At 43.3% G+C, this 280,055-nt stretch overlaps 5 protein-coding genes across 19 annotated transcripts; 4 read left to right on the top strand and 1 right to left on the bottom strand.

Moving 5' to 3' along the window:
- Positions 1-30,016: 30,016 nt before the first annotated feature.
- LOC116990470 (proteasome subunit beta type-7-like) lies at positions 30,017-43,233 on the top strand. The gene is made up of 8 exons (XM_033048184.1): positions 30,017-30,131; positions 31,983-32,076; positions 32,719-32,816; positions 34,242-34,382; positions 35,443-35,558; positions 38,231-38,289; positions 40,543-40,694; positions 41,896-43,233. The coding sequence occupies exons 1-8, from the start codon at positions 30,067-30,069 to the stop codon at positions 42,005-42,007; spliced, it is 837 nt and encodes a 278-aa protein (XP_032904075.1). The 5' UTR covers positions 30,017-30,066; the 3' UTR covers positions 42,008-43,233.
- Positions 43,234-52,991: 9,758 nt separating this feature from the next.
- On the top strand, positions 52,992-82,299 carry LOC116990469 (coiled-coil domain-containing protein 50-like). 2 transcript variants are annotated; one of them, XM_033048181.1, is made up of 12 exons: positions 52,992-53,190; positions 55,407-55,505; positions 67,760-67,822; positions 68,605-68,734; positions 69,584-69,674; positions 76,792-76,897; positions 77,309-77,472; positions 78,864-78,926; positions 79,758-79,871; positions 80,589-80,710; positions 81,471-81,568; positions 81,992-82,299. In XM_033048181.1, exons 2-12 carry the CDS (start codon positions 55,457-55,459, stop codon positions 82,144-82,146), a joined length of 1,155 nt encoding a protein of 384 aa, XP_032904072.1. In that variant the 5' UTR covers positions 52,992-53,190; positions 55,407-55,456; the 3' UTR covers positions 82,147-82,299. The 2 variants fall into 2 exon arrangements, with proteins under 2 accessions (XP_032904072.1, XP_032904073.1); XM_033048182.1 differs by having other exon boundaries at positions 52,993-53,190; positions 77,312-77,472.
- Positions 82,300-91,349: 9,050 nt separating this feature from the next.
- tnfrsf9 (TNF receptor superfamily member 9) lies at positions 91,350-107,987 on the bottom strand. Its single transcript, XM_033048272.1, has 7 exons — positions 107,787-107,987; positions 102,237-102,347; positions 100,902-101,045; positions 97,975-98,065; positions 96,853-97,004; positions 95,033-95,162; positions 91,350-93,144 (listed from the first exon to the last, which is right to left on the bottom strand). Coding segments are annotated over exons 1-7 (714 nt in total). The 5' UTR covers positions 107,872-107,987; the 3' UTR covers positions 91,350-93,143.
- Positions 107,988-137,912: 29,925 nt separating this feature from the next.
- Positions 137,913-148,566, top strand: park7 (Parkinsonism associated deglycase). The gene is made up of 6 exons (XM_033048180.1): positions 137,913-138,054; positions 140,529-140,630; positions 141,503-141,562; positions 142,692-142,761; positions 146,312-146,398; positions 146,836-148,566. Exons 1-6 carry the CDS (start codon positions 137,965-137,967, stop codon positions 146,988-146,990), a joined length of 564 nt encoding a protein of 187 aa, XP_032904071.1. The 5' UTR covers positions 137,913-137,964; the 3' UTR covers positions 146,991-148,566.
- Positions 148,567-150,003: 1,437 nt separating this feature from the next.
- kcnab2 (potassium voltage-gated channel subfamily A regulatory beta subunit 2) lies at positions 150,004-278,077 on the top strand. Of its 14 annotated transcripts, none has more exons than XM_033048168.1 (18): positions 150,054-150,173; positions 177,726-177,783; positions 201,867-202,003; positions 206,722-206,763; positions 245,073-245,116; positions 246,504-246,541; positions 248,123-248,202; positions 249,879-249,923; positions 251,514-251,558; positions 252,613-252,656; positions 253,639-253,725; positions 260,220-260,264; positions 271,202-271,287; positions 272,676-272,796; positions 273,171-273,265; positions 273,808-273,928; positions 275,374-275,462; positions 277,085-278,077. In XM_033048168.1, the coding sequence occupies exons 3-18, from the start codon at positions 201,927-201,929 to the stop codon at positions 277,172-277,174; spliced, it is 1,149 nt and encodes a 382-aa protein (XP_032904059.1). In that variant the 5' UTR covers positions 150,054-150,173; positions 177,726-177,783; positions 201,867-201,926; the 3' UTR covers positions 277,175-278,077. The 14 variants fall into 14 exon arrangements, with proteins under 14 accessions (XP_032904068.1, XP_032904062.1, XP_032904059.1 ...); XM_033048169.1 differs by lacking the exon at positions 150,054-150,173 and adding an exon at positions 173,313-173,588; XM_033048171.1 differs by lacking the exon at positions 177,726-177,783 and having other exon boundaries at positions 150,037-150,173.
- The last annotated feature ends 1,978 nt before the right edge of the window (positions 278,078-280,055 follow it).

Here is a 280,055-nt window from a genome sequence, read left to right as displayed (position 1 = left end):
GGTAAGTTTTTTAACAGAGTGTGGTAGGTGTCTGGAACACGCTGATCAAGGGTGATGGCGGAGGAAGATACAATGGTGGCATTCAAGAGGCTTTTAGAAAGATACATGGATATGCAGGGAATGGATGGGTATGGAGCTCAGAAGAGATTATTTTAACTCGGCATAATGGACAGCATGGGCTACGCTCTATGTACATGTGTGTATGAGTGCACAGTAATTCTTGCACTGGTACATTTGCAAGATTATCCATCGCCAGGAAAGAGTCTGAAGCCAAAGAAATCAGGACCAAACACATTGAAGGGACAAGTAGAGACACAAGAAACCACATTGTAGTTTGGGCCTCTCTGACAAAGTAAATTCTGGAGAATTGCAGAGACCTGCGGGAGTTACAGAGCTAGCCAGCTTGGGCCCCTAGGGATTTAGAAGCAGGAATACAAATTTGAAAAAACTCACAAAGTGCTGGAGGAACTCAGCGGCCAGGCAGCATCCGTGAAGGGAATGAACAGATGACGTTTTGGGTCGGGCCAGAGGAAGGAGTATATTTCACTCTCATGAGGCACACCTTCGTCTTTATTAGAAACACAGACATTTGCTTGGCCTATTGACTCAGAGGCTGGTGTAACCCATGGAACTGCAACCAACACTGCTGCTGGATAATCAGAGGAAAGGTGAGGTGTGGATGGGTGGAGGGGAGCAGCTGGGAGAAAGACAAAAGGACACCAAAGTGCTCGTTAGCACAGCAAAATCTTATTGTATGTTGGTGTCTGTGGCCCAGTCATGGGGGGAAATCTTGAACTTTTAAGGTGAAAGGGGCAAAATTTAATAGGAGCCTGAGGGGCAACTTTTTCACTCAGAGCCTGGTGGATACATGGAACGAAGTGCCAGAGGAAGTAGTTGAGGCAGGTGTAATATCAGCACTTAAAAGACTCTTGGACAGGTACATGGATAGGAAAGGTTTATAGAGATATGGGCCAAATAGGGGGCAAATAATAGCTTAGACTGGGCATCTTGGCCAGCATGGACGAATTGGGCCAAAGGGCCTATTTCCATGCTGCGTGGCTCTTATGCTATAAAGCGGTTTATAATGTAAAAGGTGGCTTACATGTGTCTGATCTCGATGGATGATTGACCAGACACCCACACTGACACTGCTGCAGCTCACACCCACCAGAATTCCGCTCCACAAATGTCTGGGCCTGCCGACCATGACGATAAAACAAGCATCGATTTTTGAGTACTGTCACAACAACCTCTGTGTACACGGCTCCCATACACAGTGATGCATCCAACGACACTGCACAGAAACGGCATGGACACCAGCCCTTGCAGCAAGATATTGGGAAAAGAGATCCAAAGTTTGGCCTGGGTTTTAAGGGATCTCTTCAATGAAGAAAGACGGAGATTGATAAATATTTCTAAGCTTTAAGTCCAGACAGCAAGTGTCAATAGTGGGTCATGTAAATCAGGCATAGTCCTTTTTAGCATATTAACATTTAAATTTTAACATTTTAAATTTTAACATTTTAACATTTTAGCAATTTAATATTTTAGCAACTTAAACTAACCTCCTCTGCCTGCATGTGATCCACATCCCTCCATTCCCTGCGTATCCATGTGCCTCTCTAAAAGCTCTTAAACGCCACATAGCGGCCTTCACCCTTGCAGCGAGTCCCAACCACTCACCACTCGCTGTGTTAAAAAAAAACTTGCCCCGCACATCTCCTTTAAATTTGCCCCTCTTACCTTAAAGCTATGCCCTCTAGTCTTTGACAATTCCACCCAGGGGAAAAGGTCCTGATTGTCCACTATATCCACGCTTCTCATAATCTTACATACCTATCAGGACTCCCATCCACTTCTGATGTTCCAGGAAACACAATCCAAGTCTATCTAGCCTCTCCTAACAGCTAATACAAATATTAAATAAATTAAAAAAGGGAGATAAAAAATGTTAATTTCAAAATGTTGCTGGACCAAGAGACAACCTAGGTGGGTTAGCACGGAAACGATGACATGGCAAGTCCACGTGCAATGTGTAGGAAGGAACTGCAGATGCTGGTTTACACCGAAGATCGACTCAGCAGAACAGGCAGCAACTTTGGAGAAGGAATGGGTAATGTTTCGGGTCGAGACCCTTCTTCAGACTGAGATAATTCTCGTAAACCTCCTCTGGACCTTCTCCAGCAGCAGCACATCCTTCCATAGATATAGGGCCCAAAACTGCTCCAAATGCGGTCTGACCAGTGCCTTATAGAGCCTCAGTTCCCCTTCAGTTCCCCTTCAGTTCCTCTTCAGTTCCCCTTCAGTTCCTCTCCTCTCCTCTACTCTCCTCTCCATCACTCCCCTACCCTCTCCTTCCTTCCCTCCCTCTCCCTCCCCTTCCTTTTCTATTTCTCTCACCTCCCCTCTGGCTGTGACACCTCGGCTTATAAGAAGCAGGCTGATGAGGTTCAGGTGGGTCAATCCTGTCTGTTAATTGGACAAATCTTGTACTGTGGCCTCAGCTCACTGGTGCTGAGGTTTGGCCGCTCCTGGCCTGTCAGCCGATGATGAGGATCAGAGCGGCATTCGAGGGAGGGGCACTGTCATATTTCCCACCCACACACCCCCTGAGCGACAATCCTGGGACTTGTTTAAAAAAAAAGTATGCTATAGAGCTTCCATTTGAACTTCTGACGGAAGGGATGAACAAGCCAAACACTGGCACGCTGGTGTGCATGGATCACTGAAGCTTTCTCCATCATGTGAGAAGCCAATGTAGTCTTGCCCGCATTCTCCAGCAGTGTGGTGTCGGCTCGACAAAGACTACACTGACATTTGCAGTAGGGTGAACTCAACAACTTCATTATGACAGTAAGGTCCAGGTCCACGTGGAGGTGCTGTCCCTCGCTGTCAGCGTACATGTGATGAGACGCTGACGAACTCAGGCTTGACATGGCAGCTCAGACCTTGTATCCCAAGAGAAGCCAGGAAGATGAAGTAGTGCAGAGGATTGATTGCAATCAGCTTGAGTGTTTGAGGTAACAGGAGTTTTTTAAGTAGATGGATCATCTGAGGGATGTTCAGTGGGACTATCAGGGAGTGTCACCTTTGCTTCAGTTTTAAAGTGTTAGGACCATGCATGAATCCTAACCCCAGGAAGTGTGGCCCACTATTCACTGTCATCCCTAGGACCAAGCAGGGGGAGTGCTGCTCACTAAGGTATGATAAGGGCATCAATTGCTGAAATTGAATGATAAACACCCAGTTGGGATTCCTTCATCATTTAGCAGATAACCAATGGGGGTGTTGATTTGGCTCTACAATGAGGTGTAACGACAGGTAAAATGGATGAGAAAAGCACTGAGGAGTAACAAAGGCAGAAGGAGGTTGATGTATAGTGACAATGAGCGGAGAACGTTGTGTACAGTGAACAGTGACGCCAGGTGGAAGAGGGTTCTGCCCGAGCCAGCTGCCTGCCCCTTTTCCGGGGTACATCCGTGCCTGGGTGTCTTTAGAGAGGAAATACGTGCTGTACTGGGGGATTTACGGGACCAGTGGGCACCGCGGAGGGTGGAACGTATCCTTAATAAGGATGGGGAAATAGTTATCTAATGTTCAGTACATTTCTTTTACTTGTACTATGTTGGTGGGTTTGTTTGAATTGTTTAGCATTGTAAATAGTATTGTAAATAGTTGAATAAATCTATTTTGGGTTTAAAAAAAGCAGTGAGCAGTGAACAGTGAGTGATGTAAGCAGTGCTCAGTTAAGTTGGAAAGGGAGCAGAAGAGATTACGTGGGTGGGGGGTGGAATGTATCCTTGACGAGGATTGTAATATAGTTATTGAATATTCAATATATTTGCTATTTGTTTTACTTTGTATAATGGTGGTGGGTTTGTGAGAATTGTTTTATATTGTACATATTATTATTGGAAATCATTTATAATTTATTTTTGGTTAAAAAAAATGTTACCTGGGCCAGCGAGCTTCAGTTAACAGGAGAGGTTGGATAGGCTGGGACTTTTTTCTTTGGAGCCTTGGATGGTGAGGGATGGCATTATTCAGGGGTACAAGATCATGAGGGGCATGGATAAAGTAATCCCTCAAAGTCATTTTCCCGAGGTAAAGGATTCTAAAAATAGAGGGCAGAGGCTTAAGGAAAGAGGGGAAAGATTTAAAAGGGACCTCAGGGACAACTTTTTCACTGTGAGGTTAGTCCACATCTGGAATCAGCTGCCAGAGGAAGCTATAGAAGTGGATACAATTAAGACTAAAATATATTTGAACAGATATATGGATAGGACGGGTTTAGAGGGATATTGGCCAAATGCAGGCAATTGGGATCAGCCCAATATTCCAACCTGGTCGACATGGAGCAGTTGGGCCGAAGGGCCTGTTTCCATGGTACAGTAACATGACCCTATGACAGTGAGCAATGGGCAGTATCTCCAGTTCCAAGTCTCCTTTTCTTCCCACAGTCCCCAATCACAGTAAACACAATCACAAGGTCCCACATTTTGGAAGTGCAGTCTCTGTTCTAATGCAGGCAAATGGAGCCATCATTTTTCACACTGCAATGGTCCCACGGACAACAATGACCACATTATCTATTTTTTAAATCAATTGGTACAATTTCTAAAACTCATACAAACTTTTGCAAAGCCATCAAACGCTGCGGGCGGCCGATGATCATTAACATAACAATTTAGGTTGTGGGTGGAATTAAAGTGAGGCATGGAGCTCCGGCAAAGGAAATGTGAAACATGTGGACCTGTGGGACAATATCCTTCAGCAAAGGTGCAAGATTATCAGCCATTCACAAAAACTATCCCAGCCATGTCACGCCTGTATTAATCATTATTTAATCAAATCCTAGGATACCGCATATTGGATTACAAACAGAAATAGATTCATTTAATCCCATGCAATTTGTAAGTAAATAGGAGCTTACCTGTGTAGTTCTGCTCACCTGGGGCTATAGGCCACTCCAATCACCAGGTGTCAACAACATCTACAACACAATGCTCTGTTGGATCTCAATTCAATGCCTTACCAATAAAGTTATTTTAGGTTTTTGTTCTTATGAAACCCTCAGCGAGTCTCCAGGTCCTACAGCCCCACCTGGCATTCCTCAGCAGCAACTACAGGTGCCCTCGTCCGCACAAAGAACCCGCCAGAATCCATGTAGTCCCTCATTCCGAGAGCCAGCATGGTGGTAAGTCCTACCAAAACACTCCTGCTAAAGGATGGGCCCTCATTCACACCATCGCTTCTCTCTGATCTTTTTGATCCATTAATAATTTCTCGACTCCATGAGTGGTGGGAATCTGGATGTCCTTTTAAATTTCCCAGGCGTCTGAGAAGATTTGGCATGTCCAAGAGGGTTGCCTCAAACTCCCACAGCTGCGCTAGATAAAACATTCTGACGGGATGCACCTCAGCCTGGTATTGCAATGCTCGGCTCTTAACCGCCTGAACCTGCAGAGAGTGGTGATCACGGACTTGTCACTTCCTTCCATCCAGTGCATCTTTGCCGTGTGTTGCATCAGGGACGGCTGGAAGTATCATCAAGGGTGCCTGTCGCCCCTGGCCATTCCTTTTTCTCACCCTACCTAGTGGAGAACTGTAGACCTTAGAGATACAGCACGGAAACAGGCCCTTCGGCCCACCGAGACCACGCCGACCACCGATTATCCCACACAATAGGGACAATTTACAATTTTTACCAAAGCCATTTAACCTACAAACCTGTGCATTTTTGGAATGTGGGAGTAAACCTGAGCACCCGGAGAAAACCCACGCAGTCAAAGGGGGAACGTACAAACTCCGTACAGACAGCACCCATAGTCAAGATTGTACCTGTAATGCAGCAGCTCTACCACTGCGCCACTGTGCTACCCCAGGGGTGGATACAGGAACTACTGTACAGACTGAAGAACAGCTTCTTCCCCATGGCTATCAGGCCATGAACCACTTTCACACATCATCCTCGGAGGCGCTGCCATGTATACATTTTCTGAACCCCATCTTATTCAATTGTTCTGTAATTTAAGTGAGGCATGGAGCACTTTAATCTTGATTTTGGACAAATTTAGATGACACACAAACTTGCACTAGTCTGCTGTTTTGCACACGTTGTATTCTTTTTTTGCTTGGAAACAAGCCCTTCCCTTCGGCCCACTTAATCCACACCCGTTCACATTAGTTCTACATTGCAACACTATCCCATCCACTTCCAAAACATTACAGGCAATTTTACAGAGGACGATTAACCTACAAACCGCACATCTTTGGGATGTGGGAGGAAACCGGAGCACCCAGAGGAAACCCACGCAGTAACAGGGAGAACGTGCAAACACCACACAGACAGCATCTGAGATCAGGATCGAACCTGGTTCTATGACGTTGTGAGGCAGCAGTCACTGTGCCGCCAAATAGTTTATTGTTGTATTTATCATTATTATATGTACAATGTTTACGCTGTGAGCTTCATGTGAACAAGGAATTCCATTGCACCCTGGTGTTCATGACTATAAACTAATCTGATCAGATCTGAAATGATTGTGGATTTTGTGGATTTCTTCTGGTCAGGATTATTGAGGGATATGGGTCAGAGGCAATGAAATGTGTCAGGTGAAGTGTAGAGAGACAGGTATCAGCCTGTTTCCTCAATGTATCTTGAAAGTCTAAACTGCAGGAGGTACCTACAGTCAAGACCCAGGAGAAAAACAGGCCCTTCAGCCCAACTTGCCCACACCGACCAACATGTCCCTTCAACACTAGTTCCAGTTGCCTGCCTTTGGCCCATATCCCTCTATACCTGACCTCAGCTACCTCCTCTGGCAGCTTGTTCCATGCACCCACCACCCTTTGTGTGAAAAGTTACCTCTCAGATTCCTCTAAAATCTTTCCCCCTCCACCTTAAACCCATGCCCTCCGGTTCCTGATTCCCTCACTCTGGGCAAGAGATTCTTTTTCCTTCTTAACAAAGACTCATTATTGGCATTTTACAGTGCACCAGAAGGTACAAAGACTCCCAATAGTCACATCACATCAAGCAATCATTATAATACATTAGTACCCTCCTCGTCTACAATATGCTCGACCTCCCGCTGCGACCAGGGCCTCCAGAGTTCTCGTGTGTTCCCTCTCCAGGGACACGCGAGCACGGCCCAGAAGAGGGGCAGGCAGCCGACCCTGGTGTGACCATCGACTACCCGCTGCCTGGACCCGCACGATGGCCGTCGTGGCCAGGCCCAGGAGCAAACAGACAGGGAGATCCCACCTTCCCGACGACCCTCCCCACTCCCTGCCTTGTGCCCAAATACCAAAATCGTGGGACTAAAATGCAACCCGAACTTGAGGAGCAACCCCTTCAGATATTCGTACAGGGGCTGCAACCTCTCACACTCCATACACACGTGACACACAGTTTCTACCTCGCCGCAGAAGTTGCAGGCAGCTGGCGAGTCCGTGAACCGCCTCCAATATCTGTTACATATCACAGCTCTGTACAACACTCTCCACCCCAGGTCCAAGATGTAAAGGAGGAGGACTCCCTTATAGAGAGACCTCCACTGGAGACTACTCCCGCCGTCAGGTGGTAACTCAGACTGACAGAAGACAAGGGCGAACAAGTGCAGAGTGTGCAGGAACAACCTGTACAGTAAACGTCTCTCCGCGTCACGGAACGGCACGCTGGGCATCTCGGAAAGGCGGCCAATGTTGTGTAGGGCCCGCTCCCAGGTAAGATTCTGGGGCCTGGGCCCAATGAGCTATTCCAATGGAGGAAAGAGACTGTGCGTCCACCCGATCTATTCCTCTCAAGATTTTATATACCATTATAAGGTCACCCCACATCCTCCTATGCTCCAGGGAATAGAGTCCCAGCCTGCTCAACCCCTCTCTATAGCTAAGACCCTCGAATCCTGGCAACATCCTTGTAAATCTTCTCTGCACCCTTTCGAACTTAACAAAATTCTTCCTGTAACATGGTGGCCAGAACTGAACACAATACTCTAAATGGAGCCTCATCAATGTCTTATACAACTGTAACATGACCTCCCAACTTCTATACTCAATGCTCTGACTGATGGACAGCACTTCCACCACATTAAACATTACAGCCTGCCTCTGGAGCAGGGTATGAGTGAGGTGTGAGCATAGGCTGACAACTACCTCCCACCTCATCTCACTCCCTTCACAAACCGAACACGAGACAAAACAGTAAAGTATCGGGTGCTCAAGGGTTAAAACTCAGCTTGGTGTCCACAAGCTGAGAGAAAAACTCAGAGCAAGGAAAGATAAAAGAAATTCTGTTGCTGTCTGTAATATTCTGTGTTCAGCTTCCCTAACTCTGACTAATTAACAAAAGAAAACATTTAAATGACTTCTTCTCTTCTTTGTACAGTTTTCCACGAAAAAAGGACAGCTTTTAAAAGCCACACACACACGCAATGCAACCTTTTATGAATATAAGCGGCACCTTAACAGCCGTGAATTCACTGTATGGACCTAGAACAAGGAGACAATTTTACTAGATAATAGCCTATCATGGAAGATACAATTTAAATTAAAAAATGCAATTTTCACCTTCGGTTGAACAAATGATTACAATTTCTATACAAATTAAGGCATCCAGCTTGTGCCCCAGTACCTTTATCACACCATAAAATATGACATTATTACCATGAAATACATTTTCAAATATTTTTTATTTTGTCTATTGCTTTTAAATACAATCAGCCTGGTATCACTTATTCCTCCCCACCTTCTGAGGTGTGATGGGAGAGGGGCAGGGAGAGGGATGAAAGTCGGGAGATTAAAGCGATCGAGAAGAAAATTTAAAAATAAATGAGCAATCTTTCGCTCAAAAAAAAAACTGCTGGTTGCATCTCGCAGGGAAGAAAATACCTTTCGTTATCTATACTTTGCAATCGTGGCCCCATCAGATGTAGCCTATCATGCCACCCCCCTGTTTATATCCAAGGCTCACGTTTCCTCTTGTTCCCTGTACAGGAAAATGATTAAAGGAATTCACGGGTTAAACAGAATGAAAGGAGGAAGATTAGTCCAGAAAATCACAGAATTGGAGCTCAGCTAAAGCACATAAAGAGTCCACTCTGCCCATCCACTTCATACTGGCCCATGAATCAACAATCCTTGGGTCCTGTTTCTCCAGTTTTTCCCTTAGTCTCGCAGGTTATTCTCCGCTCACTACCAAAGATAAATCTCTTTGGCACTTACACATTAATTCTGATTCCAAAGACTTGTCCAACCCCAGCCCATCCTTCTCCTCCATGCTACCACCCAGCAGAAGATATAGAAGACTAAAACCGCACACTGCCAGACTCAGGAACAGCTTCTCCACTCTGTTATCAGGCATCTGCACCGTCTTTCCATAAGCCAGGGTACTGTCCGATTCACCTCTACCCCATTGCAGACATTGGACTTTGTCTATGGAACCGCTGCTGAGAATTATATTCTGCACTCAGTATCTCCCCGTCACTCTACCTATTGTACTTGAGTTTGGCTTGATTATATTTATCTATAGTATTATCTGATCTGATTTGATAGCATGAAAAGCAAAGCCTTCCATTGCACCTCGATGCAGGTGACAATAATAAACCTAAGCTTTAAACCATCCCAGCAGATGCCAATGAATTCCAAACCCTGGGAACTCTGTGTACAAAAACACTTTTCCTACAAGAGTATCTTTTATATTCAAACGTGGAGTGAGATTGTTGGTGGAATCATTGTTCATCGGGATCAGAAAGTCGCTGCCCCCTGTGTTCCCAGTGATTTGGACTGGGTTCCAGTTTCCAGGGGTTGCTGACCTCCTGGAGGTGCTGGTTTAGGCTGGAATAATAAACAGATGGTGCCCCTGGGTTGAAGTATCCTGTGGTCACTCACCTGTGACATCCCAACAGCACTAACTTCAAGTTGCCCTTCAAATGACTTCTAAGTATATCACTAAATTAGATTATAGTGCATTGTCCTGGAACCACGGATGTACCTTCATTTGAAGCTCCCTCATCACCTCCTTTCCCATGGACTGTGAGCGATGCCCAGTATTGGGCAGATCACGAAGAATGAACGTGTCTAAGAAATCGTGTGCATCCTCTCACATCAACATGGTGAACACGGTACCAACACCCACACTGTTATTAAACCCATTAGAGTCATAGAGTCGTACAGCACGAAAACGGGCCCTTCTGCCCAACTTGCCAATGCCGACCAAGATGTCTCATCAACGCTAGTCCCATTTGCCCGCGTTTAGTCAATGTCCCTCAAAATTTTTCCTTCCCATACACCTGTCCAAATGTCTTTTAAATGTAATCGGAGTTGTTTAAAATTATTTAAAAATATAGCACTCTTCAATTTTTCCAATCAAAGTGGCACAGTGGCGCAGCAGTAGAGTTGCTGCCTTGCAGCACCAGAGACCCGGGTTCGATCCTGACTATCAGTGCTGTCTGTATAAACTTTGCACTTTCTCCCTGTTACCGTCTGGGCATTCTCCGGGTGCTCCGGTTTCCTCCCACATTCCAAAGACATGCAGGTTTGTCGGTTAATTGTTTTTTGTAAATTGTCCCTAGACAGTAAGATCGAACATAAGATATAGTTGATCACTGCTGGTCGGCGCAGACATGGTGGGCCAGAGGCCCCGTTTCCACGCTGTATCTCTAAACTAAGCTAAGCTAAATCATATTTCCACATTATATTCCATCTGAGGAGTTATAGAGTCATGGAATTATAGAATTATACTGCACAGAAACAGGCCCTTCGGCCCAACTTATCCATACCAACTAAAATGGCACATCTAAGCTAATCCCATTTGGCCGTGCTTGGTCCATAACCTAACTTTTTCAGTTTTAGTTTTAGATTTAGTTTCAGAAAAACAGCATGGAAGCTGTTTTGGCCACCAAGTCCACGCTGACCATCGATCAGCTGTTCACTCAAGTTCTATGTTATCCCACTTTCCTATCCACTCCCGACCCATTAGGGTCAATGTTGATGAAGCTAATTAGCTTGCAAACCTGCGTATTTTTGGGGATGTGGGAGGAAACCGGAGTACCCGGAGGAAACCCACATGGTCACAGGGATAACGTGCAAACACCACACCAACAGCACCTACGGTTAGGATCAAACCTGGGTCCCTGGAGCTGTAAGGCAGCAGCACTACCAGCTGCACCACTGTGCTAATGCAGGTCACTTAGCCTGTCACTTATGCAGGTCACTTAGCCTATAATCATTGGCTATATTTAAGAGGGAGTTAGATGTGGCCCTTGTGGCTAAGGGGATCAGAGGGTATGGAGAGAAGGCAGGTACGGGATACTGAGTTGGATGATCAGCCATGATCATATTGAATGGCCTACTCCTGCACCTAATTTCTATGTTTCTATGTTTATATTTCTATGCTTTCCGCTCACAGCCCACACAACCACCAAACTCTGTGTCAACAGCAAACCTGGGTTTATGGTACTTGATCTCATCATCCAAATTATTGAAGGAGATCGTGAACCAATGGTCTCCTGATCCAAAAATGGCCTGTTTATTTTATGTTAACAAGTCAACAACCACATAATTTCACTATCCCCAACATTCGAACAGTGAACGACCTGGACAGGGTGGATGTGGAGAAGATGTTTCCATTACTGGGAGAGTCTAGGACCAGAGGTCAGAGCCTCAGAATTAAAGGACGTTCCTTTAGGAAGTAGACGGGGAGAAATTTATTTAGTCAGAGGGAGGTGAATGTGTGGAATTCATTACCACAGAAGGCTGTGGAGGCCAAGTCAGTGGATATTTTTAAGACAGAGATAGATACATTATTGATTAATACAGGTGTCAGGGGTTCTGGGGAGAAGATAGAAGAATGGGATTAAGAGGGAAAGTTAGATCAGCCAATGGTAGAGTAGACTTGATGGGCTGAATGGCCTAATTCTGCCCCCCATCACTTATGAACACTTCATCATTTCAACCACGCTTCCAATATGCGTTGGTTTTGCTTCCCAAACCTCTCTAACTTTCCCTTCACTAACAATCCCCCTTGGATCCCGCCCCTTTGCTAAGGCCCGGATTCCTCGGCCAGAGGTACCCGTGCCCACAGAAAGGGTTAATCATCTTCCGTTAACGATGATTGCTCCCTCCCAGCTGGTCCCTCAGCGGTTGGCGAGGGGAGTAATCCAGCCCTGTGTTCACTCTGCTCCCTCTCACGCCTCGTCTGTCACAGTCGAAGAGCTGTTTATGTATTCATAAGGAGTGTGGAGGATAAATGAATGGGTTCATTACAGCTTAAACTGTTACTAATGGTGTGTACCTGACACACTGCACCTCCGAAAATCTAATGTGACACAGTGGAATATCAAATCCAATTGCACAGCACAGCCCAGCCAGAGCTGAGAGCAGACAATGGAACCTACACATCATCTCCTCATTCCGCATTCAGTAAACCCAATATTTACAATTCCTTTGCTATTATGTCCTACCAGGCCCTCGTAGCCTGCTGTCACGACCTTGATATTAGCTGGAAATTGGGCTCCAGCAGTCGAACTGCAAGTGGAGAGTGTGAGCAGAATCGTCAAGGCACACAGCCCAGAAACAGGCCATTTGGCCCATTGTGTCCATCACACACCCATCACACCCCCCCCCCCCCCCCCCCCCCCCGACACTAATCCCCGCATTCGCATCAACCTCCACCTGATTTTACCACTCACCTGCACACTAGGGACAACTCAGTGGCCAAGAGGCATTTGTAAGGTACTGGAACGTGCCAGCATGGAGGGATGTGGAATTAACGCAGGCAAGGAGGATTTGAATAGAAAGACATGATGGATGGTATTGGTTTATTATTGTCATATGTGTCAAGATAGTAAAAACTTTGTTTCATGTGCTATGAATGCTTTCTGGACTCTTTCAAAAGAGAGCTAGATAGGGCTCTTAAAAATAGCGGAGTCAGGGGATGTGGGGAGAAGGCAGGAACGGGGTACTGATTGGGGATGATCAGCCACGATAACATTGAATGGCGGTGTTGGCTCGAAGGGCCGAATGGCCTAGTCCTGCACCTATTGTCTATGGTCTATGCTAGCAAGTCATCCCATCCAAGAGAATGTGTAGAAAATAACTTCAGGTGCTGGTTTAGACAAAAAGTGCTGGAATAACTCAGCGGGTCAGGCAGCACTTCTGGAGTAAAAGGACAGGTGACGTTTCGGGTCAGGACGCTTCTTCAGGCTGTTAAATAGAGCCGGAGGGCAGTAGGAATAACATGGGGTGAGCAGTGTGAGAGGGTTCAGAGGTAATCCAAACGAGAAAAGAAACAGAGTGCAGAATATAATATTTCAGCTACAGAGAAACTGCAAGCAATAAAATGCAAGGGCAACAATGGGGTAGATTGGAAGATCAGGAATTCACCCTGAAAGGTCCGTTCATGAGTCTGATAACAGCATGGAAGAAGCTTTCATGTTTTTGTATCTTCTGCCTGACTTGAGCGGGGAGAAGAGGTATTGACCGGGGTGAGAAAGGTTTTTGAGTATGTTGGATGCTCTCCAGAGGCAGTGTGGTGTAGATGGAATCAATGGGGGGGGGGGGGGGGGGGGGGGCCTGATTTGTGTGATGGACTGGGCTACATCTGTGACTCTTTGCAATGTGCCGTGGCCTTGTGCAGAGCAGTTGCTCTCCAAGCTCTGATGCATCTGGATAGGATGCCTATGGTGCATCTGTTGGTAAGGGTCATTGTAGACATGTTGAATTTCCTTAGTCTTCTGAGAAAGTCGAGGCATTGGTGAGCTTTCCTGGTCATGGCTTCAATGTGCTTGGACCAGGACATATTGTGGGTGATATATCTAGAAATGTGAAGCTCCCGCCCATCTCCTCTTTGCATCATTGATGCAAACTGGGTTGTGTACTCCATCCCACTTCGCCAGGTCAGCGACAACCTCCTTCATTTTGCCGATACTGAGGGGAGAGATCATAGTCTTGACACCATGCTACTAAACTCCTCTATCCTTCCCGTACTCAATCTTGTCATTGTTTGTGATCGGGCCCACTGCAGCGGTGTCATAAGATCATGTTCATGAGTTGTAGGAGCAGAAGTAGGCCATTCAGCCCATCAAGTCTACTCCGCCATTCAACCGTGGCTGAGCTATCTTTCCCTCACAACCCCATTCTCCTGCCTTCACCCCATAAACCCTGACGCCCGGGCTAATCACAGTGTCATCTGCAAACCTGTAAATGAAACTGGGGCAGAACTTGGCAGCACCGTCGAGCATGAATAGAAAGTATAGGAAGGGGCTGAGAACACATTGTCGTGTGTCACCTGTGCTGAGAATGATCGTGGAGAGGTTTTGACCCCCATCCTCACCGATTGTGGTCTGTGGGTCAGGAAGCGGAGGATGCAGTTGCAGAGAGGGGCACTGACTGGGTCCTGGGTCCGGGGGTGTCTCAATGGGAACCCCTTATCACAGGGGCAGGGTCCCTCCATCAGCAGAACATGCCTCTGTAGGGCTACGTACAATGTCCAGCCCTCTATGTCTGACCCATTCAGTGCCGGGATGCAGGTTGCAAGGTGCAGCAGCAGTTGTAGGTGCCGACTAGATCAGGGCCGGGCTGCGATAGTCACACTGAGTGGGGCAGGAAGCCCAGGATCGTGGCTGGTTCGGGCAGAGTTGGAGGCAGCTGTACTGGAGAGAATAAATTGGTGCTACAATGTGTGTGATTCTGTGCACTTGATGCTTCACCAGCGAGCTGACAGGCTCTCTAATCCCCCCCTCACTATTTACCTACATCTGCTTATTTTATTTGTGTCGACTTCTAATTTAATCAAGGCCCCAATCAAACTGTACAAATGAATCTGACGCCTGTTTAAGGACAAGCTTTACAGCTCTGACTGATTAATTCATACAATGACAGTCACAATGTTCTACCCTGTTCATCAAAACCGTTCCTGGAGTCTCGCTCGTCAGGGCCAGCAATGTCCCCACATTCTGGCAGCTCACCTCCCTGCTAAAACAAACCCTCCACCCTCTCCCCCTCCTCAGTTTTACAACTCCTGCCCCAGTCTCCCTCCTATCACACTCCACACTCCCCCCTCCTTGTTTATTATTTCCTCTACCTATCCCCCCCTCCCTCATCTTTACCTCATCCCATGACCTCATCTCCATCCCTCATTCATTCATTCTCCTCTTCCGTCTTCCCTCTCCCGTTCCTCCCCACTTTTCCTCCCTCCCTATCCCATATACATTGTTGGAGTTACAGGGAACTGCAGATGGTGGAATCTTGAGCAAAACACAAAATGCTGAAGGAAATCAGTGGGTCCAGAGAAGAGTCTCGACCTGAAACCTCACTGATCCATTTTCATCACAGATGCTGCCTGACCTGCGACGTTCCTCCAGCACTTGGTGTTTTGCTAATACACAAGCTACCTTTCCCCTCTCTTATTTACTTCTCTCCCGTACGCTTCTCATTCTCCCTCCCACTTTCTCTCCTCCCCCATTACTTTCCTCTTTTGCTTTCCTTCACCATTTTCTGCTCTTCTCATATCCTTCCCCTTCTGCCTGTCCTTCCTCTTGTACTTTCCCCCTCCCTCCAGCCACCTTCCCTCCCCATGTCCCCTGTATACATTGCGGGCTGACTTACACCAAGTGCACTCACATTAACAGGGCATCCTGAGGCCAATAAAGACCCAGCGGGTGAGGTGCAGGAGTATCTGAAGCTCTGAATGGATTCAGTCATCAGCACAAGCTCATTCCCAACTTTCTGCTAAAGATATCCATCCCTGTGTTGGCTCCGGTTTGTGCTTACACCTTGTTATTTATCCCACGTTCACTCCCTGTGCCTCTCTCCAGGTGTCAGGTATAATTGAATCCTTTGTTCCTCTTTTAACAAGATGAATAACTAATCAGCCGTACCACTCACAATCCCTTGATCCTTACCACAGCTTTAACACCTCACTGCTAACTCGGCATCTTGTGTGAGTCAGGGAGTTGGCGAGTGAGAGCTCACCCACCTGCCTACAGTGCGGCAAGAACAAGGAGGGATGAGGAGTGACGGGGAGCATGTGAGAGTGACCAGCGAGAGAGGTGGTGGCACAGAGAGAGTGATGGGGAGGGGGTGGTCAGTTGGGGAGGTGGGGGCGAATGACTGGCACAGAATGCAAGAGAGGAGAGAGAATGAGAGAAAGAAAAAGAGGGAGTAACAATGAGACTGTGTGTAAGAGAGAATGTTACATTGATAAAGCAAGCTTAGAGGGGAGGTGGAAATAGACAACGAGTATCTGATAGACACAGGATACGTGAAATAGAGAGAGATGGGGCGACAGAAAGAGATAGGAAAAGAATAGATAGATGGATAGATAGATAGATAGACAGACAGACAGACAGACAGACAGACAGACAGACAGACAGACAGACAGACAGACAGACAGGCAGGCAGACAGGCAGACAGACAGACAGACAGACAGACAGACAGACAGACAGACAGACAGATAGATAGATAGATAGATAGATAGATAGATAGATAGATAGATAGATAGATAGATAGATAGATAGATAGATAGATAGATAATGATAAGGACATGAAGAGAAAGGTTAGGAGAGAGATGATGTGTAGTTATTTGTGCAGAAAGTAAAAGGAAGAGAATCAAAGAGAGAATAGAGAGAGAGAGAGCTTGAGAATTTGAGAGAGAGCTTGAGAGGGAGAGAGAGAGAGCTTGAGAGAGAGAGAGAGAGAGGGGAGCTTGAGGGAAATGGATACTGTTTACACATAGTCAGATGAACAAAAGGAAAACAAAGGCTGAAGTTTTGAACAAGGCCGCTGAAGGGCTCGGGCTCATTTTGGTCTAATTTGCAACCACTGCCATTTCACAGCTGGTGAAAGTATTTCCTGTGCATGTTATGATTAGTGTAAATTAATTGGTGCCTTTCAACTAATGAGGACTGATGAAGAATGTCATATGCTGATGGCCAGACTCATAGACACCGTGCCGTGCAGGATGGCCACTGTCACTCTGCGGATCTGTCCCGCTACACATTAAAGGCTTCATTCGATGGGATTAGCGGGATTCCGCTCACACGGTGCCAGGGTGTGGAGGCCGGGGGGAGCAGCAACTGTAGTTGAATCACTTGACCCAACCTGCACCCTGCACTACAACACAGTACAATGCCACCTCGCCACCACTGCCAACCTCTCCTTCCCCTTGGTCAGCAAGTCAGACATTCAAGTCCTATTCGTAGAACATACAACGCAGCCCACAATGTCTGCGCCAAACATAATGCCCGGACAAACTAATCTCCAAAGGCGTACAGGTTTGTAGGTTGCTTGGCTTGGTGTATGTGTAAGATTGCCCCGAGTGTAGGATGGTGATCGCTGGTGTGCGCGTACCCGGTGGGCCGAAGGGCCTGTTTCCGCGCTGTATCTCTAACTCTGTCTGCGTGTGCTCCATATCCCTCCATTCCCTGCATATACACGCGCCCATCTAAAAGCCTCATACACGCCACTATGGGCGGTACAGTGGCACAGCTAGTAGAACACGCCGCCAGAGACCCGGGTTCGATCCTGACCTCGGGTGCTCGCTGTGTGGAGTTTGCACGTTCTCCCTGTGACCACATGTGTTTCCTCCCACATCCACAAAGACGCGCGGGTTTATAGGTTAAATGGGCTCTGTAAATTGTCCCTATTGTGTGGGAAGTGGGCGAGAAATTGAGATAACATATAACAAGTATGTGTAGGAAGAAACTGCTGATGCTGCTTGTACGCCGAAGGTAGACACAGAATGCTGAGGTAACTCAGCGGGTCAGGCAGCATCTCTCTCTGGAGAAAAGGAATGGGTGACGTTTCGGGTCGAGACCCTTCTTCGGACCTGGGTAACTGGTGGGAACGGGTGGCCAGCGTGGACTCGGTGGGCCGAAGGGCCAGTTTCTACGCTGTATCTCTGGAAATCTTTTCTGCCGCTCTCTACTCTCTAAAGCCTCTCATTCCCGAACATCTTTGACCGAAGATTTACACATCGGCCTTAAATTCTTCTAACCGTACCAGGTACTTGTCTGATTAACGCTGTCGGGAGCGGCTCCAACACATCTCCCTGTGTTAAAGGTGTGATGATAATAATAACAATATTAATAATAAGAGTCATTGCTTGGTTTCATCCGTGGGCTAGCTTCAGCTGAACGGTTGCAGCAGAGCTGCTGAGCGGCTGCTAAGCTGGTTGTGGCTGCTCAACATTTGCAAATGCACAAGACAAAATAAATGAGCAGATTCTGCGGTGCCTGGCCTCCCGCTGTGAGTGTAAGTGGCAGCGAATCACTCAGTCCGAATCCGCGCCTGAGAACCCATGTTACGGCAGCAGATCTGAGATTGGAGGCAAATAAATGCTCCTGGTGCTAATCGAAGGACCAAATCTGTCGGAAAATATATAAAAACAACATTAATGAGTTTTTGAGGAGCAGACAAAGCAGGCAGGGAAAGAGAGAGAGAGGCGGGGGAGAGAGTGGGAGTGGAAGGGAATAGAATTACAGAGAAGGCAAAATACAGGTCGGAGACGCACACACACACACACACACACGCACACACACACACACACACACACCCACACACACACGCACACACACACTCACACACACCCACACACACACACACACGCACACACACACGCACACACGCACACACACACACACACACATACCCACACACACACACACACACACACACACACACACACACACACACACACACATACCCACACACACACACACACACACACGCACACACACACACGCACACACACACACGCACACATACCCACACACACCCACACACACGCACACACACGCACACACACGCATGCACACACGCACACACGCACACACACACGCTATGTCTATCTTTGTGTTTAATTGTTATAAGTAGTGACAACAGAACTATGATATTCTTATCTGCAGCAGCATAGCGGGCAGGTAACTCCAATAACGCATTGATAAATATAATAATCCAAACGTTAATATATTGATAACTAAACTCGTGCAAACAAACAACAGATCGATAGTGCAACCAGTGACACGGTCCATGGAAGTTCATAGTAGCTGAGGTTAGTGTTATACAGTGTTCAAGAGTCTCGTGGTTGCTGGGAAGAAGCTGTTCCTGAACCTGGTGGTCACGGTTTTCAAGCTGTTGTACCGTGGTCCTAATGTACAAGACAATGAGAGTGTGGCCAGGATGGTGTGGGTCTTTGATGACATTGGCTGCATTGTTGAGGCAGTGTCACCTGTCCATCCCTTCCATGGTGGTCCAATGGTCCAATCGTTTTATTTTATTATCACGTGTACCCAGGTACAATGAACTTTTTTGTTGTTGCACACTGCTCCATATCGCCTTACATGAGCACAATCTACCGGTTAGACCACAATGTACAGGGCAGCGCACTGCATCCATATGCAAGAGGCAACATTTTGGAGCCATCTTACAGTCCCAGCTGCCGAAGTCTCCCTCTCTCCGCCTCTCGTAGGCCTGTTGGCCGGATAGGATATGACATCAAATACCAACACCATCGAATTGTACATTGGGAATGAGGTACATGGCTACCCTCTGTCTGAAGAAGGGTCTTGACCCGAAACGTCACCCATTCCTTCTCTCCAGAGATGCTGCCTGTCCCGCTGAATTACTCCAGCATTTTGTGTCTATCTTCGATTTAAACCAGCACCTGCAGTTCTTTCCGACACAGGGCGGCCCTCTCCGGGCTGGTTCCCAGTTCTGTGCCGGGCGGTGAGCCAGGCATGTTGCCGCGATGGGCCCCGGCTCATTGGGCATCAGTATCCCTGATGGACCAGGAATTGTCCACCTCTCCCTGCAGTCTCCTCCATTCCTGGGCATTCCTGAGGTGAGATGACGAATGACACCAGCGACACTCTGAACTATCCAGCACAGCGTTGTAACAGTTGGCACATTTTGGATGACTTGTTGCCAAACAGGTTCTCACATGGATCAACTGATGAGCATGTCCAGGCCAAGTTACTGAGCACAAGTTGAGAGCTGTGAGGCAGTGTGTAGAAGCCAAGGCCACAACGCTTCAGCGTGTGACATTATAAAAGCACAGCCAGCCTGGAGAGCAGCAGATATGTCATGTCCCAGCGCATGAGAATCGATCCCAGTGGGAAACTATCCGTAGAAGATGCACATAACGCGGAGGAACACACTGTAAGTAACATACAGAGCATCGACGTGATTAAAACAAGATTTATAAATTAATAATCAAGATATCAATGTGGATATTCACACATACAACAAGGGAAGGGACAGCATTACCGGAAGTTCAGGAGGTTGATATTTGCAACAAGTGCTGTATCAATGAGATACTATGTAAATACTCAGACTGATGCAACGCATGATCGATAACCACTTGTGTGGACAAACTGCCTCTGTCAGGGTGAGATCGGCTGTTAACCTGTTCACTGCCAATATTTTTTTTCGCTTGTATACTCTGCCCTGAGTATACTCGAGGGTGGCACTGGACAGGTTAAGGGTGGATTGGAAGAAATGCAGCTGGCCCGGATACATCGCTCTTTGTCTGGCTTTCTGCAGCCCCCCCCCCCCCCCCCTACCCGTCTATCTTTAGACTTTAGAGATACAGCGTGGAAACAGGCCCTTTGGCCCATTATGTCCGCGATGACCAGCAGTCACCCCATCCACTAACACTATCCTATGCACTAGTGACAGTTTATAGATGCCATCGACCTACAAACCTGAACGTCTTTGGAAAACCGATGCAGTCACAGGGAGAATGTACAGACTCTGTATAGCCAGCACCCATAGACAAGATTGAACCCGGATGGGTCTCTGGCGCGGCGCCACTGTATCTCCACCTCTCCTTCACTGGGTCTTTCTCGCCAGCTCTCGCTGTCCATTTCTCCCAATCTCTCATCTTTCTTTCCACCTTTCCTCCTTTCCATCTCTCGCTTCCCCTCGTTCTCACACGATTCAATGATACTTTGCCGTGGGTTGTACAGTGGAGACACGGTCTCGTCGGTGGCAGAACTGCGGGGAAACGGAGGAGATGCGGGTGAGTCGAGGGAAGCCACACTGGCTACAGATGGAGCGGCACATTTCAGATGTCCTGGAGCGGCAAACTTCACCACGAGAACAATCGCCGGGGAGATGGAGAAACTGAGAGAAATCAGGGTGGGTTGGATGTGTGATCCATGCAGCGGTGGGAGATGCCCGTGGTATCAATCCATGAAAGAAGAGGAATGCTAATACAACAGTGGTGTAGATACGGCAGTGGCATCTTGGAGAGTTTGGGATGGGCAGGGATATGCAAGGAATGGAGGGATATGGACCACGTGCAGGCAGATAAGAGCTCAGTGGTCCTCTAGTTCTTTATCAAAACATGTACCAAGGTACAGGGAAATTCCTATATTTCATTCAGTAACTTATTACTATACATATGGACAATCCCAGATTACGTACTTAAGAAGGAACTGCAGATGCTGGAAAATCGAAGGTAGACAAAAGTGATGGAGAAACTCAGCGGGTGCAGCAGCATCTACGGAGCGAAGGAAATAGGCGTCGCCTATTTCCTTCGCTCTATAGATGCTGCTGCACCCGCTGAGTTTCTCCACCACTTTTATCTACCTCAGATTAAGTACAACGTGTATAGAACTAGTTTACTGAGACCATGTACAAGAGTCGCCAGGTTTTGCCATCATTTTAGCAGCCGGTTTTAGCAGCTGACCACAAAAGGCCCATTGTAGCTGTCCAATCCGAAGTTGGTCTTGGCATCATGTTTGGCACAGACATTGTGGGCCGAAGGGCCTGCGCCCGTGCTCTTCTGTTCTATGCAGGAAGGGGCAGGAGAGTGGGGCTGGGAGGGGAGATATCAGACCGGCAGATAAGCGGCGAGAGCTCGGAGAACAACTGATACGTTGCTGCGGACGGTGATTAAAGAAGAACAACATCTTTGGAGAAAGTGCAAAACGCTGTTCCTAATCCAGGAGCAAGTGTTCGACTTGTATTCTGTCTAAGTGGCTGCACGCAAATCAGCCTTCATGGCAAGAAGTCAGCAGAGCATTTAAATGGAGATGTTCCAAGTTAATCAGGCAGTCTCACATTAGTGGCCATCTCAGACACACGTCCCCTGCAGGACTTGTGCACGGAGATGTGTACAAGACACAGGGAGAGAGACCTCGCTCCTCCCTGTCCACCCGCCCCCCCCCCCCCCCCCCCCCATCCCCAAACCCTCTGCCTCCTTCACTCAGGGAACCTCTCTTGGGACAATTGCTCCCTCTCACTGGCTAACATTATAGTCCAGTTTAGAGACTCGGTCTGTACTCGCTAGAATTTAGAAGATTGAGGGGGGATCTTATAGAAACTTACAGAATTCTTAAGGGGTTGGACAGGCTAGATGCAGGAAGATTGTTCCCGATGTTGAGGAAGTCCAGAACAAGGGGTCACAGTTTAAGGATAAGGGGGAAATCTTTTAGGACCGAGATGAGGAAAACATTTTTCACACAGAGAGTGGTGAATCTCTGGAATTCTCTGCCATAGAAGGTAGTTGAGGCCAGTTCATTGGCTATATTTAAGAGGGAGTTAGATGTGGCCCTTGTGGCTAAAGGGATCAGGGGGTATGGAGAGAAGGCAGGTACGGGATACTGAGTTGGATGATCAGCCATGATCATATTAAATGGCGGTGCAGGCTCGAAGGGCCGAATGGCCTACTCCTGCACCTATTTTCTATGTTTCTATGTTTCTATACAGCACGGAAACAGGCCCTTCAGCCCACCGAGTCCGTGCCCACCAGCAATCACCCCATACACTGGCACTCGAGGGACAATTTACAATCTTACTGAAGCCAATTAACCTACAAACCTGTATATCTTTGGAATTCGGGAAGAAACCAGGGCACCCGGAGAAAACCCACGCGGTACACATGGAGAACGTGCAAACTCCGTATTGCGGGCATCAGTGTTGGGAATGAATGTCGCTGGAGGTTGAATCGTGGGAAGAATTTACATCTTCTAGATACAGCATGGTAACAGGCCCCTTGGCACTGAGTTCCTAACCGGCCATCAATCACCCATTCACACTAGTTCTAGGTTAAAACCATTTTCACATCCATTCCCGACACACTCGAGGCAATTTACAGAGGCCAATTAATCTGCAAACCCGCACGTCTTTGGGATTTGGGAGGAAACCGGAGCATCCGGGGGTAACCGACAAGATCACGGGGAGAACGTGCAAACTCCACACGGACAGCACCAGAGGTCAGGATTGAACCAGGATCTCTCTCTGGCGCTGTGAGGCAGCAGCTCTACCCGCTGCGCCACTGTGCCACTCTAAAGGGAGGTTTGGTTGGGACAGTGAAGCCAGGAGCTGAGTGTTGTTCGGGGAGACAGCATGAAGGGGATCATTGGCGACGGGAGTGAACACGGGGGGGGGGAGGGGGGGGGGGGGTCAGCCTTATGAGAGGTTCGGCCACTGGGCTGCTTGTTGCCTGGGAGACCCCAGTGTCGTGGGGGACCATTTCAAGCATCTGACTCAGGGTCAGTCGGCTTTGGTGGGGTGCAGTGTTGGGGGCTTCCCCATTAGTTGGGGGAAAGGGAGGAGGGGCACAGACAGGGCATTCTGGAGTTCAACTGGTCAACACTGCGGGAAGAGGAGACCTCTTGAACTGGACAGTGTCAGTGATCCTCTACCAGGGGCTATTGTGAAGGGATTGGTGGTTCTTGTCCAGAGGACATTGCCAGAGATGTCACTGGCGTGTGGGCTTGGTGCCGAAATAACTGCAGTGGGAAAAAGCTGGCCAGTTTGGGTCAGAATTGTTCTAGTGGCGATAAAAGGCACAAAGTCAGTGCTGGAGTGACTCAACGTCTCTGGAGCAGCATCTCTGGAGAACATGGATAGGTGACGTTTTCGGTCGGTCCCAACCTGACGTGGTCTATCCAGGTCCTCCGGAGATGCTGCCTGACCCTGAGTTACGCCGTTATAAACCAGCATCTATAGTTGCTTCTGCCCCAGTTATTTCATTGTCAATGTTCTGCCCGGGGTTTGAAAAGGCAACAGATGTCGCCACCCTGTGGCAATAGCAAGAACTGCGTCACCTCGGCAGACAATCCCACTGTAGCGCCATGCACAGGTCCCCTGCACATCAGCTGCAAATATCCGCAACATCCACAGTGATATCTATATATTGTTCCTTCGTCTTAACAAACAAAATGTCACTGCAAACTACAGAAAGCTCTGGGCCTGAGCATCATCAGAAACCTGTTCACATCAAGGCGTCCAGCCAGTGAGAGCTCGCCTCTCAGTCCGGGGACTTCAGACAAACTTTAAGGTCATCACATGACGCACACGGCCCCTACCTCAGCTTCTGCCGAGACCCTTCTTCAGGCTGAGAGTCTAGATGGAAGGAAACTAGAGATATGAAAAGTCACAGGACAAAACAGAGCCGGCACCGATGATGCAGGAAAGGTAGAGCCCACAATGGTCCATTGTTGGCTGTGGATGAGGTGATAATGAAGGGATAAGGACAGTGAAACTAGCAAGACGATTAGGGCGGGGGGTGGGGGGGGTGGGGGAGGGATGGGGAGAGAGGGAATGTAACAGTTACTTGAAATGAGAGAAATCAACGTTGATACCGCTGAGTTGTAAACTGCCCAAGCAAAATATGAGGTGCTGTTCCTCCAGTATGCGTGTAGCCTCCTCTCGCAGTGGAGGAGACCCAGGCCAGAAAGGTCAGTGTGGGAATGAGAAGAGGAGTTCAAGTGTGTGGCAACCGGGAGATCACATAGGCCAAAGGCGGACTGAGTGTAGGTGTTCAACGAAACGATCGCCCTGTCTGCGCTTGGACTCACCGATATATAGGAGCCCACACCAAGAACAACGGATACAGAAGATGAGGTTGGAGGAGGTGCAAGTGAACCTTTGAATAAAGGCAGATTCACCTGCACCTCTACCCTGACTCTCGGTGTGAAGAAAGATCTCGACCCGAAACATCGCCTATTCCAGAAATGCTGCCTGACCCGTTGAGTTTCTCCAGCATTTTGTGTCTATAACAGGGACACATAGACACAGGGACACAGAGACACAGAAATACAGAGACACAGGCATCCAGCATCATAGGCATAGAGTACCAGGGTATCTGTGCCTGTATCTCAGTGCTGGTGATGTCCTCCACTGCCCATGCATAGCTGTGTCCCTGAGCTGCCCTTACCCCAACTGCTCCCTCACTCCGCTCCCTCTCTCCACTTCACCTCTCCATTCCCTCTCCCTGTTCCCTCTCTCCTTCAGATCGCCACTAAATCTCGCCACTCCCTCTCTCCGCTCCATCCATCCCCTCACTCTCTCTGCTCCATCCCTACGTTCCATCCCTCCACTCCCCATCTCCGTTCCCCCTCTCCCTGCTCTCTCTCTCCACCCCATCCCTCCGCTCCATTCCTCCACTCTTTCTCTCTGCTCCCCCTCTCTTCTCCCTCTCTCCGCTCCCTCTCCCTGCTCCCTCTCTCCGCGCCATCCCTCCACTCCATTCCTCCTTTCCCTCTCTCCTCTCTCCCTCCCTTCTCCCTCTCCGCTTCCTTTCTCTACTCACTCTCTCCGTACCCTCTCTCTGCTCCATTCCTCTACTCTCCCTCTCTTCTCCCTCTCTCCGCTCCCTCGTTCTGCTCTCTCTCTCCATTCTCTCTCTCCAGCATCTTGCTGAAATGCAGCTCTAGTTTCCAGATGACTCAGGGTTTTCCTGCAGCCAATCGCTCAGCTGTTACTTGCAACATGAGCGTGATCTCACTCCATCCTTGGCCAATCCTGCTCACTGCACCATCAGAACAGCTCTTCTTTAAACTTTTTAAACCTCAATAACATCAAACTACTCTGCAATATTTTCCCTACATCCTTCAGATTGATTAACCCCAAATTCTTGGCCCGTTCTGTGCTGAGGTTTTCAGAATGCCGCTGACAATCCTGATCTTGGAAACTTGTGGAACTGCAGATGCAGAGCAAAACACAGTGCTGGAGGAACTTAGTGGCGTCAGGCAGCATCTGTGGAGGGAATGTACAGACGACACTTCAGAACTAGATCCTTTTTCTGACCGAAATGTCATCTCTCCAATCCCTCCATCTCTCCAGTTGGGTTTGTGGTCAGTAGTAATGCCCAGATATCAATTGAAAGATACAGCATGGAAACAGGCCCTTCGGCCCACTGAGTCCACGCCGACCATCGATCACCCATTCACACCAGTTCTATGTTATCCCACTTTCCCATCCACTCCCTACACACGAGAGGCAATTTACAGCAGCCAATTAACCTACAAACCCGCACGTCTCTGGGATGTGGGAGGAAACCGGAGCACCTGGAAGAAACCCACATGGTCACAGGGAGAAGGTGCAAACTCCACACAGACAGCACCCGAGGTCAGGATCGAACCAGGGGCCTCTGGTGGTGTGAAGCAGCAACTGTACTGCTGTGCCACTGTGCTGAGAGCAGGCAGTCAGCTCTGGGAAGCTATTGAGTGTCATGGGTCAGTGGTTGGACTCTACTGATAGAGGGAAGTCTCGATGGGACTTGACAAGTGGAAAGAATATTTCCACTCAGACTGAAAAAATACAACTCAGCCATTTAGGAAGATGCATGGCAATATTCTTCCCTCAGAGGGCTGTGTGTCCTTGGAATGGTAAGTCTTTGGAACAGGCTCTCAGAAGTGCAGTGGAAGGAGTCTCTGAATGTTTTTGAGAGGCTCCCCCCGGGGGAACAACAGTGGACAAGCGAGGAGAGGAATGACGTATGGAGGCCCGCAGATGCCTAGGGCCCGTGCTGAACAAGCACCGCTCATAAGACCAAGAGCACAGACTGGGCTTTGAAAATGGCACCAAAGCATGGCGATTCTTGCATGTGGGATCAGTAGACTATTTCTGTACAATTTGCTAATCAGGGATGTGTTCAGCTATGGCAATACTCTACTGGATTGTTTGTAAGAATAGAATCTCACTGTGTGTTTGCACCTTGCACATGTGACAATGAGAGCACCATTGAATAAAACCACCATTGAACCAGCCACTGACTGGTCTGAACTTCAGCATCCTAACAGCAGGTGGCAGCAGAGAACCACAGATACCACAGATCCCACCTGGTTAGAGACCCTTTGGCCCATTCAGTCTGTACTAGCTCTGCAAGAGCAACCCTGCTCGTTCCACTCCCCGCTGTTGCCCCATGGCATGACATATTACTTTCTTTCAGATAATATCCCGCTCCCTCTTGAATGCAATGAATGAAACTCACACCACCATCAGCTGGCAGTGGATCACTCCCTCTGGCTTTACATTGAAAAAGGATGGGTAACGTTTCGGTTCGAAACCCTTGACTCTTACATGAACTGCATGGGCCCGAGATTTTGTCATCTACTTCGGTGTAATTATCCATTTGTGTGAAATTGTGGCATTGAAACGCGTTGCTTTCTTTGGAAGTGTTTGTGGATCTAATGACACAGAATGGTTCCATGATGGATAAGCGGTGAACAAACTGTGACATGGATATCCGGCTTTCAATATTTGAAACCTGATTGCTAAGTAACAGGTTTGTGGGGATTTTAATATTGGAACAGTGTATTTTTGGAAAGTAGGTCAGATTAGATGGTCTTTGCAATGAACTTGGACAGACTTGCAGGATTCCTGTCTTGCTTTGAATTCTATAATTGTATGTTCTTGAAGGAAATTAGAGCTGACTTATTGCAGTGTCTTCAGTAACATGATGTTCCTTGTGGGAAAGAAAGCTGCCTGTGGGTGTTAAAGACAGAAGCTTATTTTTTAGTTGATTTTCCATTAGCCTTTTGACCCCGATCTGCACACGCTCAGTGGCTACTCTCCTGATGGTGAACCCTGCATATTCGTCATTCCTGCCCTGGGTTCAGAGTGGGTTGCCCTGGTACTTGGCTGGGTGCCCAGTGGGTCACTGGCAGTGCCCATTGATGCCATGCCCTACTCTTGTATCAGGTGGCACTCACTACATTGGGCTGGTGCTGAAAGTGCCATTATAAGTGGGTTGTGGAAGGTGGGATGACTGGTGAATTGCTGCCGTTGGTCAGGATTCCTTGCTGATTTGAACATAGAACTTAGAAAAGTACAGCACAGGAACAGGCCATTCGGCCCACAGTATCTGTGCTGAACATGATGCCAAGTTAAACTAATCCCCTCTGCCCACACATGTCCATATCCCTCCATTCCCTGTATATTCGTGTGCCTATATAAAAGCCTCTTGAACGCCACCGTATCTGCCTCCACCACCACTGCTGACAGCACGTTCCATGCAACCACCACTCTCTGTGTAAAAAAATGTCCCGCACAACCCTCTTTGACTCCACCCCTTAAAGCTATGCCCTCTAGTCTCCTTAAAAGTTGTCCCTCTCACCTTAAGGCTATGCCCTCTGGTCTTTGACATTTCCTGGGGGAAAAGGTTCTGAGTGTCTACCCTATCTATGCATCTCATTTCTATCAGGTTTCCCTCCAACCTCCATCATTGCAGAAAAAAGCGACCAAGATTTGTCCATTCTCTCCTTGTTGCTAATGTCCCTAATCCAGGCAGGGCACTGCAAGGTTTGGTGACGATGTCTTGGAACCCCTTGCTCAGGATTCCCTGGTGATTTGAACGTGGAGTGTGAATTCTCCGGCAAGGTGGTTGGGTGTGACGCTAGTCTCGACATTCCTTACTCTGGAAGGTGGAGTGCTCAAGGTATTGGGAATATGACATCAGACGTGGTCACCACCAGGAAGTGATGGTGATTGACCCAGCACACAATCTTGCTTCCCCCACCCCCCCCCCCCCCCACCCCCCCCCCCCCACCCCTCCCCCCGCCACCCCATTTACTACAAACATCATTTGAATTAAACCAACATTTAAAACACATTTGGACAGGTAAATGGATAGAAAAGGTTTTGAGGGAAATGGGCCAAATGCAGGCAAGTGGGACTAGTGTAGATGGGGCATCTCGATTGGCATGGACAAGTTGGGCCGAAGGGCCTGTTTCCGTGCTGCATGACTCATAATCTACAATCATCAGATTCCTCAATGATCCCCACAACACTAATCCCACCTCGGTAACGGAATACTACGGACCACCTCTCGCACGACCGTGGACCTGTTTCCTGAGTGTGCTTTGCACTGAGATCTTGTTTTTCAAAGTCTTCTTCCATTTCATTGTCTTGTGTAACGTACGTATGATTTCTATCACATATATGTTTTGTGTGTTGCCTTTGTGCCTGTGGTGCTGCTGTAAACAAGATTGTCATTCTACCTGCACCTCACTGTACTTTTGCACAAAGCAATACACTCGACAGCATGACGGTGGTCAGGGGTTTGAAAGAGAGCTCTGACTGATGCAACCAGCTAATTTGCCAGTGTGTGAGGTTGCACCATTCACGGACACACAAGGTTATCCAGGGACTGAGCGGCTGGGCTTGTACACTCTGGAATTTAGAAGGATGAGAGGGAATCTTATTGAAACATATAAGATTATTAAGGGTTTGGACGCGCTAGATGCAGGAAACATGTTCCCGATGTTGGGGGAGTCCAGCACCAGGGGCCACAGTTTAAGAATAAGAGGTAAGCCATTTAGAACGGAGATGAGGAAACACTTTTTCACACAGAGGGCTGTGAATCTGTGGAATTCTCTGCCTCAGAAGGCAGTGGAGGCCAATTCTCTGGATGCTTTCAAGAGAGAGTTAGATAGAGCTCTTAAAGATAGCCGAGTCAGGGGATATGGGGAGAAGGCAGGAACGGGGTACTGATTGTAGATGATCAGCCATGATCACTGTGAATGGCGGTGCTGGCTCGAAGGGCCGAATTGGCCTACTCCTGCAACTATTGTCTATTGTCTATTGACCAGATTCACCAATGTACTGATGCACTGATACACAGTGGTGAACTCTCTCACTGTTCATCCCATGTCCTGGTCAGTGATGGGCTGGTTTGGAAAGAAGTGATTAGATTCACAACAGCCTGAGCTCTGACTGCTGTGCAATCTGAAAGTAATCTCATGCAAGTCTGTTTGTTCCAATCACAAGAGGTGGTGTTTAATGATGTGAAAGTGAAAGTGTTAGAAGTGAGTTGTTCAGATCAACATGAAGAAGGGCAGCAAACTCCTGAGCACCCCCGCTGGGGGGTTCAGCTTCGAGAACTGTGGCAGGTGAGGAGATGGGCTGGAGTGGGGGGGGGGAGTGGGGGAGGAACTGGTTTGGGAAGTGAACGGATTCTTGAATGAAGCACAAAATGAAAGAAGTGGTGGTGAGACTGCTGGCTGTCTGATGCCTGGACTTTCATTCCTTTGCCCCAACCCTTACCCCCCCGATCAGTCCCAGACCGACTGATAGCAGCAAGGGGCAGGGTGCCCTGTGCCCAGACAGAGTGGGCTTCAGATGAGGGAACCGTGGCCTGCTATGTTGGACATTTCAAACAGAGGTTCACATAAAACTGAAACTGAAAGCAAGCCAGTTCTGCACCAGTGGCCGACTCAGTTTTAAGTTCTGTTCAGACTTGTATGAATCTCTCTCTCTCTCTCAACAAACCCTCTCTGAAATACTCTACAGAAAGCATTTACTTCTTGGGCCCCATTTTGCACGATAATTGAGCCCCTCTCCTGCCTCCCCTCCCCTCCACACCCCTCCCATCCCCACACCTCTTATGTATTTTTTCTCGCCTTTCACCTCGCTTCCCCTGTCTTCCTCCATTTTCCCGCCTCCACCACCCTTCACTCTCACCTCCATCTGTAGACTGACATGGGGCCCAGCACCCTTCCTTTCCTGACCTCACCTCTTTGGTTTATCGCCTTGGTTCGATTCTATGCCCTCGATTGTCCACTGCTTATTTAATAATTGATTGATTGGAAGATGTAGCATGCAGACAGGCCCTTCGGCCCATCGAGTTCATGCCGACCATCCATCATCCGTTCACACTATCTCTGTGCTACCCCACTTTCGCATCCACTCCCTACACACACACACACACACACACACAAGAGAATTTCCAGAGGCCAATTAAGCTACAAATCCGCATGTCTTTGGGATGTGGGAGGAATCTGGAGCATCCGGAGGAAACCCACGTGATCACAGGGAGAACGTGCAAACTCCACACAGACAGCACCCGAGGTCAGGATCAAACCTGGGTCGCTGGTGCTGAGAGGCAGCAGCTCTACCAGCTGTGCCATTGTGGTGAGGATAGATTTGAAGGTGGGGTGGGATATAAGTCATATCTTGATCTTGTTGTTTCATTACTTGCCCCCCCCCCTCACCTCAACATATTCCCCCATGATGCCTATGTCCCACAAAGTATCAGCATGAAAGACTATGAGCAGTATCTCACCAATTAAATGTTCGAAAATTAAGTCCTGGAGTAACTCAGCGGGTCAGGCAGCATCTCTGGAGAAGGTGACGTTTCGGGTCAGGAGTTATTCCAGTACTTTGTGTCTTTTTTTGTAAGAAGGGCACCGGCCCAAAACATTGTCAATCTATGTTCTCAAAAGATGCTGCCTGACCTGCTGAGTTACTCCAGCAATTTCTGCCTTTGTTTTGTAAACCAGCATCTGCAGTTCCTTGTGTCTCGATTCTCTAGTCTGACCCTCGTACCTCAGTCTAAAGACACAGCCCAACCTGCTCAATCTCTCAGCAATATCTCAAGTGCTCAATATTTCAAAGGCGGCACAGATGAGCAGCGGTAAAGTTGCAGCCTCTCAGCGTCAAAGACCCGTGTTCGACCCTGACTATGGGTGCTTGCCCGAATGGAGTTTGTATGTTCTCCCCGTAACCTGCGTGGGTTTTCTCTGGGTGCTCCGGTTTCCTTCTACACTCCAAAGACGTGCAGGTTTGGCTTCGGTAAAAAATTGTGAATTGTCCCCAGTGTGTGTAGGATCGTGTTAATGCGCGGGGATCGCTGGTCGGCGCGGACTCGATGGTCCGAATGGCCTGTCTCCGCACTGTATCTCGAAACTAAACTCTCCGCTACTCACTCCCTGTATTTGATTAAAACCCTTTGTGTGTTTCAGGAACACGGCATTGGAGGAGGATCTGCAGCAAGGGGGTCTCAAAGCTCCAAAGCCAAACAAGACAGGGACCACCATCGCTGGTGTCATCTTCAAAGTAGGTGTCCAGCAAATCCCGGCCATCACCAACTCTCCCAGGGTGGTCTGGAATATCCAGGGATTATCGTCAGATCCGCAGATGGCAGGGTGCTGTGGTGACCAACATTAACACCGCTAGGCCTAACAATCCAGTAACACAACTTCAAATCCCATCCTGGCAGCTGTGAAATGTATTTATTTTTTGGTTTAGTTTAGTTTATTATTGTCACGTCCAGTAAAAAACTTTTTGTTGCATAATATCCAGTCAGTGAAAAAGACCATCCGTGATTGCAATAAAGATGTCCACAGTGTACAGATACAACAAGTTAGCTCAATATTACCAGCTCAAGGGCATAGAGGGATGGGGAATAAATGTCCGAATGTCAAAAACAAAAGAAAAAAAACATTGTCCAATTTTTTCTCAATTCTTTCACCTTGTGTAAATCTGAGGCTGTGATGAACATAGATGGCTATTTTGGCAGACATGGACCCTGGGCTTGCTCCAGGCAGTTGGGTAGGGTGTATGGAGGGGAAATTGGCAACATCACAGACTCGTCCTGACGTCTCGACCCGAAACGTCACCTATTCCTTTTCTCCGGAGACGCTGCCTGACCCGTCAAGTTACTCCAGCTTTTTGTGTCCATCTTCCTGTCTTGTGTAGGACGGAGTGATTTTGGGATCTGATACCCGGGCCACAAATGACATGGTCGTGGCTGACAAGAACTGCATCAAGATTCATCACATCGCTCCAAACATTTAGTAAGTCTTGTTCCTTGGGATTTCCAGGATCTAAGTAATGTCAAATCACTCCCTCTAACAGTCGGACTGTTGTATGACCTCTCCTCTTCGCCTCCTCTGTCCCAGATAAAGCAGCCCTTACAAAATTCCTCATCGCTAGGATTCTCCAGTTCTTTCAAGATATCTTCATGAACTTTCATCAAACTTTCTCCAATGCAATCACACACTTCCAGAGACCTGGAGAACAGAACTACAGACATTATTCCACATCAGCAGCGTTGCACACAGTGCCCACATAACCTCATGCCCATTTTTATTCTCTGCCTCAACTAATAATGAAGAGCATCCTAGCTGCTGCTCTTAGCATTTATCGACCTGTTCCTTCCACACTGAGGATGTGTTGAGGTACATTCCCTCTATTCCTCCACATTTCTCCAAGTATCGGACATGCCTTGCCCTGTTTCACTTCCTAAAACACAATTCATCTGGATTACATTGTATTTCCTGCTCAACTAGCTCAACAACACAGGAACAGGCCCCTCTGCAAACAATGTCTGTGCCAAATATGATGCCAAGTTAAACTAGTCACCTCTGCCTGTATGTGATCCTTATGAAACTCCAGTGGTGAAGTCCTCTATGAACAAATATACCCCAGCTTCCAGCCAGAGCCAGCCTTGGATCAGGTTTGCCACTCTACTTTGGATCCCATAAGTAGACCCAGTCTGCCATGTGGTGTCCTGCCAATGGCCTTGCTAAAGCCCATCAACCTCACTGCCCTCAGTGACCCCCCTTCTCACCTCCTCATATTCATCAATCATGTCAGGCAGGCACAACCGTTCATCGAGTCATAGAGTCATTCAGGCCCTTTGGCCCAACTTGCCCCTGCCAGACAAGATGCCCCCATCTACACTAACCCACCTGCCCATGTTCGGCCCATATCCCAATAAACCTCTCCTTAGGAAATGCCTCCTGATTATCCTCAACTGAACAGTCAATTAAAATTGCAGTTTTATACCGCACGTCAGTATTGTTCCAACCACTTGCCCATCGATAAAGTTAACCAGAATTGTTATTATGCCATATTTGTACATATGACAATAAACTGAAGCTCTCATTCCCCCTCACACTCTTTGTGACATTAACCCGCTCTCTCCCTGTAATGTCCACTCCCTCGCTGCCCCCCCTCTCTCTCTCTCTCTCTCTTTCTCTCTTTCTCTTTCTCTCTCTCTATCTCTCACACTCCCTGATTTTTTCTCCCCCCTCCCTGACGCCCACTCATTCTCTCCATCCCTGACGCCCACCTCCTCTCTCTCTCTCTCTGATGTCCACTCTCTCTGATGTCCACTCTCTCTGATGTCCACTCTCTCTGATGTCCACCTCCTCCACCCCCCCCTCTCCCTCTCTGTCTGTGTCTGTAATGTCCACCCCCTGCCTCTGTGTCCCCAGTTGCTGTGGAGCAGGAGTGGCCGCAGACGCTGAAGTGACCATGCAGTTGATCGCGTCCAACATCCAACTCCACAGCCTGTCGACCGGGCGCCAGGCTCGGGTGGCGACTGTCAACCGGATGCTGAAGCAGATGCTGTTCAGGTGTGAGAGCGAGTTGCCTTGGGTCATCGGTTAGCTGTGAGGCCCCATGTTCAGTCGGGTTCAAGTGTGTCGTTACTTGGGCCTGGGGGATGTGTGGAGGGGGGGAGAGGTTAGAGCCTCTCAGCAACATTGCCCTGATCTCATTTGGCGAGGTTGAATTGAGTTTAGTTGAGGATACTTCATCGTCAAGTGTACCGAGGTACAGTGAAAAGCTTTTGTTGCGTGCTAACCAGTCAGCGGAAGGACAATACATGATTACAATCGAGCCGCCCACAGTGTACAGATACATGATAAAGGAAATAATATGGATAACATTTAGTGCAAGATAAAGCAAAGTCCGATCAACGATAGTCCAAGGGTCCAAATGAGATAGATAACAGCTCAACTCTGCTCTCTGTTCAAGAAGGAACTGCAGATGCTGGAAAATCGAAGGTAGACAAAAGTGGTGGAGAATATTGCCTATTTCCTTCGCTACATAGATGCTGCTGCACCCGCTGAGTTTCTCCACCACTTTTGTCTACCTCAGATTAAGTACAACATGTATAAATTAAATTAAATTAAATTTCTTTATTTATATAGCACATTTTTAATCAACTTGCATTGACCCCAAAGTGCTTCACATAATTACATTCACACACACAGGCAAAGGTGGGTGAAGTGTCTTGCCCAAGGACACACACAGGCAAAGGTGGGTGAAGTGTCTTGCCCAAGGACACAACGACAGTATGCACTCCAAGCGGGATTCGAACCAGCTACCTTCCGGTTGCCAGCCGAACACTTAGCCCATTGTGCCATCTGTCGTCCGTCGTCCATCTGTCATCCATAGAACTAGTTTACTGGGACCATGTACAAGAGTCGCCAGGTTTTGCCACCATTTTCGCAGCCGGTTTTAGCATCAGCATCTATGTTGCTGCACCTGCCGAGTTTCTCCAGCACTTTTGTCTACCAACTCTGCCCTCTAGTTGTAGGTAGGATTCCTCCTGTGGGTAGTGCCCAGGGTGGGGGTGGGGAGATGGACAGAGCAGGTTGAAGTGTAACATCACGCTGTCTGTCCGCGCAGGTACCAGGGTCGCATTGGAGTGTCGGTGATTATCGGCGGAGTGGACTGCACGGGACCACACCTGTACTCGGTGCATCCTCATGGTTTTGCGGAAGCTCTGCCCTTTGCCGCTGATGGTAAGGACCAGTCAACACTCTGTCTACAGAGTGAACACACAGTGGTCGAGCAGGAATGTGCAGCAAGGAACTGCAGTTGTTGCCTTAAACCAAATATAGGCACAAAAGGCTGGAGTAACTCAGCAGGACAGGCAGCATCTTTGGAGAGAAGGAATGGGCGACGTTTTGGGTCGAAACCCTTCTTCAGACTCGTTGAGGATAAGGGAATTGAGAGATATAGACGATGATGTAGAGAGATAAAGAACAATGAATGAAAGATATGCAAAAAAGTAATGATGATAAATGAAACGGGCTGTTTGTTGTGTGAAAATGAGAAGCTGGTGCAACTTGGGTAGGGGAGGGATTGAGAGAGAGGGAATGCCGGGGTTACTTGAAGTTAGAGAAATCAATATTCATACCACTGGGCTTAAGCTGCCCAAGCGATATTTAGACGCTGTTCCTCCAATTTGCGTTTAGCCTCACTCGGACAATGAAGGAGACCTAGGACAATAAGGTCAGTGTGGGAATGGGAAGGAGAATTAAAGTGTTTAATAATAATAATGGATGGGATTTATATAGCGCCTTTCTAATACTCAAGGCGCTTTACATCGCATTATTCATTCACTCCTCAGTCACACTCGGTGGTGGTAAGCTACTTCTGTAGCCACAGCTGCCCTGGGGCAGACTGACGGAAGCGTGGCTGCCAATCTGCGCCTACGGCCCCTCCGACCACCACCAATCACTCACACACATTCACACACATTCACACACAGGCAAAGGTGGGTGAAGTGTCTTGCCCAAGGACACAACGACAGTATGCACTCCAAGCGGGATTCGAACCGGCTACCTTCCGGTTGCCAGCCGGACACTTAGCCCATTGTGCCATCTGTCGTCCCGACAGATTAGTAACCGGGAGATCAGGTAGGTCCAGGCGGACTGACCGAAGGTGTTCAGTGAAACAATCGCCAAGTCTACGTTTGGTCTCGCCGATATATAAGAGTCCACATCTTGAACAACGGACACAGTAGATGAGGTTGGAGGAGGTGCAAGTGAACATCTGCCCAACCTGAAAGGACTGTCGTGGTCTCTGGACAGAATCGAGGGAGGAGGTATAGGGGCAGGTGTTGCATCTTCTGCGGTTGCAGGGGAAGGTACCTGGGGGGGGTGGGTTTGGGTGGGAAGGGATGAGTTAACCAGGGAGTTGTGGAGGGAACGGTCTCTGCTGTAGGTGGAAAGGGATGGAGATGGGAAGATGCGACTAGTGTTGGGATCCCGTTGGAGGTGGCAAACATGTCGGAGGATTATGTGTTGATGGGGTGAAGGGTAAGGACTGCGGGGAATATCTGATAGACTGCAAATACAAGGGAACCAGGCCAATACATTGACCAGTGTGGGTACGTTGACAGGTCTGGCATGACCAGGGTCACTCACTGTGCCCACCTCATGCATGGGCACTGGGTACCAGAGGGTGCCCATCACCCCATGATTGCAGCCTGTGATCACTTCAGGGGGGGGAAGGGGGATAACATCACAGGCCATTCAGCCCTCGTTCCAGGAGATCACGGCTGATCCTTTAGCTCAGCCCAACTATCCTACATTAATTTCCTGCACCCTGTCTCCCTTAATATCTAAAGCAGACCCGTGATCTCTACGTGGAATACGCTCGATGACAGTCTCCAAGCCCTCATCACAATCGAGATCAATGATTTGAAAGAGAAAGTCAGAGAATCGTGGAATGATACAGTGCAGTACGGGCTCTTTCAGCCCACCTTGCCCTCACTGACTGTGACCCCAATCTATACCAGGGCAGCACGCTGGTAGAGTCACTGCATTACAGCACCAAAGACCCGGGTTCGATCCTGACTCTGGGTGCTGTCTATACGAAGTTCGCTCATTTCCCCTGTGGTCGCGTGGGTTTTTCCAGTTTCCTCCCACACTATGAAGACGTCCAGCACAGGTGTGTAGGCTAATTGGCTTTGGTAAAATTATAAATTGTCCCTAGTGCATAGGGTAGTGCTAGTGTATGGGGTGATCGCTGGTCAGCAGGGACTCAGTGGGCCGAAGGGCCTGCTTCCGCACTGTATCTCTAAAGTCTAAAACCGATCCCATTTGCCCTTAGTGGACCGATATCCTAACCGCATAACCTGTCTATGTACCTGTCCAAACACCACCTAAACCTTGTTGTATCGGCCTCCACCCTCTCTTCTGACTCATTCCAGATGCTCTCCACCTCTCCATACCCCTCGGACCTCCTGTGCCCACTCGTTCTGGATTTACCAACCCTGGGAAAAGTATTCTCACTCTCTATCCCATCTAAACCCCTCATAATGTAGCGAATGCTAAATTCTTCAAAGCCCCTCACTTACACTGACCCTGTTTTTCTCCGCGATTTCCAGTTTTGCTATTTCTTCCATGAAGATATCTGCTTAGTTTTCTGCCATATTCTTATTCCCCAGTATAAATTCTCCTGTCTCCGTCTTCACATTAACATTTGCTAGTTTCTTCCATTTACATATTGACGGGCAATGTGTTTCACCTTTCTACATACTCGCTGCAAATCTACAGTCAATCCACTCATTGCTATCATGGCAATATTGACAGTCCGTGGACACTGTTGTTGGAGAACCCAGTGCTAGGAGTTGTGGTCTTTCACTGGGATGATAACCAGTGCCTGCTTGCTCTGTCTGCTACAGGTTCTGGAGCAGCTGCTGCCATAGCTACATTGGAGGATCAGTTCAAGCCAAACATGGAGGTAAGAGAGGATCACAGTGGCCAATGCAACATCTCCAGCCCTGACCTCCCCAGACCCAACAATGGATTCTGATTAGGAAACCCACTCCAACCAACGGGACTGATGCGTGATAATGCTGAGAACTATGTTCTGCATTCTGTATCTTGCCCTTTGCACTACCTATTGTACTTGATCGTATTTACGTATATTATATCTGATTTGAATGGATAGCTTGCAAACTGAAGCTTATCACAGCACCTCGGTACATGTGGAAATAACAAATCTAACTTAAACATAGAAAATAGGTGCAGGAGTAGGCCATTTGGCCCTTCGAGCCTGCACCGCCATTCAATATGATCATGGCTGATCATCCAACTCAGTATCCTGTACCTGCCTTCTCGCCATACCCCCTGATCCCTTTAGCCACAAGGGCCACATCTGACTCCCTCTTAAATATAGCCAATGAACTGGCCTCAACTACCTTCTGTGGCAGAGAATTCCAGAGATTCACCACTCTCTGTGTGAAAAATGTTTTTCTCATCTCGGTCCTAAAAGATTTCCCCCTTATCCTTAAACTGTGACCCCTTGTTCTGGACTTCCCCAACATATAACCATATAACAATTACAGCACGGAAACAGGCCGTCTCGACCCTTCTAGTCCGTGCCGAACACGTATTCTCCCCTAGTCCCATATACCTGCGCTCAGACCATAACCCTCCATTCCTTTCCCGTCCATATAACTATCCAATTTATTTTTAAATGATAAAAACGAACCTGCCTCCACCACCTTCACTGGAAGCTCATTCCACACAGCTACCACTCTCTGAGTAAAGAAGTTCCCCCTCATGTTACCCCTAAACTTCTGTCCCTTAATTCTCAAGTCATGTCCCCTTGTTTGAATCTTCCCTACTCTCAGTGGGAAAAGCTTATCCACGTCAACTCTGTCTATCCCTCTCATCATTTTAAAGACCTCTATCAAGTCCCCCCTTAACCTTCTACGCTCCAAAGAATAAAGCTCTAACTTGTTCAACCTTTCTCTGTAACTTAGTTGCTGAAACCCAGGCAACATTCTAGTAAATCTCCTCTGTACTCTCTCTATTTTGTTGACATCCTTCCTATAATTAGGCGACCAAAATTGTACACCATACTCCAGAATTGGCCTCACCAATGCCTAGTACAATTTTAACATTACATCCCAACTTCTATACTCAATGCTCTGATTTATAAAGGCCAGCACACCAAAAGCTTTCTTTACCACCCTATCTACATGAGATTCCACTTTCAGGGAACTGTGCACATCGGGAACAATCTTCCTGCATCTAGCCTGTCCAACCCCTTAAGACCACGAACCTATAGCAACGGGATATTATATCCATTTTACATTTGTTTCCCTTCAGTTGAACAAAGCGACCCATCATCCCTTTGTTAAACAGCTTTCCCAACCCTTGGAGAATCTAAATCTTTCCCATTACTATCAGAGATGTAGATAGTTTGTGGTCTTTGCTATCGTGAACAGCAAAGCACGTCTGAGGTCCCTTCCCTCCCAGTTCCCACAACCTAAATCATGCCATTCGCCCAAATCTCCTTTTCTTTACTCAAACCATCTGTTGTTATAATGTGTTGGGCTAATCCTTGGTTTACTCTGGTTCTGCGTCACTGCGACCAGGGATCTGATTATTGCAGGTGGACAAAAGTGCTGGAGAAACTCAGCGGGTGCAGCAGCATCTATGGAGCGAAGGAAATAGGCAACGTTTCGGCCCGAAACCCAAAGGGTTTCGGCCCGAAACGTTACCTATTTCCTTTGGGTTTCGGGCTGAAACGTTGCCTATTTCCTTCGCTCCATAGATGCTGCTGCACCCGCTGAGTTTCTCCAGCACTGTTGTCTCCCTTCGATTTTCCAGCATCTGCAGTTCCTTCTTAAACAGATCTGATGATTGCATTCCTGAGCACTGGGCCACCAGTCCTGAGTACCAAATTATTCCAGTCTTAACCCCTGGTTTATTCTAACCCTGAGCACTGGGTCCCTCCAGCACTGGGTGACTTCAACACTGGTCCACTCCAGCTGTCGGTCCCTCCAGTACCTGGGCACATGAGGGTTATTCCATCAATGTACTTTGGGTTATTATTCACCGAATCCATTGGTCACGGCTGCTTTGGTTCGGGTGCCTCCAGCTCCTAGGCCCTGGGTCTGTCCCACCCTTGGTGTGTGTGTGTTAAACCTGCCCTAACCCCATGTACACCATGGAAGCTAAGAGGCCACCGTCTCACCTGCAGGAAGAAGCTGCCAAGCAGATGGTGAAAGACGCCATCATGGCCGGGATATTCTGCGATCTCGGCTCCGGGAGCAACGTTGACCTCTGCGTCATCACCAAAAACAAGGTTACGTTTCTCAGAGGATTCGATTGCCCCAACGCAAAGGGGGAGAAGTAAGTACCCAAACACCCCGGGGTCATTCAGCAGAAGCCAGGGAACATCTGGGGAATCTCTGGGCACAGCTGGAAGGGCAGAGTTGGAAGAACAAGGAGGGCTTGGAGGAATGCTGCCAACCCTGGCCACTGGGCAAGGGAGGACGAAGGGAGGGGGGGAGTTCTGTTGGGAAAGACTGGGGAGTCAACCTGCAGCATGTGCGTGGACGGGAATGTCCAACACTGGGACTGAAACCATTAACATTCTGAAAGGAGAAGTTTGGAGAGAAAATGTTCCTGTTGGCTGGATGGTGAACCATTGTAAGGGAAGGAGGCGGAGAGTTCCATACACAGGGAGCCATTGTCTGCACGTACTGCCTCAGGTGCAGGAGAAGCAGATCGAACTGTGCTCTTCCAAATGGCATTGGATGAATGTTTGTAGGGATGGGAGTTCTGAAAGATGAAGGGGAAAGGACCGAAACGTCATCCTATGTATCCTCAATGGGCCAAATGGGATGTAATGCTGAGTCTTGAGAAGGCATTGGTCAGGCCACGTTTGGAGTACTGTCAGCAGCTTTGGGCCCCATTTCTGAGGAAGATGTGCCGGCATCAGAGAGGATCACGAGGAGGTTGACGAGAATGATCCTGGGGTTGACTGGGTTAATGTATGATGACCGTTTGATGGCACTGGACCTCTACTCACTGAAGTTTAGAAGGATGAGGGATTGAGTTTAGAAAGATGACCTCATGGAATCTTACCGAATTGTGGAAGGCCTGGGGAGAGTGGATGTGGAGTGGATGTTTCCGCTAGTGGGAGAGACTAGGGCCAGAGGCCACAGCCTCAGAATAAAAGGGCGAATCTTTAGAAGGGAAATGAGAAGGAATTTCTTTACTCAGAGGGTGGTGAATCTATGGAATTCACTGCCACAGACGGCAGTGGAGGCCGCCATTGGGTGTTTTTAAGGTGGAGTTTGTCAGATACTTGATTGGTATAAAGTACATGTACATGTTGTGGGGGAAAGGCAGGAGAATGGGGTTGAGAGGGAAAGATGAATCAGCTGTGATTGAATGGCAGAGTAGACTCGATGGGCCAAATGGCCTGCTCCTCCTATAGCTTATGGCCTCCTTCTTCCGTCGGTGTCAGTCTGAACCCCACCCTCATGCTGTGACTTCCATCCCCACCAATGTCTATTGATCTCATTCATTGCCATTGTTTCCACAGGAAGGGGATGTACCGTTACAAGCAGGGCACCACAGCCGTGTTGTCTGAGTCCGTGACTCCGCTGCAGCTTGAGCTGATGGAGGAGGTTGTGCAGAGGATGGACACTGAGTAACGAGCCACGTCCCGTCGCTCTCCACAAGGGGGCAGCAACAACATGCCACCGCCGCTGGGAATGGACGCATTTTACAGTATATTTTCCTCAGCTTTTCTCACACGATCACAAACCAATCAATTGTATCCCCTTCACTTAATGTAGACACAAAATGCTGGAGTAAGTCAGCGGGTCAGGCCGCATCTCTGGATAAAAGGAATAGGTGACGTTTTGGGTCGAAACCCTTCTTCAGACTTCACTTTCTGCGTTTACCCCAATCGCACTGAGTGAAGAATGGTCTAAAGAAGGGATTCAAACCAAAACGTCACCTTTTCCTTTTCTCCAGCAATACTGCCTGGAGCTGCGCCAGGATTTTGTGTCTATCTTCGATGTAAACCAGCGTCTGCAGTTCCTTCCTAAGCATTGAGTGATGTGTTTGGTGTCGTTTTTACAAGGGCGGGCCAATATTATGGATTCGGCAAGTCCAGGCTTCCACCCCAATGGGCTGATCCTGCCTGTTCCCACTCCCTGGGTCATGTCCTCTCATGCGGCCAACACCAGGCCTCATTCTTGACCGCTCTTGGGGTCCCTTGCTGACCTCTTGACCAATACCAGCACGTTGGCCTCCCCTTGGGTAATGTTGGGACATTCGGTCTACATCTTGGCCAATCCCAAGGTCTCCGGCCATCTTCTCAACCAATCCTGGGATCTTTTGATCTCCCATCAGCCAATCCCAAGGTCTCTGGCCACTTTCTCAGCCAATCCTGGGACCTTTTGGTCTCCCACCAGCCAGTCCCAGAACTTTGGCCACTTTCTCGGCCAATGGCGGGACCTTTGGTCTCCCTTGAGACCAATCACACAATCTCTGGTCACCGACTCGGCCTATATCACATCTCCAACATTCAGCATAGCTGCTCCAGGAGTCCCCAACCTCTGTCCCAGGTTTTCTGTCCAACCACCCAGACCAGACAAGCCACCTCTACCAAGGATTCCAGGAATCAAACCCGCCCTGACCCTGGATTGCGTAATTTGCGTGGCAAGGACACATAAGTGGGACAGGGCCTTAATGAGCTGGGAGGAACATTGAACAATAAACAGCCAATACTGAGGAGAAACACTGACAGACATGATTTAATGGCATGGTTTAAATGCTTTGAAAGAAGAAGAAAAATGTTTGTGTATTTTAAGCAGTTTCCGCTGAATAATTTTTTACAAATTACAATACTTCATAAAACTAATTTTACTTTTCCATAGTTTTATTTGTTTCGTTTAAAACTGAACCGCGGTGATCTGAAGTTCATCTCAACACTTTGGCAGGATCATGTTCGGAAAAAAACATCTCCAAAATAAAGCGTTGATGTGGAAGCTAATCTCTGCCTTGTTTACATCAAGGAGGGGGTGGAGAGTGAGCAGAAAACATACATTTTATTGATAAATTGAAGGACGGGTTTAACAATCTGAGATGCCTCATGACTCTTTAATAAGTGGTGATTTGTTATATATTTACATACTTTCCAACAGCGTTGGGAGTGTATTAAAAATAACCGGGGGAAAAGAAAGATTGGTTCATTGTCAAGGCAGGCTCGTTCACACACAGTACTTCCAGAAGCAGTCCGAGAAGTTGTTGCGTTTTTTGTTTGGTTTCCTGCTCTTTCCGGTGAAGAGATCGTCAGCTGCTGCTTCTGCGTTCCTTCCATACAGAATCTGTCGAGGGAACAGAATGGAACCAGTTCAAAAAATCTTCCACAACGTGCATTTCTCCAGCCTCTATATACTTCCATTTCCCACCCCATAATCTCACATCCTTAGGGATGCCTGCCCCAGCTACGCACTGCCATCCACTCCTGTCTGGCGATTTGATTACAGATTGCTTTGGTTTTTACAAAGCAATTACAATTTTGTTGTCTGCTTACTTTAAGAAACCAACCCTGACAGGGTAACAGAGAGGAGAGGGGTGGGGGCAGGAGAGGGTTAACAGAGAGGAGAGGAGGCAAGGTGAGGGTGATGGAACACAAAGGGACAGGCAGCAGGTCAGGGGCTGTGTTCTCACCTCTCCCAGGTTCCTGGGGCTGATGTCGCTGATTTCCCTCAGACCTGTGGACAAGGAAGGAACATCTAGTTCAGCTCCTGAATCCAGTGGAAATACCGACGCAATAAGACATGAAGATGATCCCGAGGTGTCGCGATGGAATATCCATGCAGAGAGCCGGGCAACAACGAAAATGACACAAAGTGCTGGAGGAACCCAGTGGGCCAGGCAGCATCTCTGGTGAACATGGATAGGTGATATATCGCAAAGGGTCAAAGGCCGGACATTTCAGTGATGTTCCCCCTTGACCTTCATGGCATCTCCAGCATCTTCTATTCCTATTTTCTAGTTCACAATACAATTTGTGGGTAGAGGAAATCCCCTCCGCACTGTTCCATCAAACACTCCCAGTGCAGGCACTGAGTGTGCTATAGTCATAGTACAACTGTGTCTCTGTGCTGCCCCCACCATGTACAAGGGACAGAGCTGGGGCAGACATCTTATCATAGGAGACACAAGGAACTGCAGGTGCTGGAATCATGGGCAAAACGCAAAGTGCTGGAGTAACTCAACGGATCAGGCGGCATCTGTGGAGGAAATGTACAGAGACGTTTTGGTTTGTTGGGCCCTTGAAGAGTCTATAGATGCTGCCTGACCTACTGAGTTCCTCCAGCACTTTGTTTTTTTTTAATCTCTTGAACAGGTTTGCACCGAATGTGTCCACACTGCCTCTAGAGCAGGAGCAGGAGACTTGTTACCTCATTCTGGCTTGAGACAAACCCTGGGGCTGGATTTACCACGCCCCTCGATACTGCTGTTTGCAGTGAGCATCCCAATCACAAGATTCACCAAGATATCAACACTGAGCCCCACCTTCCTTCCCTGGCATTCTACACATCTGACTGTGGGGGCCCTGGCATGTTGGCGCAGTGGTGTAATGATGCACTGGTGTGCTATGTGCAATGATGCAGTGATGCGGTGATGAGGTGCACGGTACCATTCTTGTGTTGTTCAGCAGCCTCCAGCTCCCTGGTGGCATCATCAAGTTTGTCCTTGGCCATCACAGCAGATCTCCAGAGAAGCAAGCTGTTGTCCAAGTCTTGCAATTTGTCCAGATTTATCACCTGATTTTCCTCTCTGGACACTGGAAGCAAATGCCTGAAGTGTTAGGGCACTGGAATATGGAAGAGTGACGTCCATTTGAACCCATCATAACCTCACTCCCCATTGTAATCACATCAAGCCACATCCAACATTTCTACCACAGGCTCCTGTCTGTCACCTGAAAACCTTAACTACTTCACAATAGTATCTCATATTAAGATATTTTTGTTCTTAATATTTCCAAACATCATTCCAGCTCCGTGTTTCAAAAATCCAACTGCACTCAAATTCCTTACTTTAAAGTGTTGGTCGACGCTTCTGTTGAAAATACACTCCCTCACGTTTCTGCACTGATCACAAGACTGTACCCCAGAGAGAGTCAGTGTCTACAGAACTCTACCCAGGAGAGTCAGTGTCTCTGGAATTAGCATCATGGAACCTATGGACTGCAATGAGGTTTTGTATCTGTGCAACCAGACGCAAAGATCCAGCATCTTTTATAACAATCCAACAGCAACTTTCATCTTTACATTTTTAGCAAAGTTAAGTTGCATACAGGTATTTTACGTGTGTGTTATCGAAGGAAATTAAGACAAGAGAGCTGCATATTTATGTGTGGTCTTAGAGGAATAGATACATTCAGCATGGAAACAGGCCATTTGGCCCAACTTGTCTTATAGAAACATATAAAATTATAAAAGGTCTGGACAAGCTAGATGCAGGAAAAATGACCTCAATGTTGGGCGAGTCCAGAACCAGGAGCCACAGTCTTAGAATAAGTCTTTTAAGTCTTAGACCACAGTCTTAGACCTCAGTCATTTAAGACTGAGGTGAGACCCTTCTTCAGAAGAAGGGTTTCGGCCCGAAACTTTGCCTATTTCCTTCGCTCCATTGATGCTGCCGCACCCGCTGAGTTTCTCCAGCATTTTTTGTCTACCTTCTGTTCTGTATTCATGCCTACTATGTTCTGTTGTGCTGAAGCAAAGCAAGAATTTAATTGTTCTATCAGGGACACATGACAATAAACCCTCTTGACTTGACTCTTGAATCAATCACTCTTGAAATTCAACTTTGTACAATCAGATCTCAAGATCAAACATCTGGTTCAAAGTTAGAATAGATCTTAACTCCATCCTTTCTAGGAACCCTATCTTAACACAAAATATTAGATTTATTATTATTAATTCAATTATAAACTCTAGACTGCAACATTGAGATACACAAACTTATACAAGCATAACTATTTCTTATTTATAACTCACCAGAGCAAATACAAAGGAAGGCATGGATTTATATAGCACCACCACAGAATGTCCAATCATACTTTGATAAGGTATTTTGCACAGTTCTAATGTACAACACACAACAATCATTGTGATAAAGACCAGATAGTCTTATTGAATGATGTTAGTCGAAGGATCCTGTTAATCCAAACATCGGGGAGAATTACTGGTTTCTCATCAACTTGGAGGATGGGATCTGAAAGGCCACTTGAAAGACAATAGGACCAATCCAAAGCTTGGATAGAGTGGTTATGGAGAGGATGTTTCCGCTAGTAGGAGAGTCTTAGACCAGAGGTCATAGCCTTTTATTCTAAAAGGACGGAGATGAGGAGGAATTCTTTTAGACAGAGGGTGGTGAATTTGTGGAATTCATTGCCACAGAAGGCTGTGGAGGCCATCAATGGATATTTATAAGGCAGAAATAGATAGATTCTTGATTAGTGCTGCTGTTAGGAGTTATGGGGAGGAGGCAGGAGAATAGGGTTGAGAGGGAAAGATAGAACAGGCATGATTGAATGGCGGAATAGAATTGATGGGCCGATTGGCCCAAGTTTGCTCCTATCACTTATGAATTTATCAACCATACCATATTTTTACAATGAGGTGCCTTAACCTGATGCTTTGGAATTGTGGGTGAATGATGGCCTGTGACGAAAGACTCGGTACATGGTTTTCCTGGACCTCTTCACCCCAATTCTCCCTCCACCAACGCTGCTTACCTGCTCTGTACCTGGAGTCTGCGACGGGTATGGAGAAGACATAGGATCCGCTGAGCAGCAACACGCCAGCCAGAAGCACGGAGGACATGATGGACACGTTGCTGGTGTGGGAGAGAGCACAGTGGTGTGCGCCTTGTCCTAAACATGGTCTTTATATTCCCCGCTGCCTCTTGCCCGTCACAAAATACAGAGCACGATCAATTAATTATCTTCAGGTGGTGACTCCGATCAGCCCTGCTTTGTGACTCGACTTCAAGGATAAAACCAGAAAGCAGATGGGACACAGATTTACTGCCCCTAACAGTTCCAGAGAATAAACATATATAATTTACCTCTCACCGTCAGACCTCAAATTTAAAGAGTCATTTGTCATTCACAAGCAAAGAGTCGTAGATTTATCCCTAAGTGTTTGACATGATATGTGGATATTATTGAATGAATTAAACTTGCTCTCTTCTTAAAAAGATATTGCATTGAAAGTTTTATGAAGAGCCCTCTCCCTCTTAACTCCCATCCCTTACGCTGCACTCTTTCCCTTTCAACTTATTGTTTGCAGTAAGATGTCTCTGTACATGCTCCCAACCTTGCTTCATCTCATGACTTCAGAGTAACTTTTAAAAAACTTTTTATCTTTAGCTAATCCAGCATCTTCCCAACTAGATCCCTGGTCTTTGTCCCAACTGCTTTCTGTGGGGGAATTCTGCACTTTCACCTCGGTCCAGATAAGGAAGTTTAGCTGAATGTGAAATCAAAAGAGAAAATACTGGAGACAAATGGGACGAGCTGAGATGGAGTATCTTGGTCGGCATGGGCAAGTTGAGCCAAAGGTCCTGTTTCCGTGCTCTATGACTCCATCATATCTATCTGATAGAGGTTTTCCCCATTTTCCCCACTCCCTCCACATCCTTGTTGAAAATGTGGAGGTGAGAACTGTTAAACAAGCAAGGTCAAACTCGAAAGTTCCCCCAAATAAATCTCACATGGCTTTTCTGCCTCTCAGTTTTATTCTTCCTGAAAATTAACCTGTGCATCTTCTGAAGAAGCGTCCCAGCCCGAAATCCTGATGCTGCCTGACCCGTTGAGTTCCTCCAGCACTTTGCGCTTCACTCAAGATTTCAGCATCTGCACTTAGAAACATAGAAACATAGAAATTAGGTGCAGGAGTAGGCCATTTGGCCCATTCAATATGATCATGGCTGATCATCCAACTCAGTATCCCGTACCTGCCTTCTCTCCATACCCCCTGATCCCCTTAGCCACAAGGGCCACATCTAACTCCTTCTTAAATATAGCCAATGAACTGGCCTCAACTACCTTCTGTGGCAGAGAATTCCAGAGATTCACCACACTCTGTGTGAAAAATGTTTTTCTCATCTCGGTCCTAAAAAAATTCCCCCTTATCCTTAATTTCCTTGTGTCTCCATTGTATTGTTTTATACTTTTTAATGCTTTTTTTTTTAAATTTTCCTTGCTACTTTTAATAATTTATAAATTTGTACCTTTATTAATTTAATCCATTCAGACACTAATTTTCCAACTCAATACAGACTAGGCAAGAAACTACTGGCTTGTATGACTCAACTCGGCGGTAAACGGAGGCGTGTGTGGCCAGCAATACAGATTAATGCCTCTGAATGTCATTGAATGATATTAATTGTAATACAGTATATCTTTGCCTTAAATAAATTGAAAGTAAAACATAAAACAGGATAAATAGGCAGGACAGCCAAAAGTCAGTAAAGTTGACGTTGGTCTCTGACTTTTATAGCAGGCTGCTTGCATCTGTGTCTAAACACCTCTCGTATTTCCCAATAAAATGTAAAATAGATGTGTCAAGCCACACCTGCGCCAGGAGACCAAAGCAATATTTCTGCTGTATAAGGAGTAATAAAATATGGAGCATTGGTCTAAATAAATAATCTTTGGATGTCATGTTCTGCAATAAAAATGCTAAAATTGAGTCTATAAACGAAATTAAAGAAAACTTGAGGTAAGAGGTAAAAGGAACGCAATGTAACCTTTGGTTGTGCTTTTAAATCAAGGGGCGGACAGCTGGAGCGGATGAATCCACAGTGGTGAATCAGAGGAACAATAAAACTAACCCCGCGTTCTCCACCACAGCTTTTCCATCGCACTTGCCAAGTACTAAGGGTCATCTCATTCCTCGCTGCCCTTGGTTCCTGAAGATATTGTAGTGCCCATAAGGTCATAGTTGCAAAGGCTAGTGTTGTGCAGTGTTCTAGAGCGCGATAGTTGCTGAGAAGAAGCTGTTCTTGAACCTGGAGGTCATGGTTTTCAGGCTCCAGCACCTTCATCCCAATGGTAGTAGTGAAATGAGAGCATGGCCAGAGATGGTATTGGCTGCTTTATTGAGGCAGCATCTCCTGAAGATCCCTTCGATGGTGGAGAGGTCGGCAGCCATGATGGATGGGTGTCTACTGCTCTGGAACTCCCTCCCCAATAGCACTGGGAAGTATGTTCACCAGACGGCCTGCAGTTGTTCAAGAAGATAGCCCAGCACCAATGGCCCATAAAAAATAGAGATTGGGAAATAAATGGAAAGATTAAAAGTATGTCATGATTCAGCTCGACATTGATATCAAGGAGAGTGACTGTAGACACAAGGAACTGCAGATGCTGGTTTAGAAAAATGACACAAAGTGCTGGAGTAACTCTGCGGGTAGGCAGGATTTCTGGAGAACATGGATAGGTGACGTTTCTGGACGGGGCCCTTCTTCTGACTGATTGTGGTGGGCGGGATGGGAAAGCTGGAAGAGAGGTGGGTTCGGAACAAAGCCTGGCAAGTGATAGGTGGATACAGGTTAGGTGAGGTGGGGGGGGGGGGGGGGTGGTGTTGAGAGGGGTCAACGCTCCCAGTGTGCGGTTGTAAGACGTTTCCCATTATTTGGAGACAGCCCAGTAACAGTATGACTAATCAAAAGCGTCATTGCTTCAGAAACCCAGTGTCAGGTATACAGACAGTTGTAGGGTGGCAAATAACAGGGAGTCAACAGAGAAACTCCAGAGACAGGGATGTGGGAGCACAAAGGGGAAACTTCACAATTGAATCGAGAGTCCCCTCTAGGCCCCTACCAGCATTGATGACCAGAGGGATATTGGGGTCCAAGTCTATAACAGTGGGGAACTTTGATTCCGCTGGGTGGGGATGTTTATGTTAAAGACTATCGTGTTCTGTGTTCTTTTTTTATTCGTATGGCCACAAATTTCACTGTATCAATTGGTACATGTGACAATAAATGTTTCTTGAATCTTAACTCTCTGAAAGAAACTACACAGGTAGATAGATAGAGTGGTGAAGAAGGCTTATGGTCTGCTTGTCTTCATCGGTTGAGTATAAGAGGCAGGAAGTAATGTTGCAGCTTTGGTTAGGCCGCATTTGGAGTTCTGGTCACCCCATTACAGGAAGGATATGAAGGATTACCAGAATTATGCCTAGATTAGAGGGTATTACTGTAAGGAGAAGTTAGACAAACTTGGATTGTTCTTTTTCGGCGTGTTGGAGGCTGAGGAGGGACCTGAAAATGATGAGAGGCATGGATAGGGTAGACAACACGATCGCCTTCCCAGAGTGGAGATATCAAAGACAAGAGGGCATATCTTTAAGGTGAGAGGGGCAACATTTAAGGAGATCTGTGGTACAATTATTTTACAGAGTGGTGGGTGCCTGGAACGCACTGCCAGGGGTGATGGTGGCAGGAACAATAGGGGCATTGAAGAGACCTTTAGATAGGAACATGGATATACAGAGGTACACAAAAATGCTGGAGAAACTCAGCGGGTGCAGCAGCATCTATGGAGAGAAGGAAATATTTCCTTCGAAGGTAATATTTCCTTCGCTCCATAGATGCTGCTGCACCCGCAGAGTTTCTCCAGCATTTTTCTGTACCTTCGATTTTCCAGCACCTGCAGTTCCTTCTTAAACACGGCTATATCACAGGGTCTCTGCCACCACTTGCTACTTTTTGAATGTACCTTCTCCGCAGTTCCAGCTACTGGGGTGGTGCAATGGCGCAGCGGTAGAGCTGCTGCCTTACAGCACCAGAGCCCCCGGTTCAATCCTGACTATGGGCGCTGAATGTACGGAGTTTGCACGTTCTCCCTGTGACTGCGTGGGTTTTCTCCGGGTGCTCCGGTTTCCTCCCACACTACAAAGACGTGCGGGCTTGTAGTAAAAATTGTAAATTGTTCCTAGTGTGTTTGGATAGTGCTAGTGTATGCGGTGATTGCTGGTCAGTGTGGACTAAATGGGCCGAAGGGCCTGTTTCTGCAATGTATCTCTAAAGTCTAAAGTCTACTTCCCAAGTCGGGGTCCAGTGGAATACAGGTCCTCCTTGTCTCACCTCCAAATAGAGTCGTGGAGCTTTACTGCATGGAAACAGGCCCTTCTGCCCGCCTTGTCCAATGCAGACCAATTTGACCTATTGGGCTAGTGGGCCATTTGCCTGTATTTGGCCCATTGACCTCTAAACCCTGTCCATATATTCTACCCAAATGTCTTTTAAAAGTCATAAGTGGGTGAATGGGTGGGTGAGTGGGGGGTTTTCTACATTTTCTACAGCTTCCTCTGGCAGCTTGTTCCAGATACGGACTATCCTCTGAATGAGAATGTTGCCCCTGAGCTCCTCTCACCTTAAGCCTCTGCCCTCTCGTTTTGAAATGCTCTATCCTGGGATAGGATCCTCTGTACTATTTTGGGGAAAAGACTGTGAGCTACACTGGCCTGCTTCCATTCACAGCATGCTGTCCCCTCTTCTCTCCCCCCACCCCCACCCCCATCCCCCCACCCTCCTCCCCTCCCATCTCAACGTTCCCCTTTGCCCTTTAGTGTTGGACATTTCCACCCTGGGGAGAAGGTTCTGACTGTCTACTCTATCTATGCCTCTCATTATGTTAAACACTTCTATTAGGTCTCCCCTCAGCCTCCAGTATTGCTGGTGTTGTCCTAAGTAGTTTCAACACCTCTGCAATAACAAGGAACTACAGATGCTGGTTTATACCAAAGACAGACACAAAGTGCTGGAGTAACTCGGCAGGTCAGGCAGCATCCCCGGGGAACATGGGCAGGTACCGCACCTCTCGTTATCTTCACAATGGCACATTGGCAGTCGGATGTCCTGCCTTGTGAGAGGGGTCCCCACGGGTCACGGTTGTGTCTGGGGTCACTACTGACGTGGCTACCGAGCTCCAGTGCAACGTTGTTGGCTAAAGAGGGCTGGAGGAGCGGGCCGGGCGGGGTGTTTACGAGCTGATGTGTGTGACAAGGTTGCCACGGCCGGCGGGGACCGCCAGCGCACACACGTGTGGGCTTGTTTGTGCGCGGCCCGACACACAGGCAGCCTCTGTCCTCACTCGCCGCTGCAGTTACCCTAGAACAGATAGATGTATGACAGGATTTTGACTGTGGTTTGGCGGCAGCTGCCCTCCGTAGCCCCATAGACAACAGCTGGGGGAGAGAAGTCAGAGGAGAAACGGGGAGATAGAGAGAGGGTGGTGCAGAGGCGGGTGGATTACTGGGGGAGAGGGACAGAGGGAGAGACGGGGAGAACGGAGAGAGAGAGAAAGTGGCAGTGGGGGGAGAGAGAGAGAGAGAGAGATAGAGGGAGAAGGTGGAGAGAGTGAGTGTCAGTGAGAGAGAGTGGAAGGAAAGGGGAGAGAGAGATGAGAGACTGGGACAAGAAGGGAGAGAAAGGGCGGGGAGAGGAGACACGGAGGGGGGGAGAGGAGTGAGTGGGATAAACAGGCGGAGAGAGACCAAAGAGTAAATTGTTGAATCAAAAAGAGAGAGAGAAAGAAGGAGAAAGAGAGAGAAGGAGAGAGGGAGGGAGGGAGAGAGAGAGAGAGATGGGAGGGGAAGGGGTGGAGAATTAGCCGGGGAGGGGAGGTAGAGGAAAGAGAGAGAGAGAGGGTGGTATAAAGACGGAGCCCTGAGCTGGGACGGACACAGCCCAGCTCGAAGACAGTGCGGGAAGCTGGGGGGAAGTTTGGCAAAGTTTTGCAGCGACTGTTGTGTTGGGCGACGGAGCGGAGAGGCACCGGAGGCGGCGGCTGGTAATGTCCCGCTGGGGCTCGGCTCCTGCACTTGTTGATTGGGAATCAAAGCCCCACTAACACCCCCCTCCCACCCCCCCTCCCATCCCCCGACTCTGGTTGTGACCGCGCTGGGCTGGGGCTGAGGTGGAAGGGCTGCGGCAAGGTTTGCTGGGACCAGTAGTGGGGTTTGAGGGTGGATGTTTGGGGGACGGGGGTGGAGCGTGGAGGGGGGTCTGATGAGCTCCGGCTCGGGTCCCCATCCCCTTCCCGCCGCCCCTCCTCACCGGGTGTAAGTCCTGGGAGATACATAGACACATAGATACATAGACAATAGGTGTAGGAGTAGGCCATTCGGCCCTTCGAGTTAGCACTACCATTCAATGTGATCATGGCTGATCATCCACAACCAGTACCCCGTTCCTGCCTTCTCCCCATACCCCCTGATTCCGTTAGCCCTAGGAGCTCTATCTAACTCTCTTTTGAATGCATCAAGTGAATCGGCCTCCACTGCCTTCTGAGTCAGAGAATTCCACAAATTCACAACTCTCTGGGTGAAAAAGTTGTTTTCCTCATCTCAGTTCTAAATGGCCTACCCCTTATTCTTAAACTGTGACCCCCTGGTTCTGGACTCCCCCAACATCGGGAACATGTTTCCTGCATCTAGCCTATCCAATTCCTTAATAATTTCATATGTTTCTATAAGAATAACAGGGGGAGTACCGTACCCCCCCCCCCCCCCCCACCACACCCCCACACACCACTCTCCCAACCACCCCCCAGCGAGGGGGAACCGAGGGAGAGGTGGGGAGTAAACGCTGCCCTTGCCAGGACCTACCCCCCCCCCCCCAAAACAAGGGAGGGTACATCACCCCGAGGGCCACCTGAGTGCCAATTGTGTTATTTGTAAAGAGAGATGCTAACACCACAGGCTCTAACGCTCGTTACAGCACCGCGGTCTAACGCTCATTGCCACTCGGTATCCAATGCTTCAGGGTGTAACACTGGCGTTACTGAATGTATGCGCACACTAACAGTGCCTTCGGAAAATTAGACGGCTTTTATTTTGTTTGTTTATTATTACGAATAAAGTTTATTTTTCAAATATGTTTTAAAAATTCCACAGTGATATAGCGAGTAGAGGCTGTGTGCGGATTCATTAGCAAAATACTGCGGATGCTGGAAGTGGGAAGTAAAGTAGCACATGCTGGGAATGTTCAACTGGTCAAGCAGCATCCGTGGAGCAAGGAGGAGGATTGTGGACATTTAATTCTAGGTGGACTGAGCGGTTGGGTGGGGGGGTGGGGGGGGGGGGGGGGGATACATTACTAAAGGGACGCAGTGAGAAGGCATGAAAGCTGAAAGGGCACACAAGGAACTGCAGATGCTGGGATGTTTAGCGAAACACAAAGTGCTGGAGGAACTCAACGGGCCAGGCAGCATCTCTGGGGGAAAAGGATGGGTTTGAAGAAGGGTTCCAAACGGAAACGGCACCCGTTCTTTCCCCCCCCCAGAGATGCTGCCTGGATTGCTGAGCTATTCCAACATTTTGTGCCTATCTTCAGTATAAACCAGCATCTGAAGTTCCTTCCTACACGGTAACTGAGATGGTTGGAGAAATATGGTTTGTGTGAGGTTGGTGGTGATGAGGGCAAAGAGGGGGGCTGTTGAGGTGGGCGGGGGGGGGTGGTGAAACTATTTGGAGTGAGAGAATTCAACATTTATACCATTGGGGTGTAAGCTACACAAGCGGAATATGAGGTGCTGTTCCTTCAATTTGCCCGTGGCTTCATTCCGGCAATGGAGGAGGCCCAGGACTATAGTGCCTGTGTCACTACGTCAGAATGAAAGCTTGCCCTATTGCAGAAACATGGAAACGTAGAAAATAGGTGCAGGAGTAGACCATTCGGCCCTTCGAGCCAGCACCGCCATTCAATATGATCATGGCTGATCATCCAGAATCAGTAACGCATTGTGCCCGATGCCGACACCTCTCGCTGTGCTCCTGAGAGCAGTCCTCTAACCCCTTCTCCAACAACCAGTGGAGTTGTCCAGCGCCCAGTGATGTACCTTTTCCAGGCAAGTCCTCCTGTCCCACCACCCCAGGGGCCCACTTAGTCTGATCCCACACGGGGCTCAATATGTGTATTTTAAATCTTAGAATTCTAAGTTCCAGCAGTAGGCTATGAAATATGTTTCTACCCGTATAATATTTTGTGCGTGTTTTTTTCCCGAAGGTTGATTATTTGGATGCTCCCACTCAGGCCCACTCACTCTCAACTCCGCCATGAGTGAAATTGCCATTGACCAGTCCAATCTACCTCGGGTCCGAGAAGGTGAGAGAGGGGAGGGGGTGAGGGGAGGGGGTGGGGGGTGGTGGGGGACGAGGCTATCCGTTTCCAGGTTTGTGCGTGTAGATTTGTTTATGGTTCTTATTCATTCTTCCATTCATTTTGCAAGGATCATAAACACAGTAAAACATTCCAAGTCTGCAAGTCACCCACAGAGTGTTATGTAAATCATCGAAAGATTTATACTGAGTCGAAGCAAAGTGCTATAAACTCTTGGTCAGACGTTTGGGCAAGTGTGAATTAGGCAAGTCATAGAGCACGGAAACAGGCCCTTCAGCCCATGCTGGCCAAGATGCCCCATCTACGCCACTCCCTCCTGTCCACATTTGGCCAATATCCCTCAAAACCTTTCCTATCCATGTACCCGGCTGGGCAAATGACTTTTAAATATTGTACCTGCATCAACTACCCCCTCGAGCAGCTCGTTCCATATACTCACCATCCTTAGTTTAGGAAAAGAATATCAGAGTTTGGTGCCCAGAGGGCGTTGAGATTACACTGCTACTCAGGGTGGGTGGGATTGAGCCCAAAATGGTTGGATGAATGCTGTGAGCTTGTAATCAGTCAATGCAAATACGTAGCTAATTTAATGAAATGACAAAATACTAACGAGTGCAAAGCAACTCTCCATTTTGCAGTGAGCGAGTGTCACCTCGTTGAGGTAACTGCTCATCATCTCACTAAATTATAAAGAGTAACATTGGTGAATAATCTTGGATGTAGGACCGGATTTAATATGTGTGATTGTTCTTGCATTTACTAAGTCAAGGAAAGTGGAAAATTAATGCAAGTCAGTGGAGGGACTCTGACTGGGCAGACCAGAGAGAGTTGTAATCTGTATATTTTCCTACTTGGCAGGACTTTGATAATGAGGATAGAATTTAACATCTTTAGATCTGATAGTGGTATTTAAAAGGCTTTTAGATAAGCACGTGGATATCCAGTGAATGGAGGGTTATGGATCACATGGAGGCAGAGGAGGTTAGTTTAACCTGGCATCATGTATGGCATAGACATTGTGGGCTGAAGGGCCTGTCCTGTGCTACTGTACTGTTCTATGTTCTGCTTATAAACGATGTTGCTTCTGCCAAGAGAGTGTTTACTGGGATTGCATCAAAAGTTTGTAACCATATGTTTTTATCTTTTCCATTTGCCTGCATCTAGACCCATGCGCTCCCTGCCTCGAGAATGTTTGTTGCAATAATGCAGGGGGAGTCATTCGTTGCATCTTCAACCCTGCCTTAACTGCTCTGACTGCTGGTCTGTCAGTGTGGAGGATTTTAGTCCCACTTAAATCTAGACTAATGAACCAACCCCCTCCCCTCCCTGGTAAAGTTTGGAGCAGTTGCCCTGTTGATTCTGGAAGTTTGGAAGTTTAATTCCCACCAGAAACTTCCTGAGGAGAAAACTGGTTGGCAGAACTACTAAAATATTTCGTGTATTTGTTTTAAGTTGGGGCATAGAGTCCAGAATAAACAGGCTGGGAGATCTTTGTAACACCAGCCTTCTGTGCCCCTGTTTGCAAAAACAGAACGGTGTGTTCATGGACATAAACATCAGTACACCGTTAGCAAGTGGCAACGAGTTTATTCAATGATATTTTAAATCCACAGCGGTCGACAATCTTTATTCCCACTGTCTCTGGACTGAGCAGTCCATTCTCGGGATCATTCCCGTGATCCAGCAGGGACGTGCTCTGTGGGAAGCAGTGCCTTTGACAGCACTTGTGAACATCCTTGGGTTCAGCTGTTTCTGAATTCGGAAAGCAGGTGTTCTTTATTCTGCCCTTGTTCAAGAGCGGGACAATAGACCACCCCCATCCCTGTTGACGGTGGCAAATCTCATCATCATTCCCCTCTCTTGGATCTGGGTGGGAAGGTTCCTTAACACAAGGATGCCCCTTAACACAAAAGGCCGCTGCAAATCCGGAACATGGTGCCCAGGAATTGGCTGAAATTGCCTAAAGATGAGATTGAACATAAATGTTAACCACTCTTGAACTCTGCTGGGAGACAGACCCTGTCCATGTGGTCAAACTGAATCTGCTAACTGCGCCTGTCACCCACTCCAGAATGTTTCTCTTAATCACGTTTCAAAAGGTTTCGATTTCTGCTGCTCAGAGGAGATCACTTATCCCATTGTGCCTTCAAGATTCAAGAGAGTTTATTGTCATGTGTCCCAGATAGGACAATGAAATTCTTGCTTTGCTTCAGCACAACAGAATATAGTAGGCATGAATATAGTAGGCATGAATATAGTAGGCATGAATATAGTAGGCATGGCAAGTCCTCTCCAGTCAGCCTCACCCTCCTGTTCCTTCCTCTTCACACCCCATGCCTTTTCCACCCGTATGCAACCAGTCCATTTCTGAACTCACACACAAGCTGGTGTTCTCCATCCTACACTTTCTTTGTAGCTGTAACACTATATTCCGCACCCTGTTTATTTTCTCTTTTGCCAGCCTCGTGTAAGTATGGTATGATTTGCCTGCAGAGCGTACAGTTTTTCACTGTATTTCACACACGTGACAATAATAAATAATATTATCATTGGGAAACTGTTTGGCCAAAGCTACGGCTGGAGTTCCCACTCCATCCCACCCTATTTCCCCAGCTTCCTGTTTAACCTCTTGTAGATCTCCTGGGTTGTTACGTGGAAGGCTCCAAACTCTGCCTCGCAATTCTGGGACTTCTTTCCATTGCACGCCCCGTGGTGAGTCCTTGGAGATGGTAGCAGAGAGGTAAAAGATAAAATATATGCATTTACTGCGGAGTCTGCACAAGGATTTCACACTAGTTATAGAGTTGTACAGCATGGGAACAGGCCCTTTGGCCCATCTCGTCCATGCCAACCAAGGTGGTCGACTAAACTAGCTAAACTCGCATGAGTTGCTTACAACCTAACATAATGAACACTGAATTCTCCAATTTCAATTACCTAACTCTCCCCCCACCTCCCTTGATCCTGTGCTCCACCTGGATTAGCACCAATTTCTCCCACTTCCCCTCCCACTCCCCTGTTCCCTTCCACCTACATTAGTTCCTCTGGCTTCACAATTCAGACTCTAATCTCCTTATCTCACACCTTCTGTCTTTTCATCTCTGACCTTTGTCCAAACATCTACCAATCATAAAAACTCCCCTCACCTGTATCCACGGCATACGTTGTCCCGTCCCTCCTCTGTTCCAGCTCTCTCACCCCCCCCCCCTTCCCACCACCACAATCAGTCTGAAGAAGGGCCCTAGCCCAAAATGTCACCTATCCAAGTTCTCAGGGATACAGCCTGACCAGTTGAGTTACTCCAGCGCTTTGTGTTTTTGTCAATCAGCAATTGCAGTTCCTTGTGTCCCCATTTATGCATAATTGGTCCACATCCCTCTAAACCTTTCCTATCCATGTAACCATCTAAATGTCTTTTAAATGTAATTGTAGCTGCATCAACGACCTCATCCGGCAGTTCGTTCCATATAGCACCACCCTCTGTGTTGGAAAAGTTACCCTTCAGCAACTGTTTTCTGTTTTACATCAGTTTCTGTTCTGCTGAAGTAACTGTTTCTAGGCAGGGGCTTTATCAGAATGTTTTTGTTGATGTGAAGTCCTCTGTGGTCGGGTAAGCCCCAGCCTCCCTCCCCTACCCCTGTGCAGGGAGTATTTGCACCGCTCTCTCTGGCCCCATCTGTGAGGCATTAACATGTGAATGAGCTGCTGCCCGCTCTCTGACACTCCTTGTTCAGGGATCTCTTCCCAGAGCATCCCCTTCAAAGGGAGCGAGGGCAAGAGGGCCGGTGTCAGCTTGGACAGAGAGCCTCCATCTGTCTGCTCCCCCCTCAGCCAAACACACCCGGGGTCGTCTCATCATCATTTTGTATTGAGTTGGAATGCTTACGTTTTGAGAGAAAAAGAAAATCATTTTTTTCTTCAAGATTGTAGTGGATACTTGTGAGGTCATTTTACATTATATCACCATATCCACCAACTCTACTGCTAACTCTGTGTGTCTCTGTGTGTGTTTAGAGACCACAAACATTTTCTTCAATCTCCCACCCTAGCGGAGACTGCATTTAGCAGAGTGATTTGCTGGACTACATCAGAAGTGTGTTAAGGTCGGCTCAGTGGATGTGAGAACGGATCCGGATCAGATGAGAACTGCAGCAAACATTGAGAGTTGAGTTTCAGTTTAGTCAATTGTCATGTGTACCGAGGTACAGTGAAAAGCTTTTGTTGCGTGCTATCCAGTCAGTAGAAAGGCAATATATGATAACAATCTAGCCATTTACAGTGTACAGATACATCCATGAAAGGGGATGTATTAGATAATAGAAAAATGTTCCCTGAGACCCACAGTGGGACTGCGGGAGGGGCAGGGCATTCGATTAGAGAGGGGGAGGTATGATTTAGGTGTGACAGAGAAAGGAATGAAAAGGGGTTGGGGGAGGACCAGGACCCTGTACATCTGCAGTAGGACCTCCTTGCTCCTAAACTCAAATCCTCTCGGGCCAACCTGCCATTAACTTTCTTCACTGCCTGCTGTACCTGCATGCACTTTCAGTGACTGATGTACAAGCATATCCATGTCTCGTTGCACTTCCCCTTTTCCTAATCCGATACCATTCAGACAATAATCTCATTAGTTCATACTAGTTCAGTGTTATCCCACTTAAGCTTCCACTCCCTACACACTAGGGGCATTTTTTATGAGACCATTTAACCTACAGACCCTTTGGAATGTGAGAGGAAACCGGAGTACCCGGAGAAAACTCCACACACCCACACACACACACACACACACACACAGCGGCACCCGAGGTCAGGATCGAACCTGTGACCAGAGTCGTGATGGGTTATATCACCTCCCTGGCATTCCAGCTCTCTCGTGTAGACTGGGCTAACTCTGGGCAGACGGAGACACCTGGAATGTGGGTGTATGCAGACTTGTGCCGTTGCAAATAAAGCACCTTTCTTCCCACCTCTTCCTTTCAAACCGAAGCCAGCTGTGACCTCAGCCACTGCCTCCCTCAGCAGCCCATGTAATCGCAGAGTTTCCATCAACACACTTGGCTTGGCAGCGGCCGCCGACTCTTAAACGCGTCCATCTGTCTTCGTGGCTTCATTCGCCTCTGTTGCTCAGCTCGTCTTTTCCGATGAGGCAGTCAGTCACACACACACACACACTCCGTGTTTACAAGCAGCAGTCACTGGGCCCGCAGAAACCGCCCCCGTTGGTGTGGGAGCTGGGATGCGTCTGAGTCCATGGCTGTGGGGGGGGGAGGGGGGAGGAGGGGGGGGGGAGGGGAGGGGGGGGGGGGGAGGGGAGGGGGGAGGGGGAGAGGAGGGGGGAGGGGGGAGGGGGAGGAGGGGAGGGGGGGGAGAGGGGAGGGGGGAGAGGTTAGAGTATCCCAGCTGCTCTCCTCGTCCCCCCACCCCCTGCACACCGAATATAGACCCCCCCCCCCTTCCCGGGAAGGGGACACAAACGGGGCAGAGACTAAATGCTGGAACTGCAGATGCTGGTTTACACCGAGTATATATAGACACAAATGCTGGAGTAACTCAGCGGGACAGGCAGCATCTCTGGAGAGAAGGATCGAGACCCTTCTTCATATGAAGAAAGACTGGATAGACTCGGTTTGTACTCGCTAGAATTTAGAAGATTGAGGGGGGATCTTATAGAAACTTACAAAATTCTTAAGGGGTTGGACAGGCTAGATGCAGGAAGATTGTTCCCGATGTTGGGGAAGTCCAGAACAAGGGGTCACAGTTTAAGGATAAGGGGGAAATCTTTTAGGACCGAGATGAGGAAAACTTTTTTCACACAGAGAGTGGTGAATCTCTGGAATTCTCTGCCGCAGAAGGTAGTTGAGGCCAGTTCATTGGCTATATTTAAGAGGGAGTTAGATGTGGCCCTTGTGGCTAAAGGGATCAGGGGGTATGGAGAGAAGGCAGGAACAGGATACTGAGTTGGATGATCAGCCATGATCATATTGAATGGCGGTGCCGGCTCGAAGGGCCGAATGGCGTACTCCTGCACCTATTTTCTATGTTTCTATGTTTTAGTGAGAGTCAGGGGAGAGGGAGGCAACAGATGCGGAAGGGTGAGGTGTTAAAACAACACATCAAAGCAGACTCTGACAGGAAATGTAGAATGGTTCATTGTGAACTGAGGGGAAGGTGACCTCACCCTTTTACCCTTCCAAATCTCTAGACTCCCTGACCCATCTCCTCTGACTCTTAGTCTGAAAAGTCCCGAGTCCCGACCCGAAACGTCACCCATTCCTTCTCTCCAGAGATGCTGCCTGTCCCGCTGAGTTACTGCAGCAATTTTGTTGCAGTATTTTGTTGCCTCGGTGTGAACTAGGCACCTGCAGTTCCTTCCTACACCGGCAGGGGAGCCTCACTGCCGGCAGATGCTGGTCCCTGTATCCAAGTGGGGGTGAGCATCATTTTCCTCTGGCTGGAATTATGGACAATTCGAAGAAGAGTTTCCCCTTGGCTCGGCCAGCGTTGCAGGCGGCTGGTGTTGCCGTGGTAACCCGAGCACTAACGCCGTCCCCCCCGGGGCTGTTTCACCGGCCTGTGGTGGGTGGGAGCTGAGCAACACTCTGATCTTTGGCCTGAACACCGTCTCTGCCCACGGTTGCCAGCGCAGCGGGAGGATTCACGTCTGGGGTTATTCCACACCACTTGCTGGTGGGGAAAAAACACACACACAAAATGCTGGAGTAACTCAGCCGGTCAGGCAGCATCTCAGGGGACTGTGTAGGAAGAAACTGCAGATGTTGGTTTACATCGAGAATAGACACAAAATGTTGGAGTAACTCAGCGGGACAGGCTGCATCTCTGGGAAACATGGATAGGTGACATTTCGGGCCGGGAATCTTCTTGGAATTGTCCATAATTCCAGCCCTTCAGTTGGGTGAGGCTATGAGCAGCCAGGGTGTAAATATTGCAGGAACAAGAGTCCATTCAGCCCCCACTGAGCCAATTCTATCCTTTTATTGGATTGTGTACTGACTCGTAGAACACAGCACAGGAGCAGGCCCTTCGGCCCACAATGTTCGTGTTGGACATGATGTCATTAAGCTAATCCCCTCTGCCTGCATGTGATCCATATGTCTTATTTCCCTGCATATCCCTGTGCCTATCTAAAAGCCTCTTAAATGCCACTATAGTATATTCCTCCACCACCACCCCTGGCAGCACATTCCAAGCAACCACCGCCTTGTGTAAAACAAAGCTGTCCCACTCTGATTCTGTGTCCTGTGACAGTCCTGTAATTATCAAACTCTATCATAGAAACATAGACACATAGAAAATAGGTGCAGGAGTAGGCCATTCGGCCCTTCGAGCCTGCACCACCATTCAATATGATCATGGCTGATCATCCAACGCAGTATCCTGTACCTGCCTTCTCTCCATACCCCCTGATCCCTTTAGCCACAAGGGCCACATCTGACTCCCTCTTAAATATAGCCAATGAACTGGCCTCAACTACCTTCTGTGGCAAAGAGTTCCACAGAATCACCACTCTCTCTGTGAAAAATGTTTTTCTCATCTCGGTCCTAAAGGATTTCCCCTTTATCCTTAAACTGTGACCCCTTGTCCTGGACTTCCCCAACATCGGGAACAATCTTCATGCATCTAGCCTGTCCTACCCCTTAAGAATTTTGTAAGTTTCTATAAGATTACAAAATTCTTAAGGGGTTGGACAGGCTAGATGCAGGAAGATTGTTCCAGATGTTGGGATCCTGTACATTTCCAGCCGGCCATTTGACTCAACAACTTCTGTGAGCGAAACACCAACTGCTGGAGGAACTCAGCGGGTCAGGCAGCATCTGTGGAGGGAATGGACAGGCGGCGTTTTAAGTCAGGACCTTTTTTTTCCAGGCTGATTCAGACCAACTTAAATCAGTCTGAAGAAAGGTGTTGATCTGAAACATCGCCTGTCCATTCCCTCCATAGATGCTGCTTGACCCGCTGAATTCCACCAGTGGTTCCACCATCTGCAGTTGCTGTGTACCCAATTTATATGCCTGGTCTCTGCTGGGCAAGTTGGTGCAATTCAGACCGAGTCAACAGCAAATAGTGTCAGGGTCTTACAGCATGGAAACAGGTCCTTTGGCACAACTTGCCCATGCCTACTAACATGTTCCATCTACACTAGTCCCACTTGCCTGCATTTGGCCCATATCCCTCTAAACCTGTCCTATCCATGCACCTGTCTAAATGTTTCTTAAACGTTACAATAGCACCTGCCTCAACGACCTCCTCCGGCAGTTCATTTCATACACCCACCACCCTTCGTGTGAAACCGTGTCGGCACGGTGGCATAAAGGTTGAGCTACTGCCTTACAGCGCAAGAGACCTGGGTTTGATCAGTCTGAAGAAGGGTGTCAGCCCGAAACGTTGCCTATTTCCTTCACTCCATAGATGCTGCTTCACCCGCTGAGTTTCTCCAGCTTTTTTGTCTACCTTCAATTTTCCAGCATCTGCAGCTCCTTCTTAAACTTTTGATCCTGACTTGTCTGTGCAGAGTTTTACGTTCCACCCTGTGACCTGCGTGGGTTTTCTCTGAGATCTTTGGTTTCATCCAAAGATGTTTGTAGGTTAATTGGCTTGATATAATTGTGACACTGTCCCTAGCGTGTGTAGGGTAGTGTTAGTGTGCGGGGATCGCTCAACGTTGCAGACTCTGTGGGCCGATGGACCTGTTTCCGCGCAGTATCTCTAAACTAAACTCGGGTTCCTATTTAATCTTTCCACCTCACCTTAAACCTATGTCCTCTGGTTCTCAATTCCCCTACTCTGGGCAATAGACTCTGTGCGTCAAACCCAATCTATTCCTCTCATGATTTTGGACACCTCAATAAGATCACCCCTCATCCACCTGCACTGCAAGGAATAGAGTCCTAGCCTGCTCAACCTCTCCCTACAGCTCACCATGACTTAGGCCCTCGAGTCCTGGCAAGAAGAGCCTTGACCAAAAATGTCACCCATTCCTTTTCTCCAGAGATGCTGCCTGACCCGCTGAGTTACTCCGGCACTTTGTGTCCATCCTGGTGAATCTTCTCTGCACCTTCTCCAGCTTGAAAATCTGAGACTGTCGCTTTAAAAATAGAATTAAAAATAACTTTCATTTTCACAACTTCAGCTTTTAATGGGAAGAAGTACTTTCGACATCTGCTAACGGTTGTGAGTTGGGTGAAGCATCAACCAATGTAACAGCCACAACAAACAGAAGGAAGGTGAACGGTGCAATCGCCAGTTTACAATGCTGTTTGCCACTTGAGGAACTAAGTATTGGCCAGGACACCCAGTGGAACCCCCCCTGCTACACCTGAAATAGTGGTCAGAGATCTGTGGGATCAAACTGAAAGGGCAGAGGAGGCTTTAGTGTGATAACACTTTGTGTTTAATGGGCTGCGAGCAATCACTGTTTTAAGCAGGAGAAGAACCATGCCAGACATTGTGGATTGATTTAGTTAGGTCACGAGGGTGTATTGCAGCTGCTAACATTTTGATCTTGAAAGGAGCCCATTATTTAACAGCTTTTAAACATCACCTGCTGGCTCCCACATTTCTGTGCCCCGTAAAGGGGCTATGCAATGGGTCCTGGGTCTGGTCTGTGAGCTGTACAGTCCTAGACAACACTGGGTCTATAAACATCACACTAAACTAAATCCTTTACATCAGCCATCCCTCTGCGCTCTCGGTCCTGATCGTAAGGTCATAAGTGATAGGAGCAGAATTAGGCCATTTAGCCTTTCAAGTCTACTCCGCCATTCAATCATGGCTGATCTATCCCTCCCTCTCAACCCCATTCTCCTGCCTTCTTCCAATAACCTCTGACATCCGTACTAATCAAGAATCTATCTATCTCTGCCTTAAATGTATCCACTGATTTTGCCTCCACAGCCTTCTGTGGCAAAGAATTCCACAGATTCACCACCCTCTGACTAAAGGAATTCCTCCTCGTCTCCTTCCTAAAAGAATGTCCTTTAATTCTGAAGCTATGACCTCTAGTCCTAGACTCTTCCACTAGTGGAAACAAAATCTCCACATCCACTCTATCCAAAAGGCAGGGTCTCGACCCAAAGCTTCGACCATTCTTTCCACAGGTGCTGCCGGATCCGAGGCATTCATCCAGCTCTTTGGCTCTTTGCTGGTGATCACTGGTCTGAGAGGACTTGTTGGCTGAAGGGCCTGTTTCCACACTGTATATCTAAACTAAACTAAACTAAACTAAACTGCCCTGTCCTTCAGTTACCCGCTATACCTGAGGGTGGATGAGCTGAGCCAGTCCCTTACCTCTGGCCCAAGGCTGGCATCAACTGCATTGGATAATAGCCAAATGAATCCCAGTCTCAAGACCCACCTTCACTCGCCCACAGACTACCGCAGAGTTACTGTGCAATTTATTTCACAGAGTCGTATTTGGAATGAGGTTCTTTCGTGCATTCATTCCGCATTTCACTTTTTTTGATCGGTTTCAGTGTTCTTGGCATTTGGGGAACAGTGAATGTTCTCGGTACCAGTTACAGTTCTTCCACTGCTATGTTGCCAGTTTCCCACTGTGCAGGGGGTCTGTGGAGGTCCACTGGAGGGGTGGTGGGCTCAGGTTCCTGTGGTCAGTCCCAGGGAAAGGCCAGACTTGGTTACCCAAGCGGTGATCCCCGGTGTAAAGTGTGCAGCAAGCGCCCGCAAATGACAGCGCAGCAAGCAGCTGAACAAGGACATTGGCGATGTTAGTTGTGGGGTAACCACGATGGGCCATCAGGGAGAAATGCCTGGTTCGTATTGGGTAGGGTGCTGAATCCTGACACCCACCTGAGAGGGCAAGGGTCATAAGATCATAAGTGATAGTAGCAGAATTAGGCCATTCGGCCCAGCAAGTCTACTCGGCCATTCAATCATGGCTGATCTATCTCTCCCTCCTAACCCAATTCTTCCGCCTTCTCCCCATAACCTCTGACACAAATCAAGAATACTGATCAAGAATCTATATATATCTGCCTTAAATATATCCACTGACTTTGTCTCCACAGCCTTCCCTGACAAAGAACTCCACAGATTTATCACCCGGCGAGGATTTGCTTAACGGTCCATCTCAACGGCAGCACCCCCCCACCCCCCCTCATTCCCAGATTGCAGTGGTGGATGTTGCCCTGGAGATCCATGAGTGGGGTCTGGGACTAGAAGTTGGTGAATCAGTCGGAGAGCCAGCATTGTCACCCTGAGCTGACGTGTTGTTTATCTTGGCCCATTCCTTTCATGCCACAGACTCTGATTCACTGCTTCAGGAATCTGTCGTGGTTAACTGTTTAACGGCCCCCGGCAGGAGGTGGTGAAGCTTGTGGCCGTGCTTTCAGCAGCCTTGGCACCAGCCCCTGGATCCCTCCCAGACCTCCTCCTCCCTTGCTGGGTGAAGGCGTTCCTCGCCATTCCCTCTCTGATCGCCTGCGCTGGTAGTGCGTGGCTCTTGAGTTAAAACACTGTTGGCCATCACTCCTATGAAGAGCCTTGTGAATCTCTCCTGTCAATGGGTAGGTTGTCCATGCTATTGGCCGTTATTAATGGCCGCTCACTGGCTTGTCGGCTCTTGGGATAGGAGACTAGAGAGTCATACAGCATGGAAACAGGCCCTTCGGCCCAACTTGCCCACACTGGCAAACATTTCCCATCTAAACTTGTCCCACCTGCCTGCGTTTGGCCCACATCCCTCTAAACCTGTCCTGGCTAAATGTTTCTTAAACTTTGCGATCGTACCTGCCTCAACTACCTCCTCTGGCAGCTCGTTCCATACACCCTTTGATTGAAAAAGTTACCCACTATTATATTCCCCCCCAGTCACCTCAAATCTATGACCTCTGGTTCTCGATTCATAATTTTGCGCACCTCTATAAGATCACCCTCGTACTCCCTCATCCTCCTGCGCTGCAAAGAATACAGTCCTAGCCTGCTCAACCATATGGCTCAGGCCCTCAAGTCCCAGCAACATCCTCATAAATCTTCTCTGCACTCTTTCCAGCTTGTTACAAAACTATTTTTTAAAGGTGACATTTATTCTGCCTAAAGCACAGACAGTATCGCAACGCGGAGCGCTGCAGTGTTCCGAGAAACAGGTCTTGACCAAGTGGTTGGCTGTGCTGGTGCGTGTGACTGGAACAGACGCCAGCCTGGCGGGTACGTTCACCGGAGACGGAGGGAGTGACCAGAATGTTTTCCTCTCTCCTCTGTTGCAGTGTGCCGCGGCTTTGCAGTCTTGGAGGACAGCGCCCTGGCGCACAACCTTCAGGAGCAAGAGAGTAAGTGGCAGCGGCATCGGGGAATGCGCTTTGGGATCAGAGAGCAGCTTGTCTTCAATGCCTACAATCTGCTTTCCAGTCGCTGCTCTCAAAGGGTTTTGTGTTAATCAATGATGACCTCTGAACTGGTCAGCAGCCACTAAACAACATTGACCTCAGCAACTGAGACATGTATCAATGGTTGCAAAAGGACTTTATTTTTTGCACTATTATGGTGTTATAGTTATTAACTAGTTAATTTTTAATTATAACATGTTTATTTTTGTTTATAACATTTAAAAAAAATTATAAGATATTTATTATTCGCCTATGGGCCTGTCGAGCTGCAGCCAGTAAGAATGGCATTGTTCCATGGTCAGTAAACACTCACGACCCTTGAGAGCATTCAAGTTTGATTAGTAAGGAGAAGGCTGGAGAATGGGGTTGAGAGGGAAAGATAGATCCGCTACGAGTGAATGGCGGAGTACCCTTGATGGGCCGAATGGCCCGATTCTGCTCCTACGACGTGTGAGCTTATGAAGTCCAGGAGTAGGGAAAAGCTGCAGTGAAGGTTCCTGGATGGAGGGTGGGTGGGGAAGTGTATCTCCGGGGACTGGTGGGCTCTGTATCACCCTGGGGAATGTGGGAGAGCGAGGTGTGGGGGAAATGTAAAAGGGCGAGGGTGGAGGTTTGGAGGTAGCAGAGTTTGGTGGAAGGTCTGGACCTCCCCCTGGGCCTGCGCGCATCCGGTTTGACCGAGGCGACAGTCGGTGAGAGTGTTGTCCCTGTCTTGGTGCCCGCAGTTGAACAGCACTACGCCTCGAACATCGAGAAGAGCAAGCTGGTGCGGCGGGACGTGCACGTGGCCAAGAGGCTGCAGGATGAGGAGGAGATGGAGGCCCAGCACTACAGCCGGGAGGAGCAGCAGCAGATGTGAGCGGCTCGCTCATGGGTTGGAGGGGGGCGTGGGTACGGGTTGGCTTTGCGGGCGACTCAGGGTGGCAGTGGGCGGGGGTTGGGGAAGACCGGGGACTCTGCGTCGATAGCTTGCTGAGGTGGTCGATCTAATTCTGCCCAATACTTGATGCGATGGTCAATATTGGACCAGAGCATTCCCTTTGATCAACCACTTCCCACTGACTCACCTGGGCTTGGTTCCCAACATAGAACAATGGACATAAAGTGCTGGAGTGGCCATTTCACCTGCTAAAGCTTATTGGATCCCTCAGTTGTTAATCATATTAACTCCTCTTCACTGTCCCGTAATGACCTTTCTGTCCTGGGCCTCCACCATTGCCAGAGTGAGGCCACACACAAAGTGGAAGAATAGCACCTCATATTCCACTTGGGTAACTTACAACACAACAGTATGAACATTGTGTGTAGAAAGGATATGAAGATGCTGGTTTATACATAATTTACACACAAAGATAATACCTAAATTTACACTCAGCGGTTTGAAGAAGGGTCCCGGCCCAAAACGTCACCCATCCTTTTTCTCCAAAGATGCCGCCTGACCCGCTGAGTTACTCCAGCATTTCATGTCCATCTTCAGTATGAACATTGAATTCTCCAATTTTAGGTAACTAACCTATAAAAAAACCCTCCCATGCACCTTTCTTCCCCACCCATAGAACGTCAGGTGCCAGCAGTGTGCCTCCCCTCTGCCCCTTCCTCATGTTCTGGAGCAAGAGGAGGGGGGGGTCTCAGCACAAGGGGGAGGGTAGGGGGTTCCAAGCACCCATGTCTCTTCCTCGCACTCACCGCGGTTTCTGTCTTCAGTGAGGAGCTGGACTCGCAGTACGCCAGAGTTGTTCAGGAGGAGATCCAGAAGCGGGTTGTGGAGCGTCAGCAACGCGAGGCCCAGGACAAGGTAGGAGCATCTCCGTGCCGCCAATGTTCAGTCTGGTGCAGGACATCGGGGAGAGAGCACTTGCAGATCCACTGATCTCCAAACACTGAACTTCAACCTGTAACTGGTGTGGTGAAGAAGGCATATGGTGTGTTGACATTCATAGGTTGGGCCATTGAGTATAAGAGTCAGGAAGTCATGATGCAGCTATGTAAGACTTTGCTTAGGCCACATTTGGGGTATTGCGTGCAGTTCTGGTCAACCCCATTAGAGGATGTGGCGGCTTTGGAAAGGGTGCAAAGGAGGTTTACCAGAATGAAGCCTGGATTGGAGGGGGTTAATTACAGGGAGAGATTGGACATACATGGTGCTGTGTGAATGGAGAAGGGACCATGAATGTCCAGTGCCTGTCAGTGACCACATCAACCACCCTGCCTCGCAACCTTCCTCTCAACCTTCTAATTTTCCGGCCTTCATTTCTGCAGCTTGCTTTAAATCATTCCCCGAAACTTGCCTCGAAATGTCTCTTCATATCGTAGATGCTGAGGGAGATCTCTTTCCCCAGGGAGCGACCCTGGTTCTGGTCTCCCGACGAACAGGAATCTCTTCCCCAACACAACCTCTAACGCAGCATTACCATTGGGCATGGGTATAAACATGTTCTCCCCTGAGACTGGGCAGAGCCTCTCCCATGCCAGGAAGTCGGCAATTTAATTTGCAGCTCCTCTTGGCAGTGTTGTATTGCAACGAGCATTCCCAACAGCAACCAGGGATGCAGAGCGATGGGGAACCTCAGCCGCTGGGAGGACAATAGACAATGCAGGAGTAGGCCATTCGGCCCTTCGAGCCAGCACCACCATTCAATGTGATCATGGCTGATCATCCCCAATCAGTACCCCGTTCTTGCCTTCTCCCCAAATCTCCTGACTCCACTATTTTTAAGAGCCATATCTAGCTCTCTCTTGAAAGCATCCAGAGAACCTGCCTCCACCTGAGGCAGAGAATTCCACAGACTCACCACTCTCTGTGAGAAAAAGTGTTTCCTCGTCTCCGTTCTAAAGAGGAGTAAATGTTACTCTGTAGTTGGAATCTTCTGGGGGGGTGGTCAGGGTTCATTTTTGTTTCCCCTACTGCATCTCACCCAACCTGCTGCATTCCCATCACCATCAGTGCCGAACAAACTAAGGCAGGGGCAAAGTTTTGGCAAAGTCCCGGCTAAAATCTGGTCATTTTTTCAAAGGTCAGAATGTAGATGATAAAATATGGCAAACACCTTAACCTCATCGTTGGGACAACAGATGGCACAATGGGCTAAGTGTTCGGCTGGCAACCGGAAGGTAGCCGGTTCGAATCCCGCTTGGAGTGCATACTGTCGTTGTGTCCTTGGGCAAGACACTTCACCCACCTTTGCCTGTGTGTGAATGTGTGTGAGTGATTGGTGGTGGTCAGAGGGGCCGTAGGCGCAGATTGGCAGTCACGCTTCCGTCAGTCTGCCCCAGGGCAGCTGTGGCTACAGAAGTAGCTTACCACCACCGAGTGTGACTGAGGAGTGAATGAATAATGCGATGTAAAGCGCCTTGAGTATTAGAAAGGCGCTATATAAATCCCATCCATTATTATTATTATCGTTAGTCCAACCACACACCATCCAACAAGGACAGCATGGTGACACATCGGTAGAGCTGCTGCCTTACAGCACCCTGCAGTGACCCTGGTTCGATCCTGACTACAGGTGCTGTCTGTACGAAGTTTGTACGTTCTCCCCGTGACCTGCGTGGGTATTTTCCGAGAACCCCACTTTCCTCCCACACTCCAAAGACGTACAGGTTGTAGGTTAATTGGCTTGGTATAATTGTAAATTGTCCTTAGTGTGTAGGATAGTGTTAGTGTGCGGGGATCGTGGGCTGAAGGGCCTGTTTCTGCACTGTATCTCTAAACTAAAGTTGACCAGGAAAGGAGTTATCAACATGGTGTTTGCCATTCATCATGGTTCCCTACACAGTAACTGCTTAAGCAACACACAAAGTGCTGGAGGAACTCAGCAGGTCAGGCAGCATCCGTGGAGGGAATATACAACAATGTTTTGGGTCAGGATCCTTCTTCAGACTGATGGAGTAGGGGGCAGGAAAGCTGGAAAAGAGAGGTGGGGGCGGGACAAAGCTTGACGAGTGATAGGTGGATACAGGTGAGGTGACCCCCATCTGTCAGTCAACCCTCCTCACCTGTATCCACCTATCACTCGCGATTGTCCTGGCCCCACCTCTCTTTTCCAGCTTTGCCGCCCCTACTCCATCAGTCTGAAGAAGGGTCCCGCCCCGATACGTCGCTTGTTCATTCCCTCCACAGCTGCTGCTCGACCCACTGAGTTCCTCCAGCACTTTGTGTTTTGTTCCAGTTTCTGGCATCTGCAGTGACTGCTCCACCTACTGGGGGTTTGTGGCTGTGCAGTGGCGTATCCATGCAGCCCTCTCTCTGGGCTGCCTTATCACCACACAGACACACTTGTTCTCACCAGAGGTGCCTTTCATCTAAACCTCTCCAAGCAGCTTCCTCCTGTCTGTGTTCCCGGCCCGAGAGCCTGATTAATCCCAGCATCGCTGCCGCAGGCTGCTTCTAATTCCCTTTAAAGTTTAATGGCCAGCGTGCTTCCCATTAAGCTGTCCCTGCCTGACTCCCAACACGCACTCTCCTGCCATTCACAGCTTGCTGCTTGCTGACTAGGCTGCTACGGGTTCCAGCTCCGGTAACCTGGGGAAATCGGGGAACGAGCCAGGCTGGGGCCGTGACAAGGTGCTTAAACATCAGGGAGTCTCTCCCGGGGACAGAGCGGAGAGGTTATCTGGAGCATTGGTGTGTGTAAGGGTGGGGGTGGCACTCAGAACATGGTATATCACAAGAACAGGAACCTTTTGCCCACATTGGCTGTGCTGAACATGATGCCAAGACCAACTCTATCTACCTGCACCTGATTCATATACCTCCATTCCCTGCATATCCAAATGTCTCTTAAACGCCACTATTATATCTGCCTGCACAGTGGCACAGCGGTGGAGATGCTGCCTTCCCGGGTTCGATCCCGACTACAGGCACTGTCTGTATGGAGTTTGCACGTTCTCGCTGTGACCGTGTAGGTTTCCTCCGGGTGCTCCGATTTCCTCCCGCTCTCCAAAGATGTACAGGTTTGTAGGTTAATTGGCTTTGGTAACATTTTAAGTTGTCCCTAGTGTGAAGGATAGTGCTAGGGTAAGGGGTGATTGCTGGTTGGCGTGGACTCGGCGGGCCGCAGGGACTGTTTCCACGGTGCATCTCTAAACTAAACCCCCATTTGCAGCGTATTTCAGGTACTCGCCACCCTCTGTGTATAAAAACTTTCTCCACACATCTCCTTTAAACTTTGCCCCTTTTACCTTAAAACTATGCCCTCTAGTGTTTGATATTACTATCCTGAGAAAGAAGGTTCTGCCTCTCTACCCTATCTACGCCTCTAAATCCAACATTAAGCTTCCCAGTCACTTGCTGTACGTCTGTCCCTCTGTGCATTCACACAGTGTCTCTCTGCACTGGTATATTTTGTGCTGTCACTATGTTTAAGTAAGAGGAAGGGTTCATTTTTCTCTCCAGGTTGACGCCGTGTGTCAGGTTACATGGGCGAGTGATTGATGGGACTCAGCTGTGTGAGGGAGGCAGGATAGATATATGACTCCTGTCCCCACAGCGGCAGCCCATTAAACCCCAGGCTCCATCCGTGAATGTCTCCGTGCCGCTGTGCAGTGCGTCATTGAAGAGAATGGGTGCAGGCGCTGAGCAAATTGTCTTGTGTAGGAAAGAACTGCGGATGCTGGTTTAAATCGAAGATAGACACAAAATGCTGGGGTAACTCAGCGGGTCAGGAGATTAGCTCATCTCTGGAGATTAGGAATGGATGACGTTTCGGGTCGAGACCCATCTTCAAATTGTCTTTCTGCGTTCAGTTCAAGCATGTCTGTCACTCACTGCCAATCCCAGCGTCACATCCAGCTGTCCGTATTTCACTCCGGATTTCTGTCTTCATTTTCTCCCCATCTCTAGAACATTTTGACACCCCCACCCCTAGGGTTCATCTGTCCCTCCTTCACCCATCAAAGCCGCTGCCTCTTCACTAGAGTTTGGAGTCAAGACTCTTTAATTGTCATCTGTACCATAAGCAGAACAATGACATTCTGACACAGCAACATAACCCCTCCTCATTCCCACTCCCCAGATGCTGGGTAAACCCTCCCCTCTCCCTGCCTGCAGGTCTTTACTTTATTTTAGAGGTACAGTGTGGAAACAGGCTCTTCAGCCCACCGAGTCCACACCGACCAGCGATCACCCCGCACCCTAGCAGTATTCTACACACTAGGGGAAATTTACAATTTTACCGAAGCCAATTAACATACAAAGCTGCAGGTCTTTGGCGTGTGGGAAGAAACCAGAGCACCCGGAGAAACCCCTCACAGTCACAGGAAGAATGTACAAACTTCGTACAGACAGCATCCAGAGTAAGAATGGAACCTGGGTCTCTGGCGCTGTGAGGCAGCAACTCTACCGCTGTGCCACTGTGCTGGTGCTTCATTGATGCCCTCGACACCATTCAGTCACCAGTGCTACTGGTTTGCTCCACATAGTAAGCAACTATTTACAACAGGGCTCAGGTTGTTCCTGTGGAATGATTTTAATCTTGGAGCATAATTGCCAGAGGAAATGTAGAAAGAAATTGGTCTGTCCCATTACTAAACAGCCCAATAATGTTTAGTGTGATTTAAGATGTGTAATGGCTGGGTAGCACGGCTTTCACTCCCACTGCTGGGTAGAATCTGTTGGCCTTTAACTCTAGGCTGGTGGAATGTGTTTCCAATTATAGAACAGCTGCAAACTAAAATACAGAAAGCATAACTTTCAGCGGGAGAACTTCCAAATAGTGGTACTGCTGGTAGAGCTGCTGCCTCACAGCGCCACAGACCCAGGCTCAATCTTGACCTCGGGTGCTGTCCGGTTTCCTCCCACATCCCAAACACCTGCAGATTTGTAGGTTAGTTTGGCCTCTGTAAAATTATCCTCAGTGTGTAGGGAGTGAATGAGAAAGTGGGATAACACAATGGGTGATGGGTGGTTGGTGTGGACGTGGTGGGCCAAAGGGCCTGTATCCTTGCTGTATGTTGCACCCAGTCACAGCCAGGCAATTGTTTGCAGTAGTTGACTGATGCCTTGTGATGTGCTGGGCTGTTTCATCAGGTAAGAGATTGCTCGTCACTCCCAGAGGCGAGACACATCTGAAGCTTTCTTTTCCTAAAGATGGCCTCAATTTCCCCAAACTTCTGTTGGGATTGTGTTTTTCATGTTTTCATTCGTATCCAGAGCTTGGAACTGTGGAAGCTCTGGCCTCTCCCTGTGCCCCATCTGTGCCAGTTTAATGAAAGGACCAGCTAGTTAATCCTCCTCCTCCGCCCACTCCTGTAGCCTTGCAAACTTCTGCACCTCAAGTATTTATTTAATTTCCTGTTGAACGTTGTAACTGAATCTTAGTTTAAAAATAATATTTATTTTTTTGCAAATCACCCTGATTAATTTGGACATTTTTCCAGCATCGCCATTCAATTTCAGCCATGATCACAATGAATGGCAGTGTTAGCTCGAAGGGCCGAATGGCCTCCTCTTGCACCTATTTTCAAGTGTTTTTTTTCTAATATGATCATGGCTGATTATCTAAAATCAGTACCCCATTCCTGCTTTTTCCCCATATCCCTTGATTCCTTTAGCCCTAAGATCTAAATCCAAATCTCTTGATAAGTGAATCCAGTGAATTGGCTTCCACTGCCTTCTGTGGCAGGGAATTCCACAGATTCACAGCTCTCTGGGTGAAGAAGTTTTTCCTCTTCTCAGTCCTAATTGGCATTCCCCTTATTCTTAAACTGTGACTCCTGGTTCTGGACTCCCCCAACATCGGGAACATTTTTCCTGCATCTAGCCTATCCAATCCTTTAAGAATTTTATGTTTCTATAAGATATCCTCTCATCCTTCTAAATTCTCTGATCATACGGGATGAGTAATTGGTCCAGTCTCTGGCATTTGTTTTTTTTTGTGTTGACACGTGCTACCTCAGAGCTGTACCTTCTGGTGAACAACTAGTGTTTCATTTCCTGCCAACACCTGCTGACATCCCCCACCCGCTCCAAGCTTCTGTAATCACTTGGTCTACTCCAGCCCCTAGTCCACCACTTTCCTTCCAGCCTCTCAACTCTAACTGCAACAAAATAAGCTGTCTGTGTGACTCCATTCCACATGTTGATATTCCTGCAGTTAACCCTGTTAGAAGTATATAAAATGATGAAAGGCTGAGGTAGGGTAGACTGTCAGACTGCTAGAACGTACAGCTGTAAGGTGAGAGGGGCAACGTTTAAAGGATATGTGCGGGGAAGGTGTTCTTTGCACTGAGAATGGTGGGTGCCTGGAACGTGCTGCCAGGGGTAGTGGTGGAGGCAGATATGATAGTGGTATTTAAGAGGCTTTTGGATCGGAATATGGATATAGAGGGATATGGATCGTGCAGGCAGAGGAGATGGGTTTAACTTGGGATCATGTTTTGTATGGACATTGCGGACCGAAGGGCCTGTTCCTGTGCTGGACCGTTCTATGTTTCAATCCAGTCCTCAAACCTGCCTCATAAGTGGAAACAAAAACTGCAGAGGTTGGAAATCCAAAATAAAAAATATAAACTGCGGAGCAGATCCAGCATTTTCTGTTTCTATTCTATTTTCCCTGTCCTGATTGAAGTATTGATGAAGATGCTGACTCTCCCTGAAGACCAGTCTTCTCTCCTGAAGGTGTTGACTCTCTCTGGGATCCCGGCGCCAGGTTCTGGTCTCTGAACCTTGGATAAGAGGAGTGCTCTCCATCAGCCCCTTCCCTCTTGTCCACACCGAGTGGTCAGCTGGCCTGCGATCTGTCTTGTATTTCCTCAGGCCTGTCTGGGCCTGACCCCTTGTTTCATCTCTTGCTTTCATGTTTGTGACTATCGCCCATCCCACCACATGCGTGTGGGAACCGGAATGGGTATTTTTATGCAGAGTGTGTCGGGGCGGGGCTGTGGCTAACGTGTCCTGTGTGCTGGTCTTGTAGGAAGTGGCCAGGAGGTTGCAGGAGGAGGAGGAGCTGAGGAACCAGAGAGGACTCACACCAGAGGCTGAGGTGTACGGGGCCAGAGAGGAGGCACACCGGCAGAAGGGTAAACTGCGCCGGCACCCTGCATTTGTATAGCGCCTTTCACAATCTCCGCAGCATCCTGTGATCTGGTGTTTTCAGCAATAGTGAGGGAAATATTACAGCCAAAGGAACTGAGAAAAACTAATAATGTCAAAAACGCTGCTGGAGTAACTCAGCGGGTCAGGCAGTATCACATAAGAGGGACCCGGCGTGGGCGGGGGGGGGGGGGGGGTGGGCGGGGGGGTGGAGCCGAAAACAAATGGGGACTACAATGAACACTGTAACTTTGTCGCCGCCCTCTACATGGCCACTCTTTGCATACCTTGTGTAATGTATGCAAAACAAATAATTTTACTGTGACATGTCACATGTGATAACAAAGTATTAATCAATCAATCAGATTGTAAATTGCCTTTTTGCTAATTGCCTTAAACAGGGAAGAGGCAGTGGCGTGGGCAGGAGGTGAACTCCCTGGACAGGAAGGTGGCGGAGCTGAGTATCGGCGATACCTGCAGCGCAAGTGAGGAACAGCTTGAGAGGGACGAAGCATTGGCTCGTCTCCTCCAGGAGGAGGAGGAAGTGAGGATGGTTCAGCAGGTACGTGGGGCCAGTGGAGTTTCACACTGTTGATTGTTCCATCACTAATCAGTAGGTGCTGGGCTGATCTTTGTAGAGGTATCTGAACATTGAACAAACAGGCCCTTCGGCCCACAATGTCTGTGCTGAACATGATATCAAGAAGAAGGGTTCCGACCTGTAACAGCACCTATTCCTTTTCTCCAGAGATGCCGCCTGACCCGCTGAGTTACTCCAGCATTTTGTGTCCATCTATGATACCCAGACCACCTCTTATCTCCCTGCACACTATCCATATCCCTCCATCCATGCGGCAATCAAAAATTCTCTTAAATGCCATTATCATGTATCGACAGCCCCCAGCAGTGCGTTCCAGCGACTCACCACCCTCAGTGTAAAGATCGTTGCCCCACACATACTGCTTGCTGTTATGGTCAGTAAACATTTTTGGAGAGGTCTCTACGCTCACCTCCAGCCCGACTGTCAGGTGGTCTATCACCAACCCCTCTTAGTTAGCTGGTCTAAACCCTGGAAGGCTCAGCCCCACCTTCACTGGAAGGACTGCAGGCTATGAGATGATGGCTCACTGCCACTCTCAGAAGGGATACTGGGGGGTGGACCATGGAGGCTGGCATTGGCCGGGGTGAGGGAGGACTCCGATCCCAAGCAATAAATTAATGACCTGGTGGAACCTCTGTCCTCCAATTCTTGCTTCTCCTGCCTGTGACTTGCTTCACGGCTGGAGCCTGTTCCTGGGTCCCACAACTCCGATGCCTCTGGCCCCCTCATTCTCTAACCCTGAGCGGCACACTGGCACAGACGCCACACGCCCGGGTTTAATCCTGACCTTGGGTGCTGACTGTGTGGAGTTTGCTCATTCTCCCTGTGACCATGTGGGTTCGCTCTAGGTGCTCCAGTTTCCTCCCACATCCCAAAGACGTGTGTATTTGTAGGTGAATTGGCCACTGTAAATTAATTGTCCCTAATGTGTAGGGAGCGGTTGAGAAATAGAAGTAGTGTGAACGAGTGATCAATGTTCGGCGCAGACTCAATGGGCCAACAGGCATATATCCATGCTGTGTCTCTAATCTAAACCCACAGCAACCACTTTGCACCATATTATTTTTTCACTTTTCCTAATATCTCTATTTAGTTTAGTGATAGGCTTTTGGGAAGTGATATTCTGAGAGCAAGTTATAAGGCTTCGAACCAAGACCAGATGGAGTCTGCTCCGTGCTGAGGTGTTACTCTGGATCCATGCGGGGTAGAGTGTGGCTTCGACTCAGGGAGATGGTCAGGGCTTGGGGCAAGGGGGCTGGTGTGGTTACATTATCCTGTTTTGCTGTCCATGACAATAGTTTGCATCTACCTTGCAAACCCCGACTTCAGTTGCAGAAAAATATCTCTTGCAGAAATCGAAGAGCCAAAAGAACCAGGAAGAGGACTTCCGCACAGCACAGGTGGCCCAGGATGAGGTAGGTGGGCAGTGTGGGGCTTCAAGCACCGGGGTGGGTGGGCGCAGGCCACTGTTTGGTGACAGGGTGGGAGGGGGGAGGTAGAGGGCACTGTTTGGGCACAGAGTGAGAGGCACGATGTTTGGGTACAGGGTGGGAGAGGGAATGGAGGGCACTGTTTGGGCACAGAGTGTGAGGGGAAATGGAGGGCACTGTTTGGGTACAGGGTGGGGGTTGGGTGCAGGGCACTGTTTGGGTACAGGGTGGGGATTGGGTGCAGGGCACTGTTTGGGTACAGGGTGGGGGTTGGGTGCAGGGCACTGTTTGGGTACAGGGTGGGTGGGAGATGATCTGCACAGGATTGTTGCATTTGGAGCAGAGCTGCACCCATGGTCGTGCCCTTGACCCGGCTAGAAAGGCTGGTGACAAGTGACTGAGGCCAGGAGCGGTGAACTCTCAGGCAGCCTACCCTCACCCCACCGTCCAGCAGTGCTTTATTTGTAGACAAATCGGTAAACCACCATCTGCCGTTTATTATTTGTTTATGAATTGGAAGACTTGTACATTGTGTATAGGATTGCACTTACTGGCTGATGGTGTTCTAGGGCCCCTGTAATGCCTCACGGATAGGAGAGGTTTAGGGGGGTAAGGGCCAAATGCGGGTGAATGGGACTGGCTTAGATGGGGTGCCTTGGTCAGCATGGACGAGTGGGGCTGAAGGGCCTGTTTCTATGCTGTGTGACTCTGTGACACCCAATGTGGAGGGGTTCCAGTTGGCCAGCAGTGTTGGTTTGACATTGACTTTGATGCCAAAATCTCAGCCTGAACTTGGAGCAAATTTGCTTCTGGCAGGAAATCGCCCGCTACATCCAGAGGCAGGAGCTGAAAGCCCACAAACAGTCCAAGGGGCTGGGGAGAGCATGTTCCGACGACAGTAACGATTCCTCGGGCATGTGTGAGAGACGGGTAAGGAGCAGTGCGACAAACCCAGCCCCTGGGGGGCTGAAACATGGACAATTGGGGAGCAGGAGCTTGAGACTACCTCACCACCCAGTACAACGATGACTGCCCCGCCTCAGCCCCTTTCTCCAGGGACCCCTCAATCCCTTTTGTGTCTGGAAATCTATGTTCCTCTTAAATATATTCAGCAACTTGTAGAAGTGAATTGGTCAAGTTCACAACCTGTGCATGAAGATACCTCCCCTCAGCGGTTAAATGTCTATAAGGCTCGGACCAGCTCTCTGCTGATTCAATTATACTTTATTGTCACATGTACCGACGTACAGTGAAATGCTTTGATTTTCATACAACACGGTAAAATCATATAGCCCAGCCCATCCCGCAGATGGGACGTGTGGCCTGGATTTTTCACAATGTTGAAAAAACTTCACGAGTAAAAAGATACTCGTGATGGGAAAAAAATGTAACTTTTTACTGGTAGGAGCTCGTGAACATGCTCGTGGAAGGTCGTATGAGTTCGTAGAATACCATGAGTTTGATTTTTTTTAAACTCGGGAAGGCTCTTGGGTAAACTCGCACCGTGGGATAGGGCAAGGAGAGGAGGAGGAGGGGGGAGAGGAGGAGGGGGGCGGAAAAGTAGGAGGGAGGGGAGGGGGAGCTGGGGTCACTCCGCGTGTGTGAGTTAGTGTGAGTTAGTCCTGACGGCAACGATTCTGTCTCCAGAGCCGGGCGGACATGTCGCGGCAGGAGCGGCTGAACTCGGAAGGACTCCCGAGCCCCGGCAGCGAGCGGAGTGCGGAGAAGCGGGGCCCACCCACGGAACCGCGGCAAGAGCCGCTGCCCAGGTGCCGGGGGAGCGGGGGGGGGGGGGGGGTGGCGTCAGGGGGAGAGAGAGGTCAGGGAGTCGGGGAGGGAGGGGGGGGGGGGGGCTGGGAGGAGGAAGAGGAGAGGAACGGGGGGAGATGACCGGGTAAAGGAGGGGTGAGAGGGAAATGGGTAGGGGGTCGCCAGCCTGAGGGGCAGAAGTCTGACCATTCTCTCAGCTGCCACAACCTGAAACTACTGATTGCCTCTCCCGTGGAACAGCCCCGATATATTTGCAACAGAGCCACTGTGAAGTTTGCAATGAGTGGGGCATTATTGTGTGTGTGTTGTGGGGCACGCGTGTGTGTGAGTTGTGGGGCACGCGTGTGTGTCAGTGTGTCAGTGTCCGTGCTCTTGCATCCAGCGCATCCTTGCCCTGACCCCGCCCGCCTCGCCGCCAGTGTAACCCCGGGCACTGGTCAGCCGAGCCCACACTGGGCGGGGGGCGGCAGCCGCGGTGCCCAGCACCGGGCCTCCGCGGAGGGACCGTGTCAGTGAGTGGGAACCAAAGATCTTAGAGCGGAGCCTAAGATCTTTGGTGGGAACCAAGAACCAAAGATCACAGAGCATGATCTTTGCTAAGAACCATGAGTGTGTTCCAAGCCCAGCACCGCCCACACACACACAGTGAGTGAGGCAGCTAAGTCAGTGTAGACGCGTGGGGGTGGAACACACACACACACTCACACTTTCCAGCGCTGCTCTGGGACGTGTCTCACCGCCCGCTCACTCCCGTTGCAGGTCCACGTTTCCCAGGAACATCGCCGAGGAACTCGACCCAACCTTCAAACCCAGAACCGCCCAGAGACCGCCTGCCTCCCTCCCGCCCATCCCACCAGGTAACGCCGGTCAATCTGCTGTGACTCCGACCCTTGCCCACCCCCCTCTGCCCACCTCCCGCCGCTCACTCCCCCCCCCCCCCACCCCCTTTCGCTGCCCCTCCCATTACTGCCACCATTTACCGTCCTTCTCCACGGATCCCCCTCCACCCTCAGCCCCTCGCCGCCCCCGCTCTGCCTCCCCTCGCCGGCCCTGCTACCCCTATCACCTCGCCCCTCCTTTCTGCCATCCTTTGCCCCTCCCTCACCCCCACTCCCCCGTCCACACCATTCACCCCCTCTAACCCGCCCCCCCATCACCTTCTCTCTTCCCCAGACCCTCGCCGCCCCCTCTCTTCCCCCCTCGCCCCACATCACCGACCCTCGCCCCACATCACCGCCCCCCTGCCTGTTGAGCCGCCGCTGACCCTGCCGTCCCTGTAGCGTTGCCGCCCTCACGGGCCGAGCCGCCGGACAATTTCTACCACTACCCGGACGAGCCTGCGGTGCCCGTCTTTGTAGCACCCACCCGGCGGCGGGAGGAGCGCTTGTTGCAGCAGAAGTCCAAGGAGAAGAAGGAAGGATGCAAGCAGCAGTGAAAGGCGTCCGCGCCCTGAATCGTCAGCTAGGCGGCTGTCACACGCGTGTGCACACATGTCCCACACACACACACACACACACACACATACATATACACACACACACACACACACACACACACATAGTGCACACATGTCCCACACACACATGTCCCACACACACACACACACACACACACATAGTGCACACATGTCCCACACACACACACACACACATGTCCCACACACACATGTCCCACACACACACACATGTCCCACACACACATGTCCCACACACACACACATGTCCCACACACACACACATGTCCCACACACACACACACACGTCCCACACACACACACACATGTCCCACACGCACAATGCTGGAGGCAGCATCTCTGGTGAGAATGAACGGGTGACGTTTCAGGTCGAGACCCTTCTTCAGACCCGAAGCGTCACCCATTCATTCTCTCCAAAGATGCTGCCTGTCCCGCTGAGTTACTCCAGCATTTTGTGTCACATTTTCCTTCATATCAGCCCACACAGTTTGCCTGCAGCTCCCAAAAGATTTGCCTTGCTCCACATTTCTGGGGGGCAGAGTTCGTGACGAGTCGTCGGGCTGAGGGTGGGAGCTGAGAGCACCGGCTGATCCCGGGGCGAGGCGAAGGCGGAGCTCGCAGCTCCCGCGGTGGGCCAGACAGAGGGTGTTGGACGGCAGTGGCGAGCCCATGATACCACTGCCGGGGCCGCCGCTCCCAGTGCCCACTCTCGCCAGCAGAGGCCGCACCAGACCTGGCTGCTCCTCCTCCCCACGTCCCGGGTAACGTGTCCCATCCACCGGCTTCACATCCTCACCTAGAGCCTACAGCATCTCCCTGCACTCGGCTGCCCAAGGCAACGGCTCAATATTCCACCCCGTTCATCCCAGACGTTTCTGACGTATTTAATAATGTTAGCATTTCCATCTCGATCAATACTTTGGACATTGAGGAAGGAGTTTTAATCTACAGATGTCCCCAGAAGTGTATGTCAGGGCACACGGAGAGAGTTTTGCTTTGTATCCAGCTCCTGTATCCAGTCCTGGGAATGTCTCAACGCAGAGATTACTTTCCAGAATTTCTAAACTTCCCTTGGCTGACTGTATCTGTTGGATTTATTTATTTAGCTGCTTCCCAGAAACATTAACTGTAACCAGTGAGCTAAGCTGAATGTACCAGCATTTTGAGTACTGTAGTGCCCAGAGATTTTCGTTTGGTGTTATTAGTGCGGTCAATTAAGGGGTTTGTAGGACGGTAAACACACGGACAGGGGAAATATTGTGGAGTTTAAAGATGTCTTGGTGCATGTGAGACGTGAAGAGATGTCATGGACCATGCTGACATTGTAACAGCCATGTTACATATATGTCCATGTTAAGTGTCCGCGTCAGGTCAACCTTGCATTCCCCGCTGTCCGTGTGGTCACCCGGTCAACGCAGCCTCACGGAGACCACTCCTCTCGTCCCGTTCCCTCGACTCCCACCTCGGCAGCAGTGGGCATGTCCACCTCCACTGCAAGGAGTGCTGGGTGAAGAGATGAGGTCAACAGCAGGTCTCTCCAAGAGTTCTCCAGCGTATTTTTGTTTAGAGGGTGAGAAGTCAAATAATAGGATTTCCTCACACCACAGTTTTCTCTGCCGCCAAGATGTACTTCACCGAACCTGGGCCAGGTTTGTGAGGAACCTCTCTCTAAAACCTGCCTAAGGATGGTGAACCTAAACACGACAATGGGAAGGAACCGATTCCTTTGTCAGTGTAGAGTAGATACAGAGAGCTCACTGGCCAGTGGATGCCGCTATTGGTCCTGATGGATGGTCGACTTGGGTCCCAAGCCGCCCTCCATCCTCCCCATCCTCATGTTCAGGAGACCTCAACGTCTCCGAGTGCTTTCCTTTTACTGAGCTGCGGAGCCCAGAGGCTCTTTAATCATCGTCACCATGGAAACCATCTCCATGCCAGTGGGAACTGGCACGCACTGGCATTGTGTTTGGAAAGTTCTCGGGGAGTTCTGGGGAAAGTTCCAAGTTCCTGCATTGTGTTCGGTTTTTTTTAGAAATCCCAATGTTTATCCAGTTTCTTCTCAAAACAGGAATGGTGGAAAAGCCCCAGTCTGAGGCCTGGCCACTCAGTCGTTTTTCAATCAGAATTCTTCCCCAATCTCCAAGGTTCAGAGCCCTTTGTCTTTCCTTTAAAACTCCGTGAAAATCTTAACCCTATGAGACATGACCTGTGACCTCATTCACTGACTGCTGAACCCATGACCTGTGACCACGTTCGCTGACCTTCAGCCGGATATAAATCTGCCCCAATCCCAAATGGCAACTTTCATTCCAGTGTTTCATCAGTCCCACTTTTAACATTTCCTTCACATTTACCTTTCTTGTTTTTTATTTATTTCAATTTCCTTTCCTGATTTCGAACCCCTAATTTGATAACTGCCCTGTTCCAGAGTTCCAGACACAATCCCAGGTCACAGATTCTAAATTGGGCACCAAGAACCTCTGGAATGAAAGGAAATGCAGGTGAAGTTCTGCCTCGCTCTCTCTAAAACTGCCAGTTCCCTCTAAGAGGGAAACTATACCTCTCCAATTTCTTTCAAGTCAGCCTCCTGACTTCTCCTGGCAAGAGATTAGGGAGGAGTGGGCACACAATCTCTTAAAACCCATTAAACCAGCCTCTCTTGGAAAGTGACAGAGTCTTCAGTCTGAGGATCAGAGATATTTTGAGAAGAGGTTTTACAATTCCCCTTGGTTTGGGGCCAGATGCTAATCGGTTTTCCCTTCTCTATGCCAGTGATTTTGTATTTTATTTGACTATGTGTTACTCTGTACATAATTAAAAAATGAAAGCATTCACATCCAGGCTTGGTCTCTGGAGTCTTTGATATCTGGAATTTGTTTTGAAGCTTTCATTTTGAAATCTGTTCTCCATTTATTTTTATGGAAGGTTGGTACCACAGGCACAGAACATTTGTTGCTCTTTACTTCCTTAATATTAGATGTGTGTTGCAAAACCAGAATCAGCGGCAGGCTTAAAGGTGAGTTTCTGGGCGGTAGTCATTGAAAAGGCCACTTTACTTTTCTTGGGCACTGGAATGATGTAGGCTTCCTTGAAGCAGATGGAAACAGTATACTTTTAATAATAATAACAATAAATTTTATTTATGGGCGCCTTTCAAGAGCCTCAAGGACACCTTACAAAAATTTAGCAAGTAGAGGAAAAACATGTTAGTGGAATGAAATAAATAGTAGAGACATGACTAGTACACAAATTAAAGACAGAATTCAATTCAAAACACAATATGAGGCAATTCAAGCACAGATGAAAATGGAGGGGGATGTGGGGCTAAGGATAGGCAGAGGTGAAGAGATGGGTCTTGAGGCGGGACTGGAAGATGGTGAGGGACACGGAATTGCGGATCAGTTGGGGGAGGGAGTTCCAGAGCCTGGGAGCTGCCCTGGAGAAGGCTCTGTCCCCAAAACTGCGGAGGTTGGATTTGTGGATGGAGAGGAGACCGGCAGATGTGGATCTGAGGGACCGTGAGGGTTGGTAGGGGGAGAGGAGGTCAGTGAGATATGGGGGGGCCAGATGGTGGAGGGCTTTATAGGTGAGGACCAGGATTTTGTAGGTGATCCGGTGGGAGATGGGAAGCCAGTGAAGTTGTTTGAGGACTGGAGTGATGTGATGTGGGTGATGAGTCGGGCGGCTGCGTTCTGGAACAGTTGGAGTCGGTTGATGTAGGTGGAGCTGATGCCAAGGAGAAGTGAGTTGCAGTAGTCCAGTCGGGAAGAGATGAAGGCATGGATGAGTCTTTCAGCAACTATTGAAGTGAGAGGCCGAAGATATCGGCAATGACTGTTGCCAGTTGATTGGGACACTATTTCAGATCCCGTTCTGGTCCCTTTCTGAGGTTTTACCTTTGTAAGATGAATGGGACAGAGTCAGCGAGGATGGGAGGACATGTCCTGGTGGAACTTTGTTTCCCTATTCAAAGCATGTGTGGAAAACATCAAGCTCAACTGCTCATCTGGTAGAGATGCCTCAATTCCAGAGGCCTCAATTTTGGCTTGTAGCCCTTGATAGCATTCAGGCCCTGCCATGATCACCTGGCAACCACTTGATCGAACTAACCATCTAGTTCATCGTGGGCCTCTCTCTTGTCTCTGACAGTCTTACAGCGATCATACTTCTTGAACCGAGCGAGTTATCTTCTTGAGAGCCTTGGATCTTGACTAGCACAGAGAGCATCTCCGTTTACCCAATGTTCGATCCTGCTAGCAGTTTAAAGGAGCCTGCTGCAGAGATGATGAGCAGAATAATTTTGACGTTCCAGATATCTCCACAGTTTAGAAGGGCCGCTACATATTGGAAGGTAACCATTTTAACCATGTTAATCCAGAGAGGAAGGAAAGAGAAAGCTGTGAACTGTGAGCTTGAATATTACAAAGACATTTAACAAATCAGACTCTGGGGAAAAATCAACACAGAATGATGAAAGGAACTTTTATTTGACTAATCTATTAGTTTTTGAAGGTTAGAGATTAGAAGTGTAAATGAAAGAAGATAAGAAATCAGAATGATATTTTAAAAATATTTTTTTATAAAATGTCAATTTAGTTACACTCTCAAAGAAGAAAACACGATATCCCTTTTGTCAACCAGTGTTTTGTTTGTGGCGTAGTCTGTGTCTGAAGAAGGGTTTCGGCCCGAAACGTTACCTATTTCCTTCGCTCCATAGATGCTGCTGCACCTGCTGAGTTTCTCCAGCATTTTTGTGTACCTTTTGTCTGTGGTGGATTGGCATATTGGCACAGCTAAAAAGTTAAATGTCATCATTTTGTTTTCCAGTCATATGATACGTGTGTCTATTAATCATGCACCTTCTTTTCCACAAAAGGCACTCTGCGTAAAACCATGTTGAATCTGCTGGATTGGGTTATGGTTTTTTAAATATCCTGTGACTGCCTCCTTGATAATGGCTTGTAGTATTTTCCCAATTGCAGATGTTAATCTAACCAGTCTGAAGAAGGGTCTCAACCTGAAACATCATCCATTCCTTTTCTCTGTCCCGCTGAGTTACTCCAGCATTAAGTGTCCACCTTCGCTTTAAACCAGCACCTGCAGTTCTTTACTGCACAGCCTGCAATTATCATCTGCTTTCCTTGAATAGGGGAATTACATTTACCTGAACTTTTTCAGGGAATTTTGGAACATGTCAAACAATGCATCCATTATCTCTGCAATCACATGTCCATTCAGTGTTTCGGGGAAATGTTATGACAGATAAAGGAAACATTTGGCCCATTGTGACTGGTACAATGCTGAGAGTTCCACCTCTGAGTAAATGCAATTTTTTTCTTTTCCTTTCATTTTCCACCTGCGTCTCCGTACTTCGTACCTTCCCCTTTACTCTGCACTTCCTCCAGCAATTCCATTGAGGACCTATTATGGTGGACAGTCAGAACCTTTCTCCCCAGGGTGGAAATGTCAAAGACTAGAGGGCACAGCTTTAAGTTTAAAGGAGACGTGCAGGACGGGTTTTGCACAGACAGACACAAAATGCTGGAGTAACTCAGTGGGACAGGCAACATCTCTGGAGAGAAGGAATGGGTGACGTTTCGGATCAAGACTGTTCTTCTGACTGTCAGGGGAGAGTTAGATACAGAGATAAGAAAGTGTAAGGTGCGAGAATGAGACAAAGGGGATGGAGATCAAGGAAATGTAGAATCTTCCCAGTTCATATGCTAACACACTGGTCTCATTCACTTTCAGTTTTTTTTAGCCACATGAGCTCCCTCCCCATTTTTCAGCCTCTTTGTTGGATGTACACTTGTTCATCGTTAAACTGCAGCTTTCCACCCAAGGGCTGCTTTACCCTAACTTTGGTTTTCCCCAATTACACCCCACACAGGCCTCCCATTTACCAGATGTCCCCTTACTTGCAAACGGCATTTGCGAGTTCTTGACTAATGTCTTCAAAATCAGTCTTGCCCCAGTCCAGGACCGATTGAGGTTGGGGAAGGCTGGGCGGGGGGGGAGTTGATGGTGGACGTTGTAAACAGATGGTTGTATCTGCCTCCAGAGCGGACGAGATGAAAATGATCCCAGGAGCAGGGAGGAACTTAAACGTTGTGATACAGAGGCAATCAAGTGCAATGTACAAATGGCTTAGATCAAGATCATGAATAAGACCCTTTGTGGGAGTGGCCTAAAGACTAAAGGGTGACCTCTTGATAGGATGGAGCATGAATCAGGCAGAAGGTACAGGAGCCTGAAATCTGGTACATCCAGGTTCATGAACAGCTTCTTCCCCTCGCCATCAATCAAACTCTGAACTATAACAGCCTATTGCACTTTATCTGTTTATTTATGTGTATATATACAGTCTTTGCTATATAGACACACTGAACTGTTCTGTATTTATGCCTACAATATCCTGTTGTGCTGCAGCAAGCAAGAATATCATTGTCCTATCTGGGACACATGACAATAAACTCTCTTGACTTGACTTGAATGGGAAAATATCCAGGATATGTTTGAAGGGAACTGTGATCATCGTAGGAGACTTTAATCAACATATTAATTAGGTGAACCAAACTGTTGAGCGAATCAGGGATTGCTACAGAACTGTTTAAGAAGGAACTGCAGATGCTGGAAAATCGAAGGTACACAAAATCTGGAGAAACTCAGCGGGTGCAGCAGCATCTATGGAGCGAAGGAAATAGGCAAAGTTTCGGGCCGAAACCCTTCTTCAGACAGAACTACAGAACTAGCTGGGAACAGGCTCTGAAACATTTGGTCATCAGTAATGAGGAAGGATTAATCTTGTGATTAAAGATGATCTATGTGAGGTGACCACAATGTGATTGAGGGTGAATGCCTCAGGATCAAAACCACCATCTTCAACTTGAATAAGGGCAATTATAATGGTATGAAGTCAAGTCTAATTATAATGGAGACACAAGGAACCTTGAAAAGGTTCTGGTAAATGTAATTCCCTTATTCAAGAAAAGCAGGTAAAGAAAGCAGGCTAGTTAGATTAACATCTGTCATTAGGGAAATAGGATAAGCCATTATCAAAGAGGCAGCAACAGGACATTTTAAAAATCATAACCCAATCCAGCAGATTCAATGTGGTTTTGCTGAAAACTTGACTGAAGTAACTCAGCGGGTCCGGCAGCATCTGTGGGGGGAATGGACCGGCAGCATCTCCCCTCAGATGCTGACTGACCTGCTGAGTGATTCCGTCATTTCCTGTGTTTTTTCTCTACAATACAATTGAACTTTGGATGATTGATAGAGAAAAAAGAAGGAAGAGCAATGTGTGTGGAATGATTCATTGGGGACATCCACCCACACCACTCAATCTCACAATGCCACAGATATAAGAACAATCAGAAAAATTCCCTGTGGGAGCATTGAAGACAGAGTCTGTGGCATTTGATAGACTGATATGAAAACCAATACTGTGTGGTGTGTAATGCATTTGGGAACAGGTTGCAGGAACCAGTATAAGTACAGAAGAAATGAACCATCAAACCATGACTAGGTAGTTAATAACAAAATACCCGACCACACTAACACAACTCCCTAAATATCCAAAATAGATAACAAGGCATTAAAAAATGGCCCAGCATCTAATCGAATATTATGTCATGATATACATTATCAGACAATTCCAGTTATTTTAAAAATTGACACCTTGTTCATGGATAAAAAGGGTGGATAATGGGAAGAAGGGTACAGCAATCCAAGAGGATGGTTTAATAGCACCAACAGAAGTGAATTCATTCCATGGAATTACCATTTCTGAGATAGAATCGTAGAATCTTGCAGTTTGGAAACAGGCCCTTTTGTCCAACTTGCCCACCCCGACCAACATGTCCCATCTACACTAGTCCCACCTGCTTGCATTTGGCCCATAACCCTTTAAACCTGGCCTATCCACGTACCTGTCTAAATGTTTCTTAAACCGTGCATTAGTACCTGCCTCAACTACTTCCTCTGGCAGCCCACTCCATACACCCACCACCCTCTGTGTGAAAAAGTGACTTCTCAGATTCCTATTAAATCTTTCCTCACTCATCTTAAGCCCATGTCTTCTGGTTCTCGATTCCCTTACTTTGGGCAAGAGACTGTGCGTCTACCCGATCTGCCCCTCTCATGATTTGGCAGCTGGATGATCCAGGGATATCAAGCTTTGGGAAGCACGGGCAAAAAGGAAAAGGAGGAGGAAGAGCATGATTGGTAAAGGAGGATGTCGGAGCAATGAGAGAAAATACTGACTCAAAAAAAACAATGGTAGAATCAGTCTGGGTGAAGCTGAGAAACAGCAAGGAGCATCAGAGTGAAGCACCAGTGGGGGCTGTCTGTAGATCTCAGCGGTAGTGGGAACCTAGGGAGTGGTATCAAACAGGGGATTAAAGATGGGTGTTGCAAAGGGTATGACGGTATTCATGGGTGCCTTTAAACTGCATATCGACTGGTCAAAGCAAGTTAGTGGTGATACTGAGCAGGAATAATTCTAGGAGTTACAGTCATAGAGTTATACAGCTCAGAAACAGGCCCTTCGGCCCAACCCCTGCAGTTTTGGTTTGCTTCTCAGTTCCCACTCTCTCTCGAGTCGATTGCACCAAACAGGAAAGTCCTTAATTCTCCAGTAATGGGAAGAGTTGGAAGTGAGTAAGTGGTAGTTTGATCATCATGTGCCTAGTTTAGTGTTCTGGCTCATTATTTCCCAAACGAACTGAGGTGGCAAAGCCCCCAAAGAAGTTGACCCAGTGAACAGAGTTCAGCTGCATAGTCATTAAATTAAGTAGGGATTTGGACCTTTCAACTAAACGCACGACTTTGAATCACACGAAGAAATCATGTAGCACAAATTCATGTTAATTATATCAACCTGGAACTGCAACAACGGTTTACGTTTTGGTTCCTAGTGTCAATTAGTCATACATAGAGGGATTGTTGTAAAAACTCTGTCTGGGCCACCAATGTCCTTTGGAGAGTCGTTGTCAGATAGTTCTGGCCAAATGTGTCCCAGACCAAACATTGGCTTCTACCTGGATCCTCAGTACAGGTACAATGGGGACTAGAGAAGCTGGCATCACCAGTCATCCACAGCCATGTATGCAACCAACCCAATGCTAACCCAACCCATGTACATTCACCCAACACCACAGGAGCTGGATTCACAACATTTATTTACTTCCATCACATTTAAAATAAACATAAGTAAATACATTATCCTTCACCGGAATATTAAAAATAATGTACATATAGGAGCAAAATATTGCCCAACAGTGCCCAGTAAACCGTGTTTTTCTGTTGGGCAGTCATGGTGGCACAGCGGTAGAGTTGCTGCCTTAAAGCGAATGCAGCGCTGGAGACCCGGGTTCGATCCCGATTACGGGTCCTGTCTGTACGGAGATTTTGTACGTTCTCCCCGTGACCTGCGTGTGTTTTCTCCGAGATCTTCGGTTTCCTCCCACATTCCAAAGATGTACAGGTTTGTAGGTTAATTGGCTTGGTAAATGTAAAAATTGTCCCTAGTGGGTGTAGCATAGTGTTAATGTGCAGGGATCGCTGGTCGGCGTGGACCCGGTGGGCCGAAGGGCCTGTTTCCATGCTGTATCTCTAAACTAAAAAATAAACTAAATACAGCGTGGAAATAGGTCCATTGTCCCACCGAGTCCACGTCAACCAATGATCAACCGTAAACTCGTTCTATTCTATACACTAGTGGCAATTCATAGAGGCCAGTTAACCTACAAACCTGTACGTCTTTGGAGTGCGGGAGGAACGGAGCACCCGTAGATAACCAACGTGGTCACAGGGAGAACGTGCAAACTCTATACAGACAGCACCCATAGTCAGGATCAAACCCGGGAGTCGGGCGCTGTGAGGCAGCAAAACTACCACTGCGCCACCGTGCCGCCCTGTGCGATCAGTGATACTGACCATCATCCCCAGACCTGGAGTATGACAAGTAGACATTGTGATCAAACTGACCAACAAACCCCAGCTCATCTCCGCTCTCATCCTCTTCCCGCAACTCCTCGCCCTGCTCCCTCCTCCCCACTCGCCCCTCATCCTCCTCCAAACACAAGCCCACTACACCACAGACAGCCTCAGTGACGTGAGACGTGAGGTTGGAGCTCCACCTCAGGCTCCGGGATCCTTGCCTTTCCTTGCTGTGGCATGTTGGGTCCTGGGGACTGATGCACCACTGGTTGCTCATCCCTCACACAAACCCAAGCATGCACTCCCTTCCTCAGCCTCTTCCATTCCTTCTCCCTCACCAACTCCTGCGTTATAACCCCTACTGCTCTCTTCCCACATCCCTGCTGATTTTCACCATTCAAAATTCTGACCTGGTTTCCTTTCTGGACCTAACAACTGAATCTGCTTCCACCACCAAATGCGGCAGGGTGCTCTTGATCAGTACAGGGTTGTCAAAGGATGCTCATATTTCCCAGGTTCTCATGCTGAGTGGCGCTGGCTTGGCTCACTGCGGTGGGGGGGGGGGGGGGGGGGGGGGGGGGAGGTGTGTCCGTCATCCCAAGTTCCCACAAAGTTCTTGTCCATAACATTTTGAATATTGCATATTTACACACACACACACACACACACACACACACACACACACACACACACACACACACACACACACACACACACACACACACACACACACACACACACACACACACACACACACCAGAGTATTGTTAACTAGAGCTTTTGGGAAGGTTTTGAACTTGAGAGTAAGAAGCGGTGAAGGTTGTTGACCTAGTGTCTGGTCCACTATTGCGGATTGATCCTCCAGTCATTCCTCAGTCCCTCGGCAGCACGTCCGCCCTCACTCCGGCCGTTTGGTAGCGGTCTCTTGCCGAAGCTGCCAGTCTCCCGTCTCCTCCTCCGGACAGTGCCAGCTGCACCGGTTGTCCACGGGCACCACTAGGGCAAAGGGCACGTCCTCTGAAACAACAAGCGAGAGGAACTGTGAAAGGCAATTTCACTTTCTAACATCTTAGCGAAAACAGGATTTCTCTCCAATATCATTCCCTAGTAATCCCAGCAATCCATCTGCTCTTCCACATCAGACACAAGGAATAGCGAATATTGGAATGTTGAGCAGCACCTTGTGTTAGAACCACAGGCCTCCAGTTGCTCGAGAATTCCCTCTTAACATTCTCCTACCTTTACAGACACTTTAAAAGCCATATTTTTAATTTAAAGCAACTTTAAGCTGCGGGGAACATTGAGTGATACACTCAGCATAGCAACAGACCCTTCAACCCAATTCCATGCCAACCAAATGTCCCATCTACACTGGTCCCATTTACCCAATTTGTCTCATATCTCTCTAAACCTTTTCTATCCATGTATCAGTCTAAATATCTTTTAAATGCTGTTAATGTACCCGCCTCAACCATCTCCTCTGACGGCTCGTTGCATATATCCACTATCCTCTGTGTGAAAAGGTTGCCCCTCAAGTTCCTATTAAATCTTGCCTCTCTCATTTTAAACCCATGTCCTCTGGTTCTCTATTCCCCAACCCTGGGGTAAAAGGGTATTCACCTGACCTATTCCACTCATGATTTTATACACCTCTATAAGATCACCCCTCAGCCTCCGGTGCTCCAAGGAATAATGTCCTATTCTGCCCAACCTCTCTCCACAGATCAGGCCCTCGAGTCCTGGCAATATCCACGTAAATCTTCTCTGCACTCTTTCCAGCTTAATGGCATCTTGATGGCATCATGAGAACAACGTCAAGGGTGAGTTGCTATCATAGAGTTGTAGAGGACGGACACAGCCCATGATATCAGCTGGTCCACACAAGCCTCTTTGTTCCTCTAGCCTGGGGGTAATAGACTCTTTGTATTCACCCCATCTATTTAGCTCTTCACCATGCCCTTTGCTCACATCCACTGGTCCCATACCCTCACCTCATCTTCCCATTAAGCTAACTGCTGCACTTGTACGGTGTGCACAGTGACAAACTAATTATTGCTGCCAAAAGAACAGAATAACCTGGAGCAACTCGTTGTGTTTAAGAAGGAACTGCAGATGCTGGAAAATCGAAGGTACACAAAAATGCTGGAGAAACTCAGTGGGTGCAGCAGCATCTATGGAGCGAAGGAAATAGGCAACGTTTCGGGCCGAAACCCACAGCAGGTCAGGCAACATCTATAGAGAACATGGATAGGTGACGCTTTGTGTTGAGACTCTTTTCCAGCACATTGAGTCCTTTCCTGTATCAACCAGCATCTGCAGCTCTTTATTTCCAAATTATCTTGTCTTTTATAAAGAGTTAAAAACAGGCCAACAAAGATGACATTCAAAGTGTATGAAAGTGTATAAAGTCAGGAGGGGAAGGACAGGGTGAATGAACTGAGTCTTTTATCCAGAGTAGGAGAATCAAAAACCAGAGGACACGGGTTCAAGGTGAGAGGGGAAAGATTTAATAGGAACATGAGGGGCAACATTTTCACACAGAGTGCGGTGGGTATATGGAACGAGCTGCCAGAGGAGGTAGTTGAGGCAGGTACTATAACAAGATTTAAAAGACATTTGGGCAGGTACATGGATAGGAAATGTTTATAGGGATACAGGCCAAACACGGGCAGGTGGGATTAGCATGGAAGCGGCATCTTGGTCGGCATGGACAAGTTGGGTCATGATGCAAGACTCTGTGACTCTAGATGCTGCAAACATTGCAAGGTGTTTTTAAGGGAAAGGTGTGCAGGTTAGTAAGTGGCACTGAATACATCAGCAGAGAGGTCATAGGGGGAGATGGAACAGTGAGCCAATGTTTGTCTTGGGTGGATTGAGACACATCAAGTGCAGGACATACACTCACCATTGTTCTTCACATCCAGTTCCATGGGTTTCTTCTGCCACTTCTTGTTCTGCATGACAACGTAGAGAGTGAATGGGATGAGGACACATGGCACCAATACTATGGCGATGATGGCCGCAATCCCATCGTGCTTGTCTAAAGAGGGAAAAGAGATCAGCCCACTACCGATGCAGGTTTTGTAGCAAGTTCTAATCGGCATTGAAATACAAGTGGATAAGGATACGTGATTGCTGGATTGACACATGATTGATCGATAGGAAAGGTTAACCAAAAAGATCTGGCCTGATGATTATGCTTCCACTGAGTGGAGACACCATCCCATTCTGCGGCTTGACGCGGTTGGTTAACAGCTGATTTATTTCCCGCCAGGGGTGACCAAGTCTCACAATAAGAGATCGGTCACTCTAGACTTAGATGAGAGAATGTGTCCACACAGACCCTGGCGAACGGCGGGATTCTCCACCCTCAGGGAACTCTGGCGGCTCACTCACTGATGGCACAGAGAGACACCGAGTTTTCAATAGCACGGAATCGAGCAGTGGGGGGAATCGGTAGGAGAGCCTGGATCGAGTGGATGTGGAGAGGATGTTTCCACTAGTGGGAGATTCTAGGACCAGAGGACATAGCCTCAGAATAAAAGGACCGTACCTTTAGAAAGATGAGGAGGAATCTCTTTAGTCAGAGGGTGGTGAATCTGTGGAATCCACTGGCACAGAAGGCTGCGGAGGCCGTTAATTGATATTTTAAGGCAGATTCTTGATTAGTGCGGGTGTCAGGGTTATGGGGAGAAGCCAGGAGAATGGGGTTGAGAGGGAAAGATAGATCAGCCATGATTTAATGGCGGAGTAGACTTGATGGACTGAATGGTCCAATTCTGCTCTGAGACGCAAGTTTGGACATGGTCAGATTGAATGCCAAAGCAGATTTAAGGAATTGAAGAGATTCCTCTGATTGGATTTCTTTAGTTCAAACATCTCCAACACCCCAGTCTTCACACTTCCCAACAGGAAAATGACCCATTCATCTCCACTCTGCCTTCTGCCCATTAACTAGGCCTCAGCCAGTCCCTGTTCTCATCCTGTTTAAGAAGGAACTGCAGATGCTGGAAAATCGAAGGTACACAAAAAAGCTGGAGAAACTCAGCGGGTGCAGCAGCATCTATGGAGCGAAGGAAATTTCCTTCGCTCCATAGATGCTGCTGCACCCGCTGAGTTTCTCCAGCTTTTTTGTGTACCTTCCTGTCCTCATCCTGTTTTCCATCCTCTGTAGTGTGCCCTGTTGAAAGCTTTCTGCAAGTCCAAATACTTCACCTTTATGCACTTTGTTACTTAATTTCAAAATAAGCCCGAAAATTTGACAAACAGGATATTCCCTTTGATAAATTCTTACAGATTTTGCCCAATTCCATTATCTCCGCCATTTTCCCAGCGAATGATTTGTATTTTCCCATGTTCTCTCTTCAATTTTTTTTTAACTAGGAGGCTTACACTAATGTTCTGTGGGAACTGTTCTAGAATCAACAGGATTTCAATAGAAGGTTCAGAGGGATGTGGGCTCAAGGCCCATCTGAAGAAGGGTCTCCACCCAAAACGTCACCCATTCCTTCCATTCAGGGTTGCTGCCTGTCCCGCTGAGTTACGCCAGCATGTTATGTATGTCTATCTTCGGTGTAAACCATCATCTGCAGTTCCTTCCGACACGCTGGGAGATTTCAATTCCCAACTTGGGTCACTCTGCCACTTTGCGCTTTCCCATCAGTGTCGGTAGGTTGGGAACTTGATTACGCTTAGCGTTTGGGGAAGTCTGCAATAGGTTTCTACCTTGGCGCCAGGGCTGGCCGGGGTGTGTTGGGGTTCTGTGTTTGGACCAGTTCGAGCTGGTGGCAGCCGCCGGGGTTGCCAGGGGCGCGCCGCACGTTGCATCCTCGGTGCTGGAACCGTTCCTCGCTACCCGGAGACCTGTAGCCGAGCAGCTAGAACGACAGACACCACACAGACGGAGATTACAAACAGAAATTGGCCCAGTGACTTCATTCATTCATTGAACTCTCTCTCTCTCTGGAAACTTATGCAATGACTGGTCTTATCTGTAGGAGGCCGGCGTTTCAAGTGGTTGAGCCCATAACTGATCATGTTACTCACTCTCCGCACGCGTTTCCTGCCCTTTACAGTTACAGTGTCGCTGTGAGCCACACACTGTCTGCTCAGACTGTAGTTATTCAGCCCTCGTTTCACTACGGGGAGTGAGTGAGGGAGGGCTTGCTGAGTTTTTGTAGCTGGCTGTGTGGGCAGGAGTGGAATCTTTAAGTTTTCCATCGACAGCTCAGGCGGTACAACACGAGTAACGTCAAGCCACGGGTGCTTAAATGGACATGAAGCCACCAGCTTCACACAGAGGGAAGGGTTAGAAACATAGAAAATAGGTGCAGGAGTAGGCCATTCGGCCCTTCGAGCCAACACCGCCATTCATTGTGATCATGGCTGATCGTCCCCTATCAATAACCCGTGCCTGCCTTCTCCCCATATCCCTTGACTCCACTAGCCCCTAGAGCTCTATCTAACTCTCTCTTAAATCCATCCAGTGATTTGGCCTCCACTGCCCTCTGTGGCAGGGAATTCCATAAATTCACAACTCTCTGGGCGAAAACGTTTTTTTCTCACCTCAGTCTTAAATGACCTCCCCCCTTTATTCTAAGACGGTGGCCTCCTGGTTCTGGACTCGCCCAACATTGGGAACATTTTTCCTGCATCTAGCTTGTCCAGTCCTTTTTATAATTTTATATGTTTCTATAAGATTTGGAGGGATTTGGGCCAAATGCGGGCAGGTGGGACTAGTGTAGATGGGGGGCAACCATTGCCACAAAGCCCCAGACACACACCCTCACACTCCGAACCTACCCTCCCTACCTATGCACCTCCCGCGCCGCCCAAATGGGAACTCACTCGGTCCACGGTGTGCAGGTGCCAACATTGTCTTGGTTGGAAAAGGTGCCGCTGCGGCAGTCCCGGCACCGCCTGTCCTTGAACGAGTCGCCTGGTAGAGAACAACGGAGAGGAGGGTCGGTTAGTCGCGACTCCAAGGTCGGGTGGCACAGCTGTTCCCTCTGCCCGTCGCTGTGGGTGGTGGTGGTTTAAAAAAAAAAGTGGAAGTTCCGCGCAGAGAGGGAGCGAGAATCAGATCAAAACAAAGGGAAAAACTGTGAAGTGGCACTGGGGCGAAAAAGTGGGGTATACGGGGACTAGTCGCATGGGACAGGTAGACAAAAATGCTGGAGAAACTCAGCGGGTGCAGCAGCATCTATGGAGCGAAGGAAATAGGCAACGTTTCGGGACGAAACGTTGCCTATTTCCTTCGCTCCATAGATGCTGCTGCACCCGCTGAGTTTCTCCAGCATTTTTGTCTACCTTCGATTTTCCAGCATCTGCAGTTCCTTCTTAAACTCAGGTACAGAGGGACTGGTCAAAGAGTGGGTATAGGCGACAGCTCACAGAGTGGGTAGAGGGGACTGCTCACAGAGCTGGCATAGGGGGCTAGTCACACAGAGAGGGTACAGGGAGACTGGTCACAGATTCAGCAGGGACTGGATTTATCCCTGAGCCCATGTCCCAGCCCTATCCACGGAGCGCTGCAGCTCAGACCGCTGATCTCAGGCCAGGTTTAACGTTGTCAAGGTGGAAAGAGTGCAGAGGAGATGTATGAGGTGTTGCCGGGACACTGGAGACTGAGCTATAGGGAAAGGTTGAGCAGACTGGGACTTTATTGCTTTGAGCGCAGGAGGCTGAGGGGTGATCTTACGGACGTATGTGTGTAAGATCATTAGAGGAATCATAGAAACATAGAAAATAGGTGCAGGAGTAGGCCATTCGGCCCTTCGAGCCTGCACCGCCATTCAATATGATCATGGCTGATCATCCAACTCAGTATCCTGTACCTGCCTTCTCTCCATACCCCCTGACCCCTTTAGCCACAAGGGCCACATCTACCTCCCTCTTAAATATCTGTGGAATTCTCTGCCGTATCTGTGGAATTCTCTGCCACATCTGTTGAATTCTCTGCCATAGAAGGTAGTTGAGGCCAGTTCATTGGCTATATTTAAGAGGGAGTTAGATGTGGCCCTTGTGGCTAAAGGGATCAGGGGGTATGGAGAGAAGGCAGGTACAGGATACTGTTTGGCGGTGCAGGCTCGAAGGGCCGAATGACCTACCCCTGCACCTATTTGCTATGTTTCTATGTTTCTATATAGCCAATGAACTGGCCTCAACTATTTTCTGTGGCAGAGAATTCCACGCATCGATATGGTAAGTACGCAGAGTATTTTATCCAGAGTAGGGGAATCAAGAACCAGAGAACATATGTTAAAGATGAGGAGGGAAAGATTGAATAGAAACCTGAGATGGTAGATATATTGAAGGAGCTGACGGCGGAGGTAGTTGAGGCAGGTAATATCACAATGTTTAAAACACTTTTGGACATGTACACGGAGAGTAGCGGTTGAGTCATATATGGGCCAAAGGAAAGCAGATAGATGGGACTAGTGTAGACGGGGCAATGTTGGTCGGCGTGGGCAAGTTGAGGCGAGGGGTCTGTCTGTTTCCACGCTGTTATGACTCGTAGATCAGTCACTACCACACACACACACTAGTGGAACATTCTCACCTCCTCACACAAGCCCGGTTGGTCAGAGGAGGAAGTGGCTTTGGTGACGACGTGTTTTTCTCAGCATCGGTTCTCTGGTGATTCAGCTGTGTGTGACGTCAGCACTACTAGTGGTTGAGCCAGGGGTCCTTCTGTCCCACATTCTCCCCCCCCCCCCCCCCCCCCCCCCCCCCCTCTGAGATGTCCTCCTCGCTCAGCAGCCATGGCTTCCCCCACCGTGACTGACCAAACCCTCACACATATCTGTGTTCAAGAAGGAACTGCAGATGCTGGAAATACAAAAATGCTGAAGTAGGGTTTCGGCCCGAAACGTTACCTATTTCCTTCGCTCCATAGATGCTGCTGCACCCGCTGAGTTTCTCCAGCATTTTTGTGTACCTTCTATTTTCCAGCATCTGCAGTTCCTTCTTAAACAGGATGAGAACAGGGACTGAGGCCTAGTTAATGGGCAGAAGGCAGAGTGGAGACTGGGGTGTTGGAGATGCTTGAACTAAAGAAATCCAATCAGAGGAATCTCTTCAATTCCTCAAATCTGCTTTGGCATTTCTCCCAGTGACAACGTGATCCCACCACCACTTGCACCCCCCCCCCCCCCCCCCCCCTCCTCCCACCCCATTCTGCTCTCTGCATGGACCACTTAACATGTTCACAACAGCTTTCCAGTATAGAAACATAGAAACATAGAAAATAGGTGCAGGAGTAGAGGCCATTCGGCCCTTCGAGCCTGCACCGCCATTCAATATGATCATGGCTGATCATCCAACTCAGTATCCTGTACCTGCCTTCCCTCCATACCCCCCTGATCCCTTTAGCCACAAGGGCCACATCTAACTCCCTCTTAAATATAGCCAATGAACTGGCCTCAACTACCTTCTGTGGCAGAGAATTCCAGAGATTCACCACTCTCTGTGTGAAAATTGTTTTTTCTCATCTCGTATCTGATAAATATGTTCCAAGTACACAAAAATGCTGGAGAAACTCAGCGGGTGCAGCAGCATCTATGGAGCGAAGGAAATAGGCAACGTTTCGGGACGAAACGTTGCCTATTTCCTTCGCTCCATAGATGCTGCTGCACCCGCTGAGTTTCTCCAGCATTTTTGTCTACCTGGGATTTTCCAGCATGTGCAGTTCCTTTTTAAACACACATATCTTCCAAGTGACTGTTGTACACGAGCAGACCTTCCCGAAGCTGGCGTGTCCAGAACATGCTTACCCTCTCCTTCCACCCGCTGTCCTCTCTTGCACGTAGTGTGGGGCTTGCAGGCTTTGCAGTCACTACGGGTACACATGTATCCCTCTTTACACTCGCACACCGTGTTGGATGTGGCCAGGCACGGAAACAGCGTCTGGGATTTACCTTCAAGATCAAGAAACGGGCGTGACTGGGGGGTTTGTGGAGGTGAACAATGGTTTTCAACTTGCAAAGTTAAATTCCAGCCCCCCCCCCCCCCCCCCCCCCCCCTCCTCCACCACAGTTGCTGCCCGACCTGCTGCGTATCTACAGTGGTTTCCCTCTTGTTATTTCAAATGTCACCGGGATGGGAGGAGAATGAGAGGACGGAAACAGGGAGAACGAGCAAAACCTCCGGAGCAGCAAGGGAAAGGCAAAGGGGAGCATGAATGAGAACCAAGGGAAGGGAGAGAGAGGGAGGGAGAGTGAGAGAAGGGAGAGAAACAGTGAGAGATGGAGAGTGAATGGGAAACTGGAAGAGAGAGAGAGAGGAGGGAGGGAGCGAGAGAGGGGGGGGGGGGGAGCATGAGTCGGGGAGAAACAGGAGAAGCAGAGAGCAAGAGACAGAGTGAAACAGAGACGGAAAGGGAAAGAGGAAGAGAGAAACAGGAGGAGACAGAGAGAAGGCGAGAGAGAGGGAAACTGGAAGAGAGAGAGAGAGAGAGAGAGAGAGAGAGAGGGGAAGACAGGAAGCAGGAGTCCGAGGGAAACAGGAGAGGCAGAAGAGGCAAAGAGAATCACACAGAGAGAGACACACAATGAATGTGGAAAGAGAAAGAGCAAGAGAGCAAGAAGGAGAGATAGAGAGAAACAGGGAGCGCCAACACCATCTATGTAGCAAGCTTGTGCTCACCAGGAATGCTGGAACACATGTGGAACCAGGCAAAGAGGAACCACGAAGACCGGCACCCCAGCAACTTACCTGGAAGGCCATCATTTTTTGGAGGGAGTGGGGTGGGCGGGCACGGGCTCCGGGACTGTTGTTTCCAGGGCAAGGGCAGCTCACCTTGCTCCCTCCCCACCCCCCCCCCCCCCCCTCCCGTCCCGTCCCTCCCTCCTATCTCATCCTCTCTTTCTTCCTTCCCCACCTTCTCCCCACCTCCACTCACTTCCTCCTTTCCCCGCTTCTGTTTACTCCCCCTATCCCCCCCCCCCCCTCGCTCTCTCCTCCTCCCCATTTCTTCCCCCAATCTTTGCACTTCCCTTCCCCGCCGCCCCTGTTCCCGTCTCCTCATCCCCCTCATTCCCCCTTGTCCCCCCCCCCCCCCCCCCCCCCGTGCAGCTCCCGTGCATGCATCGCCCATCTGCCGGACTCACCTACTGCACACATGCGGCAGCGGTTGCAATGCGACTGGTTGTTCATGGTACTGGTGTAGGAGGTTGCTGGACATGGAGTGCACTGGCCGGTCTTGCTGTCCCGAAACATGCCTGGCAACGACCAAGATATTTACTGTTAGTTTCACAGGTCAGGACCGATTTCATTACCGGTGGTAACAACAACCCCAACCCTATCCACCCCAAACCTCCCTCCCCCCCCACTTGGGGTTGGTTGGTTTTGGATCAGTTGCTGGGAGGTAAAATAATTATTTCCATAACAACCCCAAACATAATCAAAGTCTAGTCCCGCCCCGGTCATTCCTTCTTCTCCCCGCTCCCATCAGCAGAAGATGCAAAATAATGAAATCGAGCACCACCCAGACTCAGAAACAGCTTCTTCTCCTTGGTTATCAGGCTTCTAAACGATCTTTACGTGAGTTAGGATACTGTCCGATACACCTCTACCCCATTGCGGACAATGGACTTTGTCTATGGAACTGGTGTCCCACAATGCCGAGACCTGTATTCTGCACTCTGTGTCTTCCCCTTTGCTCTATCTATTGTACTTGAATTTAAAATGGTTGTATCTATGTATATTATGATCTGTGGAAACAAGGAACTGCAGATGCTGATTTACATAAAATAACACAAAGTACTGGAGTAACTCAGAGGACCAGGCAGCATCCCTGGAGAATGTAGGTAAGTGAGACTTTGGGTCGAGACCCTTCTTCAGATCATTATCTGATCTGATTGGATAGCAGGCAAAACAAAGCTTTTCACTGTACCTCGGCACACATGACAATAATGAACCTAAACCTAAAAAAGGTTGTGCAGGAGAGTTAAGGATACAACCTCAGTGAGAAATACTGAGGGAGTGCTGCACTGTCAGAGGTGCCATTGCTTGGGCAAGATGTTGAACTGACAGGAATTAAGGTGCTGGAGGAACTCAGTCGGTCAGGCAGCATCTGTGGAAGGAAATGGACAGATGACTTTACGGGGTCAGGACCTTACTTCAAAGTTTCCCCAGCAATTTATTTTCTCGCTCAAGATGCTTGTGTCTCTATTAAACAGAACGCTCACCGGACTGCTGAGGAGGATCAGATATCTCACTGCAGGACAGCAGTGACGGGATCGGTCAAAGTCAGCATGGATTTATGAAGTGGAAATCATGCTCCACTAATCTTCTTGGAATTTTTTGAGGATGTAACAAGTAGAATGGATATGGGAGAGCCAGTGGATGTGGTGTATCTGGACTTTCAAAAAGCCTTTGACAAGGTCCCACACAAGAGATTAGTGTGCAAAATTAGAGCACATGGTATTGGGGGATAGGGTATTGACATGGATAGAAAACTGGTTGGCAGACAAGGAGCAAAGAGTAGGAAGCAACGGATCCTTTTCAGAACGGCAGGCAGTGACGAGTGGGGTGCCGCAAAATACAATATATATTAACGATTTAGATGAGGGAGACTTCTTCACCCCGGAGTGTTCTGAATCTGTGGAATTCTCTGCCACAGTGAGCAGCGGAGGCCAATTCACTGCATGTTTTTAAGAGAGACATAGATTTAGCTCTTAGGGCTAAAGGAATCAAGGGTTATGCAGAGGTACTGATTTTAGATGATCAGCCATGATCATATTGAATGGCGGTGCTGGCTCGAAGGGCCAAATGGCCTACTCCTGCACCTATTTTTCTGTTTCTATGCATGGTTTTAAAGATGATATGCCCCGGATCCCAGGTGACTATTTATTCCTGAATCCTAGGGAGATTCACAATCACAATCACAATAATATTTTATTAGCCACGTATCTTTTGCAACCACATTGCCCACCACGTGGACACGTGTGGCATCTTTCCCAGCAGAAACTGCCAGCTGCCTCTCCACCATCACCCCAGGGACTAGCTTTGAAGAAAAAAACTCCTTCATCGATTGGGAAATGAAGTGGGGCATCCCTAGGTTGAGAAAGGCATTACACAGTGCAAGTTCTTCCTCTTCTCGAATTAAAGACTGGGATCTACGACTCAGACAAATAAAACGGCAAAAAAACACTTTTGGTAAATTGGATTGTCCAAAAATAGTTCTTAAGATATGTAAATAATCTCTGGTCTATAATGAATCATAATAACCCCCAAATTTCCCTGCCGGTGGGCCCAGTCTGTGTGTTGTTGCACATCAGTGAAGTTTGAGGCTCATCTATTCTGTTCATTAATTTTGATTTCTGTCATTTTAACATCTTGCCCAAGCAATGGCACCTCTGACAGCGCAGCACCTCTCCCTCAGTACTCCCTCACTGAGGTTGTATCCTCAACCACCCTATTTGACCTTTTTTAGGTTTATTATTGTAATGTTTCATTTAGAGATACAGCGCGGAAACAGGCCCTTCAACCCACTGAGCCCACGCCGACCAGCGATCCCCACACACTTACAGAACACTTCCTACACACATGAGGGGAAATTTACATTTATAACCAATTAAAATGTATACAAAATTTATACGTCTCAAGAAGGGTTTCGGCCCGAAACGTTGCCTATTTCCTTTGCTCCATAGATGCGGCTGCACCCGCTGAGTTTCTCCAGCACTTTTGTCTACCTACATTTATACCAATCCAATTAACCTACAATCCTGTACATCTTTGGAGTGTGGGAGGAAACTGGAGACCCCGGTGAAAACCCACGCAGGTCATGGGGAGAACGTACAAACTCTGTACAGACAAGCACATGTAGTCAGGATCAAACCCAGGTCTCTGGCGCTTGTAAGTCAGCGACTCTACCGCTGCGCCACCAGCTCCCGTACCGAGGTACAGTGAAAAGCTTTGTTTTGCACGTTCTCCAGTCAAAGCAGATAATACTACTAGTGATGGGGTGAAGTGTCGCAGACATGGTATAAATTGGCACGTCAGCCCTTGCGCGCACCCCCCCCCCCCCCCCTCACTGCCCTTCTTCAGCCACCCGGCCTCCTCTCACCACAATCTCATCGTACCTCAACAATTTGCAATCCCCCAAATCCCTCACCCCATTGTGACCCTCAACTTAATCCGGCCCCCACAAATCCTCGCCCCATCAAAACCTGACCACAAACCCTCCACCTGCTCCCTCTCTGTCACCCCCTAAACCTCCTTGTCACCCCTCTTGTACCATGGCACTTACATCTCTCATCATTCACTATCCAAACTGAACACTCTGAAGGAGATCCACAAGCAGAACTGTGAACAGCTGCACACTGAAACATTGTACACAGAAAAATCCCAACAAAGCTCATTAAGACTGTAGTTTTCCCCCTTTCCCTCCCCTCCCCCCCCCCCCAACCCAACTCCTGCTCTTGCTCATCACCTGAGAGCCAGGTTCAGTGGACTAAATAGTGAAGTGTTCACGGCACAAATGGAGTGGAACAGAGATAATCAAAGTGTATGACGCTCTGACAGAAAAGGGCACTGTGCAACAATTTTCTACAGAAGCTGTGGTAAAGAGTTCAACCTCTATTTGTCATACAGTCACATAGTCGTGCAGTGGGGAAACAGACCCTCGGGCCCACTTGTCCATGCCGACCAAAATGCTCCATTTTGATCCAGAACCATTTGTCTACAATTGGCCCATATTCTTCTAAACCTTTCCTATCCATGTACCATTGTTATAGTACCTGCCTTAACTACCTTCAGTGGCAGCTCATTCCATATACCCACTGTGTGAAAACACTTGCCCCTCAGGTTTGTGTTAACTTTTTCCCTCTCACCTTAAACCTATACCTTCTAGTTCTTGATTCCACTACCCTGGGTAAAACGACACTGTGCACTCACCCTATCTAATCCCCTCATAATTTTATCCATCTGTAAAGGACCATCCCTCAGTCTCCTGCGCTCCAGGGAATAACGTCCTAGTATTCCCAACCTCTCCCCGTAGCTCAGCCCCTTGAATCCTGGCGACATCCTCGTAAATCTTCTCCGCGCCCTTTCCAGTTTGATTACATCATCCGATAGCAGTGTGACCAAAACTGAACGCTGCACTCCAACGTAAACATAGCTTTTAAATTCATGAATGAAAGTGTTATGTTTCCTGTCTCTCTTTTCAGTATGAATAAGCAGGAGCACTCCACAACTAAGCCGATGATGTGCCAATCCATTGATGGAGAGAGCTGCATGTTGTCAACAACTTGTTCTGATATTTTAATTGTAGAAGATCTATGAAAATTGCACCAAAGTAGGAAAGCCATAACAGACAATGAGTTTAAAAAAAAATGGACTAAAAGAAAAATTGCTGCCTACACTCAACAGTCTGGCAATCTCTGCAGAGAGAGGAGTTAGGGTTTGGATGGGAGAGAAAGGGTGATATCGAGAAAGAGAAAATGAAAGACTGAGGCAAGAAGAGAAGAAAGCGGAGCCAGGCAGTGGGGAAACCAGGCATGTAAAAGACTGCAGATGGAAATGGCGGTGCAGGCTCGAAGGGCCGAATGGCCTACTCCTGCACCTATTTTCTATGTTTCTATTTCCCAGGGTAGAGGGTTCTAAAACTAGTGGGCATAGGCTTAAAGTGAGAGGGGAGAGAGATTTAAGAGGAACCTCATGGGCAGTTTTTTTCACTCAGAGAACAGTCCGCATCTGGAACGAGCCATTCAGATGAATCTATAGAAGTCGGCACATTTATAACTTTTAGAAGATATTTGGAGGTTTACGTACACGATAAGTTTAGAGGGCTATGGGCCAAATTCAGGCAACAGCTGACCATGACAAACATTAACTGCAGGTGGACAAAAGTGCTGGAGAAACTCAGCGGGTGCGGCAGCATCTATGGAGCGAAGGAAATAGGCAACGTTTCGGGACGAAACGTTGCCTATTTCCTTCGCTCCATAGATGCTGCCGCACCCGCTGAGTTTCTCCAGCACTTTTGTCTACCTTCGATTTTCCAGCATCTGCATGCGGTTCCTTCTTCTACATTAACTGCATCTCACTGCACTTCAATGCTGCCTGAATTGGTGAGTGTCTCGTTCAGTTAGACAGCACCCCTGGGCAGATGTTCTCAATCCATATCTACGGACATCCCACCAGCACTTCCCCGCTATGGAAAAATCTGTCTCCAGTCTCACCCAGGAGCGCACTACTCCAACACTGAGCATACAACAGTACAGCACAGGAACAGGCCCTTCGGCCCACAGTGTCCATATAAACTCATCTGAGCACAGTGTCCATATAAACTCATCTCCTCTGCTTGCAAGTGATCCATAATCCCTCCATTCCCTGCATATCCATGCGTCCATCCAAAAACATCTCTTAAACACCACTGTGGTATCTGCCTGCCTCCACCAACCATCAGTGGGCGCTCCAGGCACCCACCACCCTCTGTGTAAAAGACCTGCCCTGTACACCTCCTTTAAACGTTGCCCCTCTCGTTTTAAAGGCATACCCTCCGGTGTTGGACGTGTCCATCCTGGGAGAAAGGTTCTGACTGTCTTACCCTGTCTAAGCCTCTCACAGTATTCTCAGCCGGCAGAAACGACAGATGGAAGGGAGGGGAGAGGGCAGCGAGGTTCAGGTTCTCCCCCGGACAGAGAAATGTCCCCTACCTTTGGCGCACAAGTGTTGAGCGGCCACAGCGCCTATCATGGCCATCACCATCACCGGCGCTAGTGCTAGTGCTCGCTGCTCCATGCTGTACTGAAGGCGCTGCTCAGCAGAGTGAGTGGAGCCGCCGACTCTCGCCCTGGTTTAACCGGTGCCTGACGCACGGTGGAGGGGGCGGAGGGGGATTCCCCACGAACGTGAGCAGCATGGATGGTCCGCCCCCGGCCACCCGGCCTGTCTACAGGACACTGCCCCAGGGAGGGAGTAGGAAGGGACATTCTAGCGACTCCGACGCCCGCTCCCCCCTGGACCGGCAGATCCAGCGGAGTCGCGGGGTTTCCCTCGCTCTCTGCGTCAGATTTCCAGTAAAACTCAGAGAATGTAAAATATTTTGAAGGAGTAGGAAGGAACTGCAGATGCAGGTTCACGCCGAAGATAGACACGAAATGCTGGAGCAACTCAGCGGGACAGGCAGCATCTCTGGGGAGAGGGAATGGGTGACGTTTTGGGTCTGAAGAAGGGTCTCGACCCGAAACGTCATCTCTCCAGGGATGCTGCCTGTCCCGCTGAGTTACTCCAGCATTTGTGTCCATAAAATATGTTTAATCTTAACACTCTTTCCCCGGGGGGCGAGAGACCTGTGGGGGCAGAAGCTACTGATTCCTGGAACGGGTGGGGTGTTGGGATAGTGAGATACATACAAGATACGCGATACATTTATTTGTCACATGTACCAGTTGGCACAGTGAAATGTTATCACACTACAGCCATACAGTATAGCATACACCATACAGATGGTGAGAGATAGTGAGAGAGAGAGCGAGAGAGCGTGTTGCTGTCTTCCCAGCGCCATGAGAGGCAAGGGTGAATGATGCCCACTATAGCGTCCCCTCGTCCCCCAGCGACCGGCCGCGTTATCCAGTGCAAAGCGCTCCCTTTGTCCAAACCGCTACTTTTCTAAAATTGTTTGCAAATCATTCCACATTGATTTACATGACACGGATAGGACAGGTTGGAGGGATATGGACCAAACGCCGGCAGGTGAGACTAGTGTAGCTGGGACATGTTGGCCGGTGTGGGCAAGTTGAGCCTGCGTTCCAAGTACCCGCCGGGCCACATTTTCTCATGAGGCAAAACACAAAGTGCTGGAGGAACTCAGCGGGTCAGCATCTGTGGATGGAATGGATCAGGAAGGTTTGGACAGTCTGAAGAAGGGTCCCCACCCGAAAGGTCATCTGTCCATCCCTCCGCCCCACCCACCACAGATGCTGCCTGACCCGCTGAGTTCCTCCATCCAGCACTTTCTGTTTTGTTCAAGTTTCCAGACATCTGCAGTTCCTTGCGTCTCCAATCTTTCATTCATTTTCCGTGGGACCTCCCTTTCCCATTCGCGTCAATCACCCGCAGGCAACAACTCACTGGGAATAATTCACAGTGGCCACGTCCTTGGGATGTGGGAGGAGACCGGAGGCCCGGGGAACCCACGCGGTCGCAGGGAGAAGGAGGTCAAGACTGATCCCCGGTATCCGGAGTCCCCACTGTGGCGCCCGAGTCTAATTTCCTGGGTCGGCCTGACCCTTCACTCCCACGTTTCACCAATTCTCAGTTGACTTACCTGCACTCAGCCTGAAAATCCTTCTCATCCCATTGCAGAATGAGGAATCATTGGATGACATCATTCGGAGGAGAACATCCCGCTGAGTTTCTCCAGCTTTTTTGTGTACCTTCGATTTTCCAGCATCTGCAGTTCCTTCTTAAACATCTAGTTTCCCGGTTGCTGTTGTTAACGTAGGTATTTCCTGAATTCGCTTTTGGAACCGGTTCTAATTTAAAAACCTGTCATCATTTTATACACCTTGATAAACACAAAACTCACAGTTCAACACGCGGAAATGTATCGAGTATCTTTCATATCCCCTTTTTCTACGGAGTCTCGTTGCTAAAATGCAAAATTTTAAATATCATTTCAGCTCGACATCTGCAACATTTTGCATTAGTTTAAGATATTCGCTCTCCATGATATTCTGCACTTTTTGTAAATGGTGACATTTATGGATGACCCCTTAAACTGCAGTTCCTCGCATAGTTTGGTAATTCGAATATCACTGGTACACGTGACAATAATAGACTTTTGAAACCTTATTCAATCTCCATTGTTGTGGTTTGCACCAAATAACCTATCCGCTATAGGATCTTTGATTTGCACTGTAGCTAACGGCCTGATAGCACTTGTTGATCTCTTGTGCTGTAGTCATTTGGAGACACGAGGAACTACAGGTGCAGGAATCTTGAGCAGAAAACAAAGTGCTGGAGGAACCCAGCGGGTCAGGCAGCATCTGTGGAGGGAATGGCTCGGCGAAGTTTCTTAAGCCTGATTGGAGTAGGGGGGATGGAGAGAGTTGAAAAAGAGGTGGGGCTTTGAGTGGGATAAATGACAAAAGCTAGCGGTGAAATTGAGACAAAGGGGTATCAAATAAGGAGGGAAGAGGTCGTGTGAAATGCTGGAGGAAGAGATATGGGTAAGGGGGAGGAGGGGGAAGGGGGGGGGGGTGGAGAAAGGAAATGTGAGACTCAGGGACTGGAGAAGAGAGGATGGAGGGGAGAGGAGCAGGCTGACTGGGGTGGTGGGTGATGGTGGGTGAGATATGTACAGGTGTGGGGGGAATGGGCTGGGAACGAGAGGGAGCGGGGGGCGGTGGGGGGGCGGACATTACTTGAAGTTGGAGAATGCAATGTTCAGGCCGTTGGGCTGTAAGCTACCCAAGCAGAATACCAGTTGGTGTTGTTCCTCCAGTTTGCTGCAGTAACTCAACCGGTCAGGCAGAATCACTGGAGAAGGTGCATGGGTGACATTCGGGTCAATACCCTTCTTCAGAAGTGATACTGGCTCTGCCCAATTACTGCACCTCTCAGAGAAATGTGTTAAGAATGACTAATTGGGTGTATTTTGTGATGCCATTAGCTCATTAACTCAGAATGAGTAATTCCCGTGTTGTTTACTGCCACCGGTAATATCATTCAGAATTTTTTAGTAGCCTATAATTTACTGAAACGGTAACTTTGCCTCCATCCCGAACTCTGTAACACTCTCACCTGTGAACCCCAGTTCTTGTCGCTGGGTTGAATTCTTATCAAAGAGATACTTGCTTCTGTTGTTTATGTTGAGTAAATAACCTCAGTGCGATAATGTTAGTTTACTATGAGGCCATAAATTCCACCCTCCAATCAGAGTTGGCAGAGTATTTACTTTGATACTTGGAAAAGAACAGGGAAGTTTGCACGGAAGCTAATGGTTAATAATCAGCAGAAAGGTCCACTTAACCAAGCTCGCACCCACCTCACTCACCTGCTGGTGAGTTCCTGCTTCACCCCATCCATGATGAGTTTGGCTCATCCTCTAACTCACTGGTTCCTTGTTGCAAAGTCATTGCACTCTCTTCAATCAAAACACAAAGTGCTGGAGTAACTCAGCGGGTCCAGGCAGTGTCTGTAGATGGAATGGACAGGCAATGTTTTGAGTCAGGACTCATCTTCAGACTGATTGTAGTGGGGGTTGGGGTGCGACATGGGGGTGGGGGGGGGGGGGTAGGGAAGCTGGAAGGGAGAGGTGGGGGTGGGACAACACCTGGCAAGGGGTAGGTGGATACAGGTGAGGAGGGTTTGATCAGCAGATGGGTGGAGTACATGGCAAATGAGACAAAAGGGAGTCAAACGAGGAGAGGAGAGGATTGAAATGTAAAGGATATCCAGAGGAAAGGATATCAGTGGAACTGGACAGGGGGAAGGACTGAAAGGGGAGATAAAAGGGAAATGAGGTACTCGGGAATGGGAGATGAGTGTACGAAGGAGGGGAAAGGAGCAGGCGATTGGGTTGCTGCCTAACCTGCTGGGTACTCCAGCACTTTGTGTTTTGTTCCAGGTTATAGCACCTGCAGTTCCTTGTATTTCTTCAATGTTTGTCCTGGCCACGTCAAGGCAATGACATTGAATGAGACATTCAACATTATGTCAATGTAGGATGGAGATAATGTCATTTTGTTCCTTAAAAATAAAACACACCACCTTTGAATCTTCCTTGCTCTCCAGTGATTGTCAGTCTGCGCCAGTTGTCTCGGTCCTTCCCATCCACCCGCCCTGTCATCCCCTCAAGCACATGAGGGCTGGTTACACAATCGACGTGGAATTGCAATGCCTTTAGAATTATTGTGGAGTTGAAAATGGAGCAGATGCATGAAAGGCATGACTGTAGCTGTCATTTGTCTCATGTTCATACAGTCAGCCCTTAGACAGAACCTCTCACATGGCATAATAGTCTTTTACGTATGGAAGTGAAAATTCTTCAAAGAAAAGTTGAAAGTTGCAACATATTTTTAGCTACTTCCGCTTTTGAAAAAAATAATTGAATGCATAAATAGAGCCATTTATTAACTTTAGGAATAGATTGTTGTGAATGTGAGTATGAGTGTGTGTGTGTACGTGTGCACATGTGTATGTGCGCGCATGTGTATATGTAGGTGTGTGCGCGCATGTGTGTGTATATGTGTGAGTGTGTGTTTGTGTGTGTGCATGTGTGTGTATATGTGTGAGTGTGTGTTTGTGTGTGCGCATGTGTGTGTGTGTATATGTGTGAGTGTGTGTTTGTGTGTGTGCATGTGTCTGTGTGTGTGCATGTATGTGTGTGTGTGTATGTGTGTGTGTGCGTGTGTGTGTGTGCATGTGTGTGTGTTCATGTGTGTGTGTGCATGTGTGTGTGTGTGTGTGCATCGACTTGAGTTATAGGGAGAGCTGGACAGTCATAGAATGACACTGTGTGGAAACAGGCCCTTTGGCCGAACTTGCCCACACCGCCAACATGTTGCAGTTACAGCAGTCCCACCTGCCCGCACTTGGTCTATATAGCTCCAAACCTGTCCTACCCATGTCTAACTCTTTCTTAAATGTTTGGATAGTCACTGCCTCAACTACCTCTGCTGGCAGCTTGTTCCATATACTACTACCCTTTGTGTGAAAAGGTTACCCCTCAGATTCCTATTAAATCTTTTCCCCTTCCCCTTAAGCATATCTCCTCCGGTCCTCAATTCACACACTCTGGACAAGAGACTGTGTATCTACCTGATCTATTCCTCCCATGCTCTTATACACCTCTATAAGATCACCCCTCATCCTCCTGTGCTCCAAAGAATGGAGTCCCAGCCTACTCGATCTTTCCCTTTAGCTCACATCCACTAGTCCTGGCAACATTCTCGTAAGTCTTCTCTGTATTCTTCTTAGCTTGACAACATCTTTCCTATAATATGGTGCCCAGAACTGAACGCAATATTCTGAATGCGGCCTCACCAATGTCTTGTACAACTGCAACAGGACCTCCCAACTTCTATACTCAATACTCTGGCTGTTGAAGGCCAATGTGTCAAAAGCCTTTTTGACCATCCAATCTACCTGCGACTCCACCTTCAAGGTACTATGCACCTGCACTCCTAGATCCCTCTGCTCCACAACACTCTTCACCGTGTCGGCCCTGCCCATGTTAGTCTTCCCAAAATGCAATATCTCACATTTCTCTGCATTAAATTTCATCAACTATTCCTCAGCCCACCTGGCCAATCGATCAAAATCCTGCTGCAATTTTTCACAACCATTTTCCCTGTCTGCAAAACCACCCACTTTTGTATCATCTGCAAACTTGCTAATCTCGCCATGTATGTCCTCATCCAAATCATTGATATAGATGAGAAACAATAACGGGCCCAGCTCCGAACCTTGAGGCACACCAGGAGTCACAAGTCCGGGGACATTTTTCTTTGGAGAGTAGGAGGCTGAAATGTGATCTTATTGATGTGTACGAGATCATGAAGAGCATGAATAAAGTGAACGCTCACAGTCTTTTCCCCAGGTTAGAGGATTCTGAAACTAGCGGGGATGGGCTTAAGGTGAGAGGGGAAAGATTTAAGAGAGACCTCAGCGGCAACCTTTTCACTCAACGGATAATTCATATCTGGAATGAGCTGCCGGAGGAAGCTAAAGAAGCAGATATAAGTATGGCTTTTATAAGACAGTTGGACAGATACAAGGATAGGAAGAGTTTAGAGAGATATGCAAACAATATTGTATCGGTATTGGTTCATTATTGTCACGTGTACCTAGATGTACAGTGAAAAGCTTTTGCATGCGTGCGATCCAATTAAATCAGATAATACTATACATGAATACAATCAAGCCAAACACAACAGGAAGAACAAAGGGAAAAATACCAGAGTGTTATTAATGTAGGGAGGAATACTGATAGATATACAAGTGGAAAAGAGAATTATAAGTATGTAGTGATTGTATTGGATGATAATAGATCCTCTTCTGGGACCAGCACACCATAAAACAGTTCTGGTGGCACAGTGCTGCTGCCTCACAGTGCCAGGGAACTGGGTTTAACTCTGACCTCATGTGCTGCCTGTGTGGAGTTTGCATTTTCTCTACGACCACATGGGTTTCCTCCGGGTATTCTGGTTTCCTCCACATCCCAAAGACTTGTGGCTTTGTAGGTTAATTAACCTCTGTAAATTAGGGAGTGGATGTGAAAGTGGGATTTCACAGAACCAGTGTGAACGGGTGATCGATGGTCGGCAGGGACTCGGTGGGCCAAAGAGCCTGTTTACATGCTGTATCTCTAAACTAAGGCACCATAGGCGATATGCTGACGTGGCTAGCATGGACACGGTGGGCTGAAAGGCCTGTTTCCGTGCTGTATGTCTCTGTGACTCCATGCCCTGGTAGGCAGGCAGGGCCGTAGCTTAGCGGCTGTTAACCCACTGCATGCGATTGCCAATCGAGATGACTTGTTGAATGTCACTGGGGTGAACTCGAACCCACAACATGAAGACTCACTGTTAATGGACCTCATTGCCGCTCTGACGCTGTTAACACTAATCAATGCCGTAACGAAAGGTGTGAGGCGAAAGGGCAGGGGTGGTGGGTGGGGGCGATGGAAGGAGGTTGATGTGTGAAGTACAGAACACTGTGAATTAGCAGCCCTGGGGGAGGCTGCTGCAACGTACTTTACACATTTCTAGCAGCTTCAATATAGTATATTTAGTTCCCTGCTTGAGTAAAGTTGTTGCTGTTTTTAAAGCGGAGCAGTTCATTGTGGTTTCAGACAGGAAGGTAATGCAGAGCGACAGAGTAACTGCAACGAGCAGAAGGCCGTTGCGGTTGGGCGTTGGTCCTGTCATGGATGTCAGACCATGGGCTGAGACTCACGGTGTGAGCGCTGACGGCCTCTGCACAACCGTACGGAAATAATCCAGCAGCCTGCACTGCCTGAGCTGCCACTGCACCCTGTGCTCTGGTCTCCCATTACACCTCGTTCAGCCAATTGCCCCAGTGAGGAAGCTTCGGGGGAATGGTGAACAAACCAAACAAACGCACACACACACAAGGCTTCGGAGGCTTCGGCCATGGGCCCTGTGGACGGGAACTGACCTGGTTGGTGACTGACCCCAAACTCCAGCAACAGCAGCTTCGTCCACCCCGAAACGTGGGGCTTGAATCGGACCGTTTGCGGGGCCTTTCATCGCCCGGCGCAGCTTAAAATCTGCCCGCAGGGGCTTCAACATAGGGAGCCTCGATCGCCTCAATGCAGCAGATTAATTTTAAGCCGCGCTGGGTGGCGATGAAAGGCCCTGCGAAAGGACCGATTCAGCCCTTAGAAAACGTCACCCCCATTGTCACGCGGAAAGCGGAGATTTTAACCGTTTTTTTTCCACTGGATTACAAAACATGGGGGGGGGGGGGGGTTGTCCCCCACATCTCAAAACATGGAGGGGACAATCCCCCAGGATTTCCACCCATGCTGACGCCCATACTAATCAAGAATCTGTCAATCAGCATCTTAAAAATACCCAATGACTTGGCCTCCACAGTCGCCTGTGGTAATGAATTCCACAGATTCACCACCACAAATTCCGGACCCTTGAACAAAACACTAAACGTTGGAGGAACTCAGCCAGTCAGGCAGCATCTGTAGAGGGTGTGCAAAAAGTCAGTCGAGGCAGAGTAGGAATGACTTGCCTGACCTCAGTGACCCCCAGCAGTCTTGCTCGGAATCCTGGTGCAAGAGAGACTATTCTCGTTGGAGACAACAAATGCTCAGGGTGGACGGAGCGACCCCGGAATTAACGTTACTGATGAGATTTTTCTTCAGAACTATTTAAAAAACATGAAGTGGTGACCCGTGCCAAGAGAAGCAGACCATCACCAATGGCCAAGGGGAAATAGATACCGAGTAAATATAGAATTAAGGAAATGGAAAAATAAAAGCCTTTCCTGTGGGCTGAGGATCATAAAGCCACAGTCAGTGTCAAAGTTCATGTCAGTTATGGAAAATATACTAAATGGGGGGTTGAAGGAAAGTGTGATACAGCAGTTTGAACACAGAATAACACAACACAGGAACTGGCCCTTCAGCCCCACATTATCTGTGCTGAACATGATGACAAGTCTGCCTGCACATGATCCATATCCCTCCATTCCCTGCACATCAACGCATCTATCGAAAAGCCTTTTAAATGGAGCTATCGTATCTGCCTCCACCACCACCAGTGGCAATGCATTCCAGGCACTCACCACTCTCTGTGTAAAAAAAAACTTGGCCCACACGTCTCCTTTAGACCTTTCCCCTCTCACTTAAAAGGTTTGTATCCCCTTCTACGTTTCCACCTTGTGGAAAAAAGGTTCTGACTGTCGATCCTATCCATGCCTCTCATAATTTTAAATAGAAACATAGAAACATAGAAAATAGGTGCAGGAGTAGGCCATTCGGCCCTTCGAGCTTACACTGCCATTCAATATGATCATGGCTGATCATCCAACTCAGTATCCTGCGCTGTCCTGTGCACGGCTGCCCTACCAGCAGTTGTCTGTCTTTTCACCGTTTTATTTTTATTTTTAGTTAGTTAAAGTGTTTTGTTTGGAGGTCTTGACTTTTTTGTGTGGGGGGTGGGGGGGGGGGAAGGGGGAAACTGCCTTTCAGGGTCCCTACCTGGTCGGAGAGGCAGCTTTTCTCCGGGCTGCAGCTTCGACCCGTCCTCGCGGCCTACCAGCGGGCCTGGAGCGGCGTTTCCTGTCGGGGACCGCCCAGAACCTCGGCTTCGGCGGCGGCACAGCGCTGGAGCGCTATCGCGGAGCGGGCGATGCCTTGCCCGGGTCGCCGCGCTGGAGCTCCGGTGAGCTGGACCGGTGAAAAAAAACATCCCGGAGCTGCGGGTCTGAGGAGCGACCAGCTGCGGGCGGCAGCGCTGAACTGTACATCTGGAGCCTGGGATCTCGCGATGAGATTGCCAGTAGTGGAGCTCCAAACGGCGCGGCCTTGTCGGCTTCGGAAGCCGCGGTCTCCAGTACGGAAGCGGCCGTTCCAGGGTTCCCAAGCCGCTGAGAGGACTCTCCCGACGCCGGACCAACTTCACCCGGTGAGAACGGCCTGGAACATCGGGCCTCTGTAGAGGCAACTGTGGAGGCCTCAATAGGCCCGACTATGGGTGGACATGGGGATGGGACTGGAATCTGTGCCTTCCCTCATAATGGGAACCATTGTGGGGGGATGTTTTTATGTTTAAATGTCTTTATTACTGTTATGTCTGTATTCTTTCTTTATGTGCTGCATGGCAAGAAGCATTTCACTACACCTAGGTTTATGTGACAATAAAATAACCATTGAACCATTGATTGAACCATACCTGCCTTCTCTCCATACCTCCTGATCCCTTTAGCCACAAGGGCCACATCTAACTCCCTCTTAAATATAGCCAATGAACTGGCCTCAACTACCTTCTGTGGCAGAGAGTTCCCATCAGCCTCCGACGCTGCTGAGAAAACACGGGAAGCGGTTGAGATTCCTGCTTGTGTGCTCGACAATATTGCTGCAATATTTCAACAAAGCCAACCTGAAAAAAATCACTCCCAAACTACCACTATCAGCACCAGAGGATTAAACACCCTCGATCACTGCTGTACGACCATCAAGGATGCCTATCGCTCTATCCCTCACCCTCACTTCGGCAAAATCCGACCATTCAGCGGTGCTGCTTCTTCCTGCATACAGGCAGCAACTGAAGTGCGCACCCCCAGAGGTGAGGACTGCACAGAGCTGGTCTGGGGGAGGCAGAGGAACAACTACAGGACTGCTTGGAGTCTGTAGACTGGGCAATGTTCAAGGACTCGGAAACGGACCTGCATGAATTTGTCACAGTCATTACAGACTTCATAAGGAACTGTGTGGAGGACAGTGTTCCTACAAAAGCCATCCGAGCGTTTCCTAAACAGAAGCCTTGGATGAACCAGGAGGTCCGCATTCTTCCGAAGATCAGATCCCGGGCATTCAGGTCTGGTGACGCAGAGGTCTATAAGAAGTCCTGATACGACCTTGACAAGGCCAACAAAAAGGCCAAAAGGGACTTCCGCTCAAAGCTGGAGGATGGAGCGGATGTTCGGCAACTGTGGCAGGGCTTGAATGCCATCACCTCCTAAAAGGCGAAATCAGGTGGGAGCTCAAGTGACAGTGAAGCATCACTCTCCGACAAGCTCAAAGCATTCTATGCACGCTTTGATAGGGAGATGTGCCTTCCCGAGCCCCCATATGCCCTGATGGTATTATAGTCACAGTCACAGAGGTCAGAAGTCAGGAGAAGTCACAGAGTCACATGTCAGAAGTTCTTTCAGGGGGGTGAACCCTCGGAAAGCGCCTGGACCTGATGGTATACCTGGTCGAGTTCTCAAAACCTGTGCAGACCAACTGGCTGGAGTTTTTGCGGACATTTTCAACCTCTCATTATTTGAGGTCTGAGGTTCCCACCTGCTTTAAGAGGGCATCAATAATACCGGCGCCCAAGAAGAGTAAGGAGACGTGCCTCAACAACTATCGACCAGTGGCACAAATGTCCGTGGTGATGAAGTGCTTTGAGAGATTGGTTATGGTGCATATCAACTCCTACCTCAACAAGAACCTCGACCCGTTACAGTTTGCCTATCGTCACAACAGGTCAACGGAGGAAGCGATCTCACTGGTTCTCCACTGCTCACTGGACCACTTGGACAATAAAAACACTTACGTTAGGTTGTTTTTTATAGACTACAGCCCGGCGTTCAATACTATCCAAGCTGGTGACCAAGCTCACATAACCGACTCCGGACACATCAGGGACCATTTACAGAAGCCAGTTAACCTACAAACAAACACATCTTTGGGATTTGGGAGGAAACTGGAGCATCCAGAGGAAACCCACACGTTCACAGTGAGAACGTGCAAATTCCACACAGACAGCACCTAACGTCAGGTCTCTGGCTCTGTGAGGCAGTGACTCTGCCAGCAGCACCATTATGCTGCCGACGATCGTTCTAATGTCGTGCTTTTGTTCTGATGAAGGGTCGTTTATCTGAAACCTAGCCTGTTTGTCCTTTCCACAAATGCTGTCCAGACCACCCTGTGCTTTTGTCATTATCTTGTTTGTTTCAAGTTTTTGAATTTCACTTTCCTTTTTGATGACATTTGCTGTGAGGAAGAAGACCAGAATATTCACTGTTACCGTTTATAATGATTCAAATTACTCGAAGCATCTGGGTCTGTTTCTGAGAAATGTATCAAAGTGACTATAAATATAAATGTAATCTCCCTTCATCAGTAATTAAGTGCCTGGTTAATATGTAGCCGATCAGGGCAGAGGAGTCAAGGGCAGCCATGTCGTGGCCGTTCATGATTAGTCAGGCTTTCTATTAATCTTATGCATCGACTGTTTAATATTTGCCTCATCATGTTGACTTGGATATTAAGAAGCACTGGGGTTTTCAAGGCAGGAAGCAGTCAGGTCAGAAGCATAAAAGTGCAAATAGCAGAATCACAAAAATGCAAGTCATGGATAAGGACTTAAGGATGAAAACATTGTAGGTTAATGCAAATAGCTGATCACTATCAGCTGCAGGGAATGGAGGGATATGGATCATGTGCAGGCAGATGAGTTTAGTTTATTGTGGCATCATGTTCAGCACAGACATTGTGGGCCGAAGGGCCTGTTCCTGTGCTGTACTGTTCTGTGTTCTAACATGCAGAGTTCTGAGTAAGAAGGTTAATGTTATTAAGGTTAATGTTATTAGAAGAAAATGTTATTTGGGCCCCATACGAACCGGCCATGTCTTTATGGGGTTAAAATTCACGGCCATGGCAACATTCCAATCGATCGCATTCCAGAAACACCCACTCGCAAGATGATTTAAATCCTCTTTTTTTTGGCCAATCATGTCATAAGAGCATCTAAATCGTCTATATTTTGTGTAATTGTCTATCCATAGTCAATATTTTTATACTAAATATTCACAACAATTTTAGTCACATGTATTGTGCAAAAAATAATAATTTTGGTTATATTGAGATTGGATGTTTCTAGATTAATTTATGGGAATTAAACATTAAATTCCTTCCATCTGGCATATAATCTCATGATAGTGAGATTTAAAAATCATGTTATATTGTGAATTCTTGTGTGAATGGGATTAGTTTGTTATTTGGATACTAAGGCTATTAAAAAAAATCATTTTCTTAAGAAATTGATAGATGTTTAGATCTAGTAATTGAATTTAGAGGAATGTAATTGATCAGATGAATTTAATTGATTTGATGAATGATGAATATGATTTTTTTGTTGGGTAATTATTATTTGTTTTAGCATTTAACTTTATAATTTCTACCTTTTTACTAAAACTGTAAATAATAACTTGTTTCTGTTAATGCTATTCAGTGTTCAGTTTTTCCTTTACATTTTAAACAGATGTCTCCGAAGAAAAAATGCAAAATTGTCAATCCAAATGCCCAGCAAAAGAGACTGATTTAGACAGCATTCGCAGAGATTATCCGAATTTGGACTACTCCAAATGTGATGATCCACAGGACATTCTTAATGGGAAAGTAGTGGGCAGAAAGGCATGTCATGCGTGGTTTGAAGAGCAAAAACCTGTAGTTTACAATGCCAAAATTTAAAAGTTGAGGAAAAACAAGGTGTACAGAGTTGCTTATTGGTTACAATCTGAGGAGTATGATGATGCTACTGATTATGATGTGCCAATGTACCAGCTAGCAACTGATCTTTTCCATAAAGACTTGGTCTATTGCTAGAAATTGTAATTTATTTACCTATCTGTTATGGACTTACAGCATATAATACAATAATATTAAAGTTCTGATCTTGAGAATATCACATTTTTTAATTTTTAAAGGCAGTCTGGGTGTTTATTACTATTTCCGTCACAACGGTCAATTTTGTAATTAGCTACAATTAGGTAACTAACTAATTATCTGCTTTAATTTCAGCTCATCCAAGTAAGATGTTTTATATATGTTTCAGAATGCTTCAATCTATAATAACTGAAAATTTCATTCAGTTCTCTTAATTTTTAAGAAAGGTATGGGCTTTTGACTGTCCTCGATCACAGCTTTTGTGTTAAGTCAATGGAAAAGCAATAGGGAACAAGATGCTAATTTCCGAGTATGAAAATAGCCATTACTTTTTTAATACTGAAGATATGAAAGTGAATTAGTCAATTTAAACGTCTTTTTATGCTTTATCTGATGGGATAAATTGCAGGCTTGATTTTAAAAACCTCAAAATTTTGTAACATTGCTACACAATGTCCGTGTCGAACATGATGCCAAGTTAAACTAAACTCCTCTGCCTGCACGTGATCCATATCCCCCATTCCATGTGCCTATCTAAACACCTCTCAAACACCACTGGTACACAAAAATGCTGGAGAAACTCAGCGGGTGCAGCAGCATCTATGGAACGAAGGAGATAGGCAACGTTTCGGGCCGAAACGTTGCCTATCTCCTTCGCTCCATAGATGCTGCTGCACCCGCTGAGTTTCTCCAGCATTTTTGTGTACCTTCGATTTTCCAGCATCTGCAGTTCCTTCTTAAACTCTCAAACACCACGATTGTATCTCACTCCACCACCACCCATGGCAGTGCGTTCCAGGCACCCACCCTTCTCTGGAAAAAAAAACCTATCCCCACACATCTCCTTTAAACGTTGCCTCTCTCATCTTAAAACTACACCCTTTTCTTGTTGACATTTCCATGCTTGGATAAAGTTTGTGGCTGTCTCCCCTATCTATGCTCCTCACAATTTGATAGTATCAGGTCTTTCCAAAGACTAAGAGAATGAAAGGGATAGAGGGCATGTTGATTCCTAATGCCCCTGTCCCACTTAGGAAACCTGAACGGAAACCTCTGGAGACTTTGGTCTTACCTTCCACTACCTGCAACCTCCGGCAACCACCTGCAACCTCTGGCAACCACCTTCAACTAGCATCGCAACCGGCTTCAACTAAAAAATTACTGATTTTTAAAACAGCAACCTATTTTTAGTCGCGGCCGGTTTTGATTTTTTTAAAATAATCGCCGGAACATAGAAGAAACCGAAACCACTTTCGACCATTAGGGAAACTGACAAAAACCTCCGGGAACCGCACGGAAACCTTGGGTGTGGCGCAAAGTCTCCAGAGGTTTCCGTTCAGGTTTCCAAGTGGGACAGGGGCTTAAGGCAGAAGGAGTGTTAAGGCACTAAATGGGCTGAGTTTCTGAGGGACAGAATCTATATAATTCTCTGTTAGGTTGGTTGTTTTTGGAAAGGTTTCGAGTGGGGATGGGGACAGAATCATCTTTGAGTAGCACAAAGTTGTAAAATGGTCCACGGTATCTTTGTAAGACTTCTGAAAAAAAGCCAATAACAGGCGCCCGAATGTTTCCCTTCGCCTCATTTGAAGCCACATGTCAGCAGTGGTGTTTGTGATGCGGTTACACAACGTTCAAGGACCTGTCTTTCCTGGGAGATTTCTCCTAGGGTCAATCTACCGGTCTCCGTGTCATGGCAGGGAGGAGGTGACCTCCCCCGGCACCGGGGTAGCCTGACAACCCGAGACTATGGGGCAATGGGCTCCCCGTTACCTGCACTTGCCTGTGCTCCAGGTGTTCCCACAGCTCGGGGGAGTTGCGGAGGGCGCCTCCAGGATCAAGCACAGACAGACTGAGAGACATCTCCCCTGCTGAATCTCCAACCTCCCCTCCACATGCCGCTCCCTCACCCCTGCACGGGATACAGAGTTTCCCTCGGTGACTCATTTGGAGGAGCAGTGAGTGTGCTTGCTCATTCCCCTCGCTCTCCGTCTCCGGACAACCCGAGTGCGGCCAGCTGAACAACGGACCTCCCGCCACCTGAGAACCGATACTTGATTTCGTCACATTAGAATCTCCTCTCAAGACTGAAAGCAAGTTTGAGTTCATTCTGGGAATCGGGGTCCTATAAATCACACACCAAAGATGTGGGGCGTGAGTGAACCGTGGCAGACTGGGGGAACTACAGTCAAACGTCTGACAGTAAATACGCAGTGACTAATATTTAATGCAGATCTTACGATAAATCTCCATCATCTAACATAAACCCCCACAGAAATAAAACAGGTTCAGCTTTGGCCAACACTCTGAAGAGATAATATTAGCCAGATAGATGATAGATATTAACTGAAAACAAAGAAAGATAATATTAGACCACAGGGACAAGAAATGTAAGCCTAAGTAATGGATCCATTTTTAGGCTAACATTCAGCAACAGTGGCGGGATTTTTGCGGGAGAGTTGCTGCCTCACTGCGCCAGAGACCCGGGTTCGATCCTGGCTAAGGATGTTGTCTGCACGGAGTATGTACGTTCTCCAAGTGACCGCGCGGCTTTCTCCGGGTGCTCCGGCTTCCTCCCACACTCCAAAGACCTGCAACTTTACAGGTTAATTGGCTTCCGTACATTTATAAATCGTCCCTTTGTGGGTAGGATAGTGCTAGGAATGATTTCTGGTCGGCGGGATCTCGGTGGGCCGAAGGGCCTATTCCGCGCTGCATCTCCAAGCTCTAAAGGATCTCGGTCTTAACGCGGGAAGAGAGAGAGAGAGTAGAATGCGAGAGTAATCTGGAAAGAAACATAAACAAATAAACTGTATAACTTCTGTAGTAGGTGCAGCCATTTTTTTTCTTGTGACCCCTTACGGATTAAGCTCTTATAAATTACAGAGGAGGATAAAGAAATGGCAAAAAGAACGTGTTTCTGAATTGGAAAACCCCAGAAATACTAGAGAGCAGGGTTTTTCCCCCCAAATGTTTCTCCCAAAACCTGGTAAATCTTTGGAATTCTTTACCCAAAACTTTGGTGGCTGTATGGTGATTTTTGCCTCCACCACAGCGAGGAGGTGCTTGGAGGATACACTGTGGTGGATGTTAATTTGTGTTTATTGTTGTTTTTTATTGTATGATTGTATGTATGACTGCAGGCACGAAATTTCGTTCAGACCGTTAGGTCTGAATGACAATAAAGGTATTCAATCAATTCAATCAATCAATCAATCAATCAATCAATCAATGTATTCAAGAGATTGGTGAATTTCTGATATTCAGGTGATCAAGGGACATGTGGTTAGTGAAGAAACCTGGTGTTGAGGACAAAGATGGGACGTGGTCTTTGGTCTTATTGGTTGGTGGAGGAGCCACATGGAAGCCACGTGCCCATTGGTGTCAAACTTCCTTTGATCATTGTGCCTGTAAAGCACTTTAGAATGTTTATCACGTCGAAGAGACCATATAGATGCAATTGTTTTAGCGCTGTGGAGTTAATGATGCATGCGGCCTGGGGTGATGGTTAAATTGAGTGAACCTGCTTTGCAATCTGCAAATGCTGATGAAACTATTTTCCTTCCTGTCACCCTCTTATATCCCTTATATCTGAACTTATATCTGGAGGCACAAGGAACTGCAGATGCTGGAATCTTGAGCAAAACACAAAGTGCAGGAGGAACTCAATGGGTCAGGCAGCATCCGTGAGGGGAAAGACGACAGGCAGGTGACGATTCGGTTCGGGATCTTTCCTCGGTGGGGGAAAAGAGCTGGAAAAGAGAGGGGGGAGGGGGGCAGAATAAAACCTGGCCCAAAACGTCATCTGTCCATTCCTCCACAGATTCTGCTCGAGCTGTGGAGTTCCTCCTGCATTTTGTGTTTTGCTGTACCTATAGATTTCTGGTGCCTTTTCCTCTCCCTTATCTCCTCTTCATGACCATTTACAGGTGGACACTCAGGCACAGCAATTTCTTTGTGAAATGAACTCATTCAAAAGCCTGGATATAAAAGGCTGATATCACTAAGTGGCCATGAGGGTTGTGGTAATCTGAAATTAGTTCACAGGTGCCCTTTAAGGGAAGGAATCATGCCATGCTTCCCTGAAAAAGTGCTCAGTCATATTAATCACGTATCACTGTAGTAGTGAATATTATCATCATTGTCCATTTGCCAACAATCAATATATTCATAAATAAAGTTGCTGGAGCACTATTCTGGTCATATTAATATTACAGTTCAGGACCATAATACTGGGGTGTTGAAAATCTGACAGAAAATGTGGTAAACGGTCAGCATGTCAGGCAGGATCTGAGGGGAGATAATCTTCCGTTTGCTCTCCTTCTCTTGCTGCCAGACTCATCCAAGAGTCAGGTTGTCTGAAGAAGGGTTTCGGCCCGAAACGTCACCTATTTCCTTCGCTCCGTAGATGCTGCTGCACCCGCTGAGTTTCTCCAGCATTTTTGTGTACCTTCGATCTTCCAGCATCTGCAGTTCCTTCTTGAACAACAGGTTATTGCTTCATATTGACGACCTTTTGTTATATCATAGACTTGAAACAATGACTGTTTTTGTTTCCACAGATATTATTTGACCCGCTGAGTATTTCCAGCATTTTCTCACTCCTGATTTCCAGCATCCACATTATTTTGCCTTCACGTACAACACAGCAACAGGCCCCTTCAGCTCCGTTGTCTCTGTTGGACATGGTGCGAAGATGAAGAAATCGCCTTTGTCTGCACGTGATCCATACCCTTCCACCCTCTGCAAATCCATGTGCCTGTCTGAAAGTCTCGTGAACGACACCATTGCATCTGCCTCTACCACTACCACTGGCATCGTGTTCCAGGCACTCACCACACTCTGTGTAAAAAAACTCGTCCACCCTCTCAAGGGATTGAAGAGGGTGACGAGGAGGAGGAGGGAGTGCTGGGGGATGAGGAGAAATGAGCCGCACCTGTGCAGTTGGGGGCTGTGCGTGACTGGTGCAATATTGCGTTGGGGGAACGGCTTGCGTTGGGGGAATGGGTGAGTGGTGGAATCTAGCTTTGGGGCACCAGACCCAACGGGTCTGCACTTGGTCTCGTCTCCTTTAAACTTTGCCCTTCTGACCTTAATGCTCTGCCATATATTCCTTATATTTCTACACTACGAAAAGGTTCTGTCTATCTACCCTATCTATTCCAACGATAATTTTAAATACCGTTATCAGGTCTCCCCTTAACCTCTGGCATTCCAGCGAAAATAATTCAAGTCTGTGCAACCTCTCCATGTAGCTAATATCCACTAATTCTGGTAAAAAGCAGCATTTGATGCAGCATTTTCTATTTTCGTTCATTACAAACATAAGCATGTGTCATAATAATTTGCTTGCAGTTCATGTGACCGATCTTTAATGACTGAGGTCTATTGGCATCAGCATGATGATGCTGCATGGATCACATGAGGCTGTGAAGTATTCTGTGCGCACGGCAGTGTCTGACGCACTGTGCTACGTACCTGCAATTACACAGGGGAGTTGGTCACCTTGTCTCCACATGAACACCTGGTGTTGTCTCTAATGAGGCTGAACTTTTGCAAAATTGGTCATTGCTGGCCGCTAGTTTTGCTTCTCAGCTGATCTGATCCTTCGCCGTAGTCTTGATCAGTGGCGGACTGGGTCTAAAAATATTGGTTGCCAGGAGACAAAGGGGGCCCACGCACAACTACAATGCTATCATTTAACAGGGGCCCACTTGCCATCACTTGCTATCACTTCATCAGGGGCCCACTTGCCATTGGGCAAGCTGACACCCTGGCCAGTCCGCCACTGGTCTTGATTCAATGACTGACCCATCAAAAGATCCCCTCCACTCCAAACTTTGCTGAAGCTCTTCCCCAGACAATGAATCTTTCGGCCTGCACCCTGGGGGCTGGATCTCTCTGGGTTTCAGAATCATTTGTGCTGGGACCCCTTCATTACCGGGGTGAGAGTATAATCTTTGTGTCTGCACTTTGCAACTGAAGCTACAGAGTGATGGTGCTGTGGGGAAGGGATAATGAACATTATTTATTTTGTAACCATCATGCTAGTACAGTGATAAGCACCTTTAAAATACTGATAATTCCATTGTGTATATTTTAACTATGTCTAATTTTTAACATGTGTTGGTTTTATATATTTTAGTTAATAGTTTATTAAATTAGAAGTTGATTGGTCACAAAATCAAAATAGAAGAGGGGGGTGTAAATTGATGAAAAAAATATTGATAAATGTAGCTTGATTTTTAATTGATGTGCAAACTAGCACCTTTTGTCGACAAGTAACGCACTAGAATCAATCAACCCCTCATTGTTACCTCGTCATTGATTATGTCGAGTTTCTTCAGTACTGTTGGAGCTGATAATTGGAGAGTATTCCAACAAGGTTCTGACTTGTGGTGGGCAGATTGTAGAAAAGCTTTGGGATGTTGGACAGCACAGGTTATCCAGCCTCTGCTCTGATCACTCAATAACCTGTGCTAAGTCTGGTCCACTGTGCTTCATATCAATGGTGACCCTCAGGATATTGATGGTGGGCTAATGCCACCAAAGGTTAGGTGGTTAGACATGTTCTTGTTGGAGATTGCCATCGGCAGCACTGTTGTAACTTGAATGTTTGTCTCCACTCATCAAGTGTCCAAATGTTATCTCGGTTGTGCTGCATGTCGACATCCATATCTGCGGTTTCCGATGGAGTAAAGAACGGAACTGAAGATTGTCCGGTCATCAGTGATCTTCCTCACTTCTGAAGCAGTGAAAGATAGTTACTTTTGCGACTTTGCTCTGAGGAACTCCTGCAGTGTTATATTGGGACTGAGATGACTGAGCACCAACAATCACAATATTTTCCCTTGGGTGAGACATGCTTGTAACCAATGGAGCGCATTCTCATTGATGCTTCCTTAATACAATATTGATTTCTGTTTTATTAAGGGTCCTTGATTCTGCCTTGATGTCAAGAGTCTTAGAGACATGCAGCATGGAAACAAGCTGTTCGGTCAAACAGAAATGACAAACATCCAGTGTAGGACATTGAACACCAAATTGTGTCAGATATGAGCAGAGCCTTTAAACAAAATAGTGCACTAGCAAACTATAGTTCAAGTGGAAAAAAAGCCAAAGAGGACCACATGAATATGCAAGGATTGGAGGAATATGGATCACGTGCAGGCAGAGGAGATTAGTTTAACTTAGTGTCATGTTTGGCATAGAAATTGTGGGCAGAGTGGCCTTTTCCTATGCTGTACTGTTCCATATTGGGCCAGAGAATGGAAAAAAGGTTACGATTTCATATTGTAAATGTTACGTCAGATATAGAAGTGCGTTATTTAAATGTGCAAAGTACACATAATAAGGTAAATTAATTAACAATACAAATAAATTAATACAATATAATTGCCATTATGGGATGTGGCTGTAGGGTGATCAAGATTGGAAATTGAATATCCAAGGGTGTTTGACGTTTAGGAAGCTGAAAATGAAAGGGAAAGGTGGTGGAAGTGACAAAGATCGAAGGATGAAATCAGAGCAATGTTCAGAAAGGATAACGGCTCAGGACATCAAGATGGAGAATCAGAGGCACAAGGAACTGCAGATGCTGGTATCTTGAGCAAAACACAATGTGCTGGAGGAACAAGGTGGCACAGGCAGCATCTGAAGAGGGATGAAATTTTGGGTGGAGACTCTTCTTCAGACTCAAGGTGGAGAATCAGTCTGCATAGAAGCATTCAGGGGCACAGTGTCAATGGCAGTTGTCTATCAGACTGCAACCAATAACGGTAATATAGGGGGTTACCTGGAACAGGGAATTAGAAATGGATGTAACATGGGGACCACAGTAACCATGGGTGACTCAAATCTACAAAATAGAATTAGATCTACATATTGACTGTAGGTGGAAGACGTTGAGAGGCAGTTACCATTTTCCACGCCACCTGCACTCTCTGGTTGCTTGCGTGAATCACCAGGGCAAGGGCATAGTGACTTGATTGACCATGACCTTGGACAGAGTCTTGTAATCCATATCAAGCAGTGACTTGAGTTGCCATTCTGTGATCTCTCTCCTCGTTCCACACTAGTTGCTTGCTACAGGAGCAGATTCAATGTTCCTAGAGTCAATGCATTTCTCTCTGACTCTGGCTTTCTGAACTCCATTCAGGATGAAAAATGTTCACTTTGACCAGGTCACTGGGCAGCCGGGAGTCTCAGCTTCTCCAATCTGGGTCATCTCTTTCAGGTTCCTCCTGTGAAACCCCAGGTCTTCCTGTAGGTGTCAGCTGAGTGCTTCGGTGTGACATAGATGGGTTTGACCATCCTGAATTAGGTTGCTTTGGGCCAAAGTATTCCCTGGCTATTCCAGCTGCATGATCACTTGAAACGTTGCCCAGCTGGGCATCAGAAGCCTGGCCATGTTATCCAGTTTACTAATATCCAAACTGGATAGTCAACTGCTTCAATACTGCTGCTGATGTCACACTGAGCGCAGCTGGGTAGTGGGTTGACAGCAGTGGGTGCTGCTGATGGATGCCAGCAGTTCCTTCCTCAGAACTGACAGGTACCGGGATGCAACGGAGCCGTGCATTATGTCCACTCCAAGGGCAAAACCTCTGTGGCCTCAGTTAGGTTGTGTCCACTCAGCAGAATTCACACAAAAGCAGCGGTAATGTTGGTGACCTACTCCTCATCATTCTTTCATGTCAACACAATCGAATGGCTTGCTGGTGTGAAAGGTGAGAAGCAGTCCTATTGATGGGTCCTTCTGAACCTTCTGAATTTTGTAGTCGGCAGGGCAGTACTCTGCATATCACCAACTTGGACAATTTTTTATCAAGTCAATTAACCTACAAATCTGTACATCTTTGGAGTATTGGGAGGAAAACGAAGATCTCGGAGAAAACCTACGCAGATCACGGGGAGAACGTACAAACTCCATACAGACAGCACCCATAGACAGGATCGAACCCGGGTCTCGGGCACTGCATTTTGCTGTAAGGCAGCATCTCTACCGCTGCGCCACCGGGTCTGGGGACACAGTAGGACAGGCTTGACAATTAAGGATGACAATTTTTCTCGCCTGGAGTACCTGAGTGTATCTGATCCCTTTTCTCAATTATGTAAAACCACCTTCGCATAAAACAAAAATCAAATCATTTAATTGATTGAATTTAATGGAAGTAGACTTCTCCGGCTGTGACCTGTCACCATCAACCCCGAATGTATTTGGGACACTGTACAGTGAGCTTCACTGTGTGTCTGATTGTTTTGTGCTGATCCTGGGAGTGTCAATGATGGGAAGAAGAGGGAGCTTTATCCTGTTTCCACCACAGAGCAGGACTATGTTCAATGACGTTCACATTGCTGTCCATTATTGTCAGGTCCATGTACTTTGAGAGAGGAGGAGGCCAATGTTAAAGTGACATTTGTAAAATGGTTTACTGTGTTAACTGTGTTCAGTGGGAAGGTTTATGTTGCTCTGACCTTTCACCCACTCACATACGTACATCATACACCACACGCAGTGCCTACACGCTGTACTTTTGCTCATTGGGTTCAACTCACTGTGGCTCAGCTCACTCTGAGAATTAGAATACATTAAGCATAAAGATTCAATCGTTGTGATGTAATAGACTCCAGAGCAAGCTGTCATTAAACTTCGCTTTATTCTTAATGAGGCAAGTGCAGAGAGAAGTCACCTTATCGTTCATTTCTTGGTGCTTAACTCGAAACCTAGAGCATTAAGTGTTGCACAATTCTGTTCTGCCGTGCTTGTTATGTTAAACTTTGCCTGAAGTAATGGAAAGTCCACCCAAAATCAGGTCCTGATGTCATCAGCGGGTCTGAAGCCCGCTCTTTGCACTAGTAAAGTACAAGACCCAGAACCTCTGCACCCACACCGTTCACTCCTACGCCTCTCACTTGCTGAACACACTGCTGTCGCCTGGGCCCTGATTTACATGTGGTTGGAGCTGGGAACAAGTCATAGCCTCACTCAGCAAATGAACGGTAATAACTGACGTGGACTTGAGAGGAATCTCCACTGATGATGCCTCCAGTTTTATTTTGATTTTTGAGACTTTTTAACATTTCAAGATCTGGGCAAGTATTTGTTGCCCATCTTTAACTGCAATTGCGAAGGTGATGGCAACTCACTGACTCAAATGGCTGCTATCATTCTGTTGGTATTCCCATGGTGTCATTAGATTGGGAATTCCAGAATGAAGGTATGGCAGTATCATTTCAAGTCAGATGGCTGGGAAGGGAATGGGCAGTTGATGGTATTCCCATGAGCACGACTTGTGGTAGGAACTGGGGGTTTGGAAGATAGTGCATGTTGTCGCTGGTACACACTTCAGCCATTGTGTGGTGATGATAGAGAGAATGATCCTCAGGGGTGTGGATACAGTAGTAATCAGTGGCTTACTTTATCCTAGATTATTTTAGTTTAGGTTCGAGGTACAACATGGAAACAGATCCCTTGGCCCACCCAGTGCATCTAGAGAGGAGGAATGGGTAACGTTTCGGGTTGAGACCCTTCTTCAAGTCCCGTACGAAGAAAGGACTCGACCTGAAACTTCGCTCATTCCTTCTCTCCAGCGATGCTGCCAGTCCCGCTGAGTTACTCCAGCATTTTGTGTCTATCTTCGGTGTAAACCAGCATCCGCGGTTCCTTCCTACACATGTGTGCAAGTGGCTCAGCCTTATCTTCAGCATTCACGCGCAGGGCCCAACACCACTGATGATTGGAGCTTCCTCACACCCAGAGTCTGTTCACCACCTGCTTTGCTCTGATATTTGTTCAAGAAGGAACTGCAGATGCTGGAAAATCGAAGGTACACAAAAATGCTGGAGAAACTCAGCAGGTGCAGCAGCATCTATGGAGCGGAGGAAATAGGTAACGTTTCGGGCCGAAACCCTTTGCTCCATAGATGCTGCTGCACCCGCTGAGTTTCTCCAGCATTTTTGTGTACCTTTGGTCTGTTATTTGACGGCATTGCAATGTGTTTGACAAATGGTGCCACCTGATGGCCAACGGGTGTACTACTGGTGAGAGACATTGTGCCTCAAAGTCACAGTCAAGGAGAAGCTCCACTGGATTCCAACAAGTTATCAGGTGGAGCACAGGGCTGAGAGAGCCACCTGGATGCGCAGTCATTTCCCCCCTTTCCCCTGTCCCCTTCCACCTATAAGCCTTCTTCTAGTTTCACATTTCACACTTCTTCTATCCTTGCGTCCTTATCTCACACATTTGGTCTTTTCATCTTTGGCCTTTGTCCAACCATCTGCCTATCAACTCCCTTCACCTGTATCCACCTATCAGTTGTATAGGAAGGAACTGCAAATGAAGAAGTAACTGGACCCAAAACATCCCCTCTTCCTTTTCTCCAGAGATGCTGTCTGGCCCATTGAGTTACTCTAGCTTTTTGTGTTTATCTCCACCTATCACTTGCCAGACATTGTCCAGTCCCCACCTCTTTTCCAGCTTTCTCCCCCTTATTACAATCAGTCTGAAGGGTTCTGACCTGATGGTCTCCAAAAGACCCTCTGAGTTACTCCAGCACATGGTGTATTTTTGTGTAAACTAGCAGCTGCAGTTCCTGTGTCTACATGTTAAAGAATAACCGTGTGTATGTCAAACTGGATCTCGTTAAACGCATGAACGCAAATTCACCGTTAACCTCTTTATCTTCCCTTCTCATGTTCCCTTGCTATTCCTCAAATGACTTAGAGGATTACTTCCATTTATCAGCTCCAGCTCACATCTAACATTCCCCACTCCCTGAAAATCCTCTTCTAATTCACTCACAGCTGAACTTTCCACATCTCCATAGAGCAATTGATAACTCTCCTCTCTCAATACCACCTTCCTGAACTTCTCCCCATTCACTAACTCACAAGGAGGTATCTATGATACCCAGGGATGGTTGAACTGAAGTTTCCTCCAGTCTTGGAATGACCAAAACCATTGTCTTTGGCCCCCTCTCAAACCTGGTTCCCCAGCCACCGTCTCTCTGTCATTGTTCTTATCTCTAATGGACTATTCACAACCTTGATGTGATATGTGAACCCAAGCTGACTTACAGATCAGCATATGTAACACCACAAACATCACGTATTTCCACCTTGATAACATCAGCCAACTCCACTCTCATCTGGTGCAGAACCCCTTCCTCTCGTGCTTCTAGGTTTGATTATTTCTGGGCACTCCTGACCAACATCCTTGTTTATCCTCCACAAACATGACATCATTCAGAACTCTGCTGGCTAGGTCCTATCTTGTACCAAGGCTGGTTCAGTCCCTACAGGTTAACCTAAGCCTCTGTTTTTTTTCATCTCATGCTTCTTTTCCTGTTCTCTGTGGCCTTATTATTCCCTATTTCTCTTCCAGCCTTGGAATCACCATCACCATCCCCCTGTCTATTTCCACCCCACGTCGCAGTGAATAGGAAGGGACTGCAGATGCTGGCTTAAACAGATGATAGACAAAATGCTGGAGTATCTCAGGTCTCGACTCGAAACATCACCCATTCCTTCTCTCCAGAGATACTGCCCATACCGCTGAGTTACTCCGGTATTTTGTGTCCACGTTGCTGTGAAATGTTCATGCTTCTTCATTTGCCGACTTTGGATCATCTATGAATTGGTGGCTGGGTCACTAATTTCCATGACCCTAATGAGTGGACTTCGCCCTCGGTCCTTGAACCCCCTCTGTCTCACTGCTTTGCCTTCTTCCAATAAAGTGCATCATCGGTCTTAATTTCTCTTTCCGTGGATCCATAACAATTTATTTCAAGTTCAAGTTCAAGTGAGTTTATTGTCATGTATAGGACAATGAAATTCTTGCTTTGCTTAAGCACACAGAAAATAGTAGGCATTTACTACAAAACAGATAAATGTATCCATATACCATGATATAAATATATACACACATGAATAAATAAAATGATAAAGTGCAGATAGCAGAAAGTGGTTATTAATAATCAGAGTTTTGTCCGAGCCAGGTTTAATAGCCTGATGGCTGTGGGGAAGTAGCTATTCCTGAACCTGGTTGTTGCAGTCTTCATGCTCCTGTAACTTCTACCTGAAGGTAGCAGGGAGATGAGTGTGTGGCCAGGATGGTGTGGGTCTTTGATGATACTGCCAGCCTTTTTGAGGCAGCGACTGCGATAAATCCCCTCGATGGAAGGAAGGTCAGAGCCGATGATGGACTGGGCAGTGTTTACTACTTTTTCTCTCCAGGGCGCTCAAATTGCCGAACCAAGCCACGATGCAACCGGTCAGCATGCTCTCTACTGTGCACCTGTAGAAGTTAGAGAGAGTCTTCCTTGACAAACCGACTCTCCGTAATCTTCTCAGGAAGTAGAGGCGCTGATGAGCTTTTTTGATAATTGCGTTAGTGTTCTCGGACCAGGAAAGATCTTCAGAGATGTGCACGCCCAGGAATTTGAAGTTCTTGACCCTTTCAACCATCGACCCGTTGATATAAATGGGGCTGTGGGTCCCCCTCCTACTCCTTCCAAAGTCCACAATCAGTTCCTTGGTTTTGCTGGTGTTGAGGGCCAGGTTATTGCGCTGGCACCAAATGGACAGTTGCTCGATCTCCCTTCTATATTCTGACTCATCCCCATCAGTGATACGCCCCACAATAGTGGTGTCGTCAGCGAACTTGATGATGGAGTTCGCACTGTGGTTGGCTACGCAGTCATGGGTATAGAGTGAGTACAGCAGGGGGCTGAGCACGCAGCCTTGAGGTGCTCCCATGCTGATTGTTATCGAGGCTGACACATTTCCACCAATACGAACAGACTGTGGTCTGTGGATGAGGAAGTCGAGGATCCAGTTGCAGAGGGATGCGCAGAGACCCAGTTCTGCGAGTTTGGTAACCAGTTTGGAGGGGATGATTGTGTTGAATGCCGAGCTGTAATCGATGAATAACAGCCTGACATATGAGTTTTTGTTGTCCAAGTGGTCCAGTGCGGAGTGGAGGGCCAGCGAGATCGCATCCACCGTTGATCTGTTGTGGCGGTAAGCGAACTGCAGTGGGTCCAGGTTTTTGTCGAGGTAGGAGTTGATTTGCTCCATGATCAGCCTCTCAAAGCACTTCATCACCACCGGCGTTAGTGCCACTGGTCGATAGTCATTGAGGCACGTCACCTTATTCTTCTTGGGCACTGATATAATTCATGCCCTTTTAAAGCAGGTGGGGACCTCAGACCTCAGAAGTGAGAGGTTGAAAATGTCCGTTAAAACTCCCGCCAGTTGGTCCGCACAGGTTTTTAGAACACGACCGGGTATACCATATGCGGCTCTTTGAGAAGTTAAGCAACATGTTGTTGTTGTTATTGGAACACAATATAAGGTTGATGAGGCAATAGTTAAAGTATTTTTAACTTTATGCATACAGTCTGTTAAAGCAATTGTTAAAATATTGTTACTGTATTTATGCAAAATCATACAGAAAATTACCTCCACCTGGCTCACCTCCGAAAATTCATGATGATGGAATATTCTGAAGAGCAAGAGTGCTGGGCTAAGAGAAAATAATAGCAAAGTAACAACAAAGGTGATACCATTGTAAGAATTTGCATGCAAGGTAACATTTTGTGCCCACAAGATGAAAGATTCTACTGGGCAAAGAACCCGAGGCTGAAAATGATGATGCATTTGTTCTGAAGTCTGTGAAAATGTTGAAACAAGGAAAATGTTACTGCTCTTAGAACAAGACAGATGGAGAACACAATATCTTACACTTGAAAGACAAATGGCAATTAAATTATCAATAATAGCTGACAAAGACACGAATTATTTGCTCTAAGGGGAACAAGACATTTGTTCTGAATTTGGTGAGTGGCCATAAAGAAGTTTAAGCAGAGATACGAAGAACTGCAGATGCTGGAATCTTGAGCGAAAAACAAAGAGCTGGAGAAGCTCAGCAGGTCAGGCAGCATTTCTGGAGGCAACAGACAGATAACGTTCTGGAGAAGGGTCCTGACCGGAAACGTCATCTGTCCATTTGCCTCCACAGATGCTGCCTGACCCACTGAGTTTCTCCAGCTCTTTGTTTTTTGCTCAATTGGTGTAAAGTCATTGCTTAAAACAAGACAACAAGGTTTCTGGTTTCCATTTAGTCATTGTAAATACAACTGAAATTCAGTTGCCTCCAAGTGCAGTCTGCAGTCTTGTGGTTTGTGAAAGGTGGGAAGGGTATTTGAAAGTGTTTCGGGAGGGTGGGGTTGGTGATCAGATTGGAAATGGTGGCTGTGGATTGTTGAGCCAAGCATTTATTCAATATTTGCAGTGTGACATAGTGTCATATAGTCATAGAGCAGAAACAGGCCTTTCAGCCCACCTTGTCCATGTCGACCTATATGCTATTTGACCATATTAGGTCTATATCCTTCTATCCCTTGCCTATTTAAATGACTGTCTAGATTACCCTTAAACATAGTAATTGTATCTGACTCCATCACCTCCTCTGGCAATGCATTCCCCATATCAACCACTATCTGTCTGAAAAATATCTTTCCCCTCAGAGTCCCTTTAAAATTCCTTCCTCTTGCCTTAAACCTAGAATCTTAAATCTTATTTTAGAAAGAACTGCAGATGCTGGAAACATCGAAGATAGACAAAGAAACTGGAGAAACTCAGCGGGTGAGGCAGCATCTATGGAGCGAAGGAATAGGCGATGTTTCGGGTCAAGACCCTTCTTCAAACTGATGTCAGAAGGGGTTCCCCTATTCTACTATAGATGAGGTTCTCACCAGGGTCTCCTCTATATCCCGCAGCTCCGCTCTCACTCCCTATCCCCCTACTCGTAACAAGGACAGAGTCCCCCTTGTCTTCACCTTCCACCCTACCAGCCGTCGCATACAACATATAATCCTCCAACATTTTCGCCACCTCTAACAGGATCCCACCACTGGCCACATCTTTCCACTCCTCCCCTTTCTGCTTTCCGCAGAGACCGTAACTCCCTGGTCAATTTGTCCCTTTGCACCCAAGCCACTAAACCACAGGAAATGCTACACTTGTCGATTTACCTCCCCCCTTGACTCCATCCAAGGACCCAAGCAGTCTATCCAGGTGAGGCAGAGGTTCACCTGTACCTCCTCCAACCTCATCTACTGCATCCGCTGTTCCAGGTGTCAACTGCTCTACATCGGTGAGACCAAGCGCAGGCTTGGTGATTGCTTCACCCAACACCTCCGCTCAGTTGCAATATTTTTCTTTTTAATTTTTTGGTATGTTAACTCGACGAGACAGGCAGAGTTGAGCTGGATTTAGCACTGCTTTTCTGCGCTGGCTGTGGGCGCCCCTCCCGTCTGACTCCCGACGTCTCTGGCTGCCTCCGGACGGGGGGGCACCCGGGAGGGGGCGGGGATGGTACATTGGCGGTTCGGCAGCGATTGCGGCGCCGGAGACCCGGGTTCGATCCTGGCTGCGGATGAGGCCCAGGTCTGCGTCCATACCGCGGCACGGCTGCCGTGAGTGTTTTTCGCTTATGAGCTATGACCTGGCCATGCGCAGTCGGAATACCGAACTCACTTATATATACAGCATTTTGTGTCTATCTTCGGTGTAAACCAGCATCTGCAGGTCCCTTCCGTAACATAAAAACAAAATGTTCCAGTTGCTGGAACTATGAAATAGAATAGAATAGAATACGTTTATTGTCATTGCACAATACTGTGCAACGAAATTCCATTGCATCTCCTTCGGTTTAAAAAGAACAAACACAACAGCCATTGACTCACATATACACATAATCAGTAAAAACATAATAAATAGGCATTAAAAATATTTTAAAGAAATAAAATCTCGCCAGAGTGGGACTATTTCCATCTTTGTATTATTTATCTGTTTCACTGTTGATTGAGTCCGGCGCAGTTTAGCTAATTTTGAGATTGCTCCGCGGCGTCCCAGCTCGGGACCCGTACTGCGCTCGCCGTGCACCCGCGGCGCGATCTTTGGCCAAGATGGCGGGCAAGCGGGCGCTGTTGATCCTGGCCAAAGGCGCCGAGGAGATGGAAGTCGTGATCCCCACCGACCTGATGCGCCGAGCCGAGGTGAGCAGAGTGGAGCCGACATCTTTCACTTTAACGAAAAATTGAGTCGATGAATCGTCTGGTGAAAGGTTAATTTGAGGCCAGGCTCAGAGCGCAGTGCGAGGTGTGATTTACGTGGGGATTGTCCAATCAGCACTGAGCCTGGGCGCCGCGGGCAGAGAGGCGGCCAATCAGGTGGCGGCGGGGGCGGGACATGGGTGACATTCTTAGTGGGTCACAGAGACCTGGAGCACCATTGCAGCTAGTGTTGGCAAGTACACTTGCAGCTCTATCCAGTGTCACTTCACAGTTTTGAACTGTTACTTTTGGCAGTCTTATAATTATAACAACTCAGAAGTTATTTTGAGAGGCTATATTTTAGAGGGAGTTAGATGTGGCCCTTGTGGCTAAAGGGATCAGGGGGTATGGAGAGAAGGCAGGTACGGGATACTGAGTTGGATGATCAGCCATTATCATATTGAATGGCGGTGCAGGCTCGAAGGGCCGAATGGTCTACTCCTGCACCTATTTACTATGTATCTATGAATGAATTACTTGCAGAGAGTCATTTGAGAAATCAGGCCTTTCAGTCCACTTTCTTCCAGAGATGCCACCTGACCCGCTGAAGACAGACACAAAAAACTGGAGTAACTCAGCGGGACAGCTGAGTTAAACCATTTTTTTGTGTCTACGCGGTGACCAAGCACTAGTTTCAAAAATAGACACAACGTGCTGGAGTAACTCAGCCAACAAGTAAGGCAGCACCATTGGAGAAAAGGGCTGGGTGACCTTTCAGACTGAAGACGGGTCCCATCACCAAAACATCACCTATCCTTTTTTTTCAGGGATGCTGCCTGACCTGCGGAGTTACTCCAACACGTTGTGTCTATCTTTGGTATAAACCAGCATCTGCAGTTCTTTATTTCTACTAGTTTCAAAAATCAAATCAAGAGTGTTTAATTATCATATGCTGACAACAGAACATTGAAATTCTTACTTGTAGCAGCTTAACAGGCCTGTAAACATTTACACTATCACTAACTCCATTTAATTTTCCCCACACTCATCAACTCTTATTTTTCTTCCCTCATCTACCCCCTTCTGCTGTCTGCACTCATCTACACACCAGGGGCAATTTGCAGTGGCCAATTAACCTGCCAGCCCACACATTTTTTTGTTAGGATGTGGGAGGACACTGGAACACTCAGAGGAAACTGTGGTCACAGGGAGAATGTGCAAAATCCACATGGACAGTACCTGAGTTTATGATGGTGCCTAATTAACTACTTTGACTGAAGTAGGATCTATTTTGTCTAAAAGTTACCATATCCTTTTTTTTTTTAAGATTACTTTTGTTATGGTGATGGAAGATTGTGTAGTGGGAGAGTTTGAAAAGCAAAAAGCAAAATGCTAATGTTGGAAACAAAATAAAAGAAATGCTGGGATCAAGCAGTAATTGTCAAACAAAACCAGCAAATGCTAATTCTGTTTTTGCTTAAAGATGCTGCCTGACCAGCTGAGTATTTCCAGGCATGTTTTTTGACCAGGCATTTCCTTCATTGTGAATGAGAAGTGCTTTCAGTTAATATGTCACTTAGAAGCATCTTCAATTGCATGGTGTGAATGTGTTTATCAGTCCAACTTGTTGAACTATCATGTGAACCTCAAGCATCCAAGATAGTATGTGGTGCTCCTGTGGAGCTCTTGAGAGTGTCATATGTTCTGATTTGAATCTTTCAAATGAAATTAAACTGAGTCCTTCATTGTACCCGTGGAAGATTCCATGGGATGATTTTGCTAAAGAGGACAATGCAGTTTGCTGTCCTTGTTGATCGATGTCCCCTCTTGCAAAAAAAACGAACCACCTGGTTATTGAGGTGAGAATGCCTGCATTTGTTCAAAGTATTATTTTGACTGAGAAGCTCCGAGTCAATGAGAATCTGTCATTGATGGATGGAGCAGAGGGCAAATTCTGTTGACAGACCATTTTCTTTTCGCTCAACAAGAGCATTCTTTGCTTCCTGTCACCATAATCCTGAGTTGCACTCCTACCAATCTCACTGGTTTCCCAATTGGTTCACTGAGATCTTGGTTCCTATGCTCCACTTAAACTCACTGGTCCCTTGTCCTGTTAATGTGACAACTTTGGCCTGCCCTCTGTCACAGGTGTTCTTTGTTCTCTCTACTCTTGTCTGCCATGCAAAGAAATCATTAATTTCTCTCCCTGCTAATGTTGCCTTACCTGCTGAGTGCTACTAGCATTAATGCTTTTGTTTTGGTTGTAAAGCACCTGCATTTTTTGTTGTTAGAATTAAGCTGTTTGATGTTTCCTTTTCATGAAACTAAATGCTAAATAGTATTACCATAAACCCACTTTGGCTTTAGAAATTTTAGTGGCAAGTTTGGAGTAACAAACCGTGCTGCTGTGCTGTGGTCTTGTTGCTTTGACTTTTCAATTGGCAATTCACTTACCAAATAATTACTTTGTGTTTCAGATCACGGTAATAGTGGCCGGGCTGGCCAGTTGTGAATCAGTAACCTGCAGCCGTAATGTGGTCATTTGCCCTGACTCCAGCCTGCAAGATGCAATCAAACAAGTATGTCATACCTCTATTTCTGTAAGAGGCTTGTGTAAAGTCTTGCTTTGGGGAGAAATGGTCATTTAAGTAAAACCTGAACAGAGCTGTACTGCACCAATTACATTCTTATATTCTGATTGCAAGCAGTTTTGATAGTTAGATGAAATGAAAGCACAGGTTTGCCTCCAGCAAACATTTCCACATCAAATTGGTGTTTCTTGCACATTCGCTGGGCTAGTGGAAGCAAAAGTGTTATGAATGGCTTTGTTTCCATTGCCAAATGGCATGCCATGCCAGTCATCTCCATTTGTTTGGCAGACTAATATCTAAGTGCACCACAGAATACTGAATGTGGTAGCTCTAAAATGTACACTGCCAAGCTGAACATTTCTCCAATGAGACTTGCTGCATTGTGTACAGGGAGAAGAACAAAGGAGGAAACTGAGTTATCTATAAGGAGCTAGCGAAGACTTTAAGCCAGATGTCCTCTGTAGTATTCAATTGTATACTGTGCTTTGCTGTTACTCTAAGACCCTGCACATCTCTGAATTATGTATTCACATAGGTACATTCTGTTGTACTGAATACTGGACAGTGCTATAGTCTCAAACCAGTTCTGCAACTTGTTCTTTTGTTTTCCAGTTAGTGAGAGGGAACTAACAAATCATGTATAGCTGAGTTTGAATGACAAATGAAGCAAGACTTGTTGAGCAAATAAAATGCAGGATTTAGTGTGACTGTTAATGGACATTTTATCTACTTTTTATCCAAACCGTGTTTGATTCCTTCTCCGCAGCATAATAGATTCATGACCTTCATTTCTGTAAGGAAAGGGGCAAAGTGGTCAAGTTGGAAGAATGGATGAACTTATTCTGTTCTTTTTTTTGCAGGGGCCATATGATGTAGTTGTATTACCCGGAGGAAATCTTGGAGCCCAGAATTTATCTGAGGTGATCTTGAGTTACTTGTACCTCAGCCATTCAGTTACCACTCGTCTTGTCTTGGAAACAATACATATTGGTTGGTGTTCTGTTTACTCCACGTGATCTCATTTTTGGTGCATAATTTTATTGGCCGTCCAAAAATGCTTTTAGTCAAGGAATCACTTTCAAAGACCAAACTGGTCTCTGTAGACCAATGTGATGAACATAAGTCCCAGTTGTGATGTGCTCCAGAGATAAACAGCAGGAAGTTGTTTTGTATTTTAATAGAGTTAAAGCGGCTTTGTCGCCACCACTTAAGTCTTACAAATAGCATTGAGACTCCCAGAGTAGCATTGTTGGTTTCACCGTGCAATAAAATGCTGTGCAGAGACTTGATACTTGTGTGGTAATGATGGGTAATGATTCCAGAAAGAAGTCCTGGGAATAAAATAGGCCAGTGTAGAATACTGCAGGCAGGTATGTATTCTATTTATGATGGGTGTGGTGGAAAAACCCACTACGGATACACTTTAATAACTTAAATTTTTAGACCAGATCATGAAGTTTGGACACATTAATACTATGATAGTTATTTGGGGGAGGACAGAAAAAATGTAGAGCCAGAGAATTAGGAATTGAATTTGAATTATTGTCTGAGTGCCAGAACCCTTTTTCTTCGCACTAGCTCTTCCCTTCCCCCTCCCTCCCTCCATACCCCCAGATGTGCGAAAGGATTTCCAGACCTGTCTTTTCTCAACTAGGAGAAATGGAGGGGCTGTTATAACTTAGACACAAAATGCTGGAGTAATGCAGCGAGTGAGGCAGCATCTCTGGAGAGAAGGAATGGGCGACGTTTCGGGTCGAGACCCTTCAGACTGATCAGGCTGTTAGAACTTGGTAGACCTGCGTAACTATCAGAAGAGATAATAGGTGATTGATGACTTCTCATGTGCTCTTGGCATTTGGGATGCTTTTTTTCTATTAATTATATTTTGCATGACAACATTTTCAGAATAATTGATTCCTGGAGCGTTATGCAATGCAAAAGAAGGTAATCAAGAGCAATATATATTGGCAGTAACAGGAAAGTTATAATGCCTGTTGAAAATGCAAATTCACGATTTTTCATTGAAACTTTTTTCTCTTATTTTACTAGTCTCCTGCTGTAAAAGAAGTTTTGAAGGCCCAGGAAGCTAGAAAGGGTTTGATTGCTGCCATCTGTGCAGGTATGTGCAGGTGTTATTGGCTTGAATACAATGTATGCTCTCCCTTGTGGCTCCATGGTGACTAGGAAGATTGCATGATTTATTTCTGGTTGGTATTACATTAGGTACTCTTTCTCTCAGGTCAGTCGAATTGACCTCCTTTGCATCTGGATTATTGAGGCTTAAATTAAGTAGCATGTCTGTGCCATCGTTTGTTGTCCAGTTATGTGTCTGCTCTATCAAACTGATTTGCAACATAATAATATGCCCCTTCTTAATTAGCTGACGTTACACATTATAAATAGCTGCTTGAAAGTGATTAGCAACCGAGTGACTAATAAGAGTGAATATTGGATTGGATAGTGCATCTGATGTTTTGGATGGTACCGCTGATGTAACAAGAAGTGTTTCAACCAAGAGAAATTGACAGGAGCTCACACGGACTTGAGGATTGATCCGAGGAGAATGTTTTGTTATAAAGGAAGAATGAGGAAGATATTGAGAGAAAATCTTGTTTAGGGTTCAGCAACTGGAGACAATTGTACCATTGACTGAATTTCTAATGCATGGGTACATAATTGGGGCAGATAAACAAGGGTTCCTGGGCAAGAGAAGATTAGATATAAGGAGAGTATAGTAGGATCTGAAAATAATGCATATTTTTAAATTGAGACATTGCTAGACTGACATGGTGTATAGGTCACCCAACATTGTTAGGTGAAGAGGAGTTGGTGGAAGTTGAGGTGTGGGGAGGAGTTTTGAATATCAGGAAGTTTTGAGAAGGTCCATTAGATTTGCTTTGGAATAGTCATGTCTTGGGTTACAGGCATGAATGAGGCTTTCAGTAGCAGGTCAGCAGGGTAGGTGGAAAACAATCGAAGTTATGGAGGTGGAAACAGACTGGATTAGAGAGAACATGGCATGCACAGTCCAAAGCTATGGCAACCAGGTTATAGAGAATGGTGTCATGGGCAGCTGCAAGGGAGAAAAGTGGAAATTGGCCCTTCAGCCCACTATGTCCATGCCCACCATGTTAAAACTAGTTCTATGTTATCCCACTTTTGCATCCACTCCCTGCTCACTATGGGCAATTTACAGAGGCCAATTAACCAACAAACCCACATGTTGTTGGGATGGAAGGAAACCGGAGCCCCCAGGAGAAACCCATGCAGTCACAGGGAGAGTGGGCAAACTCCACGCAGACAGCACCCGAGGTCAAGATTGAACCTGGATCTCTGGCTCTGTGAGACAGCAGCTGTGCCACTGTGCCGCCCCAGGAAGATAAACCACACTGGTGGTTCTTCTGGCTACAACTAGACACACAAGGACAGGAAAATGTGAGCAGTCTCATTTAACTGGGTGACAGTAAAAGCAGGATGTGGAAGGTCATGTAAGAGGGAGGGGGAGGGAGGGGGGGGGGGGGGTGGAATGTGAGGTGAGGCAGTAATCTGAGCCTTAAACTCTTTCAATCTCCAGAATTGAATTTGCTCAGGAGATGCTTAGAATAATACCAATTGAAATCATGGGATAGAATTTGAGTATTGCAGCATTGCAGGGTGCCATTTCCTGTGGGGGTTTTTCTGAAGACAGGCTGAAACTTGTAACATTAGTGTGAAATGTTTGCAATTGACTGGTTGATTCTTGGGTTGAAGAATTCTTATTGTAGCTTTTATAAAGGCTGGGCAGTCTCAACTAACACTCACAGTGGCTGCTCTCTAGCACCATTTGACTTTATTAGCATTAATCAAATTAGTGTTTACTCCACACAGTCTGTACTGAACTTTCCTGAGTGACATTTGTAGCATGTTGAAGCTGTCATACACATCTGTGATGCCCACTAGAACGTTGCTATTGTTGCACCAGTAGCAAGGACCAGTACAGTACACTTTATCGTTTATGTATCCTTTATCCTTTACCCGTACACTGCACGCTGATTGTAATCGTACATAGTCTTTTTGATTGGATAGCATGCAACAAAAGCTTTTCACTCCAACTCGGTACATGTGACAGTAATAAGTCCTAGTCACTAAGTGTGAGCAGTGAATTCTTTCCACTGACTCGAGTGCAAAGAGTCTCTTTTCCTGGAGGAGGAATGGGGATAAATACAAAGATTTATATCTGCGATTACTGTCGGGGCAAGTGGATCCTGACGGACCCATCTCATTTACTATCTGATTTGTTTTTAATATTGTTGACCAACCAGCAGGTTATTTCCATTACGATATAGGAAAAACAAGTTATTTTTGGCCATCACTGACTATCCCCAATTGCAAGTTTGAAATGTTTAAGCCAATTCAAATACATCTGAGTACAAATCAAACCCATATTGGGGGTTTTGACTTTACCATCTTGATGCTAACATCGCAGGTTTACATATTTTCACTATTTTCATATTTAACCTTGAGCATGTGCTCTTTTTCAAAGTCAAAGTCAAAGTAGCCTTTATTGTCATTCAGACCTTGCGGCCTGATCGAAATTTCGTTGCCTTGCAGTCCTACATATAGTAAAAATGACAAAAACACACAATAAACACAAATTAACATCCACCACAGTGAGTTCACCAGGCACCTCCTCACTGTGATGGAAGGCAAAAGTCTTAAGTCTTTGTCTCTTCCCTTCTTATTATCCATTCCCTTCTTATTTTGTTGCATTTGTGGCAACATTTCTAGTTGTCTATGGTTAATGTGCATATGTGCTGAGTTCAGAAGAGATCGTTAGTGTTTTTATTTCTCTTGTACAGTCAGTGGTTAAGGAATGTGTTAAAATAAACATTTTGGGTTGATAGAAACTTCCTGTTGGTTTGAGAGTTTGGGACTAATGAGCCATGGTGTAAAATATTGTGCCAGGCCTTTCAGGACTGCAGTCAAAAATATTTTCCACATGCAGAAATGAGTAGAATTTGTAATAACAAGAAACCACAGATGCTAGTTTATACCAAAGATATACACAAAGTACTGGAGTAACTGAGCAGGTCAGGCCGCATCTCTGGAGAAAATGGATAGGTGATGTTTAGGGTCGGGAGCCTTCTTCAGACTGAGCTTACGGGGGAGCGAGGGGTAAAAACTGAAAGCGAAAAGGGGCCGGACAAATCATGGCCGCAACAGATGAACGGGCAAGGGGGTTCCCTGATAGGTAGATTATTGGTTAAAGCTAGAGATAGGAGCAAATATGAGCCCAAGAGTTGCAAACTGATGCTAGTTAAAGGACTTTTGGTGGAGCCTCATGGCTGTCACATGAATGTGGTTGGTACACGACAGATCATTGGTAATAATAATGCCAAGGAACTTGAATATCTAAACCATTTTCACTTCCTCACCATTGATGCGGAATGGGGTATGTACACCATGCTTACCAAAGTCAGTAACTAGCTCCTTCAGATAGACACAAAATGCTGGAGTAACTCAGCAGGACAGGCAGCATCCCTGGAGAGAAGGAATGGGTGACGTTTCGGGTCAAGACCCTTCTGAAGAACACGTTCCTAATGGTCGGCGGACCTGGTATACACAGTGTGCTCTCATTGGTCTGATTTGTGTGCTAACGTTCTGCCTAAGTGTCATTATCTGTCTTGCAGGCCCCACAGCTCTGCTTGCTCATGGGATTGGCTATGGGCACAAAGTCACAACCCATCCATTGGCTAAGGACAAAATGATGACTGGAGGTAATGGCTAGATTTTATGATGCCTGATCACGTTTTTATGATTTAATGTAAAATGCGAGATTGAAATTAGTAATGAAACCCTCAAATTGCTGAACGCTTTAGTTTACTATTATTACTCATCTTATTTTGGTGTGCTCGGGTACATAACACTGCACCAGGACAACACAGACATAGACCCTTGCTGGCCTAATGCCTGATCTGCACAATTTACTCTGGTTATGGTCTTGGGAGAAGAGCTTTAAGAATGCAGTCTGTTTCCCCCCCCCAATCACTTTGGGAAATCTTTAAGGATGGGATAAAGCTTTGCTTCATTTCAAGAAATTAGTTTTTTGAAATCTATTTTGTAATCTTATGCAAGCACAATAATCCTGTAGTTTTATCGATTCTCGCACAATGTTCTTGAAATGTTTCCCAATACTTTGCTCATTCTCTATCAGGTAACTATACTTACTCAGAAGCTCGTGTGGAAATAGATGGGAACATCATCACCAGCAGAGGGCCAGGCACCAGCTTTGAATTTGGCCTTGCAATTATTGAAAAGCTTCTGGGAAAAGAGATGGCTGAGAAGGTCAGGATCCCCTTGGTTCTGTGAAATGCCACCCGTGGCATCCTGTGTGGAGGAATTGGTTCAATTGTTTTGAAACTAGGAGTCCCTTGTGCATCATTAAGAAATAATAATGTCTTTAAGACTATCAAGTTAAACGTTATGAATGCAGCAGGGATATAAAATGTGAACTCACCAGAATTAAATCCTGACGGTATATACAAAAAGCTGCATTTTTATTCAACTGCTGTATTGTGTGAATCAAATAGCTGCCATTTGCTCCGGTTGAGATGAGAACATGTCATTGTTTAGTTCCACTTCCCTGGACTTGCTCCGTATCCTGCTTTTCCCATGTAACTTCGAAGCAAGCCAATTTTGCTTTTTGTATAGTTTTGCAAAATTGCTGTTACACATTTGGGAACCAAATATTTTCTAATTGGCTTCCTATTCATTTAGAGAAATGTTTGCTCAATCTTTTCAACTGAAAAATGTGCATTAGCAGTGTTTTCAATTTTTTTTCCATCTCAAAGTTCGGATGATTTCTGAAATTATGTCTAAAAAAAAAGTTGTTTGATTTCCAGTGAATGCTTAATGATGATCATTGGAAAGTGTAGAATTAAATTGCCACAAATTATTTGGCTTTGGAATTCCTACTTGCTAGACCTGCAGTCTTTGAATCAACACTAAGCAACAGTGTTTCAGCACTGGTGGACACAAAAAATGCCGGAGTAACTCAGCGGGTGAGGCAACATCGCTGGAGAAAAGGAATTGGCGACGTTTTGAGTCGAGACCCTTCTTCAGACTGAAGAAGGGTCTCGACCCGAAACGTCGCCCATTCTTTTTCCCCAGAAATACTGCCTCATCCGCTGAGTTACTCCAGCATTTTGTGTCTACCTTCGATTTAAACCAGCATCTGCAGTTCTTTCTTACAGTATTTGAGCACTCACAGCCTTGTAAATTGGCTGTCAAAATATCAAAAATTGGTGTGGTTTTAGTAGATTAATTTATTGCACCAAATAAAAATTGATCGCAGCTGTCTTCCATGTTTACATTTCTGCTACCTGGTACCTTGAATTTACGGTAAAACCAGTGGTCACCTTCATAACCAAGCAAGGTTTGCTTTCAAGTGTCAATATATGGAACTATTATCTCAAGGTACTGTGGAGCAACAGTAACTTCGGTATGTTATTGTAGCAGTCAATTTTCCCTGTGAAGGAGAATTGACACAATATTACATACGGTAATTGGTACAGAAGAGGACTTTTGAAATGTGATCTGGGGAACATTTTTGGATTGAATGTTTCTGGCCCAATACGAAAGGCTTTGCAAGAAAAAGTTCTAAGAAATGTGCCAGGTGAAGTGGACGATACATTCATGGGGTAACTTCTAGGGAATAGAGATAACAATACCACGGTGGCTGATGTATAAATGAATTGTTTGTCAGAGACAAACTATCAAAGTAAACAATGTAATAAAATTGTAGCTACTAAAATTGTATCGAATCTCCTGCTGTTATTTATTATTGATCTTAAGAGTATACAGACTTGGTATAGTTTGAGAGACTCCACAGAGGGTCTCCAAGAGAATGTCTGTTTTTGATGAATAAAGACCTTCATGACTAGAACTTCAGTTTTTCTGAGTGACTTAGTTGTTTGGACCTGTTCCAGCTTTCTTCCCCCCACCTTTACCCCACCTCAATCAGTCCGAAGAAGGGTACTGACCCAAAACATCACCTATCCATGCCTTCCAGAGATGCTGCCTGACCCGCGGAGTTATTCCAGCACTTTGTCTTTTTTTTGTGCTTTGATTCCCAAAACAAAAAATGGCATTTAAAAAAATTACCTGTTAAACTTATTAATACAGTGACTGTAGGATTTCTGATACGTAGCAATAGATGGCGAAAACGGAAGAGCTGGACAAGTATCTGAAAGGAAATCCCTTCCTGAGCTCTGGGGCAGAGCGATGTTTTAGTTTTAGAGATACAGCAAGGAAACAGGCTCTTCGGCCCATAGAGCCAACCATCAATCACACTTTCACGCCAATTCTATGTTATTCGCACTTTCGTACCCACTTCTTACACACTCGGGGCAATTTACAGAAACCAATTAGCCTACAAACATGCAAATCTTTGAGACATGGGTCGAAAACCATATGGTCACAGAGAGAATGTGCACACTCCAAACAGACAGCATCCGAAGTTAGGATGGAACCTCAGTCTCTGGTGCTGTGGGCCAAATGGTGAGATGATGCAGAAGGGAGATGCCATTTCTGCTTGAACCTGGTGTTTGGGGAAAAGTGGTAAGAGAAGGGAGAGGCAAGGGGGGGGGGGGGAGGAGGGAGGGAGGAGGGAGGAGGAGAGAGAGAAGTGTAAGGAGGGAGGAGGCGTAAGGGTAGGGGGAAGCAGGGTGGGTGTGAGGGGGAAAGATGGGGGGAGGTAGGGGGGATTCAGGGTGAGTGTAAGAGGGAAGAAGGAGGTGCAGGGGAGGGTGGGAGAGGGCAAGGAGGGTATGGGGTGGAGTGTATGGGGGAGGAGGGGTAAGGGAGTGGGAGAAAAGGAGTGGTAAGGGGTAAAGGGGGACGTGTAAAGTGAGAATTGAGGTGGAAGTGTAAGGGGAGGAGAGGGGTAATAAGGGGGAGTGAGAAGTGGGGAGGGGCGGGGTAATAAGGGGGAGTGAGAAGTGGGGAGGGGCAATAAGGGGGGAGAGGGGTAATAAGGGGGAGAGAGGGGTAATAGGGGGGGAGGAGGCGTAATAAGGGGGGGAGAGGGGTAATAAGGGGGGGAGAGGGGTAATAAGGGGGAGGAGAGGGGTAATAAGGGGGGGGAGAGGGGTGATAAGGGGGGGAGAGGGGTGAGAAGGGGGAGTGAGAAGCAGAGGGATCGGGTGAGGGGGAACTGGCGAAGGCCGCCTGCGGCCCGTTGATATTTAAAATGAAGCGTCGGTCGCGAGACACATTGCTCACCCAGTTGGCATTGATTGACGGCGGTCTCGCCCAATAGGTAAGCGCGACGCCTCGGATTTAAGCGGCGACGATCCAATGGGCGTCGGGTGGAGGCGGGACTTCCGCGGGCAGCTGCAGCACGTTAGGTTGCGGTGCGGGCTGGGGGCAGGCAGCACGTTAGGTTGCGGTGCGGGCTGGGGGCAGGCAGCACGTTAGGTTGCGGTGCGGGCTGGAGCGCGCTGACACCGGCAGAGGCGGCAAAAACAAGAGGAGCGAGGTGAATGTTCGCAGGTAACGGCGCTAAATACCCGCAAACGCCGCATTAGCCTCAGCGAGCAAGGCACACAATGCAGTTAGATGTGACAGAACCTGGATAGGGTGAGCAGCACAGCATAAACCAGGCATTATTTTTTTAACCTCAAATCTGAGAGGAAATCAAAGCCGGATTATAAATAGAAATATTTTCATTTAATGTTAAAACTGCATTTAACAGAGCAGCTTCAGCGCGTAGATCGCAGGCGGTGTGCGTTGTGAACCATTGAGCTCTCTCCAGTCTAACAGGTACCCGGGTTAACGCTGGTAATTTTGCACAATATTTACTGAACGTGGGAGGTGATTAGGTAAAACGATTTAAATTGAAGTAAAATGGAGTGATGGTGGATTGTATCGGAAGTCCCCCCCCCCCCCCCCACCCCCACCGCCACCCCCACCCCCACCGCCACCCCCACCCCCCCACCCCCACCGCCACCCCCACCCCCACCCCCTGGGGCAGCGGGAGACAGATTTCTGTTTTCTAAATTACTTTTATTTGGATAAATAAATTATTAAACAATGTTAAAGTTTCAGATTTAAAGAAACCCCATTAAATTTCAGTGCTCTTAGCTATTTTAAAGAACGGATATATAAGTCGTTTTTACGTGTAAAGTGAGAATTGGGGTATATGGAACTATGCAAACATTTTGGCCAGGGGCGAGGCAATTAAGACAGATTTTAAATGAACGTTTAATCATATTAATTTGTTATGATGAAATCCATGCTATATGTTCAGGCCAGGCACAAAATGCTGGAGTAACTCAGCGGGTCAGGCAGCATCTCTGGAGCGAAGGAATGGGTTTGCGATGAGGAATGGGTGGCGTTTCGGGTCGAGACCCTTCTTCACAGATTTTGTGTCTACCTTTGTGTCTACCAGCATTTGCAGTTCTTTCCTACACTATATGTTCGGGTTGTTTGTTTGTTTGTTCACTTTCAAGGTCAACATAAATAATAATCTTCAAGATCATCTGCGCCCTCATCCTTCACTATTTGACTGATATGGATCATGTGCAAGCAGAGGAGCTGAGTTTAAGTTGGCATCATGTTTAATTCTAATGATCGTATCTCTGTGAGGTCTCTTTGCTCTTGTCACTAAAATCTACATGAGACAAACGGAGTGCTGCTAAATTTTGTATCTTACTTACTAACTCATTAACTATTTCTTCAAGCACCCTGATGAATGGACATAAGAAATAGAAGCAGAGTAGGCCATTTGGTACTTATACCATCTCTGCCATTCAATAAAATAGTAAGCGATCCTTTACCACATTGTAACCCCCTATCTGCACTGTGAATCAGAGAGTCGTACAGCACAGAAATGGGTCCTTCGGCCCAACTAGTCCATGTCAACCAAGATGCCCCTCCACGCTAGTCCTAAATCTGCCCACATTTAGCCCATATCCCTCTAAACCTCTTCTATCCATGTACCTGTCCTAAAGGCCTTAAACAAGCAATATCAACCAATTTTACTTACAGGAAGTCTAACTTTTGAAATATGCTCTCCAAAAATTCATCAGCTTCCTGTACATTGACAGATCGTGCAGTTACTTCACAAGCTGAGAAACTGTAGTCACTTCTCGCACATCTGCACACGTCATAGGTCATGCTGTGGACTTTGTGTTAAACTATTAAAAGTTGTTGACTTTTATTATTTACTTTAAGTATTTTTGTTAAATACTTGTTAAGTGTTAAAAATTTAGTTCTCTCTGAAGCTGAATGATAGAAGCTTTTTCAATAACATAGTCTCTTGGTGCTTCAGAAAGGATGCAGTTTTTCCCAAACCACTGCTCAAAGTTACTTAACGTACATGTTATTTTTTGAGATAGTTCTACAACAAGTATGTCAAGCAAGTAGGATGCACCAAGTACCTTGTTTTAATTAAGATTTTATAATATTCCCTTTTAAGATGACATGATTCTGAGATGTGATCCAGAGAGGGGAGAGGAGGAAAGGATGGGGGGAAGAAAATAAATTATTGGGATTGATACTAACTCTCTGCTGTTGGATTTTAAAATTGGTTAACCTTTATGAAAAGACTCCAAAGTTTTCAGAATGGAGTGATTAGTTTGAGACAACTCAGGTTTCTCAGACTAAAAACAGAAAATGCTGCAAACTTTTTCCAAGCTTCCTTTATTTGAGCCTGCATTATTTTCAAATACCATTATCCTGATGAGCAGGTTCTTGAGAGCAGGTGTCATTATGTCTGCCGTTAAGCGGTACTTTGGTTAAAAAAACTTCAACCTGTTTATCAAATCTTTCTTAAGGTTATTTTTCTCCCTTTGCACTCTGTCCAATTATCTGATCAAGCAGCTAGATATATCAACATGGTGGATTGAAATTACTGAACTTCATAATTCAGCAGGCCAAGGATCTCCACAGGAAATGATTTCTATCATAGAAATGACATGAAATTAAAAATAATAAGTTTGCTTACCCATTTCCCTGGTGTACAATTATGTAAATTAGTGAAAATAATAAAATGTCAATATTAAAAGAAATAATAATTTCCTTATCCCATTTTTAAAAGAAAGTTGGTGACCCCATTCAAATAAATTGGCTGCACAAGATGTGCTGACTATGGCTGGCATAAAGCTGAGGGCTAGAAAATAAAGCCTGTGGAGATCCTGAAGCTCTGTTGGTCCAATCCACCCTATTTGATTTTATCTATCAAATTATATGACCGGCAGAAACCAGGTACTAAAGTGCATTCTGTTCTTACACATTATTTCAGGTTGGCATAAACAATAGATGTGGGAATAGGTATTTTCCATGGTTTTGATTTTAAGTGAGGTTAAGTACAAGTCTGAGATAAAAGGCAACTTGTCATCTTCATATAAAAAAAGTTAAATATAATTATTTTTGAAATTTGAATTATTATTCCTCGGTATTAACGGTGATGTTGTATAGTGGCAGAACAGTTTCAGTTGCTTGTTTGAGCGGGGGCATAATTACTGATCTGATATCTGTGCCGCACCTGTACTTTCCGAAGTTTGGAACTAATAGCAGCGGGGCTGAGGGAATTGTATGTTAAATGTTTCGTATTCTTGCCGTACAGAGCTTGATTGGTTATAAATTGACTAGAATAATTCCTAGTACATGTTGATTTATTGATTAGTTTTATTAATGCCTCTTTGCCTGAGGTTTTAGATGTTATATTATTAATAAGATCCAGTAATTGATCTAGAAGCTGTAACTGGCAAGAAAAAGATAGCAACACTGTTGTGTACAGAATATTTTATAACTTGGATTTGGTTGAAGTGAATAGAAAAAGCACTTCCTATCTCCATTGGTAATTGTTGCCAGAATTTCCAATCTAACTGGAACTGTTCATTGATACCTGATGACACAACATTTCTCCACTAGTCACTGTAATCTACAGAATTTGTAGCACTCCACACACTAAGGACAACTCCTGATGTTCTCATCAAACCTGCTGAAAACGTTGGAGCAGTTGTAGCTTGTTGAGTTGACCTCTATTTTGCAGACCCTATTTGTCAGATCTCAGATATCTCATACATCCTACACGACCGTGACCTCACCACAGAGCCAATGTCCTCCAGACAATCTGATCACTTTCTCCTTGAAGTATTATCTTTGCTGTGTTTAGCCTCTTATCACCCAATCCCATATAGTCCACTTCTGTCCAGATGGACTTAATTTTTTAAGCCAGATCTTACCCCACTTAATTCTTCACACCATGACTGTATTCTTTCTCCTCTTGTCTATTCGCTTCTTGCTTACATTTGTGAAGTGGCTTTTCAATATTTTGAGTTTCCTGTTCCATCTAGCTTATCTTCAGTGGGGGCAGACAATTGCTCTACATCCCCATTCTGCATCTGGATGGTCTGAGGGCACTTCTACACCATATGATCGTGCCTGACAGAACTTATTCTAAAACTGAACAACATTTCCTTACTTAGGCAATTGGGATGAGCAGAATATTTTGTGACAGAGTTTTATTGGGGTGTTCTCCTTCAATACCCTTTACATTAGAAAGAGACACAAGTAACTGCAGATGCTGGAATTTTGTGCAAAACATAAAGTGCTGAAGGAACTCAGTAGTCTAAAGTAGGGTCCTGACGTGAAAATGTCACCTGTCCATTCCCTCCACAGATGCTGCTGACTTGGTGAGTTGTTCCAGGACTTTTACTGTGTTTTACTCTTGATGTTACATTAATCATGGTATTGGTGGTTCTTCCTGTACCTATACTGAACTCAAATTTCTTATTTTTGTTGGCGATTTACACCCTACTCTTTTTTCAGATGGTATACATCTACATTTTTCCTTTCTGTTTCTGGTGATTAAAAAAATATCTCCTCTTCCTTGGCTGGTCAGTTAGTGAACATTATCCATTATTCCACTGAATCTCATAGCTATTTCAACTATATTCCACCATACCCTACCCTGCTTAGATACATAGATACAAAGAAAATAGGTGCAGGAGTAGGCCATTCGGCCCTTCGAGCCTGCACCGCCATTCAATATGATCATGTCTGATCATCCAACTCAGTATCCCGTACCTGCCTTCTCTCCATATCCCCTGATCCCTTTAGCCACAAGGGCCACATCTAACTCCCTCTTAAATATAGCCAATGAACTGGCCTCAACTACCCTCTGTGGCAGAGAGTTCCAGAGATTCACCACTCTCTGTGTGAAAAATGTTCTCATCTCGGTCTTAAAGGATTTCCCCCTTATCCTTAAGCTGTGACCCCTTGTCCTGGACTTCCCAAAGTTTTTTCTCACCTCAGTCTTAAATGACCTCCCCTTTATTCTAAGACTGTGGCCCCTCGTTCTGGGCTCGCCCAACATTGGGAACATTTTTCCTGCATCTAGCTTGTCCAGTCCTTTTATAATTTTATATGTTTCTAACGTACAAACTCCGCACAGACGGTACCCGTAGTCAGGATCGAACCCGGGTCTCTGGCGCTGTGAGGCAGCAGCTCTACCGCTGCGCCACCGTGCCAAGTAATCATATCAGAACACCATTCCATGCCCCATTTTCTCCATTATAGTTTTTCGGGTGATGGGTTGCTCCTTACTCATATGCATCTGTGCTAAATAGAGTGGATTTTGAAGTGCAGTTTGCAGGAGTCCTTTTTTTTGTACACAGCGTCTCCAACCTGAAGCTTCGTTTTCTCAACAGAGTGTAGGAAGGAACTGCAGATGCCAGTTTAAACCAAAGATAGACACAAAATGCTTGAGTAACTCAGCGGGACAGGCAGCATCTCTGGAGAGAAGGAATGGGTGACAGCGGACTTTCAGAGAGGGTGAGGTTAGAGTAAGTAAGGGGAGTGGAAAAGTTGAGATGACCATTCCTTCTCTCCAGAGATGCTGCCTGTCCTGCTGAGTTACTCCAGTATTTTGTGTCTAAAGGATATCAAGGTCTGGGGAGGTTCTGTGTATTTTGGTGTATTTAGCTGCCTGATGGATATGTGAAAATGACCACCACCCTGAACCTGCATGCTTCAGAATCCTTACTAAGCTTTACTGGAAGCCATGTTCAGAACTTGCAGTTGGCTGCTCATAAATACACAAGACCAATAACATACATTTTTGGCAATAATTTTCTACTCCTGTGATGTGCGTGTTGACTGGCATAATCACCATTTAATTCTATTGTGACATTTTGAAATTAGTATAACGTTGCTGCCTTGAACTGCTGGGAACCATCATGATAAAGGTATTCCCATAGTCTGTTTGAATTCCAGGATTCTGAACCTTCACTGATGGAGAAATGATGATGCAATTCTAAATCAACCGTGCTGTGACTTGGAAGGGAGCTTGCTGATTGTGGTGTTTCATGCACCAGGTGTTATTTTGGGATGATATGGATTTTCCATATGCTGACAATGAACTCTTGGGTTTAAGAAGGAACTGCAGATGCTGGAAAATCGAAGGTAGACAAAAATGCTGGAGAAACTCAGCGAGGGAGGCAGCATCTATGGAGCGAAGGAAATAGGCGACGTTTCGGGTCGAGACCCTTCTTCAGACTGATGGGGTGGTGGTCTGAACAAGGGTCTCGACCCGAAACGTCGCCTATTTCCACGAACTCTTGGTTCATATTAATGAGGCTAGTCAGAATAAGTGAGTGCCTGAGTTGTGTCTGTGGATTGTTACATCTTGATAATTGTGTTGGACTGTATGCAGTATTGAGTATTAGCATGCCAGAGTTGATACAATTTCAGAGGAGGAGAAAAGAGGTGCAAACAATACTGTACAGGATGTGCAGAATTCAATTATAACAAGGGACTCAGTTAGCCTTTGCAAATGCCAGCATCTGATATCCAGATTGCAATTCCTTTTGTTTACTTCTTCCAAAGTAAAGCAGTCCCAAAGGAATTCTTACAAAACTTGTCTATTCCCCATTATTCAGCATCAGTCCATTGTCTCTTGATGGCTGTTATCACTTAATAGCTAATTCACCGCATACAAGGAAGTGGTGTCAAAGTATTGCAAGGCTAGGCAACTGAAACTTAACAGTCTAACGGGGTTAAAACAGCCGTAGGCATGCCCTTATGCAACTGCAAGTCTTTGCTTTTCCTTCTCCTGTAACACTTGCATGATGCAACTCTTGTGGCTTTAGCAGTTAAAGAAAGGCTGCTCAAAAATATGTACTAACAAGGAACTGTTGATGCTGGTTTATAATATAGAAAGACACAAAAAGCTGAGTAATTCAGTGGGTCAGACTGCATCTCTGTAGAACATGGATGGGTGATGTTTTGGGTCAGGACCCTTCTATGGACTGATTGTGATGGGGTGGTGGTGACTGTTGTTTTGATCTCTCTTCCAGCTTTCTCTCTTCCCCCCACCCCACCACAATCAGACTAAAGAAGGGTCCCAAACCAAAACGTAACCTATACTGTACATGTTCTCCAGATATGCTGCCTGGCCCGCTGAGTTACTCCAGCATTTTGTTTCTTTTCTCCTCAGAAAATACTGTGATAGTGAGATTATCTGGAATATAATCCTGGCTAATCTTCAAAGCTAAGGAAGACACTTCTGTACACTTTGCACATTACTCGTGCAGGCTAGATGTAGCCATTGTGACTCAAACAGCATATGTGATGCATACTGAGGGGTTAACTGATTAGCAGGGGCGTTCCTTTGTTTAGCATCCTCATTTCCATGTTCCCTGTTGACATCATTCCATTCCTGGCCTTCCAGCTCAGAAAGGTTAGTAGCTGCTGAACATCCATCAATCTAAACGTGGCATTCATAATGTGTGCAGCTCTCATTATGGCCCTGCATGCACTTGTTTGATTTCATTCTCAACGTGAATGGACGCACCTTCCAACAGAGGGGATGGACTCGCCTTCTAACGAAGGAAGATATATTTGCAGATACCTTAGACATTGTGCTTGAGACAAGAGTCCTCCATTCTTGACATTCACTCATAAAGAATTTCACTGTGACTTGTCACATGTGACAATAAAGTATTCTATTCCTATTCTATTCTATTCTATTCTAACGAGTTGTCAGCCTGGTTATGTGACCTTATTTGAAATGAAAACTGAAATAGTGATCTTACTTAGATCTGCGAGTGCCACCATTAAGCAAAACTAATATGTATTTGAGAATTTAAAACCAACTGGGAAACCACTTGTATGAATTTTTGTATCCAACATTTACTTTAATAAATTAGTGTGATGGGCCGATTTATTTTAGTTGCCATTCAATGTAAGTTGAAATATTTCAGTAAAGTTGTTATTTAATGGTTGAATGGTGACTGCACAATAATGTATGGTAGTGAGTCCTATAAATGAGGAATGTCTGATTTTTTATTTCTAATTGGTGGGAATGTAAGTGATTTAATTAGCAATGATGGATATGCAGCAGTTGGTCTTGGAGTCTCTAGACTCACAGGGGGAACAAAATCATTATGTTTCATCGATCTAATCCTGATCCATAGATCTCCACCATTGAGTATTTGTATGTAGATGTTGTATGAAGACAGTGTAAGGCTAAGCTGTTGTATGCTACTTGCTCAGATAGGCCTGAATTGTGAAACTATTAGTACAGCAGGTAAAAATTATTCCTGCAAAAGGTTCCTGAAGGCTTGATGGTTGTGAAATAATATCATTTGCCTGGGAATGACTATTATCTTTTGATGGCTTATTCTAAATCATACTCTTGAAATGCGAATTATATTCTTTCAGTCTATTTAAGTGTAATGACATTGATAGTCTTCAAATTTTGACTTTCAGAGCGCTGAGATACATTTTTAAATATGATTTTGTGTATTGAATTCTTGACCCATAAACTCTTGGCATCTGCTAAATTATGCTGATTTTTTTTTTCCAAAAGGAAGTCAAGAGAATTGGAGGAGGGCAAACTTTTTTTTAATGAGAGCATCTTCAATGAGATGCTAATTACAAAATAATATCACTGGTTTTGAGTTGGTTACCAACCTTTTCTTATCTGTGCATGTGCATAAAGAGCCATGGAGATACATGAGGAATGTAAAGTTCAAAAAATAGACCAGATATTACAATACCATTTTTACAGCTTTGCAAACTGCTCAGCATTCTAAAAGTGGTATTGAAGCAATTCGACTTGTCAGTTCCAGCACATACCACTGACCTGTGTTGCAGAGAAGAATTTTGTTAGAAAGGTTAAGCTTAAACTAGGAACTACTAGTTTCTTTAACAGTAAAGACAGTTCTAAGTCAATCTTTATGAAGATTATTTTATCACGTTTAACTTCCCTTAGATGTTCAGTGTAATGGGCTTGAATTAACATGGCGTACTTACAGTAGAGATCAGTTTTAGCCTGCTTTTGCCCTTGAAATGGTTAGTATGCATTTGTACTTGGAGCATCAACGTAACTAGTTAGCGAATGTTATTTCTAAAACGTTGTTGCGACATATCCAATTTAGGTTACAGCCTTGCTTACAGGAGCCTTGGAATTTTGTTTGGCAAGGAAATGGTGCAGAAAGGTTCACTTTTTTCCCCTTGGAGCCACTTCTCCATTTTATAACATAGAAAGGACATGTCAATCTCGTATTTTGCCAGAATCTGTTATTTGAATTATTGCTACTTACTACAATAAACATTGCTACTTACTACAATAAACATTGCTACTTACTACAATAAACATTGCTACTTACTACAATAAACATGCAAAAAGTTTGTAAATCCATAATTTTGCCTCACTAATGTCAATTGTATTTGGTTGAAAATTATTGGTGGAAATATTGAATACTTTGAGAGAAAGCAGATGTCAACAATCTCTGATTGATCTTGCTCATCACCAGGCAATATTAATTGTGTTCTATTGGAATAAGAGAAATGTGAGTATGCAATGAGGTTGTAATAAACTGCAGGGCACCGTATAATTTACAGTATGGAAGGTTATTTTTTGGGATGTTTGCGGAGCTATCTCTTTTACTGTTTAACTGAATATATTTGATGGTCTTACTAATGTGATTTAAATCTGTTAATTTTCACTTCATTCTCTTCATTTTAGTATATTTATGATCAATTATAGTTCAAAGGAAAGTCCGGTTATGGTATGAATTTTATTATCTGACAGAATTCAGCAACTATTCATTCATTTTTAAGTTATGCATTTTAGGGGGGAAATAAGGCATTAGCAATTCAGTTTACAGTTCCTCCTTCTTTAAACTGAAGAAAAAAATCCATTAAAAACATCTTGTTTGACATTCTATTTTAGAATTAAATTTCCTACAAATATGAATACTTCTTCCACACTGTCATTCTGGTAATATCACTGTTCAGGGAAACGCTCAGAGAGGCTTCCTTGTAAACAGGTAAGAGCTGGAAATTGAAACCAGCCTGAAATCAACTACGACTAAGAGATTATGTAACATGCATCAAATCAGTATTCCATTTAAACAATCTCCCCAGATCAGACACTCTGAACAGGTTGGATTAATCAACTAAAAATTCAAGCCAAAATTCTGCAATGAAACTTCACAGAACGCCACAATTGTTCTTCACATTTATTTATTAATTTTTATTTTCTGTTTAGAAGATCTTAAATTTTGCGGGTGATTGCGTGCATTGATGAAGTAATCCCAGATTATTTCTTCCAGAGACCTGAAAATTTTAACAGGATAGAAGAAGAAAAAAGTTAATTCAGATAGATACCAGCAGAAATCATAAATATCTTTGGAATAATTCTCCATCCAAGAAACATGCATACCATTTGGATAGTTTACAATATGTATTTTGCCATAATGAAGGATTTGATTATGGACTGCATCTAGGCCATTTGGTGTTTAGAAATTGAAAAGGTATAAGGATGGGTGTGAGATTTAGTGCTGTATGCTATGATCTGGAACCTTGGAAGCATGAATCTGCAGTAGAGCACAGTACAGGTCATCATACAAGAAAGAATGAATGCTGAAGGACGAAACTCGTGTACCAGGATACAGGAGTGTCTGGTGTCATGAGTTCAGTTTGCATCATTGCAATTTATTAAAACGATGGTGGGAGGCGAGGCTTAGTGTAACAGCATCTTTAGCTCAGATCAAGAAATTCCTGGTTCATATGCAATGATGAGACATCATCCACTTGAAACATTAGTTCCTGTTTCCCAATTGCTGAATATTTTGCATATTATATTTTATTTCAGATTGCCAGCACCTGCAGTTTGTTGCTTTTCAGTTGGTCCTTGTCATGTTTAAATACTCCATTGTCACAGACAGTAGAAAGGTAGGCAGAAGCGATTCTTGAATGTGGTGAAAATTGATAAGGAATACTAGAAATATTTGACAATGCATTATGCAAGCAAGTTACCTGTCCAGATGAGGCACAGCCTAGATTGTTGATGTAGATTAAGGTGTAGGTTGTACAGCTTGCCAAAACGTTTCAATTCTTGATATTGGTGGGGGGGGGGGGGGGTACTAGAAGACTGGAAAGTGGCAATCATAGCTTTGTTCATAATAAATGACCATAGAGATATGTCAGGAATCTTTCAGTGCATCAGTTTGTGAGGAGACTTAATACAATAATCAAGGGAAAGGTTAATAGGCACAGAGATTTGGTAAAGGAAACCCTGCATAGAACTGACAGAATTGGCAGACCTGTGGCAAATCACATTTAATAACATAAATAAAAACTTATTTATTCAGTATTTATACATCAGGTATTCTCATGCAACTCAATGTCTAACGTTAAGCAATTTCATACATTCTTTCCAAAATTGTAAATTTAAATTTGACCTACTGGATTCCAATGCAAATTTGTTTACACGTTGTCTCCCAAAACCTATTATACTCCAGGCAAATTTACAAAGAGGAAACATGTAACATTAAAACAGAAAATGGAATATGTAAAAGACTGCATATAAAATAAAGGTGAAAATAAAGAATTCAACGTTTGGTTCCTCAATGATTTGTAACATTAAATTGCAAAGTGCAAATGGACTCTGAGAGTGATTAAGCACAATGTGACTAGTGGTGTTTGTGGTTTACTTTAACGATTTGGATGAGAATGTGAAAGGCATGATTATCAGTAAGTTTGCAAACGAGACTAAAGTGAGTGGTATCGTAGACAGAGAAGATGATTATCAAATATTGCAGCAGGTTCTTGATCAGCTGGGCAAGTGGCTTGAAGAATGGCTAATGCAGTTCGATACAGATAAGGGTGAGGTATTGCATTTTGGAAAGTCAAACAAGGGCTGGATCTTCACAGTGAATGAAGTGTTGTAGAGCAGAGGGATCTATGAATACAGGTGCACAATTCCCGGAAAGGGGCGTTACAAGTCACTAGTGTGGTAAAGATGGCTTTTTGTACTTTGGTCTTCTTCAGTCAGAGTACTGCATGTAGAGTACAAGACATTGTGAGGCTGCATTTCGAGTATTGTCTTTAGTTGTGGTCGGCTTACTACAGGAAGGATGTCATTAAGCTGGAAAGAGTGCAAAGAATATTCGAGGATGTTGCCAGGATTGAGGGCCTGAAAGATTTTGCGCAAACTAGGACTCTAATCCTTGGAGTGCAGGAGGCTGAAGGATGATTACATAGAGGTGTTTAAACTCGTGAGGGGAATTGATTGGGTGAATGCACAGTCTTTTACCGAGAGTGGGGGAATCAAGAACCAGGGGATATAGTTTACTTTAGTTTATTGTCACATGTACCGAGGTAGAATGAAAAGTTTTTGTTGCATGCTGACCAGTCAGCCAGAAGATAATACATAATTACAATCGAGTCATTCACAGTGTATAGATACATAATAAAGGGAATAACGTGAATGACATTTAGTGCATAGGTTGAAGGTGAGAGGGAAAAGATTTAAAAGGTACCTGAGGGGCAACCTTATCATTCAGTAGGTGATGGGTATATGTAATATGTTGCTAGAGGAGATAGTTGCAGTAGGTACAATAAGAACATTTAAAGGACACTTGGACAAGTACATGGGTAGGAAAGGTTTAGAGGAATATATGGACCAAGTGTGGGCAAATGGGACTAGCTTATTTGGGACAACTTGGATGAGTTGCGCTGAAGGACTTGTTTCATGGTGTGTGATTCTATGACAATAGTTGGCAAGTTATTTCTGGTTAGAATATTAATGTATTCTATTAATATTAATAGATATACAGTCATTTGTTGAACAATCTCATGCTACCTGCATATTCATGCAACAATTCCCCAGATGGTTGCAAGTATACACCTCAGGCAAAACTGCATTGTTATAAAGGATGTTCAGGGGCAGAGACATCTGGATGCATCTTTGCGTTAATTCTTGAGAGTAACAAGGTGTTTTCAAAGAATCAAAATGAAAATAACTGCAGATGCTTAAAATCTAAAATAAAAACAGAAAATTCTGGAAAACACATAGGTCGGGCAACATCTGTAGAGAATCAGAGTTTACTTCTAAGGTTGAAGGCTCTTTGTCAGAACTGGGAAGGAGTTTCCTCCCTACCTCTCTGTTTCCTGTTCTGAGTATTCCCAGCATTTCCTGTTTTTGTTTTGAAAGAGTGATGGAGTAATCCAAATGGGATTGGGAAATGTAGACATAAACTATGGAAGCCAGGAAATTACATTTGAACTTGCATAAGACCACAACAGGTTTCATGACTATGCTGGCATTAATCTTTCATGAATGGAGCGTTGGACATTTAGAAGGAGATAGGCTAGTGTGAGTGAATAGGAACATTTGAGATGGTTGATTTTGAGCTGGCAATGTCCAGAAACAACCGAGAGAAGATGAATGGCTGGAAGGAGGCAATCAGGAATTCTGAATGTAAGGGAGGAGGTCAACTTTGCAAAGCTGAAGACTCCTGACCAAACAAATATGTATGGAAGGAAAAGAACAAGAACATGTTGAGATTATAATGAAATTAATTGGGATGTAAGACAATGAAGCTGAAACCTTCTGATGGATCTATCTGGGCTATATGGTATATTATTTGTTTCAGTCCTATTAGGATTTTTGTCTTTTTTGTTTGTGGTTGTTCGTCACTTGTTCTCGAGTAAGACCATGGCATCAACTCTCTGGTGTTGCAATGTGCACGGTTATGGCTAATTAGACCAATCCTGGCTAGAAAGTTCCTTTTACCCAGTTAACATGGGTAAGGCTGTAATAGCATCAGTGATCTCAATTTTTGAGATTCGCTTTTCCCGATTGGTTTCTACATTCTAGTTTTCTTGCGAATGAGCACTTTTTATATGCGAGTATTTCAAACAGGACGATCCAATGCTTGTTCCCAGTAGTGTGTCTCAATATGGAAACTCTTCAGGGATGTTCAAGGAGAGCTTTTGAATCTCTTTTTTTCACGTCCACTAGGAGATGAATTGCCATCAGGCAGCTCTCCACAAAGTAGCTGCTTTCGTATTCTGCCAACAAACGTTCTTCTGATTTGCCTGTCCACCTGCTCTGTGATTGTCACAGTGATTATGTAGATGCTGGGGAGGTTTGTGTGGCACAGAATCTGTGCGTCTGCAATCTTGTCTTGAAACTTGATGTGAAATATTTTGTGCAGACAGGCCACATAATAATAATAATAATATCTTTTATTGTCATTGCACGTCAGTGCAACGGGATTTAGTGTGCAGCTCCACTGATGTACAAGAAAGGTAAATAAATACAATACATAAATAAGCAAGCTGAATTGATTGACGTGACCATCTGAGGGAGACTGTCCAAAGGGGGTGGGTGGGGGGGGGCACTCATTTGGGCCAGATCAGAGCCGCTATAGCTCTTGGGATAAAACTGTTCCTGAGTCTGGAGGTTCGGGCGTAGAAGGCCTTGTAACGTCTGCCGGAGGGAAGTAGTTGAAACAGACCGTGACAGGTCTGAGTCCTTATGGATGCTGAGGGCCTTCCTGAGGCACCGCGTGTGGTAGATGCCCTCCAAGGCTGGTAGCTCTATCCCGATGATCTGCTGCACTCTATTGACGACGCGCTGAAGAGCTCTCCTCTCCGCCTCCGTGCAGCTGAGATACCACACAGAGATGCCATACGTTAGTATGCTCTCTGTGGTGCAGCGGTAGAACGTTGTCAGCAGCTGTTGGGGCAGACCAGTCTTTTTTAATGTCCTCAGGAAGAACAGTCGTTGCTGTGCCTTCTTGACCAGCGCAGTGGTGTTTGTGGACCATGTGAGGTCTTCTGAAATGTGAGTGCCCAGAAACTTAAAGCTGGACACTCTCTCCACACTTTCCCCGTAAATGGAGATTGGGGCGTGTTCTCCAGTATGGGACCTCCTGAAGTCAATAATCAGCTGCTTGGTCTTGGAGGTGTTTAGTGCCAAGTTGTTATTGGCGCACCAGTCTGCCAGATTCTGCACCTCCGCTCTATAGTTTGTTTCATCACCGTTGGTGATCAGCCCAATCACTGTTGTGTCGTCTGCAAACTTCACGATGGTGTTGGTGTCGAATGCAGGGACACAGTCGTGAGTGAAGAGGGAGTAGAGCATGGGGCTTAGTACACACCCCTGTGGTGTGCCGGTGCTCAGGGTGATAGTGGGGGACAGGTGCGGGCCCAGTCTCACTGCCTGTGGTCGCTCCGTGAGAAAGTTCAGGATCCAATCGCATATCGGTGAGCTGAGGCCTAGCTGGTGGAGTTTGGTGGTGAGCTTGGTGGGGATGACCGTATTGAATGCAGAGCTATAGTCAATGAAGAGCATCCTCACATACGTGCCCTGTCTGTACAGGTGAGTCAGGACAGTGTGAAGGGCCAGAGAGATGGCATCCTCTGTCGATCTATTTGCCCTGTATGCAAATTGATGGGAGTCCAGTGAGGCAGGGATGCTGGATTTAATATGGGAGAGGACCAGGCTTTCGAAGCACTTCATAGGGATTGGAGTCAGGGCAACCGGCCGGTAGTCGTTGAGGTTGGTGATTTTGGACTTTTTCGGCACCGGCACTATGGTGGCTGTTTTCAGGCACTTGGGGACCATTGCTAGAGAAAGAGACAGATTGAAGATGCTCGTGAATACCTCCGCCAGCTGTCCAGCACAGTCCTTTAATACTCTTCCCTGGACTCCATCCGGGCCTGCAGCCTTGCGTGGATTGATCCTACGCAGAGCGCACTGTACCTCCTGAGTGCTCAGTGTTAAGGCCTGTCCCTCCGCTATGGCCGGGGTTATTCCACACCTGGTGGTGTTGCCAGTTTCGAACCGGGCAAAGAAGGTGTTTCAGTTATCTGGAATGTCTGCTGTACACTGTCTATATCTCGTAGAGAGTAAGGTGGGAATGACAACACCATGAGCTACCTTCAGCTTCGTCTGTAGGCTGATTCATCTTTTGTTTCCATTCTGTACCTCTGTCTTTCAAAAGCAGAACTGACGTTTGCTATCCTGTTGTTGACTTAGTCATCAATGTTGACTGATCATTGAGAGTCTTGCCTAAATATGTGAACTTGTCCACTAGTGGTCATTCACATGGATGTTTGGATCTGTGTTTGGAGCAGGTTAGTGTATAATTCCTGTTTTCTCTTTGCAATGGGCTTACATAATTCTTTTTTGACTATGACTAACTTGCTCTTGCCCTGAAGTAAAATATGTTATTTATCTTTTGCTGCCAATTTCTCTCACTCACATGATTCTTCTATGACCATCCCTTCCATTCCCTTCTAAGTGGATAGGCTTTGGGCAAATATTCACCACAGACCCACCAACTTGCACTGTTATAATTCTGATTGCTATTTCACTTCACGTGGACTAAAATAAACTGTGATTTTTGAAATTTGACTTGATAATACGCTGAATCATTTTATGTAGCACAAATCCTTCAGCGAAAGTGCTGATTTGTCTAAAGGTAGCTTACACAGTAAAAATTAATAAGCAAAATCATATTTGGATTTTTTCCAAATGTCTATTGAAAATGGTTGAAACCAACGTAAGACCCAATAACTCAAATCAATCATTTTAATATATAAGTAATGGTAGTAATTTAAAATTACTCTTGCTTTGAGTTTAAAGTATATTTTGGGATGTTTGTATTCCTGATTAATTTACACTCTAAATTGCAGTTGCTCAGTTTGAGAAGGAAGAATGGTTATCCAAAAGATTATTGTATATAAAACTTTTTTTTTTAAAGAGAATACTCAATGAAATATGATTTTTAAAATCCATAACCTTATTTTTTAATGTTATTATCGAACTAATTTTCCAATGGTGAGGCCATAGCGTTTACTCAAAGCTAACCAAGGAGTAGAATTTTTATTTCTTCTGCTGCAAAATCTAAAGGCCCAGTTTACCACCAGCTCCAGACCACAAGCCAAATATGCAGCTAACTGTCAACTACAGAAACTGCCCTTGAACTGAATGGCTAAGTAAGCCATTTCAGGTGGCATTTGGAAGCTTGCCACATTGGAGGGTCTGGAATCATTCACAGGTGCAAGGATGACAGATTTCCTCCACTGAAGGTCAAAAATAAAATGGATAGAGTTATATATCAGTTAAGTAGTTTTGTGGTAGCCATTTTTCATGACTAGTTTTCTTTTTGTTTCCAGATTATTAACTACATTTGAATCTCCCAGCTGCAATGGTGAGAATTGAATTTGGATCTCTGGATTGTTAATCCAGGCTTCTGGATTATTAATTCAATATATTGATACCTCACTGACATACCCATTATGTACGACTGCTACCTTGATGTCAAGGACTCTTGTTACATAGGCAAATGGCCCGCACTCACAAATAGCAATAAGTAAATTGCAGCAATCATTGGAAGTGCTCAGGTCAGACAATATTTTGTGGAATGAGAACAAGCATTTTAGAGTTTAGTTTAGAGATGCAGCGTGGAAACAGGCCCTTTGGCCTACTGAGTCCGCGCTGACCAGCGATCTCTGCACGTTAGCACAAGCCTACACACACTGGGGACAATTTATACCAAGTATACAAACCCAAGCCAATTAACCTACAAACCTGTACGACTTTGGAGTGTGGGAGGAAACCGAAGATCTCAGAGAAAACCCATGCTGTCATGGGGAGAACGTACAAACTCCGAACACTCCACATGCGTAGTTGGGTTCGAACCTGCGTCTTTGGTGCTGCAAGCACTGTAAGGCAGCAACTCTACCGCTGCGCCACAGTGCAAATACTTTTCATCAGCACCGGCAAGGTTAGAAATAAAAACATTGTATGATGGGGAAGAAAGAGGAAGGAAAGCAGAGCAATCATCAATGAGAGGAAGTTTTTATGTTTAAGAAGGAACTGCAGATGCTGGAAAATCGAAGGTAGACAAAAATGCTAGAGAAACTCAGCAGGTGAGGCAGCATCTATGGAGTGAAGGAAATAGGCGACGTTTCGGGTCGAGCCCCTTCTTCCGACTCCTTCTTCAGACTCTTTCTCATTCAGTCTGAATGTGAGGAAGTAGATAAGAGCAATTATGTAATAAGGGACGCTAATGTAAGACAAAAAAAATGTAAGGGGACAAACAGAGAAATAAATGGTCAGCAAATCCCAGTATTATTGTTTGCATTGTAAACAATCAACACAGGTACACCTCAGGGCTTCTGCTCTGCTCTCTTTACACCCATGACTGTGTGGCTAAGCACAGCTCCAATGCCATCTATAAATTTGCTGACAACGCTACTGTGTTTGGCCAAATCGGAGATGATGATGAGTCGGTGTACAGGAGAGAGATAAAGATTGAATGGTGCCGTAATAACAATCTCTTGTTTAATATCAACAAGACCAAGGAACTAATTGTTGACTTCAGAATGGGAAAGTCAGGAGACCACACACCAGTTTTCATTGGTGGGTCAGTGATGGAGAGAGTTAGCAGCTTCAAATTCTTGGGTGTTAACATCTGAGATGACCTGTCCTGGGCCCAGCACAAAGATATAATCATGAAGAATGCCGTTAGCATCTCTACATTCTGAGAAGTTTAAAGAGATTTAGCAGGTATTCGAATAGTCAATCAAACGTTTACAAAGCACTGTAGAACGTATCCTGACTAGTTGCATCATGGCCTAGTGTAACAATTCCAACCTCCAGAAGAAAGCATCTATCATCAAGGATCCCCCACCATTTGAGCCATGTTTTCTTCTCGCTGCTACCATCATTCAGGAGGTACAGTAACTTGAAATCCCACACCAGCTGGTTCAGGAACATCTACTCTCCCAGTCCAAGAACCATCAAGTTCTTAAACCAACCTGCATCAACACTAATCCTGCTTGACAATTAGGATTGTCACAGTTCACCTCTTGCACTGCCATCTTCTTCTTTTCGTGTCTTTGAAGCTGGTTGACTATATGACAGTTTCCCATTCCTTTACACAGTCCTTTGCATTTTTGTTGAACACTGCAAGATCCTTTGAGCTGCACTGGTTGGGTAGTAGGGGGCAGACAAGGCAGTGCTGCATTGTATGGTCCTCTTCTCCACATTCACAGGTGGTTTGGCCAGTTTCATAGCCCCATCTGGCCATGGCAGCTTTTGATGGCCCTGTTCCTGTTCTCAGGCGGTTGAGCGTCTTCCACTGGACCCATGGTGCTTCTGAGCCCGGAGGGAGGGCTTCAGAAGGAGGGATACCCATGTCAGAAGGAGGGGGGTCGTCCTCAAGCCTTTTGGTCTATAGTTGGAGTCTGGTTTCTTCCCGTGATGTTATTAGGGGCTGGACATGGCTGAGAAAGCTTCTCCTGGACTTCAGCCGTTGGGCCGGGGGTACACGTCCATAGAGGAGGTGGCGTTCATCACTGGTGGCCTTGGTCATCTCTACTCGGCTGGCGACTTCCCGTCTCACATCAGCAGGGGCAATGCCAGCGAGGAGGTGCAGGTTGTTTATGTTGGTGGGCTTCAAGCAGCCAGTGATTGAGCGGCAGGTGTTATTCAACGCTGGGTCTAATTTCTTGGCATGGGATGATCTCTCCCAAACAGGACACGCATACTCCGCAGCGGAGTAGCACAGGGCCAGAGCAGTAGATCTTAATGTGTGTGCTGTGGCTCCCCATTTGGAGTTGGTCAGCTTCCGGAGGATGTTATTTCGGGAGTTAACTTTCAGTTTGGTGTTTTTGACATGTTCCTTATAGGAGAGAGTGCGATCCAGTGTTACACCGAGGTAGACAGGGTTGGTGCAGTGCCCAAGAGGTGTTCCAGACCATGTGATGTTAAGGGGTCTGTTTGCTTCCCGGTTCCTGAGATGGAACGAGCAGGCTTGGGTCTTCGCAGGGTTTGCGTGTAGGTGGTTGCGCTCGTAGTAGAGGTGTAGCTCATCTAGGGCTGAGGTGAGATTCGCTTCTACAGCTTCAAACGTACTCTCTTGGGATGTTACACAGAGGTCGTCGGCGTAGATGAACCGCTCAGTGTTCTGGTCCATTGGCTGGTCATTGGTGTAGATGTTATATAGTAGTGGAGCCAGCACACTACCTTGAGGCAAGCCATTCCGTTGTCGTCGCCAGCGACTTTGCTTGTTGTTAAGGACAACATAGAAGCGCCTATCTTTCAGGAGGGCTCCGATGAGGTCCGTGAGTGCCAGGTCTTTGGTATTCTCCAAGATCTTTTTTAGGAGGAGGCGGTGGTTCACAGTGTCATACGTGGCAGACAGATCAACAAAGACGGCTCCTGACACCAGTCCTTTCTGGAACCCGTCTTCAATGTGCTGTGTGAGATTCAGAAGTTGACTTGTTGTGGATTTGCCAGGTCGGAATCCAGCTTGTTGAGGGATGATGGCTGGTTCAGCGACTGGGGCAAACCTGTTGAGGATCAGGCGCTCAAACAGCTTGTACGGGTGGCATAGCAGGGAGATTGGGCGGAAGCTCTTTGCATATGCTGGATCTTTACTGGGTTTTAGAAGAGCGATGATTTTGGTTTTCCTCCAGATCTTTGGGATGTTTCTTGTCAACATGCAGTTGTTCATCAGCTCAAGGACCCACTTCCGTGTCAGAGGTCCAAACTGCTTGATCTCCTCTGTGAAAATATTGTCCAGGCCGATGGCTTTGCCAGTCTTGAGGGCTTTGATGCTGATATTGAGCTCTTCAAGGGAGAACGGCTCAGTCAGTCCGGTGTTTTGGGAGTGCTGAAGTCGGTCTGCCTTTGGTCTTGGCTGTTTGGTGGTGGATTTCCCGTTGAGCAGCAACTGATGCGCAACTTGGTTGGCCGTGGTGGTATACTGTTGATGTGTTGGTGTTGATGGGTCATTGCTGATTTTTCGGATGAGGCTCCATGCCTTTTTGCTGTTTTTTGCCATATCAGTTGTCTCCAGTAGAGTTTGCCATTTCCGCTGGCGGCATTCTGATAGGGAGGTCATGAGTCTCTCACCTACTTCCATGGTGCTTTCAGCAAAGGGGTCAGATTCGTAGAGCTGTTGGTATTGTTCATATAGTTCGCTGCTTGGAGTGTCAAGGCCGGGGATGTATTGAGTGCGGCAGCCTCTCGGGATGTTCTTCCGGGCTGCCTGGTGCACTAACTTGGTGAAGATTTGATAGTTTTTGGGGTCCGCTGGAAGGTGGGCGATCTTCCCTTCAAGATCTTCTTGGAAACCAGGCCAGTTCGCTTTCCCAAAGTTGAATCTTCTCTGGAAAGGAACTGTGGCTGGGGTGACTGCAGCATTGACTGTAAGGCCAATGGGGTGGTGTTGAGTTTTTGGCAGTGGCTTCAGTACCAGCTTCTTGCCCAATCCAGAGATGCTATGGCTGACAAACGCGATATCAGGTTTGTAGCCGGCTTTCCATCGCCCGCTATTAAAGGACTTTGGTTGTTTGGCATCATGGATCAGGTAGAGCTGGTTGGTTTCGGCCCATGCTTCCACTGCATCTCCATCAGCGTTGTTTCCGGCGTAACCCCATTGTGAGCTGTGGCTGTTGAAGTCTCCAATCACTATCCTTGGTTTCCCAGATGATGGTATTTCTGTCATCAGGAAAGGTGTGGGAGGTGGCTTGTAGACGGAGGTGATGGTAATTCCTCTGAGCTCAGCGGTTAGGACCTCAATGTTGTTTTCATCGCTCTTTGATGTTGATTCGATGGTTGTCCCGATTTTTGCAAGCATGACGCTGCCAGGTTTCTCATGTGGTCTTTCAATGAGGGTGGTCATGCCTTCCACTCGAGGGCGGGGATGTTTGGGTCCGCGGTGAGTTTCTTGGAAGCAGAGAATATCACACTGATGCTCTCTGCAGAGTTGGGCAACAAGTTCTTCTTTAGTTGCAGACAGTCCTTCAACATTTAGAGATATGATGGTCAAAGCCGGCCTTGGGGGCGGGTGTTGGCCTCTCTTCCTGTTCCGGTCTGATGGGCTACTGCCATTTGTTGGGCTTCTGGACATCATTTGTCTTTCGGCTTGGCTTCAAAGTGTTTGGTAGAATTCGCAAGTAATTTGGTGATATTACTTGACAGGGATCGCGACGTGAACGCTTCTACCTTGATCCCCTGCCATGAATTGCCTTTTTGTTTACAAATTGTTTTCTGTGTCAATGTCTTGTTTTCATGTTTCCATCAAAAATGGTGGAGAAACTCAGCGGGTGAGGCAGCATCTATGGAGCGAAGGAAATAGGCAACGTTTCGGGTCGAAACCCTTCAGATTAACCTGCAACTCGCTGTATATGGACCAAAAACCATAGAACAGTGCAGCACAGGAATAGGCCCTTCGGCCCACAATGTCTGTCTCAACATGATGCCAAGACCAACTTTTAGCTGCCTGCACACAATTCATTCCCTGCATATCAATATGCCTATACAAAAGTCCCCTAAATGCCACTATGATATCTGCCCACAGCACCACCCCCAGCAGCGTGTTCCAAACCCCACCAAAAATAAAACTTACCCCGCACATCTCATTTAAACTTAGCCCCTCACCTTAAAGCTACATTTTCAACCTGGAAAACAAGTTCTGACTATCTACCCAATCTATGGTTCTCATAATTGTATATACTTATATCAGTTCACACCTCAACTTTGGTGTTCCAGAGAAAACAATCCAAATCTGTCCAATCGTTCCCTGTAGTTAACACATGCTTCCTGTAATGGGATGGTCAGAACTGCAATCTATACTTCAAATGCAGCCGAACCAAAGTCCTGTAAAGCTGCATCATGACTTCCTAATTCTTGAACTCAGTGCCACAACCCATGAAGGCAAGCATATCATATGCCTTCTTTAGCACTCTATCTACCTATGTTGTCACTTTCAGGGAGTTATGAATTTGGACCAAAATATCCCAAATATCTATGGCAATATATTTTGTATTGGATCATCTCTTGTTGCTATCTACTGAATGGTCGGATGTATGAGTACATTGTGGTTTATCTAATTGTTTGTATTAGTGGAGTAGCTGATGGATAATAGTTTAGCAACTGTATGACTCCAATCAAACATAATGTAATGCTTAGTTGGCTTCAGTGAAGAAGATTTCTTAACTATTGTGGTTGATGAGACTGTTTTAGTTTTAATGGATTTGAATGTCAAATGAGTAAAAGTCATGCCCTTATAAAAATAAATTAAAAAATGTGTATGCATCCAAATAATGATCAATTCAATAACAAGTTTGTCTACGTGGGAACATTGAGGTTTCAGATGGGTGGATTATGTTAATATCGCAGATGTTGCTTCTTGCTGCTATTAACTTGATGAGTCAGATTTATATGCAGTGAAAATTGTTTAACTGCATTAAAAGCATTTTTGAAAACCTTGAGGCTAAATGGATTTTGTTTGGCCAGTTAAAATTATGATCAGCTGATTTCTCTCCTTCTTCGTGTCCCCCTGCACAGTAGAACCTGTGTAGTAGTTGTGTTGATCCTCCCTTAATGCTGACTGTGCTAAAATATGCAGAGGAGGCTGTGCTTTGCGCCTTTTGTAGTGCCTCTCTGACTTTTTTGTTATTTTTCTTTCCTTCTCTGCTCACATCTCTGTCTCTCTGACTGTTTCAGTTTCGGTCTTTATTTCTCTTCCCCCTTCCTGAACCAGACTTTTTTTTGTTTTTTTCCCCTCTTGACACCTTGGCATTAGGGTAATCTGCCCTACGGAAATCAAACCCGTACTGGACTGTGAAGGAGTAAAGGTAGGATGTGTTTAATAAGGAGTCTGTTTTTCTTTGCTAGTGCTATTCAAAATCTTTTGTAGGTCTTGCTTTGAGATTATTCTGAGTAACAGATGCAATGCAGCATGAGCCCTATCGAGGGAATGCATGTTTTTTTTTGCTGCATAGCCAGACGTGTCTGTATATTACAGCAGAGGCAGTATCATCGTTCCGGCAATGTTCTGCTATGCAGTACCACATTTTATTATATTGCATTGTTATTTACCCATTGGATTTGAAGATATTCCTTCCGTAATATATTTTTATTGATAATTATGGATATCTAAAAAAGGTAAACAAATAGAAGATCACCTCATCTTATTTATCTCATTTGCACGCAATAGCATGGGCTTACATAATTTGGCAAAAAAATGTTATGACAGCAGGTTTGATCCTCTATTTTTTTTGCTGTTATGCAGTTAATAAAATCTCTGTTAACGCTATGATTGGTCCGATACATTTTTTTTTCATTTCCTGTTACATTCTACTGGATAACCATAGGCATGCACTTGTTTATATATATATATATATATATATATATATATATATATATATATATATATATATATATATATATTTTGTGTTCTGGGGTCTTCAGTTTTAAGTGTCAAATGATGTGCCATGAATTCATTCTCTTTAATGGTTTCATTTTGACTTCATGTAGCTTCAGTTTCAAGCCAGTTCGTTCATCAAACAGGCATGTTTTAGTAGCACTTGTCTTCCCCCTTCTACAACCATCCCCCTGTTGTGAAATATCTGTAACCAGTTAAATTTTAACCAAATGCTGACAATCCATAGTAGAACGTTTTCTTTTCCACTCTATGATATGGTCTTAGTAATGTTATGGAAGGAACTGCAGATGCTGGTTTACACCGAAGATAGACACAAAATGCTGGAGTAACTCTGCGGGACAGACATTACCATGAACCATTCTACATTTTCATAATCATCGTCTATGTTGATCTGTCGTTTTCACCTCTTGTCCTTCCATATTTCTTGTCTCCCTCTCCCCTGACTCTCAGTCTCGACTCGAAACATCACACATTCCTTCAATCCAGAGATGCTGCCTGTCACGCTGTGTTACTCCAGCATTTTGTGTCTATCTTAGTAATGTTATTATAATGGATGGGATTTATATAGCGCCTTTCTAGAATACTCAAGGCGCCTTATGGGCCATTATCACCCGATATATACTTAAGAACGAGCACCTGTTATATTATAAAGTTTAAATCCAATGTATGTACATACATTTGTTCTTATGAATGGCAGAACCACTTCCCCCTCTCTCTTCAACTCCATGTTCGAACTTACTAGTCTTAAGTACTTTTGATGCCACTCATTACAAAATTGTGGACGCAGGTTACCACGTTGAGTGATCATTGTGTATTTTCTGACTTATGGACAAATGTGATTTATGAACATATGTAAAAATGGAACCTGGGGATGACCTGTGTACATACACAAAATAATCTGAAGCAGCTAGTTTGTTACTGTAGGGGAGCAAGTACTACCGACGGGGGTGGAAAACGAGCTGTTACTGTAGGAGAGCAGGTGCTTCCGAAGGGGGTGGGGGGGAAAACAGAAGCTGTTATTGTAGGACATCAAGTATTTTTATCAGAGGGGTGAGGGAAGCAAGCTGTTACTGTAGGAGAGTAAATAGGAAAATGTTGTATTTGTATTACACCAGGCTGAAAGAAATTTAAACTGAGTATTACTTTATATCGTCATTTTTAGGCAGTAGGCGACTTGCACATGTTTCTACAAATAAAAATCAATTATCAGCTATTTTGGTTGCTTTAGATGAAAGAATGTTAGCCAGATTAATTCCTTGCAATTTTAGCATCACCTTAATATCCATTCCAAAGATATTAGCTCTTAAAGAGTGACCTCAGATGGCTACAGAAGGGTGGGATAATGTTAAGAGGATACTTGAACCCATGATTTTCTAATTGAACACTAAAGTGTTCGTCAATTGGATCAGAGTGCCATAATCAAAGGACCTTCTCGCCATTTTTTCCAATTCTCCTGGAGAAATACGTTGTTTATGAAATCATTTTATCTTTAAACAGAAATCATTATTTTATTGATTTTAATGGTTGTGGCAGAGAACCAATCAACTGGTGCGATCAGTAACCGGAGTAGGAATCTGGTGGCAACAAGATTGTTCATTTCTTTGACCAATTCACTGCTGTTGACTGTAAAAGTCCTAAATGATTATTGTACAGCTGTGCATCCATGTCATTGCATATTCCTTGCATCCTTGAATATGGTACCTCAGAGGGAAGATTTGCAAGCCCCCAGGAGCAGCTCTTCTGTGTTTTCTGGATTAGAAATGTGATCCAGTATGTGATTTGTATAATAGAATTTTATCAGCTTGCTCATGACAAAAGGGAGTAAATCTTCTAATAAACAGAAATTCAGGTTTTTTTTTCCCTCCTGCCTCCACTTTTCAACTTTATGTGAGAAGATATTTGCACTACTGATATTTTGTCAAAAATACTTTTGCGTCTGAATTCACATTTTCTACGGTGGACAGCAAAATGTATAGAAACATGATGCAGATGGTACTTGAAGTAGAGATTTCCAATGCGGATTGTTAGAGTCATTGTAAGTAAGAAGCCACGTCATTCAAATGTCTTTACAAAGGCGTGAAAATGAATAGCTGCTTCTTAGAAATCCTTTAATATTGCCAATGATACTTAGCAAAATGATCATTGCATATGCATGACCATTATAACTCTTCTTCTTGCGTATGGCGTGCACAGCCTAAAGTTGTAGGACAACTTGTTCTATTTGATTGTGCCACTGTTTTCCACGAGCTGCGAGTTATGTAACTCCCCTTTCTGCCCCTCGAGATAGGGCGGGAGTGGGCTCGCAGTCGGCCCGCTCGCCGAGTTCAAGTCCGCTCTCTTTCTCTCACTCCCCCCTCCCCCCACCCCCTCCCTCCTCCTCCTCTCTCCTCTCTCCTCTCTCCTCTCCCCCACCCCCTCCTGTCATGAATGAACTACCTTTCCTGTGGAAAACATTTGGAGAAACCAGGAACCTGGTAAAACGAAACATAGGTTAAAGCATATGACACCACTGACCTAAAGTATTTCCCTTAGTTATAAAAAGACAAGATTACTGGAAAAACATGAGATCTTTTTGAAAGCTTTTTCTCTGGGGGGAAAAAAGTGTTTGGATTTTAGGTTGCCGGTCTTGCATCAGAACTGGGAAAAGGTTAGTTGGAACAGAGATGGAAGAGAGGATGGGAGGAAAGAACAGGTGGATCTACAATGTGTTGGGGGTGTAAAATAAGAATTATGTGACAAAAGAAAATAAGGATGTTGATGGGATAAGTAAAGAATATATGGAACCAGGGATGTAAGTGTCATGAGCTATAAGCAAAATCATTTTCCAACAGCTTCCCTCTGGAAAAAGTGGGAAAGGATTGTGAGCTGATATTCTTGAACTCAATTTTGAGGCTGGAAAATTGAGGTGCCAAATTGAAATAAGAGGTGGTATTCAAGGAGTTAATATTGAACTTCATTGGAAATGTGTATGACCTAAAGTCAAAATTGGAGCAGGGCAGAGTATTGAAATATAGATTTGAAATGATGGGGATCTCTGAGTTATGCTGTAATGACATTGTGTGTAGCAAATGCTGTATACTAAATTGAACGTGTTGCATTGGTTTGCCAGGAAGGTCTGTGGGCTCTGCCCAACGGGTAGGAAAGAAGTTAAAAGACAAGTATTGCCTGCCAAGGGAAGGGTTGTTTTGGAATGATTGAGAAGTTATCCAGGGTGCCATGAATGGAATGGTCCACTTCTAATGCTGAAAGAAGAGAAAGGGAAAGATGGGAAAATCAACAAAATCATATACTCACGAAACCTCATCTTTGTATTTCCTCTGACATTCTCTTTTTATGTATTCACTATTTCCATTTTCATGTAATTTATCTAATTTCTCCTCCATACCTCACTCCATCCAATTGCACCTCCCTCATCTGCATTAGCTTTTTGTTCTTTTCTCTTTCCCCTTTCCCTTCTCCAGTATTGGTATCAAATGTTTTCAACGTTTTCCAGTTCTGATGAAAAATCATCAACCATGAATGTTAACTTTGTTTTCTCTCTCCACAGATTCTACCCAGCCCGTTGCAAATTCCAGCAATTGTTATCCCTGTTTGTCAGCAACACGGTATTTTCCTTTTTTCTTTTAGTCATAATAATTTTCTATTCACATTTTATATGCTATTTGAAATTAACCCCAATTTAACTGTGTAACATTATGCTGAATTTCAACACTATGACCTTTATTGTGATCTATTGCTAACATTTATATACATGGAATATATAACATCATATTTGTCAAAGTGTACTTTTAGGTTTGAGATTTAGGTTCATTATTGTCCCATGAACCGAGGTACAGTAAAGGGTTTGTGTTGCATGCTGTCCAATCAGATCAGATATACCATATATAGATAAAATCAGTTTAAACTCAAATACAATAGATAGAGCAAAGGGGAAGATGCATTGCAGAAAATTGCTCTTAGCATTGTAACACATTGGTTTCTTAAAATAAATCTATTGTCCTCAACAGAGTAGAGGTAAATCAAACAATACCCTAGCATACGGAAGGAAATCAAAACAGTACCCTATCTTGTGCAGGATAAAATTGTAGGAATTTTGTAAATTGTACAAAATTGTCTTGTGTATATTGAAAACGGGTTAATATAAAATATTGGCATGGTAAAAATCTAAAATTCTAGTTCTTTTAACTATTTAGATTTGCCTCCTTGCAAATAACTAAACAGAAAATTTGGATCTGAATGAAATATTAATTCTCAACTGGCATGGTACCAGATAGAAATTTAACTAAAAACCCACTGCGAGTGTGAACAAAAAATTGGGATTCAGAGATTGACATTGTTCTCTGCACACAAAAAAAGACACATGTTCAGAATGCTGTGAATGTCCAGTGCCAGGGTTCAAGATTTTCACTCTGGTCTGGAGAAGAATTGAGTGGGAAGGGTAGGATCCAATGGTCTTAAAGCATGTCTGATATAGGCAGGACAAAGCGATTATAGAAAAAATAACGGGATCCTGTCAGATCTAGCAATCCTTGGGGATTTTAATTTATATTTACTGAAAGCATCAAATGGGCAAATGCAGGTGAGGAGTTAGTGTTTACAGAATAGTTTCCTGGGACAGCATATTCTGGAAAGAGCCAGCGAATAGGCTATACTAAACAGAAATTGTGCAGTGAGATGGGATTAATTACTTAGCTCATCATGAAGCCACCCCGAGCTACAATGCTCGTAATATGATTACATTTTATATTCAGTTTGAGGGAAAGAAGAATGGGACCAAGACTAGTATTTTAAACATCAATAAAGGCAATTACGAGGGAATGAAAGCAATGCTAGCTAAAGGGAAGTGTCAAATTAGATTAAGGGGTGGTTATTCGAGATGCAGTCGCAGACATTTAATGGGATCGTTCCATTGCAAAGGGAGGGCACACCATCCACGGTTAACTAAACAAGTTAAAGATAAAGCACACTTGCACAAGGACGGGCAGCAGATAAGAAAATTAGTTTAGTTTAATTCATTGTCACGTGTACCGAGGTTCAGTGAAAAGCTTTTGTTGCCTGCTAACCAGTCAGTGGAAAGACGATACCTACATGATTACAATTGAGCCATCCACAGTGTACAGATAGTGTACTTGATAAAGGGAATAACAATTAGTACAAGATAAAGTCTGATTTAAAGATAGTTTGAGGGTCTTCAGTGAAATAGCTAATAACTCTGGACCACTCTCAAGTTGTTGATAGGATGGTTCAGTTGCCTGATAACAGCTGTAAAGAAACTGTAACAGAACCTGGAGGTATGCATTTTCGCACTTCTGTACTTCTTGCCTGATGGGTGAGGGGAGAAGAGGGAGTGACTGGGGTTAAACTCATTCTTAATTATGTTGGTGGCCTTGCCGAGGTAGCGTGAAGTGTAAATTGAGTCAATGGAAGGAAGGTTGGTTTGTGTGATGGTCGGGGCGGTGTCCACAATTCTCTGCAATTTCTTGCAGTGTTGGATGGAGCTGTTCCCAAACCAAGCTGTGATGTATCCTGATTAAATGCTTTCTACGGCAAGCGCATCTGTAGATGTTAGTGAGAGTTGTTGGGGACATGCCGTACTTCCTGAGCCTTCTAAGGAAGCAGAGGAGTTGGTGTGTTTTCTTGGTCATTGCTTCGATATGGGTGGTCCAGGACAAGTTGCTTATGATATTTACTCTGGAGAACTTAAAGCTTCAGCGCCTTCAGTGCATGCTTCAGGGTAGGTGTCCTGCTTTGCTTCCGAACATTGATTACTATATCATTTGTCTTGCTGACATTGAGAGAAAGGTTGTAGTCTTGACACCATGTCATAAGATTCTCAATCTCCTTCCTGTACTCGGTCTCGTCTTTATTTGATATCCGGCCCACAACGGTGGTGTCTACAAATTTGTAGATTGAATTGGAATTGTATTTGGCTGCACAGTCATGGGGGTAAAAGCGGTAGAGGAGCTAAGAACGCAGATAGAATATTTTTTTTAAGTAAATATTGATTGAGGAATATTAGAATGTGAGATCATGCTAGCCCGGAATACAAAAATGAATAGGTAGATTCTATAGATATTTTAAACATCATAGTGTTAACAAAGTGAGCATTGGTTCACCAAACGATTAAAAACTTCAAAAATATAGGTGGGAATGTGACTGGAAGGTGTTTATCGCCTCGACGAGAAAAATGCGAGTAGAATGTGTGAAAATGGGAAGGCTGTGGTCTATCATTTGGAAGAAAATAGGAAAACTAACCAGATTGACACACAAACACACAGCCACAGAGAGTTTTATAATAATGGAGATGTGCAGGGCAGGTTTTTCGCACAGTGGTGGGGACTGGAATGCATTGCTGGTGGAGGCATATACAATAGTGGCATTTAAGAGGCTGTTAGATAGGCTCATGGAAGTGCAAGGAATAGAGGTATATGGATTGTATACTGGCAGATGAGAACAGTTTAACTTGGCACCATGTTCGGCACAAACAGTGTGGGCGAAAGGGCCCCATTCCTGTGCTGTAATGTTCTATATTCTATACCAGGGCACGGCAAAGAATTCATAATAATCAAACAAATTCAGCAAGATTTTGTCAAAAATGATTTTCTATTCACCAATTTATTGATGTTCTTTGAAAATGTAACCTGTTAAGGATAAAGAGGGATTGGTGACTTTCCCATGAGGTATCTGATGTGTAATTATGTGCCATTGTAATCTACGTACAAGGTTATTATTCTGGTAAATAAAAGCACATGGCATGGGACTGGAGCTTCCAAGCTGTTTTACTGCAGGAAAATTGGTAAACATCCTCTCAGATCAGATGAAGGAATTATTCTCTGAAAGCCGCAAAGTGATTTAAGAACTGACTTCACACTGACCAAGTGTCTGCAATCATATTGGAAACATCAATGTATGTGCTCCAATATGCAGATTATTCGTAGATTGTCCTGATTTGCACCTTCATTTGGCAATCCCCACCCGTTTTAAACAAAAATCTGTTCACCAATGTACATACTGCTGAACATAGTAATGGAGACCTGCATATCTTTTTCGAGACATGAAAATTGTGCTTGTAGAATCCAATTAAATCACCTTTATTGTACTTGTCTTTCAAAGCATTGTTTATCTGGAGATCAATGTTACATTTGTGTAGACCATGGTGCTGAATCAGTACTGATAGCAAATGGATTTTCAAAAAGCCATACGTCAGCATTATGTCAGTGGAAATCTTGGAATCTTTCAGAAAACTGCTGTTGTTACAATGCAAGCTTCTACATTGCCTTGTCCCTTTGAAATCCTGTTGCCAGAATTTGGTTCTGAATTGGGTAAGCTGGAAAATATTTTGGTTTGCCTTCAGCTAACTGTTGACTAAATGGCTACAGTTTTTCACATCACTCTGTTAATTGTAAATTGCCCCTAGTGTGTGCAGGATAGCGTTAGTGTGCGGGGATCGATGGTCGCCACGGACTCAGTGGGCCAAAGGGCCTGTTTCCGCGCTGTAACTCTAAACGGAACAAAATACTATGAGATAAGCCACAGTTGACATTGGCCCTTACTAGTTTAAAAAAACGAAACTATGGAAGTCAAGCGCATTGTTTGAGAAAATTACATTTGCATGGTCATAAATTCCAATAGGAAAACTTGAGGTTTCCTGATTCTTCCACTAATCTGAACAATCATCTTGGGCCATTCAAAGTTTCCACCCTTCCACCAAAAATGCATTTGAAACAAATCAATGTAATTGTTACAAGGACAACAGTGATTAATAAGTCAGAGTTTCCTCTTAGTTTATTAAGAATCTATTTTCATCCATTATTAAATGTCTTATGTGCAAGACTGTTTACATCTCTGCCCTGTCCTTCAAGTATTAGTGGAGATCGGTTGATGTGATTCAAATTAAAAAACAGATATGAGATGCTAGGGGAAGGTTTTGGCATGAAATTAAGTCAATCTTGATATATCATTATATTACAAAATATTATAATTGCAAATTATATTTGAAAATGTAAATATAAATTGCAATTATTACATCATTTAGTCAATTATCATTATAAAGTTTATTATTAAATATTGACCTTGAGATTTGATGAACAATTGTGCTTACAACATTACTGATAATTTCAGGAGGGGCTTTTGTATGTTACTGTAAATGCCAGGTTTACGATAAACGTTTGTATTTTCCTTCAGTTTATTTGATTTTTTTAAATTGTAATCTACGTACAAGGTTATTATTCTGGTAAATATGTTTGCACAAGATTAAGCCAAGTGTGTTGGGGCCAGTATACATACTTGGCTTCATCTTGTACTAGGATAACGGGAACAAAATTATGAATTACTTGACAATAAAAAAGTGGATATATTAACAGCAGGATAAAGAAATGTGAAAACTGAATAAAGATTCTGAGGTACACACAATTGCTGGGGAAACTCAGCGGGTGCAGCAGCATCTATGGAGCGAAGGAAATAGGCGACGTTTCGGGCCGAAACCCTTCTTCAGACTGATGGGGGGTGGGGAAATTCTGGCAACCTTCGATATGATCTATCACATTACAGTTTCTTAAATAAGCCAAGGCACGAGATGGCTTCATGAAAAATACAGGTTGTTCTGCTATAACACGTGCTTCCATAACGGGAATTGGAAACAACGTGATGATGAATTCAGGAGCATTATTTCTATTATTTTGACTGAATTGGTTATAACGTGATTTCGATCGGGAACAAGTGAATCATTTAAAAGTTATTTTGCAAATTGACAAGCAGAGAAAAAAAGCTGTCTTGGGGGGGAAAAATCAGTTGGCAGAACATGTGACCTCTACAGTAATCAGACACCATTTTCTTTGAAACACGTCTGCTAGTTTTCTCTGGGTGGCCAGAGAAATTGACAAGCAGTCGCTACTTTGACATTTGAGCAATGACGCTTGATTTAAACAATGTGATCTACAGCCTTTAGTACACTTAGCTTGCAGTATTAAAAATAAACTTGTAGCTATTTTAAAAAAACTTTCTTTTTTGAAAATCCTGCAGGAACGCGGGACCAAAAATTTTAACTGGAGTACATGCGTCACTTCCGGTACATGTTAGTGAATGGGAAAACACGCACTTTCACACCCGTTAAAAACATCGAAAACGGCCCGTTTTTGAGCTGCAATTAACTGTACCAGTCGGGGTGACCGTGAGGCACAGCTACCTAAATTTACAGTCCAAAAAAAAGATAGAAACTAAGGTAAATTCAAGAGGGAGCTGAAGGTGTAAAAACAGCGGAAGTTGTTAGCGGACATTTGCCGTGGAGATTTAAAGATCGAAAATATCGGGAATTATCGCGTTTGCTCGCTGCATTTCATCAAAAGTAAGGCATTATTGACTTTTTATCTTTATTCATTTGTTATATGAAAAGTATTAAAAGTTAAAAATCCGTCAGTAAAATGGCAAAATCTCCCATGGTTCTCAGGTGGGTTTTAACATGCAAAATGAAAATGCTTCTGAAGCTACATTTACCATTTAAATAATCGTAAACTATCAATGCGTTTTGAAATAAATTTTACTGAGATGCAAGCTAAGGAATGGGATAATTGTCAGCTGTTAGTTGGACAAAAGCAGGACATTTTATTATTTGCCAAAATATATTTCTCAACGTTTCTTGTTTAAAGCCTGCACAATCATCCAAACTACTTATTTAGTTATTTATCATCTAATAACAGACAAGCCTGTAGCATGGAATGATGTCGACAATCCTGATTGGGCACCCACTGTGAGCAGGATAGACAATGTGCACAAGAATGCCATCAACTTGCAGAGCTATAGATGCTTGAGCTGCAACCAAATCTGCTTTAATACTCTCTTCTTGTTGCACGTGCATGGCGTTCTTGTGCACATTGCCTATCCTGCTCACAGTGGGTGCCCAATCAGGATTGTTGACATCATTCCATGCTGCAGGCTTGTCTGTTATTAGATGATAAATAAATAAATAAGTAGTTTGGGTGATTGTGCAGGCTTTAAACAAGAAACATTGAGAAATATATTTTGGCAAATAATAAAATGTCCTGCTTTTGTCAAACTAACAGCTGACAATTATCCCATTCCTTAGCTTGCATCTCAGTAAAATTTATTTCAAAACGCATTGATAGTTTACGATTATTTAAATGGTAAATGGAGCTTCAGAAGCATTTTCATTTTGCATGTTAAAACCCACCTGAAAACCATGGGCGATTTTGCAATTTTACTGACGGATTTTTAACTTTTAATACTTTTCATATAACAAATGAATAAAGATAAAACGTCAATAATGCCTTACTTTTGATGAAATGCAGCGAGCAAACGCGATAATTCCCAATATTTTCGATCTTTAAATCTCCACGGCAAATGTCCGCTAACAACTTCCGCTGTATTTACACCTTCAGCTCCCTCTTGAATTTACCTTAGTTTCTATCTTTTTTTTGGACTGTAAATTTAGGTAGCTGTGCCTCACGGTCACCCCGACTGGTACAGTTAATTGCAGCTCAAAAACGGGCCATTTTCGATGTTTTTAACGGGTGTGAAAGTGCGTGTTTTCCCATTCACTAACGTACCGGAAGTGACGCATGTACTCCAGTTAAAATTTTCGGTCACGTGGGTGCGGATCTACGCTCCAGTGACCTTTAGTGAAATCACCCTATAGTGAGTATGCCCCGAGCTCCCCCTTTCCCATTGATACAATTGTTTTTATAACAAGATTTCCTTTAACACATGGTTTCTTGATGATGCAACTAGCACGATACAGCAGAACTACCCGTGCAGAAAGATTAGCTTTGACATGACTACTTGTTCCACGACTATCCCTTGTAATTGGAATTTCTATTTCTCTCCCTCTCCCTCTCCCCTGGGGTAGTGCTGGAGCACTTGACCAATAATGATTCATCTAGATCTCTTGTATCAACCTTAACTACTCTTCTACTTTGTTCAAGCAGTGACTCCATTTTTGTGCTTAATTAATCACAATGAGCTCCGTGCAACTCAGTCTCAAGATTTGTATTTCTGGTTAATTTCCTACTATTCCATGATCTTCATTGTTCACTTTCCATAGATGATGGTAGATCAACAAAACAATCCTTCCTTGGTGTCAGAGTCCATTGCTTTGGGAAGATACAAAAACATTTATGAAATATTTTTTAAAAGTGTTTGAGAATGGGAGTAGTGAAACATGTTACAAAAGAAGCAACAAATTTTCACCTACTATGACGTGTAAATTGAATTTTGTTCAAAAGAATAAATCATAGAAAGAAGCAAAAAATATTGGTTTGATGTCTAAAGATAGAAAGGAACTGCGTGCTTTAAGAATGTAATGCAACAAAAGAGAGAATCACAGTGGTAAAATTCACTCAGATATTTTTATTCTTTCACTATGAAATGCTTTGTGTAAGTATTGGCTGCTGCTTTTCTTCCACTAGTGCTGGTTATTCATGGATGAGATGTATTGTATATTGTCAGACAATTTGATCTTGGTGTGCATCACAACTGAGTCAGAGCGTATCCCCACCTGACTTCCACATGTGCATTTCCACATGAGTAACATTTGGTTGCTGCTTGAACGCAGGCGGTTGATATGTTTTTAACTCGCTATAAGATCAAAACAAGCTGTCTATGCTACTCAGGGGGTGGTATTAGCAGCCAGCAGTTAAAATTATGAATTTGGAATATTAGCCAGAGCATTATTTTAGTGGCTCACATAACAACAACATAAACCTAATGTAGTGAAGGGTGACAAAACCTATTGTGGGGATTTGATTTCCTTCTGTGATACAGGTGACTTCTGCATTACGAAAGAGTTGCATTTGCAAGAAAACGTGCATGTTACAATTTTCTTTCAGAATGCGAGTCCCTTTTCCCATTGAATCCCATGGGTAATGGAAAGGCATTCCTGCAGGATATTTTTTCTCGTGTTAAGCCATTTTATCGGTGATGACAGTGATCTACTGTTGTTTCACAGCTGATGCCATCGTTAGACTCGATGGACAAGGGTGGTGCAAACGAAGCAGTACATTTTGGCAATTTTTATTTTAAGCCACTTTACAATGTGGGACAAAAATAATTGGATATGAACTCACCCTGCCGATTGGGTTGGCATTGCAAGCAGAGTCCCTCCTTTGCTATGCTCCCTCCAGTCCAAGGACATGTGAACAGGCATCTCAGAGTGCAGTGCTATAAAGCACTTACACTGATATGCAAGGCCCGTGGATTAGGAGAGGGTTTAGCAACTGGGAATGGTAGGAAAAGTGACGGGATTTAAGGATCAGGATTCATGAGAGACAGGCGGTGTGGACATAATTCAGGTAGGTATTGGGTAGCAACTTGGTGGAAGTGGAGTAAAGGCCAAGGGATTAATTTAAGGAAATGGCCATGGCTACAGTGTGTTAGAGAAAATGCTTCGCAGACAAAGAGCATGGCAGTGGTGCACTCAAATTTCTGTGTGCATGTCCTTTGACTGTTGAGGGTGTAGCAAGCATGGACATAGCTGCGACTGCCAATCCAATTGATGCTGTGGCATCATCGCCTAATTTTATTGCTGCACATTACTGAGTTGATAAAAAAAAAAATTGACAAAAGTTATTATTTCTTTTGCATTCTGTCTTTATCTATTTTTTGTCTTTATAAAACACATAAGAGCAAATTTTATTCCATTCTTCAAATCTTTGGGTGGTAATTTATGAATTGCGTAAGGATGAATTTTCATAAACTAAATGCCCTATCATGGGAGCCACCTGCAGTGCACTTTTTCTAAATCAATTCATTTGAGTGATTAATTATTTGAGTGATCTGTTTTTTATGCCTTTTGTTTCTGCTTAAATCTGTAGCGAGCAAATAATGCATTGATATGGTTTAAGGTGACCCCGATTTGATGTTGTATTTTGGTAAACCTGTTGCCCCGTTTCAGAGAACTGAGGTGGGAAGTGAAAATTGGTGTTCATGCTGATTAAGAAGTAAAACTCTTAATTCTGAAGGACAAGTTTAGTGTCTGGATTAATTTCTTGTATTGCTGAACTAAAAGTTTATTTGACTTGATTTGGACTGCAAGAAATGAAGGATTGTCCTTTTGCTTTTGCTTCAATATTGAAATAATTCTCTGAATAGAGAGTGTGAAATGATTAATAGAAACTGGAAAATATGCATTTTTAGTCAATTTTTGTAATTCTATAGAACATAGAGTACAGCAAAAAAACAATTCCTTCGGCCCACAACGCCTGTAAAGAGCATGATGCCTATTTCTCACTACTAAATTAAATGTTTATTTTTAGCAAAATTGATAGGTTTATAAGTAAGGCTGATATGAATCTTTCACGGGGCGATTCTGACTGAAGATTTGTCTAAATACTACAGCTTTGTCTTTGGTACTTAAATGTTAGATGGCCATCTTTGAGGATGGAGATATTCTCTGAGCTCTTGCCTTCTGTTGGTTCATCATTGTCCACCATTCACTACTGGATATTGGCAGGACTGCAATGTTTTGATCTGACACACTAGTTATAATATTAATTAGTTCTATTTCCCAGATACAATGCCCTCCATAATGTTTGGGACAAAGAGCCATCATTTATTTATTTGTCTCTGTACTCCACAATTTGAGATTTGTAATAGGAAACATTACGTGGTTAAAGTGCACATTGTCAGATTTTATTAAAGTCCATTTTTATACATTTTGGTTTCACCATGTAGAAATTACAGCTGTGTTTATACATGGACCCCAATTTCAGGGCACCATAATGTTTGGGACACGTGGCTTCACAGGTGTTTGTAATTGCTCAGGTGTGTTTAATTGCCTCCTTAATGCAGGTATAAGAGAGCTCTCAGCACCTAGTCTTTCCCCCAGTCTTTCCACCATCTTTGGAAACTTTTATTGCTGTTTATCAACATAAGGACCAAAGTTGGGGTGGGAGATTGCAACCTTCACGTGGTCCACCCTGTGTCGACGAATGCAATCAACCTGGCGTGCACAAACAGAAGGTCAAACAGAACAAGTTGTCTTACAACTTTAGGCTGTGCACGCCATATGCAAGAAGAAGAAGAAGGACCAAAGTTGTGCCAATGAAAGTCAAAGAAGCCATTATGAGACTGAGAAACGAGAATAAAACTGTTAGAGACATCAGCCAAACCTTAGGATTACTAAAATCAATGGTTTGGAACATCATTAAGAAGAAAGAGAGCTTACTAATCGCAAAGGGAGTGGCAGGCCAAGGAAGACCTCCACAGCTGATGACAGAAGAATTCTCTCTATAATAAAGAAAAATCCCCAAACACCTGTCCGACCGATAAACACTCTTCAGGAGTCAGGTGTGGATTTGTCAATGACCACTGTCCACAGAAGACTTCATGAACAGAAATACAGAGGCTACACTGCAAGATGCAAACCACTGGTTAACCGCAAAAATAGGATGGCCGGGTTACAGTTTGCCAAAAGTACTTAAAAGAGCAACCACAGTTCTGGAAAAAGGTCTTGTGGACAGATGAGACGAAGATGAACTTGTATCAGAGTGATGGCAAGAGCAAAGTATAGAGGAGAGAAGGAACTGCCCAAGATCCAAAGCATACCACCTTATCTGTGAAACACGGTGGTGGGGGTGTTATGGCATGGTCATGTGTGGCTGCTGAAGATACTGGCTCACTTATCTTAATTGATGATACGCTGCTGATGGAGTAGCATAATGAATTCTGAAATGTACAGACACATCCTATCTGTTCAAGTTCAAACAAATGCTAAAGCAACAAAGGAGTTTATCAAAGCTAAAAAATGGTAAATTCTTTAGTGGTCGTTGTTCACCCGATATGGACCCAATTGAGCATGTATTTTATATTCTGAAGAGAAAACTGAAGGGGCTTAGCCCACAAAACAAGCATAAGCTAAAGATGGCTGCAATACAGGCCTGGCAGAGCATCACCAGAGAAGACACCCAGCAACTGGTAATGTCCATGAATCACAGACTTCAAGCAGTCATTGCATGCAAAGGATATGTCACAAAATACTAAACATGACTACTTTCATTTACATGAGATTGCTGTATCCCAAACATTATGGCGCCCTGAAATGGGGGGGACTATGTATAAACACTGCTGTAATTTCTACATGGTGAAACCAAAATGTATAAAAATGGCCTTTATTAAAATCTGACAATGTGCACTTTAACCACATGTGATTTTTTTTTCTATTACAAATCTCAAATTGTGGAGTACAGAGGCAAATAAATAAATGATGGGTCTTTGTCCCAAACATTATGGAGGGCACTAAGTTCTATTGCCTTCAAATTTAGGTTTAATATTACTGTCAGCCAATCTACTGGCATTATACTTTTTCAGGTAAATTATTACATTTCAATAGCTCAACCATCTCTTTCTGAGACTTTTACAAAATGTATTATTGCAATCTCTCTGAACCAGGTATCCGTGTGTGATTAGTATTTTTCTTTTCATTGTAAATTAGTTAGTATTTCTAAAATTAAAAGAGGAAATATGGGAAATAATCAGGAGGTCACACATTATTCAATTACCATATTGATGGTATTTCTATCTTCCGATATCACTTCAAAATGATCGGTCTGTCTGGCTCCCTGGTTATTACTAAAGCAGTTGATGTATCTATCATTCTATGTTTGCTGTCTAAGTTTCCCTTGGCCTACATTTGACAGCTTATTCCCACTCCAGCTTTCCATTATATTGCTCTTTGCTTTATAGTTTATTTTTTTGTATTATTCTTTGCATCACTGTCTTGTTCAGATATTTATGCATCCATTTTCCTTGCTTGTGTTTCTCCTTATGTTTTTTGTCATTGTGGTGTGTTACTCGTGTTTAGTGCACATTTTGCAGTGGCAAGTATTATTTTGGAACTGAACAGCTTAAATATTTGATCATTTGTACTTTATTAATATTTATTAGTTACGTAGTCCATTTTATTTTGCCATGTCCTATTTGCCAAAACTCAGAACCTGCTTTCTTGGCTTTGTAGAGCTTTTCTGTTTCTCAATAACTATCCTAAATCATACAGAATTAAAGTCACTGTTGCAAAGATATTCCCTGATGTTTGGCCCCATCAAAGCAGATGGGACAAAACTCACCTGCTTTGGTCCATTTTCCATTTCTGGACTTGGTGAATCCTCACTTGTCAGGTTTCTGACGTGATGGGATGAAAAGGTGTTCTGTGCACATTATTGGGGCGCTCCCCCTTGACATTTCCCATAATGACCAGTCTGCATGTTACCTACAGTACTTCCTCAATTCGGCTGCATACAGTCACTTCTTCCTGTGCAACAACGTAAGAAAATAGGAGCAGGGAAAATCCACCCAAATCACCAAGCCTGCCCTGGCATTCAAAAACAATACACAAAATGTTGGAAGAACTCAGTGGGTCAGGCAGCATCTGTGGAGGGAGATGGACAAACGACGAAGGGTCCCGACTCAAAATGTTGCCTGCCTATTTCCCTCCATAGATATTGCCTGACCTGCTGAATTCTTCCAACACTTTATTTGCTCAAGATTCCAGATACTTTTGCATCTCCGCTGTTCAATGTGATTGTAGCTTATCTATTATGCTGGCTGCCACCTCCTCTGCCAGCTCTCCATAAGCTTTATTTCCTTGATCTTTGAAATATTTATCCAAATCTATCTTCAATATTTCCATTGATCTTTGAAATATTTATCCAAATCTATCTTCAATATTTCCATTGATCTGTCCTCTCCATCGCATTCATGTGGAGAAAATTCCAAAGATTCACTGTCTTCTGAGAGATGTTTCTACACACCTGAGTTTAAATGATCAGCCCTTGTATTGCAACTCATTGTTCATGACTCCCCTGATGCCGGAAATATCTCAACATCTGTCCTGTCAAATTCCTTAGGATCTATCGGTTCTAGCCTCTCCGTTTCACGGTTTTCTTTAAAATAGCCCATTATTTTCCTCATCAAATCCAGTATTGTAGGGGGAGATGCAATCCGACACGACATGTTTCTCTCGTATTAAACTATTTTTATCGGCAATGATAAAGTGACCCACTACAGTTACTTAACAGGGGAGGCCAAGGTTAGAGTTGGTTGGTAGACAAGGCTCGTGTGAAAGAAACAGCAGATTATTTTATTTTATTATTTTTAGTCGCTCAGACTAAATTTGGATGTAGATACGATATCACCGCATCGATTGGGTTGGCAGTCATAACCGAATTCTCCTTTGCCATGTCCTTTCCAGTTCGAGGACATGTGAACCAACGAGTGCGGGGTTGGAGCGCTCTTCACACTTTCTATGACTGACTTGTGGATTGGGAAGTGGTATTAGGAAAGGGATGGGATAGACATAGAAAATAGGTGCAGGAGGAGGCCATTCGGCCCTTCAAGCCAGCACCTCCATTCAGGGATCGGAGTTAATTAGAGGTGGTATGGAGGAGTTCGGGGTGTTCATGGATTAAAGCACGGTGACTTGATGACAGTGGAGTAAAGGCTGAGGGATTATTTAAAGAAAGTGACCATGGCTACTGCAGCTCCCCACAATACAGCGCGGGAGAGAAAGCGTCCGGCAGATGAAGAGTGGAGACGTCTGCTCACACGTCCTGGCACTGGGCTGGGCGAATGACTCGGCCCTGACTGCCAGTCAAGTCCTGGATCTGGGGGGTGTGAGTGAGGAGAGGAGGGATTCGGCTCAATGCGACCAACCTAACTGCACTGACATCAAATCCAAATCTTAGCACTCCACAGTATTGAGTAGCTAAAAAAAAATTTACAGCATTTGTTTCTTTTGCATTTTGTGTTCATTTATTCCCACAAATTCTGTTCAATCAAATCTTATTTGATATCTAGGATATTTAGGTGATGATTTGTGAATTCTGAGACTGCGAATTTCTGTAATCTGAACAACGATAATGTGGGGGTTGATGGCTGTCGGGAGTGGAGAAAGAAATATATATTTTATTAATGTGGGAACTGAGTCAACCATTTGGGTAGAAAAAAGGAAGCTTTACTATTCAGCCGTGGCATCCTTGGCTAGATTTTTTTTGCTGACACTGGGCATTTTATAACAGGAGGAGTTTATTTTCGTTCTATTTTTTCTCGGTTTGACAATAACACAACAGAGAATAAAAAGGGGAAATGATTCAAAGGAATAAATTAAGAATGTGTGTGTAATAGGGTATAGTTTTAGAATTTAGTTTATACAGCATCCGCAGTGCATCAGAGTTTTTCTGAGCTCTGCAGATGTTGCTATAAATAATTTACTTCACTATAAATGCAGTAAAATCCTGGGAGATAGCCAATCGGAGGTGTTTTTCCAAAAGTAAAGATGCATTGCTGATGTGGACATGTGTAAAAGAACTGTAATATTTGAGGGAAATAATGATAGAAATTAATTTGGTGCATTTTTTTAACCCATTTCAAGCTTTATAGCAGTCACTTGAATTTTGTGTGGTTAGGGTTCTTTCACCGTAAAATGCACATACACATGGTTAATTTCCGACTGTTAAATGCTCCAAGGAATTAAACAATAGCATGTGTGGTAGATCATTGTTTGAAAATGCTCTTAATGGTTAGTGAATATAGGATATTTATTATTACTGACTATTTTGTGTGAAATAATAGCTTAATTGAGTATCACTAGGGTAATTGTTAAATAATGTTGTAAGGAGTTTGAACAGTATGTCCTGCTTGGTCAAATTTCATCCATAACATTATGACAGACTATTGGTTGCATTCATTGTGGTCTATGAACAATTATGTATTTCTTTGTTTACTTCTGTGTGAGAATGAGAGAGAGTAAAGACATTTTGGAACACAGCTGGACAGAAACCAGCGTGGCCCAGCAATACAAATCACGTCTGCCATTTTGTTTCGGTTTGTTTTTGGAAAGTTGGATTAACTCTTTTTGTATTGTGTGAGAATTACTGAAACACAAATGGTATTATGATCTTTCCATGCATTTATTATTTATTGAAAGTAATTAGTTGTGTCTACATAAATAAAAGCTGATCTGAAATGGAACTCGGAATGTAATATGTTATGATGTGTATTTTCTAATGTACTAGCAGGATATTCAGTTAAGTTTTATGATGTTTACCTGATTAATTTGAAATATGCCTTCCTCCTCATTATAGACTGTCATTAATTATTTATTTCCATTTCACTTGAGAAGAGACAATAGTATATATGTCTTATCCAGAGCAGCACTGAGTGGGTATTGCAGCATATTCAACTGCACAAATTGGATTTATTGATTTTACTTTTGACATCCCTTTGTATTGGACAAGCACCTACCTCCCAAAGTTGTATCTGCCGAGATTAAACAGCCATGTATAACAAAGGTTTCTTTTTTTTAGTAATGTTAGCTGACTTTATAAGTAATAAGTAATGTAACCGTTTCCTGATCCAACTTAAACTCTTAGAAATTTCAGCGATCAATATGCCATGAGACTGTTGAGAACTTTCATGTCTAGAGGATTGGTGTTGAGTTTTCTACCATATATTTTCTACCTGAAACAAAATTTTCCAGATCAGAAATTGATTATCTCTCAACAAGATTGTCGCCTTTTTGACTAAAAATGCCAGTGGTTTCATTTGAGTCAACCGTGTGTGGCAGTATTGGTATTTATCCATGCCACCTCAAAGTTCGAAACTTCCCTATCTGGCTGAAGTCATTTTGATCACACTTCCGGTAACTGAGAATGGACTACTTTAGTCTGTAAATTGAACAGCATGTCAAATAACAACAGAACTCTGCCAAAGGATAAAAGCCTTCCAACAAAGGAAAAGTGATTTCATTTCAATTTAATTGTGAGCTGATGAATAACAGTTGCACATAGAAGTATTATAGTCACCGAACAGTGTCTAGTTGTCAGGGTGGTGAAACATGATTTTAATTTGTTCTCAATTTGGAAGCAAGGTCTATGGGTTCAAGCGTAGGTTAGCTAAGGGATATTGGCTTTCAGGTAAATTGCAGAAATAATAGTAAGCATAGGTCAAGGCCCTTAACATTTATTGAAGTTTGGTTAATATCTAGAAGGATAATATCCAGAGTCTATGTTGACTGATGTAAATATAAATAAAATGTTTCACTAGCTGTTGCTAAATGTGCAATGATAGAATCTCTTAGCGGCAAGGCGGCTTTTGAATCATGTAACCCTGTTTGGTGTGGAGTTTCACAGTGAGCATTATTTAGGCTAAGAGGGAGATCAGCTTTGAGTTGCATTTGTTTCAAAATAAAGTTAGTAGTTTATTCACTAATTTGTTGTATTTGTTTCCATTAAATATTTAACAGTTTTAAAGAGAGAAGGCAGCTGAAACACAATGCCTGCACACAATGGGGAATGGGGAATGGGGAATGCTATTGTCTCAAAATTGGATCCATTTGCAACTGATTTTATGTGTAAACCAACATAACAACAGTTTTATTCATGTTTTAACAATTGGGAGCATTTCTGATTTATATCATGCCCATTGGGAAACTGAGCCTGGCACTTCTGGATGTGACTGTCCTTAGCATGTTTTTCTGGTGTAATTTGCATAGCTAATGATATTACCAATCTACTCAAATGCTTCATTGCTGCAATAGCAACAGAAAGTGGAGCAATGATATGTAACTTACAATCTTCATTTGTAACCTCCAGTAAAACTCCTCATTACCTCTGCAGTTAGATATAAATTAAAGGTTCCCATTGGGATACAGATGTGTTTCTCTCTGCATCTGCCTGTCTTGAGTTTTTTAATGCTCTGTATATTTCAGATGTCATTATTTATTGCAGCTGTGCACAGCAGAGATAGATGATGGGATCTTGGCTGAATCACAGACCCATGCTTTGCAATGGCTTGGAGCCACTTGTGCTATTCATTTAACATGGGAGACTATTCGGCCCCATGTGTTTTGGCTAGTTGTCAGCTATCTCATGCAAACCCCTTCCACTAGTTATTTCATTTAACATTTTCTCTCATGTCCACTTTTGAAGGCTAGGTTTGGTCTCTCTGAGAAAATAAAATTTGCATGAAAATAACTTCAGCATCAATGGCCTTCAGAGGTGAGAATGCTGCAACGGAACACTTGAACTACTGTGATGAACAGGAGGGAAAATCAAGAGGAGTCATTGAAATGGACAATGTACAAGTGACCAGAAGAGGGTGGAAACAACTTTCCCACTTGCCTTTGTGTCAGCAACACATTTATAATTATACCTTCAGTTCCTTTATTTAATTCATTAATATAAATTATAAAAGTTAAGAGCACAGTGACATTCCCTGTAGCATGTCATTCAATACGTCTTGCTTTCTGAAAGATACTCATTTATGTTACTTTTTTTAGGCTGCCAATTTTCTGTCTCCAACAACATATGTCCTATACCATGAGCTTTTATTTTCAGCAATAACCTTTGCTGCAGCTTAGCGAAAGATTTACTCTAAGTATCCACAATATCCCTTTGTGGCATCGCTAATAGTCTTGAATTCATGGTTATATGGTTATATGGAATCCTGTTTGTTGACCTGATCTTATCTAATTTCTCCATGCAACTCATTTCATTCATCTGCCAATGTAATTCCCACTGTTTACCACCATTTCGTTGTTTTAAAAAGAGTTCCTCCTGCATCTATTTTTCATCCCTTAATTTGATTCTGACCTAGAAATTCTGTGACCTAAGCAGATGTTTAATGGACCATATGATTTTTGTAACATTAAATTGTGCATACTATACAGGACTTCCAATCGTGTGCTCCTGTGTTTTCACTGTACCAACGCACAGAGCTTGTAGAACTATCACTGATGACGTACATCGACAGGGCACTGGTGACGTACATCCACTTGCATTTTTTTACTTTTTACTTTTAGAGATACGGTGTAGAAACAGGCTCTTTGGTCCACCTAGTCTGCGCCGACCAGCGATCACCCCGGACACTAGCACGATCCCACACACAAGGGACAATTTACAATATTACCAAAGCCATTTAATCCACAAACCTGTACGTCTTTGGAGTGTGGGATGAAACCAGAGCACTCAGAGAAAACCCAAACTCCATACAGACAGCATCCGTAGTCAGGATCAAACCCGGGTCTCTGCGCTGTAAGGCAGCAACTCTACCGCTGTGCCACTGTGTCGCTCTCAATCTCTAAAAATGTACTTAATATCCATTGAGGACCATTTACAAGAAAGGGAGCCATGACAATGTATTGCACCATTGTTATTTAAAAGGAATATCCACTGCATTTAGGTCAATTATGAGTCAACTTGGACTCATTGCATCAATGTGGCTGAAGATTGCAGTTGTAAGACCTGGAGCAGGTTTGAGTGAGCATGATAATTTAAGTAGCCTATTCTTGTTACATTAATAGGAATGTTAGTTTGTCTGCTGGACCTCCAGGTAAACATGACATCCAGAGGATCTGAAGGAGGAACGATGGAAGAGGGCCCATCCCTGAACAGTCTTTCAGGAGCCCACACTCATATGTCGTACTTAGGTTTAGGTTTTGTGTACCAAAGTACAGTGAAAAGCTTTGTGTTGCATGCTATTAAACAGATCATAAATACAATGAAGTCAAACTCAAATACAATAGATAGAACAAAGGGGAAGATACAGGGTGCAGAATATAGTTCTCAGCATTGTAGCGCATTTGTTCCATGGACAAAGTCCAATGTCCAGAAATTGGTAGAGGTGAATCGGACAGTATCCTAGTCTATGGAAGGACAATTCGGAAGGCTGATAACAGAGGGAGAGAAGGTGTTCTTGAGTCTGTTGGTGCGCACATTCAAGCTTCTGTACCTTCTACCGGATGGCAGCAGGGAGAAGAAGGAATGACTGGGATAGGACTAGTCTTTAATTATTTTGGTTGCTTTTTCCGAGGCAGCGTGGAGTGTCAGTGATGGGAAGTCTGGTCTGTGTGATGGACTAGGCTACATCTACAACTCTCTGCAGTCTTGGGCAGAGCTGTTCCCAAACCAAGCTGTGATGCAACCCGACAGTATGTTTTCCGTGGTGCATCTGTGGAAATTTGTAAGCTATTGGCGACATGCCAAATTTCCTCAGTCTCCTCAGGAAGTAGTGGTGTTGGTGTGCTGCCTTTGCCATTGTATCAATGTGGTTGGTCTAATACATATCATTGGTAATATTAACACCAAAGAACTTGAACCTCTCAACCATTTCCACTCCTGCACCATTGATAGTGATTGGGGCATGTACTCCACCATGCTTCCTGGACAATAACTAGCTCCTTCATCTTGCTGACATTAGTTATTGTCCTGACAACATGTTACTAAGTTCTCTCTCTCCTTCTGTACTCTGTCTCGTCATTGTTCACGCTTCGGCCTGGCACTGTGGTGTCATCTACAAACCTGTAGATGGCGTTAGAGCCAAATTTGGCCAAACAGTGATGAGTATATGGGGAATGTAGTCGGGGACCTGGAAAGCATCCTTGCTGGACACCAGTGTTGAGAATCAATGTGTTGTCTGATTAAAGAGGGATATGAAATGTGACATTATTTAATGTCAGTTAGAATAGACTATTCCTGGACTTCATTGCCTATAGAGGTGAAGTTGTTGAACATCTAAGCCCTAGCATCATTCCAGGGAACGCGTACTAAGCCATATTGCATCCACAGGGTACGTTGGTGGAGATTAGTTAAGTTACTGAACTAGTACAGTAAAACTCTGTTAATCTGGGTTGGAACAGATTTTCAAACTATTGGACCTCATTCTGTTAATACCTCACCGCACTTTAATTGATTAAAAAATATATATTACACATATTTTCCTTTGAAATTGGTACCTTTAAAGGGCACGTGGGTAAGATAACTGTAATTTTGACGGTATAAGGCAAACTTAAACCAGATGAGTTTAAAGATATTATGGCCACCAGGCATCTGGTTAGTGGTGGAAAGCAAGTGAATCAGCACTCGGTAAACCAGATGACGAAACATTAGGATTTCTAAAAAAAACAGTGCTTGAGTTACTCCATTGATAAATGGGTGGTAACTGAGAAGGATCTTCCATTTGGCATTTTTTACTCGGGATGGTTTCAAAATCATCAGTTTTGTCTTTGTTTGATGAACCAAGCAATTGAGTGTCAATAAGTGTTGGGATATTCCTGGAGCTGTCCAGTCCTGCTAGCTGTTTAACTCTCCATCATTCACTATATGTTATTCGTAAAATCGCCTTTCAATTTTTTATACTAATTAATTTTCACACTATTGCAGAATAAGATATTTATAGGTCAAATTTTAAATAAGACATTAATAGGCCAAATAAGTTACGCTGATAGCTAATTATATGGGCTTGTTGTTGAATTAAGATGCACTTGTAAGAATAGTTCATCAGTGACTTGAAATAAGTAAAATACAAATATAATTCTGTATCTGTAAGCTTTCCTCTAACACCCTCTACAGGACAGCTAGTAGCTGGATCACATAAGCCACTGCAGTGGAATTGTTCACCAAAATACTCTGCATGCTTATTTTGCAAGCAATAAATACGTATGTACTGCATGTATTACACATTTTCTAATTTAGCAGGCTAGCTGAAATGCAAAACTGAATTTATATTATGAATATAAGATTCTTTAGTGTAATGTATTATGTTATAGCTTAAAAGCGAATTGGTGTCATGTCAATCATTTTGAAGCCGAGACCTGCATTAAGTCATCTTTCAGTTTTGCCTTGCAGTATGAATCCGATTTGTTATCAAACATTGTGAACTAAAGAATTACATAGCTATAGCCTTCATAAGGCATTGTAAAGGCTTTGCAGTGGGATTGTTCTCTAGAGGTTTTAAGGAAACTCACTGATTTTTGAATGACTTCTGCAAGTTGCAGCCAAATGCTGCAGTGCAGAGGCAGGACCATTCTTAGCAGCCATAATATTGTCAGACATTGATGCAGTAATATTTTAATTTCTGTTATTTTAGAGTTGAGGACACTTTTATAAAGGCTTTAGATTCTTCTTGGATTTTAGGATTTACAATGTCTTATAAGAATTCAGTAGATCAATAGATTTGGATTTAAAATAAGATGCATTGTGCACTTGGACTGCAGTGCAGTGCTGTATTGAATTGAATACATTTCATTAGCCAATTCTGTATACATACAAGGAATTTGCCTTGTTGCTTTGCTTGCAAGTAATAACACGATATACAGTAGATAATTAAAAATAAAACATTATAATTTAAACATGTGAAGAATGAAATAAAATACCACAGCAAAAGGAGGCTACAGACTTTTGGCTGTTGAGTAGAGCTACTACTCGTGGAAAAAAGCCGTTTTTATGTCTGGCTATGGCGGCTTTGACAGTCTCTCCTTCCAGCGGGAAGTGCTCCAAAGAGTTTGTGGCCAGGGTGAGAGGAGTCAGAGATGATCTTACCTGCTCTCTTCCTGGCCCTTGCAGTGTGTAGTTTGTCAATAGGGGGGGGAAGGTTGCAGCCTTCTTGACTGATCGAACGATGCGCTGCAACCTCCGGATGTCATGCGTGGTGGCTGAGCCAAACCAGACCATGATGGGGAAGGTGCGGACAGACTCTATGATGGCAGTATAAAACTGACCACCTCACCTCAATCTTGCTCATCTCAACCAGATTTGGAGTAATGGGGAGGGGATTAACCCTTTTTCATTGTTTGATACTTTAACATTATTAAGAATGAGGGGAGAATAAATTCTGGGATTAATATAAATACATGGTTGTTGGTCAGTGTGGTCAGTGGGTTGAAAGACCTACCTCTTTTTCTGTACCAAAACTTGAATCACCATGGTATAGATGGTTATGGGCCCAGTGCTGACCAGAGGGATGGGTGTGGATAGGTGCTTAATTGTCAGCATGGGTAGGGTGAGCTGAAAGGCATGTTTTTGTGCTGTGTGACTCGAAGTCTGTAAGATCTAATTACCATTACAGGAATACGGCTGCAGAATAAATGAAACAGAAAGCAAAATACTTTGGGGTATTCAACGTTTACGAATGACAGTTATAAAGGAAAATTAGATGGGTTAGCATTGTGGGAAAAGAGGTGATATCATACATAGATAAACATGGACTTGGCTCAGCAGATCATTGTATGGAATTAGAATTTGATTCAATGACAAGAAGCATGAAAGCCAAGGAACTGCAGGGGGCAAAAAATATTGATAGAAGTTGCTTAGACACATCTAATTATTGGTTCTAATTTAGAGCCTGAGGATTGAGAGAGTTTCAGAATTCATCATAAGACCAAGATGTTGCCAAAGAATAGGAAATAGAAAGCAAGAGTGAAATGAAAACATCTCAATTGACAGGTAGAATTTCTGTGCGTCAGTTCTGAAGTGAATGACAGGTTATGGGTAAGGTGTCCCTCCAGCAGGCTACTGTGTCCTGAGTGGTGTTAAGCTTCTTGAATGTTGCTGAAGCTGCACCTATCCAGGCAAGTGGAGCGTAATGCATTGTACTTCCATCCTGAGCTTTGTAGATATTGGATGGGCTTTGGGGACTTAGGAGGTGAATTAGGTCCCACAGGACCCCAGAGTTGCTCTTATAACCACATTGTGTACACAGCTGCAATTCAATTTCTGGTCATCGGTAACCCCCAGGATATTGATAGTGGGGGATTCAGTGATGAGTGGGACCTTCTCTTGTTGGATATTCAGCCCAGGCCTGGATATTGTCCAACAAAACATAAAGTGCTGGAGCAACTCAGTGAATCAGGTAGCATCAGTGGAGGGAACGAATAGATGATGTTTTGGGTTGGGATTCTTCTGTAGACTGAAGTCTGATAAGGGGTCCCAACCCGAAACATTGTTGGTTCATTCCTTCCACAGATATTGCATGACCCGCTGAGTTCCTCCAGCACTTTGTTATGCTCAAGATTCCAGCATTTGCAATTCCGTGTGTTTGAATATTGTCAAATCTTGCTGTATTTAGTCGTAGGCTGCTTCGTTATCTGAAGTCGTGAATGGTGCTGAACAATACCATCATCAGCAAACTTCCCTACTTGTGACCTTACGATAGAAGGAAGGTCAATGATGAAGCAGCTGAAGGGCTTGGTTCATTAGTCACTCATCTGCCAATCATGCTAATTTTTTTTTTTTTGTGGTGCTTGTTTTAATTAAAGGTTCCTAATATTAACATTAACACTAATTCTTGAAACATTTGTGTTTGGATTCCTTGGAGGAGAAAAATAATTGATATTGTATGTCAGATTAGTTTGTACAATGAAATGACACTGTGTCTATGGTTGGGCAGACATTGAAGTTCTGCCTAATCGCTGCAAATTTACCAAATTGGATTGATGCCATCATTTTGTTCAACACAGGAATAGTTTATTGAAATTTACTTTGTAATTAATTGCTTTGAATTGCATTGGGAATGTTGCAGTTGATTTGAAACTTCAAAGTGTTGTATTAAAATGAATCCATTGAAAATTTAACATGAATACTTTAATTGATGGTCTTCTCAGTGAAAAACATTTATCCCTGGACACTTTAAATGATATGGAAGACTCTGTGAAAATATGATTTTAGCAGCACTTTGTCCAATGATATCCCTGCAATGATACTGTAAATTGGACCACTTTGACACATAAGTATATACATTGTGTTTATGGACAATAAAATAATGTTTTACCAAACTAAATGGTTATGCAGAATCTGTCACGTATCACAGTTTTTCATTTATTAAAGTTCCAATATTAAGGTTGAAAGTCTTAATACAGATTTTCAGAGTGGCTTCTAATGCGTCTGTCTCTGGTTTTGTATTGCTGCAGGTTTTGCAAGTGACAGTGTGCGGATAACCATTCATTCTTGTGGCTGAAGCAGCTGACCTGATGTATCCGGAATCCACTACAGACTCACCAGCTCGACTTTCCCTAAGGCACACAGGTTCTCCGGGCATGATTTACAGGTGAAGCACTGAAACAGAGTGCAATGATTTGCATATGATGCATAAATTGTTCAGGCATATTTCCAGGTGAGACACAGGATCTCCAGATGTGATTTACAGGTCAAGCTCTGACTTTCTGTCTACAGGTGAAGGAACATTCGGCCGTATAGAATGAAGGTTCAAAGGTTATTTTATTGGTCACATACACCTAGGTGTAGTGAAATGCTTCTTGCCAATGCAGCACATGAAGAAAGAATACAGACATAACAGTAATAAAGACATTTAAACATAAAAACATCCCCCCACAATGGCTCCCACTGTGGGGGAAGGCACAATGTCCAGTCCCCATGATTTAGCTGACTTCATGAATGAAACTCCGATAATCAGGTTCACTCAGGACTTTGCTGATGCTACATTAGCACATTTTCCAGATTACTGGATGTAATTCCACACACACATACAATGCATTGGTTTTTCTGAAGTTCTTTATTTCTAAATGTGCGAGATCAGACCAAATGATTTAGCTGACTTCATGAAATTATTTTGCTGATGTGAATCTGGATGTTATTTTAAATTGAATCCTGATTGTCACAGAGTGTAGACTCAAAACAAAAGATGCTGATAAAGCTGAATAACCTAAGCAAATCTATTTAAATTGAGGCCATGATTATTTTTTAAAGATATATTTTTTGATCTTGGGAAAGATAATTAAAGTAGGTATTTAGCTCACTTTCCATGCACAATGCAGGGATTAGAACAGTTTAATTAGTAGTAATGAAAATCTGAAAAAAATTAGACTAGAATTCTTAGCATTTCTTTCAAGTAATTCCTCAAGTTATCTTGAGATTGAATTTTGTAGATTTAGCTTAACCTAATAATTGTCTAAAAATGTTAGTGATTATTGGACCAGTAGATGGTGCACTTGATGCAGTTGTGATCTTTTTCTGATTTGCAGCCCACATGTGCAAATGTAATGCAAGTGTATTCTCTGCCTCTGCATCTTTTTTGTCAGAGAGAAGAACTTGTCAAATATTATTGAAAGTGTTTTAAATGAGTCCTTAATTTTTAATGTGGGCATAGTGGTGCAGCAGGAAGAGCTGCTACCTCACAGCGCTAGCAATCTGGGTCAAATCCAAATCTCCAGTGTTGTTTTAATGGAGTTTGCTCATTCTCTGTGTGGCTCTGTAGGTATATATGGTGCAGTGGTTGATTATCTGCCTTGTTTATTAGCATTTAGCATGCTGGGACTTGTTTCCTTGAAGCATAGAAGGCTGAAGGGTCACTATTGAAATTTATAAAAATTCATCAGGGCATGGATAAAGTGAATACTCGCATTCTTTTTTCCAGGATAAAGGATTCTAAAACTAAAGGGCATAGGTTTATGAAGAGAGGGGAGGGATTTTAGAGGGGCCTTGTGGGCACCTTTTTCACCCAGTGGGTAGTCAGGAAGGAGCCGTCAGAGGAAGCTATAGAAGTTTATGACTTTCAAAAGGCATTTGGAAAGATGTATGGATAGGAAGTGTTGACAGGATTGCGGTGTTCCAGTGCCTCTTGATTTTAAATTTAATTAAAATTCAAAGCATTTATTGTGTTTCGATTTTTGCTCCAACACTTACTGTTTTATAGGAAAATAATTATGCCCACTTGGAAAATAATGCACATACAAAGAGTAATGTTGAAAATAATTTATTTAATGTAAGAAATAAATAATAATTGTTGCTAACATTAAAAATGAATTGTGCTTTGATGCTTTGTATGTCATGAATAGAAATTTAAATCTAGCCACTTATTCTCTCTATTTTCCCAAAGGAGTGTACTACTTTAACAAATGGTTGCACAATATACACTCCCTGGTGCTCGGCCTTTTTTTTAAATCCTGCTTTGCAAATTTGCATTTATACCCTTGCACCTTGCCAACATGCTGCACAGAAAAATAACTTTTATGTTGAAAAACATCTTTAATTTGTTTCCCATCCCGTGTCAACTGTTTATTGCCAGAAGAGCTAACCTTAATTCATAGCTACTCTCATCTAGTGCCCAAGGATTGCATCACGGTCACAGTTATATCCACCAAATGCTTTGAGGTGTGGTGGATCTAACTGGAATTTTGGCCAAGTACAACTGCAGCATAATTTTATGACCAGTTTCCATTTTAAGATTGCTGACCAATACAATTTTCCACTATGACAGTAAATCAAATTGTCCTGATGGCGTGCAAGTGTTAACAAAGTCGAATGTTTCCTTTATGTCAGGGGTCGGCAACCTACGGCCCACGGACCGGATCCGGCCCATAACCCGAAATCATCTGGCCCGCAGGCGTATTTTTTTTCAATTTGTTTTCGCGACCTGGGAACTATAACCAGTCCCGGGGACGCGAGCTGATCTGGGAACTGCAGCTAGTCCCGGGGCACGCAGGCGACCTGGGCGCTACAGCTAGTCCCGGGTCATGTGAGGGGACCTGGGAACTGCAGAAAACTAATTGAAAAACACGTGAAAACGAATGCGAAAAACAACACAAAGTGTCACACTATGGCGGTAGATGTGGCCCGCCATCCGCTCACAGACATGGGTCCTGGCCCCTATGCAGAAAAAGGTTGCCGACTCCTGCTTTATGTCTTTTTTTTTGCTTGGAGATTAAAGTATTAATTATTTGTGACATTGCAAAACTAGATGTAGCAATTGTTAAAAAATAAGTGGAACATTCTGAAATCTTTTCCAATAGAACGTAGGGATATTTGTTTTCTTTTTGTTTCAACTCATTTTATTCATTACAAACAGCAAGCATACACAGCAACAAGGCAGATGGTTATACTTAATCATGTCAGGTCATTGGCATTTTTGCTGGATTTCCTCGGGGCAAAGTCCCATACCCAACATCATCAGTTGCTTTTTCAGTCACCTAACCTCAGTCAGAAGGTTAAATGCAGAGAGTTGCCACCCTTGAATGAGGACAGGCCTGACGAGGACGTGCAAAAGAATCTGGACAATGTCCAAGCTAGAGTTGATAAACGGTAAGCCACACAATTCCTAGATAGTGCCCAAACTCAGAAGGTTTAATCCCTGTCATTCATACTTGCCATACTATTGTGTAAACCACTCCCACCAGTCCCAGGGGGAGGGGAGGGGATTGGTAGTGGTGGTGATAGTACTGGGTAGTCATTGAACATAGTCACATTATTTGGAAACATAACTAAAATAACAATGCAAATACTATGGCTGTAAGGGCAGATGGGGTAAATGACTTACCTCGTGACTTGCCAGAGTTTTTCAACTATCTGGAACATAATAGATTACTGGATGATTGCTGCTCAACAATACTCAAGATATTCTTCTCATCTTTAGCTAAAAATTAAAATTTAAGCTGTACAATAACTGCACTATGCTATATGCCGCAGTTTATACTTTTGTACACCGCCTAATAAATAAAAATTAAAAATTTAAATAAAAAAAAACAATACTCAAGAAACTCAACACACCAGGACAAGGCATCTTTTTGATTTTGAGTCCACTGACCATCTTAAACAATTTGCACCCTGCAAAAGAGAAGCACTGTGACTCCATTGTGCACTACAGCAACTCACCAAATCCACTACCGTTACCATCAAGAAAACAGAATTGGGTCTGAGAATACCAGTACTTCCTTATTCTCCTCCAGTCACATCCCATCCAAACCTGAATATTTACTCCATTTCATCTTTGTCGGATCAAAATCCTGGAGCTCTGGCAGTGGTCCCAAAAGTGGGCCGCTGTCATTAAGAGTTAGGGAATAAAAAGCGGCCTTGCCTGTGATTATTTTTGTTAAAGTGCCTTTTGTGCTTGCCTAGAGAATACATTTTATTTTCCCTTTATTTCTGATGTTGTTTATTACAAAATGAATTAAGAAGTAGGTTTACTAAACTATTTTTAATTCTTTGATATTAAGGTGAATTGATAGCATGTGAATTGGGGTTTTTTTCTCTCAGGGATTGTTATGGATTAGCATTATTTATATATGAAAACCACCACAGTGGTTTAAAACAAAATAATTAGTTAGTCAGTTTTTTGAGTCAAAGTCAGTGATTTATTCTACATAGTGTTTATTTTGTAGCAGTGGGATACACAATAAAATTTCATACCATTGCTTCATGTAATTCTCTATATTTTATTTGAGGTTAATATAACTTGACCATCTTCAGTTATGGGATCAGTGTTATGATAATGCTCATTACCCATCTCCTGGTACCAAGTAACCATTTCTTTGATCCGTCTGTAAAATATGTGCCGAGAGTAAAAAATTACTTGTGTTGTAATTGACTTGATATGAGAATTTAATGGAGAGTCAACAGATAAAATGAGCAGGACTTTTCTCACCCATCTCACCCTACTGAATTATAGTATTTGTGGATGATAAAGATGTGTTTTATATTGAAACTTAAATGCTAAAGACCAAATAGTCAAATTATTAAGAAATTGATTTCTTTCTTATTGGAGTCAGAATGCTTCAATGTGGCTTTATTCGTGCTGAGGGAAACTGTCTCCTCTGAGAAAATACATACCTGTATTGTATAAGGAATAAAATACTTTAGCTAATCTAAAAAAAATTCCCTCATGAAATACTGCCAATAATGTGTTCTCTATTAATGTAGTAAAATTAACTTTATTTTTGTGGGTTTAGGTACAATAAGACTTAGTTGATGCTTGTGAATATCTCTGTTCATTGACTTATGATATGCACTTTTCTCTTGTCATGCTGCCTGAAGTGCCCGATATGGGAGTCCAAAACGGCAGTTGCAGTTTTACAGGTACCTCCGACAGACAGCATGCTATTCAATCAAACAGCTTGTTTCTTTTGTACCTAGTTGTAGCTTGCATGTGCCATATTGCTGTGCTGGTTCTCTGTAGTCTGATTAATGTGCGCTTTTGCCATTGTGACATATAATTTTTGTACCCGTTAGTATTTATCTCCCATCATGTTGTGCAACCTCCACATAATGTTATGCTAAACATGAACAATCTAACATATTTCTAACTAATTTGGTTTTAAGTCTCACATATAAATCCTCGCATCCCCAAGTGTTAAGAAATGTGCTTTATGGCTCGTAAAAACGTGAAAATGAGGAGTTCTGTTCCCCATGGGACAGACATTTGGTTCCTGTGTTGCACAGTGATGTCAGCCGAGGCAGCATTTGCAGTACACTCCTTATTGAGGAAGGAAGAAATCAAGCACAATTCCCACTTCCAGTTGTTGTTCAGTAATCTTGCTGCAAGTGCATGTGCAAGTGTTGTATTCTCAGTTCTTAACCTGTTGTCACTCGGTTGGTGACAATCTCGGGCAACATTGGCAATATCCTCTATATATCGATAAGACTGAAATGACAGTAAACTGCTGCACAAGTATTTTTTCAGTCAATGGCAAGAAAATGTAAGAAAAAGGGTTAGGAGTTGCAAGGGGATTTTCAACAAATTGAGAAACATAGAAACATAGAAAATAGGTGCAGGAGTAGGCCATTCGGCCCTTCGAGCCTGCACCGCCATTCAATATGATCATGGCTGATCATCCAACTCAGTATCCTGTACCTGCCTTCTCTCCATACCCCCTGATTCCTTTAGCCACAAGGGCCACATCTAACTCCCTCTTAAATATAGCCAATGAACTGGCCTCAACTACCTTCTGTGGCGGAGAATTCCAGAGATTCACCACTCTCTGTGTGAAAAATATTTTCCTCATCTCGGTCCTAAAAGATTTCCCCCTTATCCTTAAACTGTGACCCCTTGTTCTGGACTTCCCCAACATCGGGAACAATCTTCCTGCATCTAGCCTGTCCAACCCCTTAAGAATTTTGTAAGTTTCTATAAGATCCCCCCTCAATCTTCTAAATTCTAGCGAGTACAAACCGAGTCTATCCAGTCTTTCTTCATATGAAAGTCCTGACATCCCAGGAATCAGTCTGGTGAACCTTCTCTGTACTCCCTCTATGGCAAGAATGTCTTTCCTCAGATTAGGAGACCAAAACTGTACGCAATACTCCAGGTGAGGTCTCACCAAGACCCTGTACAACTGCAGTAGAACCTCCCTGCTCCTATACTCAAAGAATTGGAAAATCCTTTACCTAACTATACCTGGTACATGCCTGTTGCATGATTTTTATAGATGTGTTATGGTTTATTTTGATTAGCATTGCTTTAACTTGAGTGATATTTCATTTAATCTTGAAAGACTTGTTTTTATATTTTGTGTGAGATAGCATTAACTCGTATAACTGGTTGAACATTGCTCTCATGGAGTTGTCAGTAATATTTTCCGTGAGAAGCAGATCCATCTTGTCTCTTCTGATTTACGAGAAGTTGCTGAACGCTATTAATGATTTGTGAAATCATAGAAATAGTATTTCTCAGAAACCTCTTAAATTTGATCAGAAATTTCACTTCAGTTCGATTATGGCAGAATCAATATCCAATTCTTTCATGAGTTTTAGATAACTGCTATGTTCATTGGAAATGCAAGATTTTTCCAAATATATGAAAATGTCACGATTGCTGGAATATTGTTTAATTACCTGGTTGACTTTTGGAAGTTAGCTGATCAATGGGATTAATATGGATAGTTACTTGTTAGCATGGACATGTGGGAAGGGCGAAGGGCCTCTTTCTGCCCTGTATGACTGTATACTCTAGGACTTAACAAGAATAGTATGGTATTGGTATTCTCTTCAGATCTTATCAATTGTAAACGACAGTCTTTAAATTAAAAAAAGAGTGCACAAAAAATATAAAATAAAATAAAATAAAAATGAAAAAAATATATTTAAAAATATGCAAAAATATGCAAATATGCGTGTTTCTGTTATTGGATCATTGCATCCCAAGACTCTTCAATGAGTGTTCTACTGAGAGGTTTTGTTTTGCACCTGTTAATAAACTAAATCACTTTCACTTGATGAAACATACACTGTCACAAAAAATCTGATCATTGCTGCTTGTGGGAGCTTCATGTGTGCAAATGTACACTGCATATTATATATTGCAACAGTGCTTAGACATAAAAAATTACCACTCAGGTGGCAAAGGTTTTGGAATGTATTAAAGTCATAATAAGTGCTAGAAATATGAATGTTGTTATAACTGAATATTTACAATGTTGTAATGATGAAGGCAAATGGCAATCATTGTACAGATGGCAAAAAATCTTTAAGGCTAGAAGAACATGAGCAAAAGAAGGAGACATTGATCATGCAGCCCCTCAACCTGATCAGCCATTTACGATATTTGCCTCCAACTTTTCCATCTGAACTTAATTTCCTTTAGTTCCCCAAATGTTATTGAAACCGGTCTCGTGGATACCCCGCCATTGATTTTCATTTCAATTCTGATGATCTGGAAACTGGAGGGCAATTCCACTTCATAATTGTGGGTAAAAATATTAGGGTGTGTGGGTTTGAATTGTAACACCTTGACAGATTGGTTAGAAAATTCTCAAAACACTAGACGAATTTGAGCTAAAGTATTAGTTCTTTTCATTCCTAAATGACTTGCCTTTCCTGGGTCTAAACAGAACACTACGGTCCACCTCTTGCACTACCTAGGATTTGATTTTTTATCTAATTGTTTTGCACTAATGTCTTGTATTTTTTCTTGCACAGTCTTCTTTCTTTAAACATTGTTATAGATATATCATTTACGCACAATTTGTTTTTGTGCGTTTGAGTCTATATACCTGTGATGCTGCTGCAAGTACCTCACTGGTACCTTACCATACTTGTGTATATGACAATAAACTTGACTTGAAATTCTCTGGCCTGAGAGAACTGCCTTTCAGCATCTACCCTATCAGTCCCCCTCAGAATCTTGTCTGTCTCAATTAATTCAACTTTTATTCTAAACTAGACTAAGTGGGACCCGTTCGGTCCCTGTCACACGGGAGGCCTGGTCCCCCAACGCAATATTCCACCACTCACGCCTATTCCCCTCCCATCAAATCCACCCGTCCCTGTCCCCCTCTCCCTCTGCTCCCCCCCTCTATCCCACCTTATCCACCACCCCTCTACCCCACTCCCTCTTTTTCCTCCCTCCCTCTCCACCTTCATCCCTCTCTCCCCCTCCCTCATCTCTCTCCCCTCTCATGTCTTTCACCCCCTCCCTCCCTCATTCCTCTCTCCCGTCTCCCTCCCCCCTCCCTCCCTCATCCCTCATCATGGCACATGTATAGAATACATGTGCCACGATGAGCTACACTCTGGATGAGTATAGATTCAGCAACTTTAAAGAAACTTTATATTCTCCAGAATATGACAACATTGGTAGATAGTGTAGTGAGGAAGTCATATGAGATACTGGCCTTCATTTAGTCAGAGCACAGCATACTGAAGTAAGGAGCTTATGCTCCAACTTTATAAAACCCTTGGTCAGATCTTATGTGCAGTGCTGTGTGCAATTCTAGTCATCATGCAAGATGCAATAATGCTGGAGAGATTGCACAGGAGATTTACTGGAATGTTGCATGGAATGGAGCAGTTCTGTTTTGAAGAGAGCTGGATCTGCTCTCCCTGGAGTGGAGTAGCTTAAGTACTGATAAAGTACATTCAATCCAAAGTCTGCAATAGTTCAAGGAAGTGGTTCACTATTACTTGATCTATTAGGGAATCTGGCCTATGATTGCATGGGGTGAAGAAGAAACATTTTGGATGATGTTGAGCATCTTAAGCCTATGGATTGGGAGCAGATGGATGTCCTGTGTACATGGCAGTGGGAACAGACCACCACTCAGACTATCCATTCCCTTGCAACCATCATCATGTGGAAGAATCTTCAGTTCCCACATTGGGCTCATTACCCACCACAGAACCTAAAAAACAAGAGTGGAAATAAGTTATACATGTTATCGAGGGAAATTAAACAATGCGGAGTGATTGATCTTAAAATCAAAAGCATTACTCGTATTTTGTTTCTGGTAACTTGGAAATTGAAGGCAATTCTATGAGATCATTGCTGGGTAGGAATTCTTGGGCATAACAAATGTGATCATGCCATATCTTTTCCTGCAGTATTGTTGAAAGCAAGACACCTGGTGATGGGTGATAATAGCAAATCATCCAACATGATCATAAATTGTCTGCTGCTCTTCTCTATCAAGATATGATAGGCTTATTTCTGCATGTCATGGTAGACACTATTTGGCCAAACTGGCCTGCCTAATATTGCTATTCCACTTCCAAATGCCACCTAAGGGATTACGGTTTTGGACATTAGTGGTACCAATAGGGCAAGAACACAAATAAATAGAACATCATGCCAAAGCTTTCTAGTGCAAGCTGGAAAAAAAATAAGCTAAGTGGTCAAGATACTCAAACAATTTATCTTGTTACTTTAAATTGCACAGCTGTTTATCTTCGCAATTTATTTTATTTTATTTTATTTAACCTTTATTTAACCAGGAGAAGTCTCATTGAGATTAAAAATCTCTTTTACAAGAGAGTCCTGGCCAAGACAGGCAGCAGCACAGTTCCACAGTTACAGACAATAATTTAAAAAAAACAACAGAGAACATATAAATAGAGTCACAGTCAGAACATCATCAAACAAAGCATGTACAGACAGAAGAGCCCGCTTCAACATCATTAAGAAGGGATTTAAATCTGTTTATAGAAACCAGCTCCTTAAGTTTCAGTTCATTCTGCAGCTGGTTCCATGCGAAGGGAGCAGCATAACTAAATGCCCTTTTCCCCAGTTCAGTACGGACTTTAGGTACAGTTAGTAAGAACAAGTCCTCAGAGCGGAGCTGATAAGTTCCTGTGCTTTTTCGAATTACATACTTCTGCAGGTATGAAGGAAGAACACCGAGGATAGTCTTATAAATAAGGATATGCCAATGATGGAGTCTGCGGGTGGACAGGGCAAACCATCCAACTTGAGCATACAAAGTGCAGTGGTGCGTGAGGGTTTTAAAATTAGTAACAAATCTCAGTGCTCCGTGGTAGACCGTGTCCAAAGAATATATGATGGCTATCATTTAAAACAAAAATCCTGTTCATTAGAATGTCAGCGAAGGACATGCAGGATGTCCATGTGCCAGAAATTAAGTTTTCACCTGCTTGAGATGTCTGCTCCACTGTCACGTTTTACCAACCAACCAACCAACCAACCAAGGTATACACGTTGCAAAAGGGATGGAGCCAGCAAGAATATTACTAAAAACAAATTGCTGGGTGACCAATGCAGGACTTCGACCAGAGACAACCACCATTATTTTGCCTCTACAGGTGATGTTCGACACAGAGTTTCTCCTGCAGTTTGTTTTCTTCAGATTTCAGCTTTTGCATTCTCTTTGAACTCCCAGAAACATTGCAACCTGATTGTTGGGCACAGAAATAGGCGTGGAGGGTTTGTGTTTCTATTGTACTTATACCTGTATGTTTGCCGACAGCATTGGAGGCACAGTGGCGCAGCAGTAACGTTGCTGCCTTACAGCGCCAGAGATCTGGGTTTGATCCCGATTATGCGTGCTTGTCTGTATGGAAATTGTGCGTTCTACCCGTGACCCGTGTGGGTTTCCTCCTGATTCCTCCCACACTCCAAAGACATACAGGCTTGTCGGCTAATTGACTTTGTAAATATTGTATATTGTCCCTAGTGTGTGTGTGTAAGATAGTGTTAAGTGTGAGGGAATCGCTGGTAGGCATGGACTCGGTGGACCGAAGGGCCTGTTTCTGCGCTGTATCTCTAAACTAAACTAAACTAAAGCATCGTTACCACGTTTTGGTACTGCTAGTGACAAAGGTGCTATAGATACTAACCAGTGTAAATCATGCTAGTAGGTGATCTCCTTACGCATTTTACTACCTCTCATTCTTTCATGGGATGTGAGAATTGCTGGCAAAGTCAGCATTTATTGCCTAATTCAACTTGCCTCAAGATAGACACAAAAAACTGGAGTAAGTCAGCGGGACAGGCAGCATCTCTGGAGAGAAGGAATGGATGATGTTTTGGGATGAGACCCTTCTTCAGACTGGTTAGGGATAAGGGAAGCAAGAGATATAGACAGTGATGTAGTGGCTTGCTCAGCCATTTTAGAAGGCAATAAGCAATCAAATGAAAGGTTCGTCCTGGCTCAGGTTAAAGTTCAACCGAGAGGGTACGGCTTATTATCTTCCATTTCATTTCTTATCTATTTTAATTCAAAGTTCACTTTCTATTGTGTATTTTAATTTTGAAGGCATAACTTTTAAAATGCATTTCAGAAATTATTCTGTGGAGAATTCTCAGGAGTAAAGGTTTTAGCAGTGTCTCAGTTTGGGGCTGATTTAAAAAAGTTGCAGAATTGATAAGTTTAAAAATGATTTAAATGTTGAGCTCAAGTCAGCAATCATTGTCTCTGGTATTGTATTAAAGAAAATAATTGTAGCACTCTCATCAGCAAGGTACAATTTTTTTTCTAATTCAGCAGATAATCTAAAAAAAACCTTCACTGAAATCATATTTCTAGGAGATTGCACCAACGGTACATTTATCTTGGGGTTTAACACAGTTTTTAGCCTATCGTCATCACCCAGTTACAAACATACAGTATGAACTCTGAAATAACAGAAAACCCCCCACCGGTTTCTAAGCACTTCATTAAAGATAAGAGAGGCAGCATCCCTTTAAGAAGTAAGCAATACTTCATCTGCTACTGTAAGCTTTTAGCGGAAGAGAATGCTGTAAATAATTTAGCCACTATTTGCCAAGATGCAAGTATGCTGATAAGAGCAAATGGGCTACATCAAGAAACCACTTAATCCGAGGGAGGAGAAGAATTTGGTACTTGCTAATTGCTTTTGACTGATGTAGAACACGCCCCAAATATTAAAGTATTGTAGTAACGTCTTGCAGACTTAATAAACGTGCATTTCCAGTTTTTAAACCAAGCAGCTGCTCTAGATATTGGGTGAGTTTTTCTTCTTTTCTTTGGTAAAATAGTGTATTTAATATACACTGTGAATGATGCAGTAAGTGTATCTTCTTGAATAGATACTGACTTACTTTTATGCCACGAACCTTTAACTGGTGTTATAAAGCATTTATGAAGTGTATACATTTTGAAATTAGTATCACCAATTTTCTGTAAATGTTTGAATAGTTAGAAATAAAAGCAGCTATTGGAAAATGTATTTTGTGTATTTGTATATGTTAATTATATGCATTTTATTTTAACTGCTTTAACTCCTTACATTCTATCTAGTGGTGTAATAAAATTACTAGATAGAAACTTCCGTTCAAACTCCTCTCCTTTTAGTACAATGTTGACGATTAGATCTGGCCATTGATGTTGAATCTCTTTAAGGATAGCCACAGTATTAAGTAGTTTAAGATAACAAGACTAGTTCTCAGTAGGCTTGTATTCATGTTGCGGAACAGTTTGCCACGCTTTGCTACTTATCTTTTGTCCTGCAACAGCAAGATTTAGATAGCAATAATGAGCAAATAAGATCAAATAATTTTTTTATTTTTTTTAATTTATGTGCAAGCTTGACCCAAATCCCAATGCATTTGGCTATAAATGGTGACCAATTATTTTCAACACAGTACCAGTTGACATAAATATGATACTTCACACTGTTTGTTGTTCAGGTATCCTGAAATCTGTATAGTGGATGGTCTTTTTCAGAATTCAACATTAAATCTCTTTATGGGACTGGGATACTGGTAGTTATCTTGAAGCTCTGCTATTTTTATGTTAGCGCATCTTCTGACTATTTGGGATCAGTCTGTTTAAGATGGTTGAGTGCAGCTTTGAATTCGACCACAAATTAGTTTTTGGTTTGGAAAGAGATCGAGGCTTGCTTCATTTAAATCTGTCCAATATCGTTTTGAATGTATAATTATTAGCTTATAAATAGATCTGGTGAAGAGGTTATACGAGAGATGAGGCAGGAACATACAAAAAAATAATTAAAAGACCTAGTCAATAGCAGTCCTACAGTGCCCTCCATAATGTTTGGGACAAAGACCCATCATTTATTTATTTGCCTTTGTACTCCACAATTTGAGATTTGTAATAGAAAAAAATCACATGTGGTTAAAGTGCACATTGTCAGATTTTAATAAAAGCCATTTTTATACATTTTGGTTTGACCATGTAGAAATTACAGCAGTGTTTATACATAGTCCCCCCATTTCAGGGCATCATAATGTTTGGGACACAGCAATATCATGTAAATGAAAGTAGTCATGTTTAGTATTTTGTTGCATATCCTTTGCATGCAATGACTGCTTGAAGTATGCGATTCACGGACATCACCAGTTGCTGGGTGTCTTCTCTGATGATGCCCTGCAGCCTGTATTGCAGCCATCTTTAGCTTATGTTTTGGGGGCTAGTCCCCTTCAGTTTTCTCTTCAGCATATAAAAGGCATGCTCAATTGGGTTCAGATTGGGTAATTGACTTGGCCACTCAAGAATTTACCATTTTGTAGCTTTGAAAAACTCCTTTGTTGCTTTAGCAGTATGTTTGGGATCATTAACTTGCTGTAGAATGAACCACCGGCCAATAGGTTTTGAGGCATTTGTTTGAACTTGAGCAGATAGAATGTGTCTTTCCACTTCAGAATTCATTATGCTACTATCATCAGCAGTTGTATCTTCAATGAAGATAAGTGAGCCAGTACCTTCAGCAGCCAGACATGCCCAGGCCATAACACCCTCACCACTGTGTTTCATAGATAAGGTGGTATACTTTGGATCTTGGGCAATTCCTTCTCTCCTCCATACTTTGCTTTTGCCATCACTCTGATATAAGTTAATCTTCGTCTCATCTGTCCACAAGACCTTTTTCCAGAACTGTGGTTGTTCTTTCAATTACTTCTTGGCAAACTGTAACCTGGCCATCCTATTTTTGTGGCTAACCAGTGGTTTGCATCTTGCAGTGTAGCCTCTGTATTTCTGTTCATGAAGTCTTCTACGGACAGTGGTCACTGACAAATCCACACCTGACTTCTGTCGGACAGGTGTTTGGGGATGTATTTTTATTATAGAGAGAATTCTTCTGTCATCAGCTGTGAAGGTCTTGCTTGGTCTGCCAGTCCCTTTGCGATTAGCAAGCTCACCAGTGCTCTCTTTCTTCTTAATGATGTTCCAAACAGTTGATTTGGGTAAGCCTAAGGTTTGGCTGATGTCTCTAACAGTTCTTGTTTCTCAGTCTCTTGATGGCTTCTTTGACTTTCATTGGCACAACTTTGGGCCTCATGTTGATAAACAGCAATAAGGTTTTCAAAGGTGATAGAAAGACTGCAGGAAAGACTTGATGCTGAGAGCTCTCTTATACCTGCATTAAGGAGGCAATTAAACACACCTGAGCAATTAGAAACGCCTGTGAAGCCATGAGTCCCAAACATTATGGTGCCATGAAATGGTGGGGGTGGGGGGGGGGGACTATATACAAACACAGCTGTAATTTCTACATTGTGAAACCAAATGTATAAAAATGGCCTTTAATAAAATCTGACAATGTGCACTTTAACCACGTGTGATTTTTTTCTATTACAAATCTCAAATTGTGGAGTACAGAGGCAAATAAATAAATGATGGGTCTTTGTCCCAAACATGGAGGGCACTGTATTTGCACCAGTTTTTGATGGATGAAATCATGATATTAAATATTTTTTTATACTTGAAAAAGTAGTTTGGTCACTTCAACGCTTCGATTTTTCTGACTGAAAAGTTTGGGCTCAGTGCTATTGCATTAGATTTTAATTTTCATCCACGTATTATTTTCACTGTCTGTCTTCAATTTTGCAGACTTCTGTATTTTTCCTTTTTTGGTGGCATTCTTACTCGTATGAGTTTGGGTTAGCCAGCTCTATTTGTACATGATTCCAAGAGACATCACTGGTTGTTTTGTGAAGGAAATGCCTTTCTTCAATTTCCATGGAACCACTGCCAGTCAATATTAGAAGCCCATAAATTAGATTTACAAATAGTTTTTCTATATTAGTCATGCTTTAAATTGCTTTTTTTCCTTTTTAAGGAAGTCACTTTTTTTCAGATTGTTTCAAATTGTTTTTATTATTTTTGGTTATCTGAATCTATGTTTTGCTTCACATAACCTAACTCTGTACTTCCAATGGTGCAATGGCTCATTTGAACTGCGATTCACTATGAAATGCACTGCATTTTAAAATGGATTTGCATTTCTGTTTTTTTGTAAACTGGAGCAAATCTGCATTGTATATTCATGCAATAGCTGAGTTTTATTTTTCACAATTACCTCACTCTAACCATATCCACTATGTTGTAAATTGGAGAGACACGAGGAACTGCAGATGCTGGTTTACCAATGAAGAAACTAAGTACTGGAATGCTGAGTTACTCCAGCACATTGTGTCTTGTATTGTAACTTAACAGTCTCAGGCAGAGATGACACCAATTTTTTTTCTAAATTCTTAACAGATGTGTTATTCACCACACTGACTTTTTTTGTGTAGGAATGAACTGCAGATACTGGTTTAAACCAAAGATAGGCACAAAAAGCTGGAGTAACTCAACGGGACTGGCAGCATCTCTAGGGATAATGAATTGGTGATGTTTCGGGTTGAAACCCTTCTTCAGACTAGTTAGGGATAAAGGAAACGAGAGATATAGATGGTGATGTGGAGAGATAAAGAACAATTAATAAAAGTTATGCAAAAAAGTAATGATGATAAAGGAAACAGGCTATTGTTAGCTGTTTGTAGGGTGAAAACGAGAAGCTAATGCGACTTGGGTGGGGAGGGATAGAGGGAGAGGGAATGCCGGGGCTACCTGAAGTGAGTTGTTATGAGTTTGATATTTATACTCCCGAGAGTTAGCCACATCGACAGACTGGGTTTTCGAGTAGAAGCTGGCTGAATATTTTCCCATGGAATAAAAATTGAAAGCTAAACTACTCAATGTTGTTATTATCCATTTCCTTGCAGTAATAGATCTGGCTAAATGTCAAATCTAGCTGGGAAAATTCACATGAGTTGAGTGAAAATATAGGAAAATTTCAAGAGGATTTGTAATTGTACGTTTGGCTTCAGCTGCTATTTTTCTTCAGTGTCTCTTCCATCTCCAATTCTCTGAGGAGCTGCAAGTTTTGCTATTAACGTGGTAATCAATCCTTCTATGAAGAGCTGCAAGTTTTGCTATTAACTTGCTTAGCAGTCCAACTTTCATCTTGGGTAAGATCAAATTCTATACTATGCCGTGGTTTATGTTCTGGTAGCCATGTGCAAGGACTTAGTTACAAATAAACGTAGATTATTGTTTTAGATTCTGCAGAAAAAAATAAGCATTATACTTTTTCCAGTGGCTGCTTTTATTTAATTTTTAAACAGGAAACTCAGAGACGTAAACATGCATTTTAAATGCAGATAACTTATATTATATTCACTTTATGAATTATCTCTTCTTTCCTCTGTTGCTTTGAGAGAAGCTTTGATAACAATGTGAGATTGTTTGTGAGTTGGCATTCAGGAAAACATAGCTCATGAACATGCGGATGGTACTATTTTTAGACAGTTCAGCTTAAAGTATTTGTCTCGTTAATTTATGTCCTTTACCACCTCGTAACATGTTCACCACTCCTAGATCTAACATTAGTGAGAGAGGGCCCTAGCAAGTGTCAATCTGGTCTTCTCATGTAAAAAATTCACAACCTGAAAATCTGCAGGTTCCCAAGATAGTTGGCAAAATGTTGTCCATGTCATACACCGAAAACTTGAAGGAGCGAATAACTCGATACCATTCAGATCAGGGTCTGAATCAGGTACGGCAAACTGATACAATTGAGATGCAGAAGCTTCGAAAAGTCAGAGCCTTAGCCCGGACAAAGAAGATGGAGGAATTTCTCACTATGCACTGTCTATCAATGGAGAATTGCACAGCCTATCAAACAGGGATGAAGTATAGGTAAGATTAATTTTCCTCCTTTTATTGTGATTTGTTATTGACAATTGAAACCTGATTAATATTTCCTGTGTACATCCTGCATGATAAAGTGTATTTTTACACAAAAATGCATAAAGTATCCTTGTAGAATAAGTTTAATGGGACATGCAAAGGAAATTACCATTTACTGTAATTTATATAGTAATCCTAATTTACTCTACAGTTCTAATGTCCTTTGCTAATTTACTGCGTAGACCTAACATTAGCAAAACCAGAGTGCACATATTCTTTACTAAATATGGGACCAAAGTTGGCCATGCAACTCCTGGAGCCAACTCCACTATTCAATCAAACCATAGCTAAAACATATCTTGGCTTCAACTAACTATCTTTGGATTGTAATCCATGGTGGCCGTGCCTAAGAAAAATTGCACTTTAGAAATTTTCAATTGAACCCTAGTTTTAACAGGGATGAAATTCCGGACTTCCACATTTCCTTTGCGTGAAGAAATGCATTAGGCACTTCTCCTGAAAGGTTTGTGCTAAGAGGAAAATAGTGCTGTCTCAGATGCTGCCTGACCTGTTGAGTTCCTTCAACACTTTACTTTTTTGCTGAAAATTCCACATCAGCAGTCCCTTGTGACTGTGTATAATGGCACTTGTTTCTCTCTACCCAATTCATCAAATGCTTTGATATACCCATTTAGATCAACATCTAATCTACATTTAAAGAATATAACATTTGGTTGAAACAACTGTAAATGGTTTTGCACAGATCTCGAGAATCTCTGGATCTAGAAGATCTGTTCGCCCCTTCTGCATGTCTGGAAGAGAACAGTTAATTGAATGGCATATTTTGGAGAATGAATACTGTTTTTTCCCCAAGGAGGCTATTTGTTAGTGTTCTATGAAAAATTTGGTGTTGTAATCTACAGAAGAGTTTGAATTTAGAACTGGTTGCCCATACAAAACAGAGGATAGTGATGGAAGATTGTCATTCTGGCTGGAGATCTGTGCCCAATAGTGTTCCACAGGGATCAGGGCTAGGATAAACTACTTTTGTAGTTTATGATACATAGTATATCAATGAAGTTAACATTGTTTGTAAATTTGCAGATAACACCAAAATTGGTGACGGAGTGCACAGTCTGGAAGGATACCTAATTTTACAACAGCATCTCGATCAGTTGGAAAGATGGGCCAAGGAAAGGCAAATGAAATTTAACTCTGATAAGTTGGACAAAAGGTCTGCCTTCACAGATTTTGCATGACATGCTGAGTTTGTGCAGCAGTTTACTTTCCCCCCCAGGTTCCCACATCTGAAATCTCTTGTGTTTCCCTTGTTCAAAGTAAACATGTTACATGCTATACTTGTATTCTGCGTTGCTGAGGAAAATAGGGATGTGCCATAACTTTCCAGTTCTTCCTCCTCGCAGAAGATGTTACCTCTGTCTTAAATGGACAATACGTTATTCCAAAACTGTTCTTTGGTGCTGGAGAGATGAGAGAACAGATTTATCAGAGTGGCACTATCGATGAGGGATTTCAGCTGTAGGTTATAATGGTAAAACTGGGGTTGTTATTCCTGGAGCAACAATGATTCAGTGGAAATTTAATAGAGGTGTTTGAGAGCAAGATTGGTTTAGTTAAGATAGAGGGAAACTGTTCCCATAAGCAGGTGGTTTGGTTCAGGAGAAAAATATTTAAAATTTAAATGATTCACGGGGGATATGAGGAAAATATTTTGATGATGAGGTGGAATTCATCTGCATTTTGGACTGATGGGAATAAAATCAAAAGAAAAACATATAGGCATTTGAGGGAGAGTGACCCAGAAGGTTGGAGAAGAGGCCTGATAAGATTGATTGCTAAGAACTGGCATAGGCTCAATGTACTGGGTCAGGAGTGGGGAACCTTTCCATGATGGAATGCCGCATTAAGTTAGCTGTAATCTAATAAGGCAGCATCCAAGAAACTTAAATTGGATATACTTCAAAATGTACATTATTTTGTAAAAATCTAACTACTATATACTAACTTCAAGGAAATGAAAACATTTTGTTAATTCTAAAGTTAACTAACCTTTTAATGACTTTGTTGTGACTGCTTTTTGTGGGAAAGCATTTGAATATTTGGTTGCAACATGGAGGTACGCAGTTTCAGCTAATCTTCTAGATGGGTATCCGTCATTTGTGACCTTAAGGGCGTCTTGATTTGGGTTAGGTGGAAGAATGTAGATTCGTAGCAATAAGTGGTTGAAAAGCCCAAGAAAGCATTTTTTGTGCATGTTGCCAAAGACGTGGGTATTCTACTGCATTTTTCCATATTTCAATCGGACCTTTCTTAGCGTCAAATAAGGACTTTAAAATGTCATCTTCTGAGAGCTCAATCAATTCCATCTGTAGTTCTTTAGGAGCCTTGGAGACATCAACTAGGTGAGGTTGAAACGCTAATTTGAGTGTGATGTCATGATTCTCAAAGTCAGTGAACCTTTCATTGTATTCTTTAAGTAATAAGTCTATAACAGCTGCGTATTCTTCAAATGATTCGCATGGATCCTCTTGCTCATCAATGACCTTCGCTAACTGGGGAAAATGTTCATCCGAAATTTCATTTTGAAGAAGAGTTTTGAAAAAGATAGTTTTGTTTTTTTAAATGCTTGAATTTGTTGACTTAGTTTTACCTTGGAAAGAAACATTCAAGTCATTTTGCTTTGACATGATATCACACAGAAATGCAGTATTTCTATAGAAATCTTCTTTCAATAATTCACATTGCTGATTCTGTTCTTCATGAAATTTAACTATCTGTTCTCGCAAAGATAAAAATGTTGCTAACACCTGTCCCTGCAATAGCCAATGATACGGCAAATCCACAATGAATGCCTCATCGTCCAACTTTAGCATATTACTAAACTGACAGTGCAGTGTTGCATTTGCACGAATATAGTCAACAATGCTTATAACTTGTTGCAAAGTGTCACTTAAAATAGTAGATTTAGCACAGAGATTTTGCTGTTGTAAGATACAATGAAAAGAAATTAGAGCATCTGGATCTGATAATACCTTTTTTATCTGCAATAAACCCTTCACGTTTTCCTGTCATGGAAGGTCCACCGTCTGTACATACACTCACTAAATTAACCAAATCTAGTCCTACTTCAAGACCTTTATCTTGAAAGTTGTTGAAGAAATCTATTCCTTGTGTTCTTCCTGTAAAAGTGCCCAAAGCGAGTAACCCTTCGTAGCAAAGAAAATCTTCTGTTATAGCCCAAATTAAGTATAAAACCTGCGCAGAATCAGTAGTAGCAGTTGATTCATCCAAAGCGATTGAATAATATATATTTTCCTTTTGGAGTAAGCGTGCAGTTGTTCTGTTTCGTTGAGGGTTAATTCACTCTAATCATGCATTTGCAAACCTGCTCAGCACTTCTGCAAAACCCTCATACATATTAACAAAAGGAAGGACATCTGGACCTCACCTTATTCTCAACTTCCATCCAGTTGGAAGACAGCTAACAAAAGTAAAGAAACATCTTCCCAGGTAATATAAACAATTTGAACAAGGCTTCACATTTTAACCAATCACAAGATAACAGCACAAACACTCTGCAACAATAATTAGCAATACTCAACACCCCATCCTGTGACCAATCCTAATCATACATTTGCAAATCTGCTCAGCTTTTCAACAAAACACTCATACATATTACAAAAGGAAGGACATCTGGACCTCACTTTATCCTCAACTTCCATCTTGGGTCCAGACTCCTTGGAGCTGTGACTCACAGCTTGCAACTTTCACAGAAAGAGCCTAAGCAGGCTTTGCAATTGCAGAGATTCTCCATTTGGTGACATCTTTTATTTGGCCAATTGCAAAATTTGGGTTCATTGGGTTCAAAAGACCGCACTTAATGGCCTCGAAGGCCGCACTTAATGGCCTCGAAGGCCACATGCGGCCTTAAGGCCGCAGGTTCCCCACCCCTGGGCTGGGTGGTCTCCTGTCGTAATTAATGTGATTTTGAATACAAACCCTACGGTCTTCACATTGAGGGTGATGAACGCGGAGACTCCGTCATTAAATATATTCAAAAAGGAGGTGGAAATATTTGTTACTGGTGAAGCAATCAAGGGATTATGGCAGTGCAGTGGATCATCAACCTGCCCTTATTGAATGGTGGAGCAGGCCCAAATGACTGACTCCTGACACTATTTTCAATGTTTCTAGAAATTCTTTGTGGCACTAATAGCAGCAAATGTATTTGTAAATAACATTTTAGTTTATTGCTGACTGGCTCGGAGATCTTTGGTTGAGTTGCTGAAATTGATTTATTTGATTATTTCTCATTAGGGAGATCTTTTGCAGATTTTGTTTCAGGCAAGCTTTGTACATTTGTAATTGTAGACAAGCAAATTATTATTTGATTATCAAAATTGCTGACTTTTTGTATTTGATAAGAGAGAACTGATTTTTTTTTTAAACCTCTACAGAGAATTCTGAAAGGTTATTTAAAAAAAATCCATCCCATTAAATATTGGTTTTAATGCTATTTCCTGTGCTACATGTGATTCTAGGCATTAGGACCGTATCTTGGTATTATGTAATGACTTGTTTGCGAAATATTTAATTTGAGTTAATGCACATAGGTTTCTTCTCTCTAGAGATGCTGCCTGTCCCGTTCAGTTACTCCAGCTTTTTGTGTCTATCTTCGATTCAAACCAGCATCTGCAGTTCCTTCCTACGCAATGCTTCCGACAACATAGGTTGTTAGTCAGATTACTGTTGTGTACTGATCAGTGAGGGGTTGGGTTTCCTACTATTATCAGCAACATTGTCTCGGCATCTCGTGGATTATACTAATGTATCATTTTTAACATGTTTTTTCTCAGCTGCACAAAGGGCTCAAAATGTTTGTCACCCTCCACCTAAATAAAATATTATCTGAATTATTTGGGCAACAATATTAACATAAAGACTGATGAAATATTTGTTTAATATTTTTGTAATTTCCTTATTCCCCATTATTATTGGGCATCTCATGAATTTGATCTAATTTCTTCCTTTCTATTTATGTGCAGAAGCTTAGTATCTAATTCTATTTCCTTTGCAAATTTACTTTCATATTTTCATTCTATTTAATGGTTATCCTGATTTTAATTTGTAATATAATTGCTTGAACCCTAATTAAATGTAATTTGATACTGGGACATGTTACACCAGATTATTAATTGTAGTATCTCTAAAGTTATTTTTAGTTTAGTTACGATGCCGTAACGGCCCACTGAATCCGCGCCGATCAGCGATTCCCTCACACTATAATGTCTTTAATAATGTCTTTATTTATATAGCACATTTTTAGTCAACTTGCATTGACCCCAAAGTGCTTCACACAATTATTTCCATACAGACAGGCAAAGGTGGGTGAAGTGTCTTGCCCAAGGACACAACGACAGTATGCACTCCAAGCGGGATTCGAACCAGCTACCTTCCGGTTGCCAGCCGAACACTTAGCCCATTGTGCCATCTGTCGTCTAGCACTATCCTACACTCTAGGGACAATTTAGAATTTTTACCGAAGCCAATTAACCTACAAACCTATAGGTCTTTGGTGTGTGGGAGGAAACTGGAGCACCCGGGGAAAACCCACGCGGTCACGGGGAGTACAAACTCCGTTCATACATGTAGTCAGGATGGAACCCTAGTCACTGGTGCTGTAAGACACCAACTCTACCACTGCGCCACTGTGCTGCCTGTTACATCACGCCACTTCAAGTTATTATGCGTAATTTAGTTAAAAGTTTAGAGATGCGGCTTGAAACAGGCCCTTCGACCCACCGAGTCCACGACAACCATTGATCATCCGTTCACATTAGTTCTGTGTTATCCCACTTTCTCAACCACTCCCTACACATCAGGGGCCTTTTTTATGTGGAGGCCAATTAACCCGGTAGAAACCCAGCGGTCATAGGAAGCACATACACATGGACAACACCCCAGGTCAGTATCAAGCCCATTTCTGGCGCTGTGAGGTAGCAGCTCTACAGCACCTGTGCCACTCTGCCACATGCAACAACATCCCCTGTAAATTTTACATCAGTTTGAAAGTTGATTAATCACAACTATTCCACATTTAGATATATCTCAACCAGAGGCCCTACCGAGCCCACTGCAGTAATCCACTTCAAACTGTAGGTTTGAATGTACTTGTCCAGAGGACAGCATGTTGTACTAATTCACTAATGTATAAACTAAATAAGTTTTCACATATTCTCTTTCTATTGATATTTCCCTCTGTTCCTTTCGTGTGGTTACTGGGAACCTGAGTTTAGTTTCTCTCATTTGCTTGACTAAATGGACGTTGTTCATGTGAGTTTTCACGGGTTGTACTAATATATTATTTGATTATAGAGACCTCACAATTAAGCTTAATATCTTAAATTGACATCCACATGTGTCGGGATTGAATCTCATAGTTCCCTGCCTGTATGGCTCAGCTACTTGCCAGATAAATATGTTCCACAATCATGTTTAACATGTGTTAATTGAGTCTGAAAAAATATTGAACTAGATTACTGGAAATCAAAATTACCACATCAAAATTGTCATGTTTAACGTTTATTCACAAAAATAATGACTTTACTATTTAGTTTGGATCTAATGCTCAAATGGATAAATTAATAATATTCAGTTACATGATACTTAGCGCATTAATAAAGAAACAAAGGACATTGTATTTAGTGTTGAAAATAGATCACCATGCTGAACACATTAGAGAGCACGTTACAATGTCATAGACAGATACAGTACAAAGCGGAGTCCTCTCTGACCATCAACCACCCATTTACACAAATCTTATATCAATCCCATTTCAATCTCCTCATCCCATTAATGATATTTACATTGGCCAATTAACCTACCAATATGTCGATCTTTGAGAAATGGCATTAAATTAGAGCAACAGAGGAAATCCACGCATCCACAGAGAAAATATGCGAACTCCACACAGACAGCAGCGGAGGACAGAATTCAACCCAGGTCTCTGCCGCTGAGAAGCAGCGTCTCTACTAGCAGTGCCACAATGCTATTAGATTTTTTCACATTACCCCTTTTTCCCTCAGGAGCAAGGTTCTGATCCAGCTCAGACAGATGGAATTAAAGTCACAGTTGTATAATGGTTTTTATGGCTGTGCTTCAGTGGACAGGGTCACTTAATCTAAAATCGTCTCCCCATAGATTTAATCTCACAGAACAAAACTACATTTAGATTCAGCATTCATTGGCAGTTATTCAGCTTCCCAATGCCAAAAATTGAATAGTGAAGCCAGATCTTTGGTTCAAGAACTAACCTGCGATTAGCATTAAAGTTGCTTTAAATTTTTGCAGACACGTGACCTGTACATGCAATACAACCAATGCTACCTCATTAAAATGTTGAATGGAATATAGAATCTGTTGCACTATAATCCTTGTCCCCTTGTCTCAATCATGGATTATTCCCCACTGCGCACAAGGATAATGGACAAAAAATCACTGTGTGTGTATATATGTGTGTGTGTGTGTGTGTGTGTGTGTATATATATATATACACACACACACACACACACACATATATATATATATATATACACACACACATATATATATATATATATATGTGTGTGTGTGTGTGTGTGTATATATATATATATATATATATATATGTGTGTGTGTATGTGTGTGTGTATATGTGTGTGTGTGTGTATGTATATGTGTGTGTGTATGTATATATATATGTGTGTGTATATATATATGTGTATATATATATATATATCTATATATATCAAGATATATCAAGAACAAGACCAGTTAAAATAATAATCCTAGTATATTCTGCAAATCTTTTATTTTTAACACTTTTCTCACAAGTCTCTTCTGCAACATCTCCATAATACTCAGAATTGGCTCCCATGTTCTGGTTGAAGCAGTGCCAGCAACTTTTAAAGCTTTTGTACTTCTCAAAACTTGTTTCTGCATAACTAAGCATAACAACTGTTCCTCTCAGAAATTGCACTTTCATAAATTTCTTATGAGATGACCTATTCCCACAGCTTTTAAGATGTTGGATGAGAAATTCAATTAAACAATTTAATAGCTATTTTGCTGTGCTGATGGATGTCGTAATGAACACTATAACTCTGGGAAAAAATCTCATTTAGTACATTTGGCAAATGGTGCATGCAAAATTGAATTGGTTGCAAGTAGACAAAAAGCAGTACAAAATAAAAGTTAGTCTGATTTTCAGGTTAGTGACCCTTTGTTAGAAATCTGAAATAAAAGTATTGCAAAATCAAAAGTATTGATTCTCTCTGCAGATGCTGGTATCTTGTGTAAGAAACAAACTGCTAGAGTAACTCACAGATTGGATAGCATGATTGTGTACTGATGGATATTTGTTGGCATATCACGTTATCGTGCAACTAGTGCTGTTTGATCCATGGAATTCCTCTAGAGGTTTAGTTCTTTTTCACCTAATTTAACAACTGTAATACCAAGAAAATATTGAGAGTCTGGGGGTGGAAGATTGCAGCCATCACCTGTTTCGACAAATGCAATCAACCTGGCATGCACAATCAAATAAGATCAAATAGAACAAGTTGTCCTACAACTTTAGGCTGTGCATGCCATACACAAGAAGAAGAAGAAGATTGAGAGACTGAGAGCACTGGGTATACAGAAAGGCTATGCGACTATACAGTACAACATCCAGCTGCACTTCGGAACATCCTGTATCGCAAGCCAAGCTGTTCCAGTAGAGCTGCAATACTAGTTTCTGTACAACCACTCCTTTTCTCACTTCTTTGGTCACTATGTAACAGAAGAAAGCCATGTTGCCAAGTAGGACCAGAGCCCCACCATTCCAACACCCTCTCTTATTTCCTTGTACTCCTGCAATTTATTCTCCCTCATATACCCAACGACTGTTCTTTGATTCCTTTGTCACTGCGCTACACTCAGAGGAATTTTCATGTAACAGCACTTCCCCTTGCAACCTCTGCAGATGCAACATTTGTCCTTTTACCTCCTCCCTTCCCACCTTCTAAGGATTCTTACAATCGTTCCAGTGAATCAGCAATTCACTGCACTTCTTCCAATAATGTGAATTGTATTCTGTGCTCTTGATGTGCTTCTCTACATCACAATACCCTAAAGCAGATTGGGTGCTCACTTTGTACAAAACCTCGATTCAATCAAAAGGGTGACTCTGAGCTTATAATCACTGTCATTACTAGATTGTTCCATTCACATTCTGATATCTGCGTTTGATCTGTATCTTTGATGCCTAGTATTGCCTTCTCATTAGTATAAGAATTTTAAGTTAACTTTTTTTCAAAGATGCAATTGCACCTTTTGATTCAATTTATTCTTAAATTTGGTTGAAACTGCATTCTGTTTTTTGCTCTGAATTTCTAGCATCTGGAGTTTGCTCCAATTTGGGGATGTATTTACGTTAGAGAACCTTTACTTTTCTTAGTTTTTCACTACCTTTTGGCATTTCTCTTCTGAGATTAGTCAGTGCTAGTTATGCTGTCCTACATTTAGCAATGAGATTAGCAATATAATAGATAATAAACAAGCTTGGATCTTATCCAACAGGTCTTTTATATATATTTTAAACAGTATTTTCTGGAGAAAGGCAGTAACACTGGTTTCCCCCCCTTTTAATTGAGGAGATATAAATGTCAATCATTTTGGCTGCTATCAGCAAAGATCAAGATTTATTCAATATTGATTAATTCATTGTGTAAATAGAATGATTTTCAGTTGCAAAGATTCGTACACTTGTACTATATTGTGTAACTATTGTAGATAAAGAAAAAGATCAACTTGTGTTCTATGTTCCTCCTGCGTCCACGCGGGGTGAGAAGTCTCAAATAAGTATTAACATTGTAGAATGTTATGATTCCACACGATATATCAAAAATATTTAAACAACTTTTCAATGTATTACTAGTATGCTTGGAAGGGAACAATATAATGTAGAATTGGAAAATGTTCTTATCTGTAATTTTTTCATTTGATTAAGATACATTTTACTTTTCTTGAAATGCTCATTAAATTTACTCGGCAGAATGATATTCATGCTTGATGATGCTTTAATGTTGCCTATTCCAGTAGAGGGCATCAGATACTGAAACGCGTCAGCTGAACTAATTTCTATTTGGTTATTCTACATTTATTTCAATGCATCGTCTAGTACAGAGGCTTAATGCAGATATTTCTTATGATAGTACATTGCATGCAAAGCAGTTCAAAGAAAAGTCACAATGAATATCCCAAATGGATATTATCCCTACTTCTGAATGCTTCTGCTGCCATTATGGCAAGTTATGTCGCCCTACAGTTTTGGAACAGCTCTTCGTTGTTGTATAGCGTATGAAACAATCTTTGTTAGATTCTTTTGTAACTGGCATTCTTTGAAATGGCTTCTCTACCTGATCAGCATCCTTACCTTTTTAACTTTATGAAACAATGCTTAATTCACCTCGGAAACATACAATACAGTTCAAAGCAGCGGACATTGGTCTGGATGTATTAAACATGGAAGGAGAATGTTCATAGGGCTCAAAATTATTAATTTGAGGAGAGCTTGTATATTAATTGGAAAATAAGGGGTTAAAGGAAAGGAATAACACCTTGTATTCCACTTATATCACCTACGATCACAATGGTATGAACTTAGAATTTTCCAATTTCAGGTGACTCACATTCTATGTTGCTTTCCCACTCCCAATAGTCCACATGGGTTCTCTCCCTTTGTTTACTTTTACCATCTCCCGCAGTCCCTAGACTCTTAATGGGCCTGTCCCACTTAGGCGACTCTTTAGGCGACTGCCAGGGAGTAGTTTTAATGGATTTCACCTACGACACCTGGTACGACAACCTACAACAGCAAATATTATCGCCACTGTCACCGAAAATTTGTCAACATGTTGAAAATGTTGTGGCAGTCGTTCAAAAATTCGCCTGTGGGACAGGCCCATTACTTTCCCCCACATCTGCCATCTGCCCGTTTCCACATACCGATCCCCTTATCTACATGTCATAGGGTGGGATCGCACGGTGTGGTGTGCCACAGGAACAAGTGCTGGGTCCCCTTTATATTAATGATTTGGATGAGAATGTCGGAGGCTCAATTAGCAAGTTTGTGGATGTAAAATTGGTGGTACAGTGGACCGTGAGGAAGGTTTTCCCAGGTTTTAACAGAATCTGGGAAAGTGGGCAACGACTGATGGAATTTAAATGGGATACATATGAAGTGACGCATTTTGGTAAGTTTGACCAAGGCAGGATATGCACAGTTAATGCAGGAACATGAGTGTTGTAGAACAGAGAGATAAAGGAGACTGAAAACTATTTTTCAATATGAAGAAGGATTCCGACCTGAAACGTCACCCATCCTTTTTCTCCAGAGATGCTGCCAGACCGGCTGAGTTATTCCAGCAAACTGTGTCTATCTTCAGTACAAACTAGCATCTGCAGTTCCTTCCTACACAAGGGGTACAAGTACATATTTACCTGAAAGTAGTAACACAGTTGGACAAGGTGATGAAGGTCATTCATCGGACTTAGCATTGGTTACTAGAGTTGGGAATTATGTTACAGCTGTGAATGATATTAGTGAGACTGCACTTGAGATAGTGTGTGCAGTTCAGATCACCGTATGAGAGGAAGGATGTGATTTAGCTGGGTGAAGAAAATATTCGTGAAGATCTTGCTGGAACTGGATGGCTTGAGTTACAGGGAAAGACTAGACAGGCGCCATTTTCCTTGGAGTGACAGAGACTGTAGGGTGATCTTATAGAGATACATAAAATGATCAGGGACATAGATAAGGTAGATAGTCATAGTTTTTTTCACAAGGTAGGAAGTCCAAAACTAGAGGACATGTGTTTAAAGTGAGAGAGAAAGCTTTAAAATGGACCTAGAGCTTAAGGTTTTCACACAGAGGCGGGTATGCATATAGAACAAACTGCCTGGGAAGCTGAAGAGGTGGGTACAATTACAATGTTTAAAAGACATTGGATGAGTATGTGAATGGGAAACGTTCAGAAGGATACAAATTAAATGCAGTCAAATGGGTCTAGTTTGGGTAGGCACATTGGTTGTCATGGACAAGTTGGGCCAAAAGACCTGTTTCTGTGCTCTATGAATCTTTGACTGTGTCATCTTGCAGAAACATCAGGATTAGGGTTTGAACCCATGTTCACCTGCCTCAGATGCAGGTGTATATTAATTATTGTTTGCTCACAGTATAAGCTGTGACATTCAACCTTAGGTCTAAATGAATTACCATTGAATCAAGCAATGAAAAAAAAACTTGCAGTAACTGCTAATGACACAAATCAATTTTTGGTCCGTAGTTGTTTATTTTACTCTATTATTTGCTGTCAGTCCTTTTTGTAGCCATTACCTGATGCATTTTGGAATTTATACTGTGCATGTAATGATCACAGTTTGTATATATTTATATGTGGAAAACACTTTGATCTAGAGTATGCATAACGTTAATATTTTTAGTCTATATTCATGCTCGAATTTCACATACATGTTTTTAAATATACATGAAATATGTCATTAATCATGCTTTATTTTAGTGATCATGTAATCAGTATAATCTTTGAGGAATATTGTAACTTGGAGATAACATCATTATCTGTATTGCATTAATATTTAAACATTAGCTGAATATTTTATAGGTTGTCAATAATGTTATAGGTTTTTGGTAATTTTCCTCCTTCCCCTATCATTTGCTAGAGGTATCGTGTCATGGATGCTCATTACTTTGTCTCGTCCAAGATGTTAGACTTTAGGTGAGTGTGTTACATTTGAACCCGATCCTTTATTTTGCCATCTTGGACAATGCAGGTGTAATCTCCACCTGTGACATGATACCCAGAGCAAGTACTTAATGCTTTAGCAAGAAGTGTAGAGGGAGATTTTGTTTTTTGTAAACCCAATAAAGTAATCAGCCAACCTATGAATGTTAATGCGCTGAAGATATGATGTTGGTTTCATGAAATATGCCTTAACGTCTAATAATTAACACTTTTATATCAAGAATTGCTAAACAAAATCTATAGCAAGAGCCCTGGCTGATTTTTCTTTTATTGCTAGTTTGGTTTTCACCATTCCCTTCTCGCTCCATCGAAGGGAATCGAAGACAATTCTAGCTTTGATAATCCCATGTCTTTTAAGATTAGTAAAAGCAGCGCTCCTTGGGAATCGTCCTGATCTAGAGACTCTTAAGCTTTTTTATTTGTTTTCCTTCTGCTTGGATTTGTGTTAATTAAAATACACAATCCAAATGCTCCACTGCTCTACGACAAGTGAGTTTATTCTTCCCTCATTAACACATGACAAAAATTGGATGTATATGTGAGGCAGAAAATATTACAGCACTGTGAATAATCTTATAGATTCTTACCTCCAAAATATACTTTATTCATTGAACATACTAGTATATTGTATATTGCATTCATATGTCAGAAACCTTGGTACATGGATTATTATGTCATTCTCTTACAAGATTTACAAATATAGAAAACAGACTGAGGGTTTTATTTTCATGAGTTCTAGCCTCTGAGTTGCAACAATGGCAGAACCTTAAACTGTGGTCTTTCACTGTGGGGTCTTTGCAGCAGCTGCACCAAGTATCAGTGTGTTGCTCTGGATCTTGGAGCGTACAAGTTAGCAACATGTATTCATGGATAGCCTTGCATTGAAAGGCCATTACATTTTGGACAGACAGAGGGCATCCTCGACCACGTTGATAATCTTCCGGATGCAGTTGGTATTTGTCTCGGGGTAATACCAGGAATACAAGTCTACTGTCCAGATGAATCGTGCCAAAATTGTTGTTAGCAAAGGAGATGGATAACTGACTCATTCCCAACATAGCCACCGTGCGGGCAGCACATGAGACTCCAGCTGCACGTAAAGGATCTGAGAGTGAGAGAGAGAGCAAGATCTTGGTCCTTGTTTTAAAGACTCAGTGATGATGCATTCTGGCAAATACGTTTTATAGTTAGTTTGGACCACCATCAAACAGAATCCAATATCTCCTTTCCTGTAGATAGACACAAAAACCTGGAGTAACTCAGCAGGACAGGCAGCATCTCTGGAGAGAAGGAATGCAGTTATTTTTTAAAACATTAAATACATAGATCAGTACCGTGCAAGAACAGCTCCCATGGCCCACAATGTCTGTGCTAAACATGATGCTAAAACCATCTCTTATCTACCTGCACATGACCCACATCCTTCCAGTCCCTGCCTATCCATATGCCTATCCAGAAGTTTCTTAAATGCCACTATCATATCTGTGTCAACCATCAGCCCACCCAGCACATTTCAGGCACTTACCTGGAGAAAAGAAATTGCCACACACATCTCCTTTAAACTTTGCCCATCTCGTCTAAGCTATGCCCTTTAGTATTTGATTCATCCAACCTGGCAAAATGTTTATGACTCTCTACCTTCTCTATACCTCTTATGATTTTATATACTTCCATCAGGCCTCCCTGCAACTTTTGGCATTCCAGAGATAACAATCCAAGTCTGACCAACCTCTCCCTGTAGCTAATAATCCAGGCATCATTCTGGTAAACCTCATCTGCACCCTTTCCAAAGTTTCCATATCCTTTCTGTAATGGGGCGGCCAGAACTGCACAAAATGCTCCTAAATGCGGCCTAACCAAAGTCTTATTCAGCTGCATCATGATTTCCTGACATTCTATACTCAATGCCCCGATCTATGAAAGCAAACATATGCCTTCTTTACCACTATCTATTTGTGTTGCCACTTTCAGGGAGTTACATTTGGACACCAACATCCCTCTGTACATCAGCGCTGGATGGTCATTTATGGTTAACTGAATGTTTTGGAATAACATTTACTCTTAAACTTAATATTGAATTTTAATTTCTGCTGTCAGTGATTTAATTGCATGACATAATTTTAAAGGAGCTAACAGGTCAAGTTGACGAAGCTTTTAAAATCATAAGGACTTTGTGTTTGTTTATAAATGCAAGGAACAGTGTTTAAAATTGTCATGGGGAGAGAATTGGAAGAACTTGGATACGTCATTGATTTGCATGACTGGTAGAGATTAGCGATAAGGAAATGGAAGGAGATTTTGAAAACCAGGATCAAATGTTAATCCCAGATAACTGATTCCTCAGTTTTAGTTGTGATTCAATACCACAGTAATGATGAATGAACTGGGTGGTGAGAGTTAGGACACAGGCCACAAAAGATTTGGTTGACTTCAAATTTCTAGACTGTTGAAAATAAAAGGTTTGGATTACATTGGAACCATCAAGCTCAGAAATAATAAAGATATGGATAAGGGAAGCCCATGTGTGTTATCTAGAGGCAGGATTGGATAAGAAGGAGTGGGTTTGGGTGACTTTAGCAAATAGAGCATTCTTCATGGTAAACTATATGACACAAATTTGCAAGTTCTGAGAAAAGTGAAAGAAATAGAGTTTGGGAGTAAGGAAATAATTGTGCTTTAGGTCTGGTATTACCTATGTCATAGTTAATGCTTGTTACTGTAATAGTGTTGGGAGAATATAATGGTAGTAACTGTCAATATTTGAACATGGTCATCTTTGTTATATGAGCTATAGCTAATCAAATTTAGTATCATTAATGGATTAATCTAAGGACTGAATGTAGTAACAGAGTAAGTCTATGTTTGAGTTAATCAACCAAGAATGCCAAAACTAATTAATTGCTTAATGGTGATATTCCTGTTTGAGAGTTTTTGCAAATAGAATATGTTGTTATATTACTGTGCAACAAACACCTAGCCATGGGATAGTCATTGTATCTGAAATGACTCTGCAACATCACTGAGAGACGTGGTAAAGCCCATGCCAGTCTTTTCACTATTTGCAGCATTACATGACATATGAAGAAGATTTTAAGTGCTAATCAGTTATGTTTTTGTTGATCAGCAAGAAATAATAAATTTTCTCAGCAGGACTTTGGCTACATTCTGAGAATGTACTGGAATATCAATAAATGGGGGTTAAATAAGCTAATGTGGAACATACAACACTGATGGGGCCCATTGGCCTTATCATAATGTTTACTCCCAAAATTGTCTCATTAAAATGCAATCAGGTAGTGATTGCAGATTGTTGCTACCTGCTATGTAGTGACAATGAATAATTCAACAGGTTTTGGGAAGTGTAGATCCGATCAAAATATGATTGACAGCCCAGTGAAAAGAATCTCATTTCCTAGTTATGCTTGGCTGGAGTGCAATCTCTTTAGTTGCCCCCTACAACTATGGTAGATTTGATCTTGCACTGAATGACAGCTGGAAACTCTCATTAATCTTTCATGCATTACTGGAAAATGTTACAGTTTAACACAGAAATAAATAATGCAGAGTTTTCATTGTGAGAGATTGACAGCACACAATACAGAGTTGCCAGGGAAGGAAGTTGCCTATATATTAAAAAAAAAAAGATTATACAGAGATGGATGTAGTGAGGACGTATTGAACTTGGGGGACAATTTGAATACCGGTGAATTGGCACAAAGCAGGTGAAATTTAATGCAGTGAAGTAAGGCAGTTTTGAAAAGAATGAAGAGGGGAATCTCAATACAATTATTAAAGTGATTCAAAAGGGATGGAGATCTGTGGATTTGTACATATGAATTGTTGAAGGTGGCAGGATGTGATGATAAGGCTCTTAAATTTCTCACAGGCTCTTTTAGTTCATTGATATTAGTAAGGAAGATATGCCACTCTGGAGAATAGATTAATTTTATGCACAACACTTTGGAAAGGATGTGAAAACCTTGGAAGAGATTTTTCCCAATGGGGCTAGATATAAACAACCTCAGTAATACGAAGAAACTAGAAAAGCCAGAATTGTTTCCTTCACACTCTCACATTTAGAGCACGGAAGATCAACGGCTAAAATTAAGTGGAATATTCAAATTGATTTTGATAGAGTAGATGTGATAAAACTGGTCAGAAACAGTGCAACAGATATTTGGTAATTGGCATGTACCAAAACTGGAGATGAGCTCCTTATCACAATCTAGAAAGCACAGGAAGAACGGCGATGGAAATACATTCAGCTGCAACTTTCAGATGCGAATTGAATAAATACTTAAGACAGAAAACACTGAATTTGGGCTTGTCAATACTGGAAGCAGAAGTGAGATGTTGTCTTGCTTGGGACACTCAATCGTCTGTTGAAGAGAAGACATTAGCATGCCAAAGAGGATCTTGTTATGGCTGGGGAACTTTAGTTATGAGGGATAAGTAGCTGAGTTTGTGTTTTTTATTTGAAAGAAGGGAGGTCGAGGACAGATCTGATCAAAGTGTAAAAAATTGTAAAATTAACAGCGTGCAATTTTTTTTCTAATTATCAGAGAAGCCAATAACTAAGGAACACAGATTTAAGATAATTGGTCGAATTAAAGAGTAATTTTTCACTCCAAAAAAAGTAATGATACTAATTTAATAATGTCTGAGTGATGTTACTAAACTATTTTAACAATAGTTTTGGCCTAACAGATACTTTGTTTGATTATTTACTTGCAGTAATAAAAACTGATGTTCATCAGTTTTGAAAAAAATAAATAATGAATATGTTTTTTTAATGAATGTGTGGTAGGTTTTGTGTTACATGTTCAATGAAAGTTATAAATTACATTTATTATTCCGTGTAGACCTTTGTATCTCACAAAAGATGTGCTCTTTTAAGCACGGTTTTGTATGTGGCTAATATTCTACAGGTGAAGACTTGATGTAGCGAGTCAGTTACCCACCTGCTCCTGGACTATTTCACTTCTCCCATTCCCTCGGCAAACCAATTTTTATTTTATTCATGACTTCTATGCTGCTTGTTAGATGCAGCCCAGTGAGCACTTAATTGTTTTTATATACACTGTAATGCTGCCAAGCCTCCGTACTGGCTGAGGAAAGCTTTAACTTTGCATTGATACATGCAAATGGTGCGGTCTGGTTAGCATTACAAAATATAATAGTTTTCTTTGTTAAATGTGCTGCAGATTTTGGGATTCATCGTAGGACTTTTCGGTAAGTATTTCCTTACTTAGCTTTGGTAGTGTATGGACTATGACACTCCGGAACGACTTTGAAAAAGAAGATTAACAGGAAACAATTATCGGAAGTATGCTCGAGTGCTGAAATCTGTCTTCCGATTTGAAAGAATTCTGTCTTCAATTTGCAGAAGGATAAGGGGAGAGGAAAGAACATCGCTGACACTTGAGAAAATAAATAAACCCTTTGGAGATTCAGCAGCTTTATTCACCTATAAGGACTAAGCATAGGTAGGATACATGACCATGAAGAAGGAGCAAATGCGCCAATTACAAGGAAAAGGAAATAAGTTGCATTTTTTTATATCGACGATTGATCTTTCTATTTTTCTTGGTTAAAAGCTTAGTGTTGGATTTTGAAGACTATTCAATCGCTGCAAGTCTAGCCATTTTATTTTGAGAGCTTCATCTGCTACCACACATTCAACACCAAGAGGACACTCTATGATCATCCTGTCTGTAAGACATAATTCTGCAATAGAGATTTTCAGAGCAATTATGCAGGTGTCGTTTATGTGCACCGATCATAGTCTGAAGAACAGAGGCACAGATGAGAGACTCAATCGGCACAATGCAAGTAGCCCCAACCTAGGAAGTAAGAGCAAGTTCAGAACGGTGGCTATGGTTGCCCGAAGTTTAGGACAGCTGTCGGTGCAAAACATGGCATCTTCACGTGATTTAAGATCAAATTACCCAGGGATGAAGTTTAGGTATGGAAAAAACTGATCTGAGCGTTATAATTTTGTAAAATGGGAGTACTTGCACAGCACTGTTTTACGATCAATATTATCTAAATGAAGTACATAGTAATTTTCAGAATTACAGTTTTCTGGTCCATTTATTCCTGGAAAATATCTTCCTCTGTATTAACTGTCGGTAAAAACATGTTGTAAATATTTTTCTATGTCCTAATCTAAAATACAAGTCTATCATACAATCTACATTTGACAATTGAATCTTTGAAAAGAGAGAGAGAAAAGCACAGTTTCATTAGGTTGTTTCTTTGTAGTGTCATATTTGTGTTCAGTAATTTGCCAATAGAATATAACTAATCAGAATTAACTAAGTGTTCTATGTATTTGATGAGCTGGGGGGAGACTGGTGTGTGCTTTAATTGCTTCATGAAATATAGGGCATGACTTTAATTCCGGAAATAATTGCTAAATTTGGGACACAGGATAGTGGCATTTTTAATTCCAGTGTTTTAATAGAGTGGGTATCCATTTGGCTCTTGGAAGGAAATAATGCTAAGGAGGTTGCCGCCAACTATTGGAATGTTTTTCCCTTGATGCTCATTGTTTTACCAAAGTTCCTTGATGATGTGAGGTCAGTTGCTGCCTTCATATTAAGAGTAATTGCTTTCACCTCGCCTCTGAAATTCAGGTCTTTGGCCCAAGGCTGTTGGTGGTCCTGCCTAAATCCAAACTGGGCTTTGGTGTGCAGGCTTTTGTAGAGTAAGTGTTGCTTGCCAGCACTGAGGACAACATCTTCCTTTGTTTTTTGGAAGTAAACAGGCTGGAGACGATTGGTAGATTGGATATACCCTGCTTTCCTTGGTGGGGGGGGGGGGGGGGGGGCGCGAGTTATTTTTAATTTTGGGGAATTCAATACTTTCCTAGTATACATTCTATCAGCAAACAGATGGCTTGTGGCCGACCAGATGCAAGTGCTTTTATAACATTGCTCATGGGTAAGAAAGGCCAACAATGTTTCCCAACAAGCTTGCTCTGCCAATCGCAACACTTTCTCCAATTCAAACACCTCCAACATCCAACCTGTGTTCTTCCATGTTTTCCGCACCTTATTCTTTGACCGCATGCTTACAATTAACATTAAATGTATTAGCAACGTCTTTTTTAAGAGGAACCCAGCAAGTCATATAGCATCCGTGGAGAGTCAAGACCCTTCATCTAAGAGTAGAGGGAAAGTAGCCAGTATAAAAAGGTGGGAGGCGGGGTGGGCAAGAGTGAGCAACAAAAAGTGGAGACAGGTGAGGGGGCGTTAATCGGCGGATGGGGAGAGAAGGATAGACAGAGCCACAGAAGCTGGGAGGTGACAATTTAATGTTAATCATAAAAATTAATTGTTTCTAATAATTTTTGCATCATCATAATTAAACAAACACCAGAATTAACTAGTTTTTGTATGGGTATACTTTCCACACCTGCTGGATCTCCCAGTTGCTCACCATCTTACCTCCCTTTCCCATTCCTACACTGACCTTTGTGCAAGATTCCCAAAAGATTAATTTGCAGGCTGAGTTGATAGTAAGGAAGGCAAACACAATGTTTGCATTAATTTCAAGAGGACCAGCATATGAAAGCATGGCTGTAATAGTGAGGCTTTATAAGGCACTGATTTAGTATATTGTGAGCAATTTTGGCCCCCATATCTGAGGAAGGCATTGGAGAGGGTTTAGAGGAGGTTTACGAGAATGATTCCGGGGATGATTGGGTTCATGTATGATACGGGTTTGACAGCACTGGAGATGTAATCGCTGGAGTTTAGTAGGATGAGAGGGGTGGGAGGGGATCTTCTTGAAATCTACTGAAGAGTGGATGTGGATGTTTCCAGTAGTGGGATAGTCTAGGACCAGCCTCAGAATAAAAGGATATAATTTTAGATTGGCGATGAGGAGGAATTTCTTTAGGCGGAGGGTGGTGAATCTGTGAAATTCATTGAGTGTTGGAGGCCAAGTCAAGGAGGCCAACTTATTGAGTATTTTCAAAACAGAGATGGATAGATTCTTGATTAGTAAGGGCATCAAAGGTTATGGGGAGAAGACAGTAGAACGAGGTTGAGCAGGAAAAATAGATCAGCCATGATCGAATGGTGGAACAGACTCAATCGGCCGAATGGCCTTATTCTCCTCCAATATCTTATGATCATGTAATGCCAAAATCACCAGAAATGTAAAAATATTGGTAGATCTTTATGGTTATTAAGTTGATGTATCATTTTAGAAAGACAGGAATTGAATGCTTATTGATAGGTTGTATCCTGCGGGTATGGAATTGTCTCCATTTAAGGAGTCACAATCTAATTAATTTAAGTAACCACCAGTAAGGGTTATCCAGAGTTTAATTGTTGTTTGGTCAGGGAATTTAGCAAATTTGAAACTGCTCAGTGGTATTTTTTCAAAGACAGAAACGCTCAATAATTAATTAAAAGGTGCTTTATCAAAATTATTTCCCATTGTTTACAAAGTATGTTTTAATAAATTAAAAATATAATATCGTATTCATTCTCTCAACATTTTTTCCAAGATTTAAATCCAGTGTTTAAATCTGAGTTATAAACTCATCAATGTAACCTTGACAGATTTGTAATCGTAGAATTGAAGAGATTGAAATATCTGCACAGAGGAAATGAAATGACAGAATGGCAAAGGTTTTCATTACAAATATGTGTATTGGAATTTATAAAGGAAATATAAAAATGACAATTTGATATTTAAAATGAACAAATTACATTTACAATCCTTCATCTAATTTTAAACTGTGTTTTGATCTTGTTGCATCTGAACCAACCCTCTTTGGGTCTTTGGTTCAGGAGGGACATAATTCAGCTGAAATTAATTTGAATAATGCTAATTATGCAGATTTGAAGGAAGAATTGAGATTGATTGAAAAAATAATTTAAGGGATATGAATGCATCTGCATTCCATAGAATTAAACATCTGAGGCTAATGAGGCATATTATTGCCAAACGAAGTAGCAATCCTGAGATTGGTGAAGTTTTAGGAATGAGCAATGAAAGAAGTTGATAGAAAATGGAATATAAAAATGAACAAGCAACAAAAGTTTTAAAAAAGGATAATTTCTGCAACCAAATAAAACGGAAGAAACTAATAAATTAAATCTTGGTCTCTGATGTTGAATCAATTAACACAACAGAATTGGCTGAAGCATTAAACAAATATTTTGTATGTGTCTTCACAGTAGATGGCACAATAAACAAGTAATAATGAGGATCCAGGGGTGTAGTAGTAGAGAATAACCTCAAGTGAATAATGTAGAGTACATATGGGGAGAGGGGTATTACGTGAACTAAAAGTTAATAAATACAGCATACTGATGGTGGAAATTCGAGGGTACGTGGAGGTGGCTGCAGACGCAAGGGATGCACAATACTCTAGATTTGAGAATAGGCTAAATATATAACAGTACTGGGGAGAGGGAATATAGGGAACAGAAGACCAGTAAACCTAATATCAGCTGTCAGAAAAGTGCTGGAATCCATTATTAAGGATGTGATAACGAGCACTTAGCAAATTATATGATAAGGGAGAGGCAACATGGTTTAATGAAAGAGAAATTGAGTTTGACAAATCGAATAAATGTTTTTAGGATATAACTAGCAATAATAAATAGGATGGAGCTGATGAACATTTCAAATGACACCTAAAGGATCTGTTACGTATAATAAGGCACAGTTGGGGGTTGGAGTTAATATATTGACACCGAGGGGAGAAGGTTAAAGGACAGAAAAAAGTAAAAAATAAATAAGTGAAAATATTCATTTTCGCATGCTTTTAATTAAAAAAATTGGGCTATTTACTGAGCTATTTACAATCCATGCTAATGGACGGATGAAAAGACAGCGATGATACAAACTCCTTAGGAAAGTAGGCTGCAAAGACCATATAGAGAGCATGAAAAGTGATGCAAACAACTGAAGTAATAAGATAAGTAGGTGGTAATAGTATATAAAGTGGAAAAAAATTATACACTCTGGGAGGAAGAGAGATTTTGTTCAATGGTAAGAAACCACTAGTTAAGCACATAAAACTTGGAAGGTATATAGTGTAATGCATTTCATTGCAAGAATGTTGATGTCTCAAAATAAAGAAGCTTTGTTGAAATAGTCCATGATCTTGCTGGTCTTATCCAATGAGGGACATACTGCATCATTGATGCACTTGATTGATGTTTGGATTGAGAGTCTATCATTTGAGGAGCATTTGCGTACAAATGCCCTGTATGTTCTTAATGAAGCAAGTTTTTGAATTGGATTGAAAGGATAAAGACTGTGAAGTTGCTTCAACTGACTGTATTGAATTTAGAATCTAGGGCTGTAGTCTCAGGAAAAATGAGTCAGCTAGTTAGGACAGATTTTTTTTTTTGTGAAAGAGCTTATAGATTGTTGGAATTCTCTACCCAAGGAGGCTCTGCAGACTTGAAATTGTTTATTTTATCATGGCACAACTTTTGACCTCGTTCCGTTGTTTACAGATAAAGTTTGAAAAGATGATGAAAAAATTACTTTATCTCAAATAGTGCTTAATTGCGTTTTCAAACATTAAATTTTCCAGCAGAAATGATAAATATGCTTATTTCAAGAAGGGTTTACATCAATAAATCTTTCTTGTAGCAATCTTAGAAACCAATACTCTAAAATATCCAATATAGAAATAAGTTAAGTGTCCAAATGAAATTTGTATGACCGAGCAGAAAACCTAAAGGAATATTGCTCCTTTAAGATTTGCTAATATTGGCCTGGAAATCATCTTTCCTTTCAACATTTGGTATTGTGTACTGGCTGCCAATGGAAGTTATTAATGTAAATGAATCTCTACAAATTTCTCAATATTACCAATGCACATAAACATGGTAAACGTATCTCAGGTCCTTGGAAAGTGAAATCCATTATTCATTATCAATTAAGCCCAGTGGCTTTTTTATGAATTGGATATCTACTTGTTAAAATATTCATTAATCATGAAGTGCCAAAATATATTTTTAGAGGAAGAAATAAATCTGTTGTGCAGTATATGATGCGGACACTTAATTTTCCCAATTTCCATTTTGAATGTTTTATATTTTAAAATCTGTTTATTATTGCAAATATATATTTCCAATATTGTGAGGCTATTGTTCTCAGAAACAAGCCAAATGCTGCAGCTTCTCAAAATGTAAACACAAATGGAAAATTCTAGAGCAGTAGTCAGCATCTACTTTTTGGAGCCGAGCGGCCCTGGCAAAACCTAGACTGCATCATTGATGGCCACTTGATAATATATTGGAGGATGACTACTGTTGGAAGTTGATGGCATCGTTGATTATTTTACTGATACTTAAGAGTAATCAAACGGCAGTAATTGAATTTATCCTGTTTCTTGTGAACAACTATCTTAAAAATTAACCTTTAAAATGGTTTATGTTCTAAAAATAAACTGCAAAATTAGATTTGGGAATGCAATAGGGGTTCATATCAATTTCACAGTGCAATTTTTAGATTAGTTTCTGAACTGCTTGCTGAACCGACATCATTTTTGCATGCAGTTGATCAAGTATTGCATGTTGATGTGCTGTACACTATTTCTGATGCATTGTGTCGTCAACATCCTGTTTTCTCAACAATCAGTCCCGACATTATTCTTGGTTGAAATGGCATTGATCACCTACATGGGTACTGTCATTTGTCTTCACATAATCAGACCTTCTTCACTCGCAGGGATAGATATCACATCATTCATTTTGCCCAACTTCCAGCAAACTCCTATCCGATTTATGATTCCTAAACTCATCCACTGGGAAAGTCGTTTTTTAAATATATCGAAATGTTTTTGAAACTGGGTATATCAGAGCTCGAAAAGCTTAGTGAATGTGTTGCACAAGTTAAATGAAGATAATCCTGGTCTTGTAAAAATAGATTTTTGGTGTCGTATTTCAAACATAAAAGTTCACTGGTAATTCTGAAAATCCTCTGAAATCTAGTTTGATTAATTTCCAGCACTCCCAATCTTGAATTGTTGATGCTTTTGGTTTGTTTATTCCAAGTCTTTCATACATTCTTTCATTTAATCAGATTTGTTTCTCTCTTATCAATGTTCCTCTCTCTGCTTTATATTAGTTTGAGCTCGAGGAAGATTAGTCCTGACCATTCTGTGCTTCCAGTAATTCATATTGGAACTCTGTAATCTTGGTTTCTCATTAGTAGTCTAGAAATATAATTTAAAAGTCATGTGTGATATCACATTTCCATTACATTTTTATATATGCAACATAATATATAAATTCTTCCATTGTTAAATGCACAAGTTAATAATGTAGTTATTTATTATTTAGGCACAGAATGTAAGATTTTTTTGGTAATACTGGAATGCCATTAAAACTAATGATTGATTCTAATGGTGAATCCACACACTGATGTCTTAATATATCTCTCATGTTAAATCCAGAATCTATCTGATATCCTCTGGCACCAACAACATCTACTACATTGACAACTGGTCATCTATTCCCAATCTCTGTCATCGCTAAGTCTCAATAATATCTTTAAATTATAAACCATCACACTTTGCTGCACATTATTATGACAAGGATTTGATGTTAAGCCTCACGAGGAAACTACAGATGACCAAAAGTACCTTAACAAGGAAGAGAGTGAGATAGAGAAATGAAAGGAAAGAATTCTGGAGAATTGGGGAAGTGGAAAACGTAAATTTATCTTAAGCAGCAGATGAGAGGAACAGAGAGAATAAAGAATGTTTATGATAGGGTGGAGATGGTATTGGTGCCACCTAGTTAACAGATGAATAAGGGCAGATAGAGGGAGAGAGAAAAAACAAAAGAATGTGGTAGACTTGCTAATGCAGACTACAGTAGTTGGCAGAGACATGATACAAAGAAGAATACTGGAAATATCCTGTAGACCAGGCACAATCCACAATGAATGAAAAACTGAATTAATGTTGCAGGTCAGAGTCGAGCATCACAAAACCAGGCCCTTCCATTCACCATGTTCGTGTCAACCAGCAATGCCCATCAATACTAATCCCATTTATCAACACTAGTTCCATCTCTTAATATTCCGTGGCAACTGATGTACTCTTCTGGATATGTCCTAGTGTCATGAGAGAACCTGCCTCCACATTCACTCAGGCAGTGTTGAACATTACAATGTTCAAAGTCCATTATTAATGGTGATGGTGAAGTGGTATAAATATTTGATAAACATTTAGGATTAAGCGAATGATAAGATCTAACTTGATGGAACAAATTGGAACAAGAACTTCAATAAAATATCATGATAATGATGACAAAATATTGTTTCATTTATTGTAATTGCATCATATATTTTTATTTTGTAATAGAAACCTTGGAAAATCAGGACTAAGGGTATCCTGTCTTGGCCTAGGTAAGCAATAATTCTTCCCATGCACAAACTAATAAAAGCCATTTTGATATCTTGCCTATTTTTAATTTTAAGCCGGTGACATTTTAGATTAGGAACCTGTACAATACAAAAATATAGTGATTAATTAAAGATGTCAGGACTGTGAAAAATTCTCTTGGTTCATTGAAGATTAAACCTCTACTATAGTTAAATGTTTAATTGAAATTTTGTATAGTAGCATCAGGCATTTTGAATAATTCCACAGTTTGCTCTCTTTTACTTTTTATGAAGAGATTATGCCAGGTTATATTTTTCTCAGCTGGAGTTTTACTTCTCAATTTTTATTCATGGAACGCAGGGGGACCTTAAGTCTATACATACTCTTAACAGCATACCCATCAGTCTTGTTGCCCCACTCGCTGCACCTATTCTCTCTCATAACCAATCAACTCCCCTGTGATTCTCCCGCCACCCACCCACAGTAGGGACAGTTCACAGTAACCATTTAACCTACCAGCACATCTTTGGGAGCTGGCAAATCATCTCAGCAGTCAGGAGAAACCCACCCAATCACAGGGGTGAATGTGTAAATTCAGTGTAGATGGCACCAGAGATTGGGACCAAACCAATTGGAGGTGAGACAGCAGCACTACCCACTGAATCACTCTGCTGCCAATAATTTCTCAGAAGGTTGTGGAATTTGCTTGTCTCTAATTTCCATCAGGCCTATGGTCACGTAAACTGATGCTAAAGGGTTACACTCCCACAAGAGCATGAGACAGGTTACATAATCTTTAACTGGATTTATAATTGTTGCAAATGGGCCATATAGAAGAAGAAAAGGATGACTATTTAATATTTAATAGACTTTGATCAAATTGGTAGGATTGATTTGTAGCAGATTGATTTGTTTCTTGGCCCAATATGATGCTGAGTCATAAAGATTCTTCTTTTTGGATTGTCATTTTATTGATCTGTAGGCATTGGGTAGAATGGTACATTTTGTTAATAAATTAACTCACCCGATTCTGGAAATACCAGTGAACGTAAAATAATGGAATAAAACAATATTCAGCACATCAAGAAGCATTTCTGGTGGGAGGAGCAAAATTAATGTTTCAGATGAAAAGTTCATTGACTTGAAAAAACTCAAATCTGTTCTATCTCCATAGATGTTGCCTGGCCAATTGATTAATTCCAGCACTTTGTCCAGTTTCAGACTTGCAGCATCTTCAGTATTTTGCTTGAAAATAATGGTTGTCGAATAGAAAAGATCTTTGCTTCCAGATTGATGTAATTTATTGAATCTACAGCTGACATATAAACTAATAAAACTTAAGTAAATAACATTCACTTTTGTACATGTTTTGTTTTGCCATTTAATTTTTCAACTTTTATTATTCTACAGGAACATGGGTTACCTTTGGAGGACAGATCACCGATGAGGTATGTGTCTAGTCTACAAGTCTGAAACAGCATAAGTGCCATGTTACTATGGGTGGCTTGAATGAGAAATGGTCAACAACATGGAGCAATCAAAGCTTTGCGGCAATCAACTAAATCCTATTTGCAAGTAGCTTGGTATTTGTGTAAGGCACCATTGTAATGCCATCAAAAACATTAGTCTGAAACCTCGCCCATGCTATAATCTCAGAGCCGTATTTGGTCAGTTAGCAGCCTACGATATAATATGAAGCGATAAAACTTTATTCGTCGACGGAGGGAAATTCGTTTGCCAACAGTCACAACAAACAATAAGGTACATGAAAACTTGAAATTAAAAGTGAGAACTAAAAGAAAAAGTCAAGCGACTGTTAGCTGGCTGCTGTGTGCACAGCGCCTTAACCGGAACGAACAAACAAATAAACGCAGGCTTATCCCCTGGGCAGAGGATTCTAAATCTAGAGTGCTCCCCCCCTCCCCTCCTCCCCAACACTCCCCCTTTGTTCTCCCACCGTCTTAAAGAAGAATGTTTGGAAAATCAAAGTGGCCAATACATGTAATGTTGGAGTGTGTTCCTCTAACAGTTTCCCAAAGGTGATGAAGCTAATGAGAAACAGTTTGAAAGGAACAACAATTGATCATTTCTAACTTTGGTTAGGAGCTGACTAGGACACGAATAAATGCATGGCAGAGGAATTGAGATCTAGCCCCTCTTTAACCTTCCAAAGGCACATAAATTTGTAAGATGGTGTATTTGTGTAGCAGAAGGAAGATAAATATCATAATGATGGCATTTACCAGCGGGGAGCCACACGATTCGCAGCCCCGCCAACAGTCCGTTTCTTTTTTCATCTTTTTTTAATTTTTAGTGTGTGTTAAAAGTTTGTGTAAATGTTCTCCAGTTTGTTTTATGTGGGGGGAGGGGGTGGGAATCGGGGGAAACTTTTTTTTCAGTTTCTTACCTTACCGGATCGCATTCTCCGGTTGCTCTGCGGCTTACCAACGATGGAGCTGAGGCCTCCTCACACTGACTTGAGCCCTACCGCGGAGCGTGGACTTAACATTGGAGCCGATCCCATTGCATGAGATCACTCCAACCGCGGCCTGCAGACTTACCATCAAGGGCTCGCAGTCTCGGGAGAGGCTCGTCGAGAAGCTCCAACAATGCTGAGGCTCGACCAGCCCCGGCCCGGGGTCTGACCGCTAGAGCAGGGGAGCTGACATCCCCCTGATGCAGGAGCTGATCGCCTCGATGCGGAGGGTCAAAACGCTGCTGGCTACGGGAGTGAAGATCATCCCATCAACGGAGGGCTCGGGTCCCCCGACCACGGGAGAGCAAAGGGAAAAGATTTGAACTTTTTTTCGTCTTCCATCACAGTGAGGAATGTGGAGGAGTCACTGTGGTGGATGTTTATGTTAAAATGTGTTTTGTGTGTTCCGTTGCTTTTTATTTGTATGGCTGACTTGGCAAATGAAATTCCTCGTATGTTGCAAAACATACTTGGCTAATAAAGTATTATTGTGATTGTGTTTATGAGCTGCTTGAATGTGTTCAATACATCTTTATTGTCTCCCTCATTTCAGATGGCTGAACAGCTGATGACACTGGCCTATGAGAATGGAATAAACCTCTTTGACACAGCAGAGGTTTATGCAGCTGGCAAGTAGGTCATCTAACCTTTATGGTCATTGCGGAGTACAGCATGATGCACGATTCAAGCAGATTATTCTGTTTTATTTTTGAATTGGAATAATTTCTCAGCCTAATAACTCAATAAACAAGGATTGCCCAACTTTGTTGCATCCAGCCTGGAATTTTCATGACAATAATTGTCCTATTCCTCATCTGCAGTGCTGGGATATCCTAACAGTTGATTCATTTTCTATAGTTGCACTTCTTACAATTGGAAATTAGCTCTGGACTATGAGAACTATTGCTGGTTACTTCAAATATTGTTCCTTAACAAATTTCATGAAATTATGTTATTTAGTGCTATCATAATATAAAGAATCGGAAAGAATTAAATAATTCTTCCCATCATGCACGACATGCACTTGCTAAAATTCTAGAGGAAGAAAGTTACATGGATTATTTTGTGTTTAAAAATATTTCTTGTACACCAATGTAATGTTTCAGTAGTCATACCTAGTCATACCTAGCAATTATATATTAACAATTTGGAGTTCATTTTGAAAACAGACTTCAAAATTAAAGGATTAGTAATTCACATGCACTCTTATGCACCCTTTCACACATGCACAGGCAAACCCATATAAACACAGTTAAGCTCCCATCATTAAGTTTGTGGATAGTAAATAATTGAGCTTGGAGATACCATTCCCATGGATTTGAGAATGCTAATTACCCAATAGGATTGTTCATTATCCGACACTAGGTCTGGTTGATCTGTTTGTTTCACAGTTGAGCACCTTGAATACATCTTTTAAAGCTGGCAATGAAAATAATTGTAGCATCTTGCTGCAAATCAGCCAGCCAGAAAACGAAAATCCCATAATTATTGGTACTGCACCAAGTATGACATTATAAATTAAGATTTTAATCAGGATAAATCCACTGATTTTTATCAGGTGGGAACACGTTATAGGGGATTTTCTTGTGTAAAATTGATCAAAAAATATTTGCTATGATGAGACAATTGACCTTCAACGATCAAAGCCATCAAGCCTTGCCTTCAATGCCATCAGCTCTTTGATCCATGGTTTTAACAACGGAAAAGCTTGGCAATAAACTCCAAACTGAGCAGATTTTTGGTTGTTGGTGTCACTTAAAAGCAAAGGTAGAAACAGCATTGTTTATTTTTAATATTATGAAATACCAAGATTTGATGTGATCTGATTTTTGTTCACTGGGCAATATTCCACATTGGTAGGTAGTCGACAATATTACAACCTTATTGAAACTGTTACTTCTGAGCCAAAGGTCATAAGCAATGCAGCTTCATAAAGTCCTTCAGTGTCTCCATTGAAGATTTTTGTTGCTTTTGCAGCATCCATTGATCAGAAGCACGTGAAGGTTGCAATCTTCCACCCCACAAGGGTGACTGATGAGCAGGAAATGCTCGGTCTGATCATCCAGTGGTACAAAATAACCTGGGCATGATTATTACTATGTTTCACTGAAAATAAATTATATATTTGTATTTAAAATAATTAATCTTAAGTACTTTTAGGTTCAGAAAATCTTAGGTATGAGGAGAATCAGGGAGGGGAAATGAAAATGAAAGCTAAAATTGAAAAAAAATCTTTGAAACAAAAAGTAACATCCTTATCCAAGTAACTTGTAAAATATATTAAACTCCACTTTCTTCTTTCTCCACAGGGCAGAAATTGTAATGGGGAACATTATCAAGAAGAAAGGATGGAGGTAATCTTATTATTCTTAGCTTAATGTTTAGAGAATTATGAGGAATTATTCACAAATTAATGACATTACTGTGCAGTTTAACATATAAGACTTGTGTCACTAATGTAATATATTTTTCTAAGTTTAGTGGTTATGACCATTTTTATTTGTGGAAAAATTGGAACAGGAAAAGCAAGCTAAAAAATGCTTCCTCGGCAGTGCTATGTGTTTCACGTATTTAGTGAATAAATATATCATCAATTCCATAACAAAGTTAACTGCAATATCATTAAAATGGAAAAACTGTCCTGCCAACCATAGCCATATGTTTTGGTCTTGCCCTAAGCTAGCAGCCTTTTGGAGGAGTGCTTTCGACTTGATAAGCAGAGCCTACGGCCAGACTATTCCTCCAAACCCACTGTCAGCCATTTTCGGTACCCCTCCCAACACCAACCTCTCTGTTGCGGTGAAACGGGTTCTAGCTTTTACAACCTTGTTAGCCCGGAGACTGATCTTGCTTAACTGGAGGCTCACCTGTCCCCCGACACACACCCGCTGGATTAAGGAGGTGCTTTACAATTTAAAGCTTGAAAAACTTAGGTTCTCTCTCAAAGGCTCTACCAAGACATTCCTAGATACATGGAACCCTTTTTTGGAACTTGTTAACTCTCTCAACTTGTCCCTGGACTCGGAAGAGGACTGAGTGCTCTCCACCATTGTTCTGCTCTACTGAAGCTGCTCTCCCCTTAACCCCCCTCCCCACACTTATTTATTTAATTACTCACTTATTTACTGTTATTAGTGACCCCCTTTTTTTTTTTTTTAGTACTTTTTGTTTCGTTTATCTTACCATATTTGTGTGGATGTGTATGTATGTGAGTGTTGTTTGTCCCCGTTTGGTTCCAACCTGATTCGGGTGGGTTGAAGGTGGGTAAGGGTAAGGGCTTTGAGGGTCGCTTACATACTGTTGCACAATTATGCCTTGACTGTCACTGTCTGTTATCATTGTATGTATGCAAATTGCTGTGAAATTCAAATAAAAAGATTTAAATCAAAATGGAAAAACTGTCACTCAATCTAAACAGAGAAATGGAAGCATCTCCCTTTGGTGGATCAGCTCTACCATCCACATTTTTCACCACACTAATATGCAAGGGCAGATTGAGATCAAGAAGAAGGAGGATTCACATTAAGGTGGATAAATCAGAAGACCTCATCACACCTCTGGAATTAATATTTTTAGTCCAAGACTTAATGAAGTCAGAAGTTGAAATGTTTTGGGGAAGCACAAACTGGATTTAGCTTTTTATTGAGTAAGGATCACCTGATAGTAAAATTGACAGCACTTTCCATAATTCTGCTGATGCTTGTACTGCATGTCCAGCAGATTAGAGATTCAGAACAAGCCAAGGAATGCATGCAACTAGCCCTTTTTTTTAAATAGATGTGGCACAATACAATGTCAAATAATATTTAAGATTGCCAGAAATGTTCTGTTCTGTGTTGTGAGTATGAACATTTCCTTTGTATTAGCTTTGCAACACTATACATAAAACTTCAAATGCAAAAATAGACAAAACCATTTCTCAACATTCTCTTTTCTCTTTGCAGACGTTCCAGCCTTGTCATCACAACCAAAATCTTCTGGGGTGGAAAGTATGTAACCAGATATTTTAATGATTAAAACTGTTGAATACATGTAATTGATAAGTTATTCAGTATTTATTTGAAGGCAATTTACAGCAGAGCCATTCAGACTGGGAAGTTTAAGATTCGATTTTCAGAGTACTGAATCATGAAATGTGGCCATGAAACTTTAATTTGGGATTTTTGAGTCTGGTAAAACAAAGTTGGATACAGAATGTCTGTGAGTACAGGGCTAGGCACATTTTGATGTAGCAGTGCTGGTGCGTCTATAATACATTTCTTTTGGCGGAAATTAGGAAAAACTTGACATTTCTACATTTTGATCACTAAGGTTGTGTTAATTATTAGTGATTTTACTGAGGAGGCTATATTTTTATTCCACCTGAGAGAGCTTGTCAATATTATTAACCTTTGAATCAGCACTGTTTAGGTGTGTGTTTAGGGGAGTCTCATAAGGCGACTTTAGCATTTTTATCTTTAAGCTAGACGTGAACTTTACAAGCTAAGCCATCCATGATAGCACTAGAGAAACTGATAATGAGTGGCCTTCTTGAGCTGCTGAAATCTATGTGTGAAGGTAGGGTAGAAGGTATGAACATAAGGTATAAACCTCTACATGCACAGTCACCAGCAGGTGATACAAGATGGTGATCAGGAGTGTAAACCATCTTCATTCCATTATTCATTCTATTCTGGGATATTGGGACCGTAGGATCCCTACTATTGATCAGTAACCTCAGCACGGGCATGGGATCAAACATGTAAATTGCCAATGTTTGTGGGCGGAGCACCAAGGCAAATTCCTTGTATATGAATACTTGGCCAATAAACTTACTTACTTACTTAATACCACTAATATTTTCAGATTTCTAATTTAAAAAATGTTGCGAACTTTGGTCCACTGCTCCACTGTCCAGCTTTTGTATGATCTTGTCTATATCAATATAGTGGCTTGAATTCTATTATTTGGAAATGTGCTCTGATCTGAATTAACCAGGATGACTAAATCACTAATCATTGCAGAGTAACCTTTAAAACCTGTGTTTGTCATTTCTTATTGCAGAGCAGAGACTGAGAGAGGACTCTCCCGAAAGCACATTATAGAAGGTAGGGCATCATGCTGGTGGAAAAGTTGCTGCTGATAATAATTGGTTAGTGACTTTGTTATGAAATAGTTCAGGGATCTTATTAACGTCAAGAGTGGCAGATAGAAACTGGGATCTGATTTAAGCAGAAATCTTGCGTTCAAAAGCAGGGAGAAGTGAAAAAAGACAAAGGATGGTCATCATTTGCAAAGTCAACATTCATGGCACATATCTAATTGCTCTTGAGAAGATGATGCTGTCAAAATAGTCACGTTTAATAGCTGCAGTGTATTTTGTGGATGGTGTGCACTGCAACCAGTAATGAAAGGAGTGAAGTGGTCGATAGAGAGCCAATCAAACAGACTGCTTTGTTCTGTCTGGTGTTGAACTTTTAGTGTTGGAGGTGTATTCATCTAACATTCCATACATCCTTGATCTTTGCTGAGTAGATGATGGCAAGGCTCTGGGGGATCAAATAGGGAATCACTCTCCACAGGATCTTCAGTCTCTGATATGATCTTGTAGTTGCAACACTTATCTAGCTGATCAAATTAAGCTTCAAATCAATGGTGACCTTGTGGGTCCCGTCCCCCCACCCCCACCATAGTCATGGTAATTCCAAAGATCAAGATGGATGGCTAGATCTCTTGGGTGAGCTAACATATATCTGCATTGAACTCAAACATAAATGACTAGATTCATTGATGAAAGAGCATTATATATCTGAACAGACAATTGACGTCATGCTATTCAATGCTAAACATTATGCTGCTATTGGAAGATGAGGCTGTGGGAACAGGCATCATTATACTAACCCATTTCTATAATCATCATCTGTGACTATCTTAAATTTCTTCATAGAAATGAATTAGACAATAGTTTTGTTCTTGCTGTACAACACCAGTCACTTTATTCTGCCAGTTGCATCACATCCAGAGAAGGAAAAATCTCTGTAGGATTAAGCCCTTCGGTTTTTAATGAATATTTGTATTCTGCATTGGCAGGACTGAAAGCTTCACTTGAGCGGTTACAGATGGAGTATGTGGATGTGGTATTTGCTAATAGGCCAGACCCAAACACACCCATGGAAGGTGAGTTTCATTACACAAGTAAGAATGTAACACCAATTTTTAATCTATAAATTGTGAAAAAGCACTCACCTCCTCTTCCTTCTTACATCCTGCCTCAATAAGTAACTTCTACAGTAAAGGTTCAAGAAATGTAGATCGGCATCTTTACAACAATGACAGACTGTTTACTGATAATTAAGCGAAGGTCACCATTATAGGACCTAGAATATCCATAGGACCTCTGATCATTTATTAGAGAAGTGCAAATGTTAAGGATCATTCATTAGTGGACTTTATCTGTTTTACATGGGATTGATTTGCAATGCCTCTTTCCAAGTTTTGTTTTATCCCCAATCTCTTAAAGAATAAATTCTTGTAATATTACAATACCACAGAGGGCTGCCAAATATCTAGTTCATACTCTTTTTGTTTGAGGGGACAACTGAGTAGTACTTGTACTATTCCCTGTGCACAACCCTAATGTGGCTGGGCCTAATGGCAACACACAACTACTGGCCTATCTGAGATCAGCTACAGTATATTGGAAAGTAGCATTTGAACCAACAATAGTTTATTGATTATTCAAGATTCAAAACCTTTGATATAGTACATTTGTTGCGAGCAGTGTGAAGCTAAAAGTGCATGTTTCATTTAACTGTCTGCTTAGTTGCGGTGGCCCAAAGGGTCTGTGTCCATGCTGTTCATCTACATGACTCGCAAATTAGACCAAATAATTCACTGGAATTCCAAATGTCGTAAATGTGCATGCGTAAATTCTAAGCTCCAATAAATTTGTTTTGGGAACAACAACAAATTGAGAACATTTTGCTATCTGGATTATTTTTTGGTTCTCCTTTGACAGATTTTTAAAGATTAATTATCAAGGTATCTGTATTTATTCTCGGTGGAAAATATTTTAAATTTGATATTTAAGCCTGGTGGTGCTTTGTCTGATGCGTTGCACCATGAGAGGGGCAAGCACAACACCAGACTATTATATGATCCTGATTTAAGCACCCAGTGATTTTTCTTCTTTTATACTATCCAAGTATTGATGCAACTAAGATAAGCACTGAGCAACACTTGTTTCTGCCTACACCTTCAGCATTTGAGGCAAAATGAACATGAAGGTTTATTTTTAAATACAACAGATGTAACTTGGAAAAGGCCCATAGGGTTTGCCATCCTTGGTGCAGTTCTCACATGCATATCCTTAGATAAAGCAAGTAGATGCTTTTATTTCAGTTTTTTTTAATGTCAGGTGATTTAAGGATCGAAATGTGGGAAATAAAAATGATATAATTTACATGAGGAGATGCTTGGAAGAACAGAGTGGAACAGGGGAGGATGGTATATTGGGAGGAGTAGCAGTTTGAGGGTGGCTAACCCGGGTATTTCCTTTTGTATTTGCCTTGAAAAGGTGAGTTGCCTCCTGTCCTCCATGTGAAAGTAAACCCACTGTGCTCTGGCTAGAGTGATCTAAGAATAAGACTAGATACCGCTGAAGGAATGCTGATGTTTCAGGGTAATGTGGGACTGGAGAAACACCTTCCGAGAGATGGAACTTGTCCTCCTGGTGATCGCATACTGGGAGGTGCTGTTGGAGTAGCTTTGGGCAATAACTGCTGTGCATTTTGTAGGCAGTGCACACTGCAGCCACATTGTGTCAGCGGTGACGGATGTGAATGCTTAGATCGGCAGACAGGGTGCCAGTCAACAGGGGTGTTGTTTCTTAGATGGTATTGAGCTGCTTGAATATTGATGGAGCTGCACTCATGCAGGCAAGTGGAGAGTCTTGCATCGCATTCCTAACTCGTGCCTTGTAGGTGGTGAAACTAATTGGCTTATAATTGCATCTTTGTTCAAAGAGCTTCAGAATGGTTATTATTCGAAATATTATTCAGATTGATGAATTAAAAGATTATTGGTCTAAATCTGACATGCGCCTTCCACATTATTCTTGACCAAAGGAATTAGGACCAGAGAGGAAAATATTCTACTTGCCAGAATCAATACAATTTGAGCACAGAATGTAGGAAACAAAATGATAAATATTATTTCAAAAGTCCATTATGATTTTACCATAATGTTATTGAATTGTTTTTTCAATGCGCTCTTAATGCAATGGTATTTGAAAGAACCATTATTTTTGTTAGATGTACTCTTTGTTCAATGTGACCAAGCAAAACCTATGATGGTGCCACCTGTCTGCAACATCGTCACAGGATAAAATGACAGGATCATTTTTCTTTTCTTTCTAACAGTAACTGCTCTTTAAGAAAAGTTCCTATTAAAGCTTTACTGCATCCTGCAATGTTTACTTATTGGAGGTCTGATTTTTGAATTTAGATCTTGTTTCCCTTTACTGAGATGTTAATCAAGAAAAAAAGCTTTGCTGATCTCAGCTGGGTTAGTAGTTCAACTGTAGTTGATAAGGGATAGAGCCATCATCCCCATTCCTGGTTACACAAGCTGTAAATGATGACATTCTGACTTGGTAATAATACCTTAGAGTTGAATGGTAAATCATTGAATAGATATTGGGTTTTTGAACATGGATGCAGAGAGTTAACAATGGTGGGATTGTACCCCAGGATGGAGTTAACATTGTTGCAATTTAAGGAAAATAAAAGAAGAAAATTGGGGTGGCTGGGATAAATTGGCTTTGAATATTTATACCCACTCTGCAGTTCCACATAAATGCCAGTTTAATTGAACCTTTGATCCATGACTTCTATTTTTCCTATGAGCCCGTAAGGCATAGGAGCAGAATTAGGTAATTCAGCCAATCAGGTCTACTACACAATTCAATCATAGGTTGAATTATAGAGTCATAGTGTCTTACAGCGTGGAAACAGTCCCTTCGGCCCAACTTGCCCACATCGGCCAACATGTCTCATTCACACTAGTCCCACCTGCCTGCATTTGGCCCATATCCCTCTAAATCTGCCCTATCCATATACCTGTCTAAATGTTTCTTAAATATTGCGATAGTACCTGTCTCAACTATCTTCCCCAGCAGCTCCTTTCATACCCCTACCACTCTTTGTGTCAAAAAGTTACCCCTCCGGTTCCTATTAAACCTTTCCTCTTCACCTTAAACCTATGCCCTCTGGTTCTCGAATCATGGCTGATCTATTTTATCCCTCTCAACCCCATTCACCTGCCTGCTACCCTTAACCTTTGACGCCCATACTAAGCGAGAACCTATAATCTCCACTTTAAAAAGACCCAATGTACTGGCCTCCACAGCCATCTGTGGCAATGAATTCTACAGATTCACCACCCTCTGGCAAAATAAATCCCTCCTTATCTCCATTCTATGTTTTCATTCCATCCCCGTCTTCCACATTGTCCTTTGCCCCATCTCATACTGTATATAAAGAGGGCAGGATGCCACTCTGAACCTTGTGTAAAGAGAATCACACCAGTGGTACAGGATGAGTTCCATCCCTCGTTAACTGTTACCCACTTGGGAGGATCCATCTCCCTGTCATTATTCCCGATTTCCAGCCGTTCTATTCAAAGTAACTCAATTTCTGCTGAAATGTGTTTGTTCTTTTATTACTTCATATAATCAAATACTGAATATGTAAAGGAATTATGTTCTATTGGATGATTTTGTAATACTGTATATCAGCATGTTAGCAAACTGCTAACATACTTTTAAATTGTCCGTCATTTGGAGAAATATTGTGGTGAAAGTCCTTCAAAGTTCAGTACAGAAATGCTCTTAATCAAATCAATCTAATGAAGGTTATGCTGACTGCTGGTACTACTAATGTGGCATCACCATAAGTCTACAACAAGAGGTTTATAAAACAATGTCCCTTTTGTAGTCCTACATGAATTGTGTGTGTGTCTGGTTGGAGGGATTAGACTAACTTTCAACACATGCCTGTCTAAAAATCAGACGTTCAGGCTAAAATCTTGACTTCCCTAACATGTAAAACTTGGAATAGAATTACAACTGTACATTTGATGATGGGCAGACAAATTAATGGGTGAAAATATGCAGTTTGGTGTGGAATCTTGATTGTATGCCACAGTGCACATGATTTTGCACAAGAATGCTAGCAGTTCATTTGTGAGATGCCTTGTACATTGTACAGTGAGAATTGGCTGGGTGCGTGTTTCATGTCTGTTCATTTGTTTTGTGTTTTCATAGATTTGGGTGAATGTAATTTAAGGACATAATATGGAAGTAATACAAGTATTCACAGACCAACAGTCTGAACATATTTCAAGTGATCATAATTCTCTGAATGCTGGTTGTTGGTGATAAGATTGGGGTTTTCCCTTTACTAGAGAGGGGATCACCTGATCATTAGCAAGGAGCATCAACACAAGTATTTTACACGGAAATCAGGGTTTTGGAGCAGAAGCTGCAATCATGGATTGTTGAGAGCAAGGTTTAAATCTTGTACCTCCGATACAGAGGTACTATGTTTGTTCACAAAGAACCATTGTTTCCTGAAAAGTGAGTGTGATATCGACCAGCTAAAACATTTTTGTACTGAAAAGCTCCTTGTCAAATACCTAGAACTGATCACAACTCAGAATGTTATGTCTGAGATATGCATGAAGTCAGTTTAAAAAGATAAATCTTTGAAAAACAGAGACATGGTTTTGCCTGGCTGATAGGCTGGGTCTTTTTTCCCTGGAGTGAAGGAGGCTGAGGGATGATCTTACAGAGGTAAAAAAAACACATGGCATAGATAAAGTAAAATACAGAGTCTCTTTCCAAGTTAGGAGAGTCAAAAACTAGAGCGCATAGATTTACGATGCGAGAGGAAAGGAAAGAAATAAAGGGACCTGATGGGCAACTTTTTCATATAGGGGGTTCAGCATACATGGAATGAGCTGCCAGAAGAAGTGACGGAGGTGGGTCAATTACAACATTTAAAAGACACTTGGACAGGTACATGAAGGCAAAAGGTTTGGAGGGATCTGGCCCAGGCATTGGCTAGTGGGGCTAGCTTGGATACACAACTTGTTTGGCTTGGATAAGTTAGGCCAAGGGTCCCGTTTCACTGCAATATAATTGTATTATTCTATGACCTGGTTAGATGATTTTCACAATTCCAGTTCCCACAATTGTAAAATCCTTGCAAACGCAAAAGCATTTTCTGGGCATTTAGTGACAGCTGTGAAACACGCATGTATCACAAGCAATTTTATTTGCACTTTTAGATTATCACCGTTTTCCAATGAATCATTTTTGGTGGTATTTGCCATTGTAGTTTTTCTCAACTGTCTTTGGGATGCACGACTCCCTTGAATACAAATCATCAAGAACTCCTGTTTGGGGAAAATATTCGTTTTTCATTTTAGTTTAGAGATACAGCACGGAAACAGGCCCTTCGGCCCACCGAGTCCGCACCGACCAGCAACCACCGCACATTAACACTATCCTACACACACTAGGGACAATTTACACTTATACCAACCCAATTCACCGTCTTTCGAGTATTGAGTTATAAATACTTAAATCCTAATCTATACCGAGCTACCTAATGTTGAATTACCATTAAGTACAACAATCATCAGCAAATTAAATTATAGAAGCGACAACTAAATGTATCCACTCTCATTTCACATTAAATCAGGAGTAGGCACCTTGAACTGAAGGAGATAATTGATAACCCGCTCACTCAGTAAACTTATTGAATCATCAGAGAGCTAACCAAAGTAGCTCCTTGGATGCTATTTCCTCTGTACTGCACTGGATGAAACAACAAACTTAATTCCTGTCTCCACTCCTGTATTTATTTTTTGCACCATGACCCTCCTTTACAAAGTTTGGAAATGTCGTGCTTTTCACAGACGTTGGGGGAAATCAACAACAAAGCATAGGGCTCAAAGATGTGTCTAAAGATGTAGATTTAAGGAGATTTTTTTAAAGGGAAAGAAATGGAGAGTTGCGATCCTTAGACAGAGGTTTCTAGTGCAGGTTTCTGATTGATGACTGCCTTTTGCAATGGTGAAGAGGAAGCACAAAGACTCAAGGAAGAAGGACATAGATTAAGATGTTGGGTTATTTTGCTGATATTTAATTGGTTCTGAGACTTTGACAACCTAAGATTGTAAGTGATGTTTTCCTCACTGCCACTCCTGTCATATTAATCATCTATTTCATGGTACATTTGCCCTTCCAGTTAACTTTGTCAAGTATGTTGATTGGTACTACATTTACAATTTAATCTGTGTAGGTAAACAAAAGGGATACTGTCTTTTAAACAGTATTTTGTACCTTAATTGATAGAGTGCTCTGTTTTTATTTTTACTCGTACCTGTACTATATTTGAACTTTTACATGTTGAATGTGTTTTATAACGTGTTTCCAATGAAGGTGATCATTGCACGGGACTACTGTGTTCTGAGCTTGGAAGTCATATGTGTATGTATGTATATGTAGAATTTAATCTTGCCTCTCCCATGCCCTAAATTCTACAATGTAATGTGCCTTCAGCTATAAACTCTGGTTTTTTTTTAAATCTTTTTTTTATTACCAGGGGATCCATTTAGTTCTTCAAAGTCAAGAACATTCATCATTGAAGGTACACAGTACCCAAGAAATGAGTATTAATACTTAGCTGTTCCAAGGCATTTTATGGGGCAGATTGTTCGTTCACTCTGCTCCCACTTCCTCCCTTTCACCCAGAGAAGTAACCTCCCCATAAAATGCAACTTACCTGAATTCTTAACAACATCTTGCAAGTAAATAAAATGATTCTGTCCTACCCTTTTTGCTTCTTATTTTTGAACATGTTTCTTACGTTTTGAACGCCTCCTTCATATTCCTAAACCATGCATGTTGTACAAATGCCAATCCATTAGGGTTTAGCACTTTAATTGACTTTCTGTTTACGTGCTTTCAGGTTTGCCAGCATTTCATTTTGAATTCCTCTCATTCTGTGAACAGTAGTGCTGTGTATAGTAATGTTATGTAGATAGAATTACCGTACTCTGAGAAATTTATGCGCTTCATTTGTTTTGCACAAGTCTTGTTTCTGATTTTGTGGAAATTAAATTGAAAATCTCACGGCTCCTTCACGGCAAGTGTTTGCTTTGGCTGATATTTTTTAATTAAATGTTTGCCAGATGTTAAAATTCATTTTACTTTTTCTTAACATTGTGATTTTTTTCCCCCTCATTAACATGCGCCTTAAGTTTTTTATAATTATGAGCAATGTGTAACATGTAGGCTGTGACAACTTTTAGTCTATAACAATACATTGTAAAAACTGAATCCCCGTGAAAGGCAGTAGGCAGCCTTGCCATTTCCCATTGCTAAATGGCACACGTCTGCTGAGTAGCAAGGGGATGAAGGAAGCTGTTGCAGTTGTTTCTAAACTTGGGTAAGTATGAAACTACTCAACTGAAACCTGTTCTTCTGGTCACTTTGATAAAGCAGCAGGAGGTTTAGTTTATCTAAGTAATTTATGACCTCATGTTCTTGCTCATGCTAACAATACCCTGTAAACTACTTGCCTCAAATGAGTTGTGCATTACCAATATGTCACTGTTAGATAGTGCTAGCACACTGATTCAAAAGTCAATTATATATTAATGCGTGCGGTGAGCACAATTCCCAGCCAGACTCCCAATTCACCATGCCAAGTTCTTCAGGAAATCTCAGTGATTTTTGTGACGTTTTTGCCTTAAAGAGAGGCCACCGTGAGTAATAGGGACCGCAAGTTTACCCAAAGCAGCCAGCAAATATGAAACCTGTAATCAGATTGACCCCTTCATCAGTCTGCAGTCATCTGCAGGTGTAAGTGATGCGATGTAAGCAAGAGTGGAGAGTTTTTATCATGAATACTGACGACGCAACAATTACATTTTTACTTGCTGCAGCTTAGTGTAAGGCAACAACAGAAAATATATAATAATCAACAATATACGATAAAAACTAATAAGCAATGGAATCCCCTTAAGAGCAATTGTCAGATGTGTGAAATGACTCATTAAGGTGAATACAAAAATGGTCCTTTGGCACTAATTATCATCTATTTGAACCAGATAACTATTTCCCTGTTTCCCACCTGAAATGTTAACTATATCCTAAAGACATTTAGTGTCACTAAACAATCTTTCCAACTCCAGTAGCAATAAAATATGAAATGTATATGTTTTATAGTCATGATCAAATCTTTGTACAAGTAAATAAGGCTGGGCAAAAAGAATTAAATTAGAACAACAGATTGAAATTTAAGTGTTTAAAATAAGTAGGATTTAATTCTATTTTCTGGATAGATTACAGTAAATAGAAATAATTTCCTAACATATTTTATGAAGTTATTTGAATGCTATTCAAAACTGTTATATATTAGCTTCACCCTAAGTAAAATTTCTTAAAACTGCAAACATATTTTTGGCAATTAGATGGTTTAAACTTGTTAAAGGTTTTGCCTGAAACACTGGGCTATGTTTATTTAAGGGAATTACGCACTGTAGTGCTGCAGGTGAATAGAATTTATGCATGAGTGTGTGAGCCGCTCAGACCAGGAAGCTGCCATGTTCAATTCTGAATCTGCTTTAGGTACACTCATCATAGGCAGCACCTATGACTGACAGTGCTTGGGAAAGGGGAGCTCTGCCACAGTTCTATCCTGCCTGCTGTCCAGTAACCCTCAAAAGCAAATGTACAGTTGTGATGCTTTCCACTGTTGAATAACCAAAATTACTCTCTATTCATTGTTGCCAAGAAGAATGATGGCAAATTGAGGCTTGCCAAATTAAATGTTACAATTACAGCCTAAAGTTGCCATTAGCATTTAGTTCAGGACATGACATTTTAATGCCTAATCAACCATCTGTGGCCAGTAGTTTGCATTGGTGAAAGTGACCATGTAGTGCAGGTTTCACTGTAAATTAGTAATTATTGCAATCACTGCTATAGGTTATTTTGGTGATAGACTGGTACTGTTTTCAGCACAGTGGGCCTGGGATAAATTTTGTTAACTGAAATCGCCACTGCTGAACAACTAACTTCACAATATTCACTCTTCGTGCAAACAGTCCATGCAAATTTGCTGCAAGATTTATTGTAAGGAGTTGTTCAGCTAACTTGCAACTGCTTGATTCTGTTCACAACCCTGATCATGTAGCAGTGACAGTTATAGAATTCTGCAGTGAATGACTAGTAATAAATAGATGGACTTTAATATTATATTCGCCCGCATTAGTGTACTTTGGGGATCTGACATTTCAGAACATTCAAACTAAAGTGCAACAGAAAATTAATGTTGAGGAAAATAGTCAACCATTGAAATATTGTCTACCATTTAAATTCAGAGTTTTGGTTAGTGTTGTAGTAAATGATGTAACCACCATGCTAAGTATATTTTGAAAGTTGCATTAAGACAATGTGGATAGTATTGTGTGATTTTATCCCTGGCAAGATTAGAACAAAAATAATACGTTCACATTAGCTTTATTCTAATATTGCCTGGGATAAATTAAATATTTGGAAATATCAGGACCCTCAAGTACACCAACGTCGATGAAAATAATATTAATACAGTCCATCTATTTATTCCTTACCATTAATCATTCACTTAAAAATTTTGTAACCTTTGTTTAAAGGAGAACAATTAGGACACAGCAGTTATAGTTAAGTTCGACATAAGAACACAATAGAATAAAGAACCAAAGCTAATGATACTGTAATCGAATAAGACGAAGTTCTATTGGGCAAGAGGATATCTAGTGTCAATTAACTGACAATGTCAGCAAACAGGTCAGCAGTGGAAAATCTTCATATAAGATTGATCAGGTACATAGCTCCCAACAGATATAAAAAAGCTGCACCAAAGATTTGAGCTACTTTAGTAAATACATCGAACCTAAACTAAGGCTTAAAATGAGGCCTTTGTTAGGCCAGTCCATGATAATCATGAAGAACATAGGGGAAAGGGGAAATTAAAAATCTAAAGAGGAATTCAAGTTCAGTAGCAGATTTGTTAAAGGCCCATCTTGAGGCAGTGACTTGTGATGCCAGAGTTGGTTGATAAAGTGTCACCAGAAGTGTGTTTGAAAAATCCAGACATTTGGTTTCAGGAAAAAAATGGCCGTATAAATACCAAGTTGGTTGATAGGAAGCAAAAAGTTAGAGTACAAATTCTGGAGTTACTGCTAGAAACACTTTAGTTTTTGGTATACATGGCTGATTTGGACTTGCATGGTGGACCAAAGTCTCAAAGTTTGCTGCTCACAACATAGTAGGAGACGTTTAATCAGTGAAGTCTACAGAATTTTCAAAAAGCAGTAGATGTGATTTAATGAGCATTTAAGAGGGTGATCCATTTTGAAAAAATAAATAAGCAATGATAACAAATAATATTTTATTTTCTATGATGTACTAAAGTAAAGTTGTAATCTTGTGTTGAATAAAAGATTTGTTAGAAAAACCTAGTACTGTTTCAAACTTCAGGAGGTCCCAGAAACAAATGAAGTACATTTTGATTAATTAATACCAAGGTAATGCAAGTATTGTGGGTATAGAATGGAGTTAGATTTGGGGCATGTCGTGACTGGAAGGGCATTAAAACAATGAGGAGAGGTTATCACTTATTTTCCAAATTAAATTATGATCACAAGGAGATATTAAAGATTTTATAATGTTTCCACTTTGCCAGTGTATGTTCAGAATTGATGCTTTCAAAATTAAATAATACCTTTAATGGAGTAAATTGAGAAAGGACTGTTTCCACAGTAGGAGTCAGAAAATAGATTTTGTTAATTTAAAAATGATTGCAGTTCCCATCATTAACATGGGCACAGTAAACAAGGCCAAATCCAGAAGCTCTCTATTCAGCCTATTGTCGTCAAATCTGCCCCCTCCCCCTCTTACTTATCATGCGAGCATTTCCTTTTCAAAATAATATCCAGTTCCCTTTAGTCTATGTAAGATCCTTCGTTATTAAATCTGTTCAGGGATGATGTAGTACTGAGATTAATTGAGAAATCAAGCCATTGCAATCCTGGTAGCAGCAAATCTGTAGTCATGTAATACACACCTCCTCTAACTATTGTACCAGTCCATCACTAACTACTTAGTCCAAGCCTTCATGTTTTGTTTTAAAATCCTGTCTATGTTTTCCTTTCCATTTGATTAATTAAGAGTCTGCTAAATCATTTAATGCATCATCAGTAAAGTGGGAATTCTGGCAGAATTATTGCTGAATTATTTGTGCTTTGTGCATGTTATGCATTTCAATCATTGTCCTTTTCTTTTATCTTTGGCCTACATGTGCCTGTGCATAATTTTATGAAAAAGCCTGCATGATAACAGATTGGGCTGAGAAGCCGTGGCGGGATTATTGAATGCTTTTTGGGGTTGTTTCTAAAAATATTTTATTCCACAAGTCTGGCAGTAAAAAATAAGATATGCCTTGCAAGCAATGTATTCATGTAACAGAGCCAGACGGGGTGGAGGGTGGGAGGCAAAGAGGGAGAAAATGAACCACCTGTATTTTGTAATTCATTAATAAAATAATTTATTTTTAAATATCAATGTTTAATGCTGCAATCTACTCTCAGCCCTACTGACTGTCTGCCCGATTCAGGCCTAAACATTTACTTTTGTACCATTTTATTGATTTTTTAAAAATATGAATCATCCCACCGTACCAGTTCACCAAATTCTAAAGGTCCTCCTTGGTTAGAGCAGCTTTGTCCTTTGTTGTTGGCCTACATGAGACAATAGAACCTTTTTGAGGACTATATTAGCAATCTTGTCAGCAAAATATTACAAGGATATAAATAAATTGAATATAATAAACCTGAATTCCAGGAATAGTCATAAAATATTTGTATGCACTAATGTATTCATAACCAGATTAAACTGCTGGTTTTAGCAGGCTAAACAATCAGCTCACAAAGCTCTGCGTTAAGATTTCTGCTTCTGTTTGTGATCTCACTGCAATGGAATATCATGATGTTGCATGAGGAAGATATCTGCAGACATTACCTGGCCCCAGTTTGTGTCAGCTAGCCATACAGCATAGGATACTAGCAGTGCAGAACTGAGTGATACCAGTGAATCTACAAACAAATTATTTTAAACTAAAGGTTATGAGACAACTCAGTAAGTATACTTTTTTTTGGTAAATCTTGTTCATTTTATACTTTTGAAATGGACAGTAACAATCAATTTTCCTGAAGTTTCCTCTGAAGGAAAACGCATTGTGAGAGTTGCAAAATAATTCAGCCTTAAATATGTTAAGAAAGGAATGGAGTCAATTCATACCACGATACTTCTATTTCACCAAAGAAAAAATGTATGTTAGGTTATAATTTGAATGGATACTTTCTGGAGAAAAATTACCATTGAACTACAATTGGAATATAGTTAGAAATAAAGCTAGGTAAATTGAGAATGCTGAAATGTTTCTGCCCTAATATTTAAAAAAATTGCACCAATTCAAAGACATTTGTGAAGTGCTCATTCAGGTACTGAAAATGTGGTCTCGGAGTCCATTACAGCTAAAATGAAGAATCGGCCAGCCCCAGATCCTGTCCATGGTCACCAGCAGCCCTTGCTGCTGACCAGGCCAAGATCAATAGCATTAGTTTTTGTAGATGATCAGTTTGCTGATACACAGTGCTCATGCATGAAAACAGACACTCTGGCAAAAATACCAGGTGTCATCCAGAATTTTGAATCTGAACTCTTGCAAGAAGTCAAATGCCTTATGAAAGAAAGAATATTAGGTACAGTATTTGAAGTGGTACTTTGATCTGAATGCTTAGCGTGTTCGACTAAACCTTTTTGTTGCCCAGTCATAACCCATCCAACAGAAATTTTGTACAACTGGTCTTACCATTCACACCCAAGCAACACCAATTCACCCTCAGGAATAAATACACGCCTATCCATAATAGACCTAACATTCAGATTTTCTCAAAATGTATGAGACGCGTTTCGTCTCACTTAATTTGTCAGTGCATATGTTATTATTTATGTCTGTAATTTATTTTTGCTCAATGCATTTTCATCATTAATAATTTTCCCATTGATTTCTCACCCAACTTCGTTCACATAAGAGGTGCTCTTTCACAGTTTATTTTCACACATTAACATGGCAGCCTTTGTGCAGCATAAGAGTAGCTTGAACTTTATTCTCTTGTTATTGGCTTTCATCCAGACAACATGAACCACTCACTATTAGGTAAAGAAATCCAAAAATAAGAGGCTGCGAGAATGTTTTCCCCACATGCAGCAAATAAAAAAAGAAAGATCATGTTAAATCAGAACCTTTGACAGTTATCTCAGACAAATGGATATACAGCGTGTAGCTTATTTGTGAAAATGGGAGTGAACATAAATATTTTACTGGGCTGGAGAGAATGATGAGGTAATCAAATTTGTAATGCACTTTTAAACCCCTCTATATATGTTGCAAACTGTTTCCAGACTCATTTTTAAAATTAATTGACTAATGGCCTATGGGCAATCTTAGCAGCCACTTTGCACTAAGATCCTGCCATCTGCAGTTAAACAAAATAACAGTCAATTTCCTCTGGTGGTGTGTGCTGAGAGATACATTTTGATTGGGATATCAAGTATTATCCTTACTCTTCCAAAATAAGGAAGTTTTATGTGGCCATTTTGAGTGCAACATTGTTTACTCATCTGAATGGTGCTCCTACTATAGCAAATTGCTTGGAGCAGTGATAGTGGTAACAGCTTTGTGCTCAATGTTTGGGGAAAAATGGATATTCCTTTTTCTGATCCACAAAAATCAAAGGCGACTTTGCACCAAAGTTCAGAGGTCCGTTCATTATGACCCGTCTCCATTAAGGGCGCTGGACACGTTGGCCCTGTCAGATAGTACGAGCACCTCATAAGAGCTTGCCAAGTGCAGTCGACCAAAGCTTATTTTGTCAGCTGACATGAGAACAGCTTTGGAAATAACTGCCACTTGGTTGTACTTGCCCTGTGCAAACCATATTGTTTATTTGGAAGAAGTGATCGATCTTGTTATATCACATTCTTAAAAAGAAATAGTCCTTTGCTTATTGTAAATTTTGCTGATTTTAACAGAAGAGTTGAAAAAAGATTATAAAGACATGAATATGAAAATTCAGAAACAAAAGAACTGATCAAATTGGGCACAGATTGATCAAACCCAAGGCAATAAGCTACCATAGCTTTAAGTATTAAATATGGATTTCTATTATGAGTTATTTTGTGCTGAGATTGTTAACTAGGTGCAAATTAGCAGGACATATTGTTCCATAATTGCTGAACAGCTTCACTTAGAGCCAAGATCCTAGCATTCATACTGGCCCATCATATAGGAAACTTCTCAACAAAAGTAATAATTTGTACTTAGATGGGAATCGAGGTTAATGGCCTGCCCTCTGCCTCTACTCATTAAACATTGAGTCTACCAAAGCTATCAATATGATATGGGACTTTGAGTGTCTGTGAACATCATTGACATTCACGTGCCTTCAGTTATATTCAGTAGAAACAGCGTAGCTTTTTGAACAAAATTCAAAGTTTCTTAAATTTAACATCTAAAAACACTTTCATAAGAACCAACTAAAATCATTAAAACTAACTTAAACATTAATTAAGAACAACTAATTTTTTCTTAAATACCCAAGTCTTTATCTGCCTTGATAATTTTAATACAAACGACAATGCGCCTAATGGAATTGAACATTTCCAAGTTCACTTCACTTGCTCTTAAAGCTAGCAGCTAAAGAAACATTAAATGTAGTGATGTGGTGCAAGTCCTATAGGCGAAAGGCCAGTATGTGGTCAACTGCATCATCCAATCCACCTCTGCACAATTGGACAAAGTGGCTTCTTGAATAGAAAATGTGAAAGAAGTACTAGTCAAGTAACAGGTTTTTTTTTTTTTAAAGGCTGTTAATTGCAATTCTTAATCATTTTGCATAGGGATTTTTTTTAATTAATATGGAATGCAGCCTTGGTAAAGGAAGCACTAAAATAAAATTATATAATTTAGACCAAAAAGGAACTAAGTTGGACCCCCATCTGTATTGTGTTGGTTGCCTAAGCTAAATGGGCATTTGGGACACTGTTCTGATTTTAGCAGTACTGGACTAATAAGGCAAGCACTCAGCCAAAGAGCCCTTCACTGATTGCTGTTTATTGACCCCTGGTAGATAGTGTGAATGTATGGAGTGTAGGGATGACTGGATTGCACTTTGCTTTGAATTATCATGATCCTGTTGGTCTTCACTGCTTGGGTACAACTTTAACAAGACAGAAAGGTAGTGCTGGTGAAACTTTGTAGCATCAAAGCTTGAGTCATTGACAGAGACAGATGGAAAAGGGGAGATTATTGCTGTTCCTAAGGCACATTGAGTCCAGCATGGGAGGAAAATAAAGATTGAATCTGAAGCAAAAGATGTTACCATGTATGAAAATCCAACTTGCAGCAAATGGAGAGTTTATGTTAACACTTCATGTCAGAAATAAAGTTGTTACATAATATTATATAGGTTTGAGCCAGTAATCTGGCATTTATGGTGTTTCAACTGCTATAAGTAGTCAATAAAATAAAATATGCAGATAGATGGTTGAATATAATTAAGTTACAAATTCCAGTTCCTTCAAGATGTTTTAATCAGATTTAAAGTTAAATGTTGCAATTTGCGTTTGTGCACTGGGATTGCATTGTAGAACAGTAATACAGGTACTAGGAACCATATGTAGCCTTACTCCCCTTCATTTCAAATCAATTGTTCTGCGTTTATTGTCCCTGTTCTTCAGTTTGTGGCTTTCTCATCTCCAGAGCATAAACATAACAGTGATGCACTGATTTTCCCTGGTTTTCTTCCCTCCCAAGAAAAATGATAAGCAAATTCAAGTAAGGAATACTATCAAGAAGGCAGTACTCCAGGAAGTATATTTCAGCTAAATAATTAGATTATTCCAACATTTATAGGACAAGTTTTGTTTTTCCTGTTTAGACCTGCAGTCAATCATCCTTTGTTGTAGCATTCCTATTGTCTGTGAGCAACACATTGACAGACAAAACAAATACATTAGCTTTGGTTGTCCAAAAGTTGTTCTAATCATTTTTAAAGCTTTGATGTTGGTTATGAAGCAAACATGATGGCCAAAATGTACACGGCAAGATTTTAATGACCAAATGGTCTGTTTTCTGGTGGAGCTGGCAAAGGGATAAATTTGTCCAAGGCACTGGCCGAATACATTTCTGTCCAAATAGTGCAATGTCTTTTTCACTTCCCTCTGACATGGCAGATCAGCTTCAGTTTAAAGTGTCATCTAAAAGATGCAGCCCGCAGTGAATTTCCGTCAACATTTTATTCTGAAATCCTGCCCTTTCAGTTGGCAATGCAAAGTGGGGAGAACATAACCCAGTATTTGCCGTTTTTACGGTCATTACACATAAAGGAGAAGTTTTTTTAATGGCCATTTTCTTTCTCTTTTTGAGACTTAGTTCAAGGGGTACAAGAGACGTCCATGTCCCATTTACCAACAAAAAAATAAGCCTGCTGAGCTGACTTTTGATGACTCCAAAATGTAGTTAAATCGTGCGTGTTAAATTTTTTTTTTGCTCTTGCAAAGCTTAGATTACTTCTACTCATTTAAGTAAATGATACCAGTCGAGCATTTTCTCTTTAAGTCACCACGGTTAATAAACAATGTTTTTAGGTCAGTTATTGTTAAGAGTTACTCGGCCATGAACATTGCCTCAGGCTTAAGCTCAAAAGGGCATTTCATACTGAACCAACAAGGCACTTTCAAATGTGTTACACTGACCATTCAATAGCTTAATGGAGCTCAGCAATTTTTAGTTTTGTGCTGTGAATCTACGCCCAAAACAAAAAGCTGGACAGAACACTAATCCAAGTTCCAGAAGTGAAAGACCGGTCGGTGTCTGAACCACGGCCTATTTCAGAAAAGATTGCTTCTTCAAGATCTAAAATCTGCACTGGTCAAAGAGATTGATGTGATTTGAGGTTTACTGGGTATTTGGATATTCAATCTATTGTAGGTAGGCCTTCAAAAAAGGGATGTTGTCTCCTGGTTCATGCCAATCCTCAGATAAACCATTGTTTTTAGTTTTACCAATACTTAATGGCAATGCTTATCACCTCTATTCAATATTGTACATGCTTTCACCATGTTTCTTTTGCCTGATGCAGGAAAGTCAGAATAATTGGCTCATTCTTTCTTTTATTTTATTTCCCCCCCCCATTTCTTCCACCCATATATTTATCCAAGGGGTCACTTTCATCACACACACCCATCTCCCATTTACTTTATTAATCCAGCAATACAAAGGAATTCTGAGGGAAAATAAAAGGTCAGACTGCCTCACCATTCCACTGTTGCAGGACAGATGTACACTGCTTGCAAGATGTCTTGCGGCCAAATCCCTGTTGTGAAGCCAGTAGCAATACACACCCTTAGTATGGCACAGCCATGGTTATGCCATTTTGTCCAAAAATAAAGAAATCGCATTTTCTCTCCTAACAGAAACAGTGAGAGCAATGACGCATGTGATTAACCAAGGAATGGCCATGTACTGGGGGACATCGCGTTGGAGTGCGATGGAAATCATGGTAAGTTTAAGCTTCAGAACACTTCAGAAGTTTTTAAGAAGCAATTATGCCGCCTGTTCATTAATGACCTTCGCTTCTGACCCTACTTCGGCTTTAATAGTTTCCTGTATTGTAGGATCCAGCCCTTCACCTGGAATTCAGTTCTGAAATTGTCTCTTCAGGGTGCTTCTTTATTCTGAACTCATCTATACCGTTTTATATTTAGACACAATGCTTTACTTGAATAGATGTTAAGAAGCTATTCCCTGTAGCTGGAAGGTCATGATCTTTAGGTCTGAATCTCAGAATAGGCACACAGTCAATCAAGAGTGAGATGAGGATAAATGTCTTTGCTCGGAAGGTTGTAAATCTTTGGAATTCTCTTCTCCAGAAGGTTTGGTCATTGAGTGCTTTCAAAGCAATGATTGATAGGTTTTGAATACCGAGGGAATTAGGAATTGAGCAGGAAAGTGGAGTTTAAGTCGAGGAACAGTCATGATCTTATTGAATCGTGAATCAGGCCTGAGAGCCCCTATGACCTACAACTCTATTACTGTGTTCATTACCTCTCCTCCAGCCAACTTCTTCCTCTGAAACTTCATTAGCAGGGAATGAGAAGGTTGATTAGGAATCTGGAGACTTCACTTCAATTTCATCTCCAGCTCTCGGGCCCTAACCATACATTCAACCTCCTTTGGTACTGAAGCATAAACTCACATTTGTACTTCAGTGTGAATCCAGACCATGGTGCAAATTTGATATTCCATCAGCATAGTTTAAAACATTTAGTTTATTGATTCCCTGAAACAGAGCACTGAGTATGCAATCCGTTTCATCTTGCTGTAATAAATAGGTAACCACAGCACATTGCTGACTGCTGAGATTTGCACCATGAACCATCTCATAACCAATCAGTATATTGTAATCTTCTCCAAATCCTGCTGAAAATATCAATATTATTGAACCAGATCTTGCTGGCTCGGTGCCTCTGTGTGGAATCATCACTCATGGCCCCTTATCTGCACTTGCCTTGTCTAGGTGGGGAAAGTCTCTGATGCCCCCTAATCCTCCAGAGTCCATTGTGTGCCCTCAGTGGTGAGAAGCTGTGAAACCGGTCATAAAGTTTAAAATATTTTAAACGTTCTTGAGATTTGATGACATTTAAAAACAATTTAAAATCTAGGTGATATTTGAATGTAAACAGTTTTCACATGTCCTTGTATTTTATCACAGTAGTCTGGGTTTACTTTAAGTGAATGCTGATGAACGCAGTGAACAGAAATTGCTGAGAAATAACATGGCAAATGCAACCTTTGAAAGTATTTTTGATGAAGGACCCTCTTCCAAGATGAGTTACAGAGTCGTCTCTTTTATTACTCTGTCATATGTTCACTGTCTCTGTCCTGCAGGAGGCTTACTCAGTGGCTCGTCAATTTAACCTCATCCCCCCAATATGTGAACAAGCTGAATATCATCTCTTCCAAAGAGAGAAAGTTGAAGTGCAGCTTCCAGAGCTCTTCCATAAGATCGGTAAATATTTTTTGGCGGATACATTTTCGCAACAAACTCTTGCTTCCAATTGTGCCTTTCCCTTGCCCAGTTTTGCATCCATTCCTATATGGCATACGTCCAGCTATAGTTAATGATTTGAGGCACCTCGTTCGACTACTCGGGACACCAAAGAATGTGTTTTGATGGCTAGTTTGAATTTTAATAATTTCTGAATAGTTTGTCGAGTGGAAATGGCAAGAGTGAAAGCCTCACTGATGCCCTTGTTTTGAATCTGCCTAAGATTATTGGATGGCTACTATCCTTAGCAGTAACATTATCTTTGGTGTATTACTGGAAAACTGTGAATTTTAGTGTATCTAACCCTTTTGTTCTTGCCACATTCCTTCTTGAAGGTGTTGGTGCAATGACTTGGTCTCCTTTGGCATGTGGCATTATTTCTGGAAAGTATGATGCAGGTGTTCCTCCTTACTCTCGAGCTTCTTTAAAGGTACAGTAAGTGTAAGAACAAATATTGCTTGGTTCCAGGGTACACAAAATTGCTGGAGGAACTCAGCGGGTGCAGCAGCATCTATGGAGTGTATTTTTGTCATCCAGAGGGTAAGGCCAATTTCAGCATTATACCCTGGCTGGAACATTCAGGTCGGATATTCAAGTGTCTATATTTAATTTATTTTGCTATGCTATTTTAAAACTTGCATTTTTTTAACCAATAAAAGAGCTTTTCATATGACATTTAAAGATATTTAAAATCAAAATGGAAATTAATGTAAATGAATTTATGGAAGTGGAATCATCTAAGTTACACGTAGTTTGCTTTCTGCTATAATGGACTTCAATGAACTGATTGTAATACAGAGGAGAATTCATTTTGGGGCCATTACTCTCCTCATGTACAATATAGCTACCTCACTGATTTATCCAACAGTTGTACAACTATAAAGTTCTGATATGGAATGAATTGCCTCACCAGCTCCAGCTGCCAGGTCTCTTTGGAGCACAAACCTGAGCTAAATTATTATGTATTCACAGGGTTACCAATGGTTAAAGGATAAGATTCTGACCGAGGAAGGCAGGCGGCAGCAAGGGAAACTAAAAGAACTCCAGGGCATTGCAGAGCGACTGAGTTGCACCCTTCCTCAGTTAGCAATAGGTAAGGATTTAAATTTCATTGCTGAACAAAAAATGCATTGGAATTCCAACTGTCTGACACCTTTTTACTGTAAGTACTGTGATGTACCACATTTTGTTACACCTTTTATCCGTTTGGATTAGGAAATGCGGGCACTGGAGTTCCACCACTTAGATTAACAGTTAGAACATTAGGCATAGCGTGCTCTCGTTCCCAATCTGTTCTATTATCAGGTGAGGTTCCTCATTGGAACACTGAATCGGAACAAATCTTATCAGGCAAAATGATTTTTAGATATGTTTCATGTCAGTCATGATAGAAGAACTTATATGGTTCCTTTACTTGCAAGATGTTTGGTTACAATCAAACTGAAAAAGAGATGCTCTCCTCACTGAGTTGGAAGAGCTCAATCTCGAAGTTTAATTTCCCTGCCTCTCCAAGTCTTTCTTCTCATCAATACAACGACACCAATCAACAAGTGTCACGAGAAGGCGAGAGACCAAACATTGCTGCTTCTAGGTGATCACTTGAGCTCTGGAGCAGTTATCTTCACCATTGCAAAGATAATGGGTTCAAAGCAACACCAAAAGAGTCTTACATCTAAGCTTTTTTTTAAATCAAAACACTTACTTAACAAAGGAAACCAGTCTTATCATTGAGGTAAATGATTGAAAGGAATGTCTTTAAATTCCTTCAGAAACCTCCAGTGATGATGTGATGCATTTAAAGTGTTTCTCTTTGGTACTAGACAGTAATGATCGGAGAAAGGCTTCGCATTTTAGTCTCCAGAGATCTGCAGCCAGCATTTTCTGTTTCTCTGTTTGCAGCTATCAATGTTGGATCAATACTTTGCAATTATGCAAACTGTTTAGGAAAAAGATTCAAACGGATGGAACAGCAAGAAATAATAGCCTGGAACTTCCATTTTAATCCCCATTCTTGGCTACGATTACCACGGAAGGCTCAGATTCTACAGTGGCGTGGGACTGAGGCAGCAGTGGCATCATCTGCCCTACAAATACTAGCTGTGTCTGTGCTGCCTCTTAATGCTGTTTGTGGAGTTCGCAGGGGAAGCTGGAACATCCAGAAGCTTACTCATTTTCAGTGGAAATGCAGGTTTTTACAACTGAGAATTTAAAAGCAATCTGGGGCCTTTTTGAGAGGGGTATTTGTGGATCTGGAACCTAATCTTTCTCTCTTTACCCTCACAGGAAAATGCTGGCTGGCTGGCTAAGCAAAGCACATTTGCAGAACTTGATCTGATAAACTTTGCTGATGTGTATTTCTTTACTCAGCAAAAGAAATAAGGCTTTATATTCGGTTTAGCTTTTTTATCTAGTGTGCATTAACTTTGTGGGAACAAATAAAGTTAAGTCCTCCTAATCAGAGAATTATGTTGTACCATTGACCATAACTCAAATCTTGCATACATTATTCATAATTTAGTCTTCTTGTTCTTCTTGCAGCCTGGTGTTTAAGAAATGAAGGTGTTAGTTCTGTCCTGGTAGGAGCTTCTAACACTGAACAACTTTTGGAAAACATTGGAGCAATACAGGTCAGTATTGATACTTGAACGAAGCAACTATTGCTGACCTCATTACACACTGTGGCCGTTATATGTACTTTAAACCATTTGCTTTTGGCTGATCACTAAGGTCGTCAATTTCTGTAAGTAAAACCCCATAACTATCGTTATTGAAAATATCCACAAATTTGAAGATGTAGATTGATCGCAATGAGATATACTTGCAGTACACACATGTTTGTCTATTATTTGTCATTAAATAATATTATATCGTTCAGTTATTTGAAGGCCAAATTAGTTTAATGGTTCCAAGTCGACTACTCCAATCTTGGAGTAGTCTCAGTTGTATCTTTCTATCTCAATAAATATCACAAAATATGCCATAAGATACAACTGAGTTTGGGCAAAATATTACCTTGCAACATTCTGTATGTCTGATAGATATTGTGAAATGGAACTCAGAAATGATGGGAGGATTATATAAAACTACAATTCAAAGGCAATGAATTTACTGAGTATTCTTATTTCCATCATGAACATACAATAGTGATATGGGACACCAGGTCCTACTACGGTAAACTCACGAGCTACTACAGTATGACGTGTTAAAAAGTATCAAATTTCTACATCCTGAGTATTTTACTCGTGGACATTTTTCAACATGTTGAAAAATCTTCACGAGTTACCACGTTTCCCCGAGTACCTGCTGTTAGCGCTAAGAGACGTCCCGAGCTCCGACGTACCTGCTACGTTCATTCTATGTGCTCATCACGAATTTTGATTTTTTTAAAACTCGGGAGAGCTCTTGGGTGAACTCGCACAGTGGGACAGGGCTTTTAAAGGACTGTAGCCCAGAGAAGCTTATGACAAGCTGGTAGAATCAGTAATACTGACATAAATCTGACATTTTCTTCCATCTTTATTCATTCACCATTACAAAGACGGTGGAGTTTGAGCTATTATCTCTGGCTCATTAATAAGGCGGATGCATCTCCTTAATTAGGCAATTAAACTATTTCAATGTGTAGCTAATATTGCAAAGAAACATAGTGGCATATTAGCATACAGCAAGCTCCCACAGACACATGTAATAATGATCCGTTCATTTGTTTAAATAATGTTGACTGAAACCTGAATATTGACCAAAATGTATTTACTGTTATTATTTTATTAAGTATTGGTCAGATGATTCTCCTGCTCTCTGAAATTGTGGCACAGGATCTTTACTATCCAGCTAGGGAAGGGGGCTTCAATGTAACATCTAAAGCTGGCACCATGAACAGTCTGCCTTTGGCCTGCAGTTGAACATCAACTGAGATTTCTGTGCTCATGTTTCTGCAGTGCAACTTGAGCCAACAACCTTCTGACAGAGGTCAAAGAGTTGCCAGATATTTCATGTCAACCTGACGTTTATATCCCATAGATAGACACAAAAAGCTGGAGTAACTCAGCGGGACAGGCAGCACCTCTGGGGAGAAGGAGGAATACCCTACCCCTGGTTTACTATTCTACAATGCTATACTAACCTGAAAATCTTCCCCAATATCATTATTCTTAATCTGCACCAAGTTTGCATAGAAAGCAGTTTCACTGTGACCACAGGGCTCTGGTATAAACTAAAATACATTATGGATATCCTTTCTCTCCAACAGGTTCTTCCAAAGTTATCCTCATCAATTGTTCATGAGATCGATAGTATCCTGGGAAACAAGCCATACAGCAAAAAGGATTATCGATCCTAATAAGGAATTGCAATTATTCTGGACTGTTATCATTTCAAAAGCAAACTTCTTTGCCTGCTCAAGCTATAACTGAATTTAATATCAGTACGCTTCTGATGAAGGAATTAAACTTCAAGTTCCTGATGCAACAGAAAAGGATCAAAAAGGAAAAAAAAAAGAGCCACAAACCAGTGCAGGCAAGGCATAGCTGGTTCCGTGGACTGCCTGTTACCTTTGCTAATTTTTTTATTTTATTTTTTCCTGGAATTCCAAAATGTCACAGATTTGATTGGTTTGCCGTGATGCCATAACTTTTCTGCACTCATTATTTTAAAGAGCTACTGCTGGATATCGCGTTTGGTTGATCAAGAATATAATCTATGGCACTCTGCTGGAAACTGCCTAGAGCAGGTTTGACTGTAATCTAACTGCTTCATAGGATACCAATTCAACAAGGATTGCCCAACCCCCCAAAATAAGTGCTGTGGGGTTCCAAAGCTGCACACTTCTGTGTATGTTATATACATCCAATTGGCCCTAGGCTCAGAGACTTCTCGGAAGGCATCTTTGATGCCTACACCTATTAACTGCTGGAGATGTTCATTTGAAGAAATAGAATAAACTTATACTGTAACATAATCTTATGGCACAATGGAATATTGTGGCCAGGCAACCGGCTGTATATATGCAACGATAACAATGTGATCATTATTGCAAGAATCAGAATTTAGTTCAACCTGTCAAAAACGTGTAGGACTGTAGATATAAAAAAATAAGCAGTGGCTCTTGACTGAACTATGCATGAATCTATTATAATCAGGATCCGTGTGAATGTATATGCTGCTGACTATGTAAATGCTATCACTCCATGGGCTGTTTTGACAAAATCATACAATAAAGATATTGGATAGATTGGGAATTGAACATTTAAAGAACTATTGAACTTCTATATCAGAGAATTGAATCTTCCCCTGCTCATACCTAGTTTTGTTCCATGCTGAACAATCAGGCCCTTTCACCCGGAGCCAAACACAATGCTGCAGTCGAGCGATGACACGTAACGTCAAGGTTCATTTTACTCGGGTGTCTTCAATGTTCTTAAAACCTGGCGATGGGGGGAGGGGTGACTTCACCTCACATCTCAGCCAACATTCCTCCCTTGCCTAATAAACGAACACAAACATTACCCGATCATTTACCCTGTGGTGTTTGGGGACTGTTCCTCCATGTTTAAAAATAATTGTCTTATTTTCCGACAATAAACCACATACCGGTAGTTCTGTCCTTCAAAGTGAATTGTCAGCAACCAAATGATGTAATTGCACTTCAGAAATGAATATCTTAGCCCTGTTCCTCTTTTGCTCCCAGAGATTTGATGAGACCATAAGAGGACTAATTGGGGAATAATGGATAAAATACACTTTGCCCAATCCAACATTGCAACTACCATTTTGACCCTGGCATTGCAGATCCACCGAATCATGGTCCAGAATAATTGCGTATTCTTAGTTTAAATCTTTTTATTTGAATTTTGAATTTAACAGCAATTTGCATACATACAATGATAACAGACAGTGATAATCAGGACATAATTGTACAACAGTATGTAAACGACCCTCAAAACCCTTACCCACCCTCGCCAACCGGGAACAAACAACACTCACATACGTACACATCCACACAAATACGATAAAAAAAATAAAAATGTAAATTAAAAAAAATAAAATAAAAAAAATAAAATAAAAAATAAATAAAAATAAAAATAAAAAATAAATAAATAAATTGTGGGGAGGGAGGGGGGGCGGGGAGAGGTTGAGGGGATAGCAGCTGCAATAAGACAGAGCTGTGATAGAGGACACTCAGTCCTCTTCCGAGTCCGGAAACAAGTTAAGAGAGTTAACAAGTTCCAGGAAAGGGTTCCATGTATCTAGGAATGTCTTGGTAGAGCCTTTGAGAGAGAACCTAAGTTTTTCAAGCTTTAAGTTGTAGAGCACCTCCTTGATCCAGCGGGCGTGTGTCGGGGGACAGGTAAGTCTCCAGTTAAGCAAAATCAGTCTCCGGGCTAACAGGGTTGTAAAAGCCAGGACCCGCCTCAACGCAACAGAGAGGTTGGTGTTGGGGGGAATACCAAAAATAGCTGACAGTGGGTTTGGAGGAATAGTCTGGCCATAGGCTCTGCTTAGCACGTCGAAAGCACTCCTCCAAAAGGTTGCTAGCTTAGGGCAAGACCAAAACATATGACTATGGTTGGCAGGGGATTGATTGCATCTGTTGCAGGTGTCTTTAACAGCGGGGTATATTCTAGATAATCTTGCGTTTGTGTAGTGGACTTTGTGAAGGACTTTGCATTGGATTAGGCCATGACGGGCACATATGGAGGAAGAATGGATCAAATCCAAGGCAGAGTCCCATTGCTGGTCTGTTAGTTTCATATTCAGCTCGCCCTCCCACGCAGCTTTTAATGAGGTATGAGGTTTCAATATAACCGACCCTAACAAGTTGTACAAAAAAGAGATGCATTTCTTCCGGTTGGGATCTAGAGCTAGGATGGAATCGGTCAGGGTTTCAGGGGTACGATTTGGGAAATGGAATATCTTCTTCACAAAATTCCTAATCTGGAAAAAACGAAAAAGGTGGGAGTTTGGGAGGCTATAGTTGTACGAAAGCTCCGCAAAAGATGAAAAAATACCATCCTTGTATAGGTTTTTGATACTACTGATGCCATTACTATGCCAGGTTTTGAATGCGGAGTCTGTACTTGAAGGATTAAAGATGTGATTTTTAAGCAGTGGGGTCAAGATGGAAGGGCCTTGTAAACCAAAGTTTTTCCTAAATTGACTCCATATCTTGAGCGAGAGGGACGCAATTGGGCCTGCACCCGCAGATGTTATAGAAAGGGGGA

Source organism: Amblyraja radiata, chromosome 31, assembly GCF_010909765.2.
Source record: "Amblyraja radiata isolate CabotCenter1 chromosome 31, sAmbRad1.1.pri, whole genome shotgun sequence".
NCBI classification, from domain to species: Eukaryota; Metazoa; Chordata; class Chondrichthyes; order Rajiformes; family Rajidae; genus Amblyraja; species Amblyraja radiata.
This window is presented reverse-complemented; position numbering and strand designations above follow the sequence as displayed.

Excerpts from the sequence above, each read along its gene's own strand:
- LOC116990470 (XM_033048184.1), top strand. The coding sequence starts at position 30,067 with ATGAAGAAGGGCAGCAAACTCCTGAGCACCCCCGCTGGGGGGTTCAGC. Across the intron at positions 32,077-32,718 it reads TCGCTGGTGTCATCTTCAAA|GACGGAGTGATTTTGGGATC; the intron begins GTAGGTGTCCAG and ends TGTCTTGTGTAG. Across the intron at positions 40,695-41,895 it reads CCCAACGCAAAGGGGGAGAA|GAAGGGGATGTACCGTTACA; the intron begins GTAAGTACCCAA and ends TTGTTTCCACAG.
- tnfrsf9 (XM_033048272.1), bottom strand. The coding sequence starts at position 107,871 with ATGGAGCAGCGAGCACTAGCACTAGCGCCGGTGATGGTGATGGCCATG. Across the intron at positions 101,046-102,236 it reads CTGCCGCATGTGTGCAGTAG|GTAAATCCCAGACGCTGTTT; the intron begins GTGAGTCCGGCA and ends TTGATCTTGAAG. Across the intron at positions 95,163-96,852 it reads CGGCCAGCCCTGGCGCCAAG|CACGATGGGATTGCGGCCAT; the intron begins GTAGAAACCTAT and ends TCTTTAGACAAG.
- park7 (XM_033048180.1), top strand. The coding sequence starts at position 137,965 with ATGGCGGGCAAGCGGGCGCTGTTGATCCTGGCCAAAGGCGCCGAGGAG. Across the intron at positions 140,631-141,502 it reads TGCAAGATGCAATCAAACAA|GGGCCATATGATGTAGTTGT; the intron begins GTATGTCATACC and ends TTTTTTTTGCAG. Across the intron at positions 146,399-146,835 it reads GGACAAAATGATGACTGGAG|GTAACTATACTTACTCAGAA; the intron begins GTAATGGCTAGA and ends ATTCTCTATCAG.
- kcnab2 (XM_033048165.1), top strand. The coding sequence starts at position 237,418 with ATGATCATCCTGTCTGTAAGACATAATTCTGCAATAGAGATTTTCAGA. Across the intron at positions 245,117-246,503 it reads GGTATCCTGTCTTGGCCTAG|GAACATGGGTTACCTTTGGA; the intron begins GTAAGCAATAAT and ends ATTATTCTACAG. Across the intron at positions 253,726-260,219 it reads CCCAAACACACCCATGGAAG|GGGATCCATTTAGTTCTTCA; the intron begins GTGAGTTTCATT and ends TTTTATTACCAG.
- LOC116990469 (XM_033048181.1), top strand. The coding sequence starts at position 55,457 with ATGAGTGAAATTGCCATTGACCAGTCCAATCTACCTCGGGTCCGAGAA. Across the intron at positions 69,675-76,791 it reads AACGCGAGGCCCAGGACAAG|GAAGTGGCCAGGAGGTTGCA; the intron begins GTAGGAGCATCT and ends CTGGTCTTGTAG. Across the intron at positions 77,473-78,863 it reads AAGTGAGGATGGTTCAGCAG|AAATCGAAGAGCCAAAAGAA; the intron begins GTACGTGGGGCC and ends TATCTCTTGCAG.